Source organism: Trachurus trachurus, assembly GCF_905171665.1.
Source record: "Trachurus trachurus genome assembly, chromosome: 9".
In the NCBI taxonomy this organism is placed as follows: domain Eukaryota; kingdom Metazoa; phylum Chordata; class Actinopteri; order Carangiformes; family Carangidae; genus Trachurus; species Trachurus trachurus.
Genome location: NC_139895.1, coordinates 3659863 through 3948220, shown reverse-complemented (window position 1 = coordinate 3948220; position 288358 = coordinate 3659863). Strand labels below are relative to the sequence as shown.

The 288358-nt window shown below is 40.7% G+C and overlaps 2 protein-coding genes across 2 annotated transcripts; one reads left to right on the top strand and one right to left on the bottom strand.

Annotated features, from left to right (window-relative positions):
• The first annotated feature begins 57998 nt into the window (after positions 1–57998).
• On the top strand, positions 57999–267860 carry LOC310991376 (uncharacterized protein). The gene is made up of 15 exons (XM_083979062.1): positions 57999–58017; positions 256340–256411; positions 261716–261769; positions 261946–261984; positions 262103–262141; positions 262511–262558; positions 262751–262786; positions 262952–262987; positions 263178–263213; positions 263390–263431; positions 263638–263691; positions 263996–264037; positions 264203–264250; positions 264410–264466; positions 264607–267860. Exons 2-15 carry the CDS (start codon positions 256375–256377, stop codon positions 264660–264662), a joined length of 624 nt encoding a protein of 207 aa, XP_083835188.1. The 5' UTR covers positions 57999–58017; positions 256340–256374; the 3' UTR covers positions 264663–267860.
• Positions 267861–280391: 12531 nt separating this feature from the next.
• LOC310991696 (protein-lysine 6-oxidase-like) lies at positions 280392–287174 on the bottom strand (the record flags this gene model as incomplete). Its single annotated transcript, XM_083979566.1, has 6 exons — positions 280392–280511; positions 280710–280805; positions 282959–283115; positions 283208–283339; positions 284331–284439; positions 286574–287174. 6 exons carry the CDS (start codon positions 287172–287174, stop codon positions 280392–280394), a joined length of 1215 nt encoding a protein of 404 aa, XP_083835692.1.
• Positions 287175–288358: the final 1184 nt, after the last annotated feature.

Here is a 288358-nt window from a genome sequence, read left to right as displayed (position 1 = left end):
AAAACACGAGTTACGAGTTTCCTTGAACGCACCATAACTTCTTGTCAGCCGATGGAGTTAGCAGCCCCCGCCCTCGTCATGGATCTATTGGTCCTCGTCCCTACGTCACCACATTCAGGCGCATCCCTTGGCTGCACACACAGCCCTTCATGCCGTTCTCTCTCCTCATTGGATAAAGGTTGTAGGATACAAGAAAAGTTTTCTCCTCGGCTTACAATTCATTGTAAAAATTAAAATTCATTCATTTTCATTTAAATGCATATTCAAATTCAATTTTCATTGTAACACCTTTTCAAACTCAATTTTCATTCAAAATGCAATATTCAATTTTCACAGTGACGTGACACACATTTTTTTTCATAAGAAAGTTTATAAGTCAAAGGCTTTCCTTGTCTTTATCACACAGCCATATCTGGTACGATAAGGCCCAGAGTGATCTGGCTCACTCACAGACACAGGTTGTAGCTGTTCATTTTCTGTGTCTCGTTCAGCGTCGTCCTCACTGATCTCTGGCTGCCGTATGACAGGTGTGTGGTTGCTGATCAGATGACGTCGGTTGCGCCTATAAGTCTGTCCATCGCCAGTTCTGATGTGGTAGCTACGTGGTGTTTCAGCTGGTTGGATGACTTTTGCTGGTTTTCATGTGGTTTCCTTGCTGGAAACGGATGGGTGCCCCGGCATGTAGTGGTGATAAGGGTTTTGTAGATCTGCTGTAGTGCTCTTTTTGGCGCTGTTGGCAGCTCTCTCTCCTTGCTCGTACAGTGTCCTGGGGGGTTACCTGAGGTCGTAGTTGTTGAGTTGTGTTGAGCAGGATGGAGCGTAGCCTGCGACTCATCAGGATTTGAGCTGGTGATTTGAGTCCATCAACTTGAGTGTTTCTGTACTCCAGCAGGCTGAGGTACGGGTCTCTCTTGTCCTCCTTGGCCTTGGTGAAGATCTGCAAGGCCGTTGCTCTGCGGGTAATGTGGGCTTGAGGTGACATGCTGGAATCCCCACGAGTCTGCAAACTGTTTAAACTCATGTGAGCAGTAGCATGGCCCGTTGTCACTAATCACTTTTTTTGGGATGCCATGCCTTGCAAATACTGCTTTCATTCTGTGAATGACAGCAGTGGTGGTGATGTGTGTTAGGCGTTCCACCTCAAAGTACCTGCTGAGGTAGTCACAGATCACTATATAGTTCTCTGAGTTCCATGAGAATAGGTCTGTTCCTACAGTCTCCCACGGGTTCTCTGGGATCTCATATGAGAGCATGGGCTCCTTTGTGTTGGCGCTGCGGTGTGTTTGGCAGATGTCACATCGTTTGACCATGTCCTCTATCTCCTGACTCATGCCTGGCCAAAACATAACGTCCCGTACTCTGTGCTTGCTACACTTTTCTCCACTCCAAAGTGTCCAGTGTGTATGCAGCGTAACATGTGAGGTCTGAGGCTGTGTGGAATGATGACCTTCTCACCTTTTAGAAGGATGCCATCAGCCTCAGTGATTTCATCACGGTGGTTCCAATACTCGCTGACGTGTAGGTGACACTTTTTTCTTGTCTTCGGCCAGCCTAACCAGATGACTTGCTTGAGAGTGGACAGTTGCTCGTCTTGAGTAGTTCTGTTCTGATGTCGTTCCTCCTGTCTGCGCTTACAGGTGCTGCACTGATCACTGTGTATATCTGAAGGTACGACTTCACAGGTCGGAAAAACACGAGTTATGGGTTGCCTTGAACGCACCATAACGTCTTGTCAGCCGATGGAGTTAGCAGCCCCCGCCCTCGTCATGGATCTATTGGTCCTCGTCCCTACGTCACCACATTCAGGCGCATCCCTTGGCTGCACACACAGCCCTGCATGCCATTCTCTCTCCTCATTGGATAAAGGTTGTAGGATACAAGGAAAGTTTTCTCCTCGGCTCAGAGCAGAGCAGAGTGACTGACAGACCTGTGTTTCGGTCCAAACACTCTATGTAAGTGATTGCTGTCGGAAGATATAACTATTTAAGACTTATATTAACCCAAACATATCGCTTACTTCTGCTTTAATAGCCCAATAGCCTGATCTTGCATCTAAGATGCTGAAAAACTTTGCCCCTGCTAACTTGAATGTTACATCCTCAAGTGTGGGTAGAGGGTAGTGTGGCCTCATTATTGCCTTATTTAAGGGTCTTGGGTCCAGGCATATTCTAAGCTTGCCTGTCTTTGGTTTCTCACACACTACAAGGGCATTAACCCACTGTGTAGGCTCGGTTACTTTGCAGCACCAGTTTCTATCAGATCAGAGTTTACAGAGTTTAAACTGTGGATTTAATCAACTAATTAAAACACCAATGAATTAAGTCTCAAGTAAAACATGTGTTGTGTTTCTTCTTCTGTGCTAATAACTGAATCTGTGTGTTTCTGTTCTTTACAGAGGGAGTACTTCGCAACATGAAAGGTAAAAGCTTTCAAATTTATTTTGATCTTTTCTTTAGGATTTCATTCAGATTAAACTGTCTTCATATTGAACCAGTTTTTACAGTAAATAGACACATAATACACAGTTTTAACCAATGAATTAATAATGTTTAGTATGTGCTCTTTCTTCGGCAGTGGTAATAACTCAATCTTTGTGTTTCTGTTCTTTACAGATGAACTCAACTCCAAGCTTGGTAACAGATTTCACATTGACTTGGATCTGTTATTTAGGAGTTAATCCAGATTTAACTGTGTTCAGATTTAGACTATTTTTTTTTACCTTAAAGAGACACATAATACACAGTTTTAACCAATGAATTAATATGATTAGCATGTGCTCTTTCTTCTTCAGCGGTAATAACTGAATCTTTGTGTTTCTGTTCTTCACAGAGGAACTCCGCTCTGAGAATGGTAACAGATTTCACATTAACCTTCATCTATTCTTTAGGAGTTAATCAGATAAAAAAGGAAAAGCACAACACATACAACAATCATTCATTGGACATACAACTCCTGACACTCAACTCTCAGTTTTCAGTAAATCAGTTCAACTCATGGTTTCCCAACAGCGATGTCATGTGCAGATATGCAAGAGTATTCCAATACAGAAAAGAATGAATACTTTGGATAAAGTAAATAAATAAACAACAAGCACAAACCTACTCATTAAAATTGACACTGATCAACCTAATAACAATTTTGGATTAAACTCAATTATGGCGCGTTTCCACTAGCGCGCTTCGGCTCAGCGCGCAGTACCTGCAACCAGGTACTTTTGGTATCACCTCAGCCCTGGTTCCAAGCGAGCCGAAGCGTTACTAAAACGTGACGTCAGCCGACTGCCTTCCACTGATTGGCCGATGAGTGTCGTCACTGGAAGCATCATAACCGCGCGACGACCGACAACAGAAATGTTCCTGCTGAAGCCTGTTATTACGTGACTTTATTAAGTTTTAATACTTTTTCATGCGAGAAAGTAACTGTTTAGATCCCCAATGTGTGGTTAGTTTATCCAAACGACGGCTGTTTAGAAGTTTGCCCCAATGTTTTTCGGAGAAGTGAAGCTCCAGGTCCGAGCAGCGACCGCGACATCATAGAGGCAGCAGCCCGGCTCCTGACGTGCTCCGCCGGCCAGCCTACGGTCGTCACCCCGGGGGAGAAAACAATCGCTAATTAACTTACCCGATGGCTTTTAGAGGTTTACCACCGGCTGGTTAAACTCTTTTTAGGGGATAAATGTTGGTCTCATTGATGAAATCTAACAATTGTGGCTGTAGCAGAAGTTTGTTTGAATAAAAAACCATGGTTAGACACAAGAGCAGCACTGCCTTGGGGTCTGTACGCACAGAAAACACCACATTTACATCAATAAATAAATGTTTTACAATGAACCAGGCTGATCTCAGAGCTGGCAAGACTCTCCGGTAAGGCATATTGAACGGTTAAATGCCGTTAACGGGACGAGAGCAGTCAAAACGGCGGTTTAAAGCTAGCTACAGCGAGGGTAGGTTCACTTCCTGTTTACAAAGTAAAAACACCAATTCTATCGTAATGGCTTTCCTTATGATAAAAGGCAACGGGTATTTTATTTTGTGAAAATAACCGGAAGTGCGTTGCTCACTACGGCTAGCTTTAGTAACGCCGACTTCGTCGGAACAAAGTTGTACACAGCTGGTATTTAGTCAGTTTTTCAACACGTTGGGGATCTAAACGACTACTTTCTCGCCTGAAAATGTTTCAAATGTTGCTAAAGTAATATATTTACAGAGTTTAGAGCGTTGCTGACGTCACAGCGGCACTAGTGATACTCAGTTGTAATGGAAACACAACCAAACCGAGCCGAGCCGTATCGAGCCGAGCCGTGCTAGTGGAAATGCGCCATTAGTGTCCAGAACCTGGAGGAAACAGTCAGAGCACCTGAACTGAATCACTTTAACCTGATTACATCTATCTATCTATCTATCTATCTATCTATCTATCTATCTATCTATCTATCTATCTATCTATCTATCTGTCTATCTATCTATCTATCTATCTGTCTATCTGTCTGTCTGTCTGTCTGTCTGTCTGTCTATCTATCTATCTATCTATCTATCTATCTATCTATCTATCTATCTATCTATCTATCTATCTGTCTGTCTGTCTGTCTGTCTGTCTGTCGTCCGTCTATTTGTGTCTCAGTAAAATGAAGCAACTTCCATCATATTAAAGGCAGCACCAGTTTCTATCAGATCAGATCAGTGGGATTAAACCAATTTATTAAAACATCAATGAATTAATTCTGAATTACAATGCGTGTGTTCTCTTAAAGGGATAGTTCAACATTTTTGAAAATTGGCCCATCGCCATGATCCCCCTAGTAATAGCAGTAGGTTCGTTACCTTTAATTGTTGGTCCAAGCTGCTTTTAGATCGGGGGAGAAGAATACCGAGCGGCGCAGCTACACTACGGAGGCTAATGGAATTTCTTGGTTTTGCTCATCAAACTCAGCAAATACACAACCAAAAAACTCAAAAACGCTGTGGTGGACAAGTTGTGACCTGCACATTTACCACGCTATGAGATAATAGCGGAAAGTTAAGAGAAGTGAAGCAAATACTCGGAACTACTTTCTTCAGTGAACCACTGGTCGGAGGGACACAGTGTGCGCACCTCAGCCAGTGCCGTAGTATACGGACGTATCTGCAGTAAACAGGCGCTTTTGAAATCACTCCGCCGAGCAGCCGTCTAGAGTGTAAAGTCCGACTTTGCCTCTAAAACAACTCCATCTCGCAACTTTCCGCTATTATCTCATAGCGTGGTGAATGTGCAGGTCACAACTTGTCCACCACAGCGTTTTTGAGTTTTTTGGTTGTGTATTTGCTGAGTTTGATGAGCAAAACCAAGAAATTCCATTAGCCTCCGTAGTGTAGCTGCGCCGCTCGGTATTCTTCTCCCCCGATCTAAAAGCAGATTGGACCAACAATTAAAGGTAACGAACCTACTGCTATTACTAAGGGGATCATGGCGATGGGCCAATTTTCAAAAATGTTGAACTATCCCTTTAATGACTGAATGTATTTATTTTTCTAACAGAGGTTGAACTCATGAAATCCACAACCACAGTTTAATTTGAGAAGTGAAATTATAACAGGCCTAGCTACTGGAGACGCGCTGTTGCACTGGTTTATCTGGAATTATAAAACGGAAAGGTGAAATCCGGCAATCTGATTGGTTGTTAGCCGTGGTATAATGAGCATATACCACGGCCACTATTCTAAAGCCTTATCACAGCATAGGCTATCACTCCGCGTCAGGCACGTATGGCTAGTATGAATGGAAGTTGTTGTCATGACAACGGACTGTTGCAGTCCGTAGCCAAAGACAGTCGGTGTTTTTACGATGTTAAAAAACGGACTATAGTTGAATTCACATGTTTAAGGTGAACTTTCACCTCCGGGGAGGGTTAACAATGGTAGAGAGGACTGAGGAGTGACTTTAACCTGAAAAAAAGCGGAGGAAAAGACGAGATGCAGAGCTACTTGGAGCTAACGTCTGGAGAGGTGGGACTATTTTTTCCACAGTGAGGCTATTTTATTGGATAATATGTATTTCTGGTTGAATAAAACTACATGAAATTGATTGCGTATCCCTCTTTCATATTGCCTTTATTGGTAACCGGTTTATAAAAGCAATATATCACTCCAGTCTGTGGTCTATGCTCCGCTTTGCGTCGGGCCGAACAACGCCCCTTAGCCGTGGTATAATGAGCATATAACACGGCCTGTCGTGATATATTGCTTAAATAAATTATTGTAATAATACCTCCTGTCAAATATTTGATCATAATTTGATCCTTGTGAATCTGTATTTAAAGAGGAAGAATCACAGGTGATGAACAGCCTTGGAAGATGTTTGCACTAGTGCAGGTATTCAGTGCCTGCCTTAGGCCAGGGAATTATCTCTATCATTGCTCAACCTTTTGTTTGCACTCAATGGGCTATTGGTCTCCCATTGTCACACAAATCACGCACAGAGCCAAACATGCAGCTAGCTATTCAACTTTTACCCCTTTCCCACTGGCCAAAAAAACCTGTTTAAACCCGCTAACAGTCGGCTTTTGGTGGCAGTCGCCCCGCATCAAACGACTCGACAAGTAACGCTGGTTAAAATCGCCTTCGATCGGCTCAGCTCTGATCGGCTTGCAGTGGGAACGCCGGACACCAGTCAACACGCTAATTTACGTGATGGAATAACCATGGAATAGATGGAATAGCCATAACATGGCGCCGGTCGCATCTCGTATCACATACCGTTTTGAGGACAGACAAAAGTGCAAAACGAGAAAGAACACTGACCACCGCCTGACTCGCTTCCATGTTGCTCTCCATTGTTTACTTTGATGAATTCTGTCGCACTTATGATATCATCAACACGATCCCAGCGTGATGACGTCACCAGATGCGCAGCGGTGAAAGCGGAGGCCATGCAGCTTAACCAGCGGGGGATTAGATCCGGCTCGTTTTGGTCAACGGGAAAGGAGCCAAATGCTGATTGTTAGCGGGTTGACCCGCTAATTTTAGTAGGAAAGTGTTTTTTTGAGGCTTGTTTTGTTGGAAGGCTATGGCCTGACTTTCTCCTGAGCTATCTTCTGTTACCATTTCATCAACAGCAGCAGTGTTGCAAATTGCTCTGAATTACTCTAAAAATTATTAAATGACAGATAGTTCTGATGAGTACACCTAAAAGTAATCGCATTACTGTTCTGATAACTTTAATTCAAAAGTAATTAGTTACATTAAGTTACAGTACTAGTTACTCGCAAACAGCCAATTACACAGCAGACGGGCCCATGTGTGCTCCTGCTGGTTCATTGAAACAGGCATTGGACGCTACAAGTGTATGACAAACAGCCAATCATTGAAATCTGTGCCATGTGTGTGTTTGGTGACAACAGAACAGCTGCGAGAACATGAGGCTGAAGGAGAGGAGAATTAACAAATGGCGCTTTTCACGGCACAGCTCTACCTGTTTTTTTTTTGTTTGTTTGTTTTTTTGCTTTTCCACTAGCCCTAGGTACTATTTTAGTACTGCCTCAGTCCTGGTTCCAAGCTTCTTCTTCTTTTTTTGTGCTTTATTTAGATGTGATAGGCATGACATCATCACCTAAGCACTTAGGGCAAAAACACCATTGTTCTGCTGCTGTATCACTGATGAAACACACACATAGAACATGAACAATGTTCTGTTGGTTTTAGTTTGATCGTTATTCATAAAATGAAGCAACTTTGATCAGATTAAAGGCTGCACCAGTTTCTATCATATCAGCAGTGTTTCCCACAGGATTTCAGGAGACCATGGCGTGGGGGGGCGTCGTTCGACGGGGGGGTAGCGATCAATATAGCGCTGCAGCTGAGCAATTAGCGCGATATAGCGCATTCGTGTGCGCGTGTCTGTGTATGTGTGTCTATGTGCAGGCAGAGATCAGAGATGGTGTTTTAAATAACCATGCTAGCGTTTCACCAGCTCTCATCTCTGCTGCCAGTCAGCCTTTCAAACTGCCGCCTCTCTTGCGTGCGGGCGCACCGCACGTAGACACACAGACAAAAAAAAATTGAAAAAAAAAAAAATTATATAGTATATATACGTATATATATATATATATATATATTTTTTTTTTTTTTTTTTTTTTCTGTGAGAGACTGTGGCGGGCCCAAACGAGACTGTGGCGGGCCGCCACAGTATCGTTAATTAATGGGAAACACTGATATCAGAGTTCACACTGTTTAAACTAAGGGATTTAAATAACTGATTAAATATAAATACATTTGTGAACTTTCTTCTTCAGCTGTGATGGCCTTGAATTAATCTGTTATTTCTGTACATAGGTTTTGAGATTCTTACCATCTCTAGTGAACCTGACCAACCCAACAGTGAGTTAAACTGAACTGAGTCACAACTGTTCTGATGTTTGATCACATCTGAAACTTTACACTTTAAACCCTGAGATTTAATGAAATTTTTGAATGATGAATGAATCTGTATAATTCTGTCCTTCACAGTGGAAAATGGTCCAAAACCCATCCAGGATGCTGAAGGTAACTGCACTGATTTTCACCTGTTTTAAGGATTAAATATTGTGAAAGAACACGTGTGTAATAATGTAGTGAACAAAAAAGTGTTAAACAAACCAGAATCTGTTTGGTCAAGAGATAGTTTTAAGGATGAATTTCTTTCCTCCTTAATGTTTTTAGTCCATCCGTTCTATCCACTGATCTATACACTCAGTACATTTACATGCACAGCTCAATCGAGCTATGCTCAAAATTTGATTTTGGCGTGTAATTGGACTTCTGTCCTTGTCTCAGTTTACATGCAACAGAGAAAATGGAATAACTGACAGGAACGTGTCCTCCTCCTCAACACCAGTTGGCGGTAATGCGTCGTTTTAGCGGCTTAATACGGAACCTTTTCCGGCGGTTAATCTCTCGTACGTAATGTATGCGTTACTTATTGTGCAGATAAGGTGCGCGCTATCCCTCATGGTCATGGTGATTTTGAGAGCTAGACAAGAACGCCTTAATGCTACAACAACAGCTTCTGCGACCGGCTTTCTTGGGTGTTTTTGTTCTGGGGTCTTACGCCAGTGCGGGGGGTGCGCACATGTGTTGTCTAAACTCTGATTAAGGCGTACATGATGGAGAAAGTCGAATTCCAATCGCATCATCTGGGTGTTTTAATCGGAGTTCTCCAACTCCGATAGTAGTCGGACTAACGCGTATACATGCACTCAGTTGTCCAGTTTTAGTCAATAGGCAATAATTGAACATACCAAGTGATCAGGTCTAGTTGACTAAATTAACATGTGAGCTCTTCCTTCAGTTGTGATGACTCAGTCTGTGTATTTCTCTTCTTTACAGGGACACGTTGGACATTCCCCAATCCGTTTGGTAACAGAGTTCACATCATTTTTGATCTGTTCTTTATGATTTAATCCAAATTAAACTGAATTCAGATTAAACCAGTTATAGATAATCTAATATTCTACTGATCAGTAGACACAACAGCAGCCTCACATCCATTAATGACAGACATGTAACTTTATGAATCGTGTCTCTTCAGCTCAGAGTCAAACTGCTGACTGTCTCTGTCTCTGTAGAAACATGGAGGCTTCAACACTCACTGCACTTCATCCACAACTTTAACCTTCTTTCTCTTTATAGTGGAGATGTGGTCCAGAGAGTTGACTGAAGATCTCTAGGACTCCATGTTCCTGCAGGACGGACCAACCGCAACAGTTCAACAGCTGCTGCTTTGCTGAATGTAACAATCTGCTGTCTGGACTCTGACATTTAATCTGACATCTATCATTTATATCTTTACACTCTGTATCCATGTGGTAATTGTTGGTGGTGGTGCTGGGGGGTGGATTGTGTGTGTCATCTGGTTCTGTATTACGAATGTGTCATATAACATTTTGTAGAGGACGGACTAATGTAACATTTTCAATTAACCCCACTAATGCTTTGCTTAATTTTGCATACATTTATAAATAAACCATGTTATGAACTATTTTCTTTTTGATTCTGTCTGTGACTGATCTGATTAAACTGTAAAATCACTGAAACAGCTGATTCCAGTTCCAGTGACTTCGGTAACAACCAGTGTTGAGGAACATGAAGCTCCACTGATCAGCTCCAGTTTTAAACTCAACAACAGCGCCACCTAGTGGCTCAATGAGAGGAGAACTGGTTCTGTCCTGAGCCCAGACACCAGCTCATTAAAAACCACTTCACTTCTCTACACACTGACATTAATAAACTATAAAAAGCTTCATTCCATCCGTTGTCTACACACTCATCAGTGCAGCTCCAGACTTATTGTTGTTTTTGTTTTGTAGTCCAAGTGTGATTTAATGATTCATAAAACATGTGTTAATATTGCTGCTGGTGGTTGAGGGAGAACTTTGATGTGATGGAACCAGACGACACTTTAATTGTGTCAATCAAAAATGAGCAGTGATGATATTTTTATATCTAAAAGGTCAAAGGTCAACCTTACTGCCACAGTGTTCCACAGAGACACCTCTGACCTTTATTCAGATGAGATAAAATACACATTACAAACTACACATTTCACTTTCATTGTTTCTGGTTGGATTCAGTTTGAGGACAAAGATTAAAAACATCCAAGATCTTCTCTGCTGCACAGGTCACATGACACCTGGACCAGGAAGTGTCAGGTTTCACAGGAGACGACGCGAAAGAGTCAAACTTGTGAAAATTCATTTGTTTTTATGAGTCTGAATAAGTTTTTGTTTTCTGGTTACAACTGAATATTTAGAGTCACATGTAACAAAGTGACTTTTATACTCACTCTCATGTTGCTCCACCTGTCTGTTTATCATCAGGCTCAAATTCCTGAGCTTTAAAGGGATAGTTCAACATTTTGACAAATTGGCCCATTGCCATAATCCCTATAGTCATAGCAGTAGGTTTGTTACCTTTAATTGTCGGTGCAAGCTATTTTTAGAACGGCGGAGCAGAGCCGTGAGCTGCTCAGAGCTACGCTACGGAGGCTAATGGGATTTCTTGGTTTCCCTCATCAAACTCATCAAATACACAATCCTACAACTCCACAACGCTCTGGTGGACAAGTTGTGATCTGCACATTCACCACGCTATGAGATAATAACACAACGTTACCACACAGAGTTGTTTTAGAGGGAAATTCAGAGACTGCTTGATGAAAAACTGTCCCTGAAGGCAACGTGCATCAATTGTTTTGCATGAATTTACCTCTAAAACAACTCCAGGACTCCAGCTTCATGTTGCAGCTGAGATGAGAGAGACCAACACCAACAGTTCAACAGCTGCTTTGTTGAATGTAACAATCTGCTGTCTGGACTCTGACATTTATCCTGACATCTATCATTTATGTCTTTACACTCTGTAACCATATAAATAATTAGATAATTGTTGGCAATGGGGGTTGGTATGGATCAAATATATCTGGCTCTATATTAGATATTAATGTGTCACAAATCAGATTTTGTAGAGGATGAATTAACATCCTGACATGTTTACACTTAACACCACTTGCTAATGCTTTGCTTCATTATTCTTCTATGAATAAACCACGTTATATTCATGTGTCTGATTCTCTTTTTTTCTAAATACTTGATTAAACCTACATGAGTATGAAAACATCTCTCTCTTTTAAAGAAGAAGAAAACAGTAGAACTTTATATGTAAAGATAATTGTTTCATAAAGGTTGAGTGCAGAGATCATAAGAAAACAGCTGCAGTTCATCTCCTCACCACTAGAGTGAGTCAGTCTCCATATAGCCTCCCATGCATATACAGTAAAATGTCTTAACTTCACATAAACACTTTGACTTTTAGTTTTAACAGATTATATTTACAGTGCAGTGCTCCTACTGGTATAAAAGACTAAATCTAAATGTTGTGGTTGATGTGATGTAATCCTCCTAATGTAATAGGACACTTTAATGCTGTCAATCAAAAATGATAAAGTGATGATATCTTATATCCAAAGGTTAAAGATCAACTCCATTCTCTCTGTGACACCTCAGGTCATTAATCAAGGCTTTTACTCTGAAAGGAGACTTGAACAGCAGGAGGTGGTTTTAGTTTTTATATAAATGTAAACACTCAGTTTTCTATTAGGCCTATTTGAAGAGAAACTGTAATAAAATCTGTTGTTGAAGATTAAAAACATAAACTCCACAGGATGAAGGGATGGAAACTTTGATTAACAGGGATTAACAGTCATATGTTGAGTATAAAACAAATCTACGTTTAACTTAAATATGTCTAAACTAAAAATGCATAGGCTAAACAAAGCATGTCATGAAACACACTGTATCCATGACAACAACAACAACACTGTTGCAGTAATGCAAAGTCGATAACAGAGTTTTTCTATATACAGTAACATGCAGCTCTGACCTGCAGGTGTGTGTATGTGTGTGTGTGTGTGTGTGTGTGTGTGCGTGCGTGTGCATGTGTGGTTTTTTCTTTTCTCTCACTGAGAAACAGGAAGTTACAATTTTAGAGACATGTTTCTTCAACCACACGGTGTGTTTTTGTATGCTAATTGTTTTTATTTTAAGGTTTTTGTTGATAAAAACAGAGGAGCTGCAATTAAAAAACAAAAAGGACCAGAAATGGCTAGCCTATAAATTGGAATGTATAGGCTAGCCTAATGCACAAGATAAAATAACAAAACTGAGTTAAATCAAACCAAAAACACTTTATTATTATGATTATTAGTATTATTATTATTGGATTTGTACGGTAGACATTTTATATTGCACTATGATAGCCTACACATTTGGTACCTACAGCTGACTCCATGTGAACGCAGCATAAGTCCTGCTAGGTGACTTTAGGGTTGCCATGGGAACAATAAAATAGACCAATGTTTCCTGGACCTAACAGCTGGTGTGTCTCTGATGTGCTCCTGCCTCCTTAAGTCTTGACTTAGCTATAACGCTACAACACCTACAACTTAAGTGAGAACCTATTTTGGTAGTTATGTAAAAGTATAGTGTGCTGTATTTTAGAGGACAACACCAGAGGAGGCAGTCCTTCAACCCCAGGTTTTCAAAAAATGTAGGCCTACTTTAAATGCTCTGGCTCAGTTTATGAATCTAACACTGCAACTTTCCCCACATCATGAAATACACAAGTATGTGATCAGTCTACACTGAAAACGTGTCTTGACAACATGTAATGAAACCAGTCAGAGACATTTAAACGGTGACACGTTCATCATGAGACTTGAATGAGGTCAGAAGTTCAACCACAGAAGACGTGACCTACCAGGTGTCAGTGTGTTCCCTATACACCGTGTGGTTGAAGAAACGTGTCTCTAAAACATGTAACTTCCTGTTTCTCAGTGAGAGAAAAGAAGAAACCACACACGCACGCACGCACGCACGCACGCACGCACGCACGCACGCACGCACGCACACACACACACACACACACACACACACACACACACACACACACACACACACACACACACACAGAAGAGATAGCAACAACCCAGACCCAGTACTGCACCCAACCCTATTCTGGTTTGATCCGGTTTGTGTATCCTCTGTACTCCTTGTGAAGGCAGAGGACCAAAGTGAATGTTACTGTCACAAAGCCCTGAGTGGATTCCTATAACCTGTGTGGTGGACTGAAGACCAAGGTCCATGTCAGAAGGCCATCAGATAGTAGTTTTTGGTTTTTATGAAATAACTTTGTTTTTTGTGTGCAAAATAAATTAATGCAAGTATCCAAAATACAACTATGGTGTCTGAAAACACTATGTTAAAAATCTTTGCTATGTTTAACAACTCTTGGGAAATATTTACAAACAAGTGAAATTTTCATAGGGGCTAATAATTTAGTCCTCAACTGTATTTCAGAAACATGTAACCAACTCTAAGTTCCTGTTTCCCACACAGAGACACTGACAGTGGAAACAAAACCAATATATGTTTTTTTTTTTTTACTTCACCAGATAATCAAAAATGAACACCAATAGAAAAAAATGTCCATACAAAATAAATATACCTTCATATTCTGTAATGAAATGTACCATACACATTAAACTGCTGTGGCAATGATTGAAAATTCACAAAATATACTTTATTGAAATCGTGAAATATGAAACTAATATTCTTTAATGTCAGTTCAGCTGGAACAACAGAGAAATGGCAGAAACATTAAGATCTAGGAGCCAAGGGTCAAGAGAGATGTTGAGGAAGGACACTGCACAGATGTGTGGTAACACTGGGAACAGAATTGAGAAGCACCATCAGAAGAATGAGACCAAGGTCAACAGAGAAGATCCTAAGAGAAAGTCTCTTCAGTAGCATTGCCTGGCTGGATTTAGAAAACAGTGAAGGCCGAGATAACAACTTGATTTTGTATGCGTTAATATCACCATTGATTGATTTTCATTGAACAGGTTATAATTATGATTTTATATCCAAAGCATAGCCTATAATCTGCTTAACCCTGATATTTTTATATTATACCATTTTGCCTAATCTATGTTGATAAATGTAGTGTTTTTTGTTTTTTTAAACAATAACTAAACAAAAATCTGTTAATACATTAATTGCATCTACACAGCGTGTAGTGTTTTGCATCATAGGAGAAAATCTGATGTTTAAAAATGCCACTCTTACATTGACTGCAGTTGTTACCATGAGAGCAGATTGAAAATGTATTTATCAAGAATTGGATGGTATATGTTTACAGTAGTGTTTACAGTCAAACGTTTTCATGCACTGTAGGCTCAATTTTTGATAAATCAAAAATCTGAGAAACAAGTTTTGTGGAGGACGGTCTGGAGATGCTCTGCAGCAAGTTTGGTGACAATTGAGCAATAGGTTTAATAAGCTTTACAGATTTTGAAAAAAACAGTGTTGGATTTAATCATTTGTAATCAGTTTAAGTGGACAAAAATTTTAGCAGTACTGGGGCGACATTTTGGTGAAAGTTGCAAACATTGGTTTGGTAAAAAATTTCAAAGTTTTTAATTTTAAACACTTAGCCTATTGTGTGTTATGTGGTTATAGTCACTTCCACATTGTCTTCACTTTGCAAAAACATAACCTTTGCTCGTTCTTTTTTTTTTTTTTTTTTTTTACCAAGCCTGCGCACAACATCACAACCACACAGGAACTGTTTCATTTTGAGCCTTGGTGCCTGTCGTGTCACAGCTTTAATCTGGTGAGTAAACTCAACAAAAACAGATAAAAAGACTTAAAGTGAGTGAACGTCTGTTTGAATGCTATTGTATTTGTCATAGAGTTGATCATTTTGATTCTGTAGATGGTTTGAAGTTGTTGGGTAGACTAGATTTCCTGCAGTGTCGACCTCTTCACTGCTAAAACTACTTGATGAATAAAGATTTAATTAAGATTTAATAGTTTCAGGAGGTTTCACTTTGCTACTGAAACCTCTGGACCTTTACTCAGGTTCAACCTTCAATATGTGACATTTAGCTGTAATCACATGAAGGTCTTCTGATGTTCGCAGGGTGTGAAGGTCTAGTTTCACTTTAGGACTTCAGTGCCTGTGACGCAGTTTCTATCTGGTGACTAAACTCATCAAAAACAGATATAAAGACGTAGTGAACATCCTCTGTTTGTGTCCTGGATGTTTAATAAAGTTAATTATTCAACAGTTACAGATTTACATTATTAACTGAATATTGATATATCAATAACCCTCTGCTGTGTGTAGTTCAGGTTCAGGTTGTTTGTGTCTTTACTGTGACGTTAGATGAACCAGTGTGTTGGACTGAACCAGGAGACTGACAGCTTTTAGTAAAGATCATTAACAGGTTTTTTTAAAAATAGTTTTTACTTTAGAAACTAACATTTATGTTTAGTTTAACTGCAGTTGAGTCTTTGTGTCCTTGTTCATGCAGCATCTGATAACAGAGGCCTATCACCGTGTGCTTATTGTATATTAATTATTCTGAACCACAACCCATTTAACTTTCATCAGTCTGTCTCTGTGCTCCACTGTGAATAGCAAAGAAATATGTTGTTTGCCTTTAGAGTATTTTGTGAGTTTTCCTCCTGTTTATCAGTTTTTTTCTTTGAAGCCACAGACGGATGATGTTCACACATTTTCTATATAGACATAAACATTCTTTGACACAGTCATTGTGAAAGGTTTAGCTCTTCCACAACAAAGCTAAATATGTCCTTAATACAGAGCTCCCAATTTTAAGGATATTTAAAGGAGCTGAGCTGTGGTTGGTTGGGACACGGAGCAGGAAGAGAGTCTGGATGAAGCTGAGTTTGTTCCAACTGTTGAAGCTTCAGGATCCAGGCTGGAGGTTGGAGGAGCTGGTGGTGTTTTACTGTCAAGTGATAGATTTAACACAACTGACTCAACCTCTGAGCTGAGCTCTGTCTCATCAGGTTGTCCATCACTGCAGAACAATGTCAATCAAACAGACAGGCTCCTAATTACTCTAAATCTTTAAGGCTCTTAAGGCTATCCACTGCTAAAACTACTTGATGAATAAAGAGTTTCGGGAGGTTTCACTTTGCTACTGAAACATCTGGACCTTTACTCAGGTTCAACCTTCAGTATGTGACATTTAGCTGTAATCAAGTAGATTTACATGAAGCTACTTCTGATGTTCACCAGGGTGTGGTGTAGGTCTAGTTTCACTTTTGGACTCAGTGCCTGTGACGCAGTTTCTATCTGGTGACTAAACTCATCAAAAACAGATATAAAGACGTAATGAACATCGTCTGTTTGTGTCCTGGATGTTTAATAGAGTAAATGATTCAGCAGTTACAGATTTACATTATTTATTGAATATTGATATATTGATAACCCTCGGCTGTGTGTAGTTCAGGTTCAGGTTGTTGTGTTGGACTGAACCAGGACACTGACAGCTTTTAGAAAACATCATTAACAGGTCATTTGATAGGTTTTACCTTACTATTATATGAGTTTGTTAAAATTGTGCCTTTGTTTCTCTTTTATGTAGCATCCACCATCTTTGATTTGATCTGATAACAGACGCCTCTTACTTTATTGTGTGTTTAATCATTAACGTGACAAAAGTGAAAAAACCAACACGCACATCCAATCAAAACGTCATGTGTTAATAAATTATGCATTGGAGCTCCTTCCCTCATTTTACATGGAATCATTAACATAAACCACAACCAACATTTACTGCCTTTCAAAAATGTACAGAAGAACAAATAATTATGTTTTATATGTAAAACCATATCAGGGTTGTTTCTGGCCAAAATTTGGGCTGAGGCGGCCGCGGGGGGGGGGGGGGGGGGGTACTGCGTGTCAACCCCCCCCCCTCACACTTTATCTCCGCGTACCCTCTCTCTCTCTTGCTGTCCCTTCAAAATAAAGGCCGAGGAAAAAACAAAAAACCACTCCTGAGCTCCTGTACTGCGAAGGAGACGCAACATATCCAGGCTTTGTGTTCATGCTGCAGCTCAACTAAGTCCCGGTCCGAGTTACCACGGTTACTACGAAGCTGGTTATCAACTTGGTTTGTTAAGTCCGGGTCTCTCAGCTTCATGCTCTGTGCGCGTTCACATCAATTAAGGCGTTTGGCGTCATATGATTCTACAAATGGAGCGACAACGGGCTGATTTCAGCAGCAGGTTGTTTTGATGGAGAGAGAGGATGAGCGATACAAAAAAGCTTGATCGCAGCCTGAAGCAACAGTGTTTCTGCAAAATGACGAGCTGAGGCTGCTTTTCATTTCTGACAGCTCTACATTGCGCTACTTTTAAATATGAAGCTTTATTCATTTAAACTAAATAAACTACAGCAACAACTCAATTTATTTTATTGTTTTCATATAGGTATTTCACTGATCGCAATTATGAAATGCGAGTGTGTGTTTTATTGAAAGCGAGGCTGGTGTGCCTATGAAAATAGGTTTCAGTGCATTTTAGGTGCTGTAAATGTAAAAACAGCGGAGACCTATTCAGTATTTGCGTTTAGGCAACACTGCAGGCGATCGTAACATCAGAATTAATTTATTCACGGCCACATTAAGTGAAATTATTAACTTTACCGATTATCCATCTGATTATCTGTCCTGCTGCGAGCGGACTCAACACTCGCTTCACAGTACACTCCTCCGTCTCCTTCTCTCTCGCTTCACGCTGCTCCGGTGAGGTGCGTTGGTTCACGCTCAGCACAACGTCTGAACGGAGCGGAGCCCCGATGAGTCCCGCCCCCGCGGGCACACAAGCAGCACGTCAACGTCATCTTGCGGCCCGGAGCTGAAATCAAACGCACCTCTTCTGCTGCGGTCGAGTTGAACCGAGTTGAAAACAGCGCCACTGAGCTTCCATAACTACATTGATTTTCAATCAAGATTCCAGCGCGGCGGCCGACAATTTGAGCGAGGCGGCCGCCACAAAATTTATAATGCAGAAAAAACCCTGCATATAAATATAATATTAGGGCTGGGACTCGATTAAAAAAATTAATCGAATTCATTAGAGGCTTTGTAATTAATTAATCGCAATTAATCACATTTTAATCGCATATAAATATTTGACCTGAGAACAGTGAGAAGCTTTTTTTTTTTCACATGGATTTTAGTATACCATTGAATGACTGAATACATAAGCTTAAGCATTCAAGGTGGTACTTAACCAAGACCAACAGACTAGGGATGCAAATTATCGATTAATTCATTAATCGATATTTGATACAGATTAAATGGTCTTTCCTTCCAATACACTATGATGATTACTGTAGTATTTAACTAGGCTACTTAAATCACAGTAGCAACTGATTTGTTGAACTCAGCCTGATGTAAACATTAATAAAAGTCAGTAACCAATCACACAGCTCCATGTTGTCCCTGTGTGATGTTCAGGGACAGGTCAGGACAGTCTGAAGACAGACAGCTCTGAGGGTGAAGTCCTATCATAATGAGATGAGCTGCACCTGTGACAGTGACAGGTCATAGATATAGCGCTGCAGCTGAGCAATTAGCGCGATATAGCGCATTTAGCGTGCACCCGTGTCTGTGTATCTACAGTATGTGCAGGCAGAGATCAGAGATGGTGTTTTAAATAACCATGCTAGCGTTTCACCAGCTCTCATCTCTGCCAGTCAGCCTCTCAAACTGCCGCCTCTCTCGCGTGCGGGCGCACCGCACGTAGACACACGTGAAAATTTAAAAAAAAAAAAGATTTTAATTTTTAAAATCAATTTTTTTTTTTACGCATTTTTTTTTCATTTTTGTGTAATTAATTAATCGTAATTAACACGTTAAAGTCCCGGCCCTATATAATATATATTTTTTCTGTTCAGTGAGTTTCCTCCTGTTGGTCAGTGTTTCCTGTGGAGCCTCAGACAGACCATGAGTTCCACTGAAGGAAGTTTAGATGATTATCTCTAGAAACAGCTCAGATCTCCTCTGGACAGCAGCTCTGATGCTGACGACACTAAGGATCAGAGTCTGACACATGATCAACTACATCAGTTTTCTGGAGGTTAGCAGGTTGGAAGCTAACAGGCTAGGAGGCTAAGTGATGTTGTAACACAAAACCAATTTCTATAATTAAAGTGCTGACAGTGTGCTAATATAAAGAGTAAATGTTGCTGAAGTAGCTCTATATATAACACTAAAATGTTGCTTTTGTTTACAATCAGAAAACAACCAGTGGGATTAATAAAACCTTTTGGAAAACGAGCTGAACATGGAGAACCGGAAACCTATAGAACGTCTCGGTGAGTTCATAGAGTAAAATCCTTCTAGAGAAGTCTGACCCGTCAGCAGCCATCTTGGCTCTGACCCCAGGACAGTGTTGTCACTACAATCTAATCTAGATCGACTGTGTAGAACCAGATCTGATTTCAAATCAAAATCTATGTTTGAATCTGAATGGAACTGGACAGTCAGAACTACACTGCTGTTTAGTCAGATTCACATTTATAGATTCTAGGATTGAATATAATCTAGTTGTGTCTCTTACTGTGGCAGCAGATCTGAAACTCATGAGGCTCATCACACTGAGAGGAAACAGAGTTCACATTAACTTTGATCTGTTCTCTGGGATTACACTCAGATTGTTCACAGTGTTCAGATGAAATCAGTCAGAGGAATCACAGGAAGGACAAACTGCTACCATGAAGTGCACAATGACTAAATGTTGTGGAGGTTGAACTGTAGAAATAAAATGACCTCACTTTGTTCTTTCAGGCCAGGGAGCCGGAACAAATAACATCAATGTTACAGTGCCAGAACGCTTTACATCAGGTAACAGATTTCACATTCATTTTGTCATGTTGATGTATTCTCTGGGATTACATTCAGATTAAACTGTTCAGATGAAATCAGTTTTTACATTCATTAGACACATAATACACAGTTTAACTTTCTCTGCCTGGCCCCCCTTTGGCTGATAGGGAAATGTTTTTTTTTTTTACTGTGTAACAGTATTCTTTTCGTTGTATTTTCAAGCACCTGAATAGTGCAATTCTTTTTCTTTTTTCTTTTTATTTATTTTACATTTTTTTGTGTAAAACTATTCAGCCTGACCGTCCCTGCTGCTCATAATGTAACATAGCACACAGTTCGTAGTGATTCCATCAACGTCAGGACAATTAACTCATTGAGTGCCGCGCTCCTTTCCAAAGTTTTAGTCAAGTGTACCGGCAATTTAGACCATTTCTGACTTTTTATGTAGAGCCATAGTGTATTCTATATTATTGCCACCAACACATACTGTAGCGCATTTGAAAGGTTTAACTTTATGCTTCAAATGGCCACAAACCGTTTGTTTCTACGTGCCTCCGTTCCTGAGAAAAGTCAAGCTAAACATGGCTGGGTTTCACCAAAATCCCTGCTTTTTTTCTAGAAAAGGAGATACAGCGTCTTTTATGAAAGGTGCGCTGTTTGTGTCTGTCGCTCTTCTGACACCCGCATTTCTGGATCAAAGGGCTCGTGTAAGATAAATATATACAACAAATGTTGTTCTATTCACAAACCACCATCGGGGGCGGGGGGGGGCGCCACTAAACAACAATAACACAGACGCACCGTGCCGTGTCACAGCCTCTCGCCGCGGAACGTGAGGGTCTGTCGGCCACCGCGGCTCGGGAAGACCGGTCCCGCCGGTGGTCGGGATTACATTCAGATTAAACTGTTTAGATTAAATCTGTTTTTTTTTACTGTTTCTATTTACATTAAATAGAAACATATAATATGAATTAATGATTAATATGTATGTGCCACAGTGACATATTTAAAGGTGAGTCAAGTCACAACGATTCTGTTTAGGGACACACACATGAATGAAACACACGTAACATGATGTGTTCTCAGTCAGGAGGGAACAAACACTCTGTTGTTTTTACTTTGATCATTCTTCATCTCATTAAACTGTGGGATTTACTAATAACTGATTAAAATTAAATACATGTGTGCACTTTCTTCCTCTTCAGTCGTCTCTACAGGCCCTCGTAAAGAAGTCCCACGTTACTGTGAGTTAAACTGAACTGAGTCACAACTGTTCTGTTGTTTGATCACATCTGAAACTTTACAGTTTAAACTGTGGGATTTAATCAGATCATTAAAACACCAATTAATTGATTTTAAATGATCATTTGTTCTATTTCTTCTTAAGTGGTAATGACTGAATTAGATATTGTGAAAGAACATGTATGTAATAATGTAGTGAACAAAAAGGTGTTAAACAAGAGTGTTTGGTTTCTTTAAAAACCAAGACTACTCTCTCCCATTGATCTAATCTAGATCTACTGTGTCACAACTTTGTTCAGATTAATTGATGTTTGAATCTGAATTGAACTGGACAGTCAGAACTACACTGCTGTTTAGTCAGATTCACATTTATAGATTTTATCTTCAGGATTGAACACAGCAATAAATTCATATTAAATATAATGTGTAGTTGTGTCTCTTACTGTGGCAGCAGATGTGAAACTCATGAGGCTCATCACACTGAGAGGAAACAGAATTCACATTAACTTTGATCTGTTCTCTGGGATTACACTCAGATTGTTCACAGTGTTCAGATTAAATCAGTCAGAGGAATCACAGGAAGGACAAACTGCTACCATGAAGTGCACAATGACTAAATGTTGTGGAGGTTGAACTGTAGAAATAAAATGACCTCACTTTGTTCTTGCAGGCCAGGGAGCCGGAACACATAACATCAATGTTACAGTGCCAGAACGCTTTACATCAGGTAACAGATTTCACATTCATTTTGTCATTCTGATCTATTCTCTGGGATTACATTCAGATTAAACTGTTCAGATGAAATCAGTTTTTACATTCATTAGACACATAATACACAGTTTAAACCACTAGTTCCTAAACTTTCTCTGCCTGGCCCCCCTTTGGCTGATAGGGAAATGTTTTTTTTTTTTTTTTTTTTTTTTTTACTGTGTAACAGTATTCTTTTCGTTGTATTTTCAAGCACCTGAATAGTGCAATTCTTTTTCTTTTTTCTTTTTATTTATTTTACATTTTTTTGTGTAAAACTATTCAGCCTGACCGTCCCTGCTGCTCATAATGTAACATAGCACACAGTTCGTAGTGATTCCATCAACGTCAGGACAATTAACTCATTGAGTGCCGCGCTCCTTTCCAAAGTTTTAGTCAAGTGTACCGGCAATTTAGACCATTTTTGACGATTTTTGTAGAGCCATAGTGTATTCTATATTATTGCCACCAACACATACTGTAGCGCATTTGAAAGGTTTAACTTTCTGCTTCAAATGGCCACAAACCGTTTGTTTCTACGTGCCTCTGTTCCTGAGAAAAGTCAAGCTAAACATGGCTGGGTTTCACCAAAATCCCTCCTTTTTTTCTAGAAAAGGAGATAGAGCGTCTTTTATGAAAGGTGCTCTGTTTGTGTCTGTCGCTCTTCTGACACTCGCATTTCTGGATCAAAGGGCTCGTGTAAGATAAATATATACAACAACTGTTGTTCTATTCACAAAACCACCATCGGGGGCGGGGGGGGGCGCCACTAAACAACAATAACACAGACGCACCGTGCCGTGTCACAGCCTCTCGCCGCGGAACGTGAGGGTCTGTCGGCCACCGCGGCTCGGGAAGACCGGTCCCGCCGGTGGTCGGGATTACATTCAGATTAAACTGTTTAGATTAAATCTGGGTTTTTTTACTGTTTCTATTTACATTAAATAGAAACATATAATATGAATTAATGATTAATATGTATGTGCCACAGTGACATATTTAAAGGTGAGTCAAGTCACAACGATTCTTCTTAGGGACACACACATGAATGAAACACACGTAACATGATGTGTTCTCAGTCAGGAGGGAACAAACACTCTGTTGTTTTTACTTTGATCATTCTTCATCTCATTAAACTGTGGGATTTACTAATAACTGATTAAAAATAAATACATGTGTGCACTTTCTTCCTCTTCAGTCGTCTCTACAGGCCCTCGTAAAGAAGTCCCACGTTACTGTGAGTTAAACTGAACTGAGTCACAACTGTTCTGTTGTTTGATCACATCTGAAACTTTACAGTTTAAACTGTGGGATTTAATCAGCTCATTAAAACACCAATTAATTGATTTTAAATGATCATTTGTTCTATTTCTTCTTAAGTGGTAATGACTGAATTTGATATTGTGAAAGAACATGTATGTAATAATGTAGTGAACAAAAAGGTGTTAAACAAGAGTGTTTGGTTTCTTTAAAACCAAGACTACTCTCTCCCATTGATCTAATCTAGATCTACTGTGTCACAACTTTGTTCAGATTAATTGATGTTTGAATCTGAATGTAACTGGACAGTCAGAACTACTCTGCTGTTTAGTCAGATTCACATTTATAGATTTTATCTTCAGGATTGAACACAGCAATAAATTCAGATTAAATATAATGTGTAGTTGTGTCTCTTACTGTGGCAGCAGATGTGAAACTCATGAGGCTCATCACACTGAGAGGAAACAGAGTTCACATTAACTTTGATCTGTTCTCTGGGATTACACTCAGATTGTTCACAGTGTTCAGATTAAATCAGTCAGAGGAATCACAGGAAGGACAAACTGCTACCATGAAGTGCACAATGACTAAATGTTGTGGAGGTTGAACTGTAGAAATAAAATGACCTCACTTTGTTCTTGCAGGCCTTGGGTATGAACGCAATGTATCAGGTAACAGATTTCACATTCATTTTGTCATTTTGATCAATTCTCTGGAATTACATTCAGATTAAACTGTTTAGATTAACTCTTAATTTCTAACTTTACTAGACACATAATACACAGTTTAACCAATGTTTTACTGTAATTCTGATTAAATATGTTTGTGCTCTTTCTTCTTCTGTGGTAATTTACTGAATCTGTGTATTTCTGTTCTCACAGAGGAGGAAGTTTGCGGCTAAAAGAGTGTTACAGAGTTCACATCATTTATGATTTAATCCAGATTAAACTGAGTTCAGATTAAACCAGTTATAGATAATATAATATTCTACTGACCAGTAGAGACGACAGCAGCCTCACATCCATCAATGACAGACATGTAACTTTATGAATCCTGTCTCTTCAGCTCAGAGTCAAACTGCTGACTGTTGTTGTTTTGTTACTGTCTCATTTATGGTTGTCTAGTATCACTGTTTTTACTTTTAAAGGATCATAGGGCAGGATTTGTGAGGAAATACCGGAAAATACCCATGCGTTTTACGTTTTTTAAATAATAATGGGTGAGGAAGCGTTCAAAACCAAAAAGAACGAGCCCATCCGCGTATCTCTCGATTGCCCTGAACGGGGTCTGTGCTGCAAACTGCGCTGCAATTCAGGGGGTGAATTTCGCGCGCTGGCCGGCGGACCTGACGTCAGCGCGTCCACGACTGCCTTCGAATGGATCAATGGAATGGACATGAAGAGGGCAACCGCGGCAGAGCCATTGATACAGTAACAGAGTGGCGACACTCCCTGTTATATCAATCACTCTGAACCACGGTGGATCCAAATTAGGCCTACTGTTACTGCCAGCAAACGACCCAGCACCACTGAAAGCCCTGTTAACCCCCCCCCCCGCCACTCTCTCTCCCCCTCCCTTCACACACGCACACAGCAGCAGGCAGGTCACTGACACACCCTCTCCCTCATCACTACTGTCTTATTATTAGCCGTTAGCCGCAGCTAGCGGTTAAAAGCCGACGTTATAACTTTAACAACGTTATCAGGCAGGTGGACAAACGTCCTCTTTTGCCCGGACACGTCCACTTTTCACGTCCTGGCCGGCGTGTCCGCGACGCGTCCGTTTTATTTTTATTTTTATGAAATCATGAATATGTCAGGTGTTGATTGGTTTGCATGGGATCGCGGACCCTGACAGATGCGGTCCGACACCCGGACCCGGCGCGTTAATTCTCGGTACCGGCCTGTAGGAGCCCATACAGATCCATGCAGAGGAGCTCAGAGGAACAGACAAGCAGCCCCCTGCTGCAGCACAGTGAAGGTGTGTGTGTGTGTGTGTGTGTGTGTGTGTGTGTGTGTGTGTCTGCCCTGTCTGTCTGTCTGTCTGTCTGTCTGTGAGAGCGAGAACCTACAGTAAAATACCCCCCCCCCCTCCCCAGATAGGAAAGACTGCAAAGAGTAAAGTAAACAGTGAAAAGTCTGTGCGCGCTCCCGTGCCGGTGGCTTCGCTGGTTGCCGTAGTTACGCGCAGCGGCCGTCGCGTCACTGGCCGTTCTCATTAATCCTGCCCTATGATCCTTTAATGTCTCTGTCCTTACATAACTGGTTGTATGTCACTGTACGTCAAACTAACTGTCATTCTGTGGTATGTCATTGGTATGTTGGCTTATTGTCTTTAGTCTTTCTTCTTTTGTGTCACTGTTGTTGTATGTGCTTTTATTGTCTATATTTTAATGTTATACTCCCCCTCTCCCTTCCCCTTAGGAGGTCTTTCACCTCCTACCAGGCCATTGCCTTAATAAGAATGTATTCTTAGCAATTCTTGCCTGGTAAAATAAAGGTTTACTACTACTACTACTGTCTCTGTCTCTAGAAACATGGAGGCTTCAACACTCACTGCACTTCATCCACAACTTTAACCTTCTTTCTCTTTATGGGCACAGGCAGTGCCATGGAGCCCCCCACATATTTCTAGGACTCCATGTTCCTGCAGGACGGACCAACACCAACAGTTCAACAGCTGCTTTGCTGAATGTAACAATCTGCTGTCTGGACTCTGATTTTTAATCTCACATCTATCATTTATCTTTTAACTCTGAATCCACGTGATAATTGTTGGTAGTGGTTTATTTCTTTTCACTCTGGGGGTGGGTTGTGTGTGTCATCTGGTTCTGTATTACTAATGTGTCATGAATCACATTTTGTAGAAGACGGACTGATGTAACATGTTTTCCACTTAACATTACAATGCTTTGCTTCATTTTACATAAATTTATAAATAGACCACGCAGTGGCGTCATTTGGGTATGGCGGTGTATGGCACTCGCCATACCTTGACTTTGGTAGAAAATGTTCGGAGTAGGCTACTGCTGGCACTTATAGATTTTAACCCCTTGCGTACCGGGACTTTATATGGCGTACTGGGACGGCGTACTGTGTCCTGTTGTAATTCTCTCTGACCGATTCGCGATAGTGTTGCCTCTTTCTCACTGAACACCGCGCTGTCGCTCCTGCTCCTCTCTGCCTGTCTCACTGAGGGGCGGGGCTGCCTCGCGCTGCGTGCGTGTGTCTGTGAGAGCGCGTGTACGAGTGCACGCCTCATCACAGATGTAACTCAACTCCATGTGCTGCAGACGTGAATGTGGAGCGAGCGAACCTTCGTGAGTTATAAAGCCATCAACATGACTTCCCAGTGGTGCCTGCTAACAACTTAGCCTACCACTTATTCCACATGCATAAATATGAGTCATATTTCAGTGCTTGTTTGGCTAACACTAGCTACTTAGAGCACAGTAAAATGAAAGCTCTTATTTGAGAAACACTGTGAAGCTGCTGCAGTCATCTTATTAAGAACAGGCTAATGACAGCTGTCTGTGGAGTGTGGAGGCTCTTTATCTTGTCACAAATCACAAAAACTTCTAATTGAGACAAGTCCCAAGCAGGCCCCTGTCTAACATTAGGCTACCTGAATGTAGTGAAACACAGCAGCATCTGGAGGAATCACTCATTCAATTTGTCATGAAAATTTTAATTTGTTTCCAGATTAAATGTATTCTGACTTTGCTGTTAAACTTTGCTGTTCTTACTGTAGAAACATGTACTGTAGATTAGCAGTGAATAAACTCATGTTGGCAATAATTTGTTGACACAAAAGAAATGGCAATTAAGACAGGATACAGACACCTTTTATGGAGTGGATAAACTTCAAATAGCCTATTCATTTGTCTTCAGAGATTATTTACAAATGGATTTTAACAAGAAAATACTTGTTAAAAATCTTTGTAGAAGGTGAGTCAGGGTTCCCACGCGTCCTGGAAAACCTGGAAAATGGTTGACCAATTATCCAGTCATGGAAAACACATGGAAATTGAGAAAAAGTGTCAAATGTCCTAGAAAAGCTTCCTGGGAAATTATTTATCACACTGTTACATCAGCTACCAGAGCTCTGTTTGACTTTTTCAGACCCCACTAATGATTTATTTTCCAAAGATAAATAAGTTATATTGTGAACCCTTGTGTGGGGTATTGTGAGTATCATCCAATCCATACAGTAGCATTGTGATAATTGAGAAAGCTTCGTGATTTTGCTCTCAAATCACCCCAGATTGCTGCATTTCAATTTACAATGCGCACAAATTTTCGGCCGGGGGGTTTACCCCCCCCGGACCCCCTGGGAGGGGTTGGTCCTTGCCATACCTTGTCTAAAACTGAAATGACGCCACTGAGACCACGTTATGAACTATTAATGTGTCTGTTTCATTTTTCCCCCAATACTTTTTTTTAAATTACCAGTGTTTCTGTCTGTGACTGAGTTGATTGACTGAAACAGCTGATTCCAGTTCCAGTGACTTCAGTAACAACCAGTGTTGAGGAACATGAAGCTCCACTGATCAGCTCCAGTTTTAAACTCAACAACAGCGCCACCTAGTGGCTCAATGAGAGGAGAACTGGTTCTGTCCTGAGCCCAGACACCAGCTCATTAAAACCACTTCACTTCTTTACACACTGACATTAATAAACTATAAAAAGCTTCATTCCATCCGTTGTCTACACACTTATCAGTGCAGCTCCAGACTTATTGTTGTTTTTGTTTTGTAGTCCAAGAGTGATTTAATGATTCATAAAACATGTGTTAATATTGCTGCTGGTGGTTGAGGGAGAACTTTGATGTGATGGAACCAGACGACACTTTAATTGTGTCAATCAAAAATGAGAAAGTGATGATATTTTTATATCTAAAAGGTCAAAGGTCAACCTTACTGCCACAGTGTTCCACAGAGACACCTCTGACCTTTATTCAGATGAGATCAAATACACATTACAAACTACACTTTTCACTTTCATTGTTTCTGGTTGGATTCAGTTTGAGGACAAAGATTAAAAACATCCAAGATCTTCTCTGCTGCACAGGTCACATGACACCTGGACCAGGAAGTGTCAGGTTTCACAGGAGACGACGTGAAAGAGTCAAACTTATGAGAATTAATTTGTTTGTTTTGTTTTGCTTTAATCTGGTTACAATTGAATATTTAGAGTCACATGTAACAAAGTGTGACTTTTATACTCACTCCCATGTAGCTCCACCTGTCTGTTTATCATCAGGCTCAAATTCCTGAGCTTTAAAGAGATAGTTCAACATTTTGGCAAACTGGCCCATTGTCATAATCCCTATAGTCATAGCAGTAGGTTTGTTACCTTTAATTGTCGGTGCAAGGTGTTTTTAGAACGGTGGAGCAGAGCCGTGAGCTGCTCAGAGCTACGCTACGGAGGCTCATGAGATTTCTTGGTTTCCCTCATCAAACTCATCAAATACACAATCCAACAACTCCACAACGCTCTGTCAGTCACCTCAGCTAATACTTTACATATCATTTTATTTTATTCATTTGAATCATTTGCGTGTTAAAGGTCATTAAAGGTCACTGTGAGCTCACCAAACGTCCTTTTTGGTCACAACTGACAAATTCACAATAAAATGAGAACGTAAAGATGTTTTATATCCAAGAGGTCAAAGGTCAACTTCACTTTGTTGGACACTGAAACTCAAGAGGAGACTGAGAGTCCTGGTTCAGAGCTAAAGTCAGAAAGCTGGAACCAGTTTTCTGTTTTCAACAACAGAGGAATTGTGTTCAGGAAAACCGGTTTCAGTGCTCTGCATGACCGATTAAAACTTGATAAACATTTTTAGAACTGCACATAAAGGAGTGGTTTGTGGCGTCACAAACAAGATCAGTAGCAAGATCAGGCTAGCAGGTGGAGGCTAGCTGGGTGTTTTCCCATCATAGACATGGCATATTGTGGCATATTGGAGTGGCAATATGCTCTGCTGCAAGTTTCAAGAGCTTTCCATCTAAATCGTCAATTCCAGGCGCCTCCTCGGCCTGTATGGATAGTAGTAATTTCTGCACTTCCTCTATTGTTACCTGACAAAATTCAAAAGTGCAGTTCTTATTTTTCATTATTATGTCTCGTATACATGACTGTGATGGTTTACTGCAAGCTATCTGCATTTCTTTGGCCAGATTACAGACTTTTTCTAATTATTGAAGTAATTGGCTATGTCTATCAGTTTAGTTATAAAATGCCCTTTGGCTTCAATGACAGACGGAGTGGAGTTGCCCTTCCTTCCCATGATGTTATTTAAAGTGTTCCAGAGCTTCTTTCCATCATATTTTATGTCATCCACCCTAGATCTATTATACTCTTTTTTCTTCTTTTTATTGACTTTAGTTACATAATTCCTTTGTTTACGATAATTTTGCCCATCAGACATACAGCCAGATGAATGCTTTTAATTCATCGTCCACCCAAGGGGCCTTGAAAGCTCTAAGAGTCAGCTTCCTGATCGGTGCATGCTTGTCCATCCCTGGAACCAGTAGTTCTTTGAAAACATTAAGTGCCGTATTTAAATCTGTCTTTTTAATTGACAATTTAGATGGAAAGCTATTGAAACTTGCAGCATATGCCATGTCTATGATGGGAAAACACTCCAGCTAGCCTTCCACGTGTTGGTTTTCAACCTGCGAGCCTGATCTTGTTCGTGACACCACAAACCACTCCTGCATGTGCAGTTCTAAAAATGTTTATCAAGTTTTAATCGGTCATGTAGAGCGCTGGAACCGGTTTTCCTGCCTCAGTGTTCCTGAGCTTCATTCCTCTGGTTCCACTGTTCTGACTTTGGCTCTGAACCAGGACTCTCCTGGTGAAGAGACTTGGGTTTGTTTCACTGACAGCTGACTGGAGCTGAGCAAAACTCTAAAAACTATTAACAAGAGAAAAACTCATCTCATCCAGAACAGTTCTGTCTGTAATTAATCAATTAATTATTATTATTTTTTGTTTTTTACAAAGAACAATTGTTTGTTTACTCGCCAGATAAAAAAAAGTCCGTCACAAGAGCTGACGTTACAAAGTGAAAGTATTCCTTAACCTGAGCTGAACAGAAGAAGATTTTAATGATTGTTTAAAAACTATTTTTGGCTGCTTTTGGGTCTTTAGCTCTCCTTGATATGGCTACCAAATTGTGATCACTGAAGCTGATGGGTACAGTTACAGCCTTAGAGCAGAGTTCGACAGAATTAGTATAATGAATATACTGTGATGATATTTTATATCCAAAGGGTCAAAGGTCAACTCCACTTTCTCTATTCTGACCTTTAGTCAAGGCTTTTACTCTGAAAGGAGACTTTGACCATGTTTCCAGTCACTTAAACTTAACCAGCAGCTCAGCTTCATTATTTCTGGATGGATTCAGTTTGAGGACAAAGTTTAAAGAAAAGTCAAAGATCTTCTCCTGACAGGAAGAGTCGGGTTTTAACAGAGACGACGTGAAACAGTCAATGAAAATTAAAACTTTACTTAAACTCTGACAAAGAAACATGAAGAGAAGTTTCCATTAGCAATAAAATGATTATGGGATAAAGTGATTTGTGTTTATTTATTTCACTTACAGACTCAGGGCCCTAATTTCTTGGCGCAACTCAGGGTGGCGCAGCGAGGCGAGCCCTGACGCAGCTGGCGAAGTGGTATTTTCCTCCAGTTCAACAAGGTGCGCAGCGGATTCGGTAAATTGGCAGACTGCTGTGCGCTGAGATGGGAGTGGTGGCGCAGCAGGGGGAGGTGTCGACAGATTCACCGTGGCGCAGTGACAATTTGTTGCCGATAGACCGCGCGGAGAGTGCGCCGAAAGCTCGCCAGCTCCAACCTGGTCTAATCTCAGCGCAAGGCGAAGCGCAGCCAGCGCAGTGGCAATTTGACTGCCCAGCACGCAGTGCGTACACGTCACCAAGAACTCACAGGCAGATTTCCACAGTTCCAGGCACATTTAAATGCAATTAATAATAATAATAATAATAATAATAATCATCACAATAACCCCTATTTATTGTATCTGAATCAGCACATACACCTATATCTATATAGATTGTCCCGTCACACTGATGACAGATCAAAGGCATGCCTAATGGAAACTCAGCCTGACTGAATTAACACAGATGAAACCAGGGAGGGACTGAGACAGCCGTGGATGTCCCAAGAGCAGGTGTTGACACTACACACTGTGCCGTTGCAGATTATCAGCTATTTATTTATTTACTTATTGATTTATTAGGGGCCAGCGCCGCATCGTCACGCGACCAAAACAAATAAAACTGAAAACAAATAAACTATCATCTCTCACAGCAAACCACAATCAGGAGGTGCGTAACGGAGGCATCCGCGATGCCTCCGTTACGCACAGCTGTTTGTTTATGTTGTGATCTGTGCACACGTGTTTAAATATAGGTTAGATAGATAGATAGACCTGGATAACATCATAACCTCCTCCCTCCCAGACTACTTTTGCATCATCAGCCCGTGAGGTCTGTTCGCGCGACCGGACACTGCCAGCTTGGACCGGACCAGAACATCAGTTTCCTCCCGTCTCACTTGCTCTGACAGATTGAGAGCTGTTGCCCAGTAAAAAAAAAAACAACAACAACACACACACCCCTTTTCCATTAATAAAGACACTCATATTTAGTAACCTATATTTAAACACGTGTGCACAAACAGCTGTGCGTAACGGAAGCATCGCGGAGCGTCTCTCTTTTTCTTTTTTCTTTAGAATTTACCTGAGATGGAGATGTGAATATCTGCTCACTATGATGCCAGGCTGATTGTGGTTTGCTGTGAGAGATGATAGTTTATTTGTTTTCAGTTTTATTTGTTATGGTCGCGTGACGATGCGGCTCAATAAATCAATAAGTAAATACATAAATATAGCAGATAATCGTGTAGTGTCAACACAGCAGTAATCCATCCTCATCTTTCATCTGTGCAGCCTTTGATCTGTCATCAGTGTGACGGGACAATCGATATAGATGTGCTGAATGTCTATGCTGTAATCTGTAGGTGCTGATTCAAATCTTCTCTTCCACGGTGAAATCAAACGTCCGCCTTGCGCGCGCGGCGGATTTAAAGGCGAGGAGAGGAGCTCATTTGATTGGTGAAGATCTGACTCGGCTGTGTCAAACCCACTCCACGCCTTCTCTCCTCCCTCTATGCCATTTGCGCCGGTGGGAGGGAAGTAGGCGGGATGCGCTCCGCTGCGTTTCGAAGGAAAATCGCAATCTGCTCCTGACCACTCCCCGTTGGCGAAGCGAAGGCGAGGCGCAGGCCTGATCCGCTCCGCCTGCACCTAGTTCACGAAATTAGAGCCCTCAGTGTTAAACTCAACAGTGTCACCTAGTGGCTCAATGTGACACTGACACTGGTTTAACAGTTGGTAGGTTACAGAAACACCAGTTCAACACACACTGACTCTTCCTCTGTATTACTGTAATGAGCCTCTTATTGGATTTGTATGTTACTTACTTTAAAATGTAATGCAATATGTGTTACACTTCACATTAACCGTTATTTGTATGTATTTCATTCATACAAAGAGTTGTTGTAACAGAAAACAAGTCGAACCAGAATTATATAAAAGTTGAGTTAAAATGAGATGTAACAGTGAAAAAGTGAATAAAAATAACACAAAAGTCTGTCTACCTGAAAATGTTTTGTCATGTTTACAGTGATTTTATCAAAACTTATTTTATATTATTATTATTACTACAACTACTAGTAGTAGCCTATTAGTACTCCCAGTGTTAATAAAACAAAAACTGTTCACAAGTGAAAACTTCTACTCAGTTTAATCAGTCACTGATCATAATACTGTAATATCCTGGACTTTGACTCAGGAACAACTTGTACTGTTAATTTTTAACCAGTATTTACCTCCTCTCAGTGTGGCATTCAGAACCTGTTGTGACGCAGCTTTAATCTGGTGAGTAAACTCAACAGATATAAATAAACTTAAATGTAGTGAATGTTGTCTGTTTTGGAGTTCATAAAACAACAACAGACGGCTGCAGATTCACATCGTTGAATCAATAGATCAGATCAAAATTATTCAACTAAATCAGGAAACCATCAGCTTTCTTGAAAGATAATTAACGAGTCATTTGTACATGAGTGAGTAAGTAACTGGTGAGTAAATTCAACAAAAACAGATAAAAAAGACTTAAAATGAGTAAATGTCTGTTTTTGTCATAGAGTTGATCAATTTATGGTTTAAATGTGTTTGTTTGGTAGACTTTTCTATTGTGTTAATTTCTTGGAGCACTAAATCAGTCACATCAGTGTCAAACTTTGGGCAACTGAGGTTGTTTTTAAATGTGCTTTATAAATACATTTGAGTTGAGTTGAGTGAAACACTGTCTCTGCTATAATGATGGATCAGTTCTACAACATTTTCTGAGTGACAGCTTGGATTTAATAGTTTCAGGAGGATTCACTTTGCTACTGAAACCTCTGGACCTTTACTCAGGTTCAACCTTCAATATACATTTAGCTGTGATGAAGGTTTTTTTTTTAGAATACTTCTTGTATTCACCAGGGTGTGGTGTAGGTCTAGGTCTAGTTTTACTTTTTGGACTCCAGTGCCTGTGACGCAGTTCAGCAACAGATATAGAGACAGTTTAATGATGAGTGAATGTCTGTATCCTGCTGGAGGTTTAATAGAGTTAATTAGAGCAATTAGACTGTTACAGATTTACATTAGTAACTGAATATTGATATATTGATGTGTGATTGATGTGGCTGTGTGTAGTTCAGGTTCAGGTTGTTTGTGTCTTTACTGAGACGTTAGATGAACCAGTGTGTTGGACTGAACCAGGAGACTGACAGCTTTTAGAAAAGATCAGTAACATGTCATTTGATAGGTTTTTACTTAACTATTGTTTGTATGAATTTGTTAAATGCCTTTGTTTTCCTGTTTATGTAGCATCCACCGTCTCTGTTTTGATCTGATAGCAGATGCCTATTACTTTATTGTATGTTTAATCATTAAATGAAAGTTAACGGAGTCAACTTAAGTTCAGGAGCAGGACCACGTCTGACCACTCCCACATCACCTGCCAGCCTACTTAAGCCGTGCCTCCTCTCTCTCACTCTGTTTGCCAGTGAACCAGCACCCCTCCCTCCCTCCCTTTCTCTAACCCTCTTCTCTCGTTTCAGGTCAACTTAGCGTCTCTCTCTCATCCCTTGTCTACCCAGTATCCCTCTCTCTCATTCCAGGTCCAGGGGGGTTAACCTCAGCCCAGGCGCACGAACCGCCGGAGACGGTACCCCCACACAGAGTCTCCACCGCTTGGGCGACGACGCTTCAAGTGCGACCTATGTTTGCATTTATCATTCTGTTAATAAAACTTTGAAACTTAACCCTCGTGTGTCAGCGTGGTCCTAGCTAGTGAAAGGAGTATTATCGCAAATCCAAATCCTTAATTCAGCCACTAGATGGAGCCAGGCGGAGCTTATCAGATATAAACAAGTGGCCATGTCAGAAAGAGAGAGCAGCCTCGTTTAGTCCCCCCCCCCCCTCCTCCCCCCTCCTCCCTCCTCCTCCTCCTCCCTCACCAGGCTGAATGAACGTGCAATCGCGGGAAAAAGAAAACTCGCTAGTGGAAGCGGCAGCTCTACGTCGCGCACAACCACAACAACAGCAACTGCAACTTCCTCCTCCTTAATAACGCTGAGAGGACAGCTGAAGAAAGACACAGGGACGTGGAGACAAAGTGTTCTACCAGCGATTCAGTGACTGTGAGCACCCTAACACTGCTACATTACTATTTACTGTTGCATATTTTTCCGGTTCGGAGGTCGGATTTGCGAGTTCCGAGTGCATTTTAACGCAGCAAGCGCCGGGCCGGCTTGGATCATAACAAAGACAAATGCTGCATTTGCCCCACGGACATTATACTGTTGGCGATTTTTTTTGTAAATTTAGTTATGGCTCCCCCGACCCATCTTTTGCATATTTCAGCTTATTTTATGCTATTACTGCTGTATTTGCGATAATGCTCCTTTAACGTGACAAAAGTGAAAAAAACACACACATCCTCATGTCCAGTTTTGGGTGGGTGCTGGACCAAAAAAAAAGAATTATGATTGAAACATCATGTGTTGACAAATTATACTTGCATTGGAGCTACTTTCTTCATTTTACATGTAATCATTAAAATGAACCACAACCAACATTTACTGCCTTTCAACGATGTGTCTACATGCTACACTGTGAAGAACAAAGACAAAGACAAAGAAAGACAAAGAATTATGGTTTGTGTGTAAAACCACGGCATGTTTTACTTGTGAGTTTCCTCCTGTTGTTCAGTGTTTCAGTGGTAGCCTCTGACAGACCATGTTTCCTCTGAGCTGAGTTCCACTGAAGGAAGTTTAGATGATTGTCTCTAGAAACAGCTCAGATCTCCTCTGGACAGCAGCTCTGATGCTGAGGACACTAAGGATCAGTTCAGCAGGTTGGAGGCTAACAGAGTGTATAGATATGGATCTGTTAGAGTTAGAAGAAGCAATAATAATTATAATAGTGCAGATGAGCAGGCTGTAGGCTGTGGTTCATCAGACTGTACAGGAAGTTGCCCTGTCTCACCATCCCTGTTTTTACTTGCCCTTGAACCTTTGGCATGTGCTATACAGTCAGAGGCAAAAATTTCTGGTGTACATATTGGGGGATATGATTTTAAGGTTAATTTGTTTGAGGACGATTTATTATTAACATTAACACAACTGTCCCAGTCTGTACCTCAGGTGATGAAGTTGATTGATGCATTTGGGGCTTTATCAAGATATAAGGTAAACTATACTAAAAGTGATGCTATCCCCTTGAACCACCGGACCTACTCGTCACATCTTGGTTCTGCCCCATTCCAGTGGAGAATTGATGGCATGAGATATCTTGGAATAAATATCCAGTCCCCCATAGAAAAGATTTTTGATTTAAATGGACCACAACTTTTGAAGGCAATCAGGGAGGATGTAAAGAGATGGACAGTTTTGCCCATATCTTTATGGGGCAGAGTAGTAGTTATTAAAATGAACATCCTATCATTTCTAATATCTGCCATACCATTAAAATGTCCACCACATTGGTTTAAAGAAATTAATAAATTGCTTACAGGTTTCTTGTGGAAGGATAAGCCACCAAGAATTAGTCACAAAAAAATGTTGAGACCTAGGACAAGTGGGGGATTGGGTGTCCCGGATGTTTATACATACTACTTGGCCTATAATGCTAGATTTCCCCTGTCATGCGCCTATATGAACAAGAATGAAATGGGCAGTTGGAAGTGGACCGAAGAGAAGGTCCTGGCAGAATATAGCAAATCTGTGTCGTTAGCAGCCTTATTTTTTCATCCTAAAATTAATTTTAAATTGGATAACCCTATAATAAAATTCTCATGTGAGGTAGTTAAATCTTTACACAAATGCTTACTTTTTTCTGGGTTCTCACTACCATCATGCCCTATATGGAATAACCCGCTATTTACAGCAGGGGGCAGACCATTGTCCAACAATGTTTGGAAATATAAGGGTATTAATGAACTGGGCCAGATTATCAAAGATGGGGACATGATATCCTTTAATGAATTAAAAAACTGTATTTGGTGTTAGCGACACAGAATTTCTATCATATGTACAATTGAAATGTCTGTCTTGAGGGCACATATATTAAAAAACATCAACATTGGTTGCAACTGTGATTTAGATAATAAGTTCAGGAAAATTGCCACGGGGAGGAGAGTGGTTTCAGTTTTGTATAAGTTGTTATCCCTGGCCTCTCCTGACTGCCTATGCCACATAAAACATCAATGGGAGAAGGACTTGGGTGTCGCTATGACAAATGCTCAGTGGGAATCCATTTTGAGAAACACAACTGCATCTTCTAAATGTGTGAGATATAAAACCATTCAATTTAAAGTGTTGCATATTATCTTACATTACACCACACACACTGAACAAAATGGACCCCTCCCTTTCCCACTTGTGTTGGCACGGCTGCGGAAAGGCAGGGACGTTAATCCACCTACTGTGGTATTGCCCCCCAGTGAGGAATTTTTGGAAAAATGTTATTGCTCAATTGAGGTCCATTCTTGAAGTACAGATACCTGAATGTCCTCTAAGTTGCCTGCTGGGGAAAATAATTGATAATGTATCAATTCTTAAACAGCGAATTGTTACACTCGCCTTCATGTCAGTCAAACGAATAGTACTGATAAACTGGAAACATAGAAAGTCAAACTGTTTTAATGTCGACCCCTGGCTGGAAGACTTTTTGGACCTGTTGGCAATGGAGCGGGCAACCGCTGCCTTACTTGAACGTGATCGTGGAGATGATGGACCTTACTGATCAGAGACTATATGGAAAATGTATAGAACAACTGCAACCCCCCCCCCCCCCCGCAGGTGTTTAATTTTTTATTATTATTATTATTAATTAATTAATTAATTATTTATTTTAGTTTTTTTTTGGGTTGTTGTTGTTGTTGTTGTTTGTTTACAATTTCCTCCTGTGTTGTACACAAAAGGAGGTGGTATTGTTGTGTTTGTTTTGTTCTTGTAATAATGTGAGAGTTGGCTGTTGTATATATCTGTTTGGAAAATGGGAATAAAATGTCAATAATAATAAAAAAAATAATAATAAAATGCTTCAACATATCTGATCATCTCCAAATTAATGTTAACTGAGAATAACAACAGGAAGGGAAACTGACAACATTTCAAATGTGTAAGACAAACTGAATTCTTCTGATATTGCTGTTGGAATTAACAGCTCAATTTATTTTATGGACAGAAAAAAACAGTTATTCTCTTTTTACAGATCACAACCAGGAAACAAAAAGCAGCTCACAATGGGGGGCCAGAACTCTACACCAGGAAATGGTGAGTTGATAGAGGAGCACTATCTTGAAAACCTGTAGAAATTTCCACCTCACCTTCAGTCTTACTTCCAATGACATTATTTTTTCTCAAATATGCATTGGTAATAAACTCTTTAACTGTAAAAACAAAACAAAACGAAAACAAAACAACTAGACGTTTTTATTCTTTACGGTTAAACTAAGAATCACACTTAATCAAACCCTCTGAGTGGTCCTTTTACCATCAGGCTACATTTACATTTTTTGTTACATTTTCTTTCCCATGCTCAAAAACTTTGTGTCAGGTCTATGAATAATTACATATTTTAAAGTTGTTGGACATGGTCGGGGTGAATTGGCTCACTAGTGCCACCTCAAATTTGTCAAAAAAGTAGCCCCTTGTGTGAATTTCACATGAAAATTGGTAAACTTGTAAAACATGTCAAGATGCACAAAAGAGCCTCAGGAACCCATGGCCTAAAGTCAACAGTAAACAGGCCATTCTGGTTTGAATGGTCAATTTTGGGCCATTTTGCAATGTTTTTGTCCATTTCCTCCTTGGGATTTTGTCTGATTGACCCGAGATATAGTGGATCTCGGGAGAGGAGAGGGCTCTGTGTAACCAGATGTGTCCCCAGCAGTCTAAGCCTATAGCAGCGTAGCTATAAAATGGTTCAGAGCTACCTGAACCTGAACCAGCCCTAACTAAAAGCCCTGTCATAAAGGAAGGTCTTAAGTCTAGACTTAAATGTAGTTAGAGTGTCTGCCTCTCTGACCCATGGAGAGAGCTGGTTCCACAGTAAAGGAGCCCGGTAACTGAAGGCTCTACCTCCCAGTCTGTTTTTAGAGATACTGGGAGTCACTAACAGACCTGCGTTCTGGGAGCAGAGTGCTCTGGTAGGACAGTAAGGAATGATTAGTTCTTTCAGATAGGATGGAGCTTTATCATTAAGAGCCTTATAAGTCAGCAGAAGGATTTTGAAGTCTATTCTAAATCCAGGATCCAGGATCTAATGTCTTTCAGACAGTCTTGCAGATTGATGAGGCGGCTTCTGTCATCTGGCTCCATGGACAGGTAGAGTTGCGCATCATCCGCATAACAGTGAAAATTGATTGAGTGCTTCCGGATGATGCCACCTAATGGGAGCATGTAAAGAATGAAGAGGATTGGCCCTAAGACTGAACCCTGCGGTACACCATACGTAACTCTGCTATACTCTGAATGGTCGTTATTAACATTAACAAATTGAAACCTGTCAGATAAGTATGACTTAAACCATTTTAGGGCGGGCCCTTTAATCCCAAAGTCATGATCTAGTCTCTGCAGCAGGATGCTGTGGTCGATGGTGTCGAATGCAGCACTGAGGTCCAAAAGTACAAGAACAGAGACGAGACCTCTGTCTGAAGCTATAAGAAGATCATTAGAGACTTTGACAAGTGCTGTTTCAGTGCTGTGGTGTTCTCTGAATCCAGATTGGAAAGCTTCAAAGAGCTCGTTGCTGTGCAGATGTTCATGTAGCTGCTCCAGGACAATCTTCTCAAGGATCTTAGAGATGTAAGGAAGGTTGGATATAGGCCGATAGTTGGCTAGGACATCTGCGTCAAGAGAAGGTTGACATTTTCGCACACAGCTCAGTGTGAACAAACTTATGCACTCAAAATATTAAGTGTAAGTGCAGAAGTGCGCGATTTGGGACACACTGTCAGGCGTAAAAAACCGAACTGAACCCACAATGCAGATCAACGGAAATTTATTCAAACAAAGGTTCAAAAAAGGGGGAAACAAAAGGTGTCCGACGACAGGGCTGGGCGAGGCAGGGCTGGGGGCAGGCAAATGGCAGGGCTGGAGGAGAAAACACAAAAACAGGTGAGCTAAGGTCAGAACAGAGCTGGAGGCAAAAAATGCTTGATCTCAAAGTCAAGGAGCCGAGTAGCGTTACCACGAGGGTGAAACAACAAACTGGCGATGAGTGGAGGGAGAGACCGGCTTATGACTGCAGTGGAGACCAGGGAATCAGGTAGATGAGCAGCAGGTGTGCAGAGGGTGGATGCAGTAGGTCCTGGAAGGCCCCGCCCAGCCCTGGGGAAAAGAAAACATGGACAAAGAGCAGAGGAGAACTGGATCCAGACAGGATGCTGACACACACCATGGGAGGGACACAGGATCAGACGTGTGCTCTCTGTCTGGCTCATTGAAACAGCCTGTCTTAACACTGGATGCTACAAGTGACAGGCGAACAGGCAATCATGTAACAGTTGTGTAGCTTGGTTGCAGCACCATCGCCATGTGTGTTACAACAGAACAGCTGTAGTAAGAACACGTGGACTATTGTGCGTCTGAGTCAGTGACGGCAATAATTAAGTACAGTAGCGACGGTCTACGGTCTCTGTGTTTCACATTAATTTAGATCTTTTCTTTAGGATTACATTCAGATTAAACTGTGTTCAGACTGAACCAGTTTTTACATTAAATAGACACATAATACACAGTTTCAACCAATGAATTAATAATGATTAGTGTGTGCTCTTTCTTCTTCTGTGGTAATAACTGAATCTTTGTGTTTCTGTTCTTTACAGAGATGCTCTCCGAGAATTTATTTAATTTTGATCTATTCTTTAGGAGTTAATCTAGATTCTATCTCTCTCAGTAAAACGAAGTCCACCGCTACTTAAAGCAGAAGTAAGCGATCCAGTCGTTTTGGCTAATGCTGCGTTCCAGGCAGGCTTTTGAAACCGTAAATTACAGTTTCAAGTCACGACTTACGACTTTGTAGCGTTTCAGGCAACCCACTCGTGTTTTTCCGACCTGTTTTACCTGTGAAAGTCACTATAACGGCCACTCGTAACTTCTGACCCGTGAACTCGTACCAGATCGAACTGGTACGACTTCACAGGTCGGAAAAACACGAGTTACGAGTTGCCTTGAACGCACCATAACGTCTTGTCAGCCGATGGAGTTAGCAGCCCCCGCCCTCGTCATGGATCTATTGGTCCTCGTCCCTACGTCGCCACATTCACGGCGTCCCTTGGCTGCACACACAGCCCTGCATGCCGTTCTCTCTCCTCATTGGATAAAAACTGTAGGATACGAGAAAAGTTTTCTCCTCGGCTCAGAGCAGAGCAGAGGGACTGACAGACCCGTGTTTCGGTCCAAACACTCTATGTAAGTGATTGCTGTCGGAAGATATAACTATTTAAGACTTATATTAACACAAAAATATCGCTTACTTCTGTTTTCATTATCGGCAGAAAAACTTTTAACGATATGGACACATATATGTTTATGCTAATATCGGCCGATATTATCGGACATCCCTAAGTTCTTTTTCTTTTTCTGTGTGAATCTTTGTGTTTCTGTTCTTTACAGCGGAACAATTTAAGATCATGGAAGGTAACAGGTTTCACATTCATTTAGATCTTTTCTTTCAGATTGAATCAGTTTTTACATTAAAGGGATAGTTCAACATTTTGGCAAATTGGCCCATTGCCATAATCCCTATAGTCATAGCAGTAGGTTCGTTACCTTTAATTGTCGGTGTAAGCTATTTTTAGAACGGCAGAGCGGAGCAGCAGGCTGCTCAGAGCTACGCTATGGAGGCTAAGGGAATTTCTTGGTTTCCCTCATCAAACTCATCAAATGCAAAATCCCAAAACTCCAAAATGCTCTGGTGGACAAGTTGTGACCTGCACAATCACCACACTATGAGATAATAATGGAACGTTACGAAACAGAGTCGTTTTCGAGGTAAATACAGGGTAAATACAGAGTCTGCTTGCTGAAAAACTGTCCCTGAACGCAACGCGCATCAGCGGTTTTGCATGAATTTACCTCTAAAACAACTCTGTCTCATAACGTTCTGTTATTATCTCATAGCGTGGTGATTGTGCAGCTCACAACGTGTCCACGACAGAGTTTTTGAGTTGTTGGATTGTGTATTTGATGAGTTTGATGAGGGAAACCAAGAAATCCCATTAGCCTCCATAGCATAGCCCTGAGCAGCCTGCCGCTCCGCTCCGTCGTTCTAAAAATAGCTTACACCGACAATTAAAGGTAACGAACCTACTGCTATGACTATAGGGATTATGGCAATGGGCCAATTTGCCAAAATGTTGAACTATCCCTTTAAATAGACACATAATACACAGTTTTAACCAATGAATTAATAATGATTAGTATGTGCTCTTTCTTCTTCAGTGGTAATAACTGAATCTTTGTGTTTCTGTTCTTTACAGTGATCCTCTCCCAGAATGGTAACACATTTATTTAATTTGGATCTATTCTTTAGGAGTTAATCTAGATTCTATCTCTCTCAGTATAACGAAGTAACTTAAATGCAGCACCAGTTTCTATCAGATCAGACTTTACAGAGTTTAAACTGTGGATTTAATCAACTAATTAAAACGTAAATGAATTAAGTCTGAAGTAAAATACATGTGTTGTCTTTCTTCTTCTGTGGTAATAACTGAATCTTTGTGTTTCTGTTCTTTACAGAGAAACTCAACTCCCAGAATGGTAACACATTTCACTTTAACTTTGATCTGTTGTTTAGGAGTTAATCAGATAAAAATGTTCAGATTAAGAAATAATAGACAAAGATCATCTAATCTTATCTATCTATCTATCTGTCTGTCTGTCTGTCTGTCTGTCTGTCTGTCTGTCTGTCTGTCTGTCGTGCTAAAGGCAGCACCAGTTTCTATCAGATCAGACTTTACAGAGTTTAAACTGTGGATTTAATCAACTAATTAAAACATTAATGAATTAATTCTGAAGTAAAATACTGTGTTGTCTTTCTTCTTCTGTGGTAATAACTGAATCTTTGTGTTTCTGTTCTTTACAGAGATGCTCTCCCAGAATGTATTTAATTTTGATCTATTCTTTAGGAGTTAATCTAGATTCTATCTCTCTCAGTAAAACGAAGTCCACCGCTACTTAAAGCAGAAGTAAGCGATCCGGTCGTTTTGGCTAATGCTGCGTTCCAGGCAGGCTTTTGAAACCGTAAATTACAGTTTCAAGTCACGACTTACGACTTTGTAGCGTTCCAGGCAACCCACTCGTGTTTTTCCGACCTGTTTTACCTGTGAAAGTCACTATAACGGCCACTCGTAACTTCTGACCCGTGAACTCGTACCAGATCGAACTGGTACCACTTCACAGGTCGGAAAAACACGAGTTACGAGTTGCCTTGAACGCACCATAACTTCTTGTCAGCCGATGGAGTTAGCAGCCCCCGCCCTCGTCATGGATCTATTGGTCCTCGTCCCTACGTCACCACATTCACGGCGTTCCTTGGCTGCACACACAGCCCTGCATGCCGTTCTCTCTCCTCATTGGATAAAAACTGTAGGATACGATAAATGTTTTCTCTTCGGCTCAGAGCAGAGCAGAGGGACTGACAGACCCGTGTTTCGGTCCAAACACTCTATGTAAGTGATTGCTGTCGGAAGATATAACTATTTAAGACTTATATTAACACAAAAATATCGCTTACTTCTGTTTTCATTATCGGCAGAAAAACTTTTAACGATATGGACACATATATGTTTATGCTAATATCGGCCGATATTATCGGACATCCCTAAGTTCTTTTTCTTTTTCTGTGATAATAACTGAATCTTTGTGTTTCTGTTCTTTACAGCGGAACAATTTAAGATCATGAAAGGTAACAGGTTTCACATTCATTTAGATCTTTTCTTTCAGATTGAATCAGTTTTTACATTAAACAGACACATAATACACAGTTTTAACCAATGAATTAATAATGATTAGTATGTGCTCTTTCTTCTTCAGTGTTAATAACTGAATCTTTGTGTTTCTGTTCTTTACAGTGATCCTCTCCCAGAATGGTAACACATTTATTAAATTTGGATCTATTCTTTAGGAGTTAATCTAGATTCTATCTCTCTCAGTAAAACGAAGTAACTTAAAGGCAGCACCAGTTTCTATCAGATCAGACTTTACAGAGTTAAACTGTGGATTAAATCAACTAATTAAAACGTAAATGAATTAAGTCTGAAGTTAAATACATGTGTTGTCTTTCTTCTTCTGTGGTAATAACTGAATCTTTGTGTTTCTGTTCTTTACAGAGAAACTCATCTCCCAGCGTGGTAACACATTTCACTTTAACTTTGATCTGTTGTTTAGGAGTTAATCAGATAAAAATGTTGTAAGAAATAATAAACAAAGATCATCTAATCTTATCTATCTATCTATCTATCTATCTATCTATCTATCTATCTATCTATCTATCTATCTATCTATCTATCTATCTATCTATCTATCTATCTATCTATCTATCTGTCTGGCAGCAACAGTTTCTATCAGATCAGAATGTACAGAGTTTAAACTGTGGATTTACGTAATCAACTAATTAAAACATTAATGAATTAAGTCTGAAGTAAAATACATAAAGCGGCCCTTTGTCACTATCGACGCACGCTGCGGTTTACAGTAAAGGGCTTTACGCGTGCCAATACGTAAGTGTAGGTGTATGCAGGTGTAGCCAAAGTGCATAACACAGCAACTGTCCAGTCAAAGCTTCTCTTTTTGTTGTAAATTTATTTATACAGCCGACTCGAATACTCACTAAAACACAACAACACATTCTCTCTGTGGCATAACACGGCATGGCACGGTCAAAACCGTATGAGTTCCTCAGCATGTGCACCTGTGCTGATTACCCACCTACATTTATCACTTCAGACCAATTACCTGAACAGAAATCGCCACCTACTGGCACAAAATGTGTATAACATCACAAAGCAAAGAAAATGACCAATTTGGCTCCTACAATACATGTGTTGTCTTTCTTCTTCTGTGGTAATAACTGAATCTTTGTGTTTCTGTTCTTTACAGACAAGGAATTTCAGACCATGATGGGTAATGTGTTTCACATTAATTTAGATATTTTCTTTAGGATTACATTCAGATTAAACTGTGTTCAGATTTAACCCGTTTTTACATTAAATAGACACATAATACACAGTTTTAACCAATGAATTAATAATGATTAGTATGTGCTCTTTCTTCTTCTGTGGTAATAACTGAATCTTTGTGTTTCTGTTCTTTACAGAGATGCTCTCCCAGCGTGGTAACACATTTCACTTTAACTTTGATCTATTCTTTAGGAGTTAATCTAGATTCTCTCTCTCTCAGTAAAATCAGATTAAAGGCAGCACCAGTTTCTATCAGATCAGAATGTACAGAGTTTAAACTGTGGATTTAATCAACTAATTAAAACGTAAATGAATTAAGTCTGAAGTTAAAGCAGAAGTAAGCGATATATTTGTGTTAATATAAGTCTTAAATAGTTATATCTTCCGACAGCAATCACTTACATAGAGTGTTTGGTCTGAAACACGGGTCTGTCAGTCCCTCTGCTCTGCTCTGAGCCGAGGAGAAAACATTTATCGTATCCTACAGTTTTTATCCAATGAGGAGAGAGAACGGCATGCAGGGCTGTGTGTGCAGCCAAGGGACGCCGTGAATGTGGCGACGTAGGGACGAGGACTGTTATGGTGCGTTCAAGGCAACTCGTAACTCGTGTTTTTCCGACCTGTGAAGTGGTACCAGTTCGATCTGGTACGAGTTCACCGGTCGGAAGTTACGAGTGGCCGTTATAGTGACTTTCACCGGTAAAACAGGTCGGAAAAACACGAGTGGGTTGCCTGGAACGCTACAAAGTCGTAAGTTGTGACTTGAAGCTGTAATTTACGATTTCAAAAGCCTGCCTGGAACGCAGCATTAGCGAAAACGACCTGACCACTTACTTCTGCTTTAAAACATGTGTTGTCTTTCTTCTTCTGTGGTAATAACTGAATCTTTGTGTTTCTGTTCTTTACAGAGAGGGGATTTCAGACCATGATGGGTAATGTGTTTCACATTAATTCTGATCTATTCTTCAGGATTACATTCAGATTAAACTGTGTTCAGATTTAACCAGTTTTTACAATAAATGGACACATAATCAGAGATGGCAAAAGTAGCCAGATTCTTTACTTGAGTAAAAGTAAAAAAAAATTAAAAATAAAATAATAGTAGGATTGTTGTCGGTGAGTTCAGTATGTTACTGTATATGAACATTATTCTCGAGTCTCTCTGACATATTAGGATGATTTTACAGCCAGTTGCTTTGGATTTCTTACATATTGTACCTTTAAAAGTCTGAAGTAAAACATGTGTTGTCTTTATTCTACTGTGTTACGTAATAACTGAATCTTTGTGTTTCTGTTCTTTACAGAGAAACTCCTCTCCCAGAATGGTAACAGATTTCACATTAATTTGGATCTATTCTTTAGGAGTTAATCTAGATTCTCTCTCTCTCAGTAAAATGAAGCAACTTCCATCAGATTAAAGGAAGCACCAGTTTCTATCAGATGGGTTCAATTTTGATCTTTTTTTAAGGATTACATTCAGATTACACTGTGTTCAGATCTGGATTTACAGATTTTAAACTGTGGATTTAATCAACTAATTAAAACATCAATGAATTAAGTCTGAAGTAAAATACATGTGTTGTCTTTCTTCTTCTGTGGTAATAACTGAATCTTTGTGTTTCTGTTCTTTACAGAGGAACAATTTATGTTCCTGAAAGGTAATGGGTTTCACATTAAGTTAGATCTTTACTTTAGGATTACATTCAGATTGAACCAGTTTTTACTATCGAATTCCCCGTCAGGCGGTCTGATGGGGGGCAGATAGCAATTTGAACACATTAGCATGGTGTAGCATTTGTTTATAACCGTCACCACAGACACGTCCAGTGTTCCCAACGCAATATCGTCCAGTCCATTCATTTCCGCATAATTGGCACAGACGCGCACACACATAAAAAGAAGGGCACATGCATGACAGCAGACACATACACTCGGTGGTGCAACCTGAAGTATTTACGACACCTTTAACAGACAATAGTACTTCTCAACCAGATGGTGGAAGCACTGAGCTGAAACTCTGCAATGTTGCTTTAAATAGACACATAATACTCAGTTTTAACCAATGAATTAATAATGATTAGTATGTGCTCTTTCTTCTTCTGTGGTAATAACTGAATCTTTGTGTTTCTGTTCTTTACAGAGGAACTCCGCTCCCAGCGTGGTAAAAGATTTCACATTAACTTTGATCTGTTCTTTAGTTAAATGAATCCCGATTAAACTGTTTAAATATTAAATCAGTTAGCCAACTTCAGTTCAGTTCAGAAAACTTTATTCATCCCCTACGGGCAATTCAGTTTACAGTTCCCAGTTCAATTAAGTTAGAAATGGAAAAGCACAACACATACAACTATGGGAGAAATTTTGGGACTTTATTATCCACATATATGTGAGTAGAAATCAATACAAATATGACCGGATTTACAAATGTATATATAATTAATATAAATGTACATACATTTGTAAATATATTTTCGAGATTTTAATATAAAATATGCTTGCCTTTGTGTGTGCAGTCGTACAGTCTGCATTTGTGAATATATTTTATATATTTGTGGATCTCTGTTGTGCTCTCGTGTCTACGGTGTAATTTTGACACACTCCTACTGTGCTGCAAGATGCACAAACAAATGCATGCCGATTTGAATGTGAAGAACGGCAAAGCCCTCAATTCACGGAATGTCCACCAGATGGCAGTGTTGCGCAGGTACAACCAAAGCAAGCTACTTGAGCTATAACGTTACCTGTGGACCACGTATGCTGTAGTCGTAGATGGAAAGATGGAAAAGAGCAATGATACCGCCGAATCTTCTGTAAGTTTTTTTTTTGCATTCTTGTGATTTTACACGTGGTATTTTATCAGAAAATATCATTGAACGAATGAGAGGTTTTTTAATATGACTATTTCATCAGAAAATATGGGCTGTCACGGTTAGCTAGTTTCACCAGTAGTTACTACAGACTCAGTAGCTAACTCCTGCTGTAGCTCAAAACCTAGCATGTGAACCACAGGAGATTTTGACCGTGAAGCTGAGAGTCCCTTCTCCCCCGGCCCTATAATGTAAAATAAAAACGTCAAAATATGTACAGAGTTACTAATATTTCATTAACTATTAGCTAACCGTGACAGCCCATATTTTCTGATGAAATAGTCATATTAAAAAACCTCTCATTCGTTCAATGATATTTTCTGATAAAATACCACGTGTAAAATCACAAGAATGCAAAAAAAAAACTTACAGAAGATTCGGCGGTATCATTGCTCTTTTCCATCTTTCCATCTACGACTACAGCATACGTGGTCCACAGGTAACGTTATAGCTCAAGTAGCTTGCTTTGGTTGTACCTGCGCAACACTGCCATCTGGTGGACATTCCGTGAATTGAGGGCTTTGCCGTTCTTCACATTCAAATCGGCATGCATTTGTTTGTGCATCTTGCAGCACAGTAGGAGTGTGTCAAAATTACGCCGTAGACACGAGAGCACAACAGAGATCCACAAATATATAAAATATATTCACAAATGCAGACTGTACGACTGCACACACAAAGGCAAGCATATTTTATATTAAAATCTCGAAAATATATTTACAAATGTATGTACATTTATATTAATTATATATACATTTGTAAATCCGGTCATATTTGCATTGATTTCTACTCACATGTGTATGTACATTTATATTAATTATATATATTTGTAAATCCGGTCATATTTGTATTGATTTCTACTCACATATATGTGGATAATAAAGTCCCAAAATTTCTCCCATATACAACAATCATTCATTGGACATACCACCCTGCCACTCGACTCTCAGTTTTAGGTAAATCAGTTCAACTCATGGTTTCCCAACAGCGATGTCAAATACATGTGCAGATATGCAAGAATATTCCAGAGTATTACAACATGGAAAAGAATGAATACAAAGGATAAAGTAAATAAATAAATAAACAACAAGCACAAACCTACTCATCAAAATTGGCATTCATCAACCTAATAACAGTTTTGGACAGGGCCGCTGTAATATGTAATTTTGAGCAGAGGCTGCTGAAAAAAAAGCCTTTTTTGGACAACAACCCCCATAATCTCCATGTAAGTGAACAAGAGTGAAAGTTTTATTTTGTGATCCGATTGAATTGCGCCATGAGAAAAAAATATGACCTCTACCTGTTTAAAACATCACGTTTCATGAAGAGAAATCAGCAGTTTATCATAAAACTATTGTAGCATAAAATTCTGAAGAATCCGTAACCAGAAAGACTACAAGTCGCGTAGGTGAAATGCCGCCCTTTCCCGTGTCAGTTGGTGACGTATTTTTTGTCACCACCAGATTTGTAGTCTGTAGAGCGTCGTCACACAAAATACATTCTTCTGTTGCCGTTTTACGATAAACTGCTGATTTTTTCGGATGAAACGTGATGTTTTAAACAGGTAGAGGACATATTTTTTTCCTGCTTGAGAGCCTAAACGGAAGCAGGAAGTAATGTTGCCATGGGACCTCAACTCTGAAAAAGTCTCCATACAAATGAACGGGAGTCCAAGTTTTATTTCGTGATCCGTTTGAATTGTGTCATGCACCATTTGGATACCTGTCTCTGAGAGCAGCTTATATTTTTAATATCTTCCACATACCAAAAACACTTTGTGTTACAACTTTGTTTACAAACATGTCCTCTTTCTTGAAGTGAACAAACGATATGGTGTATGTTTGAAGACATCTGTCGTGTCTGGTTTTGTGGGATGTAAAACCGTCTAAACAGCCTAAGATCTATCCACTCCCATTATACGCTGCTGTGGCGATGCAGGGACAGACACAACTACTGCAGGACAGGAGACATTTAAAAGAAAATATTCAGATTCCTTCTGTTAGACCTGAAATATTAGGAAACTAGAGCCCCAGGTTGAAAATGCCTGGAATTGTCTTTTAATCTACTAATTACAACATCAATTCATTAAAGGTACCATCCCAGGCAGCTCATTTTTGGCAAAATTACAAAAATCTAAATATATTTGGTTAGTAGTCAGTAATCGCTGACACAAGTTTTGACGTATCAATGACAAAATTTGGTAATCTGTGGTAATGAATCAATCCGTATATTTCTGCATTTTTCAGTCAAAGATGATCCTATAGCCAGAAATTAATCTGTATATTTCTGTATACGTGTGCTTTCCCAGGATCTGACTGTGGCAGTAACAACAGTGAGGATTTAATCCGACCTGACTGTGAGTTTAGTCCAACTGATGTTTGTTCAGATTTGCTGAGCTCGTTAAAACACCATTAAATTGATTCTGATTAAATACTGATAATAACTGAATGTATTTCTTTTTATAGTAGTAATGACTGAATAATTCTGTTCTTTACAGTGAAAAATGGTCCAGGACGGTCCAGGAAATTGAACCTGAATGGTAAGAGATTTCACATGAACTGTGTTCAAAATCAGGTTTAAAGAAATAATTAATACAGGTCATCTAATCTTTTACTGATCAATCTATCTATCTATCTATCTATCTATCTATCTATCTATCTATCTATCTATCTATCTATCTATCTATCTATCTATCTATCTATCTATCTATCTTATTTTTTAATATTAAATAGACACATATAATATACATTTTAAAACAATGAATGAATTATAATAAACATCTGTGCTCTTTCTTTCTCTGTCATAATAACTGAATCGTTGTGTTTCTATTCTTTACAGAGAAGTCCTACCACTCCGATTTTGGTAATAGTTTTCGCATTAATTTTGATCTGTTGTTTAGCTAATCCAGATTAACTGTGTTCAGATTCAACAACTTTTTACGTAAAGAAATAATAAATTAAGTTAATTTCAAAACAGAAACACTCACAGCGGCATGACAGTGAGTTTTTCTGAGCAGAGTCAACTATTGATCACTTCTGAATTTACAAAGTTTTAAAGGGACAACGAGGAGTTTTGGAAAAGCGAAGCATTTCACACTACATTTATGAGCCTCCACAGGCACCGTAAAATTCTTTGACCGGCGCAAGATGGACTCATGTTTTCATTCATCAAGAATTAAAGTCAGAGGTTGGAAGACGATCACATACCGTCGTAGTTATTCTCATGACTCGCCACGAAACCGAAAGTAAAGAAACACCGGTCGGCTCGCCCAGTGTTTCCACCACCACTAATAATAACAAAATAACGATCGAGACAAAACGATATATTTATCTAAAATGGGCCCATTAACAAGTGGTAACGTAGATTCATCCACATTAATATGAGACTTTTTTATTGTCGCGGAATTTTTCGTTCTGCCGATGGAGAAACTCCTCGTTGTCCCTTTAACCAATGAAATGCACTTTGTGCTCTTTCTTCTTCAGTAGACTTAATCTTTGTATTTCTGTTCTTTACAGAGGATCTCAACTCCCTGATAGGTAACAGATTTCACATTAACTTCGATCTATTCTTTAGGAGTTAATCCAGATTAAACTGTGTTCAGATTAAATCAGTTTTATATCTGAAGCAGCGGTAATAATGACGTAGGCTACCAGCAGCCGCTCAGCATCTCCATCAGTGAAACACTCAGAACCTCACAATAAAAGCTCTGAGCCTGAGCGTAACAGACAGCCCATAAACTAGAAAGAGACGAGTCACTAGAAACACACACATGGAACATGAACAAACACTCTGTTGGTTTTATTTGAATTGTTATTCATCTCAGTAAAATGAAACTTCCATCAGATTAAAGGCAGCACCAGTTTCTATCAGATCAGAATTTACACTGTTTAAACTATGGGATGTAAATAACTGATTAAAAATAATTACATTTGTGAACTTTCTTCTTCAGTGGTGATGGTAATGAATTAAACTGTGGGGTTTGATGAAATTGAATGATGAAGTAATCTGTATAATTCTGTCCTTCACAGTGGTAGCTGATCTAGAGCCCGGATACTGCAGGTAACTGCTCAGATTTTCACCTGTTTTAATGATTAAATATTGTGAAAGAACACGTATGTAATAATGTAGTGAACAAAAAAGTGTTAAACAAACCAGAATATGTTTGGTCAAGAGATGACTTGAAGGAGGAACTTCTTTCCTCCTTAATGTTTTAAGTCCATCAGTTCTATACAGTGATCAGGCCTAGTTGACTAACATGTGCTCTTTCTTCATCAGTGATGATGATGACGGCTCACTCTACGGCTGATCTGCTTGGTAACAGACTTCACATCATTTTTGTTCTGTTCTTTGTGATTTAATCCAGATTAAACTGAGTTCAGATTAAACCAGTTATAGATAATCTCATATTCTACTGACCAGTAGAGACGACAGCAGCCTCACATCCATCAATGACAGACATGTAACTTTATGAATCGTGTCTCTTCAGCTCAGAGTCAAACTGCTGACTGTCTCTGTCTCTAGAAACATGGAGGCTTCAACACTCACTGCACTTCATCCTTTAACCTTCTTTCTCTTTATAGAGAATCGGTCCATAGGTAGCCGCATACCTTTCAGGGGATCAAGATGTGGATCAAGATTCCTGCAGGACGGACCAACAGCAACAGTTCAACAGCTGCTGCTTTGCTGAATGTAACAATCTGCTGTCTGGACTGACATTTAATCTGACATCTTTTTTTTTTCATTGATCAAATGTTTATTTTATTTTAATTCAAACAGAAAACAAATGATGATGTACATCCACTGAACATACCGTTACATCAATCACCCCTCCCTCCCCCCAAATACTAAAAATACTAAAAAATAATAACCTGAAAGAACACGGCTAAAACAAACAACAATAGTCAAAAGAGAAAGACTTGTGGAGTTGTGGGATAGCTAATATAGATGTACACACTGATTCAAGATGTCAAGAGAGGTTAATCAGATACACAACAGGTCACAAGGATCAGAGTGAGCTTTTCAGTGTTTCACTCCCACATCATATGGAGGAAAGTTCCAGTGGTAATTAATGTACACAAGGTGCATGAGGGATCACTGATAACTTTCATAAAATGTAACTTACGAGGGGTGAAGTAGGTTCTGTGTACGAAATTGTAATAGATCTGCTGGTGGTCAGGATTTCCTTCATATCCTGTCTACTGGGAGCGTTATTTAATCTGACATCTAGTTTATTGTTTATTTCTTTTACTCTGTAACCATATAGGGTTGTGTGTGCCATCTGGTTCTGTATTATATATTAATGTGTCATTAATCACATTTTGTAGTAGAGGATGGACTAATTTAACATGTTTTCCACTTAACACCACTTGCTAATGCTTTGCTTCATTTTGCATACATTTATTAATAAACCACGTTATGAACTATTAATGTGTCTGTTTTTTTTCCCACCCCAATCCCCCTACCCCCGCCCCCAGTGCTTCTGTCTGTGACTGATTTGATTAAACTGTAAAATCAGTGAAACAGCTGATTCCAGTTTCAGTGACTTCAGTAACAACCAGTGTTGAGGAACATGAAGCTCCACTGATCAGCTCCAGTTTTAAACTCAACAACAGCGCCACCTAGTGGCTCAATGAGAGGAGACCTGGTTCTGTCCTGAGCCCAGACACCAGCTCATTAAAAACCACTTCACTTCTTTACACACTGACATTAATAAACTATAAAAAGCTTCAGTCCCTCCGTTGTCTTCACACTCATCAGTGCAGCTCCAGACTTATTGTTGTTTTTGTTTTGTAGTCCAAGTGTGATTTAATGATTCATAAAACATGTGTTAATATTGCTGCTGGTGGTTGAGGGAGAACTTTGATGTGATGGAACCAGACGACACTTTAATTGTGTCGATCAAAAATGGGAAAGTGATGATATTTTTATATCCAAAAGGTCAAAGGTCAACCTTACTGCCACAGTGTTCCACAGAGACACCTCTGACCTTTATTCAGATGAGATAAAATACACATTACAAACTACACATTTCACTTTCATTGTTTCTGGTTGGATTCAGTTTGAGGACAAAGATTAAAAACGTCCAAGATCTTCTCTGCTGCACAGGTCACATGACACCTGGACCAGGAAGTGTCAGGTTTCACAGGAGGCGACGTGAAAGAGTCAAACTTGTGAAAATTCAGTTCTTATGAGTCTGAATAATTAGTTGTTATTGTTTTTGTTGCTTTAATCTGGTTACAATTGATTATTTAGAGGCACATGTAACAAAGTGTGACTTTTATACTCACTCCCATGTTTCTCCACCTGTCTGTTTATTATCAGGCTCAAATTCCTGAGCTTTAAAGGGATAGTTCAACATTTTGACAAATTTGCCCATTGCCATAATCCCTATAGTCATAACAGTAGGTTTGTTACCTTTAATTGTCGGTGCAAGCTATTTTTAGAACGGCGGAGCAGAGCCGTGAGCTGCTCAGAGCTACGCTACGGAGACTCATTATGGGATTTCTTGGTTTCCCTCATCAAACTCATCCAATACACAATCCAACAACTCCACAACGCTCTGTCAATCACCTCAGCTAATACTTTACATATCATTTTATGTTATTCATTTGAATCATTTGCGTGTTAAAGGTCATTAAAGGTCACTGTGAGCTCACCAAACGTCCTTTTTGGTCACAACTGACAAATTCACAATAAAATGTGAACGTAAAGATGTTTTATATCCAAGAGCTCAAAGGTCAACTTCACTTTGTTGGACACTGAAACTCAAGAGGAGACTGAGAGTCCTGGTTCAGAGCTAAAGTCAGAAAGGTGGAACCAGTTTTCTGTTCTCAACAACAGAGGAATTGTGTTCAGGAACACTGAGGCAGGAAAACCGGTTCCAGCGCTCTGCATGACCGATTAAAACTTGATAAACATTTTTAGAACTGCACATAAAGGATTGGTTTGTGGCGTCACAAACAAGAGTAGGCTAGCTGGATGTTTTCCCATCGTAGACATGGCATATTGTGGCATATTGGAGTGGCAATATGCTCTGCTGCAAGTTTCAATAGCTTTCCATCTAAATTGTCCTCCTCTATTGTTACCTGACAAAATTCAAAAGTGCAGTTCTTATTTTTCATTATTATGTTTCGTATACATGACTGTGATGGTTTACTGCAAGCTATCGGCATTTCTTTGGCCAGATTACAGACTTTTTCTATAAAGTAATTATTGAAGTAATTGGCTATCAGTTTAGTTATAAAATGCTCTTCAGCTTCAATGACAGACGGAGTGGAGTTGCCCTTCCTTCCCATGATGTTATTTAAAGTGTTCCAGAGCTTCTTTCCATCATATTTTATGTCATCAACCCTAGATCTATAATACTCTTTTTTCTTCTCTTTATTGACTTTAGTTACATAATTCCTTTGTTTACGATAATTTTGCCCATCAGACATACAGCCAGATGAATGCTTTTAATTCATCGTCCACCCAAGGGGCTTTGAAAGCTCTAAGAGTCAGCTTCCTGATCGGTGCATGCTTGTCCATCCCTGGAACCAGTTCTTTGAAAACATTAAGTGCCGTATTTAAATCTGTCTTTTTAATTGACAATTTAGATGGAAAGCTATTGAAACATGCAGCATATGCCATGTCTATGACAGGAAAACACTCCAGCTAGCCTTCTACGTGTTGGTTTTTAACCTGCGAGCCTGATCTTGTTTGTGACACCACAAACCACTTCTGCATGTGCAGTTCTAAAAATGTTTATCAAGTTATAATCGGTCATGCGGAGCGCTGCAACCGGTTTTCCTGCCTCAGTGTTCCTGCATCATTCCTCTGTTGTTGAAAACAGAAAACTGGTTCCACTGTTCTGACTTTGGCTCTGAACCAGGATTCTCCTGGTGAAGAGACTTGGGTTTGTTTCACTGACAGCTGACTGGAGCTGAGCAAACTCTAAAAACTATTAACAAGAGAAAAACTCATCTCATCCATAACAGTTCTGTCTGTAATTAATCAATTAATTAAATATATATAATTAATAATTATATATATTTTTTGTTTTGTTTGTTTACTCGCCAGATAAAAAAAAGTCCGTCACAAGAGCTGAAGTTCCAAAGTGAAAGTATTGCTTAACCTGAGCTGAACAGAAGAAGATTTAAATGATTGTTTAAAAACTATTTTTGGCCCTGCTTTTGGGTCTTATGGCTACCAAATTGTGATCACTGAAGCTGATGGGTACAGTTACAGCCTTAGAGCAGAGTTCGACAGAATTAGTATAATGAAGTCATGATATTTTATATCCAAAGGGTCAAAGGTCAACTCCACTTTCTCTATTCTGACCTTTAGTCAAGGCTTTTACTCTGAAAGGAGACTTTGACCATGTTTCCTGTAACTTAAACTAAACCAGCAGCTCAGCTTCATTGTTTCTGGTTGGATTCAGTTTGAGGACAAAGTTTAAAGAAAAGTCAGAGATCTTCTCCTGACAGGAAGAGTCGGGTTTTAACAGAGACGACGTGAAACAGTCAATGAAAATTAAAACTTTACGTAAACTCTGACAAAGAAACATGAAGATAAGTTTCCATTAGCAATGAAATGATTATGAGATAAAGTGATGTGTTTATTTATTTCACTTATTTAATAGACTCAAAGTCAAAATGAATAAATTTATATTGGACATGTTGAAGTTCTCATTTAAAAAAAATAATATTTCATAGTGTTGCAGCTGGTGGTTGATGTGATGTAACCCTTCTAATGTAAGAAGATACTTTAATACTGTCAATCAAAAATGATGATATTTTATATCCAAAGGTCAAAGGTCAACTCCACTCTCACGCTGTGACACTTCAGGTCATTAATCAAGACTTTTACTCTGAAAGGAAACTTTGACCATGTTTCCTGTAACTGAGGAATAAAACAAACAGGAGTTTGGTGGTTTTAGTTTTTATATAAATGTAAACACTCAGTTTTCTGTTGTTTGACGTGAAACTGTAAAAGAAAATCTCTTGTTGAAGATTAAAAACATAAACTCCACCTGGAACAGGATGAAGGGATGGAAACTTTGATTAACAGGGATTAAAATCACATGTTGAGAATAAAACTGTAGTGGCAATCTAACTACAAAAAGGCCACTTGAGGGAATCTGAAGGTGTTTCCAACTCATGATGGTGTGTCAAAATGAGGTCCTCCATTGGATATGAATTTAACACTTTATTGACTTGCAAAGCTTTAAAAACATCTATAAAAAGGCCGGGTGCTGGTGACTTAAAATAAACTCATACAAAATTACTGTGATATTGACTCAAAATCCATTCAGCGGTCACACACACACAAGCACGGTTGAAAAACTGTGTGGCTTCCCTGATCCTGATTCCCTGACACTACTGAGCTGTGTCTCCCTTATCTAACCTTTGTCTGCCTGATTAACCACCCATGCCTACAGGTGTGCAGGTAGACCCTACCAACCACAGTGCCTCATCACTGACACACCCACACTCATTCATTCACACCCACACACACACAAACAAATGTAAATTGGCTACAACAAAAACAAATCTACGTTCAACTTGTATGTTTAAACTAAAAATGCATGAACAAAACATGTGATGAAACACACTGTATCTATGACAACAACACATTGAAACAAACTTTATTGATGTGACATGAAGCAGTAATGTAAGTCGATAACATGAGACAGGAGCTCGTCTATGCAGCTGTGACCTGCAGGTCTAAACTGGACTGATGGATTGTAGGAGTTATTTTACCCCAGTAGGAGGCAGTAGTGCAACATCCTGGACGCTGTTTACACCCACAGAGGAATGAGGAAACATTGGACTTTCAATTGTGGACATTTACCTGTGGTGACGCAGCTTTTACCAGGTGAGTAACAAAAACTAGAAAAACAGATATAAAGACGTAGTTACAGTGAATGTCTGTTTGTGTCCTTGATGTTTAATAAAGTTAATTATTCAACAGTTACAGATTTACATCATTTATTGAATATTGATAGATCGATAACCCTCGGCTGTGTGTAGTTCAGGTTCAGGTTGTTTGTGTCTTTACTGAGACGTTAGATGAACCAGTGTGTTGGACTGAACCAGGGGACTGACAGCTTTAAGAAAACATCATTAACAAGTTATTTACTTAAGAGACTATTATTTCAGTTTAATTATGTTTAATTAAAGGGGACCTATTATGCTTTTCCAGCTTTTCAGACTTATACATATGTTTAAAATGTTGGATACTGGTTCTAGAGGACGTGGAAGTGCCATATGATGAGGTTAATACATTTGGAGGTAAACCTTACTAGATGATTTGGATTTCTCTGCACACCGTGTTTTACTCGGTTGCACTGACTTTTTTTTTTTTACATTGGGGTGGCGTTGACGTCAATGCTTCATGGTCATGGTACATGGTCATGTCGAGGTATCTGCTCCAGCTGGCCCTGCCTCCTCCCATGCTCCTCTGTTGTGGCTGGTGTCAAGTCAGCAGACTACTTCCTACTTTATTTCCTGCATGCTGTAGCAATGTAGCGTCACTTTGTTAAGTTTTGATATGTTTAGAAGTTTACTACGTTTCAGAGTAGTGACGCTCTAGGCTACCTGTGGGAGCAGCGACATAACACCGGAGGGCCGGAGCAGCAGCTGCTCCTCTCAGAGGCAACTGCCCTTCTGCTGAGCTCGTCGGCCAGGCCAACCTCTGTCGTCATCCCGGTGGAGAAAACAATCGCTAATAAACATACCTGCAGGTTTTTTTGACCGTCTTTCAACAGTTTGTCTATGTGCTTCACTGTGAAGAACAAGTCATTATGTTTAGAATCTGATCAGTGAGTTTCCTCCTGTTGGTCAGTGTTTCCTGGTAAGCCTCAGACAGACCATGTTCCCTCTGAAGGAAGTTTAGATGATTGTCTGTAGAAACAGCTCAGATCTCCTCTGGACAGCAGCTCTGATGCTGAGGACACTAAGGATCAGAGTCTGACACATCATCCACTAGATCAGTTTTCTGGAGGTTAGCAGGTTGGAAGCTAATACGCTAACAGGCTAGGAGGCTAACTGATGTTGTAACACATTAACAGTTTCTATAAATCAATGTACTCAAGTGACAGTGTGCTAATGTAAAGAGTCAATCTTGCTGAAGTAGCTCTACAGATACAGTAGAACATACTAAAATGTTGCTTTTTTTTTTTTAACGATCAGAAAACCACCAGTGGGATTAATGAAACCTTTTGGAGAACGAGTTGGACATGGGGAACATCCTAAGTGGTCTGGGTGAGTTCATGGAGGAAAATCCTTACAGAGAAATTTGACCCCTCAGCAGCAATCTTGGCTCTGACCCCATGACAGTATATTGTCACTTTAATCTAATCCAGATCGACTGTGAAGGATCAAATCAAAATTTTGTTCAGATTAAATTATGTTTGAATTTAAACGGACAGTCAGAACTACTCTTAAATTCAGATTCATGATTTATTGAAATTCATTTTCACAGTTCTGTTCCACACCAACACACACCACCAGAAAAATTAACATACAAATGAACAATCAGATTCAAATTTATAGATGCTATCTTTATGTTTTTAACTGTTACAACCCACTGTGTCTAGGGGTGAGAAGGAAGTAGGCTAACAAAAAGGCAACCAGGATGAAGTGGCCTTCTTCCCGTCCCAGTGATAGGAGAAGGTCACGGCGGCTGGTCTTTCAGGTGTTCGGACGCGTGCATGTGCGATCAATCAAAGTGTCCAAGACGAGGTTCCAATAGTAAAAACAACATTTATTAACAACACAATACCTCTTGCGTGTAGTGACAGGCAGGACACAAAACGACACAATGACACAGTCAAAAACTGTAAAAAAAAAACTTAAATCACCCCCGCGACCCAGAAGTGCGTGACGTCACTTCCGGTGTCAACGGAGGTTATCACAATAAAACAGAAAACAACAAAATAAAAGCTAAAATGGCTCCTACACAGGATGCAGGCTAGAGATCTATGTAGGTTTATTTAGAGAACGATGAAAATAATCAGGTGCTTGGTACAACGCAATGGGAAGAAAGCGGGAGTCTAATCAATAAATAAACAAAAAGAGTTGCTAGCAAACTCCTGCCTAATCAACACAAAGTAACTAACGAAATCCATACTTTACGGAAACAAAAAACATAACCAAAAAGAACACAAAGAAATAATCTAAATAGGGCACAGGTTCTAGAGATTATTTCTTTAACATGTTATGGCAGTAAAGATCGCCTTAAAGATCGCCATTTGAAAAAAGAAAAGAAAATCACGATCCTGCCTTCGATCGCCGATAAACGATCCGATTGAAAATCACTCCATCCCTACTGGAAACCACGGGTCAAGCCCGGTGCCGCACACGGACCTGTACCCATAACATTAACACACCACTAAATTTGGATTAAATATAATCTGTGCTCTTTGTTCATCTGTCTCTCTGTGTTTTACTGTAGCATCAGATCTGAACCCCATGTGGCGCACCATAGTGAGAGGTAACAGATTTCACATTCATTTTGATCTGTTCTCTGGGATTACATTCAGTGTTATTAAATCAGGGTTTCTTATTTCATGTTTACATTAAATAAACCACATATAATACACAGTTTTAATGTGTGCTTTCTTCTTCAGTGGTAATAACCGAATCTTTGTGTTCCTGTTTTTTTCTTTTTTACAGAGGAACTCCAAGAGGAGCTCGGTAACAGATTTCACACGAATTTTTATCTGTTCTCTGGGATTACGTTCATATTACACTGTGTTGAGATTAAATCAGGGTTTCTTATTTTATTTTTTTTACATTAAATAAACACATATAATACACAGTTTTAATGTCTAATATGTACACTTTCTTCTCCAGTGGTAATAACTGAATCTTTGTGTTTCTGTTTTTTTTTACAGAGAAACTCATAAAAGAGCTTGGTAACAGATTTCACATCAATTTCAATCTGTTCTTTAGACTTAAATCTTGAATAAACTGTGTTCTATCTATCTACCTACCTACCTACCCACCCAATCCATCCATCCATCCATCCATCCATCCATCCATCCATCTATCCACTCTATAATTTCTGTTGGCAATGCCACAGAGTCACAGAAAAAATCATATGTATATTTAGTCAAGTGCTAATCCACAAAGATAGGGTGGGAAAATAGGCAAGGAATATTACAGGTGACCAAAGGCACCCCCTTGGCCTCACATTTAAAGTAGCCTTCTGCCAACAAGGTGACGATACTGCCCCCTTCTGTTTACTAAAAACAGAGCAAAATGTTCTTTTGTGCCTCAGACCATTACATTTCTTAATAATTGATAACCACTGTTCTTATCCTGCTCAGCTGGCCTGATCAAGTTAAGGCTGACACTAACATCATCTTGAAGTGTGGTTCTTAATGATGATGGGTGTTACTGTATCTTATTGTCAACCTATTTATGAAATTTGTAATACTTTTTTTTTATTTATTTTTTTTACTTGTTTTACTGTTGTTTAACAGATGAAATGCTACCTGTGATCTGCTGCAACTCAATAAGGCCCAATCCCATATATCTTTTCCCCCTACACTTAACCCTCTGTCCTAACGGGGATTGGGACACCCCTACTCCTACACACGAATGTGCCAGATCAGATCTGGATTTACACAGTTTCAACTGTGGGATTTAATGAATTACATGAAACATCAGTGAATTAATTCTGAATTTAAATACATGTGTGTTCTTTCTTCTAAAGTGATAATAACTGAATCTTTGTGTTTCTCTTCTTTACAGAGGAAACCATTTGCAGGCTATCAGAGCATGGTAAAAGATTTCACATTACACTTATTATACACATTATTCCGAATAAACTATGTTCTGTCTGTCTGAGTAAAATGAGATACATAGAAAATACATATGTGCGCTTTCTTCTTCAGAGGTAATAACTAAATGTTTGTTCTTTACAGAGGAACTTTACAGTCCCATCTCCCTGTTTGGTAACAGATTTCACATTCATTTTGATCTATTGTTTAGGAGTTAATCCAGATTAAATTTTGTTCAGATTACTGTAAACCAACGTTAAAGAGATAAGAAATAAAGGTCTCTAATGTTCTACTGATCAGCATTATCAACAGTCTTAGATTAAAACTATATTCATGCTCTTTCTTCTTCAGTGCTAATAACTGGATGTTTGTGTTTCTGTTCTTTACAGACTTCCTATGGAGCTCCTTCTCCCTGTCTGGTAACAGATTTCACATTAACTTTGATCTGTTCTCTGGGATTACATTCAGATTGTTCAGAGTGTTCATATTAAATATGTTTTTACATTCAACAGACACATATAATACAGAGTTTTAACCAATGAGTTAATTATGATTAAATATGTTTGTGTTCTTTCCTCTGTGGTGATAACTGAATGTATGTGTTTCTGTTGTTTACAGAGGAAGCACTTTGCAGGAAAAAAGAGCATGGTAACTGATTTTACATTTCAGTAATTTAGATCTATTATCAAGGAGTTCATCTAGATGAAATTGTGTTACCAGTTTTACGTAAAGAAATTATAAATACAGGTTCTTCTGATCAGCCTCATTATCCGTTTTGGATTTCATTTCATTTCATTTATTTAGATCTCCATTAGCTTTGGCAAAGGCCATCGCTATTCTTCCTGGAGTCTACCTTCACAGATTAACTATCCATTGCAGTAGATAAATACAGAAACACATCACACCATAAACACAATAACAACATCCATAACCACAACAACTCACAACGATCTACAGGACAAAACAAGACAAAACAACAAAACAAAAACAATACAAACAACATAGCGATACATATTACTGGACCTTATTCATTTCCACAGTGTAGCTATTACCATATTTGTGAAATAATCACTTCATGTGTGCTCTTTATTCTTCTGTGGTAATAACTGAATCTTTGTGTTTCATTTCTTTAGAGAGGGAGTTCTTACTCTGCCGTTCCCTGCTTGGTAAGAGATTTCACATTCATTCTGATCCATTGTTTAGGAGTTAATCCAGATTAAACTGTGGTCACATTAAACCAGTTTTATAGAAATAATAAACAAAGATCATCTAACCTTCTTCTGATCAGCCTCATCAACAGTTTTAGATCAGAACCAGTCAGAGCAGCTGAACTGAATCACTTTCTACATGTGTGTCCTTCACTGTGGGAACTGATTCACATGAGCACTTTTTGGAGAATTTTTTTTTTTTTTTTTTTTTTTAGAAATGCTTAAACGTTTTTTGAGAAATTGTACCTCTTTTTTCCAGACATGTCTCTACAATGTTTCCAAAAAGTTCACACCATTGGCCCTAATTTTTTAAGTCTCTGTACAAATATGTATTTCTGGTGTTTGCTTCAAAATGTTTAATTTGTGTCAATTTAGGGTCCAAAAAGTTTGAGAACTACTGCATTAGACCACACTAACACTGCTGTGACCTGTTGTTATGCTGCTCTATCACTGATGAAACACACACATGGAACATGTTTTTACTTTGATAGTTATTTAGCTCAGTAAAATGAAGCAACTTTCATCAGATTAAAAGCAGCACCAGTTTCTAGCAGATCTTTAATGAATGTGTTAAAACACAAATGAATTAATTCTGATATAAATACGTGTGCTTGTTCTTTTTCTGTAGTATAATAACTGAATCTTTGTGCTTTGCTCTCTACAGAGGAACTCACCAAAAATATGCTTGGTAAGAAATATTGTTAAAGCAGAAGTAAGTGGTCCGGTCGTTTTGGCTAATGCTGCGTTCCAGGCAGGCTTTTGAAACCGTAAATTACAGCTTCAAGTCACAACTTACGACTTTGTAGCGTTCCAGGCAACCCACTCGTGTTTTTCCGACCTGTTTTACCGGTGAAAGTCACTATAACGGCCACTCGTAACTTCCGACCGGTGAACTCGTACCAGATCGAACTGGTACCACTTCACGGTCGGAAAAATACGAGTTTCCTTGAACGCACCATAACAGTCCTCGTCCCTACGTCGCCACATTCACGGCGTTCCTTGGCTGCACACACAGCCCTGCATGCCGTTCTCTCTCCTCATTGGATAAAAACTGTGGGATACGATAAATGTTTTCTCCTCGGCTCAGAGCAGAGCAGAGGGACTGAGAGACCCGTGTTTCGGTCCAAACACTCCATGTAAGTGATTGCTGTCGGAAGATATAACTATTTAAGACTTATATTAACACAAATATATCACTTACTTCTGCTTTAATCTATTAAACTGTAAACACAATCAATTAATTCTGAAGTGCTTTTTCTTTTTATTCTTACTGTAATACATCTGTACATTTCTGTTCTTCATAGTGAAAAATGATCCAGGATCTATTGTTCAGCCCCTGAATGGTAACACATTTCACATTCATTTGTTCAGTTCTTCATGATTGAATGTAGATACGTATAACATTATGAACAGATGTCAGCAAGAGTTCTGGTTTAAAATTACATTTGTTATTCTGTGGCAATGACTGAATAAATCTGTATATTTCTCTACATTGCTTTTGCAGAACGTAGCAACAGTAATGGAAGCCTTGATGGAGGCACACGACCTGACTGTGAGTTAACCTCAAGTCTTCACACATCACATCTGAGGTTACACAGTTTAACCTGTGGGATTTAAAGTGGATATGAAGCAGTCATGTAATTTATGTATTAACATACAGTATCTTTTCTGACGTTTGGCACAGACATTGCCAAAACATCCACATTTCATTTCCTCTTTATTTCTGTTCTCTGCAGTACAAGATGATCCAGGATCCAAACTGAACTTCCAGAGTGGTAATTAGATTTCACATTAATTTTGACCTATTCTTTTGGAGTCAATCCAGATTAAACTGTGTTTGGGTTCAATCAGGTAATAAATAAAGGTCTAATCTTCTACTGATCAGCCTCATCAACAGTTTTGGATTAAACTCCATATTGAATTACTTGTCTTATATTTTGTTGTGGCAGATATATTGTGAATCTTTTAATTACTGGTAAAGTGCATCCCGTTTTTATTACCAAATTATTTATTTTTATTACAGTTTATGATCAATAATCAGCCCCAATAATATGGTATATTGCACTTGCTTTACCGGTATATAATGCACAGCAAGATCCAGTGGATAGATCCAGATTAAACTGTGTTCAGATATGAAACTGTCTCTGTAGAAACATGGAGGCTTCAACACTCACTGCACTTCATCCACAACTTTAACCTTCTTTCTCTTTACAGAGGGAAACAAGTTCCTGTCCAAACTCATACGATCATCTGAGGAGGCACCAGAGAGAATCCTGGAGGATTCAACTTGTGGAAACACATCAAGGATGAATCACCTGCGGCAGCACCTGCAAACAAAATGTTACAACCCGCTAATTGCCTAAAATTGCATAAATACCCTGTCCATGCACATCCCATTGCCTCTATTAATCAAACCCACCGCAAAATTAAGGAATTTTGCCTGCAACAATCACAAAACAAATAAAAATGTTCAACAAATAACTTATAAATATTTACAACTCAGTTATTGCCATGTAAATGACATGTAATTAAAGTGTCTATGAATTAAACCACTTAATCTTCATGTGTGCCATTTTATTCAATACTTTATCACTTACTGTCAGTGAGTCTCTTTAACCAACATGAGTCTGACTGCAGCCAGTGATCAGGAGCATGAAGCAGTTATTGGCTGGTGGAGATTTAAAGGAGAGAAGAAGGAAGGCAAAGATGCAGTAATTAAATCTTCTTTGGTATAAAAGTTGAGTGCAGAGATCATAAAAAAAACAGCTGCAGTTCCTCTCCTGACCACTAGAGGGAGTCTCCAACAGTGAGTCAGTCTCCATAGACTCACATGTTTGACTTTCAGTGTTAAACTCAACAGTGTCACCTAGTGGCTCAATGTGACACTGACACTGGTTTAACAGTTGGTAGGTTACAGAAACACCAGTTCAACACACACTGACTCTTCCTCTGTATTAATGAGCCTCTTATTGGATTTGTATGTTACTTACTTTAAAATGTAATGCAATATGTGTTACACTTCACATTAACCGTTATTTGTATGTATTTCATTCATACAAAGAGTTGTTGTAACAGAAAACAAGTCGAACCAGAATTATATAAAAGTTGAGTTAAAATGAGATGTAACAGTGAAAAAGTGAATAAAAATAACACAAAAGTCTGTCTACCTGAAAATGTTTTGTCATGTTTATAGTGATTTTATCAAAACTTATTTTATATTATTATTATTACTACAACTACTAGTAGTAGCCTATTAGTACTCCCAGTGTTAATAAAACAAAAACTGTTCACAAGTGAGAACTTCTACTCAGTTTAATCAGTCACTGATCATAATACTGTAATATCCTGGACTTTGACTCAGGAACAACTTGTACTGTTAATTTTTAACCAGTATTTACCTCCTCTCAGTGTGGCATTCAGAACCTGTTGTGACGCAGCTTTAATCTGGTGAGTAAACTCAACAGATATAAATAAACTTAAATGTAGTGAATGTTGTCTGTTTTGGATGTTTAATAGAGTTCATAAAACAACAACAGACGGCTGCAGATCCACATCGTTGAACCAATAGATCAGTTCAAATGATTCAACTAAACCAGGAAACCATCAGCTTTCTTGAAAGATAATTAACGAGTCATTTGTACATGAGCGAGTAAGTAACTGGTGAGTGAATTCAACAAAAACAGATAAAAAAGACTTAAAATGAGTAAATGTCTGTTTTTGTCATAGAGTTGATCAATAGATGGTTTAAATGTGTTTGTTTGGTAGACTTTTATATTGTGTTAATTTCTTGGAGCACTAAATCAGTCACATCAGTGTCAAACTTTGGGCAACTGAGGTTGTTTTTAAATGTGCTTTATAAATACATTTGAGTTGAGTTGAGTGAAACACTTTCTCTGCTATAATGATGGATCAGTTCTACAACATTTTCTGAGTGACAGCTTGGATTTAATTGTTTCAGGAGGTTTCACTTTGCTACTGAAACCTCTGGACCTTTACTCAGGTTCAACCTTCAATATACATTTAGCTGTGATGAAAGTTTTGAGAATACTTCTTATATTCACCAGGGTGTGGTGTAGGTCTAGGTCTAGTTTTACTTTTTGGACTCCAGTGCCTGTGACGCAGTTCAGCAACAGATAAGAGACAGTTACATCGTGAGTGAATGTCTGTATCCTGCTGGATGTTTAATAGAGTTAATTAGAGCAATTAGACAGTTACAGATTTACATTACTAACTGAATATTGATCATCCTCGGCTGTAGTTCAGGTTCAGGTTGTTTGTGTCTTTACTGAGACGTTAGATGAACCAGTGTGTTGGACTGAACCAGGAGACTGACAGCTTTTAGTAAAGTTAACAGGTTGTTTTTTTTTATTTTTAGAAATTAACATTTCTTAAGTCGCGTCTTTGTTTTCTTGTTTTTGTAGCAGCTGTCCACCATCTTTGTTTTGATCTGATTGGCCTACCACTGTGTGGTTACTTATTGGTTTAGCCTAATAATAATAATTATGAACCACAACCAACATTTTACCGTATTTTACAGTAAAAATGTGTCTACGTGTTACACTGTGAAGAATAAAGCATTATGGTTTATATGTAAAACCAGAGCCTATTTCTTTTTTTCTGTTCAGTGAGTTTCCTCCTGTTGGTCAGTGGTAAGCCTCAGACAGACCATGAGTTCCACTGAAGGAAGTTTAGATGATTGCCTGTAGAAACAGCTCAGATCTCCTCTGGACAGCAGCTCTGATGCTGAGGACACTAAGGATCAGAGTCTGACACATGATCAACTACATCAGTTTTCTGGAGGTTAGCAGGTTGGAAGCTAACAGGCTAGGAGGTTAGCAGGTTGGAAGCTAACAGGCTAGGAGGTTAGCAGGTTGGAAGCTAACAGGCTAACAGGCTAGGAGGTTAGCAGGTTGGAAGCTAACAGGCTAGGAGGCTAACTGATGTTGTAATAGGCCTACAGCAGCAGTAATAATAAATTAATGTTCTCACAGTGATAGCATGCTAATGCAAAGCGTGAATGTTTCTGAAGTAGCTCTACATGTAGCTATACTAAAATGTTGCTTAAAAACCACCCTTATCTTGCATTAAACTGCAGGATGATTATCAAAATACAGCCCTGAGTTGAATTTGCCTGGAATTGTCCTTTAACTGGACGTTGACTCAATCCGGTACAAACATTAACATGAATTGTTGACCAGAGTTTGTTTTTCTCTCAGTGTGAACTTCAGTGCCTGTGATGATGCAGTTATCTGGTGAGTAAACTCAACAAAAACAGATATAAAGATGTAGTTGCAGTAAGAGAATGTCTGTTTGTGTCCTGGATGTTTAATAGAGAACAGTGCAGATTCATATTATCAGTTGAATATTGATTATGGATTCACCCTCTTAACTGTGTCCCATTATAATGGTCACTTTTGGTCATTTTACAATTTAAAGTCTAAAATGTGTAATTTTAGGCCTCTTTCTATCATCCTTTTTCTATCACATCAGAATGTACAGGAAGTAGCTCTGTCAGTGTTAAAAGCTCCAACTTGTCTGATCATTTCCAAGTCAATAAGAGTGTAGACTGAAAATAACAGCAGGAAGTGATTCTGACAACACAAATGCAAATGGATATCATGTTGTTGGCACAAAGTGAATTATTAATAATAATTCAGAACAACGTGCTCTTTTTCTTCAAATGGTAATAACTGAATTAATTTGTCTGTGTCTTTTACAGATGAAGATGATCCACTGAACAACACCTGTGATGGACCATCACACTTTGACTGTAAGTTTAACTGACTTGACTTGGAAATGATCAGACAAGTTGGAGATTTTATGCAGTTTCAGAAAGTTGAGGACATTAGATCCAGAATACCTCAACCCAGGGGATTAAATGGTATTGCCTCTATGCCTTGTTTTCCTGAACAAGGTTTTTGTGAGTTTAAGCCTATTTCTTTGGATGTGCTTACCGATACTGTTATGGCTGCAAGAAGTACTACCTGTTCTCTTGACCCTCTGCCAGCATGGGTTGTTAAGGAACTCTGGTCAACATTAGGTCTATCCATCCTGAACCTCTCCCTCTTCACAGGGGTATTTCCTGCATGCTTTAAGGCTGCTGTGGTCAAACCTTTGTTAAAGAAACCACACCTTGACAGTAATTCCTTAGCAAATTACAGACCCGTCTCAAACTTAGCCTTTTTATCAAAAATCTTGGAGAAAGTAGTTTCAATTCAGCTTATACACTTTCTGTCATCAAATGAATTATTTGAACCATTACAGTCTGCTTTCCGTGCCAATCATTCCACTGAAACTGCTCTCACAAAAGTTGTCAATGACTTACTATTAGCCATGGACTCAGGCTCAACATCTGTCCTTATATTATTAGATCTTAGCGCCGCGTTTGATACTGTGGATCACTGCATATTATGAAAAATTACTTTGGCATCTCTGGTCAGGTACTTGCATGGCTGAGATCTTACCTGTCAGGGAGATCCCAACGTATTCTTTATAACAGTGCCTTCTCTGACTTTTTTCACTTAAGAAATATAGCCAAAATCAGACAAATTCTGTCAATGAAAGATGCCGAGGTCCTTATTCACGCCTTTGTTACATCTAGGCTCGATTATTGTAATGTCCTCTTATCAGGACTACCAAAGAAGAGCCTTCATCGACTACAAATGGTTCAAAATACTGCAGCCCGGATTTTGTCTGGCTCATCTAGGTATGAGCACATTACGCCAGTGCTGGCCTCTCTTCATTGGCTCCCTATTCAGTTTAGAGCAGATTTTAAGGTGCTTTTAAAACCTTTAAAATCCTAAACGGCTTGGCACCTTTGTATTTGAGTGATTTAATGAATGTGTATGTTCCCACACAGTCTCTACGCTCCCAGGGGAGTGTGTCTCTCTGTGTTCCAAAGGTTAGGAAAAAGACGGTTGGTGAGCACGCCTTTTCCTACCGGGCTCCGACCCTGTGGAACAATCTCCCTTCGGACATCAGGCAGGCCTGTTCAATTGGGGGTTTTAAAACAAAGCTTAAGACCCACTTATTTCCTGTGGCATATGGGTCCTAGGTTTTTCATTAGTAAAAGTCTCAAATATGTTTTTGTACTCTGTTTTTGTTTTTTGGAATGTCTCTGCTTGTAAACTGCTTGCAGTTTTTGATGTGTTCTACAGCACTTTGATGTAAAGCGCTTTATAAATAAAATTATTATTATTATTATTATTATTATTATTAACTAAACAGAGTCAGAACTGTTCTGCTGTTTGATCAGATTTCAGTTCAGATTGTAAGAGGTGATCAGCTCTGTGAAAAACCAATGAATTAATTCAGGATGAAACACATTTATGCTCTTTCTTCTTAAGTTATTGATTGAGTCTGTTTACTTCTGTTCTTTCCAGTTGAAGTTCCTCGAAAAATGAGGCGCAGCATGAGTGGTAATGGACTTCATTTATTTTGATCAATTCTTTAGGATCCAGATTAAATTGTGCTCAGATTAAATCTGATTAAAATAACAAAAAAATGCTATTAGGGGTGTGTGAGGGTAAACATTCACACGGAATGAAACAGTATACGTTTAGGTAATAAAAATCCCTGAACGATACATGCAATTTATATGTTTTTTGGGGAGCTAGGCAGGGCGTCCTTGAATGGGTTTGCCCAGAAGGGACCTGGTATGGACCAGGGGAACCTGACTGTTTAGTTAAAACAAAGCATTGCAAAGGCCCACGGAGGGTGTTGACACAATGTAATTTCTGCCCAGTACTCTTGTACAGTAACAGGTACCTGGCTGCCGATGCCCATTGGCAGTTGTATTTGCATCTGAGAACTGAGCAAAAAGGGTACAGAGTTAGCAGGACACGGCTGCTTCTATTGAGTTCTCATCTAGACTGTCTTATTACACATTCATCCAAAATAAACCACAAAGCCATATCAATAACAAACAGTTACATGTTGTCATTCTGACATCCCACCAGTCCGACATCGCTATTCCGACATGCAAACGTCCCACCATTCCGACAAGGCTTTAATATAAGGAAATGTGTGTTACTCAACAGGTGACTCCCTTCTTTAAGACATGCTGATAGAGTAATACCCACATGGTTGTGTGTAATTACGCAGCAGAGCAGACAGGGACTAGTCTGCCTGTCTAGCCTCTACCTGGTCCAAACTTAACCAACTGCTGTCTTCATTGCCTAAACCCAACCAGTGCAAAATCGTTTTAGGAAAGAATACGCTACTAAAGGAATTGTTGAAAAGGCAGGATGTTTAAGAAAATAAAAAAAATACCGTCATTCCGACCATAGGAGGCAAAAATTGTCCGAAAATGTTGCCATTTTGACAATTAGAGCCCTATATCGGACTGGTGGGATATCAGAATGGCGGTTGTCCCCCATGACAAACAGCAACACGTGAGCTGCCGATATAAGAATTATCTTAGTTTAGCTCGTGCTACCCTGCATTGCCACTGACACTAAAACATAATCATCACATATTCAGAACAGTAATCAAAACAACAGTTTGTTCATATCGTCTACACATCATATTAATTTAGCTACATTAGATTGACAATAACAAAATAGGTAAGTTGGAAAACAGACTAACCTGAGCAAAAAAGGTACAGAGCGAACAGGACTGTTGAGTTATATAATATATATATAATATAATCTGAACACTCAGGCGGAAACCCCTGAAAATGCCTGCCCCCTTGGACGATAACCTGGCATTATACTGCCACCTATTGGTCAAACTGGAGAAGCTCTCAAAGATAAGTTTTGTAGAAAGTGCATCTCTAGTTTGGCTCACACGTTGACATAATTTAACGGAACACATTGCACAGTTAACATGTGTACATATTTTAGTATACATTCACATCTCTATTATCTATTATTACAATGATCATCCATTATAAATAGTTTTGGATTAAATTATTTTGTATTCACACAGACTTCAGCATCAGATCCAATGATGACATCCGACCTGAACGTGAGTTTAACTGAACCAAATCAGAACTATTCCGATGTTTAATCAGATCTGAAGTTACTGAATTTTAACTGTGGGATATGATTAAAGGGATATTCCGGTGTAAATTTAACCCATGGTCCAATGCACTGTGACACCGAGTTAGAGAGATGAAGTCTGCTGACCGTTACCTTCTCTAGTTGTAGCAGCTTTAGCAAGGACTGCACATGACATGACGTAACCATAACCATAACATGATTATTACTCCATGCAATGCAGTCAAAGTTCCAATGTATCTTGTCAATCTGTTATATGTATATATTATAGTGTTCGCAGGGAAATGAACGGAATTGGGCCATTCTAACTTAACTCATTGAGTGCCAACCACGTAATTTCTCGTTTTTCGTTCCCATGCGTTGAGTGCCAAAAACGAGATTTTTCGTTTTTTGCTTTTTTTTTTAATTATGAAAATAGACACTTTAATACACATTATATGTAAATTTGGGGACTCTACGACGAGGAGAACTGAAATAGATGACGATCAAAGTCACATGACAGCTCATGATCTGGAAGTTTTTTATCATAACTGGGCTTCTGCAAACGGAGTTCTGCATGCAGATGCAGCAGCTGCTCCGCAGCTGCTCTGCTCTCACCCGCGAGGCTGCAGCAGCTGCTCCAGCAGCTCGGAGCAGAAACAGGAAGCTCTCAGCCGACAGTCCCGCCCGGTCTTCACCTCGAGCAACACCGTGTCCTCCCCAACGTCCCCCCGCGGTAAAATCTGATGGTCTCTGGGCCAAAGCAGACCGGCATCACCGACCCGTACCACAGAAGGACCGCGACCACCGGCGGGACCGGTCTTCCCGAGCCGCTGTGGCCGACAGACCCTCACGCTCCGCGGGGAGAAGCTGTGACACGGCACGGTGCGTCTGTGTTATTGTTGTTTAGTGGCGCCCCCCCCCCCGCCCCCGCTGGTGGTTTTGTGAATAGAACAACAACTGTTGTATATATTTATCTTATACGAGCCCTTTGATCCAGAAATGCGAGTGTCAGAAGAGCGACAGACACAAACAGCGCACCTTTCATAAAAGACGCTCTATCTCCTTTTCTAGAAAAAAAGGAGGGATTTTGGTGAAACCCAGCCATGTTTAGCTTGACTTTTCTCAGGAACGGAGGCACGTAGAAACAAACGGTTTGTGGCCACTTGAAGCATTAAGTTAAACCTTTCAATTGAGCCACAGTATGTGTTGGTGGTAATAATATAGAATACACTGTGGCTCTACAAAAATCGTCAAAAATGGTCTAAATTGCCGGTACACTTGACTAAAACTTTGGAAAGGAGCGCGGCACTCAATGAGTTAAGATATTTACCGGAGAAAATCACGTAAACAAGCGCGATATTAGACATGACGTGAGATGGACGGCGTTTGTTGCCGGAAGAGACTGTGCCTGTAATTGGTGAAGCAGACGTCACAGAAGGGACAACACAACACGGCTGAGTTTATGCAGTTTGAGAACAACAACCACTGGTTTCATTTCGATGGGCGCCCCGATCAGTTTGAGACCGAGTTTACTGAAGACAAGCTGAAGGAAATGGAGGAGAAAAGTGAAAGAGGGAGAGCTGCGGTGGAGTGCTGGGAATCAAGTGGTCAGTGTGGTCACTGCCTGCCGGTGGAGTCTATGTGCTGGAGAAGTGTGGTCGTTTAACTCTGTGTCACAGTGCGTTGCGTCATGGGTTAAATTTGCGCCAGAATATCCCTTTAACTCAATAAAACACCAATGGATTAAGACATAGGCTACAGTACAGAGCTCATTCTTCTTCAGTGGTAATGGCTGTATTTTTGTCCTTTACAGTGAAAGCTCAAAAGAGAATTTACAGCCTGAGAGGTAAGGACTTCATATTAAATTTGATCTATTGTTTAGGATTAAACCCAGATTAAACTGTGTTCAGATTAGCAGATTTTGAAGGAAATAAATAAAGGACATCTAATATATCCAATTGCTCAGCCATCATCAACAGTTTTGGATTAAACAGCTTTGTGTTCATAACACACAAGAGAAAAAAAACTCCCACAGCAGCAACAGAAGTGACTCTGAGAGTTCATTTAACACAAATCTGTTTTATTTGTCTTTTCCAGAAGAAGATGATCCAGAACCCAGCAGCACCACTAACGGACCTTTAGACCGTGACAGTGAGTTGAACTGAGTCACAACTTTCTGCTGTTTCACATCTCAAGTTACTGTTGCTCTTCAATGGTTATAACTGAGTTTGTGACTTTCTGTCTTTTACAGTTGTGACTCCTCCTAAAAGAAGGCGCATCCAGACTGGTAATGGTCTCCTCAAATTGATCTGTTCTTTAGGATCAGATTCAACTGTGTTCACATTAAATCAGCTTTTTACATAAAATAACAATGATTAATAATCATCAGCCATCACCAACAGTTTTGGATTAAATTAATTTGTGTCCATACCAGGAGATGACATCGGTTTTAAACTGAACTATTCTGCTGTTAGTATCTTAAATATAACAAATGTAAAAGATACAGTTGTTGAGTTTTAAATATCCAAAACTCTGGCCTCAAAGAGCCAATGAAACAGAGTCCAGCTCCAACCATTAGTCCTCACAAACAGAACATAACCAGTTGTTCTGCTGTACCACTGATGAAACACACACATGTAACTTTATGAATCATGTCACTTCAGCTCAGAGTTAAGGGGCGATCGGACCGTATGAGCTTCCCTTTTTCCGCGCACTGCTGTCATGCATGCACGCTTATCTGTGTGTGTGTGTGTGTGTGTGTGTGTGTGTGTGTGTGTGTGTGTGTGTGTGTGTGTGTGTGTGTGTGTGTGTGTGTGTGTGTGTGTGTGTGTGTGTGTGTGTGTAACAGAGAAAGAGCACTATGCGGAGATGAATGAATGGAACGATATTGCGTTGGTTGAGTGAAAAGTCGGAAAATCTATCCATATGACATGACAAAAATCAACTCTTTCTCAAAATGACTTAGCCTATACAATTTTATATGATTTAGGTGTCATAAATCAGATTTTTGCAGATTTTACTTGCCAATTGCCAATATAAGCAGAGTTTTTTTTAAATGCCTGTTTACTCAACTAGGGCGGAGCACCTACTTACTTTATAGCTTGGCCTTGGTGTCTCGCACTCTCTCTGTGTTTCCACAGATCCACCGGAGCTCCATCCCTCTGCACCAACTGCCGCCTGCATCGCCCCCCTCCCGCCCTTTCCCCTGCTGTAAACCGACCTGCCCCCCCTGCCCACGAACCAGTCTGCCACCCAGTCCTCCCGTTAAGATTTGAATAAACCATGTTATACATTATCGTGTCTGATCTCTTTTTTCCCAAAAAATGTATTATTATTGCCAGTGAATGATTTGATTCAACTAATTCATAGCGTGGTGAATGTGCAGGTCACAACTATTTGATGAGTTTGATGAGGGAAACCAAGAAATCCCATAATGAGCCTCCGTAGCGTAGCTCTGAGCAGCTCACGGCTCTGCTCCACCGTTCTAAAAATAGCTTGCACCGACAAACAAGGTAACGAACCTACTGCTATGACTATAGGGATTATGGCAATGGGCCAATTTGACAAAATGTTTAACTATCCCTACTCTTTTTCTTTCAACCTGTGAGGAAGAAATTCATAAATTCACTCCCCAAAAATAAATGTAGGCTACAAGACAAAGATGTAAAAATGAAATCCCTGCCAAAACCCCAGATCATCTATTTTTATCAAGGGAAGAAACTAGTTCACAGCACGGAGACTCTGTGCTACAATAACAGGTATCATGTTATTGATAACAGAGTTTGATCAGATCGTCCTCACCAGGAAGGACTGGACGTGACTTCGCTTTTTCAGGGCGGAGACGGAGACGAGCTCCCAGCTCCGCCCACACCACAGGTCGCTCTGTAACGTCAGCCACAGTCTGGAGGAAATAACTTCACTCTTCAGCTTCAGCTCCTGTTGACACAGTTTCTACCAGGTGAGTAAACTCAATCTAAACTGAAGTAGCTGAAATGAGTCAATGTTTTGTGTTTGTGTTGTTCATGTGGATGTTTAATATGTTGATGATACAACATCAGACTGATACAGGTTCATGTTATCAGATGAATAGTGATAAACTGATCATCCTGTGTCGTTCAGGTGAGATCAGTTTTAGACTCGCTGAGGTTACAGTCTGCCTTTATTAGAGATAATCAATGGGTTTTCGAGTATATTATAATTTCAGAAATTATTCTGGTTGAGTTTTAATTGTTCGAGTTGGCTCAGCTGTCAGTCGGCCCATCAAGATAGTTCTGGTTCAGCGTCCAAACAGGAGGAACCAGTTTTTCATTCCATCAACCACGGAGAGCTACTTTGTGTTATACATGAACAACTAAATCTTAATGAACTTAATTTTTAAAAGTCAATGCAGGTTGTGTGTGAATGAGTTTATCTCACTGGCACATATTTGACAAATAAGATCAGTGACACAGTGATTTTCCATCACAAACAACTGGTGTTGGTTAGTCAGTGTTTAAAGCTAGTACATATCTGATCATCTTCAAGTTAATGTGAATGTGAACTGAAAACAGGAAGTGATACTGACAACATTTAATTTGTATTGAAATGTTATAGATTGATTGTTAACAGCTAAACAATTCTAGGAGCATGAAGTAACTGTGTATTTTTATGATCAGGAAACAACCAGTGAGGGTAATAAAACATTTTGGACAACGAGCTGAAAATGGGGAACCAGAACCAGACATATGGGCCCTAGTTTCTTGGCGCAGCGCAGGTGGTGCAAGGTAGCGCAGCCGGTCTAATGCAAGTTTCGACCAGCGCAACCTAGCGCAAAGTCAGATTGGAAGTTTGGCAGATCGCGCTGCGCTGAGATAGGCGTGGCCGCGCAGCAGGGGGAGGCGTCACAGATTCAGCTTGGTGCAGTGGAAGTTTTGTGCGAAAATGTCTCGCCGAGGTTGCGCTGAAAGCTCGCCACCTCCAACCAGGTCTACTCTCAGCGCAGGGCGAAGCGCAGCAGGTGCAGTGGAAGTTTGGCTGACTGACCTGCAGTGCACACACGTCACCAAAACCTCACAGGCAGATCTCCACAGTTCCAGGCACATTTCAATGCAATAAATATCCACAATAACCACTATTTAATGCAACTAATGGAATCAACAGTGAATTTATATCTATATAGATTGTCCCGTCACATCTGACGTCAGATCAAAGCAGAGATCAAAGGCTGTCGGTGCGTAAAGGAAACTCCACCTGAATTAACACAGCAGGGACGAACTGGCACTGAAAAGCAGCTGTGGATGTCCCAAGCAGGACTGAGGGTGGATGACTGCATGTCGCTGCCGTGTTGAGATACCACTCTGCCCTTGTGATGATCGCTGTATTTATTTATTTACTTATTAATTCATTAGCGCGAGCGACCGCATCAGGCAGCCGTAATGAAAAACAAAACACAAATCTTCATCTCTCTTAGTCCACCACAACAGCCTCGGTATCAGATAGTCAGTATATAGCCTACTACAGTATACTCAGCATCTCTATCACAGAGAAAAAAGAGACGGACAGAGAGAGAGAGAGAGAGGAGGACAGAGAGAGAGAGAGAGAGCGCGTCCTTTACGCTGATTTCATGGTGTTTGTTTATGTTGTGATTAATGTAGTGTGAAACACCTAGAATCTCTTCTTCAGTGATAATGACTGAATACATTTGACTAATATATGTTCTTCACAGTGAGAGATGATCCACTTAATGGCAATCGATTTCAGGTTAATTCCAATTATCAGGGTTTAAATTCTGTTAAAATATGTGTAAACTATTTTCAGATTTTTTTTGTTCTATAAATGAAAAAATAAAGGTGATATACCCTTGTGATGATCAGACGTCATGAACAAAAACAGTGCGTCCACTTTTATCATATGGTGATGACTAATTGTCTGTATCTATATCTATAGCTTCTCCAGGACACATCAGCTATAACGGACATCAACGTCCAGACAGTGAGTTTACCTGAACGGTTGAACTGAACCTGAACTGATGCTGAGAAGCTAAAACATCATTTTCATTTGAATATTTTTGCATTTTCTTTATTTCTTGAAAAGGCTTGGGCAATGAGACGAAGAGCGATATATAGTTGAGTACTGAAAGTAATCTGAAATTGTTTATTTATGTCACACCTGTGTGGCAGGTAACACCAACAGGAAGGACTGTCTAGTTTTTTTTTTTTTTTTGTATTTGTTATTGTGTCTTGTAATCCCATATGGGATGGGCCACAGTGGTGGCATGACACGAAAATAAAATATTCATTCATTCATTCATTCATTCATTCATTCGTTACAACAATCATTCTGCTGTTTGATCACATCTGGTTTTCCTCTAAAATCTGTAAAACACTAAGTATTTTCACTTCTTCTCAGGGAGAAATATCCCACAAGCCACACGGTCCACACTGTTCACCATGACGACAGGTAACAGATTTTGAATCAATTTTGGATTAATTCTTAACAAGATCTATTTAATAGATTTAAACACATTAGGGAACAAACACTCTACCAGATCTGAATTTACACAGTTAAAACTGGGATTTTTACTGAAATAAAAAATGAATATGTTGCATCATTGTGATGATTAAACATCGTTAACAGTTATAACTGACAACTATGAAGAATATATTGCATTTGTGCTCTTTCTTCATCAGTTGTAATGATTTAATAAATCTGTTTCTGGTCATAACAGGGAGCGATGTTATGGACGAAAAGGAAGGTAATGGATTTCACATTCATTTTTCAGATACCATTAAAGGTGTACAGAAATGGCCGTTTGTCTTGTTTGTTGCGCCTCCTTCTACGAGTTTTCACAAATTGCCGCACAAGTTTACCCAAGAAGGAAAACAAATTTGATTGGTCGTTATCGAGTGGGATATCGGCGGGATATTCAATGTTTGTGTGTGTGTGTGTCGTTTGATTGATGGATGACGGATCCAATATCAGTGGCTGATGAATCGTGAGCAATGCGACGTATAATTTGTGCGCCTGCATTATCCAATGCGAAAAAAAATACCGCACTTTCATCCCGGATTTAATCAAAAATAGAATTTTGCACAAAGTTTGGCCTACATCGTCTGATAGATGAGTTATTATTACACTAATGTTAGGACCCACAGGGCTCAAATTCAATTTTCTTTTCTTAACAGCTTTGGATTAAAAACCAACAAGGCTTCCAGACTCACTTTACTTCATTCTGAACTTTAATTTTCTCTTTCTTTATAGAGCAGCACCAGTCCAAATCGACCCCTATGGATTTCTAGGACTCCAGATTCATGTTGGAGCCACCGAGGCCTCGTCTGCAGCTGAGATGCAGCAACAGTTCAACAGCTGCTTTGTTGAATGTAACAATCTGCTGTCTGGACTCTGACATTTAACCTGACATCTGTCATTTATGTCTCTACACTCTGTAACCATATAAATAATTAGATAATTGTTGGCAATGGGGGTTGGTATGGATCAAATATATCTGGCTCTATATTAGATATTAATGTGCCACATATCAGATTTTGTAGAGGATGAATTAACATCCTGACATGTTGTCACTTAACACCACTTGCTAATGCTTTGCTTCATTATTCTTTTATGAATAAACCACGTTATATCCATGTGTCTGATTCTCTTTTTTCTAAAGTCTTTTTTATTTTACTGACATTGATTCTCTCTGTGACTGATTAACCCTACATCAGTATGAAAACATCTCTCTTTCTCTTTTGAAGAAAAAAACAGCAGAACTTTATAGTATGTACAGATAATTGTTTTACAGTAATAAAGGTTGAGTGCAGAGATCATAAGAAAACAGCTGCAGTTCATCTCCTCACCACTAGAGGGAGTCAGTCTGCATAGACTCCCATGCAGTTACAGTTTCAGTAAAATGTATTAACTTCACTTAAACACTTTGACTTTTAGTTTTAACAGATTATATTTACAGTGCAGTGCTGCTACTGGTATAAAAGACAACATCTAAATTTTGCAATATTACAGTTGTGTTGTTTTTGTGTTTCCTTGGGAGAATTCATAAATAACCACAGAGAATATTGAAAGTAAAACACAGAGAGTGGGTGTGATGAACTCAGCAGAGAAGAGGCCCCGCTCCTTTGAGCTCAGTTGAGTGGCAGCATTTGAATGACAGATTAAAACACAGGACAGGAACAATATGTAAGTCGTCAGAGGTCTCATGGTTTCTTGGCTCCCTCTATCTTATATGAAAATGTGCTTTAATGATAATACTACATTTTAAAATATGTTCACGTTCATATATTTTTTTTTAAATCATAATATTTTGGTGTGTTTGTATGTGTGTGTTAGTCAATTCTTGTGGAGCTGTAGTAAAAAAGCAACTGGACTTCTTCTCTTCCTCTCGTCCAGTTGCTTTTTTACTACAACTCCACAAGAATAAGATGACCTGGATGACTGAGAACGTTCATGGACAGTTACTAATTATCAAGTGCATTCTGTGGAGGAAGAAGGACGAGTCAGGAGAGGTCTAAAACTGGACTGATGGACTGTAGGAGTTATTTTACCACAGTAGGAGGCAGTAGTGCAACATCCTCGATGCTGTTCATACCCACAGAGGGAATGAGGAAACATTTTACTTTCACTTCTGATCCTCAGTGCCTGTTGTGACGCAGTTTTTACCAGGTTAGTAACAAAAACAAGAAAACAGATGTAAAGACATAGTTACAGTGAGTGAATATTGTCTGTTTGTGTCCTGGATGTTCAATACAGTTAATTCGAGATTACAGATTTTATCATTTATTGATTATTGGTATATTAATCACCCTTGGCTGTGTGTAGTTCAGGTTCAGGTTGTTTGTGTCTTTACTGTGACGTTATGAACCACTGTGTTGGACTGAACCAGGAGACTGACAGCTTTAAGAAAAGATCATTATAGGGTTAGTTCAACATTTTGTCAAATTGGCCCATTGCCAAAAATCCCTATAGTCATAGCAGTAGGTTCATTACCTTTAATTGTCGGTGCAAGCTATTTTTAGAACGGCGGAGCAGAGTTGTTTTAGAGGTAAATCCATGCAAAACCGCTGATGCGTGTTGCCTTCAGGGGCAGTTTTTCATCAAGCTGTATTTATCTAAGAAGCGCAGCCAGCGCAGTGTAGTTTAGCTGACCGGCGTGCAGTGCGCATGTAGCCGATGTCGATCTGGCCCTCTGCGTTGTGTTTCTCACGGCCTGCCCTAGGTGGGGTTTGATCCCACGACCTCCCGCACCGGAGGCGACGATGCTAACCTCTTCGCCAGGAGGTTGACAACCACTTGGCGGGTTGGTTAGCACGTCTTTTATGGGTGGAGTGAGTACACATCCGTTACACGCACATGTCACCAAGACCTCACAGGCAGGTTTCTACAGTTACAGGCACAGTAAATGCAATAAATAATTACAACAAACACTATTTAATGTAACTAATGAAATGAACATGTGAATTCATATCTATATTGTCCCTTTACATCAGAAGAAGAGTCAGATCAAAGGCTGTTGGGAAACTCAGAGATATAAGAGTTTTTGCCCTGCAAGGTATTAATTCAGTATCTGCAGCCATTTGTGGCAAAACTGTGCCAGTTAAGACTTGCCTTTCAAACATGCTAAATAAAGACACAAAAACTTCCACCGCAATCCGTTTCAGGTTTGGTAAATCACGTTGCATGCACTAAATAAATCTATTTGCATCTACTCCTCCCAATATTTTCACGTTCTGGCAGAAACGCCCATATTTGCATATTCATTAAGGCAAACGCGCTAGATGGATTGCACGTACAATTTTGCCCGTTTGAGAGATGCAATCCTCGGTGGGCCTGGTTAGATCAGCTGTGCAGTCAAGTTTGTACACGTTTTTATATGCGCATTCCTTTAGTAGGTCCGGCCCTATGTCTGTAAAAAGTCCCAGTGCTGTTATACTGTATATCAGCACTCATGGAATGCCTCTTGTTCAATCAAACGACTTGATCGGAACCAACTGTTCTTTAATACAACAATAGTGCAGGTGAGCAGGCTGGAGGATGTGGTTCATCAGACTGTACAAGAAGTAGTTTAATGATACAACATGTCTGATCATCTCCAAGCAGTGAACCTGACAACATTTAAACTGCATAAGACACAATGAAGTGATCTTTTATTGATCCATTTATTTTATGGACAGAAAAAAAGTTATTCTCTTTTTACAGATCACAATCGGGAAACAACAAGGAGCTGACAATGGGGAACCAGAACTCTACAACTAATGGTGAGTTTCTTTGGAAAACAAGAAAATTTGAAAAAAGTTCTACCTCAGCTTCAGTCTTACCTGCAATGTCATTATTTTTCTGAAATTACACTGTTAATATATACTTAAACAGAAAACCAGACGAAGTTCAGCATCACATCAGGTTCATAAAGCTCTCCCTTTAGCTCTGTGCTAAAACAAGGGATGGCTTCATCACTTGTGTCATAATCAGATATGTTTATGTGAACTATCCGAACAGTAAACTCAGTGAAACAGCTGATAGAAACGAGCACAGCCGTCTACAGGCGGCAGCGCGCAGTGATACGGAGGGAGAGAAAATAGCGCCAAGCCGGCTTTTTCGTGGACAACCGTTTTGTGATGCAAATGTATCACTCTTTTGAACGCATATTGTTTTGAGAAGAAAAACGCTTTATTTTCGTGACCCCAGCCAACTAGCCGGACTACATTCGTCAGCACCAAAACCAGGCCGTTACTCCGCTCACGGGACGCAGTCTAGGGAAAGTCAGTGTCACAGCAGGTAACTGGTGATGGGGATGCCATATAGATTCATATCAAAAGACCCGAACTATCCCTTTAAGAACAGAGGGACAAGCATGCATGTAAATAATGTCACCATAATCTAAAACGGATAGAAATGTAGCATGCACTATCTGCCTTCTACAGTGCTGAGGAAGACAGCACTGTTATTTCTATAAAAGAATGCCAATAGAGGCAGAGGCCATTTTAGAGTCTGCTGGGGCCCTAAGCAAAAATCCCCAGGGGGCCCTCCAACCAGTGTTTATCACCATAATTTTATAAATAATCAAACACGAACAAAAAATTTATGAAATTTAAACTTTTTTTTATTCCAAATGTCCAGTTATGGTGTAAGCTGGTGACATGTCGTCTTCATGATGGGCAGGTGTTGCTGTCTCACTGGAGGTGGACGTTCAACTGATATGACAAAAAAACAAAAGACAGTTTTACTTTAATTGATAACATATGCCATGCCCTCTAAAGATTCTTTATGACAATATACACTTACAGTTTTCACTGTCAGCACTGGGAGGAGGCACTTTGTCCCTCTGTTTTGCTGCTGTCAGAAACCTAAATAATAATCCTGAGGAGAGATAAGAGAGTGATTTTTAGCTTTCATAGCAGCAATAGCTTGTTAACTTTTACACTTTCATATAATAATAATAATAATAATACTGTAGGCTACTCACTTCAATACAGTAACATAGCTTTACTATGTCACCCTGCTAGCTAGCAAGTTAATAGTGCTGTTACTTGCTGCCAAGGAGACCAGCAGATAATGTTGAGTTACCTTGCTTTTTTTTTTTTTGTCACTAAACGACCGTAACCGAGTGGCGCACCAGAACTGCACGCACCGAGTCCCTCAGTCCGGTGGTCAGTCGGACCGACTCCAGTGCAGTCCCACTCGCTAACGTTAACTAACTGGTCACCACTGGTCTGAAGCTAACATTAGCTGCTATTCAAGTGTCTCCCAGTTAGACTAATAGCATTTGTTCAACAGTTATTTACTGTTCACCACTCTGCTCCACTTACCACCACTGTCTTGCATTCTTTTTTACTTCAGCCTCTTTTTTCTTCTCGTCTTGCTCCCAGGTGGACTCTTCTTTTTCCCTCGGCTTCATTAGAAACTCCCAGTGATAAGGTGCATCCAAGGGGGCACTTGTCGGTCTGAGAAGTGAAGCTCACTTCCGCGTTCAAAAAACTGCAATCCCCTCTTCTTCCTCTGGGGGCTGGCTCCAGAAGGGAGCATTCCCCATAGACCCCCATGTTAAAATCGTCGACTTTACATCCTCAATAAACATGATCAAAGCCTGGTACCATTACGTTTTTTGGTCTCAACCGATAGTTTATACCCCCGCACACACTCTATTAGGTTTAGAATTCTGACCAATTAGGGCGCGGAAACATTGAGTGACATACGGGGGGGGGGTTAGTTAATCAACTAATTAAAACTGTCTGAAGTAAAATACATGTGTTCTCTTTCTTCTTCAGTGGTAATAACTGAATCTTTGTGTTTCTGTTCTTTACAGAGGAACTACTTAGCATCATGAGAGGTAATGTGTTTCACATTAATTTAAATCTTTTCTTTAGGATTACATTCAGATTCAACTGTGTTCAGATTGAACCAGTTTTTACATTAAAGGTGTACAGAAAAGAAAATTGAATTTGAGCCCACTCTGTCATAAAATTAGTGTAATAACTCATCTATCAGACGTTGTAGGCCAAACTTTGTGCAAAATTCTATTTTTGATTAAATCCGGGATGAAAGTGTGTGTTTTTTTTCACATTGGATAATGCAGGCGCACGGATTATACGTCAGCCTGTACACGATTCACCAGCCACTGATATTGGAGCCGTCATCCGTCATTCAAACGTCTGACACACGCACACACACACGGAGCTCGGTCTCGCCCCAAGCTTTGAATATCCCGCCCGCTCGATAACGACCAATCAAATTCGTTTTCCTTACTCGGGTAAACTCGTGTTGCAGCTCGTGACAACTCGGTGCGACAAACAGGACAAACGGCCATTTCTGTACACCTTTAAAATAGACACATAATACACCGTTTTAACCATTGAATTAATAATGATTAGTATGTTCTCTTTCTTCTTCAGTGGTAATAACTGAATCGTTGTGTTTCTGTTCTTTACAGAGGAACTCCGCTCCGAGCTTGGTAACAGATTTCACATTATCTTTTCTTTAACCCTAACCCTGAGATTAAATCAGTTTTAAATACAGGTCATCTAATTGTATACTGATCAGCCTCATCAACAGTTTTGGATTAAATTCCGATGTTCAGAAACATCAATGATTTAATTCTGAAGTAAAATACATTTCTCTTTCTTCTTCTGTGGTAATAACTGAACCTTTGTGTTTCTGTTCGTTACAGCGAAACAATTTCAGACCATGATGGGTAATGTGTTTCACACAGGGTTCCTACACATTTGAAATTTCCAAATTCCATACTTTTTCCAGACCCTAGTTTCCAGACTTCTCGGTAAAAAAAAATCAAATAATTTGTCATATTTAAGTAAATAGACGTGCCTAATATTTAAAAAAAAGCATGCAATTTATCATTTATTTTCATTATTCTGAATGGGTATGCCATTATGCAACCAAATAATCTCCAGGAGATTGTAGCTACAGTAGATACAATAGTGCATACACAATAATTAACCCAAATAACTTCAGATAAGACCAAACCAAGATAAGATAAATAAAATAAATATATTTCCATACAATAGTTTCCATTTTCCATACTTTTAAAGACCTGGAAATGTATAAAATCAAATTCCATACTTTTCCATACTTTCCATACTTGCGTAGGAACCCTGATTTAGATCTATTCTTTAGGATTACATTCAGATTGAACCAGTTTTTACATTAGACACATTAATAATGATTAGTATGTGCTCTTTCTTCTTCTGTGGTAATAACTGAATCTTTGTGTTTCTGTTCTTTACAGAGAGACTCGTCTCCCAGCATGGTAACAGATTTCACATTAAGTTTGATCTGTCTGTCTGTCTGTCTGTCTGTCTGTCTGTCTGTCTGTCTGAATTACAGTAAGTCTGGAGTAAAATACAAGGGCCCTAGTTTGGTGGCGCAAGGTAGCGCAGCCGGTGTAATGCAAGTTTCGACCAGCGCAGCCTAGCGCAAGGTCAGTTTGGCAGTTTGGTAGATCGCGCTGCGCTGAGATAGGCGTGGCCGTGCAGCAGGGGGAGGCGTCACAGATTCTGCTTGGTGCAGTGGAAGTTTCGTGTGAAAATGCCCCGCTGAAGGTGCGCTGAAAGCTCGCCACCTAAAACCAGGTCTACTCTCAGCGCAAGGCGAAGCGCAGCCGGCGCAGTGGTAGATTGGTTCACCGGCACGCAGTGCACACACGTCACCAAGACCTCACAGGCAGGTTTCCACAGTTCCAGGCACATTTAGATGCAATAAATAATCACAACGGAACAATATATAGATTGTTCCGTCACATCACACACACTTGGTAGCGTGACTGGGGTGTGTTGTCTCCAGGTGCCTTCTTAATTTGTTGGGTCTCATGCTGTCTGCTGGCTTCAGACACAGAACACACATTGGTCTCTCCTCTACACCGACCACTGAAACCGTAAATCCGAGACCAAGATAGCTTTCGTCATATTTTCTTTTCGGTTGGATTTTTGGTTGACTTGGCCCCTCTGTCTGGTCTTGTGTGTGTGATGGTGGCGCTGGCTCTTTTGTGGTCCGTGTCACAAATTTATCCATGTTGCTCACAGTTACCGGCTACTTTGTTGTCCCACTGCAAATATTGTCCCACTGCAATTATTAACATTCCGACGTCAATCATTGTTTTTGTATGAGGGGCCGTACAAGCCATAATTCATTCTTTCACTCTCACACACATACATTCTCCTTACACATACATATATTTTCACTCACACATACATACATTCTCTGTACACATACATATATTTTCACTCACACATACATACATTCTCTGTACACATACATATATTTTCACTCACGCATACATACATTCTCCTTACACATACATATATTTTCACTCACACATACATACATACATTCTCCTTACACATACATATATTTTCATTCTCACACACATACATTCTCCTTTCACATATATATTTTCACTCTCACACACATACATTCTCCTTACACATACATATATTTTCACTCTCATATTTATACATTTTCATACTAGAAGTATGTATGTATATGTGAGAGTGAGAATATATGTATGTGAAAGGAGAATGTATGTATGTGTGAGTGAAAGTATAGTGGAAACGGAAGGAGTATAGTGGAAACGGAAGGCAGCATTTATCGTCTACATACTCCGGTACAGTAGGTGGCGGTATACACCTAATAAGTAATGGTTGCAACCCGAAGGAAGAGGGAGAAGAAGGTAATTTATCCCTCTGTGATAGGCTCTGTGCAGAGCAATAGATATAACAAGTTTAATCATAAAATCGGCTCTAAAGGCGCCGCTGTTTCACTATTTAACTCATTTTCAGCTGCGTCACCTTTACTTTGAAAGTCCAGAGCTGGATCAACGGAGCGTTTGTACGGAGGGAGAGATCAGCTGATCCGCTGCTGTTGACTTTCTTTTGAGTGTATGGTGAAGCTAGGATAGATAAGACAGCGGCTGAAGATTTATTCAATAAACTAGAGCAATAACAACTGCCATTTTAAATTGTGTTTTATAGGCTATTGTTTTCATATAGCCTATTTCACTGATCGCAAGAAGTAGTGGCCAGGCTGGATGTGCGTATGAAAACAGTGGATTTTTTAGGTGCTGTGGCTACAAGCATCGTCTCTGTACAAAGACAACAAGACCTTTGTAAATGTGAAAACAGTGTGGACCTATTCAAGACTTGCGTTTGGGCAACACATAACAGGCGAAATTTTAATTTAATTTATTCATGGCCACATTAAGTGAAACCATCTGATTATCCATGTCCTGCTGCGAGCGGACAACTTTCAGTGTGACCCTGACTGTATAAAAGTAAAATATATAGATTATTATATAATGAGCTCCTGACGCTCAGCTCAACGGGTGAGGAGAACAACTGTAGGCGGAGAAAGTCAACAGCAGCGGATCAGCTGATCTCTCCCTCCGTACAAACGCTCCGCTCTGATCCAGCTCTGGACTTTCAAAGTAAAGGTGACGCAGCTGAAAATGAATTAAATGGTGAAACAGCAGCCTTTAGAGCCGATTTTATGATTAAACTCTAAATTACCTTCTTCTCCCTCTTCCTTCGGGTTGCAACCATTGCTTATTAGGTGTATACCGCCACCTACTGTACCGGAGTATGTAGACGATAAATGCTGCCTTCCGTTTCCACTATACTTTCGCCTACATACATTCCCCTTTCATATACATATATTCTCACTCACACATACATACATACTTTTAGTATATATATATATTTTTTTTTAGTATATATGTATGTGTAAGGAGAATGTATGTATGTGTGAGTGAAAATACATGTATGTGTAAGGAGAATGTATGTATGTGAGAGTGAAAATATATCTATGTGAAAGGAGAATGTATGTGTATGAGAGTGAAAATATATGTATGTGTAAGGAGAATGTATGAATGTGTAAGGAGAATGTATGTATGTGTGAGTGAAAATATATGTATGTGTAAGGAGAATGTATGTATGTGTGAGTGAAAGAATGAATTATGGCTTGTACGGCCCCTCATATTTTTGCACTTTAGTTCCAGGTTACATTTTTCTCCGGTCTCCTAATGCTTTTTAATAATTGTAGCTATTAATTATTACTTTGTTTGTGTGTGTGTGTGTGTGTGTGTGTGTGTGTGTGTGTGTGTGTGTGTGTGTGTGTGTGTGTGTGTGTGTGTGTGTGTGTGTGTGTGTGTGTGTGTGTTTTGTTTAGAGTGAATTATCTTTATTGTCAATAGCATTTAAAGTAAGATAGGCATGAAATTGAAAATTTCCTCCCGTCGTGCCCCACCTGTCATGTCTCCGTTCCCCACCAGTGGGGCGCGCCCCACACTTTGAGAAGCACTGGTATAAAGCAACTTCCATCAGATTAAAGGCAGCACCAGTTTCTATCAGATCAGAATGTATTGAGTTTAAACTGTGGATTTAATGAACTAATTAAAACATCAATGAATTAAGTCTGAAGTAAAATACATATGCTAGTAACTGAATCTTTGTGTTTCTGCTTTTTACAGCGCAGGAATTTCAGACCATGATGGGTAATGTGTTTCGCATTACAGTAATTTCAAACTTTTGTTTAGGATTACATTCAGATTAAATTGTGTTCAGATTGAACCAGTTTTTACATTAAATAGACACATAATACACAGTTTTAACTAATGAATTAATAATAATTAGTATGTGCTCTTTCTTCTTCTGTGGTAATGACTGAATCTTTGTGTTTCTGTTCTTTACAGATGAACTCCGCTCCCAGCGTGGTAACACATTTCACATTAAGTTTGATCTATCTGTCTGTCTGAATTAAGTCTGGAGTAAAATACATGGGCCCTAGTTTGGTGGCGCAGCGCAGGTGGCGCAAGGTAGCGCAGTCGGTGTAATGCAAGTTTCGACCAAGGTCAAGGTCAAGGCTCAAGGTCAGATTGGCAGATTGGTAGATCGCGCTGCGCTGAGATAGGTGTGGCCGCGCAGCAGGGGGAGGCGTCACAGATTCAGCTTGGTGCAGTGGAAGTTTCGTGCGAAAATGTCCCGCCGAGGTTGCGCTGAAAGCTCGCCACCTCCAACCAGGTCTAGTCTCAGCGCAGCGCGGAGCGCAGCAGGTGCAGTGCAAGTTTGGCTGACTGACCTGCAGTGCACACACGTCACCAAGACCTCACAGGCAGATCTCCACAGTTCCAGACACATTTCAATGCAATAAATATCCACAATAACCACTATTTAATGCAACTAATGGAATCAACACATGAATTTATATCTATATAGATTGTTCCGTCACATCTGACGTCAGATCGAAGGCTGTCGGCGCGTAATGGAAATTCCACCTGAATTAACACAGCAGGGACGAACTGGCACTGAAAAGCAGCTGTGGATGTCCCAAGCAGGACTGAGGGTGGATGACTGCATGTCGCTGCCGTGTTGAGATACGCACTGTGCTGTTGTGATGATCCGCTTTATATATTTATTTACTTATTAACTCATTGAGTGCCGCGCTCCTTTCCAAAGTTTTAGTCAAGTGTACCGGCAATTTAGACCATTTTTGACGATTTATGTAGAGCCATAGTGTATTCTATATATTTGCCACCAACACATACTGTAGCTCAATTGAAAGGTGAAACTTTATGCGTCAAATGGCCACAAACCGTTTGTTTCTACGAGCCTCCATTCCTGAGAAAAGTCAAGCTAAACATGGCTGGGTTTCACCAAAATCCCTGCTTTTTTTCTAGAAAAGGAGATAGAGCGTCTTTTATGAAAGGTGCGCTGTTTGTGTCTGTCGCTCTTCTGACACTCGCATTTCTGGATCAAAGGGCTCGTGTAAGATAAATATATACAACAATTGTTGTTCTATTCACAAAACCACCATCGGGGGCGGGGGGGGGGGGGGGGGGGGGGCGCTACTAAACAACAATAACACAGACGCACCGTGCTGTGTCACAGCCTCTCGCCGCGGAACGTGAGGGTCTGTCGGCCACAGCGGCTCGCGAACACCGGTCCCACCGGTGGTCGCGGTCCGTCTGTGGTTCGGGTCGGTGGTACCGGTCTGCTTTGGCCCAGAGACCATCACATTTTACCGCGGGAGGACTTTGGGGAGGACACGGTGTTGCTCCAGATGAAGACCGGGCGGGACTGTCGGCTGAGAGCTTCCTGGTTCAGCTCCCAGCTGCTGCAGCCTCGCGGGTGAGAGCAGAGCATCTGCGCTGCATCTGCGCTGCATCCACATGCAGAACTCCGTTTGTAAAAGCCGAGTTATGATAAAAACTTCCAGATCATGAGCTGTCATGTGACTTTGATCGTCATCTATTTCAGTTCTCCTCGTCGTAGAGTCCCCAAATTTACACATAATTAAAGTGTCTATTTTCATAATTTAAAAAAAGAGCAAAAAACGTAAAATCTCGTTTTTGGCACTCAACGCATGGGAACGAAAAACGAGAAATTACGTGGTTGGCACTCATTGAGTTAATTTATTAGCGGGTGAGCGACCGTGTCGTCACGCAGCCGTAATGAAAAACAAAACACAAACAAACTATCATCTCTCTTAGCCCACCACAACAGCCTCAGTGTCAGATAGTCAGTATATAGCCTAAACTCAGCATCTCTCATCACAGAAAAAAAGAGAGACGGACAGACACAGAGAGAGAGAGAGAGAGCGTCCTTTACGCTGACATGCTCCTGGTTTCATCCCTGTTACCGTGGTGTTTGTTTATGTTGTGATTAGTGTACACCTCTCATCTTTCTTACACAGGGTTTAAATACTAAATGTGAGTTTCTTTATTAGTTTAGTAGTTGTTGTTTTTTACACTGGGCAGTGGTTCTCAGTGTATCAGATCAAACCTGACTAAGGATATTAGTAAACTCATTATTCGGCCACTCTGAGCTCAAACCTCTGGACCAAAACACCTGTTTCCTCCTGGGAGAGGTTCGGCTGCGCTTAGCCTAGACTGCGCCTGGTCTAGGAAACTAGGGCCCCATGTGTTGTCTTTCTTCTTCTGTGGTAATAGCTGAATCTTTGTGTTTCTGCTTTTTACAGCAAGACAATTTCAGACCCTGAGAGGTAATGTGTTTCACATTAATTTAGATCTTTTCTTTAGGATTACATTCAGATTAAACTGTGTTCAGATTGAACCAGTTTTTACAGTAAAGAGACACATAATACACAGTTTTAACCTGTGAAATAATGAATTCTTCTTCAGTTAATAACTGAATCTTTGTGTTTCTGTTCTTTACAGAGGAACTCCGCTCTGAGCATGGTAACAGATTTTACATTAACTTTGATCTGTTGTTTAGGAGTTAATCAGATAAAAAATGTTCATATTAAAACAGTTTTTAAGAAATAATAAACAAAGATAATCTATCTATCTATCTATCTATCTATCTATCTATCTATCTATCTATCTATCTATCTATCTATCTATCTATCTATCTATCTATCTATCCATCCATCCATCCATCCATCCATCCATCCATCCATCCATCCATCCATCCATCCATCCATCCATCCATCCATCCATCCATCCATCCATCCATCCATCCATCCATCCATCCATCCATCCATCCATCCATCCATCCATCCATCCATCCATCCATCCATCCATCCATCCATCCATCCATCCATCTATCTATCTATTATCGTCTAATCTCTATTTGTGTCTCAGTATAAAGCAACTTCCATCAGATTAAAGGCAGCACCAGTTTCTATCAGATCAGAGTTTAAACTGTGGATTTAATCAACTAATTAAAACACCAATGAATTAAAGCAGATATCAGTGGAATGTTTTTGTTAATATAAGTCCTAAATAGTCCTATTTTCCGTCAGCAATCACTTACATGAAGTATTTCAGCCTAAACACGAGTCTCTCCGTCACTCTGCTCTGCTGTAACCCGAGGAGAAAATTTTCCTTGTGGGATACAAGTGTTATCCAATGAGGAGAGAGAACGGCATGAAGGGCTGTGTGTGCAGCCAAGGGATGCGCGTGAATGTGGTGACGTAGCACGAGGACCAATTGATGCCTGACAAGGGCGGGGGCTGCTAACTCATGGTGCGTTCAAAGAAACTCGTACTTTGTGTTTTTCCTTCCTGTGAAGTCATACCAGTTCGATCTGGTACGAGTTCACGGGTCGGAAGTAACGAGTGGCCGTTATAGGGAACTTTCACAGACAACAGGATGGTAAAAACACGAGCTACGGGTTACCTGGAACGCTACCAAGTCGTAGTTGTGACTTGAAGCTGTAACTTACGGTTTCAAAAGCCTGCCTTGAACGCAGCATTAGCCGAAACGGCCGTGAAGCTGATATCTGCTTTAAGTCTGAAGTAAAATACATGTGCTAGTGACTGAATCTTTGTGTTTCTGCTTTTTACAGCGCAGGAATTTAAGACCCTGATAGGTAATGTGTTTCACATTACAGTAATTTCAACCTTTTCTTTAGGATTACATTCAGATTAAACTGTGTTTAGATTGAACCAGTTTTTACATTAAATAGACACATAATACACAGTTTTAACCATTGAATTAATAATTATTAGTATGTGCTCTTTCTTCTTCAGTGGTAATAACTGAATCTTTGTGTTTCTGTTCTTTACAGAGAAACTCCGCTCTGAGCGTGGTAACACATTTCACGTTAACTTTGATCTGTCGTTTAGGAGTTAATCCAGATCAGTGTTGAGATTAAACTAAAGTTTTATAGAAATAATAATTATCCATCCATAGGCAGCACCCATTTCTATCAGACCAGAATTTACAGAGTTTAAACTGTGGATTTAATCAACTAATTAAAGGGATAACGAGGAGTTTTGGAAAGCAAAGTGTTTTCTACTACATTTACCATGAGCCTCCGCGCGCACGGTGAAATTCTTGGACCGATGCAAGATAGACGTCTTGCCAAGAATGTTTTCATTCATCAAGAATTAAAGTCAGAGGTTCGAAGACGATCACATACCGCCGTAGTTCCGACTATAAACGGCGATTCCGTGGTCGGCTCGACCAGCATTTCCACCACCACTAATAATAACAAAATAACGATAGAGACAGAACGATATATTTATCAAAAATGGGCCCATTAACAAGTGTGGGTAGCGTAGATTCATCCACATTAATATGAGACTTTTTTATTTTCGTTCTGCCGCTGGAGAAACTCCTCGTCTCTTTAAAACATCAGTGAATTAATTCTGAAGTAAAATACATGTGTTCTCTTTCTTCTTCTGTGTTAATAACTGAATCTTTGTGTTTCTGTTCTTTACAGAGGAAGTACTTCACATCATGAGAGGTAATGGGCCCTTTTTTCTGTGATGAGAGATGCTGAGTATACTGTAGTAGGCTATATACTGACTATCTGATACCGAGGCTGTTGTGGTGGGCTAAGAGAGATGATGATTTGTGTTTTGTTTTTCATTACGGCTGCATGACGACGCGGTCGCTCGCCCTCTAATAAATTAATAAGTAAATAAATAAATCAATAAAGCGGATCATCACAAGGGCAGAGTGGTATCTCAACACGGCAGCGACATGCAGTCATCCACCCTCAGTCCTGCTTGGGACATCCACAGCTGCTTTTCAGTGCCAGTTCGTCCCTGCTGTGTTAATTCAGGTGGAGTTTCCATTACGCACCGACAGCCTTTGATCTGACGTCAGATGTGACGGGACAATCTATATAGATATAAATTCATGTGTTGATTCCGTTAGTTGCATTAAATAGTGGTTATTGTGGATATTTATTGCATCTAAATGTGCCTGGAACTGTGGAGATCTGCCTGTGAGGTCTTGGTGACGTGTGTGCACTGCATGCCGGTGAACCAATCTACCACTGCGTCGGCAGCACTTCGCCTTGCGCTGAGAGTAGACCTGGTTGGAGCTGGCAGGCGCAACTTTTTGGCACAAAACTTCCACTGGGCTGTACTTGTCGAAACTTGCACTGCGCCACCCTGCACCACGAAAATAGGGCCCAATGTGTTTCACATTAATTTAGATCTATTCTTTAGGATTACATTCAGATTAAACTGTGTTCAGATTGAACCAGTTTTTACATTAAACAGACACATAATACACAGTTTTAACCATTGAATTAATAATGATTAGTATGTGCTCTTTCTTCTCCAGTGGTAATAACTGAATCTTTGTGTTTCTGTTCTTTACAGATGAACTCCGCTCTGAACATGGTAATCTAATCTTATCTATCTATCTATCTATCTATCTATCTATCTATCTATCTATCTATCTATCTATCTATCTATCTATCTATCTATCTATCTATCTATCTATCTATCTATCTATCCATCCATCCATCCATCCATCCATCCATCCATCCATCCATCCATCCATCCATCCATCCATCCATCCATCCATCCATCCATCCATCCATCCATCCATCCATCCATCCATCCATCCATCCATCCATCCATCCATCCATCCATCCATCCATCCATCCATCCATCCATCCATCCATCCATCCATCCATCCATCCATCCATCCATCCATCCATCCATCCATCCATCCATCCATCTATCTATCTATCTATCTACCTACCTATCTATCTATCTATCTATCTATCTATCTATCTATCTATCTATCTATCTATCTATCTATTGTTTATGTTGTGATTAGTGTACACCTCTCATCTTTCTTACACAGGGTTTAAATACTAAATGTGAGTTTCTTTATTAGTTTAGTAGTTGTTGTTTTTTACACTGGGCAGTGGTTCTCAGTGTATCAGATCAAACCTGACTAAGGATATTAGTAAACTCATTATTCGGCCACTCTGAGCTCAAACCTCTGGACCAAAACACCTGTTTCCTCCTGGGAGAGGTTCGGCTGCGCTTAGCCTAGACTGCGCCTGGTCTAGGAAACTAGGGCCCCATGTGTTGTCTTTCTTATTCTGTGGTAATAGCTGAATCTTTGTGTTTCTGCTTTTTACAGCAAGACAATTTCAGACCCTGAGAGGTAATGTGTTTCACATTAATTTAGATCTTTTCTTTACATCCAGATTAAACTGTGTTCAGATTGAACCAGTTTTTACATTAAAGAGACACATAATACACAGTTTTAACCTGTGAAATAATGAATTATTCTTCAGTTAATAACTGAATCTTTGTGTTTCTGTTCTTTACAGAGGAACTCCGCTCTGAGCATGGTAACAGATTTTACATTAACTTTGATCTGTTGTTTAGGAGTTAATCAGATAAAAAATGTTCATATTAAAACAGTTTTAAAGAAATAATAAACAAAGATAATCTTATCTATCTATCTATCTATCTATCTATCTATCTATCTATCTATCTATCTATCTATCTATCTATCTATCTATCTATCTATCTATCTATCTATCTATCTATCTATCTATCTATCGTCTAATCTCTATTTGTGTCTCAGTATAAAGCAACTTCCATCAGATTAAAGGCAGCACCAGTTTCTATCAGATCAGAATGTATTGAGTTTAAACTGTGGATTTAATCAACTAATTAAAAAATCAATGAACTAAGTCTGAAGTAAAATACGTGTGTTCTCTTTCTTCTTCTGTGGTAATAACTTAATCTTTGTGTTTCTGCTTTTTACAGATATGGAATTTAAGACCCTGATAGGTAATGTGTTTCACATTACAGTAATTTCAACCTTTTCTTTAGGATTACATTCAGATTAAACTGTGTTCAGATTGAACCAGTTTTTACATTAAACAGACACATAATACACAGTTTTAACCATTGAATTGATAATTATTAGTATGTGCTCTTTCTTCTCCAGTGGTAATAACTGAATCTTTGTGTTTCTGTTCTTTACAGGGGAACTCCGCTCTGAGCGTGGTAACACATTTCACATTAACTTTGATCCTGTCTGTTTAGGAGTTAATCCAGATCAGTGTTCAGATTAAACCAAAGTTTTATAAAGTTTTATAGAAATAATAATTATCCATCCATAGGCAGCACCCATTTCTATCAGACCAGAATTTACAGAGTTTAAACTGTGGATTTAATCAACTAATTAAAGGGATAACGAGGAGTTTTGGAAAGCAAAGTGTTTTCTACTACATTTACCATGAGCCCGGTGCAAATTCTTGGACAGATGCAAGACGGACGTCTTGCCAAGAATGTTTTCATTCATCAAGAATTAAAGTCAGAGTTTCGACGACAATCAGATACCGCCGTAGTCCCGACCATGAATGGCGATTTGGTCGGCTCGCCCAGCATTTCCACCACCACTAATAATAACAAAATAACGATAGAGACAAAACGATATATTTATCGAAAATGGGCCCATTAACAAGTGTGGGTAGCGTAGATTCATCCACATTAATATGAGACTTTTTTATTTTCGTTCTGCCGCTGGAGAAACTCCTCGTCTCTTTAAAACATCAGTGAATTAATTCTGGAGTAAAATACATGTGTTCTCTTTCTTCTTCTGTGGTAATAACTGAATCTTTGTGTTTCTGTTCTTTACAGAGGAAGTACTTCACATCATGAGAGGTAATGGGCCCTTTTTTCTGTGATGAGAGATGCTGAGTATACTGTAGTAGGCTATATACTGACTATCTGATACCGAGGCTGTTGTGGTGGGCTAAGAGAGATGATGATTTGTGTTTTGTTTTTCATTACGGCTGCATGACGACGCGGTCGCTCGCCCTCTAATAAATCAATAAGTAAATAAATAAATAAATAAAGCGATCATCACAAGGGCAGAGTGGTATCTCAACACGGCAGCGACATGCAGTCATCCACCCTCAGTCCTGCTTGGGACATCCACAGCTGCTTTTCAGTGCCAGTTCGTCCCTGCTGTGTTAATTCAGGTGGAGTTTCCATTACGCACCGACAGCCTTTGATCTGACGTCAGATGTGAGGGGACAATCTATATAGATATAAATTCACGTGTTGATTCCATTAGTTGCATTAAATAGTGGTTATTGTGGATATTTATTGCATCTAAATGTGCCTGGAACTGTGGAAATCTGCCTGTGAGGTCTTGGTGACGTGTGTGCACTGCATGCCGGTGAACCAATCTACCACTGCGTCGGCAGCACTTCGCCTTGCGCTGAGAGTAGACCTGGTTGGAGCTGGCAGGCGCAACTTTTTGGCACAAAACTTCCACTGGGCTGTACTTGTCGAAACTTGCACTGCGCCACCCTGCACCACGAAAATAGGGCCCAATGTGTTTCACATTAATTTAGATCTATTCTTTAGGATTACATTCAGATTAAACTGTGTTCAGATTGAACCAGTTTTTACATTAAACAGACACATAATACACAGTTTTAACCATTGAATTAATAATGATTAGTATGTGCTCTTTCTTCTCCAGTGGTAATAACTGAATCTTTGTGTTTCTGTTCTTTACAGAGGAACTCCGCTCTGAGCGTGGTAACACATTTCACATTAACTTTGATCTGTTGTTTAGGAGTTAATCCAGATCAGTGTTCAGATTAAACCAGTTTTAGAGAGGGGCGGTGCGTGGCGTAGTGGTTAAAGCGGCCACCCCATGTAGTGGCTACAGTCCTCAACGCAGGCGTCCCCGGTTCTAATCCTGCATCGGGCAGACCTTTCCTGCATGTCATTCCCCCTCTCTCTGCCTCCCCTTTCCTGTCTATATCACTATGTACTATCAAATAAAGGCAAAAAAGCCAAAAAAATATACTTAAAAAAAAAACTAGTTTTAGAGAAATAATAAATACAGGTCATCTAATCGTTCGTCTATCTATCTATCTATCTATCTATCTATCTATCTATCTATCTATCTATCTATCTATCTATCTATCTATCTATCTATCTATCTATCTATCTATCTCCATCCATCCATCCATCCATCCATCCATCCATCCATCCATCCATCCATCCATCCATCCATCCATCTATCTATTAGAAATACTTTATTTAAAGCAGAAGTAAGTGGTCCGGTCGTTTTGGCTAATGCTGCGTTCCAGGCAGGCTTTTGAAACCGTAAATTACAGCTTCAAGTCACAACTTACGACTTTGTAGCGTTCCAGGCAACCCACTCGTGTTTTTCCGACCTGTTTTACCTGTGAAAGTCACTATAACGGCCACTCGTAACTTCTGACCGGTGAATTCGTACCAGATCGAACTGGTACGACTTCACGGTCGGAAAAATACGAGTTTCCTTGAACGCACCATAACAGTCCTCGTCCCTACGTCGCCACATTCACGGCGTTCCTTGGCTGCACACACAGCCCTGCATGCCGTTCTCTCTCCTCATTGGATAAAAACTGTAGGATACGATAAATGTTTTCTCCTGGGCTCAGAGCAGAGCAGAGTGACTGACAGACCCGTGTTTCAGTCCAAACACTCTATGTAAGTGATTGCTGTCGGAAGATATAACTATTTAAGACTTATATTAACACAAATATTTCACTTACTTCTGCTTTAATCCCCGAGGGGAAATTTAAAATGTCACAGAGCAGCAGCAAGACAATACAGACACCAACACAGATCACAAACACTGAGTAAAAATACATGAAGACATAAATACACTATTAAAACACAAAATAAAAAAGAAATAAATATATGAATAAGAGATAGGTTAAAAAGTTAAGAAGTGCTGGGTCCAGGATGCTTATGGTGACTGAATTAATCCATCCATCCATCCATCCATTGTCGTGGACATTTTTAGCTGTTTGCTGTTGGTGAATAATGAAATAGCGACTTCTGCCAGCTGACAAGCTTTTTATTTCATTGCAAGGAAAGCTTAGTTCTCACCCAGACCTGAACATCTATCTATCTATCTATCTATCTATCTATCTATCTATCTATCTATCTATCTATCTATCTATCTATCTATCTATCTATCTATCTATCTATCTATCTATCTATCTATCTATCTATCTATCTATCTATCTATCTATCTGCAGCACCAGTTTCTATCAGATCAGAATTTACAGAGTTTACAGTAAACTGTGGATTTAATCAACTAATTAAAACACCAATGAATTAATTCTGAAGTTAAATACAGTGTTGTCTTTCTTCTTCTGTGGTAATAACTGAATCTTTGTGTTTCTGCTCTTTACAGAGAAACAATTTCAGACCCTGAAAGGTAATGTGTTTCACATTACTGTAATTTAGATCTTTTCTTTAGGATTACATTCAGATTAAACTGTGTTTAGATTGAACCAGTTTTTACATTAAAGAGACACATAATACACAGTTTTAACCAATGACATAATAATGATTTCTTCTTCAGTGGTAATAACTGAATCTTTGTGTTTCTGTTCTTTACAGAGGAACTCCGCTCTGAGCGTGGTAACAGATTTTACATTAACTTTGATCTGTTGTTTAGGAGTTAATCAGATAAAAAATGTTCAGATTAAAACAGTTTTACAAAGATAAGATAATCTATCTATCTATCTTGTAGCCATTTTAAAGGCCCCATGGCATGAAAAATGTGATTTTGGTTATTTTTTCTCTGGGCCACGTATATACTGCCCCATGCATCAAACTGGTCATAAACAGAGAAACACACACCGCCCATTTGTAGGAACTGTCTCTTTAAGACGAGCGGATAGCACTTCCTCCTTTCTGTGATGTCACACACAAGGTAACTCCGCCCACCGCGACTAGTTGTTTTTTTTTCAATTTTTATGAATGCAGCTTAGGTTTCAGTTTGCTGTGATTGGCCCGACTACACGCCACTCAAAAACAGTCAGCCAATCAGAGGAGAGGTTCTCATTCTCTCTTCTGATTGGCCAAATGACCTGTGCCTGCTAGAGCTCCAGAAAGAGGCAACAGAAAGGGGCAGTAGAAACGATACTAAGCAGATCACAGGTACTCAAAACCAATGATACATCTTGTTAGGGATATCAGCAGGTAAGTAAACCCAGAGAAAAGTGCACAGCACGAGGCCTTTAAGTATTCAACCACAATTTGTATTTGTTGCACACACATCAGTTATGTTAGGGATAATGTATATTCGGAGTTTGTTATGGAGAAATAAACCCCGACAGGTTGTATGGTTTCATACAACCTGAAGGGGTTTATTTCTCCATAACAACCGACCAACCATAGTTTATCCCGCTTATTACACAGTTTACGAGTAAAGTAGTTATTTGAAACATAATGTTGATCAAAATACGACTTTGATCGATTTATAATTGCATCATTTAGCGAATCTTTAAGACTGGTCACGTCCGCTGTTTTGCCGAGCCTCCTCCCGTTCGTGCATTTGAAGCCTTTGATAATCAATCAGTGGATGGATGGATTACCATACACATGTTATGATGTGTATATTGTGTGTAGTTGTATCTGTCATAAACAAGATGTAGCATCCCCGGCTAAATGATGGTCAGACTCTCAAACTGATGGTTCACAATGGTTTATTCCTTGGACCGTATTCAATGCAAACACACCGTAAGAGCTATGAAAAGAAGAAAACAAAATACAGTTACCTTTACTCTTACTTGAAATTACCTTTAACTGCCTTTATCACAAACAATCATGTAAGTTGACTCTCTTTTTATCTAATAAACTTATTGTAGACTCACAGGTTTTACTCCATGAATTTAAATATATATTTTAACTGCTACGATTGATGTTACAGTCATGAGGGAAAATTCACATTTTAACTGAAAGACAATCTCACATAGAGTGCAATATAAAACAACATTTGACATGAAATTAGCATCCTCAACCGTTCGTTTTTAACCCAATAAACAGTTTTTAACCTTAGCAGACCGCATATAAAACAGACAAACTACGTCCTGTTGCATTATTAAAACAACCAACGACTTAGCTTACAGCTTCATCTCACTTCAATACAGACCGACACGGCAGCTCGCCGATGCTAATAGTAGCTACCGCTAACCACAATACACTTTATGCATGAAAATATCCACGGCAACCAAACTCGAGCCGGACATAAATATAGCATGAAATGGTAACAAAACAAACCTTGTGCCCCTTATTAGCCAGGTGCTAGGGCGTTTCATGTGGGTTAGGCACACTTTGCTTGCTTTTAGCATTGAAGACACTCCTTTAGCCTTGCAGACATACTTTTCCTTCTGCCGGTAAACTCCGAAGCACCGGATGTGTACGAGGTCTCGGCGAGACGCCTTCAAAATAAAAGCACTAAATATCCGTCTGCTTAATATATAAAAAATAAAAGCCTGGCTTTAAAGAATGTTACTAAGTAAACATAAAAACACATTTATAAAAATACTATGCTCATATTAAAAGGTCATTTACACAAGAGATTAACTTTACTGTTTACGGGGTGCGTTTGTGTCGCGGAGTCGCGGTGCCACGAAGACGAGAGGAGAGCTGTGATACCGCGGGTCAGAGGCTCTGATGCAGGTTTGGTTTCCAGCAGCGATGTGGAAGGAGCCTCCACTCTCCTTGTAACAAGTTACAAGTCATTTATCTAACATCACTATTAGTCCGAAGCTGTTTAATGACAGTGTGGTATATTGATGTTGAAGAAAGGAAGTGATCACCGCCGACACGTCTTCACTTGTATTCAAAAAGAGTTTATTCACAAGAAGAAGAACAGTGTACAAAAAATGCCGAATCCTGGAGCATCTCTGGTGCCAATGTGAGAAGTCCTCGAGACTGGCCCAGAACTCTCCCCTGACTCCCCCCTTCTCCAGACAGAGAAGAGTCCTAAATCAGATGGTAAATGACCCTTGACCTACCCCTTAACCATTAGGCTAACTGAAGTCACCACATCCTGTCCCTCACAACCGTTAGCCGTTGGAGAAAACAGAAGAACCAATAATTCACATTGACCAGGCATACTCCATGAAATCAGATTACTCCTGAGCAGGATATGGGGTCCATTAGCAGAGCTTCACACATTCCTTTCAGTTCCAGAAAAGGCACACATACAAAGTAGAACATAAGATAACTCCCGGAACTTTTGCGCTCCATGCCCTCCACGGTCACTAAAATTATTGTTCATGTCGGATGTAACGACACTGCTCGCAAGCAGTCTGAGCGAACGAAAGCTGACTTTAGTGAACTTTTCAGCTTCCTGCGCACCACGGGTAAATCAGTGTTCATTTCTGGCCCGATCCCAACACTGGCTCGTGGAGATGAGCGCTTCAGCCGAGTCCGTAGCCTCCACACCTGGCTGTATTCCACCTGCAGAGACTTTGACTTCACCTATATTGACAATTTTAACTTATTCTGGAATCGTTATTCATTCTACAAGCCGGACGGCGTACACCCAAATCAACTGGGCAGTAGGATGCTAGCCGCAAATTTGCACTACACTGTACAGCATGCTGTACAAACTGTGGCGCGCATTACATGTGACTGACTGTTTACACCACCACACACACCCTGCCAGCCTTCTTCCTCCCCGCCCCCTGTGGCAGCTCAAGCCCCTGTTTCACTCACCTCTGCCCCCTACAGGCCCATAATGCCATTGATCTCCCGACGCCACTGTACAAGACAGCCCAGCTCTAGATGTATCAGACCTAGGTGTCTGCAGTCAGTCTCTCTGATAAAAACTGACGATGACGGTCTGTCACCAAAGCTCCGGTCTGCCCTATTCAATGCTCGTTCCATCTCCAATAAATCTCTCATTCTCAATGAGTTTTTTACCAGGGAGAAGTTGGATTTTATGTTTCTTACTGAAACCTGGCAAAGGGAGAATGAGTTTATCCATCTGAACGAGCTTTGCCCTACTGGCTGCTCTGTTATTGGGACTCCCCGACTGGATCGCCGTGGAGGAGGCCTTGCTGTTGTGCACCGGGATAGTTACCTGTGCAGAGTGACACAACCTGACCGTTTTTCCTCCTTTGAGTCACAGATGATTAAGACTGGTTCTACTAACATATTTTATTGTGTGCTAATTTAACGCCCTCCTGGTCCCGCTGGCCCCTTTCGTACTGATTTTACAGACTTTTTATCGTCCATTATCAAATTTGAAAAAGTTTTAATTGTTGGGGATTTTAACCTTCATATTGATGATGCTACCTGCAGTATGGCTGCTGAACTTTTGTCCATCACCGACTCTTTTAACTTTACCCAACATGTTAGTGGGCCCACACATATTAAGGGTCACATTTTAGACCTTGTGTTTTCACTTGGCCTAAACATTGAAAATGTGTCATTGGAGGATTTACATGTGAGTGACCACAGCTGTGTACGCTTTGACCTCATCTTTGCTCGGGATCCTCCGCCCCCAAAGATGAAGGCCCGAAGGCGGATCATTACCCAGGATGTTGTTGAGAGGTTTTCTGCTTCATTTGACCCTCGTTGTCTGTCAGGATATGATGATCCAGAGGTTCTTATTCAGTCTTTTAATAGTTATTGTTTAGCCATTTTAGATGAAGTGGCACCTATGAAGTCCAACTTTGTCTCTCAGAAAAAGCACAGTCCCTGGTTCAATGACTCCATCCAGAGTTTTAGAAGAAAGTGTCGGAAAGTAGAGCGCTTATGGAAATCCACTCATCTTGAGGTGCACAGGCTCCATCTAAGAGAACTCAGGGCCTCTTTAAATGAAATGTTGAAAATGGCCAGAACCCAATATTTTTCGAAGTTGATATCCTCAAACAAGAATAATCCCAGAGTCTTGTTTGATACGATCAACTCCATTGTTTCTCCCACTACCCCCCACGTCCCTGTATTTTCTAAAACAGACAGCAATGACTTCCTTCATTACTTTGTTAATAAGATAAGAGACATAAGGTCCACCATCCCTCCATCAATTTGCCTCAATGTTGTCTCTGATCGGTCTCCCCCTCATATTTGGTCCTCCTTTAAACCTGTGTCACTACAGGATGTCACGGCTTTACTTAATAAAATGAAACCCACATCATGCCCTACTGATGTTCTCCCATGTGCTGCTCAAGAAAGTCTTCGATTCAACTGGCCCCTGTATCACGGAGTTAATTAATTCCTCACTTTCAACAGGTGTGGTTCCTAGCTTTTTTAAACATGCCATTGTGGAACCCACACTTAAAAAGCCCAGTTTGGATCCATTACAGCCAAAAAACTACAGGCCAATTTCTAAATTGCCTTACATATCCAAACTACTAGAAAAAACTGTAGCGGAGCAACTCACTGTGTTTTTAGAGAAGCATGAGGTCTTAGACACATTTCAGTTCGGTTTCCGCAATAAGCATTCCACCGAAACTGGACTCCTCAAAGTCTCCAGTGACATCTTAATGTCAGCTGACTCGGGTGAACACACGGTCTTGGTTTTGTTAGACCTATCATCAGCATTTGACACAGTTGACCACAACATCTTGATAAACAGACTTCGTGATCTGGTTGGGGTGTCTGGTCTGGTTTTAAAGTGGTTCTCCTCTTACCTTTCTGAGAGAAGTTTTAGTGTTTCTGCTAATCATATCATGTCTGAAACCACAGGGCTCTGTCCTAGGACCTGTCCTGTTTCTCTTATATTTACTTCCCCTTGGTCAGTTAATCAGACAGTTCAAGAATATTTCATATCATCTTTATGCTGATGATATCCAATTGTACTGTTCATTCAAAGCGACTGAGTTACACAAACTGTCTTCCTTAATTAACTGCTTGTCGAGCATCAAGCAGTGGTTGAATGAGAATTATCTACAGCTGAACTCAGATAAGACAGAGACACTAATCATCGCCCCTGATAGCAGTATTCCGCAGATCAAGCAGTGTATTGGTACCTTAGGCTTGTCTGTCCTACCTAATATCAGGAACTTGGGCGTTACATTTGATACAGCAATGTCCTTGGAGCACCACTCAAAACTTTTAACAAAAAACTGCTTCTTCCAACTAAGGAACATCTCCAAGAACTCTGGTGTCAAAGGCTGAGTTGGAAATGATTATCCATGCTTTTATCTCGTCTCGTTTAGATTATTGTAACAGTCTTTTTACTTGTTTTAATAAGAAAGAGCTCGACCGTCTCCAGGTTATTCAGAACTCTGCCGCAAGGCTTTCAACTCACACAAACAGAAGGACACATATCACGTCTGTTTTAGCCTCACTGCATTGGTTACCCTTGCATTTTAGAATACATTTTAAAATTTTAGTTCTCACTTTTAGAGCCTTACACGGTCAAGCTCCTTCTTACCTGTCTGATTTTATACAGTTCTACACCCCAACCCGCAGTCTGAGGTCCTCTGACCAACGGCTTTTAGTTGTTCCCCACACGCACTTTAAAACCAGAGGTGACAGATCTTTTCCTGCTGTAGCTCCTAAGTTGTGGAACACTTTACCCTTTTCATTACGCTCTTTGGATTCTGTCGATACTTTTAAAAAGAACTTAAAGACCCATCTATTTAAACAGTCATTTGGTTAACCTGTGGGTCTTTGTATCTATGCTTTTCTTGTATGTCTTTTGTCTTGTTTTGTTTTGCTCTGCTTTGTTGTTATTGTTTTGACACTGTGAAGCACTTTGTGGTTTCTACCTGTGAAAGGTGCTATACAAACAAAGTTTATTATTATTATTATAATACAATATATTAAAACAAGGAAATTAAGGTGTATAATATACTACAACGGTAAAAATGAAACACAAGGTAAATATCCTGCATAGTTTCTCTTTTCTGTGCTGCGCTGATCAGAGCGGCGTCCCTAGCAATGGTCTGTTATACCTGACGACTGTCATTATACACAAATAACGGACCGTAGAACACAGCGATGGACCAATCAGAGAGCAGCATTCAGTAGAGCCGTGTAATAAGTTTATATAATTTGACTTGGTAATTTGTTTTGTAGAAATGCATTACGTCACTATAGCATCACATCATTTGAATACACGTCACTGGGGGGGCGGTAGTAAGTCAGAACAATGTTGGACAGGTGTATAGACTGTGGTTACATACATTTTTTGACCACAACTATTGTTTACAACAAAAATTAGAAAAATGCCCGTGCACAGCGATCAGTCGAGGTGCTTGTTGTGTTCACTTAGTATTCCTGCATCCATGTTCCGCCACTAGGAGGCACTGTGAGTTAGTGAGTGAAGAAGAAGAAAGGCGGAAGTAACTACTGTGCTGTTAGTTGTTGATCCTGGAGCTACAGAGAAGGTGATATTCTGCTTGCGCTACCATGTGGTAATAAACCCTGTTACAAACTTATTTACCTTTTCCTTTTTGGACTCACCCACATAACAGTGCTGGTAGTGTGGCGTCTGAGTACAATCAAGAGTGGCAACATACCACACACTTAGACTAGGTGAAGAGGATTTATACGCGTTTCGCATCAGGCTTCTTCAGGCTCGTGTTTAGACCAGGAAGTCAAGGATTTTAACACAGGAAACGGTTGTTCACAACCTTTAAGTTACTCAATTCGTTGATTCAATGGTTTTTTTGTTATTTATTATCATTATGAAATCACGTTTTTCTATGTTTTATAAATAAACGAATAAAAGAAGTACCACGCGGTGGCTTTTGCGTTGGAGGTGCGTTCAAATGCCACAGACCGTCCCTGTCCACGGCATGATATGCTGACACATTAAGTCAAAAACTATGGATTCTGGGCTAACTGTTTGGTTCTATCATGGATTTATCAATGAAGGATGGATTTTCGTTGGATCAAAGTTGGAACTTTTCCATGCGCCGTGAGTAAAGTGAGCTGCTGCGCTCCCACGCTGAATTAAGTGCCCCCAGTAGCAATGTTTTGGCAGATGTACTGAGAAGACAAAATTAAATAACTGAAATGCTAATAAAAGAGCATGTCACTTTTGCCAAGTAGAGATATTCCAGTCTTTGATGGGGACCCACTTCAGTTTCGCTCCTTCATCAGAGCGTTTCAACAAGGTATAGACAGCAAAACTGATAACATGCAAGACAAGCTTAACTATCTGGAGCAGTATACATCATCAGCCAAGACAACTGGTACGCAGCTGTTTGCATATGGAGGCAAGCAGGGGGTACAGAAGAGCCCTGGAGCAGCTTGAATGGCATTTGTATAATAATAACACGGGACACTGATGTGTTGCTTGGAGTTGTATCTCTGTTTACTGTGAACCAGGTAGAGCATGTTAGACGCATTGCTTTGTGGGAGCTAAGCATCCTGGGAATAGTTGTCCTACTACTACTACTACACCTCCCTCTTAGCTAAACTCTTTCTCCATTCAAAAAACTGTTGTGCAACTTCTGTGTTTTACTTATGAACTAAAACTGAAACACAGGATATCATTTTTATGAACATTTTAACCTCATACATACTTAGCATACTTTTGTGTTTTAACTCAAGACTTATGAACTGTAACATCCCAAATCACTTTTTTCCCATAGGAACATAACCTGTCATTGTTCATTTTATTCACAAGTCCAGTTTGTCCGGCGGTTTTGTCACCCGGCCAACTCTGGTAACAGTCCCTATAGGTCAGAGCTGACTATAGGTCAGTCTCTACCCTGTAAGACCTCGGAGTGTTGGCTGATCCGACGACTGCTCCTGTGGTTCTCTCAGTGGTGATCCAGACATTTTGACCAGCAGTCAGTTCTGGGAGAGGTCTTGAGCGGTGTCTCAGGTTGTAGTTTGTGGCCTGCCTATGCTTTCCCTTCTCCTCCTTCATGCGAAAGGCCTGCAGGTCTGGCCACTTAGGATCCAGCTTGGTCGTTGATTGAGGTACAGATGTACGCAGTTTCTTCCCATCAGCAGCTGGTGCTGGTGAGAACCCGTGCACCAATGGGGTGGACCTGTAGGCCAGCAGTGCTCTGCTGTAATCACTGTCTAAAGCTAAAAACTCTTTACAGCTAAAAACTCTTTACTAAGAGCAGATAGTTTTCATCCCTTTTCCCTGATCAACAGTCTTCCTGTAAGCCAGTTCCACAGGACTAGACACATTTGCAGCTTAGAAACCTCCTATAAAGAGCAGACTACACATCTGAAAGATAGATTGAGAGCTTGTGGTTATAAAGAATCCATCATCAATTCACCATCGTCGCCTCCGGTGCGGGAGGTCCGTGGATCGAACCCCACCTAGGGCAGGCCGTGAGAAACACAACGCAGAGGGCCAGATATGACATTGGCTACACATGCACCCAAAAAAACTATGACTTTTCTTGATAATATCGAGGGCAATTACATGTTATTTATTTGCTGATGTGTCCCTGTGGACTGGCTTACGTAGGTAAGACCAGTAGATCTTTAAAGACCCGCATAGCAGGACATCGCAGTGTGATACGCACAGGAGATACGAAAAGTTCTGTTGCTAGACATTTCAACAGCCAGAACCATCCTGTAGCTTCCCTCCGCTACACAGGCATAGAGCAAGTTCTCCCGAAAAGAAGGATAGGGGATCAGGGGCGGAGTGGGGCACCAAAATCTACCGGGAAAATTCTGACCGCACCGGCCCACCATCGGCTCAACCCCCCCCCCCACACACACACACACACCATTTACATATTTCTGTACCGCTCACCGCTCAAACAGAGCTATGTGTCATTCCATATGGCAAAATATATGAGTGCCAGAAGCAAAAAAAAAAATGTGGATGAAACAACTCAATTGGGGGTCTGGGGGTCCTCCCCCAGAAATTTTTTTGTAAAGGCTACACCATTTCCCATATTCTGGTGCATTTTAACCAATACATCCATGATTTTAACACATTGTTACTTTTATCTAGCTAAAAAAAGAAGAAGAAAGAAATTACAGAAATACAAAATGTGAAAGAGCTGCAATTAGTGCCTCCCAAGCAGATTTAGCCTACTTAACACTGCTGACCATAAAATTACATCCAGTCATGTTTACTCCTTTATTTCCCCTTCTCAACTAGTCTGCAAATAGATTTTACTGACAGCGCTCTGCAAACGCCACGGTTTCGTTTCGGGTCTTGTCCTACTCACCAACATGCTTCGGTGCCCATGGAGAAGACAGAGCAGGCTGCTGCTGTGATGTGAGAGGTTCCGGCTCGTAACGGTACCGCGGTCCGCGTATCGACGCGCACTGGCCCACTTACAGTAAAGCACGGACTGTGTTGTCTTGTTAAATTAATATAACTTATAGATAACGTAACACACGGGCAGGACTGATCAGGTTTGCTGGTTGGCTTCCGTGAGTCGATCTGTTTTTAGCCGTAGCCGCTAGTTTAATGATAACTTTCACAGTGACAGGCTGACGCATTTCCCATGAGGCTTTGCACCATTCTACATTACTTTAAGAACAAACAAACAAATTAAATTGCTGGTTATTTTATATTTTGTGGTCATGAAAGTTCTGTAACATTGAAGTAAAATAATTAGATAAAGATAGGAGGCTAAACAAAAATCATTTAGTAGGCTGGATTGATGATTGATGAATGATCTGATTCACTATCGCAACCATGAGTGAGAGGTAGAGAGACATGAAGGGGTACAAATAATGGGTGGACTTTTTTTGGGTATAGAGGTAGAGCTTAGAGATTATCATGGGGGTTTGTGATTATAGTTAATTTTAAATCATGATCACCACACGGCCATGCAGGGCAGCTTGCGGGCCGGCTCACTTGGGTTTATTGGCCGCCGGCCGACCGGGAAATCTCCCGGTCCTCCCGATGGCCACTCCGCCCCTGTAGGGGATTTAGAAAAATATCTCCTCCAAAGAGAACTATTTTGGATTCATTATCTCCAGACTCAACAAAGATTTTTCCATCAAACCCTTTTTGTGAATTTGCTCTTTATCCCATTTATGGTTGGTCATCTTACTATTATCCTGTGCACACTCATGCATATGTACGGATACCCATAGAGTATTTTTGACTATCTGTGATCTATGTTTTTATCCTCTGCAACACTGTCCCCAACATATTTTTTTAGAGAAGCACCTAATGGCGCGTTTCCACTAGCGCGCTTCGGCTCGGCTCGGCTCGGCTTGCCGCGCTATTTGCGTGTTTCCACTAGCACGCAGTACCTGCAACCAGGTACACTTTTGGTATCACCTCAGCCCTGGTTCCAAGTGAGCCGAAGCGTTACTAAAACGTGACGTCAGCCGACTGCCTTCCACTGATTGGCCGATGAGTGTCGTCACTGGAAGCGTCATAACCGCTCGACGACCGACAACAGAAATGTTCCTGCTGAAAGAAAAAAAAAAGAAATGTTCCTGCTGAAGCCATGGATGTATTATGCTGAAGCCTGTTATTATGTGACTTTATTAAGTTTTAATATTTTTTCATGCGAGAAAGTAACTGTTTAGATCCCCATGTGCGGTTAGTTTATCCAAACGACGGCTGTTTAGAAGTTTGCCCCGATGTTTTTGGGAGAAGTGAAGCTCCAGGTCCGAGCAGCGACCGCGACATCATAGAGGCAGCAGCCCGGCTCCTGACGTGCTCCGCCGGCCAGCCTAAGACCGTCACCCCTGGGAGAAAACGACCGCTAATTACCCGATGGCTTTTAGAGGTTTACCACCGGCTGGTTAAACTCTTTTTAGGGGATAAATGTTGGTCTCATTGATGAAATCTAACAATTGTTGTTCTTCTGTAGCAGAAGTTTGTTTGAATAAAAAACCATGGTTAGACACAAGAGCAGCACTGCCTTGGGGTCTGTACGCACAGAAAACACCACATTTACATCAATAAATAAATGTTTTACAATGAACCAGGCCGATCTCAGAGCTGGCAAGACTCTCCGGTACAGCATATTGAACGGTTAAATGCCGTTAACGGGAGAGCAGTCAAAATGGCGGTTTAAAGCTAGCTACAGCGAGGGTAGGTTCACTTCCTGTTTACAAAGTAAAAGCACCAATTCTATCGTAATGGCTTTCCTTATGATAAAAGGCAACGGGTATTTTATTTTGTGAAAATAACCGGAAGTGCGTTGCTCACTACGGCTAGCTTATACTAACGGTATTTTGTCAGATTTTCAACACGTTGGGGATCTAAACGACTACTTTCTCGCCTGAAAATGTTTCAAATGTTGCTAAAGTTATATATTTACTGAGTTTAGAACGTTGCCCGGCGCCGTGTAAATGACGTCACGGCGGCACTAGTGATACTCAGTTGTAATGGAAACACAACCAAGCCGAGCCGAGCCGTATCGAGCCGAGCCGTGCTAGTGGAAATGCGCCATAAGACCTATTTGTCCAGCCTCTTTTGCTCACCCACAATGCCCCAGGTTTGGGGCCATATTTTGATTTGCATACATGATAAATTATAACCTGAAGATTCAATAGAAACTCAATATTTTTCTTTTTTGTTTTGTAAATTATAAAGGTCCTACTATATTTTTTCCATATAACTGCGTTCCCAAAACAGCAACGATCTTCCAAGTTGTCACACCATTACATTGTCCTTGTTGTGCAGCCGAGGGGTTTGATCTATACGCATCCCGGCTCCTCCTGTGCTGTGTCTGCGCTGTTCACTCATTACCAATAAATGCTATGACTTAAAAACAAAGCATTTGGTCGAAAATGAACACCACAGAGGGGTGTTACTATTAGGCCGTGTGGGGAGTGTGCAGGAACCAGACAAAAACCAAGGAGTGCAACAGAAAGTAGCCTTTATTGTGGCGTTTTCAAAGTCTCTTTCGATCAAAACTAACTCAAACTTCCCTGGTAGCCTACTCTTAACCAGCCTCCCTCAGTCCTATATCCTCTCTTTTTCCTCCTCTTCTTCCACTCCAGCTCCCCTTTGTCTCTGTTCCCTTCCCTTTGATTGGGAATCCCCCACACCTGCCTGGGCATCATGGGAAAGGTAGTTTTTAGTCCTCCTGGGCCTGCTGTGAAGGGAATGTACCTGCCCTCCAGGACACACCCCCGCATTTTTTTTGCATGTCCACTTATTTAAGGCAAGTGTTTATAGGTCTCTATATATTACACACATCAAGATATTGACATCCAGTTTTTTTCTAATAGGTAAAGGAACTTCCTGGCCACAATTATGTCAAGTTTCAAAGCTGTCAGAGCTTGTGTTATTAATCTACATGAGTTTATGTGTCTTAACTCCCATACGGCCAGGCTGTATTTTTGTTCTTTTTTAAGTTTGGAGTGTATGACAATATGCATCAATTTAACAATGTTTGCAGTAAAATATTTTAACCTAAGAATCCAATTCATATTTTTGACAGTTAGTCACTAGCCTAATTGAGACATGTACTAAGAAGACATTTGCAATTTGATGAAATAAATTAGAAATTCCATTCTGTTGTGAACAAATGCCAAGTGGTTTGTCCATGTTGTTTTGAGAATGTAATTTCAAGAAATGAGCCAAACCAACGGAGAAAAATGGTAAAACATCAATTACTGTAATGAACTCTTAAGTAACATACATAGTAGGCTATGTGCTCTTGTACAGTATCAGTCTGTATATTTCTGCCTTTTTCAGTGAAATCCAGAAGTTAATCTGTGTATTTCTGTATACTTTTGATTTCCCAGGATCTGACTGCAGCAGCAACAACAGTGAGGAGTTAGTCAGACCTGACTGTGAGTTTAGTCAAACTGATGTTTGATCAGATTTGCTTAATTTATTAAAACACAGCTGAATTGATTCTGATTAAAGACATATTTGTGCTCTTCATTTTTCAGTATAATGATCCAATAACTCTATATATTTCTGTTCTTTACAGTGAGATATCAAGAGCAATCCCTCCTGCAATAATAATATCGGCCTGTGGCATTAACATCTCTGGTCACGAAGGGCTTTGAAAAGCTTATTATTTTTCAGCTCCAGGAGGAGGTCAGTATGCACACGGATCCTCTTCAGTTTGCATACAAACAGCACAGAGGCGTGGACAACGCTGTTTTGCCCCCTGTTGCACGCCACTCACACACACCTGGAGAAGCCCAATTCACTTGTCAGACTGGTCTTAGTAGACTTTTCGAGTGCATTCAACACTGTACAGCCTCACCTGATGGGACAGAAACTGCTACAGATGGACGTCAACCCACACCTAATCATCTGGATCCTCTCATTCCTGTCAGACAGCAACTCTCCTCACCAGGACAACTACAGACTGAGATGGACACTTGTGCAGGGTGGTGTAGGCAGAACTGCCTTGACCTCAACACCTCCAAAACAAAAGAACTGGTAATCGACTTCCGTAAAGCCCCCCTCCACCATCACCCCTCTGTCAGTCAACAACCAACCGATCAATTCATACAGATATCTCGGGACCATAATCGACCATAAACTCACCTTTCATATAAAAAGCGAAGCCATCTTTTCCAAGTGTCAGCAGTTTCTATTTTTTCTCAGGAAACTTCATAGACTTCAGGTTCATCAGTCAGTTTTAGTTGCTTTTTACAAATGTTTCATTGAATCAGTCATCACCTTCAACATAACAATCTGGTTTGGTTCATTGTCCAAAATTTTTATTTATTTTTTATTGTTCTATTTACCTATGGTACTTTAGAAGTCTACTTATGTGCTCTTGGGTATATTGTAATTGAACACTTGATGCATTTTTCTATTTGTCTAATATCCGTGATTCCACCTGTGATTCTTTATTATTGCTGCTTGTACGACTTGTATACATAACATAACATAACATAACATACGCTTGTATGTTATTGAGTGATTGACCACAGCTGCGAGTGTGTATGCTATTTAAGTACATCACTTCCTGTTTAACATTACACACTGAAGAAGACGTTATCAAAACCGGTCTGTGTGTTGTAAGTGCCAACGTAGTTTGCAATAAAAAGTCAATAAGAAGGACACGAGTGCTGCTGGCCTCTCTTCTTCTTCCTCTAATTCTTTTTCAGTGCAATTTTTGGCTGTGCACCTCTTACGTTTTTTTTTGGAGAGTGCACGTTTTTCTTTGATTCAGTCATCACCTTCAACATAACAGCCTGGTTTGGTTCATTGTCCAACATACATCACAACCCACTAAACAAAATCATAACCATGAGTAGTAAAATAATCGGACTGGCACAGGAACCACTTCACTACGGAAGCCGAGAACGGCCAGGTCCGTATACATTTTTTTTATTACCGTTTTCTCGTGATAACGACTTATTATTTCGTTATCTCGAGATAACAAAGTCCGTTTTCTCGTGATAACGAATTAATTTATTTCGTTATCTCGAGATAACAAAGACCGTTTTCTCGTGATAACGAATTAATTTATTTCGTTATCTCGAGATAACAAAGTCCGTTTTCTCGTGATAACGAATTAATTTATTTCGTTATCTCGAGATAACAAAGACCGTTTACTCGTGATAACGAAATAATCATAGAATGTGTCGTTGACATGGTTGCCTAGCAACAGGAGGCTACTGTTCAGCTCGAGCATGGGGCAGTTAACTTCAGTCCAGAGCGATAGATATAACATCTATCTATCGCTCTGCTTCAGTCTACTCTACTCACTGGTGTGATTATTGTCCACACCAGCTGTCAACAATAACTTACCAGTAAGTTACACTTAACGTTAGTTTGAATAACGTCACTGTGCTGGGTTTATTTAAGGGGCTACCGGCCAGTGGTCCCATCTATCCTGTTTCAGCTAAGCTAACGTTAGCTACTGTCTGCTGCTGTGAGAAATCACAACCTTATCTCGAACCATCAGACACCTGTTGCCTGCGACCACTGACATGTAGGCTAATGTTAATTTGGCAAGACAGCAGTGTTCATGAGCTTTATCTGAGCAGCAACGAGCTAACATTACCTTAGCTGAAGCTGCCATAACGTAGTCAACTCTCATGTGTTTATGCTAACCGGTAGCTCCTTAAATAAACCCAGCTCAGTAAACAAACTAACGTTAAGTGTAACTTACCGGTACTTCATTGTTGACAGCTCCTCAGACTAACGTTAGTGGCAGCTCTTGAAGGCTGAAATCAGGATGATGTGATCACATTAATCAGCTCACTGATTTGAGTTCTACACATGGTTCTGGGCAATTATCCCACGAAAAACATCTCTTCTGTTACGTTAGATCTGTAGATGTGTAGTGTTTCCAACAGACTCGCTTTAGTAGCCTCCTGCTACGAACATACAGCGGCTAACCAGCTGCTACTTCCCTGTAAGCAGAAGCGATTGCACCGGGGAAACATGTTGCTAGGCAACCATGTCAACGACACATTCTATGATTATTTCGTTATCACGAGAAAATGGTCTTTGTTATCTCGAGATAACGAAATAAATTAATTCGTTATCACGAGAAAACGGACTTTGTTATCTCGAGATAACGAAATAATAAGTCGTTATCACGAGAAAACGGTAATAAAAAAAATATTATGAACGTGGCCGTTCTCGGCTTCCGTACTTCACAGCATTTGAGTTGTTGACAAATAAGGAGTAAAAAATATTTTTTTTGTAAAACACATTTTTTGAAGAAAAAAAAAATATATTCATGTAGTTCGAAATCTGATATTTGAGAATATATAAGTGTTCACTAACTTTTTCAATTTTTTCACTGTTTTTGGGGCGGCAGTGGCTCAGGTGGTAGAGCGGGTCGTCCAATGATCAGAAGGTTGGTGGTTCGAATCCCGCTCTGTCCCGGTTGCTGCCGTAGTGTCCTTGGGCAAGACACCTTACCCACCTTGCTCCTGATGGGTCGTGGTTCGCGCCTTGCATGGCAGCTTCCGCCATCAGTGTGTGAATTTGTGTGGCAATGGGTGAATGTGATGTACTATAAAGCGCTTTGGGTATCGTTCAGGTATAGTAAAGCGCTATATAAATACAGACCATTTACCATTTTTTTTGAACATCTTCTCTGAACTACACCATAAATGTGTCCTGTGGTGTGACGTAAAAGAAAAAAATTGCATGAGACAGATTTATCTCAATTGTGAAACACTTATTTTCATACAGTGTTAATCTATTTCAATCAGGACAGACTAATAAGGAAAAAGAGAGTCAGACTGAAAAGTGAAATTGCATTTATTGTGCATACAAATAGGCTTTGGCGCTTAGACACCGGGGAGTAGATCAGCGTGGTGTACTGATCTATGGGTGAGAGCTTGCATCTGAAGAAGATGATCCCCCCCGGGCCTAGACACTGGTGGTGGTAGACTCCTGGTCGAGGATACCGATGAAGATGGTCGGCGTCAGATGGAGGTGGAGAGGGGGTGGAGGTGGGCTGAGAGTTTTGCTGGATGACAGCAGAGAAAGGGGACAGTTTTAAATTTGACGCTAGAGACTGATTGGTAGGAGAGAGAGGAGATGGCAGCCTGTGATTAGATGAATTAGGTGAAGAGGGCGGAGCGAGAAGATAGAGGGTGAGCTCGGGAGAGGCTGTGCTTAAGAGATAGTCTTCCTGTCTGAACTTTCGCTTAGCTCCATTTAATGATAAATTATGAATAACATGATTTTTTCCCCATGACTTTGACCGTTTTCAATAAATGCAATGAATGTGAGTCAAACTTTTATGTCAACCTTTCAAAACTGTTGAAAAAATTGAAATAATCCAAGGGGAATGATGATAATATATGCCCTAATGCAATACTCAACCGACATACAAATACATTTTTGGTTCTTTTATGTGTGTTACACCATAGGACATTGTCACACTAAAGGACAGAAACAGAGAAATTGAGAGATTTTACATTGAAATAATTTTCATTTAACTTTGAAAATGTCTATGATGAAAGAATATTCTTTTCTTTTTTTTTTACAAACAATATCAACCATATTTTTAAACAAAGCAAAAAAAAAAAGTTTTCACCTAACTAACATACACATTTTCAGCAAATAATAAAGCAATATTTAAATTAATGTAGCTATTGCATTTAAAACACTGATGGCCAAGGTAAGAAAATTAAAAAAAAGAAAAAGAAAAAAAAAATCTTATTTAATTGTTTAAAATGCTTTTTTAAAGAGACCTTGTCCTCCGGTGTGACAGCTAAAGCCTACCAAAGGTGCCCCAACCGAAGGACAAATTGTGTCACACTAAAGGACATTTCAGCCTTTTAGATAGATAGAGATAGAGAATACTTTATTCATCCCTAGCAGGGAAATTCAAGTTAGTCCAGTAGCTCACACAACAATGACACAAAAAAGATGAACACAAAAAACATTTTAACAAGTGTTATATAAAACGATTGCAGCAGGAACAAATGATCTCTTAAATCTTTCTGTTCTGCAGGTCAGGGAGATGAGCCTTTTGCTGCGGCTGCTCCTCTGACCTGAGAGGGTTTTGTGTAGAGGGTGTTGGGGGTCACCCAGGATGGTCTTCAACTTACACCCCATCCTCCACTTAACCACAGCCTCTACCAGCTCCGCTCCCTCCCCCATCACAGAGCTACATTTTTTGATGAGCCTGTCTAGTCTGTTCCTGTCCCTGACCTTGATGTTGTTACCCCAGCAGACAATAGCAAAGAATGTAACACTTGCAATGACAGACTGATAAAACATACACAGCATTACATTACAGATGTCAAAGGACCTGAGTCTTCTTAAAAAGAAGAGCCTGCTTTGTGTCTTTTTGTAGGCTACACATAATTTGTGTGTACGGACCAGTCCAGCCTGTCATCAAGGTGTACTCCAAGGTACTTGTATGACTGAACCCTCTCAATGTCCACCCCATCCACAGTCACAGGCCGTAAGGATCTTTTGGACCTGCCAAAGTCAATAATCATTTATTTGGTATTAAGCAACAAGTTGTTCTTGTTGCACCAGTCTGTGAACGCCCCCACCAGGTCCCTGCATTCATCTTCCTGTCCCTTCTTCACACATGCCACTATGGCCGTGTCGTCAGAGTAGGCCTACTTATGAACAGTGGCGGCTGGTGCTAAAATAAATTGGGGGGGCGTCAGATAAATAAGATAAATAAAGAGCAGCTAACTTCATATCCAGCTGTAAACAGCAGTCAGCAGCGGATCAGCTGATCTCTCCCTCCATACAAACGCTCCGTTCTGATCCAGCTCCACTGGACTTTCAAAGTACATAAAGGTGACGCAGCTGAAAATTAGTTAGGCTAAATAGTGAAACAGCGGCGCCTTTATATATTTTTATGATACAAAAGATTATACTACTGGGGTTTTTTATGGGCCCCACTGGGCGCTGGGCCCCTAGAATTATCATCACCTTTCTCCCCTATACAACGGCCCTGCCCTCTGCACACAGGGTTTGTAACAGGTCTGCAGACAAACCAGGTTGTGATCTGACCTGCCCAGTGGTGGCAAGGCAGTGGCTCTGTAAGCTTCTTTTACATTGGCATACAGCAAGTCAAGGGTTTTGTTTTTTCTGGTAGCACATTTAAAGGGATAGTTCACCCTAGAATGATATTTCGCTCATTATCTACTCACCCTCATGTTGACTAAGGGCTGGAAGAATTATCAGAGTCCACCGTCCCTTCTCTTAGTTACAGAGGGTCTTGGCGTAGCAGTGAATTTCAATGCAACGGTTGCAAAGGGACACCGGAGCTCTTCGTAAAAAAACACACACAAAAAAACATCCAAATACCTCCATGATGCTCGTATGTAATGTCCGTCTTGTGCTGAAGCCCCAAATTGCGTAATTGTCCCGAAAAAAAATTAAATAAGTCTATATTTTAAGCTTGTTTGTAGCGGAAGCTTCTCGTCTTCTTCTTCTTCTCCTATTCCTGGTCCGTCCAAATATCGCGTGATTCGCAGTAACCGCACTGACGCCGGCGCAAATCACGCGATATTTGGACGGACCAGGAATAGGAGAAGAAGAAGAAGACGAGAAGCTTCCGCTACAAACAAGCTTAAAATATAGACTTATTTAATTTTTTTTCGGGACAATTACGCAATTTGGGGCTTCAGCACAAGACGGACATTACATACGAGCATCATGGAGGTATTTGGATGTTTTTTTGTGTGTGTTTTTTTACGAAGAGCTCCGGTGTCCCTTTGCAACCGTTGCATTGAAATTCACTGCTACGCCGAGACCCCCTGTAACTAAGAGAAGGGACGGTGGACTCTGATAATTCTTCCAGCCCTTAGTCAACATGAGGGTGAGTAGATAATGAGCGAAATATCATTCTAGGGTGAACTATCCCTTTAACAAACTGTGTGAATCCAGTCAGGTGGGAGGAGAGGATATCATGGTTGAAGTCCCCTGATATTATTATAAGTGCCTCAGGATGTTTTGTCTGTATCCTATTCCTAGCAACCATTTCATGCAGTATTTCACATGGAACATCAGCTGTTGCCTTGGGAGGGATGTACACAAGTATTGTGTTTTGTGTTTACTGTGCTATTCCTAGAAAACCTGTCTTTAGAAGTTAGCAGTTAGCATTTGTATAATTCTCCATAATTATTTAACCAACATTTTTTAATCAAAAAATATAATTTAGTGATGTCACACCGAAGGACAACAAAAGTGAACACTTTCATGGTGGTTCGGAAAAAGTTAAATATTTGAATAATGCTGAGACAAGAACTTACCATGTACTCATGTCATTGGCTTCATAAGAGGCTTCAGAAACAGGAATTTGAATGAAGTCCTTCAATTAAATAAAGTTGTTTGTTGAATTACCCGATTTAAAATCAGAATAAGGTGTCACACCGAAGGACATGGTTTTCTGTGACAAAATGTTTCAGTTCTTATGCATTTAGGAATATATGGATGAAAAAAGTGATTGCCATTTATTAAAATATACACTTGTAAAATTATGCCTCAGTTATTTATAAACATTTTATGCTTAAAAAAAAAAACGGTAACACTTTACAATAAGGGTCCCTTAATTAACGTTAGTTAGTACATTATTAAGCATTAGTTAACTGTTTAATAATGCATGAACAACCATTATTATGTATTACTTAGCATTAGGTAACACATTAGCTAATGTGTTAGTAAGCAGTTACTTAATGACTACTCAACGTTAATTAATAAATTATTAAGCATTAATAAATGTTTAATAATGTAATTAGATATTATTATGCATGCACTACTCAGCATTAATTAACTCATTAGTTCATATATTAGTAAGCCGTTAATAACGTTTCTAGTAATCATTTACTAATGGTGATTATTTGGAGTGGATAAGCATTAAGTAACAGCTAACTAATGCATTAATCATGAGCTATATGGCCCTTAGTATATGTGCCTCATAAGCATTACTTAACCATAGGTAACCATTAGTGAATGCTTTTTGGACCCTTATTGTAAAGTGTAAACATGTATCCCATAGGTAACACTTTATAAATGCTTAACTGCCTCATAAGCATTACTTACCCATAGGTAACCATTAGGGAATGCTTTTTGGACCCTTATTGTAAAGTGTAAACATGTATCCCTTAGGAAATGCATAACAGTTGTAAATAAGCATTACTTAACCACTATTAGTTGAAATGTAGTTGAAGCAATCACATACAGCATAAAACATTTTACAACTTTTATTTTAAACACATAAAAACAGATATAATCACTCAGAGGAGAATTTTGACATATTATCATCTGACCTCGTATTTACTGTAGTAAAGAACATACTGTAGAACAAAACAATGTGCCGAGGGGGCATGAAAATAGAACTGTCTGTCTCCACCTGTCTGCCAGTCTCTCCCTGTCAGTCTGTCTCTACCTGTCTGTCAGTTTTTCCACTGTCAGTCTGTCTTCACACTGTCTGTCAGTCTATTCCTGTCGGTCTCCACACTGTCGCCAGCCTGTCTGTCTTTCAGTCTCCCAATGTCTCTACACTAGTCTACCTGTCTGCCCATTGTCAGTCTATCTGTCTGGCAATCTAAACTTTCTTTGTTATGCGCAGGAGCTTTCTATCATCCTTCATTTTAGTTATTGTAGCTGAAATGACTTGGTTGGCCTTTATAACTTCCTCACATCTTTTAGCAAAGTCTGCCACCGTCCCCCCCTTCTCAACCAGACCATATTCTTCTGGAGCAGCTATGGCAAGCTCAGCAATCGCTGCAGTCTTCACAATAGTAAGTCTGTCAACGCCATACTTCTCGAAGGATTTGGCCATATTCTTCCCCGTCTGGAAAATGGCAAGGACTTTCTTGTACCGCCTCACCACATCACCTGGTCCTCCAACTAATATAAACACACAAGAACAAGAGGGAATGTATCATTTAAATCATGAGATTGGTGAGAAGAAAAAAACACAATCATTGTATTATAATGCTGTTTGCTTATCAATGGGGTGCCCCTGAAAGACAGAAATCTAGACAAAGGTGCAATAGACCATTTCAACAGCAAACATCTTTACAGATTGATGTGCAAACCTACATGGTAGAGGCTAGATCCGATCAATGCAACAATGACACAGAACCCTAACTCTAACTCTAACCAGACACTTAACACTAACATCCAAACAAGTGCACTGTGTCCCCTGTCTGTTGCGTTGATCAGATCAAGCCTTTACCAAACTTAAGAGGGAGGTGATGGTGAGATAAAGGGATAGAGGCTGGTGATTGAGAAAAGGCAGATAAGCTATTTTATTTCTGACCAAATGTTCCTGTTGTTGACTTATGGATAGTGAAATAAATTTTTACTGTGGAGCTTATGTGGTATTATCTTACAGTGTGATTTTGATATCATAACATGCCTTACAAATAGCCTATTGCAATAAATATCATGGGCTTGATATTGATATTGATATTGATATTGCACGACCAGTGGGCTAGCGCAATGACCAGGACCAGCACACACACAGGGATTCCGCAAATACCTAAATTGGGAGAAAATGAGGGGGAAATGCTAAATACTGTAAAAATGGATAGATTTGGGGTCAATAATTTGGGGAAATTAACATTGATTTGGACTGTTCTGGTCCTTCTAGTACACCCCTCTGCTAGCGTGTGATGAGTGATTCAGTTACTTGTAGGAACATACAGACAGAACACATACAGCCCAAGCCAGTCAAGAAATACGCTTCACATACCCCGCTGGCGAAAGCCATGTTTGCTTCTCTTCGCCTTTTTCTCCTTCTTCCCTCTCTTCTTCCCACTCTTCTTTCTCTTCCCTTTCCCTTTCTTCTTCCTCTTTCTCTCCGGGGATGAATCAGAACTCTCTGAGCTGGACTCAGAGTCGTCTTCTTCACTATCGTTTTCACTGTATTGCTGCATCTGCACCTCTTCAACATCACTCTCATCTCTTTGAGACTCCTTAGCCTCCTTGAGACTCGCCAAAGCTGTGGATGCAAGGATTAATAGTACATATTACCAATTTGATTGCTTATTCGCTTACAACAACAAACACAGGTGAGGTTAGGTTGGAATGGTTTTCCAGAGAAGATGCACTTTTATTTGTGTGAATTGTACTTGAAATGTACAATCTGCTGGCTATGAGTATGAAATTTGTGTCTTGTAAGCCTAGGCTGGGCTCCTTAATTGGTGGATGACACATTAATAAAATAAATATTTAATTCACAGGTATGACAAAACCTTTGCACCCACAGTGCACACCCATCATATCCTGAAAGTAGCCTAGAATCTTCACTCACCATCTGAGAGTTGAGCCCTGCAAATGTCACGTTCTGTAGTGACATCTGAAAGTTTTTCCTCCAGGAACTCAGCACGTGTTTTCCACTTGTCCCTTTCCCCTCTTAGCTTGTCCATGGCAACTTTGGCAGTTGGGGCCTCTGTAGTCTTATTGCCTGAACATGTATCAGAATGGTAATAAGACAGACATGACACCATCATAGATATGACAGAGCACATGAAGGAATCTTGATGAATGTTGTCATTAATGTTGTTATTACATACAATATTTCTAGTTATTTCTAAGCTAGTTAAGAGCTAACTGTTGAACATGAACATCAATGTTAACTTACCATATTTTCCAGAAGAATGTCCTTCTTCTATTTTTCTCTTCTGAGTGTGTAGCCTCGTCTTGTGCGGAGGCGAGACGTCAAGCTCATCCATTTTGAGATGAGTCAAAGTCCTACAATAAGGTCTCTGGCCGCGTCTTGTGTATCTTGCTTCTTCTGTATCGAGCCTAGACTGGCCTGTCACACAGAGAAGCGGTCGGTGCGCGCGAAGAAAAAGCACATTTCCAAGAACGTTATGCAGCGTTCAATGTAACTCGGAGCTCAGGCTTTTCAGACCCTTTACTTGAAAAAGTGCACTGGAACGCAACCTTATGTCGGGGCTCCCATTCGGGAACCCGGAAAAAAAATCTGGAGAATCAGTTGTCTACCATCACACAACAGTAGGTAGTGTTACAGTAATGTCTGGAACGCTTTGAAGAAGGAATTTGGAGTTTTCAACGGGGAGTTCCCGAATTCCGAGTTGTCATGAACGCAGCATTAGCGCGCACCTGAACTCGCGATATGTTATCACGTTATCGCGATGAATAGTCGAACTAGTTTCCTGGCAGGACGACGGACGGACAGCAACATGCGTGGTTTAAAGTTGGTAAGAAAGTTGAAAAAGCTGACAGAAGGCAAAAAAACTACCAAGAAACACCTCAAACTAATTGAGTGGCTACAAAAGAAAAAAATACTGACAAGGAAAGTCAAGTGCAACCGGTGTCACCATAAAATGAAGCTGAAGAAAAAGATTGCCTCCGTGGACCGATTTGAATGGTAGGTAACGTTATGGGGTAAATTTTTCTGGTCATTGTACAGGCTAACTGCTTTACACGCCAGGGAGACTAGTGCTGTTCTAGCTAATGGGGATCCTTGAACATAAATACAGTAAGTTAGTGCAACTTCCAATAAATGGCGAAAATGTCTTTGTAGGCTACTACAGCTGCATTGGCTGTGTGAAGCTAACGTTAAATGTATGTTCTCCATGCTAATAAATCCTCTGAAATTGAATAGAAATTGTGATATAACTTAGCTATACTTTTGTACAATAGTGATAACATGCATACAGCATCCTTAAACTCCTCCTGACAAAGATATAGAAAGGATATTAATATTGTGTGTGTGTCTTGTCAGCTCAGCCCAGCCCAGCCCCCCCCCCCCCCCCTTTTTTTTTTGCAAAATGCTCTTTGATAATTATTCTTAATCTTTTATTATCATTATCATTATTATTATTTAGCTGTGCTTAAGGTACATAAGACCTTAGCCTTGGACAGAGACAGTTAACCGTCTTGCACTTCTCTAAATACTGTACAGAGTTCAGTCTTTGATGGCTAATTTATACATCTCCATAAACCTTCAGATTAAAAATACTATATTGATACATATCTAACATAACATCACATTTCATTTGGGGGTGGGGGCTGAACCCTGTACAGAACGTGTAAGCTACACTATTTTTTTCCTCTGTCATTATTTTGTCTTTCAGGAGGTGTCAGCAACGCAGCTGCAAGCGCAGACGAGTGAAAAAGTCAATTCGACACAAGTCGATTTTCACAAGATCAAAGATGTCTCTGTTTAACTGGATGCAATTTGTGTACAGGTTTGACTAATAATACATTTATTTTGTTTGGTGTTTGAATATGTGTAGCCCACTAAGCTTGTGTTATCACAATACTGAGATTTCTAGCTGTGATATGATACTGTGAAAAATACGGTCACTTTTCAATACCATGCAGTGGCATAGCTATTCCTTGATACCCTCTTTGACGGCGTCCAACAACAGCCTGTAGCCAACGTCGTCTCAATCATTAACTACAAAGGACAATTAATATTAGCTTAGTGGGGCGGTGTTTAGCTCAGTTGGTAGAGCATCCACCCCATGTGTTGAGGCTATAGTCCTCACTGCAGGCGTCCCTGGTTCAAATCCCACGCCGAGCGGCCCTGTCCGGCGTGTCATTCCCCCTCTTTCTGCCTCCCATTTCCTGTCTCTCTCAACTATCCTGTCAATTAAAGGCAAATATATATATATAGTAACCTAGCCATTGTAGAGAAGGTTGATTTAACTCACCAGGCATCAACGCCTTCAGTGCTGCCAGCTCTTCCTGCAGGTCCAAGTGGAGTTTCCCCAAAACTGCAGCTTTCTTTGTCACTGCCTTCAAGGTTTGCCACAAGTGTTTGAGCACCTTGGCGTTATGGCCTTAGGCCTACACCTCACCCATGACTTAACCAGGGAGACACGCCAGGGGTGGAGGCTTGGCCAGTTGAACTTACAGTGAGAGTGAGATACACCACCAAAGCGACAACTCCCGTAAACATGTAGAAATCCAGCGTTACTATGCCGAGTTATTGACAATGGAATGTGCTACCCCACTCATGGGAGATTGTGAAGTATTGATAAGGAAGAAAATTACATCAAAACAGTGTTAAATATTCATTCGCAATATTTGTCTATATTTTGAAACTTGTTGACAAAACTACTCAAAGTACATCAATAGCAGATTACCTATGAGTAAGCCTGAATTCATTTATGGGTTACTCTACATTAGTCATTGGGTTTTGACTGAACTTATTTTATATTTATACTGTTTTCAAGGTTTTCTCAAGGACTGAGGTTGCGCCAGCTTGATTTGATGATGGACAACGTTGCTGGGTCCTCAAGGACTTTAACAAGAATGGCAAAGCAACTGAGGGAGGTCTGTGTGACTGCAATGGAGAGACTACGTCGGAGAAAAGGACAGAGCATTGGGGGAAGGAGCCAGTTCGTGGTGATAGATGAGAGTCACTTCAGACATAAAAGAAAGGTAACTTTTTATATTAACTGCTACAAATTGTTAAGATGCTAATTATGACCTAGTCCTGATGACCTAGATGCTCAACGTCCTGGGGTCTCATTTATAACCGTTGCGTACGCACAAAACGGGGCTGAAAGTGGCGTACGTTACTTTCCACGCCAAGGTTGTGATCTATGAAAAACAAACTTGACGGGAGAATGTGCGCAGCTCTAAGCAAACTCTGAGCCATGCGTACGCATGGTTTGGAGGATTAGGGGAATTGGCGACACAGACGGTGTGGTGGTGAACTGAAGTCAGACTCAGGAAATGATGATTGAGAAGAACGATTATGTTTTTATTATCGGCCGTCACACATTTAATTTCAACCCGTATGCGTTAGATCCATGTTGCCACGGTGATTTAATTCAACAGCCTTATTTTGCATCGGACTGGTGTTTCAGAAACATCTTCTTAGAATCTAACTTAAAATTCAAAATCAAAATTCCTTCTCTATATTTAATCACCACCATCTCTCCGTCATATTGTCCACTCCCAGAGCGCAGGAGGAGGAGAGGACGGCGCGGCTGCATGGGATAAATACATGGTGTAAATAACTACATGTTCCTATGATACTGTGTGAACATATGATCGAGAGTCAATTCAATCTCAAACCCTGGGGGAAAAAAATCCAGTAATCGTTCCCACAATTGTTACATTCTGTTTTCTTGTTATCAAGAGAAGTGTCATGTTTGATCATTCCTCAGAATGTAACTGATTCTGCTAATTATTCAAAGTTTTATCGATCAGTCTAATTACTGTAAATAATACAGCGGTGAGCCCCGTGCGTAATTCTGCACCACGGCACCGCTGGAGGAGAAAGGAGGGAGAGGGAGACCATGATGAATGGTTAATAACTCGTTTCAGATTAGAACTGTTGTCATTGTCGTAACTGTGTGCCGAACCGGGTCCAGCATGTGAGAGGCAGCGCACCAAAACAACACCGCGTGCGCTCTGAGCCGCTGACGCCGTTAACAGCTGCAGCAACACGTCACGTCGCCACTTTCACACCTGCAGCTAATTCACAACACCGACAGAACAACAGCACGTCAGGCTCATTGACATGCAGATCGCATTCATGTGGTGGTTTGCATTGACCATCTAGGGTTAAAACAGGGCGTGTACAGGGCGGAACGTGAAGCGGATTCAGCTGCGCACACTTGTAGGAACTCTGTGATCTATAAAGGGAAGTTTGCTTGCAAGTGTGCGTACGCAGGGTTTTATAAGTCTGAATATTTACTGGCGCACGCAGAACTTGGCTTTTGGGCGTACGTACACTTTTAGTAACGATCCCACGCACAGTTTTATAAATGAGACCCCAGGTCGGGACTGGACGAGACTTGAACATCTGGGGAAATTACTGTAGGATTTTGTCCACTTTTCCATGTCACCAAAGTGGAAAATAAATATGTAGTATATTCTATAATGATTAAAGGGTCAATATTTAAAATTTTATCATATTATATTTTAAAATTGATCAAAATCTCGGGGTAAAACGTTTCAATATCAACTACAATTATCATAAATATGTTTAGAAGAAAGAGTTTAATATGTAAAGTGGTTGTCGGTGTGATATACAGTTGTTAAAATTAAACATATGGCACCCTTAATGAAAATCAATTTCCTCTAATTCCTGCCAACTTTATTAGTTTATCTGACAACCTCTGCTTTCTTCTTCTGCCATTTTCCCCAAAACACAGTGTGGACGGGGCAGGTTTGCTGGGGGCTGGAACCGGAGGAAGTGGGTATTCGGAATGCTGGGGGTGCAACGCACTCAAATAAGAAGATGGTCAGGGAAGCCGGTGCTTCGCTTGGTGGCAAAGAGGTCCAGGAGGGAACTGGTGCCACTCATAGCCCATCATGTGAAAAGGGGCTCATGTGTAATCAGCGATGAGTGGCGAGCCTATCGAAATGCTCTGCCTCCACTGGGATAAAGGCATTTCACAGTGAATCATAGTGTCTCCTATGTAAATGCTGAGACAGGGGCCCACACCCAGCACATCGAAAGAGCTTGGAGGTCATACAAAGAGACAGTGTGGAGATTAAGGGGAAACCGCACTGAGCAGCTGCTGATAGACCACCTGTATGTCATTGAGTGGCACGCGTGGCTTGGGGAAAAGCATCGCCATGGTCCCCTAGGCAGGCTACTCCATGACATGAGACAGAAAGACAGGTAGACTAACAGACAGTGGGGAGACTGACAGGGATAGACTGACAGACAGTGGAGAGACTGAAAGGGATAGACTGACAGACAGGTGGAGAAAGACAGACAGTGGGGAGACTGACAAGGCAAAGACTGACAGGGATAGACTGACAGACAGGTGGAGAGACTGACAGAGTGTGGAGACTAAGAGACAGGTCGAGACTGACAGAGAGTGGAAAGACAGACAGGTGGAGACAGACAGTTCTATTTTCATGCCCCCTCAGCAAATTGTTTTGTTCTATGTTTTTTTTTTTCTCTTTCTCTTTTCTTTCTCTGCAAGTGGTAATGCGTCGCCTAGCATTGTCACTTGCATTATTATTATTATTTATTTTATTTTTTTTATTCTTTTTTTTATTATTATTATTGTTTGTTCTTTATTTATTTATTTATCTTTTTTTTTCTTTCTTTCTCTGCAAGTGGCAATGCGTCGCCTAGCATTGTCACCTGCATTATTATTATTATTATTTATTTTATTTTTTAAAATTCTTTTTCTTTATTATTATTATTTGTTCTTTATTTATTTATCTTTTTTTTTTCTTTCTTTCTCTGCAAGTGGCAATGTGTCGCCTAGCATTGTCACCTGCATTATTATTATTATTATTATTATTATTATTTATTTTATTTATTTTTTTTTTTTTCTTCTGTGAAAGTGAAAGTATCAAATACAGTTACTTAAGATTGTCTGTGGTGTTTTTAATCATAATTTAGTTAATAATACTGTAATTAGTTTAAAAAAGTATTTTCATCAGATTTCAGTCAATTACCTTCAGGCGACCCTATTTGAATTCCAGGTGACCACATGGGGTCCCGACCCCAAGGTTGAAAAACACTGTGTTAATATGTCAAAATTCTCCTCTGAGTGATTATATCTGTTTTTATGTGTTTAAAATAAAAGTTGTAAAATGTTTTATGCTGTATGTGATTGCTTCAACTACATTTCAACTAATAGTGGTTAAGTAATGCTTATTTACAACTGTTATGCATTTCCTAAGGGATACATGTTTACACTTTACAATAAGGGTCAAAAAAGCATTCCCTAATGGTTACCTATGGTTAAGTAATGCTTATGAGGCAGTTAAGCATTTATAAAGTGTTACCTATGGGATACATGTTTACACTTTACAATAAGGGTCCAAAAAGCATTCCCTAATGGTTACCTATGGGTAAGTAATGCTTATGAGGCAGTTAAGCATTTATAAAGTGTTACCTATGGGATACATGTTTACACTTTACAATAAGGGTCCAAAAAGCATTCCCTAATGGTTACCTTCCATCCATCCATCCATTGTCCGCCGCTTATCCGAGTCCGGGTCGCGGGGGCAGCAGTCGGAGCAGGGATCCCCAGACTTCCCTCTCCCCGGACACTTCCTCCAGCTCTTCCGGGGGGACCCCAAGGCGTTCCCAGGCCAGCCGAGTGACGTAGTCACCCCAGCGTGTCCTGGGTCTTCCTCGGGGCCTCCTCCCGGTGGGACATGCCCGGAACACCTCACGAGGGAGGCGTCCAGGGGGCATCCTATACAGGTGCCCGAGCCACCTCAGCTGACTCCTCTCGATGTGGAGGAGCAGCGGCTCTACTCCGAGCTCCTCCCGGGTGACAGAGCTCCTCACCCTATCTCTAAGGGAGCGCCCCGCCACCCTGCGGAGGAAACTCATTTCGGCCGCTTGTATCCGGGATCCTGTCCTTTCGGTCATGACCCAGAGTTCATGACCATAGGTGAGGGTGGGAACGTAGATCGACCGGTAAATCGAGAGCTTTGCCTTTCGGCTCAGCTCCTTCTTCACCACGACGGACCGATACAATGACCGCATTACTGCGGCCGCCGCACCGATCCGCCTGTCAATCTCGCGCTCCGTTCTCCCCTCACTCGTGAACAAGACCCCGAGATACTTAAACTCCTCCACCTGAGGCAGGAACTCTCCCCCGACCTGGAGGTGGTTACCTATGGGTAAGTAATGCTTATGAGGCAGTTAAGCATTTATAAAGTGTTACCTATGGGATACATGTTTACACTTTACAATAAGGGTCCAAAAAGCATTCACTAATGGTTACCTATGGTTAAGTAATGCTTATGAGGCACATATACTAAGGGCCATATAGCTCATGATTAATGCATTAGTTAGCTGTTACTTAATGCTTTTCCACTCCAAATAATCACCATTAGTAAATGATTACTAGAAACGTTATTAACGGCTTACTAATATATGAACTAATGAGTTAATTAATGCTGAGTAGTGCATGCATAATAATATCTAATTACATTATTAAACATTTATTAATGCTTAATAATTTATTAATTAACGTTGAGTAGTAAACATTAAGTAACTGCTTACTAACACATTAGCTAATGTGTTACCTAATGCTAAGTAATACATAATAACGGTTGTTCATGCATTATTAAACAGTTAACTAATGCTTAATAATGTACTAACTAACGTTAATTAAGGGACCCTTATTGTAAAGTGTTACCAAAAAAACTTATAAAAGTTGTAATTCATTGTATTATGCACATGACAGTCACACCATAGGACAATTTTGAGTTTTTATAACAGTTTTTATAACAACATGTCCATGTAGAACAAATAAATGTTTAACAATTTATTGTATTTTAAATGATGAGAATACTAATTATATTCATTTTTATCTCCTGTGACAGTGAAAAACACATGTCATGTCAACAACCCATTTACAGCAGAAGGACTAAACAAAAAGGTTTTCAAATAGAAGCCTCTCCCTAAATCGAAAAAAAAAAGGTTGGGCGCCAGACTGCAGAATAGAGGGTATGCACATGACGTCACGGTACTCGGACGTCGTTGTGGAACGTCCACTGAGTGGCAAAAAGACGAGTGGCAGAGCCGCCAACGTTTAAAAACGAGCAAGTAACGAAGCGATTTCCTCCGAGCCCACACAAGTCTGACATGTCTAGCAGCTTTGCCAGCATGTAAAGCAGCAGCATGACCTAACAGAGCTGCTAGAAATCTAGAGGATACGTCTCACTTTGGCCGAGTTACATTCAAGAACCTGTTCTCAATGACGGAAAGTAAATTCACTGGAGCGGTCATTTTTTTCGATCGATCAGCTGTGTTTACAGTTTCAGGTGTCGTAGTTATGATGTTTAGACAGATAAATTAGTCCTCTAACACAGTTTGACTGGTCAGAGTTTTTCAGAATAAAAGCAGCTCGTGTTTTAGTGTCGGGAGTCACTGTCAGGACGACAGTAACAGCTGTAATCTCGTCCCTCTGCACAGTAACAGGAGCCTGTCAGTCACTCTGCAGGTACCGCGGCCACTCTGTGTGTTACAGGAAGTGTCCGTGCAGCAGGCGGTTTTGGGGAGCTGGTTGTCGATTCCTTTTGACATCAATTTGTTTTGATATAAGATATTTTATCCAGTTTATGAGTCCACCGCTATCCGCCAGCATGTTGAGGAACGCTTGTTTTGCCACTCAGTCCGATCGAACGGGGCGTTGCCGAGGGCAACGTGACGTAAACGCATACCCTCTATAGTTAAACATGTTTCAAACTAAAAGTGCATGAACAAAACATGTGATGAAACACACTGTATCCATGACAACAATATGGAGTTTTTCTATATAACATGCAGCTCTGACCTGCAGGTAGGTGTGTGCAGTGTATTTGTTAGTTGTCAATGGACAGGAATGGACGAGTTGGGGAAGAGGTCTGACACTGAGCTGTAGGAGTTATTTTACCCCAGTAGGAGGCAGTAGTGCAACATCCTGGACGCTCTTTACACATACTATTGCCGACAGAGGGAATGAGGAAAGATTTTACTTTCACTTGTGGACATACCTGCAGTGACGCAGTTTTTACCAGGTGAGTAACAACAACAACAAAAACAGATATAAAGACGTAATTACAGTGAGTGAATGACGTCTGTTTGTGTCCTGGATGTTTAATAAAGTTAATTATTCAACAGCAGACAGACAGATTTACTGTACATTATATCAATTATTGATTATTGATATATTGATCACCGTCGGCTGTGTGTAGTTCAGGTTCAGGTTGTTTGTGCCCATACACAAATCTGATATATGGCCATGTATGTAGGCCTACATGTGACACATATATGTTCCATATATAAAAAGGGCCATATTTGTAATATTTTAAAATATATATTGCATATTTGTAGAAATATATGTTCACATATTGGTGAAAGACATATAGGACACAGATATAGGCTATGTTAGGCCTATTTACATGGCCATATAGGATTTGTGTATGGGTGTCTTTACAGGTCATTTGATATGTTTTACTTTAGAAACTATTGTTAGGTTTAGTTTAACTTAAGTCACACCTTTGTTTTTTTGTTTATGTAGCACATGTCGTGTCCACCATTTAGTTTTTATCAAATGACAGAGGCCTACCACCGTCCGGTTACATATGTTTAATCATTAGGCCTACAATGAACCACAACCAACATTTTACCGTCTTTCAACAGTCTGTCTCTGTGCTTCACTGTGAAGAACAAGTCATTATGTTTAGAATCTGTTCAGTGAGTTTCCTCCTGGGTCAGTGTTTCCTGGTAAGCCTCGGACAGACCATGTTCCCTCTGATCTAAGTTCCACTGAAGGAAGTTTAGATGATTGTCTCTAGAAACAGCTCAGATCTCCTCTGGACAGCAGCTCTGATGCTGAGGACACTAAGGGTCAGAGTCTGACACATGATCCACTAGATCAGTTTTCTGGAGGTTAGCAGGTTGGAAGCTAACAGGCTAGGAGGTTAGCAGGTTGGAAGCTAACAGGCTAACAGGCCAGGAGGTTAGCAGGTTGGAAGCTAACAGGCTAGGAAGTTAGCAGGTTGGTAGCTAACAGGCTAACAGGCCAGGAGGCTAATGTTGTAACACAGAAACAGTTTCTATAATTAATGTGCTCTCAGTCACAGTAGGCAAATGTAAAGAGTAAATGTTGCTGAAATAACAAATTTAGGCTATAGCTATACTAAAATGTTGCTTTTGTTTACAATTAGAAAACAACCAGTGAGGTTAAAGCAGATATCAGTGGAATGTTTTTGTTAATATAAGTCCTAAATAGTCCTATTTTCCGTCAGCAATCACTTACATGAAGTATTTCAGCCTAAACACGAGTCTCTCCGTCACTCTGCTCTGCTGTAACCCGAGGAGAAAATTTTCCTTGTGGGATACAAGTGTTATCCAATGAGGAGAGAGAACGGCATGAAGGGCTGTGTGTGCAGCCAAGGGATGCGCGTGAATGTGGTGACGTAGCACGAGGACCAATTGATGCCTGACAAGGGCGGGGGCTGCTAACTCATGGTGCGTTCAAAGAAACTCGTACTTTGTGTTTTTCCTTCCTGTGAAGTCATACCAGTTCGATCTGGTACGAGTTCACGGGTCGGAAGTTACGAGTGGCCGTTATAGGGAACTTTCACAGACAACAGGATGAGAGTCAAGAGTGTCTGGCTGCAGACCTCCACTGTCAGGCTGCTTCCGGTGCAGGCTCCACGCTCAGGCTGCCTCCACTGTCAGACAGGAAGTGCATGCAAGAAACTTCAAAATAAAATCATGTAGACATTTTTGGAGGAAACGGCTTTGTAGTTGATTTATATATTTAATTAAACAACAATTAACTTGAGTCTGTCAGCAACATTATTGCATTACAAAATAGAACGTCTCTGATTACATTAACTGTCAAAATGGGGTATAGGCCTAAACTCTGTCCACATTTAGCGACAAGTTCATAGAAAAATATCAGTTCCAGTCTTTGTCAAAAAACAAACAAACAAAAAACACCTCTCATTACCATTGAATAGTTTAACAGTAGGCCTGCCTAAATAAGATCTGATTTAATATGAAAAATGTATTTAAAAACACAACGCTGATCTGCTCAAAGGCTTACGCCAGGTTCACACCGGACGCGGTAGCGCTGCGAAGCGGAGCGGCCGCGGAAATCGCGCGCGAGCCGCGTCCCTCCAGTTCACACCAGACGCTGATTTCTCCGCGGCGGTCGCGAGCGCCTCTGCTCCTCAGCTGTTGTTCACTCACATTCAGAGCTGTGTTTTTTACATCATGGATAAGTAAATGACCTCATATAATTATAACACCATGTGCTGTGGGTCACACAACTCCCTGTACTTCACTTCCAAGATTAATTTCACGTCCTCCTTCACTTTACAACTCGTCTCTGCCTCTCTCTCTCTCTCTCTCTCTCTCTCTCTTTCCCTGTTTGTTTGTGTGTTTTGACCCCCCCTCCTCCTCCCTGCAGCCAGCCCACTCCGTGTCTCCCTATCCTGTGTGTGTGTTTTCATCTCTCTTGCTCTCTGTTGAGAGTCTGACAAATATAAATATGGTCGCATTTGTCAATCGCTGTATTTTATTTTGAAAAGTGTTTTATTTTGAAAATTGACCGGATTCTCTCGTTGTTTCATGTGTGACTTCCTGCCAAGATTGACGCGATTGCTCGCGGCTCGCGCACAAAATAGAACAGACGCCGAAACAATCGCTGCACGGCGCGAGCAATCGCGGCGCTTAGCGGCGCGTCACCTCTGGTCTGAACTACAGAACCTGTTAACTTGGGCGCCGAAGGGAAGCGGTCTCCGTTCTGCGGCTATTCGCGGCGCTTCGGCGTCCGGTGTGAACCCGGCGTTATAGCCTGCATCAACTTTACAGTAGGCTAATCTCTGCACACGTAGAGGGCAAGAGTAGTTATTTGAAACCATCAACCAAATTAACATAATTAACTTGATTGTTTTAATTGCTCCACATTAGTTTGTCTATTGCATGATTCCACTTGAGTCTTTTATATGATAGGCTATACTTATTAATAGTACAAAAATAAAATAAAATAAAATAAAATATAGCCTATCAGAGTCGGGCTGAAAAAAAAGAAAGGAAAAAAAAGAAAGATACGCTCAGAACAGGTTGGACTCGAGTCGAACCCCTATTACTTGTAACATTTGCAGTGGATGCGGTGACTCTACCAGGGGAGCTAATGGTGCATTCCAGGCAGGCTTTTTAACCCGTAAGTCACGACTTCAAGTCACCAGTTACGAGTTTGTAGCGTTCCAGGCAAGTTACGAGTTACTAACTGGGAACTGGGAGTAGATCGATCTAGCACGAGTTCACAGGTGGGAAGTTACGAGTTTGACTGTACGTTCTAACGGGTAACCATAGGAACAGGTCGGAAAAACACGAGTTACGGGTTGCCTGGAACGCACCATAACTCACAAAGCCACAGATTATTAAAAAATAATAATAATAATTCCGGTACCACAGTAGGCCTATGTAGTAGTTTAAGTTAACGGTCCTGTGAAAAACAACCGGACATATTCATGAATTCATTCAATTCACCGGACCCAGACAGGACGTGAAAGGTGGACATGTCCGGCCATAAGAGAACTCTTGGTCACCCTAAATTAAAACTGTAGCCTACTAACATACCTGGCATTATGAAAATAAATTATTAGGGTAGCCTATCAGGTGTTGATTAAATAGGTAATGAAAACACACAAAATAACAAAATTTAATTCTGTTGCCTTTTATTCAACAATAGCCTCCATTTCCCATACCCTCGTCGGTCAGAAATAGGCTACGTGTATTGAAATTAAACGGCAGTATGACTTCTCTCCACATCAGAACTAGCCCACACGCATCGTGTCGTGCAGCCTCCACCAGTTATTCCTCCCGGATTTGACTAAACTATAGCAAAACATTAAATTCTTATTTCATCTTCATTTAGACAACAAATAACCTGAGCGTCAGCTGCTAACCACTGTTAGTAACTAATTTAAAAATTACAACAGCTCACCCACAGATAAACATTCAGTCGGTAATTTAATAAATAATACAAATAGATGTATTGATAAAGGCGGCTACTAAAACGATAACGCAATCCGTGTTGATGTCATGGTGGAATCAAATGCAAATGACGAAAATACCGGACTCCTTTTGAGGACGCAAAAAAGTTTGTTTTTTCCTGTCCTGACAGTGGAGGCAGCCTGAGCGTGGAGCCTGCACCGGAAGCAGCCTGACGGTGGAGGTCTGCAGCCAGACCCCTCTCGAGAAGTTTGACCCCTCAGCAGCCATCTTGGCTCTGACCCCAGTAGGCTATTGTCACTTAAATCTAATCTTGATCAACTGTGTAGGATCAAATGTTCATCTAATTATGTTTGAATCTGAATTTAACGGGACAGTCAGAACTACACTGCTGTTTAATCAGATTCACATTAATAGATTTAATCTTTAGGTGTAACACACCAATAAATTCATATTAAATATAATCTGTAGTTCTGTCTCTTACTGTGGCAGCAGATCTGAAACCCATTGAGTAGGCTAACAGATTTCACATGAATTTTGATCTGTTCTCTGGGATTACACTCACATTCAATTGTGTTCACGTTCTTTTTTCCTTCTTCTTTTTTAAATTTTTTACATTAAGTAGATAGCTACATAGGCTATAACAGTTTTAATGACTAATACATGTATGTGTGCTTTCTTTTTCAATGACTGAATCTTGTATTTCTGGTTGTCTTTTTTTTTTACAGACATTTACAGGAAAAAAGAGCTCGGTAACAGATTTCACATTCATTTTAATCTGTTCTGTCTCAAATCTAATTTCTATTTGTGTCTCGGTAAAATAAGGCAACTTCATCAGATTAAAGGCAGCACCAGATCAGGGGCCTCATTTATCAAAGAGGGAAAACTGCTACAAAATTTTTGCGTACGGCGAAAAGACGAAAATGGCGTACACCCAAAATATTTACACCTTTTTCAGATCTATCAAACTGTGCGTGCACAACTCTCCGCAATTTCTCTTTGATAAATCACACAGGACCCAATAATGGTGCACACGTGACCTCATACTCCACCCCCGGAATGTGTTTTTAAACTTGGAGGGTTTGATCCTTGTCGGACGTCACACTAGAGTGTGTATAAGCAAAAAAGCAAAATCCTCAATCCGCTCTGTTTATCAATTAACATAGAGCCTAGTGTTATTATAGAGCGGGTTGGATTGCCAGCATCAACGGTCCACCACTACCACTAGCCTACATACTTCAAAAAATCCTAGTGGAAAACAGTGTAGCTCTTCTAAGGGCGTTTTCACACCTGACCATTTGTTCCGAAACAGGGAGCGTTTACGTCATATATCGGTTCGTTTGGTCAGATGTGAACACAGCAATCGCGCTCGATGCGGAACAAAACAAGCGGGCCGAGATCGCTTGGGAGAGGCGGTCTCGGCTCGTTTCCATCCGAGCCCTGGAGCGGTTCGTTTGTAGTGAGAACGCAACCGACACATGTATCGGAACAAATTGACTGGTTACCTGGCAACCGGAGGAGGAGGACCACGGGCAACTGCCCCAAAAACATAATGGAGCATCAGCAGCGTGTCGTCTTGGCCTTTTCATAATGTACACAAAACAGGAAAGCCGGTGGCAAAAAGAAAAGAAAGACGCAAACTCAAGCCATGAGTCCACCAGCCTTTCCAAGCTGACCCGCGGCGATCAGCACCGGGCAGAGCTCCGCAAACAACCCCTATAACTATATGCTACGCTGCCCGTTTACTAGAAGAAAAAAGGAGTCAAACTGTAGGGTGTGTTAGAGCAGTGGTTCTCAACCTTTTTGAGTCGTGACCCCCAATTTCACATGCACTGCTGTCCCCCCGTCCCCCCGTCCCAACACACAAACACACACACGCCGGTGTGAACGCATGTTGGATAAAGCGCAGCGCTGTCCGCGGTGGTTTTTTTTTTGCCTTTTTAGTTCTTGATCCCTGCACTGAAAAAAACAATTGGCTGCTGTAGTTTTGTCTCCATGGCCAATATTCCGACCTGGAGGTTTTCATCAGGGCAAAAGAACAAAACAAAGCGACGGAGTTTAAATAGATGCGGGTGGCGAGTTGATGCGGTGTCCACACACCCGGGCTGGTTTATGTGACATGCGGGGACCTGTCGGCGCAGGAGCGAGTGGAGCGTGGATGCAAGCCAATCTCCTTCAACCATGCACGGAAAAGGGGAATGACAAGAAAAGTTTATCTAATTTATTAAGAAACAATGCCCAGGTCAGCAATGCATGCCAAGAAACATGTCGTTCATTCGTCCCCTCCAGCCACATCGACTGGGGTCGGGAGGGACCCCAAGGTTGAGAATGGCTGTGTTAGAGGACAATTCATCTGACATAACTATGACACCTGAAACTGAAAACACAGCTTGACCAACACAACCTGACCACCCCTCTCCCTGTCTCTCTCTCTCTCTCTCTCTCTCTCTCACGGGCAGTGACACGCTCTGTCATTCATTCACGTGTCAGCACTGAGACAGCGGACAGCACGCTTGGTCACTAGCTAATAATAATAATAATAATAAATAATAATGTAGCCTATTAGACTACATTTGTAGCTATAGCACATTATAGGCACACTTCAAGGTCTCGCCCCAGCCATAAACCAGTCAGCTTGGGCTTTTTTTTTTAAATTGAACTTCAACTAAATACTCGTCTGCCCAAATATTAATACGAAATTGAACCTCCTCACTACTGCAAGTCAGCCCGCGGTTCATTGTTGCCATTGTTGCTGATCAGCTGATGGGGTGTTGTTAGGGCCGTTGCTATGGCGCTGTTCCACAGCGCAAAGCGCTGTACCGCTTTAGAATCATGCGATGTGAACACAAACGGCCCAGAAAAAAGAACGCAACAGTTGTATCGGTTTAGTTGCTGAATCGGAACAACTGCAGGTGTGAAAACGCCCTAAATGTACTCCGCGCTCCTCTCTCCCTCTCACACTGCAGTTCTCTGACTCAGCAACGGTGTCACCAATTCCTCCTGTTCCTCAGAAAAGGTGTAAATCACGGTACGCCAGGGTCAAAATGGGTGTAAATGTCCGCACTTTTTCCCGTCAGGTTTTGGCTTGATAGATCCCAAATTTGGTGGAGAAAAGTGCGTACGCACAAAACGGGGGGAAAAGGGTGTAAAAAAAGGCGTATCCACAATGATAAATGAGGCCCCAGATCTGGATTTACACATTTTAAACTGTGAGATTTAATTAATATATTGAAACATCAATGTATTAATTCTGCTTTAAGTACAACTGTGCTCTTTCTTCATCAGTGGGAATGACTGAATCTTTGTACTTCTGTTCTTTACAGAGGACTACTTTTCCCATTAACTTTGATCTTTTCTTTGGGATAACATTCTTATTGAACTGTGTTCAGATTAAATATTTTTTTAGAAATATTAAATAAAGCTCATCTAATGTTGTAATAGCAATCATTAAAGGAACTTGAGGCAGGACTTACACCAAGAAGTACACCACTTTTTTAATGCAAATGGGTGATGAAAAGCGTTCAAAACCAAAAAGAATGAGCCCACTCGCGTATCTCTGTTGCCTTGAACAGACTGTGTGCTGCAACTCAGGGGCCGATTTTCCCGCGCTGTCCTGCAGATGTGACGTCAAATGACAGCCTCCACATGGGACGGCCGCTCCACCCACCGCGCCACGCACCGCCCCTGTATTTGGTGTATTGGGCGACATTCCCGCGCTGGCACACAGGAAATGCGTTTTACAGAAAAGACAACAAGAAGGGAGGGGGGAGGAGAGCGCTGCTAGAAGCAACATGGCGGAGAGAAGAAGCGACCAAGAGGTTCAGAAGTGGATCCTACTAAGAAGAAAAAGCCTTCCCGTTCAGCAGAAGATCTGTTGGCGAAGAAAGAGGGCCCTAGTTTGCTGGCACAGCGCAGGTGGCGCAAGGTAGCGCAGCCGGTCTAATGCAAGTTTCGACCAGCGCAGCCTAGCGCAAAGTCAGATTGGGAGATTTGTAGATCGCGCTGCGCTGAGATAGGCGTGGCCGCGCAGCAGGGGGAGGCGTCACAGATTCAGCTTGGTGCAGTGGAAGTTTTGTGCGAAAATGTCTCGCCGAGGTTGCGCTGAAAGCTCGCCACCTCCAACCAGGTCTAGTCTCAGCGCAGGGCGGAGCGCAGCAGGTGCAGTGGAAGTTTGGCTGACTGACCTGCAGTGCACACACGTCACCAAGACCTCACAGGCAGATCTCCACAGTTCCAGACACATTTCAATGCAATAAATATCCACAATAACCACTATTTAATGCAACTAATGGAATCAACACGTGAATTTATATAGATTGTCCCGTCACATCTGACGTCAGATCAAAGCAGAGATCAAAGGCTGTGGCACGCGTAATGGAAACTCCACCTGAATTAACACAGCAGGGACGAACTGGCACTGAAAAGCAGCTGTGGATGTCCCAAAAGCAGGACTGAGGGTGGATGACTGCATGTCGCTGCCGTGTTGAGACTACGCACTGCCGTTGTGATGATCGCTTTATTTATTTATTTACTTATTAACCGCATCAGGCAGCCGTAATGAAAAACAAAACACAAATCTTCATCTCTCTTAGTCCACCACAACAGCCTCGGTATCAGATAGTCAGTATATAGCCTACTACAGTATACTAAGCATCTCTATCACAGAAAAAAAAGAGTAAAAAAGAGACGGACAGAGAGAGAGAGAGAGAGAGAGAGAGAGCGTCCTTTACGCTGATTTCATCCGTTACGCATGGTGTTTGTTTATGTTGTGATTACACCTCTCATCTTGCTTACACAGGGTTTGAATAAATGTGAGTTTCTTTATTAGTTTATTAGTTGTTGTTTCTTATATTGGGCAGGGGTTCTCAGTGTATCAGATCAAACCTGATTAAGGATATTTGTATTAGTAAACTCATTATTGGTCACTCTGAGCTCGGACCTCCGGACCAAAACAGCTGTTTCCTCCGGGGAGAGGTTCGGCCTCTGGCGTCGCTGTCTCCTCCGTCCATGTCCAAGTATAAAATGACAAACTTGCAGCGCGCATCGCCCTCCGCGCAGTTAAAGGTGAGGAGAGGAGCTCCTTTGATTGGTGAAGATCTGACTCGGCTGTGTCAAACCCACTCTACGCCTTTCTCTCCTCCTCCTGTCTCCCTCCCGCCCTCTCTCCTCCCTCTTCGCCGTTTGCGCCAGTGGGAGGGACGAGGGGAGGACTTGCGCTGGTCTAAGTCTGACTGCGCGGCCCACCAATCTTGCGAAATGGACCTGGTCCACGCCCCGTTGGCGTGGCGAAGCTGCCCTGAGGTTAGACTTTGCTCAGTCTAAGAAACTAGGGCCCAGAGAGTGACAAACAGTAGCGGTGGGGAGGGGCGGTTTACACCGGGCCATACGCCATATTGAGGTGCCGGCCGCATCGTTGAAATAACACACTATAGCTTTAAGTTTTAATATTTTTTCATGTGAGAAAGTGACAGTTTAGATTCCCAGTCTGTTGTCAGTTTATTCAAATAACGCCTGTAAATAGATTAACTCTGACGTTTTCGGAGAAGTGGAGAGCCAGTGTGGGAGCAGCTGAGCAGGACCAGCCGGCTGCAGCCGGGGAGCTGAGCTCAACCTCTGTCCTTCTCCTGGGGAAGAAAACGATCCGAGTAATTTACCACAGGTTTTTAGAGGTTTACCGTCGGCTAGTTAAATTATTTTTAGAAGATAAATGCTGGTCTCATTGATGAAATCTAACAATTTTGGCAGTCACATTAGTTTATTTGAATGAAAAGTGAAGCTTGTGTGTGTTTATTGTTTATTGTTTTCTTTGGATCCCCATTAGTCTACATAATGATGCGGACTATTCTTCCTGGGGTCCACATTAAATCAAACACAACAATACAGTGTTTGTACAAAAGAGAAAAGAAAAGAAAAAATTACATGAAATAATTTATCCTAAACAAGATTATAAAAATGCATATTAAGTAGTACAATGTGAATTAGTTAACACGGTCAAGAGGATGATTACATGATTATCAAATAGTTACATGATTATAGACATGACATGATCAAGAGGAGTAATATATATATATATTTTTTACATGATTATAAAATAGTTACATGATTATAGAAGAGTATACATATGAGATAACCTAAAGCATAAATAAATGTACAACACAGGTGTAATAACATACTTGAATACAACTTGACATGATTGCCCAATATAGTAGTAATCTATTGCAATATAATATTATGACGAAACACAGCTTCTCTCAGTTTCATTTTAAAACTGGACATTCCCGTGGTTGTGATCCAGTGTGAGGGGAGACTGTTCCAGTGAGCTACAGCTCTATACATACTGACCTTTTGAGTGCTTTGGTTCTAGGTAAAGGCAAGGTGAAGTTGTTTCCTGAGGCCTGTCTAGTGCTATAACTATGTTTCACATTTGTCGGTTGAAGTTGTAAAAACAAAGAAACAGGTTTATGTGAAGTATAAGTCTTTCTCAAAAACATTATAAGACTATAAGCCAGTCTCTCCTCCACCAGCATCCATGTGAGACTTTTGTGCATACTCATGACACTTTCTCTGATAGAGCACCTCAGAGCAAGGCGTGCTGCCCTGTTTTGAGTTAGCTGCAGTTTAAAAAGGTCTTTCTTTGAGGCACTGGACCAAACTGTTGGGCAGTAATTCAGATGCGACAGAACTAAGGAATTAATTAATAGTTTGACAGTTGATTCATTCAGCAGGTAGGTGATTCTTCTAATATTAGAGATATTGTAACTCATTTTAGACACTATATTATTGATATGATTTGACCAAGACAAAGTTTCATCCACTGTTACTCCCAAAAGTTTGGCTTCTTTGACCTGTTCTATAGCAATGCCTTGCATAGAAAGACACAGTTTAGGTTCAGACCTCAGTGCATGATTAGAGCCAATAACCATACACTTTGTTTTCAAGACATTCAGCTTTAACTTATTCTCCAAAACCCACTCTGAGGCTAGCAATAGTTCATGTTGAAGTAACTTTTTCACTGATGTTATGTTATCTGCAGCGACATGCAATGTTGTGTCATCCGCATAAATGACTGCACCAGCATGCTTTAATACATATGGCATGGCATTAACAAATATAGAGTATAGTAGCGGCCCAAGGCTGCTCCCCTGTGGGACCCCACTATTCAGCGTTGCAGTACTTGAGAGGGTGCCATTAAACATCACACATTGCTGTCGATTAGACAGATAACTTTTCAATAATTTGAGAGCTGAATCATTTAACTTGTAAGCAGACAGCTTTCTGAGTAACAACTCATGATCTATAATGTCAAAAGCTGCGCTAAAATCCAACAGCACTGCACCTACAATTAATTTCTCGTCAATACTTTTTAACCACTGATCCGTAAGAGATGTTAAGGCTGAGCAGGTCGAATAGCCTGTTTTATAGGCAGTGTGTTGGACAGAAGAGCAGCGCAGCCTTGGGGCTCTGTACGTACAAAAATCACCACATTTACTTCAATAAATAAATAAATATTTTACAATGAGCCGATCAATTCATCCGTGGTCAGTTTATCCAAACAACGCCTGTAAAGAAATTTGCTCCGACGTTTTTAGAGCAGCCGAGCGGCACCAGCGGCTCACAGAGGCGGCAGCCGGTGTGCTGACCAGATGCCTGTGCGGTCAACATGTCGCGGTAAATAGAGCACTGTACAATGAGCGCAGTATAGCGCATTTACTGTTTATTAAAGGGATAGTTCGGGTCTTTTGACATGAATCTATATGGCATCCCCATCAGCAGTTACGTGCTGTGACAGTGACTTTCCCCGGACTGTGTCCCGTGAGCGGAATTCCGGCCTGGTTTTGGTGCTGACGAATGTAGTCCGGCTAGTTGGCTGGGGTCACGGAAATAAAGCGTTTTGCTTCTCAAAACAACATGCGTTCAAAAGAGTGATACATTTGCATCACAAAACCGTTGTCCACTAAAAAGTCAGACCTCACAATCGCCTGGCGCTATTTTCTCTCCCTCCATATCACTGTGTGTTGTATCGCTAATGAGTTTTATTCCTTGATCCTGCCTCACGTTTCTTTAACAGTTTTGGTTTAAAGCTACATTTGCTCTTTCTTCTTCTGTGGTAATGACACAATCTTTGTGTTTCTTCTTTTCAGAGAAACTCATTTGCAAGGAAAAAACACTTGGTAATTGATTTCACATTACAGTTTTTCTCAGTTGGTTTGGCTCCTTTCTCTTAACAGAAATTACATTCTCAAAACTCGAAGATCATTTTGCAAAACGGTGTTACAGTTCAGCACAACACCATAGGACACTTGCAAAAGTTCATCTCTCTCTCAAAACAGTTCACTCAGGTGTCAAAACTAAATTTCCTTCTTATACAAATAGTTTCCCCAAAATGCATCGTCCCTTTGGCATTGTGTCACTGCAAGTCCAAATGTTTAGATGTTTTGTCACTATGGCAGAGGACCATTGAAATGTCCCTTATGTTCTCCTCTCAGTCTGAGCCGGCCCTTCATTCACTATAGTTACTGGACTAGGTTTTTTTTGTCTAACAGAATACTGTATAAAACTGAAAAAAACAACAGGATTTTAGGGTAAGAGCACCCTAAAAGGTTTGACATCACACATTGCACTCATACTGTCAAGGAAAGGTAGCCATTTTTATTCACAGGTAAAGTAATGTCCATTCATCAGAGTAAGAAAATGTATACAGCATAATATACTGTAATGTAAACACAAGAACAAAAACAAGGAAATGTATACAGTATGAAGCCTACAGTGCTGTAAATAAATATATGATATTCATGGTTTTATGTTCTTGACTAATTTTGACAATTGAACAGACTAATTTGTGCATGTGATGACTTAGCCTATAGAATGAAATGATGCTGAGTCTGACGTGTTTTGGAGAGAACAACAAATAGACTGAGAATCAACAATCAGTTTAGATAGAAGATCTATTCACTTGGAAATTGCAGGCTACCTGTACTAGTGTTGTCACTATACCAACATTTTGGTACCGGTATCGGTACCAACATGTTTTTCAATACTTTTCGGTACTTTTCCAAATAAAAAGAGAACTCAAAAAATGTCATTATTGACTTTATTTTAATAGAAAATCTTAGAACTATAACATATCAATAAACAATCACTGCTGCTGCAGGATTAAAATTGGAATTTCCATCTATATTAATCTGAACTCTTCCTAAATTAAAACATTAGTGGTCTGTTTAAAAATGAATATCAACTTGTTTTCTTTGAATTAGCCTATTTGAGGTCTGAAAACACTGCATCTTTTTTTGTTATTTTGACCAGTTATCAGTAGTTTATAGAATAAAACACAAAAGTTAATTCAACTCAAATACACACATATTGTTTCCCATAGGCAGACCAGTGTGTGGTGCAGCGCCACAGAATCAAGACCAAGCCACAAATTGACTCTGCTTTTTTTCCCCTATCAATGTGATATCATTCCGTTAATTCATCTCCACGTAGCACTCTTTCGCTCTTACACACACACACACACACAGACAGAGAGAGAGAGAGAGAGAGCATGCATACCAGTGGTGCACGGTAAAAACGAAACTTATCAACCAGCAGTGTTTGTATTAATTAACGAGTCTGTGGCGGCCCGTCTCTCTCGCGCGCGCGCTGGCGCACACACACACAAACACAGGCACGTGGACAGGTTGCGCTGTAACGGTAAAAAAAAAAAAAAAGCATGTTGCTTCATTTGTGGCTCACTCACTCGCTCACCTCGGCTCAAATTACAATGTGACGACGTCACCGCTGCCGGTGGCGCAAAATGAAAGTAGGCCTAACTGGTCTCGTCTAAGTGCAGTATAGTACCGTTTTAAATGCCTCAGTACCCCGGTACCAATTTAGTACCGGTATATTGAACAACCCTAATCTGTACATAATCATTTGCAAAGATGTACGAAGAAATTTGCAATTTGATGAAATTAATGAGAAATACAATTCTGTTGTGAACATTTGCCAAGTGATTTGGAGGTTTGTCCATGTTGTTTTGAGAATGTAATTTCTGTTTCGAAAAATGAGCCAAAACAACGGAGAAAAACTATTATCCATCCATCCATCCAATCTTAATGTGTCACAGTAAACTTCCATCAGATTAAAGGCAGCACCAGTTTCTAACAAATCTGGATGTACACAGTTTACGTAAACTGTGGTAATGAATGAATTACATGAAACATCAGTGAACTAATTCTGAATTTAAATACATTTGTACTCATTCCTCTTCTGTGATAATGACTGAATCTTTGTGTTTCTGTTCTTTATAGAGGAACTCATTCGCTGGAAAAATGAGCGTGGTAACTAATTTTACATTAATAATTCATTGATCTATTGTCAAGGAGTATATCCAGATTAGGTGTACAATGGTGCAGGTAGCCCACGGTACGGTACCTCACGGTTCTTGGTACAGTTTTGGTACGTTTTTGTGGAAGAGAACATTTTTTTAAATCTTGTAGAGCACACACACACACACACACACACACACACACACACAACAGACCAGTCTGTGAACAGCCCCAAAAACTGTCATTGGCGGCCACCACAGTCAATTTTTTTTCCAATTCAATTGAAATTTAATTCAATTCAAATTCAATTAAAAAAAACATGAAAAACAAAAAAAAAAGTGTTGGGCTCAAAAACAACAAGACGTACAACACCTAATATTAAATCCATATTCAAACATTAAAACTCACATAATAGCTACTGCATCTTGTCCTAAAAACGGGTAATTGCACGGGCGGGCACACACACACATGGACCAGTGTCACGCTGGAACAGTAATAATTAATGTGTTTGATCGCGCTAATTGTACAGTGTTTACATTACCCTGCAATCGTGATCAGCGGCTGCTAGCACTGCCCTGCGGGTTTGTTTTCTTTTTTTCTGCTTCTGTGTGTGAGCTGCACTTTCAACCGGCTCCAGTTGCACCAGTGTGATAGGAGGGTAGTCTGATTGGTCAGGAGGCGGAGCTTTTCTACCTGCCGATCTCAATCTGGAACATAACCTGCTCCGGACCAGGTTAGCCGTTCAGCATCAGATAGGCTACCATGGAGATATATCCCAGTAAGAAGTGAACCAACGTCGTAGTACGGAAAAGTGTTAACCCTGAAGTTAACTCTGAAGCATCCTTAATCCAAAATAAACTGTGAGAAATTAAATCTGTTTTAGAGAAATAATAATTAAAGCTGATATAATCTTCTCCTGATCAGCCTCATCAACAGTTTTGGATTAAACTCCATGTGTGCTCTCTCTTCTTCTGTGGTAATAACTGAATCTTTGTGTTTCTGTTCTTTAGAGAGGAAGAACTTCCTCTGCCGCTCCCTGTTTGGTAAGAGACTTCACATTCAGTTTGGTCTGTTTAGGAGTTAATCCAGATTAAACGGTGTTCAGATAAAACAGTGTTTAGAGAAATAATAAATCAAGGTGATCTAATCTTCTATTGACAGGGTTCCTACGCAAGTATGGAAAGTATGGAATTTGATTTTATACATTTCCAGGTCTGGAAAAGTATGGAAAATGGAAATTATTGTATGGAAATATATTTATCTTAATATCTTATCTGGGTTTGGTCTTATCTGAAGTTATCTGGGTTAATTATTTTTGTATGTGCTACCTATAGCTAAAATCTCCTGGAAATTATTTGGTTACATAATGGCATACACATTCAGAATACAAATGAAAACAAATGATTAATTGCATGATTTTTTTTTATATAATGCACAACTATTTACTCAAATATCACAAATTATTTGAATTTTTTACCGAGAAATCTGGAAATTAGGGTCTGGAAAAAGTATGGAATTTGGAAATTTCAAATGTGTAGGAACCCTGTATTGATCAGCCTCATCAACAGTTCTGGTTGCTGATCTTATTCTGGAGCATTTTTTTTTACTAAATTGTTTGAAATCAAGTTGCTGTCTCTGTACCTCCCTCCCTCCTCTGCTCATACAGTACCGCTCTACTACACTAGTTCTCAACGAGTTAGGAAAAGACAAAGCCAGTGATACAATTTACCACCCTGACGTCTGGTAGGTGGTGATGTAGATCTGAGCTGGATGCTGATTGGTTTATTATGATGTCGTAGTAGTTGTAGCAGTGATGCAGCACAGTGACACGTGACAGTATTGGGATTACATTGGGTCACATCGCGAGGGCGACACCTTCGCGACTTCACCTTGATGTGAGCCCATCGCTGGACAAGCAGTGTGTGTGTTCCTGAGCTCTGGAGGCTTCAGAGAGAAGTCTGAGGAGAACGGCTGGGACTTTTGTCTGTGTATTTTCAAAATGTGGCCTGATAGAACCATTTTTCCAGGATCGCCAACCTTACCTTTCAACTCCATCAGAGTCCAGAACCTGGAGGAGACAGAAACAGTCAGAGCAGCTGAACTGAATCACTTTAACCTGGTTAAATCTCTACACTTGTGTCCTCCACTGTGGAACTGATTCACATGAGCAGTGGAGGATCAGAGTTGAACTGTTCTGATGTTTGATCACATCTGAATTTATGTAATGTTGGTCTGCGGGTATAGTCACCAGGTACCAGTAAGGAGAAGTGACAGCGTGTGACAGTTAGTAGTACTGAAGTTAAACTCACTCACCCATAAAAGACGTGCGAACCCACTTGCCAAGTGGTCATTGACCTCTGGTGGTTCAAGACCCAGTCAGGGCAGGTCAAAGAACAACATCGGTCACACTTACACAGTGTGAAATATTTACACGGAAACAATATTCAGAGCTACTAGACATCACAGTAAAACTGCAGCTTCTCACACCAAAACAAAGGAGTTTTAGGCCACGCCCTCTCTCCTCCAGAGAGCCAATGAAACAGCTCTCGGGTAACAGAATTCACGTTAATTTTGATATATTCTTCAGATTTAAATCCAGATTAAATTGTGTTAAGATTAAACCAGTTTTAGAGAAATAATAAATAAAGGTAATCTAATCTTCCACTGATCAGCCTCATCAACAGTTTAGGATTAAAGGAATTAAAGGATTGTGTTCAGAAGACAGGGGACAACATCTCCTCAGACCAACAGTTTTGACTCCACAACCTGAGTTGGAACTGAACAGAGTCACAACTATTCTTAAAAAATACATTTGATGACTGTGGTGGTATCAATCTGTATATTCTGCTTTCTACAGTGAAAAATGATCCAATCGTCATTATTTAAAATATATATTTAATCTATTTCTGTATAGCTTTTCCAGGATACACCCACCGCTTCTATGACCCTCCTATCTATGGCCAACCTTACAGTAAGTAAACTGAACTGAGTCACAACTGTTCGCTGTTTGATCACATCAGAAACTTTACAGTTTAAACTGTGGGATTTAATGAAATTGACGAATGTTGAATATGATTCTGTCCTTCACAGTGAGAGATGATCAAGAACCCTACCTGTACACTGAAGGTAACAGACTGCATTGATTTTCACCTGTTATTAAGGGTTAAATATTGTGAAAGAACACTAAGGAAATTATGTAATGAACAAAAACGTGTTAAAACAGAGTATGTTTGGTCAAGAGATAATTTGTGGAATGTCTTTAATTCCCAATGTTTTTGAGTCCATCAGTTCTATACAGTGATCTATACAGATCAGGCCTAGTTGACTTCTGTTCTAATCCATATTATGAAACAAGTAGTTCCGACCAAGCAATCTGATTGGTCAACAAGACATTTAGAACGTGCTCAAATCAGCATGACGGCAAGCCTGACTCATCACTAAAAATATCACTCCGCCATGTCATTGTTGTTGTATCCATCTCCATGGTAACCATCCATGGATTCTTTTTTTTATTTTTTTTTATTTTTAGAAATGTTATTGTGAAAATAAATCACAAACTAAATCAACCTCCTGTAGAGTGCTCCTGTCAGCTGCCAAACTTAAATAACCATTTTTAGTTAATATGCTGTAAACTTCCCCGTTTTAGCTGAGAGGGTTTTCTCCCTACTGTATGTGTCTTGTCCTACTCACCAACATGCTTTGGTGCCCATGGAGAAGACAGAGTAGAGTAGGTTACTGTAATACGTTCTGGACTCTCAAGTGGTTGAAATCCAGAAGTAACGGTACTGGGTACCGACGCGTACCAGCCCGCTTGAAGCACAGACTTTGTTTGTCTTGTTAAATTAATATAACATATAAAAAACGTAACACATAGGCAGGACTGATAACTGTTTGGCTTCCATGTAACGTGAGTCGTTCTACACACATTAATTTAAGAACAAACTGACAAATTAAATTGCTGTTTATTTTATATTTGTGGTCATGACAGTTCTGTAACATCTGAACAAAAATAATTAGATAAAGGAGGCTAAAGAAAAATCATTCAGTAGGCTGGATTGATGAGAGTCTGATTCACTAGAGCAACTATGAATGAGATGTAGTTGTAGTTGAAGTAGAGCTTGGAGATTTTCACGTTTGCTTATCAGTAGTTTTGACTCAATAAGGCCGACCATGAATGCCACACAGCCGCACAGGGCAGGTTGCTGGCCGGCTCACTTGAGCTTATTGGTCGGTCAGCCCGATGGCCACTTCGCCCCTGCTTAATTGTGACCGCAGTGAAAATGAATTTAAAAATATGGCCTGGAGCTGAATATTTCGTTGGATAAAACGGAAGATCTTACCTCTGTGTTTTTCTGTCTCTTTTATTGCGACTTTTGGGCTTCTAAATAATCTGGAGTAATTGAAATGTTTGGCTTTCCCCATCAGCTGTGTCGGCGACGCGGTATTGATTCAGTTCGGGAAAGTCTGACACTGTGATAAAACATTACCGTCAGCTCAGAGTTCATCGTCTGGGACTAGAAAATCCTTTCTGTTTCTTGGATTATTTGCTGTAGAGTTAAACTAGGTTCCATTACACATAGGAGTCTACTGACGTGACTGATTGTGTTTTAATGGAATGGGAAGCACACTCACAAAAACCTTCCGGCTGCTGCAGCCTCTGTATATGGGGCGCCTGCTATATGACGCCCCAAGTCACAACTGTTGTTTGATCACATCTGAAGTTACACAGTCTAAACTGTGGGATTTAATCCACTCATCAAAACACCAGTTAATTGAGTCTACAGTCAATACATGTGTGCTCTTTTTTCTTCAGTGGTGATGACTGTGGTGGTATCAGTCTGTATATTCTGCTTTCTACAGTGAAAAATGATCCAATCGTCATTATTTAAAATATATATTTCTGTATATAGCTTTTCCAGGATACACCCACCGCTTCTATGACCCTCCTATCTATGGCCGACCTTACAGTGAGTTAAACTGAACTGAGTCACAACTGTTCGCTGTTTGATCATGTCTGAAGTCTAAACCAGGGGTACTCAAATAGCAGGCCTTGGGCCGCATCCGGCCCGCTGAACCTTCCAACCCGGCCTGCGACTGAGTTCTAATAGTTTACCTATTGTATTTCTCGGTCTTTGTTTGTGTGTGCCTGTAAGTCAATGCTCTGAAACACACTCAAAGTATTTGTGTGTGCCTGTGAGCCCCAGCACTGGGAGAAGGCAACACCCAGGTATCCAAATCACCATGCGCAAAGGTTTGGTCAGCTGGCTGGACTGCAGGGTTTTCCCTGTCTGCAAAGGCTGTGGGTGATTTTGGCCACCGCCTTGGTTCAACCATGATTGCATCATGCATGGGGGGCCATTCAGATGAAGCGGGCATTTGATGCTGATGAAATGATGCGTCAAAATCTTTCATTTTATATCGTACAAAACACCAAAGACGTGTATAAAAGAAAATGATGTACTTACAATTAGAATAGATTATAAACAACTAAATTATTAGGCAAAAAGGTGAATTTAATTTCAATCTAGGCCTATTTGAATGACCGGCCCGCAAGGTGTCTGTTGAGAAAAAATCTGGCCCTTCGACAAATATATTTGAGTACCCGTGGTCTAAACTGTGGTGGTATGAATCTGTATATCTTTGCTTTTATTTCAAATAGTCATAATTAAATATATTAAATATGTTTCTGTATATAGTTTTCCCAGGATACACCCACCACTTCCATGACCCTCCTATCTATGACCAACCTTACAGTGAGTTAAACTGAATTGAGTCACAACTCTTCTGATGTTTGATCACATCTGAAACTTTACAGTTTAAACACTGGGATTTAATGAAATTGATGAATGATACAGTAAATATAATTCTGTCCTTCACAGTGGAAGATGATCCAGAACCCTACCTGGATATTCGAGGTAACAGACTGCACTGATTTTTAGGGCCACATTGAGAAAAAAAATCATAGACTTCGAGAACAAAGTCATAATATTATGAGAATAACGTTGTAAAATGTATGAGAATAAAGTCGTATATTTACGACAATAGTCATAATATTACTGTAAGTGTAAGGGCGCCTATACTGGATTAATAATAAAATAACAAAAGGGCACGAATGCTCGTCTTCAACGGAGGGTGTCTTACTTTTCTTGCTTCTTTACAAGTACACATCCAGTCACCTTCGCCGGTCAACAACAACAGTACTTCCGGTTTCTTATTGACAATAAAACCCTACACATCCTGTGTAACGAACAATACCTGACAAAGCTCTACCAGGGATGTTGCTAGGTACACGTCCTGTGTCCCTGACGCATTAAAATCTGAAAGGGTGTAGGAAACTAACTATCACCTCATTTTCCCATGAAAAATGATACATTGTGAACAACGACTCGTGTTCAAAATCACAGTAACTAGTAGGGTTGTCACGAGGACCAGCATAGACCAAGTCAATGTCGACATGCAAAAAATACGTTGGCACACTGTGAATGCCAAAAAAATGTCCTCCTCCCATACCAGCCACTCAGCATTACCAACCTGCCCTGAGCTAATCCATTCAAAAAACAGGGGCCTGTGGCAATTCAGCTGTTTTTTTTTTTTTCTTCCTTCATGGGTCCCTGACAGCGTCTGGGTCCCGGTGCAGTTGCAGCAGTTGCACCGTCGATATTTATGCCTCTGTTTCTGCCTGAGAAGTTGTTGAAGCTCAGTGGAGCTTAAATATAAGAAAGTTTTATGTGAAACAGTTTTTTAGTAGCCATGAATTTAGAAGAACATAGGTTCTGTTTTTTTTTTTTAATTGTGGTATTGAATAGGTATCGAGAATCGTGGAAATTTACTGGTATTGGTATTGACTACTGAAATTCTGGTATCGTGACAAGCCTATTGGGGACCCATTGAATTTCCCAGGGACACACTGAAATCACCACCTGTGGGTCCCGGGCAATTGTATGAGAAAAAAGCAGCAACTTCCTCCAAGTCCACCTGGTTCTTTCTGCAGAATAAGTCCTGATACTGATGACAATGATTCTGATGTTCCAGTTGCCCCAGTGTAGGAATTGTGGTACTGGTAGTACTCTGGTTGAGAAGACCAACTGTCTGCTACCTTGTTCCGGTTCTGGTGCTGTCACCGTTGCGATAGCAATGCCGTTGTTTGTGTCACCTATACTGAAGTACAACTTCACAAAATGCTCCACAGCCCACATTTGAACAACTTTCCGCCTCAGGTTAAAATATTATGACTTTATTCTCATAATATTATGACTTTATTCTCGTAAATTTACAAAGGTCATTCTCAAATTCATTCTTGAAGTCTGTTTTTTTTCTCAATGTGACCCTTATACATCGTCATAGGAAATAATGTATTGAACAAAAAAATGTTTAACCAGAATGTCTCGTTGACTAAATTAACATTTGTACTATTTCTTTGGTGATGAATGATTCTGTGTATTTCTCTTCTTTATAGAGACACGTTTGACATACTCAGATTTCACATTATTTTTAACCTATTCTTTATGATTAAATTCAGATTTAACTGTGTCAGAGTAAACCAGTTATAGATAGTCTAATATTCTACTGATCAGACATGAATTAACAGTTTTGGATTCAACTTTGAATGAAACTGCTCACTGTCTCCGTCTCTGTAGAGACATGAGGAGGCCTCAAGACTCACTTCACTTCATCCACAACTTTAATTTTCTTTTTCTTTATAGCCTCGATCAGTTCCAAAGAGTTCTTCCCAGATTTCTAGGATTTCCAGATGCCTGCAGGACGCCAACAGTTCAACAGCTGCTGCTTTACTGAATGTTAGAATCGTTTGACAGGACGATCACACATGTGTGCGCATAGCATGTACTGTATGTTGCCCCTTCTCCACTACACAGTTACAGTTTGGCTCTATTGACTCAGTTTAAGGTGCTTGTCCATCACAGTTGAGTTATGTAGTATCTCCTCAGTGGGGGACGGGTCGCCATATCACAGCGGCTAGGGCCACGTCGTCTCTCTCTCTCTTTTTTCTCTCCTCTCGTCAGCTTAAAGACAGCTCCACCATTATGGGCAAGAGCCTAATGCATACAATTTCACCCAATGTTTCTATAAAGGCCCTTGTCCCACCAAAACTCTTCCTCTGGCCTCATTAAATGGGTAAATACAAATATATGGATCCGTGTTTGGGCTCACTTGAGGGAGGTAATGTGGGAATAATTACCCCTGTTACACATATCTGGTTTGCATCTCTCTTTCCTTTTTTAATTAAATTGTATTATTTATCTTTTCTTTTTTTCTATTCTATTTATTACTGTATTGTATGTTGTGTTTTTAAGCCGTGGGTCCGAAGACAATTTCATTATCCAGAATAATGACAATAGAGAAACTCTGACTCTGACTCTGACATATCTGGTTCTGCATTATGTATTAATGTATCATAAATCATATTTTATAAAGGATGGGCTAATGTAAAATGTTTTTTCACTTAACACCATTTTCTAATGTTTTGCTTCATTTTTTTTTTTTTTTTTAGAATAAACCACTCTATATTAATGTGTCTGTTTCTCTTTTTCCCCCAAAATACTTTTTTCATTGCCAGTGATTCTTTGTGACCGATTTGATTCACTGTAAAATCAGTGAAACACCTGATTCCAGTTTCAGTGACTTCAGTAACAACCAGTGTTCAGCAACATGAAGTCAGTGGTGTAGTCTATGTGATACTCGGGTATCACTATATATACCCACTGAAAATGCAATAATATTTCAGTATACCTACTACAAACTTGGTCTACTAGCAGAAGTGAAATCAGCCCCAATTGTAAGCACAGGGACATCCAGGTTAAAAACATTTCTTTATCCATGTGCTTATGGTTGAGCTCTTCTAAAGAACTTTAAATCTTTAAATTTCTCCACTACGACCTCTTAATCGTTTTAATACAAATAAATATATCATGCTGCAAGCTCATATTTTATGCTCTATTTTAGTCTAGTTTTTATTTTATTATATATATTTCCTGTACTTTTATTTTTTCTTGCTTTTAATTGTATGCTTAAAGTTTCCAATTTTTACTATTTGGGTTTTATGTTAATTTTTTAAAAATTGTTGTTTTTTCCATTTCCTATTTTTCCAGTTAAAGTTTTTGTTTTTATGTAAAGCACATTGAGTTGCCCCTTGGTATGAAATGCGCTATATAAATAAAGCTGCCTTGCCTACAACAAAACTATAGTCTATGATACAGGTATGAACAGTGTACCCACCTAAAAATCAGTACATACCCACTACCACAATTTAGACTACACCACTGCATGAAGCAGCCAGTCGACAGTAACGGGGGAAAATAAAAGAGTTTGTGAGTGTGTTATTGGCTGGTGGAGATTTAAAGGAGAGAAGAAGGAGATAGATGATAATTATTTCTTCTGAGGTATAATAGTTGAGTGCGGAGATCATAAGAAAACAGCTGCAGTTCCTCTCCTGACCACTAGAGTGAGTCTCCAACAGTGAGTCAGTCTCCATAGACTCAACATGTTAAAATGTCTTAACTTTACGGCTAGGTATCGGTACTCGATGCCTTTCAGTTTCCAGTACCAAGTAATATTGAAACTGCACCTGTCAAACAATACCTGCAATTGGGGATCGTGGTAGTTTTAACACTGTACAGTTAGCATGATTTAGGGCGGTTGCATGTGTTCCTGGGGCCTTTCTATGACACCTGGAGGTGAAAAAAGTCTGTTCGCTCTATGAATTGATTGCTTCACTTTTTTGAGATCCTGTCCCCAAACGGGTGAACGTATTGTCCTACTTGACTTAAAGAAGGAGCTGACTGAGTGACTCCACCTCCAGGTACTTCCTTATACTCTTCCTGGGCCAGTCTAGAAAAACATACACATACACACTTAACATACAAGACAAAACAAAGCAAACAAGCAAATAAAATAAAATACAGTAATTTGTCACTGTTAGTTTAAAGCAGAAGTAAGCGATCCAGTGGTTTTGGCTAACTTCTTGTCAGCCGATGAGTTAGCAGTCCCCGCCCTCGTCCCTACGTCACCACATTCACGCGCATCCCCTGGCTGCACACACAGAGCGGACCGCCCCTTTATGCCGTTCTCTCTCCTCATTGGATAAAGGTTGTAGGATACAAGGAAAGTTTTCTCCTCGGCTTACAGCAATAACTATTTAAGACTTATATTAACACAAACATTCTGCTTACTTCTGCCTTAAAAGAAACGGTGCAGACTATTGTGCCAGTGCTTACGAAGCCTGGATCTGAACCGATATCCCATCATGGGGCAGGTTAAGGCCTTGATAATACAGTTATCAGATAGATCCAAACGACACATGAAATTGAACATCAGCTTACGCAACAATGCCAGACATGTTGGTACATTAGAAGATACAAATAACTGGCTGGCACTGTGCCATCTAGGAACACGTAGCAACAAGCTCATGGCGTCATTATAAGCCACTTTTAGCCTGTGCATACTTTTCACTCTGCAAGAAGACCAGAGATGAGCTGTATATAAGGGGATGATAGACCCTGCACTTTTAACATCAACAGAACATACAGAAAATTTCCTTAACAGCATATTGGCCTGCATATATTTGGTGGTAACCCTCCTTTTTCCATAAAAAAAAAAAAAAATTAATTAAACATACACACATATTCCAAACAATAGTAATAGTACTATAAAGAGAAAAGACAAACAAAAAAACTGTGAAAACAAAACAAAACAAAAACAACGCAATAACAACAAAACCAAAACAAAGGCACAAACACAAGTGGACAAACAAAAGGCACACTTCCAGTCCCTTCCAAAGCCCCACCCCTTAAATGGTCTCAGGCGCCATAACAAGCGCTTCTGCCCCTCAGTTGTGTTTGTGTGTGTTCATCTCTCTCGTGCTCTGTTTAGATAAATAAACACAAATAGGCTACAAATGTTCGTATTAATGATTCTGCCCCTCAGCTTTTTAGAAGTAAGCCGTGGTCTCCGCCCCTCCTGCCTCTGTTGGTGCATTCAGGGGCTGCTGGAAATACTTTTAAAAATACGCTCCTTTGCTTCACCTCTGGATTTCTCTCCCTCCTTTTTAGTATATAAATATTGGCTATTCACTTTTGATATCGTAGCCCTTAGAACTGTTATCAGTATACTAAAAAACTAGATTTTTTTTCAAAAACATCCTTAAATAATGGCACAGTTGCCCCTATTTACACTTTTCCAATTTTTGTTGCTTGAGACAATAGTTTGTTTGTTTTTTAAAATGTCTTTAAAATGTTTTAAATATTTTCCTATCATGTAAGACTATGTGATGTGTTCTGTATGTTGAGTGTTGTTGCCCTCTGACAGGTGATGCTCATCAAAAAGTATGTAATGTTGAGATGTTTTTTGATATGCTGATTAAGGTCACACCGACCAAAATGTTGCTTTAATAAAATGATAATTAAGAGTGAGACAGTTGCCCAATTCCAATTCTATTTTTCATTCCTGCCCTAGCCCTAGCCCGTAACCCTCGCCCCTTCAAATGGAGCTACAAGGGGTAGTGGTTGAAAGTCAACCCCTACGAATTGGGACACCCCTTCAACAATCACATATGTCATCAGTCGTCTCTACTGGCTTTCACATAAGCAGACGTGACGAGCTTTTGCCACAAATCCTGTATTCAAAACCATGTTAACTTAATAAAATAAAATAAAATGTAATACAGACTGATCGATTCATTGTAAAACATTTATTTATTGATGTAAATGTGGTGATTTCTGTACGTAGGCTCCAGAGCCCCGAGGCAGCGCTGCTCCTCTGTCCAATAAGCTTCACTTTTAATTCAAACAAACTAATGCGACTGCCACAATTGTTACATTTCATCAATGAGACCAGCATTAATCTCCTAAAAAGAATGTAACTACGCGGCAGTAAACCTTTAAAAACCTGCTTAAGTTCATTAGCGATTGTCTTTTCTCCCAGGATGATGACGGAGGTTGGCCGGCTGACGAGCTCTCCGGACGGGTGGTGTCTCTGTGACGAGCCGTTGATCTGCTCCACAGGTGGAGCTTCACTTCTCCCAAAAACATCGGAGCAAACTTCCAAACAGCCGTCATTTGGATAAACCGACCTCACATTGGGGATCTAAACAGCTACTTTCTCGCATGAAAAAATATTAAAACTTAACAAAGTGACGTAATAACAGCGCTACAGCGAGAAATAAAACTGTTGCCGGTTGCCGTGAGATGCATTCTGGGAAACTTGTCATACCCATCAGTTTGAAGTGTGCCTCTGAAAAATCTCCGTTTGAAGGGCCAGATAGCCCTACCACTTCCTCCTAACCCTCGTCTGGACCAGAATCGGGACACCCCTACCACTTCACGTGAACGCGCAAAACAAAGGGTTAGGGCCAAGGGCTAGGGCTAAGGGGGGAATTGGAATTCACCCAGTGTGTGGGAACATTTACAGAAGGGAATCAGCCGCTGACACATGTTGCTATACCTCGTGAAATAAAACACATCATTGTGCACAGAACAACACGCAATGACGAACAAACAACAACAGGAATGTTGCTGGTCGACACAAACTTCAAAACAACAAATACTGGAAGTACCACAAGAAATTTGTGGAGCTGATAGGTTGTGTTATTTCATCTAGTGATGGCTTGGGTGATATGGACATTTAACTGACTACAGTTTTAAACTATGCTCTTTCTTCTTGAGTATTAATGACTTAATTGTTGTATGTCTGTTCTTTACAGAGAGAAGGATCCCCTCGCTGCTTGGTAACAGACTTCACAATAATTTTAATCTAGGCTATTCTTTGGGAGTTAATCCAGATCAAACTGTGTTCATCTTAAATCAGGAAATAATAAATAAAGGTCATCTAATCTTCTATTGATTGGTCTCATCAGTAGTTGTTGATTTATTCCATTTGTGTGGTGGATCAGTTCAACCTGACACTGAGTTGAACTGATCTGATGTTTGATCACATCTGAATTTACACAGTGTGAAATATTTACATATTTATAGCTACTAGTACTACAGTAGATGTCGCACAACCTGCAGCTTCTCACACCAAAATAAAAGGGTTTTAGGCCACGCCCCCTCTCCTCCAGAGAGCCAATGAAACAAAGTCCAGCTCCAACATTAGACCACACTAACACTGCTGTGACCTGCTCCACTACAGAGCTGACAGTAGATAACCAGTTGTTATGCTGCCGTTTCACTGATGTCATAAATGTATAACTGTATGAATCCTGTCTCTTCAGCTCAGAGTCAAACTGCTGACTGTCTCTGTCTCTGTAGAAACATGGAGGCTTCAACACTCACTGGCTGCACTTCATCCACAACTGGGGAAACAGGCCGTGTCCAAACTGATGCGATCATCTAAAGAGGACATCAAAAAATCCTGGAGTAACCAACCTGTGGAGACACATCAAGGATGAATCACCCGAGACTGCACCTGCAGCTTAAATACAACACAACAGTTGTTGCACAAAATATTACAACTTACTGCCTGGAGTAAAATTCTTTAAAGCCACTTCTTGTTTCTAATTCAGTATGTAACCATGTCTTTTCTTTCTTCAATAGTTGTCATGGGCTGCTCAGTAGTCGAGTGGTTAGAGAAATTAGACAAAACAAATATAGTCAGTTCAAATCCTGACCCTGATGTTTACTGCAGGTCATGACCCCTATCTCTCTCTCTTCCCTGTTGATGGAAAAATACTGAGTGTTCATTTGACCTTGTTGATTATATGTCCTGTTTTGTTTTGTTTTGTCTCAGTCTAGTTATAATTAGCAAAGCAGCCTAGAAGATGGTGGAGGTATGCAGACGGCTGAGAGGCAAAGTTTCCAAAACATCCAACAATGCAAGAGATAACATGGGTGTTATGATGTGTCTTATGACTACTCCGTATTGTGCTTCAATACTGACGACTTAATCTGCTCAAGGAGCTTCTCTTTCAGTTTCTCTGTTCAGGGAGATTCTGTGAACAGCTTCAATAAATAAACATTGACTTCAAGATCCTGAGTGTGGGGACTGTTTTTCACTGACAACTGTCCCGTCTAAGTGAATGAAACATATTTTGTTTTAGAGGATCAGTTACACCAGTGGAACAAGACGTGTTTAATGATCAGGCTCATTAAACCCAGTTTGAGTTATCAACCGCCAAGTTCTGGTTATTATAGTAGAACATGCACCGTAGACATAACGCTGTGAGGGCGCGAGCAGACTGAGCCAAGATGGCGGCCGAGTGGCAACACCGTGTCATTGGGAAGCAGCGTTAAGTGAGTCATCCAGTCTTCTGATATATATCTATGTATCCACCCCCTTGAAAACACTGAGGTTTGATACATGAGGAAATGAGACAGGTGGGGCCATCAAAGACAGGTGAGACACATGAGGGAAAACACAGGAAGACAAGATATGGAACTTCAAAATAAAACAGGACAGGGAACAGGAGACAAATCATGACAAACATCAGTTCAGTATAAAGCAGTTCAATACATTGACACATATTATTATTTTAATTATTATTATTATTATTATTATTAATACTAGTAGTAGTAGCAGTAATAATAGTAGCTTAATAAAACAAAAACTCTTCATAAGTGAGTGAACCTTTACTTTGACAGTTTAATCAGCTACTTCCAACAGTATCTTGTGAATCTTGACTTGTGACTCAGATAGGCTACAACCTCTAACACGTGACGTTCATCTCAAAGTGATAACCAGTATTTTCTTCCTCTCACTGTGACATTTAGCACCTGTCCTGCAGTGACGCAGTTTTAATCTGGTGAGTAAACTCAACAAAAACAGGTAAAAAGACTTAAAGTGAGTAAATGTCTGTTTGTATTCTAGATGTCATAGAGTTGATTATTATGATTCTGTAGGTGGTTTAAATTTATTGGGCAGACTTTTCTATTGTGTTAATTTCCTGGAGCTTCGACCTCTCCACTGCTAAAACTACTTGATGAATAAAGACTGCTATAAGGTAGACCCAAAAAAAGAATATCTGTGGGTGGACGACATGGAGAAGCTAAGGTGTCTTTTTTAGTTTGATATTTGCATTTTCTTTGTATCTCGAAAAGGCCTGGGCGATGAGAAGAAGAGCTATACTGTACAGATGAATGTCAAGAGTAGTCTTAAGTTGTTTATTTATGTGTCAGATTTGTGTGGCGAGTAGTTTTTTTATGTTTGTTTTAGTAAAAGTGTCTTGTAATCCCATGTGGGATGGGCCGCGGTGGTGGTCATTCATTTATTCCTGGGCGTTTTCTGAGGAGTGACAGTTGATCACTTTGAAACCTCTGGACTTTTACTCAGGTAACCTTCAATATGAGACATTTAGCTGTAATCACATTGTTACACATGAACATTTTGGGGGAAGCTACTTCTGATGTTCACCAGGGTGTGGTCTAGGTCTAGTTTCACTTTTGAGCTTCAGTGCCTGTGACGCAGTTTTTATCTGGTGACTAAACTCATCAAAAACAAATATAAAAACATAATGAACATCGTTTTAGTTTTTTTTTAGTTTTATTTATTAAGCACAAACAATATCATATAAAAATATCATATAAAAAACAACATGAACAATCAACATGACTGGGATGTGCAAAGGGGAGGTATGAAACCCAAAAGGGCTGATATTAAAACCTCATCCACATAAGATCAAATTTGTTACAGTTTAAAAACAGTAACATAGGAAAATAATTAAACAATAATGAAAAATAAGTAGAAAAGTAAGTGATTGAGGAAGTAAGGAAAAAAATATATACATAAATGAATAATACAAAACAATAATAATGAATGAGATGATAAGGAAATAATGATAAGTGAGAGAGAGAAAGAGAGAGACAAAAGAAAAAAACATGACACTAATTGTCTTATGTTTGATGGTACATGGTTTGACTGATGAGGTACTTTCTGAGAGCCTTTTTAAATGAAGTTAAATTATTAATTTTTTTCAGATAGTCAGGTAGCTGATTTCAGAGACGTGGACCTTGATAACGAATTGAAAATTGCCCAAGAGCAGTTCTAAAGAAGGCAGTGTGGAGGTTGGAAGAGTTTCGTGTCTGGTAGCTATGGACTTGGTTGTTGGACATAAATATATGAGAGAAACTATGAGGTAAATATTCATTCTATGCTGAAACACAAATAAACAGATCTGATACACATTGATATCATACACATTCAAAAAATTAAGTTTTTGAAACAGTGGACCTGAACTTGCAAGTGGCTCAGAGTATGTAACCATTCTAACAAATCGTTTCTGTAAAGTAACAAGGTGTTTGAGGTTTGTTTTGTAAGTGCTTGCCCATACAAGATTGCAGTAAGTGATATCAGGATTTTTCTGGGTAAAACATGTCTTATCCTGCTGATGGCACCAATGTTCTTGGCAACTTTGTTACAGATGAATGATATACTGTATGTTTTTTCCAGTTTAAAGGAGAAGTAAGCTAAATGTTTGTGTTAATATAAGTCTATACTAGTTCTATCTTCCGACAGCAATCACTTATATAGAGTGTTTGGTCTGAAACACGGGTCTGTCAGTCACTCTGCTCTGCTGTAAGCCGAGGAGAAAACTTTCCTTGTATCCTACAACCTTTATCCAATGAGGAGAGAGAACGGCATAAAGGGGCGGTCCTCTCTGTGTGTGCAGCCAAGGGATGCGCGTGAATGTGGTGACGTAGGGACGAGGACCAATAGATCCATGACGAGGGCGGGGGCTGCTAACTCCATCGGCTGACAGGACGTTATGGTGCGTTCAAGGCAACCCGTAACTCGTGTTTTTCCGACCTGTGAAGTCGTTCACGGGTCGGAAGTTACGAGTGGCCGTTATAGTGACTTTCACAGGCAACAGGTCGGAAAAACATGAGTTGCGGGTTGCCTGGAACGCTACAAAGTCGTAAGTTGTGACTTGAAGTCATAACTTACGGTATCAAAAGCCTGCCTGGAACGCAGCATTAGCCAAAATGACCGGATCGATTACTTCTGCTTTAATTTTTCATCAATATAAATACCCAAAAACTTGGCATGTTGCACTCTAACAAGAGAATGATTGAATATATAGACATCTTTATCATAAGGAATCTTTTTCTTATCTCTTCAAGGGCAGTTGTAAGGTCAGGGCGAAGAGAGAATTTAAGTTCCTCCTGCTGAAAAAAAGATACACCACCACCAATCCTGTCCTGTCTGTGACAAGGAATGTGATTATAGCCCTGGATGTTAAACTGGGATACTTTTTCTTTTGTCAACCAGGTTTCTGTTAAGGCAATTATCTTAAATTGAATTGAAAATAAAGAAAAATAATCAATAAGGTCATCAAAATGTTTAGGTAAACTCCTTGGGCCCTAGTTTGGTGGCGCAGCGCAGGTGGCGCAAGGTAGCGCAGCCGGTGTAATGCAAGTTTCGACCAGCGCAGCCTAGCGCAAAGTCAGATTGGGAGATAGGCGTGGCCGCGCAGCAGGGGGAGGCGTCACAGATTTAAGCTTGGTGCAGTGGAAGTTTCGTGCGAAAATGTCCCGCCGAAGTTGTGCTGAAAGCTCGCCAGTTCAAACCAGGTCTACTCTCAGCGCAGGGCGAAGTGCAGCAGGTGCAGTGGAAGTTTGGCTGACTGACCTGCAGTGCACACACGTCACCAAGACCTCACAGGCAGATCTCCACAGTTCCAGACACATTTAGATGCAATAAATATCCACAATAACCACTATTTAATGCAACTAACGGAATCAACACGTGGATTTATATCTATATAGATTGTCCCGTCACATCTGACGTCAGATCAAAGCAGAGATCAAAGGCTGTCGGTGCGTAATGGAAACTCCACCTGAATTAACACAGCAGGGACGAACTGGCACTGAAAAGCAGCTGTGGATGTCCCAAGCAGGACTGAGGGTGGATGACTGCATGTCGCTGCCGTGTTGAGATAGGCACTGTGCCGTTGTGATGATCCGCTTTATTTACTTATTTACTTATTAATTTATTAGAGGGAGAGCGACCGCGTCGTCACGCAGCCGTAATGAAAAACAAAACACAAATCATCATCTCTCTTAGCCCACCACAACAGCCTCGGTATCAGATAGTCAGTATATAGGGGCGGTGCGTGGCGCAGTGGTTAAAGCGGCCGCCCCATGTGGAGGCTATAGTCCTCAACGCAGGCGTCCCCGGTTCGAATCCCACGTCGGGCAGACCTTTCCTGCATGTCATTCCCCCTCTCTCTGCCTCCCCCTTTCCTGTCAGTCTCACTGAGCTATCAAATAAAGGCAAAAAGCCAAAAATATATTTAAAAAAAAAAAAAAAAGATAGTCAGTATATAGCCTAAACTCAGCATCTCTCATCACAGAAAAAAAAGAAACAGACAGAGAGGGAGAGAGAGAGCGTCCTTTACGATGCTTTCATCCCTGTTACCATGGTGTTTGTTTATGTTGTGATTAGTGTACACCTCTCATCTTTCTTACACAGGGTTTGAATAAATGTGAGTTTCTCTATTAGTTTATTAGTTGTTGTTTTTTACACTGGGCAGCGGTTCTCAGTGTTTCAGATCAAACCTGATCAACGATATTAGTAAACTCATTATTCGGCCACTCTGAGCTCGGACCTCCGGACCGCACAGCTGTTTCCTCCTGGGAGAGGTTCGGCCTCTGGCGTCGCTGTCTCCTCCGTCCATGTTAAAGTATAAAATGACAAACTTGCAGCGCGCATCGCCCGCGGCGCAGTTAAAGGTGAGGAGAGGAGCTCATTTGATTGGTGAAGATCCGAATCGGCTGTGTTAATCCCACTTAATGCCTTTCTCTCCTCCTCCTGTCTCCCTCCCGCCCTGTCTCCTCCCCCTTTGCCGTTTGCGCCGGTAGGAGGGACGAGGGGAGGGCTTGCGCTGGCCCGCATCGGACTGCGCTGCCCACCAAACTTGCAAAATGGACCTGGACACGCCTCGTTGGCGTGGCGAAGCTGCGCTGCGCTTAGACTTCGCTCGGTCTAGGAAACTAGGGCCCCTTATATTTAGATTGAAGAATGACAAGGAATCACAGTATTGTTTCTTTTCGACTGATTCTCTATATAATCTGCTTTCAAGGCAAGGTTAGCAAGAGCTTCTTTGTATTCATCATGCTTATCAGACATGGAAGTAACAGCACTGGTGTTAATAGAGTTCAGTTCAGTTACAGATTTACATTATTACCATAATATTGATATATTGATCATCCTTGGCTGTGTGTAGTTCAGGTTCAGCTTGTTTGTGTCTTTACTGAGACGTTAGATGAACCAGTGCAATAATTATAATAGTGCAGGTGAGCAGGCTAGAGGCTGTGGTTCATCAGAATGTACAGGAAGTAATGTAATGCTTCAATATATCTGATCATCTCCAAGTTAATGTGAGTGTGAACTGAGAATAACAACATTTCAACTGCATAAGACGAACTGAATTGTTCTGATATTGTTGTTGGAATTAACAGCTCCATTTATTTTATAGACAGATAAACGAGTTATTCTCTTTTTACAGATCACAACCAGGAAACAAAAAGCAGCTCGCAATGGGGAACCTGTTCTCTTATGGTGAGTTGATAGAGGAAAACTATCTTGAAAACCTGTAGAAAATTCCACCTCACCTTCAGTCTCACCTCCAATTACATTATTTTTCTGAAATATGGTAATAAAGTATTTAACTGTAAAAACAAAACAAAAACAAAAAAAGTAAACATTTTTATTCTTTATAGTGAAAACTAAGAATCACACTTTGCCAAACCCTTTGATTGGTCTTTTTACCATTTACACTACAATTACATTTTTTGCCGGCGTTCCCAAAGTTGTTGGACATGGTCGTGGTGTATTGACTCACTAGGCCACCTCAAATTTGTCAAAAAAGTAGCCCCTTGCGTGAGTTTCACATACATGCACGGAAATTGGTAAACTTGTAAAACATGTCAAAATGCACAAAAGAGCCTCAAGAACCCATGCCCTAAAATCAACAGTAAACCGGCCATTCTGGTTTGTGGTCAATTGTGGGCCATTTTGCCCTATTTGTGTCCATTTCCACACCTCATATATGAACTCTCTGCTCCTTGGGATTTTGTCTGAGGTTAAGGGGCGTGGCCACTATGGCCACCCCAGTGTAGCACCTGGGTCAAATTAATTCAGTACAGTAGACACCACATTAATACCTAAGGATGTCAATGCAAAGTATAATACAGCAAAGCGTTGTAGTGGCTAGTGATCAGAAGTCTAGAATGTGCTCAGGGAGGGAGTAGACAGGAGACTGAGATTTGCTTTTGAATGGTACCATATATTGCAACAAATAGCAAATGACATAGAATACTTAAAGTGCAGTTATGTACAGTGTATAGAGTGATCAATGTGTGAACACGGAATAAGAATGGCCATTAAAGGCATATGCACATAGACATGTATCACCTGTAACAAAGGTGCTGCTAATTTTAGCAGCACCTTTGCACCTTGCAGCAAAAAAATTAAAAAAAGACGGCAAAAAGTATTATTATAATTTTATTTTATTATTATTATTTTTTTAAGGAGTACAATGCACATTAATGAACATAATAAAATGTAAAGATGCCAGTGTTAGCCAAGGGCTAGTTTCCGACTGTAGTCCTCCTGGCAAGGTTCTAAAAGCCATTAAAATTAACACAAGGACATAACAACATAATTCATAAAACAGGAAAAACACACATGTATCCAACAGAAACCAACAGACAAAAAAAACTACAAAGAGAGACAATTAAAAACAAACAAACAGCGATCGTCCTCTCTCCTCAATAGAGGGTCGGGTTGCTGATGCACATGCCTAGTCGTAGACATTCAATAGAACATTTAAATCTGATCAGTTAACGTTAGTAGGCGGTTAATGAGTGTCTTAGCGCCATGGCGTGCTGCAGCACTGTGCGGGCGTGTAATGAGACGGAGGAAAAGTGAATAAAAATAAATTTTTGAAGATTATGAATCGATCCAGAATCTTAAGAATTGTGATTCTTACTTTAATCTATTTTTTCCCCCACCCCTATTTGAAAATGTTATCCAGTACAACATCCAGAGCCTTCAGTAACTCAGTGTGGATCTCGTCAATCCCTGGGGCTTTGCTAAAGCTGTTTTACCACTCAAATTAGTGACGCAGGTTTTTTAAACGTGGATCGACCCACTTACAATTGGCATATGACTCCTTTCCCACTGGCCAAAAAACCCACCTCTGATCTCCAGCTGGAGCGTCTAGAGACGTCATCACATTGATGACAACTTCAGTGTGACAGAAAACAGCGATGTAAACGAAAAGAAAAAAAAACGTTTAAAATGATAATAGGAAATAGCAGTGGACACAATGATGCAGCTTCACTTTGGGCGTTTACAGCACGTTTCCATGTAACAGCACACATGTCACTGTACACATGAAAATAATTCCCTATCACTTGTACATAAACACTACAGCTGTGGTCAGTGTTTTTTCCTCTACTGTCATTACTGTGTCATGAGTGTGAGCAATGCGTCTTGTATTAGTCGTGACTGTCGCAACGTCTCATAAATTATAGCAGGAGGCTCTGGATGTTAATGTGTGGCAGCGTTACAGCGCCACACACAGGCCTGGTGAATGTACTACAGTGTTCAGAGGCGTTTTCAGTGGATCAGAGTGGACACAAAATGATGCCGTGTTTATGGAGATTTTTCTCAAAATGAACAAGAAAACAGTCATTTTGGGTGAAGCTCCGTTTCCGTGTGGATGAGGATTAAACTGTGTTCAGACTGAACCAGTTTTTACATTAAATAGACACATAATACACAGTTTTAACCATTGAATTACTGTAATAATGATTAGTATGTTCTCTTTCTTCTTCAGAGGTAATAACTGATTCTTTGTGTTTCTGTTCTTTACAGCGAGACTCCGCTCCCAGAATGGTAACAAATTTCACATTAATTTGGATCAATTCTTTAGGAGTTAATCTAGATTCTCTCTCTCTGTGTAAAATGAAGTAACTTCCATCAGATTAAAGGCAGCACCAGTTTCTATCAGATCAGAATTTACAGAGTTTAAAGGGACAACGAGGAGTTTCTATTCAGTTATAAAAAAGTCTCACGTTAATGTGGATGAATATCCGCTACCGACACTTGTTAATGGGCCCATTTTTGATAAATATATCGTTCTGTCTCTATCGTTATTTTGTTATTGTTAGTGGTGGCGGAAATGCTGGTCGAGCCGACCAGCGTTTCCTTCGTGGCGAGTCATGATAATAACGCCGCCGAATCGCCGTTTATGGTGGGAACTACGACGGTATGTGAACCTCTTTGAACCTCTGACTTTAATTCTTGATGAATGAAAACATGAGTCTGTCTTGCGTCGGTCAAAGAATTTAACGGTGCGTGCGGAGGCTCATAAATGTAGTGTGAAAACACTTCGCTTTTCCAAAACTCCTTGTTGTCCCTTTAAACTGTGGATTTAATCAACTAATTAAAACACCAATGAATGAATTCTGAAGTAAAATACATGTGTTGTCTTTCTTCTTTTGTGGTAATAACTGAATCTTTGTATTTCTGCTTTTTACAGTGGAACAATTACAGACCATGATGGGTAATGGGTTTCACATGAATTTAGATTCATTCTTTAGGATTCAGATTAAACTGTGTTCAGATTGAACCAGTTTTTTACATTAAATAGACATATAATACACAGTTTTAACCATTGAATTAATAATGATTAGTATGTGCTCTTTATTCTTCAGTGGTAATAACTGAATCTTTGTGTTTCTGTTCTTTACAGAGAGACTCAACTCCCAGAATGGTAACAGATTTCATGATTTCAGATTTAATTTGGATCTAATCTAGATAATCTAGATTCTCTCTCTCTCTCTGTAAAATGAAGCAACTTCCATCAGATTAAATCCAGCACCAGTCTCAATCAAAACAGAATGTACAGTTTAGGGGACACAAGGGACATTGTGTAAACCAACCACCCACCCACCCAACCAACCAATCACCCACCCACCCAGCCACCCAACCAACCAACCAACCAACCACCCACCCACCCACCCAACCAACCAACCAACCACCCACCCACCCAAACAAACAAACAAACCACCCAACCAACCAACCAACCAACCAATCTACTAATTAAAACACCAATGAATTAATTCTTAAGTAAATACAGTATGTGTTGTCTTTCTGCTTCTGTGGTAATGACTGATTTTTTCTTCTTTTTATAGCGGGACAATTTCAGACCATGATAGGTAATGGGTTTCACATGAATTTAGATCTTTTCTTTAGGATTACATTCAGATTACAGTAAACTGTGTTCAGATTGAACCAGTTTTTACATTAAATAGACACATAATACACCGTTTTAACCATTGAATTAATAATGATTAGTAGGGCTGGGACGATATGCTTTTCTCCCGATTCGATTCTTCTACGATTTTTTGGATGGCGATTCGATTTAAATTGCGATTCTACGATATTGCCGATTCTCTCGATTTTTAGTCGCATTTTTAACATTTATCTGCACACAAATACTGTAGGAGCCTATAAATTAACATACTCCATTATAAAGTGAACTTAAACCCTTTTCAAAGCCTGTACTCTCTGTATGTAAAAGAGGCTAACAAATACACATTGCACAATATTAAAAAAAATTCAAAAAAAAAAAAAAAAAATTCTAAATTTTTTTTTTTCAAAAAAATAAATCGATTTTTTAAATAAAAAGTCGATTTAAAAATCGTCAAAAAAGATATCGCGATATCTATGTGAATCGATTTTTTCTCCCACCCCTAATGATTAGTATGTGCTCTTTCTTCTTCTGTGGTAATAACTGAATCTTTGTGTTTCTGTTCTTTACAGAGGAATTCCGCTCCCAGAATGGTAACAGATTTCACATTAATTTGGATCTGTTGTTTAGGAGTTAATCAGATAAAAAATGTTCAGATCTAATCTGTGTCTCAGTAAAATGAAGCAACTTCCATCAGATTAAAGGCAGCAGAAGTTTCTATCAGATCAGAATTTACAGAGTTTAAACTGTGGATTTAATCAACTAATTAAAACACCAGTGAATTAATTCTGAAATAAAATACATGTGTTCTCTGTCTTCTTCTGTGTTAATGACTGAATCTTTGTGTTTCTGTTCTTTACAGCGAGACTCAACTCCCAGAATGGTAACACATTTCACATTAGCTTTGATCTGTTGTTCAGGAGTTATTCTATCTATCTCTCTATCTATCTATCTACTTCCACCTTCGCCACATCACAAAAATCAGACACTGCCTCTCTCCTCCTACTGCTGAATCTCTCATCCACGCCTTCATCACCTCCCGCCTCGACTACTGTAACTCCCTCCTCAGCGGCATCACTTCCCATTCCCTCCATAGACTTCAAATGGTCCAAAACTCATTTGCCTGCCTCCTTACCCACACTCCGTCCCGTGAACACATCACTCCCGTTCTTCACTGGCTCCCCATCAAACGCATCTAATTCAAAATACTCCTCCTCACCTTCAAAGCCCTCCACCACCTGCCCCCCCCCCCCCCACCTGTCTGACCTTCTCATCCCCCACTGCCCCTCCCGAGCCCTCCGATCCTCCTCCACTCTCACCCTGACCGCACCAACATCTAGACTCAAAACCTTCGTTGACATAGCCTTCTCCAGATCAGCACCCCGACTTTGGAACTCCCTCCCCCAACCTGGTTGCGACTCTCCCACACTCCCCACATTCAAATCCCATCTGAAAACCTACAACCTTCTCCATCCCTAACCACCTCACCCCCCCATACTCTCCTCCCAACCCTCCGCATCACTTGTAACCATTGTTGTACATGTTAGTGTTGTGTTGTCTTTCTTGTCCACCCCGTCTGTCACCACCCTTTTTTTTTGGTTCTCTGTAAGCGTCTTTGGGTTCTTGAAAAGCACTACACAAGTCGAAAGAATTATTATTATTAGAATTTAAAGAGTTTAAACTGTGGGATATAATCAACTAATTAAAACAAAAATGAATAAAGTCTGAAGTAAAATACATGTGTTCTCTTTCTTCTTCTGTGGTAATAACTGAATCTTTGTGTTTCTGTTCTTTACAGAGAGACAATTTCAGACCCTGATGGGTAACGTGTTTCACATTAATTTAGATATTTTATTTAGGATTACATTCAGATTAAACTGTGTTCAGATTGAACCAGTTTTTACAGTAAAGAGACACATAATACACAGTTTTAACCAATGAGTTAATAATGATTAGTATGTGCTCTTTCTTCTTCTGTGGTAATAACTGAATCTTTGTGTTTCTGTTCTTTACAGCGGAACTCCGCTCCCAGAATGGTAACAGATTTTACATTGACTTTATTATTACTTTTATTACAGTTATTCAGATAAAAAATGTTCAAATCTATCTATCTATCTATCTATTTATCTATTTATCTATCTATCTATCTATCTATCTATCTATCTATCTATCTATCTATCTATCTATCTATCTATCTATCTATCTATCTATCCATCCATCCATCCATCCATCCATCCATCCATCCATCCATCCATCCATCCATCCATCCATCCATCCATCCATCCATCCATCCATCCATCCATCAGATTAAAGGCAGCACCAGTTTCTATCAGATCTAGATTTATAGAGTCAATGAGTTAATTCTGAAGTAAAATACATGTGTTCTCTTTCTTCTTCTGTGTTAATAACTGAATCTTCATGTTCCTGTTCTTTACAGCGGATCTCCGCTCCCAGAATGGTAACAGATTTCACATTAACTTTGATCTGTTGTTTAGGAGTTAATCAGACAAAAAATGTTCTGATCAATCGATCTATCCATCCATCCATCCATCCATCAGATTAAAGGAAGCAGATCAGATCTGGATTCGCCTAGTTTAAATTGTGGATTTAAAGCAGAACTATGCAGGATTTCGGCTGTAATTATTGTGGCTCAGAGACACTGTGATGGTTGAGTGACCTATTATGAGGTGAATGGGGTCTAGGCCAATGCGCCCACCCCCCCCACTGGCCGAAAACCGCACTTGCAAGATCAGTCGTCCGTCTCGGTGTCACATATCTCGTCAATGGATAGAACTATCGCGAGAAACTGCCTTACGTCAGTACGAGATAAGAACGCAGATGACGTCATGCATGTCATGAATCGTGATTGGTTTGAGTTCGGAAAGTTGGAGGAAACCATGTGTGGCAAGGTGAAGAGGGCCCGGGCGGGGATTGAACCCACACCTCCCGGGTAAGAGTCACGCGCGCTTGCCAGTCACCCAAAGGGACATCCCCTTGGCCAAGTAGCCAGGGCACATGATCAATTGGAGGCATTGCCAGGCTGCATTGCAGGCTGCCACACATATTAGGAATCCATGGACCCACCCCTAGTGCTACATGGATCCTGCTAACAACGCCAGAATGTGGCAAGGTGAAGAGGGCCCGGGCGGGGATTGAACCCACACCTCCCGGGTAAGAGTCATGCGCGCTTGCCAGTCACCCAAAGGGACATCCCCTTGGCCAAGTAGCCAGGGCACATGATCAATTGGAGGCATAGTGACAGGAACCTCAACTGTCACACATGGAAACATGAAATGTTTGTACTGGTGAAGTTCGGCTTGTGGCTAACACGGAGCTAATGCTAACACGGACACACACAAACCATGGATCTTTTATAAGATAATGTAATACATCATGACACACACACACGTCTTCGCGTTTTGGAACCTTTATTCATGTAAGTCGTGAAAAATTCACAGCACACCGATCCCGATCAGGACGCACGTTTTGATATATAATTTGTCCTGCAAGTATGTATGTCTGTGTCTTTGTGTCTGTGTGTGGCCGTATTAGCGTTAGCTCCGTGTTAGCATTAGCTCCGTGTTAGCATTGGCTCCGTGTTAGCACTAGCTCCGTGTTAGCGTTAGCTCCGTGTTAGCAGGGCTTAGCAAACACCGCTCTCTACCTTCAGCAGCTTCCTTGTAAACACAAGCACGTGGAGGGGGGGGTTGGAGGAGGTGGTGGTGGCGAGTTTTTTTTTTTTTTTTTTTACGACAGTGACATGTGCATCCCAGAACTGTGGGGGAGCTCCGGAGAGGGAAAAAAAGAGAAACCAGCGAAGGAGCGAGCTATTTCCGGCCGACTTGCATAGTTCTGCTTTAATCAACAAATTAAATTTAGTCTCAAGTAAAATACATGTGTTCTCTTTCTTCTTTTGTGATAATAACTAAATCTTTGTGTTTCTGCTTTTTACAGCGGAACAATTTCAGACCATGATGGGTAATGTGTTTCACATTAATTTAGATCTTTTCTTTAGGATTACATACAGATTAAACTGTGTTCAGATTGAACCAGTTTTTACATTGCAGTTTTTTCTCAGTTGCTTTGGTGCTTTTCTCACATCACTATTAACATCTGCACAACAGTTAATTCAATCTGCAAAACCTAGTGGATAACTTGCAAAAGCGCGCCACTTTCTCAAAATGGATATAGTTTAAAGCAAGTTTTCGGGCCCTAGTTTCCTAGACCGAGCGAAGTCTAACTGTGCGTTCACACCAAAAGCTTCCAAAGCGTCAAACACGCCGGAAGTCAATTCATTTTCAATGAGCGCCCGGCGACACTGAGCGTCCAAAGCATCAACAGGCGTCGCCGCGCTTCAAGAGCGTCCAAAGCTTCCAAAGCTTCCAAAGCGTCACCAGATGAAAAGTTGAGCCAGGTTTAACTTTAGGGTAATGAGCTATGACGCGGTTAAGCGGCAAACAGCGGCAGCCTGTCAGAATAGAGATATCCGTCGGTTGCCTGTTTTTTTCTTTTTTTTGTATTTCGGCTCCCCAATGACCAGCACGATCAAACTTTGACGTCAGTCACGTGACGAGCTGCCAAAGCGGCTGAAAATATTTGCCGTTTTGGGAGCTGTCTTGTCTGACGCCCACCCTCGAGCGTTTTTGACGCTTTGGAAGCTTTTGGTGTGAACGCACAGTAAGCGCAGCGCAGCTTCGCCACGCCAACGAGGCGTGTCCAGGTCCATTTTGCAAGTTTGGTGGGCAGCGCAGTCCGACTTAGGCCAGCGCAGACCCTCCCCTCGTCCCTCCTACCGGCGCAAACGGCAAAGGGGGAGGAGACAGGGCGGGTGGGAGACAGGAGGAGGAGAGAAAGGCGTGAAGTGAGATTAACACAGCCGATTCGGATCTTCACCAATCAAATGAGCTCCTCTCCTCACCTTTAAAGCAGAAGTGAGTGATATATTTGTGTTAATATAAGTCTTAAATAGTTATATCTTCCGACAGCAATCACTTACGCCTAAAATACACTGGATGCGGAACGGCTGCAGATCCGCTCCGGTACGGCGGCGGAGCCGTTACGTATTAATTATAATCACTGTGGCAGCGTCCACCGACTCCGGGTCCGCTGCGTCGTGGGTCCGGAACGGCACCGGCATCCGGCAGCCCTCGCAAAAGATACGCAGAGCTTCTATTTTTGCCGGACGCCGGAGCACGGCGCATCAAGCAGCACAGAGCAGGTCGTGTATGACAGGAAATCGCAGGCAAAATACAAAATAAAACACCCGGTTAATTTTCAAAATAAAATACACCATGTTTACAGCGGAGCATATTTCCTGCTTTACACCTTGAAAACGTTGTAATGGGCAGTGACCGGCCTGAAGTCAGCAGCTCGGAGGTTTTCAGACATCATTTCACCCAGTTTACACCATGGACAAGGAGATAGTGATTGTAAAATCAAGTCAGGTCAGCACCAAGTTGTTTCTCTACTACTCCTCTGGATTATATTAATTGTTTTTGATTTTATGGTTCACTTTATGGAAACTACAACCCGCTTTATCGCGAGATCACGTGTTCCCGCTGTGCGGCGGAGCCGCAACAATCAACATCACGGACGGAACCGGTGTGAGTTGACGGAGTCAGAGTACGCAGCCGTTCCGTAGCGGAGCCGTTTCGGAGTCGTTCCGCATCCAGTGTATTTTAGGCGTTACATAGAGTGTTTGGACTGAAACACGGGTCTCTCAGTCACTCTGCTCTGCTCTGAGCCGAAGAGAAAACATTTATCGTATCCTACAGTTTTTATCCAATGAGGAGAGAGAACGGCATGCAGGGCTGTGTGTGCAGCCAAGGAACGCCGTGAATGTGGTGACGTAGCGACGAGGACTGTTATGGTGCGTTCAAGGAAACTCGTATTTTTCCGACCGTGAAGTGGTACCAGTTCGATCTGGTACGAGTTCACCGGTCGGAAGTTACGAGTGGCCGTTATAGTGACTTTCACCGGTAAAACAGGTCGGAAAAACACGAGTGGGTTGCCTGGAACGCTACAAAGTCGTAAGTTGTGACTTGAAGCTGTAATTTATGATTTCAAAATCCTGCCTGGAACGCAGCATTAGCGAAAACGACCGGACCACTCACTTCTGCTTTAACTGCGCCGCGGGCGATGCGCACTGCAAGTTTGTCATTTTATACTTTGACATGGACAGAGGAGACAGCGACGCCAGAGGCCGAACCTCTCCCAGGAGGAAACAGCTGTTTTGGTCCGAAGGTCCGAGCTCAGAGTGGCCGAATAACGAGTTTACTAATATCGTTGATCAGGCTTGATCTGATACACTGAGAACCACTGCCCAGTGTAAAAAACAACAACTAATGAACTAATAAAGAAACTCACATTTATTCACACCCTGTGTAAGAAAGATGAGAGGTGTACACTAATCACAACATAAACAAACACCATGGTAACAGGGATGAAAGCATCGTAAAGGACGTTCTCTCTCTCTCTCTCTCTCTCTCTCTCTCTCGCTGTCTGTCCGTCTCTCTTTTTTTTCTGTGATGAGAGATGCTGAGTACAGGCTATATACTGACTAACTGATACCGAGGCTGTTGTGGTGGGCTAAGAGAGATGATGATTTGTGTTTTTTCATTACGGCTGCGTGACGACGCGGTCGCGACATTTTCGCACGAAACTTCCACTGCACCAAGCTGAATCTGTGACGCCTCCCCCTGCTGCGCGGCCATCTACCAAACTGCCAATCTGACCTTGAGCCAGGCTGCGCTGGTCGAAACTTGCATTACACCGACTGCGCTACCTTGCGCCACCTGCGCTGCGCCACCAAACTAGGGTCCTTCATGTCAATAAAAATGTCAGTGTCTTCAAAATGAGAAGTCCTGACACCATCGTTTTTGAACAAGACAGTCAAATGGCTTTGTCATGTTTTCATTATGACAGTTTATTCTCTGTGTTTTCTAATGCAAAAAACTCAGGTCTTGGTGACAGCACTATACACTACTTGTACAGCCATGTAAAAACTACAGTAAAGTTACACATTAGCTACTGTATTTAGTGGAGTAACTGATAATAAATACATATGTTTCACATTTTTACTGCATATGCTCTATGCAATTTTAATTTGTTCACAGCATTGTGCAAAAGAAAAATACACTACAGTCATCTACAGTATCTACAACAGTCATAAGAAACACCCTTTGGGTAGAGCTGTGCACAACTCTATTGCAGTACACATAGTAGCCTACCTGAACCTACAGAATACTGTAAATCAAAGGTCCTCTTCCACCTCTGTGAGGTTGTCGTGCATAGTAAATTTACTGTAATGTACAGTAAACATGAGATATACTGCATCAACCCATATTACAGTACTGTAGTGTACAATACTTACCACTGTAAGCTTACATATTGTATGACACAATGACAGTAGTGCAGTGCAGATTGTTTAGTGCTGAATTGCTGTCCAATACATACATGTTCTCCCTGAAATGTTTGAATAATTAAATCACAGTGCGTCTCCCATTAGTTTGACAGATTTTGACAACTAGTTCAACAATTTTGTATGTAATGACTCAAGCAATGAAATGAGGACTATTAGTTTTATAGGGAAGGACTCAACATTCATAAGTATAGTTCAGTTTGACTGACATGACATAAGCAAATTATAATGTTATAAAACAGCAGAGAATTGAATGAAAACAACTAATACATGTCCAAAAGCATTTGCAGTTTGTTCAGAGGAATGATAAACTGCTATATTTATGTGCACAAATGACTAAATGTTTTGGAGGTTGAACTAATAGTTATTTCATTCTGATCTGAGAAAAGCACCAAAGCAACTGAGAAAAACTGTAAGGCAGCACCAGTTTCTATCAGATCTGGATTTACAGAGTTTAAACTGGAGGATTTGATCGGGAGCGTGCCTATGTTCCCACTGGACTCTCTCTACCTATCTGGACTCTATCTCTGGCCTGTCTAGCCTCTACCTGGTCTTTTTACTAAACTTAACCAACTCCTTTCTTCATTGCCTAAACCCAACCAATGGTGGGACCAAAGGGCTGTGGGAACATAGGGCCTAATTTTCAGTGACAACAAAAGTTAGAAATGTGGGAACATAGGGCTGAGGGAACATAGGAATGACCCCATTTGATCAACTAATTAAAACATAAATGATTTAATTCTGAAGTAAAATATGTGTGTTGTCTTTCTTCTTTTGTGATAATAACTGAATCTGTGGGTTTCTGTTCTTTACAGAGAAACAATTGAAGATCCTGAAAGGTAACAGGTTTCACATTAATTTATATCTATTCTTTAGGATTACATTCAGATTAAACTGTGTTCAGATTGAGCCAGTTTTACATTAAATAGACACATAATACACAGTTTTAACCATTGAATTAATAATGATTAGTATGTGCTCTTTATTCTTCAGTGGTAAAAACTGAATCTTTGTGTTTCTGTTAATTACAGATGAACTCCGTGCCAAGCGTGGTAACAGATTTCACTTTAACTTTGATCTATTCTTTAGGAGTTAATCCATATTAAACAATCTTCTACTGGCCAGCCTCATCAACAGTTTTGGATTAAACTCCATTAGTGTCCAGAACCTGGAGGAGACAGAAACAGTCAGAGCAGCTGAACTACACATCCATCTATCTATCTATCTATCTATCTATCTATCTATCTATCTATCTATCTATCTATCTATCTATCTATCTATCTATCTATCTATCTATCTATCTATCTATCAGATTAAAGGCAGCACCAGTTTCTATCAGATCAGAATTTACAGAGTTTAAACTGTGGATTTAATCAACTAATTAAAACATTCATTAATTAAGTCTGAAGTTAAAGCAGAAGTAAGCGATATATTTGTGTTAATATAAGTCTTAAATAGTTATATCTTCCAACAGCAATCACTTACATAGAGTGTTTGGTCTGAAACACGGGTCTGTCAGTCACTCTGCTCTGCTCTGAGCCGACGAGAAAACATTTATCGTATCCTACAGTTTTTATCCAATGAGGAGAGAGAACGGCATGCAGGGCTGTGTGTGCAGCCAAGGGACGCCGTGAATGTGGTGACGTAGGGACGAGGACTGTTATGGTGCGTTCAAGGCAACTCGTAACTTGTGTTTTTCCGACCTGTGAAGTCATACCAGTTCGATCTGGTACGAGTTCACGGGTCAGAAGTTACGAGTGGCCGTTATAGTGACTTTCACTGGTAAAACAGGTCGGAAAAACACGAGTGGGTTGCCTGGAACGCTACAAAGTCGTAAGTTGTGACTTGAAGCTGTAATTTACGGTTTCAAAAGCCTGCCTGATCGCTTACTTCTGCTTTAAATACATGTGTTCTCTTTCTTCTTCTGTGTGTTTCTGTTCTTCACAGCGGAAGAGAATGACAAACTGAAAGGTAACAGGTTTCACATTCATTTAGATATTTTCTTAAGGATTACATTCAGATTACAGTAAACTGTGTTCAGGTTGAACCAGTTTTACATTACAGTAAATAGACACATATTAGGCAAGGCAAGGCCAGACAAGTCAATTTTATTTGTATAGCCCCTTTTTACAAACAGTTTGTCTCAAAGGGCTTTACATGGCATCATAGAGAGAGGAGAGGAGAGGAGAGGAGAGGAGAGGAGAGGAAATTAGCATTGTTGCTATAATCCGGCACATTTACATGTTTTTATATGTACATTGACGTGCACTGTCCCACCCAAATAAACAAATAAAGTAAAGTAAAGTAAAGGAGAGGAGAGGAGATGAGAGGAGGGGAGAGGAGAGGGGGGGAGAGGAGGGGAGGAGAGGAGAGGGGAGCGGAGAGGAGGGGAAAGGAGAGGAGAGGAGAGGGGAGCGGAGAGGTGAGGAGAGGGGGGGGGGGGGGCTCTGTGTAACCAGATGTGTCCCCCAGCAGTCTAAGCCTATAGCAGCGTAGCTATAAAATGGTTCAGAGCTACCTGAACCAGCCCTAACTAAAAGCCCTGTCATAAAGGAAGGTCTTAAGTCTAGACTTAAATGTAGTTAGAGTGTCTGCCTCTCTGACCCATGGAGAGAGCTGGTTCCACAGTAAAGGAGCCCGGTAACTGAAGGCTCTACCTCCCAGTCTGTTTTTAGAGATACTGGGAGTCACTAACAGACCTGCGTTCTGGGAGCGGAGTGCTCTGGTAGGACAGTAAGGAATGATTAGTTCTTTCAGATAGGTTGGAGCTTTATCATTAAGAGCCTTATAAGTCACAGTATGTGTTCTTTCTTCTTCAGTGATAGTAACTGAATCTTTGTGTTTCTGTTCTTTACAGATGAACTCCGCTCCGAGTGTGGTAACAGATTTCACAATTTTGATCTATTCTTTAGGAGCTAATCCAGATTAAACTGTGTTCAGATTAAATCAGTTTTATGCTACCCATACATCAGAAGACTCAGCTCACACCTGCTCAGTCGAGTTTTTAGTCGCATCCTAGTCCCAGACTGAGATTTTACAAAGACTGTGGGCCACTATTTACAAGACTACAACTAGATTCTTTTAGCATTTTCTTCCCAACATGCAATTTTTCTATCTATCTATCTATCTATCTATCTATCTATCTATCTATCTATCTATCTATCTATCTATCTATCTAGCTACTGCGTTTCATACCAGTCTTTCCCTAATCTTGGACTTGTGATAATATCAAACGTGTTTGATATTATCACAAGTCGCAGTGACATAACACGATCAACAACCAATAGATTAGCACTGACAAAAACCGAAACAGGAAACCAGACAGTCAATAACAAACATGGACCAGAGCGATTGATATAACTGCCAGGATAATAATAACATAATAGCTGGCTCTCAGTTGCCGCGAAATGGTGAAAGCGATGCTAATTTCTGTTAGCCCGTCTATGAGGTTTTACATTATATATTAGCATTAAGCTAGCAGACTTTATGTTCAGTTGTGATACTGGCTGTGTGTGTTTTGAACGTTGTTTCAAACTATGTAGGGGAGAGTGGGGCAATGTGAGACACCGGGTAATGTGAGACACCCCCTATATCTAGAAAACGGAACACATTTATGGTCATCTGACCATTATGTTTTCAAGCCCCTTCCATTTCCCCATGGCTATGAAGGAGAGGACCTCATGATGCTGTGGAAAGCATGTTTTTTTCACAAAAATATGATTTTTGCATGTAAAAGTAAATTTTCTTGCGGTCAATTTAATCAACTGTTGTGCCAAAGCGAATTGATTCAGGTAGAAAAACTTATATGATACATGATGATGAACTACCAACACATAAAACCATGTGATGATGCTGACTGAAAATTAGCCTGAATTTCTAAGAGAGGTCATTTTTTCTAAAATGGGGGTGTTGGGGTAAAGTGAGACCATGGATGTATTATAATAAATCCAAGAGTGAGACACTGTGAGCACACCACACACAAAGATTTACACTATAATCTCATCCCCCAAGCCAGAAATCTTGCGTGATCAAACATGATCAGTAGCCACACTGCTTTGTTATGCTATGTGCTCTCAGTCAGCTCACTTTTTTATTGGTTAATTAACTCAATTTTAGTCATATTCCACTTTGTCGGCTCCCCCCACATAAAAGAGGACTTTTGATCAAAATGGTCACCATTGTCGGGTCCTACAATCTGACCCCCAGCCTATCTAACTGGTTCTATCTGTCATTTGAATGTTAATTAAAACATTTTGTGTTGTATTTGATTTTGTTCTTGAGTCACTTTGCATTGAGAAAACAAAAGTGCTTAATTGACCAATTCCCATGATTCTGCTACTAGTCCGACATTAGTTTTGGGGAGTGTGGTTGTCAAGCTAGCTGTCAGGACTCTAACTGTTACAACATGTGTTGTTATGGGAGTTTCAGAGTGGAAAAAGTAAGTGGATCAGTTTACCCCATTGATTTCTCTGGTTTGTCTCAGTTTACCCCTGAGCTGGGGTAAAGTGAGACACAAGACCACTTTTTTTAAAAACAATCATATTTTCACTGTCCTTCGTCCTAAATACATTCTGATAATTTCCATTGCTAGGCAACATCCTGAATTACTGTAATGGGAAATGTGTAAATTTTTACTGATAAATCATTTTAGCTCGCTTAGAGGGGAGCAAATGTAAAAAGTGTCTCACTTTACCCCACTCTCCCCTAGGTTTGATTGAACATCTTTGCTTAAATATACATATGTCCGCTTAATATATTGCTTTACTCCTCTTTTTATTTTATGTAGGCTATGCCATTTTTACTGTAGGGCAGGATCTTCAATTTAGAGTGACAAATAAAATCTTGAAGCAAGAAGATTTTGCCTTTTGTTTGAGAACTGAGATGTAGGCTACATACAGTAATTCAGTAAAAGTTGTCCAAAAGGAGGGGTTTTCACTACAAACCACTGAACAGACAAGAGCAGCTGTAGGTAAAAGCTGATTCTCCTCCATTTTTGTAAAATTTCTGCTGTACATGATAGGAAAAACATGCATGGTGGGGAAAAAAACCCTAAAATAATCTAGTTGTAGTCTTGTAAATAGTGACCCTATAAGATTCACAGTCTTTGTAAAATCTAGTCTGAGACTAGTCTGGGACTAAAAACTCTAAACACTAGTCTTTAGATGTGAGCTGATAGTCTTTTAGAGTATTTTCTAAATCTTTTCAAAGTCTTCTGGTGTGTGGGTAGCATAAAACATCAATGAATTAATTCTGAAGTAAAATACATGTGTTCTCTTTCTTCTTCTGTGGTAATGACTGAATCTGTGTTTTTCTGTTCTTTACAGAGGAAGTACTTCGCGCCATTAGAGGTAACAGGTTTCACATTACAGTTAGATCTTTTCTTTAGGATTACATTCAGATTAAACTGTGTTCAGATTGAACCCGTTTTTAAATTAAATAGACACATAATACACAGTTTTAACCATTAAAGGGACAACGAGGAGTTTCTATTTGGTTATAAAAAAGTCTGACGTTAATGTGGATGAATCTCCGCTACCCACACTTGTTAATGGGCCCATTTTCGATAAATATATCGTTCTGTCTCTATGGTTATTTTGTTATTATTAGTGGTGGTGGAAATGCTGGGCGAGCCGACCAGCGTTTCTTTACTTTCGGTTTTGTGGCGAGTCATGAGAATAACGCAGCTGAATCTCCGTTTATGGTGGGAACTACGACGGTATGTGATCGTCTTCCAACCTCTGACTTTAATTCTTGATGAATGAAAACATGAGTCTGTCTTGCGCCGGTCAAATAATTTTTACGGTGCGCACGGAGGCTCATAAATGTAGTGAGAAAACACTTCACTTTTCCAAAACTCCTCGTTGTCCCTTTAATTAATAATGATTAGTGTTCTTTCTTCTTCAGCGGTAATAACTGAATCTTTGTGTTTCTGTTCTTTACAGGGGATTTCAACTCCGAGCTTGGTAACAGATTTCACATTAACTTTGATCTGTTGTTTAGGAGTTAATCCTGATTAAACTGTGTTCAGAGTGAACCAGTTTTTTTATTTTATTTTTTATATTAAATAGACACATAATACACAGTTTTAACCAATGAATTAACAAGGAGTAGTATGTTCTCCTTCTTCTTCAGTGGTAATAACTGAATCTTTGTGTTTCTCTTCTTTACAGAGAAACTCCGCTCCCAGCGTGGTAACAGATTTCACATTAACTTTGATCTGTTGTTTAGGAGTTAATCAGATAAACAATTTTCAGATCAACCCAGTTACTCCAGTTCAGTTCAGAAAACTTTATTCATCCCCTACAGGGAATTCCGTTTACAGCTCCCAGTTCAATTAAGTTAGAAAAGGAAAAGCACAACACATACGACAATCATTCATTGGACATACAACTCTGACACTTAACTCTCGGTTTTCAGTAGATCAGTTCATGGTTTCCCAACAGCGATGTCATGTACAGGGGTAGACAATAGTGGCTTTTGAAGATCACTGGCCCCACCATTCTGACCACTGGCCCAGGACAATAGGTATCGATCCCCATATTAACGAAAAACAACATATCCCAGCCAATTCCTGCGGTCTCGCCATCGAGGCTGGAACTTTCTTATATACCGATACCAATACTAGTAAATTTCCACGATTCTTGACAATTATTCGATACCACAGTTTAAGAAGGTGCTTCTAAGTGCTTCTAAATTCATCAGGCTACTTTATTTAATTAATAAATAACTGTTTCACATTAGACTTGTACAGTATTTAGCCTCCACTGTGTTTTAACAATGAAGTAAAAACAGAGTTAAAATGGTAAATATGCCTCAACACAAACATGAAGTTATGTAGTCATTACTTTTATCCTCCAATAGTTAAAGCAGAAGTAAGTGATATATTTGTGTTAATATAAGTCTTAAATAGTTATATCTTCTGACAGCAATCACTTACATAGAGTGTTTGGTCTGAAACACGGGTCTGTCAGTCACTCTGCTCTGCTCTGAGCCGAAGAGAAAACATTTATCGTATCCTACAGTTTTTATCCAATGAGGAGAGAGAACGGTATGCAGGGCTGTGTGTGCAGCCAAGGGACGCCGTGAATGTGGTGACGTAGGGACGAGGACTGTTATGGTGCGTTCAAGGAAACTCGTAACTCGTGTTTTTCCGACCTGTGAAGTCGTACCAGTTTGATCTGGTACGAGTTCACCGGTCGGAAGTTACGAGTGGCCGTTATAGTGACTTTCACCGGTAAAACAGGTCGGAAAAACACGAGTGGGTCGTAAGTTGTGACTTGAAGCTGTAATTTACGGTTTCAAAAGCCTGCCTGGAACGCAGCATTAGCCAAAACGACCGGATCGTTTACTTCTGCTTTAAGTGATATAACTGTTGTTCTCATTCATTCACGTTTAGGCTGTTTCCACAGATTGGTGCAAAACTGACTCATTGTTTCATTTTCAGCTCAGTTTTGCGTTTACACATGTTTTTTGTTGTTGTTATTATGGTCTAAACGTCACGTGCACCACCGCTGTGGCGCACACCGAACAGCTGGCGCCCCAGCGCGAGCTCTGGCCCGTGTGTAACGTTCGTGTCGGTCCCGACAGGACTCGACCCGACGCGCTGAGGAGGAGGGGAGTTTCATGGTTAAGAAAAAGGTTTTTATCGGTTCTTGTGACGTCCTTCTATCAGCAGCAGTGAGCGAGCTGCAGCTGCTTGCAGGTGGTGCTGACGTGCCAGGGCACAGCGCTGGCTGCGCACAGAAAGTAGATGTCTTGATTGGAGCGTTCTGGTGGCCCTGACGGTTTGAAAAGTACGTCCGGGCCACCGGGCCATTTATATTGTCAACCCCTGCATGTACATGTGCAGATATACAAGAGTATTCCAGAGTATTCCAACATGGAAAAGAATGAATACATACAATAAAGTAAAGAAAGAAAGAAATGACAAGCACAAACCTACTCATTAAATTTGGCATGATCAACCTAATAACAGTTTGGATTAAACTCCATTAGTGTCCAAAACCTGGAGGAGACAGAAACAATCAGAGAAGCTGAACTGAATTACCTGATTAGATCGATCTATCTATCTATCTATCTGTCTTTCTATCTATCTATCTATCTATCTATCTATGGTAAATGGTAAATGGTAAATGGTCTGTATTTATATAGCGCTTTACTATACCTGAACGATACCCAAAGCGCTTTACAGTACATCACATTCACCCATTCACACACACATTCACACACTGACGGCGGAAGCTGCCATGCAAGGCGCTAACCACGACCCATCAGGAGCAAGGTGGGTAAGGTGTCTTGCCCAAGGACACTACGGCAGCAACCGGGACAGAGCGGGATTCGAACCGCCAACCCTCTGATCATTGGACGACCCGCTCTACCACCTGAGCCACTGCCGCCCCTTCTATCTATCTATCTGTCTGTCTGTCTGTCTGTCTGTCTGTCTGTCTGTCTGTCTGTCTGTCTGTCTGTCTGTCTGTCTGTCTGTCTGTCTGTCTGTCTGTCTGTTGTCCATCTATCTCTATCTGTTAATTAATCTGTTTATTTCTGTTCATAGGTCCTCCCAAACATCCCAGCCCTTATGGACCTGTCCGACCTAGCAGTGAGTTACAGTAAACTGAACTGAGTCACAACTGTTTGATCACATCTAAAACGTTACACTTTAAACTCTGAGATTTACGTAATGAAATTGTTGAATGATGAATTCATCTGTATAATTCTGTCCTTCACAGTGAGTCCAGAACCCAACCTGGAGACTGCAGGTAACTGCACTGATTTCCACCTGTTTTAATGATTAAATATTGTGAAAGAACACGTATGTAATAATGTAGTGAACAAAAAAGGGTTAAACAAACCAGAATATGTTTGGTCAAGAGATAGTTTTAAGGAGGAATTTCTTTCCTCCTTAATGTATTTGAGTCCATCAGATCTATACAGTGATCAGGTCTAGTTGACTAAATTAACATGTGAGCTCTTTCTTCATCAGTGATGATGACTGAATCTACATCCGATCTGCTTTGTAACAGACTTCACATTATTTTTGATCTGTTCTTTTAGAGTTCAGATTAAACCAGTTATACTGTAGATAATCTAATATTCTACTGACCAGTAGGAGACGACAGCAGCCTCACTTTATGAGTCAAACTGCTGACTGTCTCTGTTTCTGTAGAAACATGGAGGCTTCAACACTCACTGCACTTCATCCACAACTTTAACCTTATTTCTCTTTATAGTGGAGGTGTGGTCCGGACAGTCCATTCAAGCTTACTAGGACTCCAGGTTCCTGCAGGACGGACCAACACCAACAGTTCAACAGCTGCTGCTTTGCTGAATGTAACAATCTGCTGTCTGGACTCTGACTGACATCTATTTCTTTACACTCTGTAACCACGTGATAATAGTTGGTGGTGGTGCTGGGGGGGTGGATTGTGTGTGTTATCTGGTTCTGTATTACTAATGTGTCATGAATCACATTTTGTAGAGGATGGACTGATGTCACTTCACACCACTTGCTAACGCTTTGCTTCATTCACATTTATCAATAAACCACGTTATGAACTATTAATGTGTCTGTTTCTAATTTTCCTCAAATACTCTGTTTTTTTATTGCCAGTGGTTCTGTCTGTGACTGATTTGATTGACTGAAACAGCTGATTCCAGTTTCAGTGACTTCAGTAACAACCAGTGTTGAGGAACATGAAGCTCCACTGATCAGCTCCAGTTTTAAACTCAACAACAGCGCCACCTAGTGGCTCAATGAGAGGAGAACTGGTTCTGTCCTGAGCCCAGACACCTGGGGCCTCATTTATCATTGTGGATACACGTTTTTTTACACGCTCTTTCCCCCGTTTTGTGCGTACGCACTTTTCTCCGCCTAATTTGGGAACTATCAAACCAAAACCTGTCGGGAGAAAGTGCAGAAATGTACGACCAGTCTGACCATGGTGTACCGTGATTTACACGCTTTTTGAAGAACAGGAGGAATTGGCGACGCCGCTGCTGAGTCAGAGAACTGCAATGAGGGAGAGAGGAGCGCGGAGTACACAGTGTTTGAAGCGATAATATAATACATCCATGGTTTGAAGTAGTGGTGGTGATGATGAACGCACAGCGACTCTGATTTTTCCCCTGTGCATTTACACTAGTTTGCTCCTAAATACTGGCTTTATAAAACAAATTTTGTTTTCTTTTGATATCATATTGATATTTTTTCCCCTGCATGGAGGCTACACCTCTTCCACAACCAGTCTGTCCAGTCTGGAAAATAATTTCTGCGACATGCGTGTGTGAAGTAGCCAAACTGGACACACACAGCGCAGCAAGCCCAATAATGTCGGCGCAAATCGGTGAATTCTCTGGTCATCCAATGAACGAAGGTGGTGGTTGCAGTAAAAATGAGAAAACATGATCGATATTTTTTTGTGTGAGTAATATTTCTTGTATTTATGTAAAACTGTCCCTGAAGGCAACGCGCATCAGTGGTTTTGCATAAATGTAGCCTACCTCTTTTATTTGTATGAAAAGTGCTCTTTAAATAAAGTCTGATAACCAAATAAAACAGGATAAAATATCAGCTGTAGTGTGTCGATACTGGATAACCCTGAGTGTGAGCTTCAGCTCTGCTGGGACAACACATTCTCACTCCCAGTGCGTCAACAGCCTGACGAACGGTCACTGTCCCTCCTCGTCACATGCTTGACTCATTAGGTGCCCGTTTTTCGTCAGGTTTTGACGCGCTCGGCTTTCAGTTGATTCCAATGCAACCCCTTCGCGGCGATATGTGACGCTCAGAGCAAGTGATCCAGCCGACCCGGCTGTGGCACTGACAGACGCTGTGAGCAGAGGAAAACTTTTTTTTTTTTTTTTACTTTTCCTTAAAGCTTTATTGAACCTGATGCTGCTGTGTCTGACGTAGCTTTCGGCAAGGACGTCCTTTCGGTTATTTATTTATTTAGTGATCATGGTGTTGGTGCAGAATAATCAATAAATAAATAAATAAATTACGTCCTTGTCGGAAGCTACGTCACACCGGGGGGGGGGGGTTGTGGATTCTACAGGTGAAGACCACTTCCGCGTTCAAAAAGCTGCTCTGTTTAATCAATATTCTGAAGAAAGATCTGATTATTAGCCATAACGCTGTAACCATCCAAGGAAGACTGTGTAACAATATTATGTGCTTTTATATCAACTTTATTAAGAAAACACGCTTTGTTTCCAATGTCATATCACGGAGAAGCACTACATTACCCATAATCCTCATATTTATCAGCGACGTGTCTGATTGGTTGAGCTTGCTGTTACCAGCAAATGAAAAAATAAAACAAATTGAGCTTATATTATTTTCTTAGTAACTAAAAGGTCTTAACATCTTTTTTGTTTTCAACATTGAATAAAAAAAACGGTGCTATATTGTTAAAATTCAACAATAAAGTGCATACAAATTGGCTTGACTTCTTTCATTTTTTTCATAATTTTCACCAGCATCTTTCTGGTCCACATCACATCATTTTATAATTCAATGAGTGAAATTGTATTTTTTATCTGAAAAACATTATTATTACAGTTTTTCTCAATCGCTTTGGTGCTTTTCTCACATCACTCTTAACATTTGCACAACAGTTAGTGCATTTCTCAGAACAATTATTGCAAACTGCAAAACCTAGTGGATGACCTGCAAAAGCGCGTCACTTGCTCAAAATGGATTGTTTATCCCTCAAAAGCAAGTACTCATGTCAATGAAACTGTCAGTGTCGTCAAAATGAGAAGTCCTGACACCATCGTTTATGAACAAGATAGTCAAATGGCTTTGTCATGTTTTCATTAGGACACTTTATTCTTATTATTGTTTTCCAATGCAAAAAGTGATGATACTACCTGAAAATGCTCCAGACAGCACTATACACTACTTGTACAGCCATGTGAAAACTACAGTAAAGTTACACATTACTGTATTTAGTGGAGATACTGAATATGTATGTTTCATATTTCTACTGCATATGCTCTTTGCAATTCTGATTTGTTCACAGCATCGTGCAAAGGAAAAATACACTACAGTCATCTACAACAAACATAAGAAACACTCTTTGGGTACAACTTTACGTAAACAATGTTGCAGTACATATAGTAACTGAACCTACAGAGTACTGTAAATCATTCCTGCACATCCAGACGTTCCAGTCACATTTTCATCTACATCACACTGTCAATTGTAGCGATTGAAACAGATTCAATATTCCCAAAGATACAGTAATGTCATCCTTACATTGTAACTCTTTCAACCTAATGTCATTGTTTGTAATCACCACTGCACAAATGTCTTGTTGCAGAGTAAAAAGGGCTCAGTCTCTTCCACCTCTGTGAGGTTGTCTTGTAATCCTATGTGATGCAGAGTAAAAGTACAGTAATGTACAGTACATGTACTGCATCAACCATTATTACTGTAGTGTACAATACTGTCAAAGTGCTTCCTACTTGTAAAATGCTGTAGTACAGTACCGTACTGTAAAGATGGGAAATCTTTACTGTGGTTGCTGTAATACATTACAATACAGTAAATCTGTTCTCTAGTGAAGCTGTGAGTCTAAATGTAAATGTAAAAAGTTCTTGTCCCACTGTATCTTACAGTAATGCCTGACACAATGACAGCAGTGCAGATTGTTTAGTGCTGAATTACTGTCCAATACCATACATACTTGTTCTGTTTGAATAATTGAATTCACAGTGCTTCTCCCAACATTTAAAATTAGTTTGACAGATTTTGAAAACTAGCTCAACAATTTTGTACGTAATGACTCAAGCAATGAAATGAGGAATATTAGTTTTATAGGGAAAGACTATTCAGTGTTCAGAAGTATAGTTCATTTTGACTGACATGACATAAACAAATGATAATGTTGTAAAACAGCAGAGAATTGTATGAGAGCAACTGATACATGTCCAAAAGCAATTGCAATTTGTTCAGAGGAAGGAGAAACTGCTACTATGATGTGGACAAATGACTACATGTTGTGGAGGTTGAACTAATAGTTATGAGAACTTTCATTCTGATCTGAGCCCACACGGGCACGAGGCTGCTGCAGCCGCCGACAGCTGACTGAGGGAGATGCTTTGGTTGGGCTTAGGCAATGAAGAAAGGAGTTGGTTAAGTTTAGTAAAAAGACCAGGTAGAGGCTAGACAGGCTAGAAGCATAATGAACATTATATGTCATTAATATGAAGTATTTGCTTGTTTTGCAGTTAATTATGCACATGATCCGTTTGACCCCAAAAAGGAAAAAAAGATCAATGCGCACTGCGCACTGGGGGTTTCCCCCAATAGCCTTTTCGGAGTAGCGGGGTCTTTAGAAAAAATAGAAAACCCCGCTATTACGATGAATGGAAGTCTATTGTCGGAAAGGCGGGGCTTCGGAAAGGCGGGGTGTAACCATTTGTACCCCTTCATGTCTCTCTACATCTCACTCATGGTTGCGATAGTGAATCAGACTCTCATCAATCCAGCCTACTAAATGATTTTTGTTTAGCCTCCTATCTTTATCTAATTATTTCTGTTCAATGTTACAGAACTTTCATGACCACAAAATATACAATAACCAGCAATTTAATTAGTTTGTTTGTTCTTAAACTAATGTAGAATGGTGCAAAGCCTCATGGGAAACGGTAAATGCGTCAGCCTATCACTGTGAAAGTTATCATTAAACTAGCGGCTACGGCTAAAAACAGAACGACTCACGGAAGCTACCCAGCAAACCTTATCAGTCCTGCCCGTGTGTTACGTTATCTATAAGTTATATTAATTTAACAAGACAACACAGTCCGTGCTTTACTGTAAGTGGGCCAGTGCGCGTCGGTACGCGGACCGCGGTACCGTTACGAGCCGGAACCTCTCACATCACAGCAGCAGCTGCTCTGTCTTCTCCATGGGCACCGAAGCATGTTGGTGAGTAGGACAAGACCCGAAACCGTGGCGTTTGCAGCGCGCTGTCAGTAAAATCAATTTGCAGAGTTGAGTAGTTGAGAGGGGGAAATAAAGGAGTAAACATGACTGGATGTAATGTTATGGTCAGCAGTGTTAAGTAGGCTAAATCTGCTTGGGAGGCACTAATTGCAGCTCTTTCACTCTTTTTTTTTTCTTAGCTAGATAAAAGTAACAATGTGTTAAAATGCATCAGAATATGGGAAATGGTGTAGCCTTTATAAAAAAAATTATGGGGGAAGACCACCAGACCCCCAATTAAGTAGACCCCCGGTAGATTTTGGTGCCCCACTCCGCCCCTGATGTCTAGTAGATTGTGTGTGCAAAGATTCAGAGCTCTGTGACATTCAGAAGGGTCACAAATAGCCAAAAAGCAATGCTCCTTTCTCTGACCTCTTATTAAAGGAGAAATGTTTCAACTGCAATTCTTTAATAGCTTCCAGATGCTTTGGCCTATCAGGCTGAATTTTTAGCTAAAGGAGCTGGTGTACGATCAGGAAGTAGGGGAGCTGTGCATAAAGCCAATTGGTAAGTGTCAAAGGTCACAGGGGTCAAACATCAAAGTGAATCCAGCCATTCCTGCTTTTTCTCAACAAAACATACACGCTTTAAGTTATCATCATGAAATATAAATATGTTGTATATCAGAAAGTCCTCTATCAGAATATTTTGGTCCCGTTGTGCTAGGGTCCCCGGGGGGCCACTTGGCTTTCCCATGCTCCCACAGAGTTGGGTCTCGGGGTGATGGATAAGGGCCTCACCATGAGTCCACAGGCCAAGTTTCAAGTGACTTTTCTGACTCTGTCAGAGTCTGTCAGACTTAAAGCGTGACAGACCCTCTTAGTCAGAAAAGCCGAAATAGACAAAACACATTTCCAAAAGTCGGACAGTTCTGATTTTTTAATACTTGGTTCAGGGGCCCAAGACAAACGCGTAGATGTGTGTTCGGTCCTGATGGAGCCATTACTTTTCGAGAGGCGGGGCTTCAAACAGCCGCATTCCTCTGTTTCCTAGAGGCCGCCGTTTCCATAGAAACCGACCAAATCACCCCCGGGGCCCCTAGCCCATAATAAGCACATAATATTGTTACACAGTCTTCCTTGGATGGTTACAGCGTTATGGCTAATAATCAGATCTTTCTTCAGAATATTGATTAAACAGAGCAGCTTTTTGAACGCGGAAGTGGTCTTCACCTGTAGAATCCACAACCCCCCCCCCGGTCTGACGTAGCTTCTGACAAGGACGTAATTTATTTATTTATTTATTGATTATTCTGCACCAACACCATGATCACTAAATAAATAACCGAAAGGACGTCCTTGCCGAAAGCTACGTCAGACACAGCAGCATCAGGTTCAATAAAGCTTTAAGGAAAAGTCCCCAAAAAAAAAAGTTATCCTCTGCTCACAGCGTCTTTCCGTGCCGCGGCCGGTCGGCTGGATCACTTGCTCTGAGCGTCACATATCGCTGCGAAGGGGATTGCATTGGAATCAACTGAAAGCCGAGCGCGTCAAAACCTGACGAAAAACGGGCACCTAATGAGTCAGGCATGTGGCGATGAGGGACGGTGACCGTTCGTCAGGCTGTTGACGCACTGGGAGTGAGAACGTGTTGGCTGGGAAACAGAGTGATCAGAGGAGCTGAGCTCTGGTTGGTTGGGACACGGAGCAGGAAGAGAGTCTGGAGTCCATGAAGCTGTTGAAGCTTCAGGATCCAGGCTGGAGGTTGGAGGAGCTGATGGTGTTTTACTGTCAAGTGATAGATGTTTCACTGTCAAGTGATAGATGTTTCACAACTGACTCAACCTTGGAGCTGAGCTCTGTCTCATCAGGTTGTCCATCACTGCAGAATAAACATGTCAATCAAACAGATACGCTCCTAATTATTCTAAATAATTGTCATAAGACATCCACAGATTTTAATGATTTTGATAAGACAATAATCAAAAAGGTCATGGCTGGAATGATTAAACCATTCACATATATTTGTAATTTGTCCTTCCAAACAGGAATTTTCCCAAGTAAAATGAAAACTGCTAAGGTAATCCCATTATTCAAAACAGGTGACAAACATACAAATTACAGGCCCATTTCACTCCTTCCACAGTTTTCAAAAATTATAGAAAAGCTTTTTGTTAATAGGTTGAACGTATTTATTGAGAAATATAATTTATTTTCAGACTGCCAATATGGATTTAGGAAAAATAGATCAACTGCTCTGGCGTTAATAGACTTGGTTGAAGAAATAACAAACTGTATTGATAAAAGGAAATTTGTAGTCGGTATCTTTATCGATCTTAAAAAGGAATTCGATACGATAGATCATACAATTTTGTTAAATAAGCTAGAGCGTCCCATCTTATTTATACTGTACATTAATGATATTTGTTTGATATCAAATGTGATGAAATTTATACTCTTTGCTGATGACACCAACATTATTTGCTCCGGTGAAAACTTACAGCAACTCCTGGAAACGACTACATATGAAATTAACAAGCTGAAAAATTGGTTCACTTTGATCAAACTATTTCTAAATTTGGAAAAAACAAAGATTATGTTATTTGGTAAACACAAAACTGATGTCCCGGTTCAAATTAAAATTGACAATGTAATAATTGAAAAAGTAGAAGAAACTACATTCCTTGGAGTGATAATTCATGAAAAAATGTGCTGGAAACCTCAGATAAAAAATGTTTGTTATAAAGTTGCAAGGAGTGTTGGTGTCATGCAAAGAGTTAAGTATATACTAAATCATAAGTCTTTACTTTCACTATATTATGCTTTTGTTTTTCCTTATTTGAACTACTGTGTGGAGGTCTGGGGCAATACATACAACACTAATTTGCACCCATTGATGATCCTACAGAAAAGAGCTATTCGTATTGTTTGTAATGTAAAGTACAATGAACAAACTAATGACTTGTTCTTGAGGGCAGCTGCATTGAAATTGCTAGACCTGATAAAATTAAAAACTGTACAAATTGCCTATATGGCGAAACATAATCAATTACCTGTTACTATACAAGGACTTTTCTGTGAAAGGGAAAGTGCCAAGAGATAGGACCTTCGGGGTAAACATAAACTGGCACAGCAGCTCACAAGAACAACCCTTAAATCTATGTGTGTCTCAGTTTGTGGAGTAATTATGTGGAATAGTTTGGCCGAAAACATTCGAAATAGTAAAAGCCTGAGTGAGTTTAAAAGAAAGTTTAAACAACAGATGTTTGATGTGTATAGTAGGGAAGACGAGGGTGGTTAAATTAAATTAAATGGATTAAATATATACATAAATAATATAGGACAAATGTAGGACTGTTGAGGGAGCTCGCAATGCTTTTTGTTTGTTTGTTTGCTTGCTTGTTTTGTTTTTTGTTGTTGTTGTTGTTGTTTTGTTTTTTACTTATTTGTCAGAACAGAGACCAACAGACTGAATGTTGTGAAAAATGACTGACTCAGTATTTAATTGGAGAAGTTGGTGTGTTTTGAACGGTGTGTCGTACTGTGGTTAGAGTCACTTCCACATTCACGTCACTACAGTAACGGAAGCTTTGTTCTGTTTTGTCTGTATCAAGTCAAGTCAAGTCAAGTCATTTTTATTTCTAGAGCACATTTAAAAACAACAGATGTTGACCAAAGTGCTTTACATACGTACAAGATTAGTTCAAACAAAGACAGGACAGACACAAAGAACCATTAAAACAACAAGTGAGTGGGAATGATGGTAGGCCTATGGGAGGTTCTCATGAGACTGAATTAAAAGCCAGAGAGAAGAGATACGTTTTTAGCTGAGTTTTAAAGATGTCTATGGAGGGTGAAGATCTGATTGTTTGTGGGAGACTATTCCATAGTTTGGGACCAGTAAATGAAAATGCTCTGTCACATCTTCTTTTTAGTTTTGTAGGTGGGATAAACAGCAGTGACTTGTCAGTGGATCTGAGCAGACGAGAAGTGGAATAGGGGGTGAGGAGTTCTGTGATGTAATCAGGTGCTAATCCATGCAATGCTTTAAAAACAAATAAAAGTATCTTAAACTGAATTCTATATTTAACTGGTAACCAGTGAAGAGTGGCCAATACAGGTGAGATGTGGTCGATCTTTCCGGTACCAGTAATAAGTCTTGCTGCTGCATTTTGAATGAGCTGTAAACGAGATAGGGCAGATTGGGTGATTCCGGAGTAGAGAGAATTACAGTAGTCTAGTCGGGAGGAAATGAAAGCATGAACCAAGGTTTCTAAATCTTTGGGTAACAGGAATGATTTGAGTTTTGCAATGGATCTAAGATGGAAAAAGCTTGTGCTGACTACTGAATTGATCTGTTTGTCGAATTTGAATCCAGAGTCGAAGATGACACCAAGGTTTTTTGCATGCTGTTTTAAATGTGGGGATAGAGGACCAAAAGCACTGATGATGGAGGAGGGAGTGTCTGTGGGGCCAAAAACTAGGAGCTCAGTTTTATTTTGGTTGAGCTGAAGGAAACTTCGGGCCATCCAGGATTCGATATCCTTAATACATTGTAGTAATACACTGACACTACCCAGGTTAGATATTTTTAACGGGAGGTATAACTGTGAGTCATCAGCATAACAGTGGTATGAGATATTGTACTTTCTTAAGATGGAGCCCAGAGGAAGCATGTATAAGGAGAAAAGGATAGGTCCTAAGACCCCCAAGGAATGGATACAGAGGAAGAGTGCATATGTAACCGATGGGTTCTTTTCATTTCATTTCACCAAAAATCACTTTATTTTACAACTGTTTTAATACATGTTTTTCTTTAATATTCGGTTTTGGGGTCTTTTATTTTGTTAGTTTTATTTTGGTAACGTAACCCTTCCTTTCCGTCAACATCCTGTGCCGTTTCTCTCAGTCCGAAAAATGGCTGATGAGAAGAGGTAGGGGTAAAACGTGCTAGTGCTTAAAATATTTGTTGATAGTGTGAAATGTATGTTTTCTTTGTCTTTTAACCAGGCGGTTTTAATGCCATGGTTTTTTGAGCTAAACTTGAGTGAATGGGTAATGTGTGCAGTTGTGAGTGTATTTTGCACGGTGCTCCGAGTGACGGTCGTGAGTCTAAGCTAAGCTAGTCTCTCATGCAGTTGTTATTGATTTATTATTGATCCATTTGCTTTTGTGTATCTTTTTTATTGCATTTGTGATGATTTTACATTTCTTATTCACCCTTTTGGTGTTGATGTTCATATGTGTTCTTATTTACTTACTAAAATATTGCCAGTGGGTATTGGGGGGTTGTTTGGTGATTGTATTATGACCATGAGAATGAGATTAGGAGTTACACAACCAGTCGGAAAAATGGCTGATGAGAAGAGAGGTGTGTGAGACTGAGAAGAAGAGTGCTGTGCTGTACTAACAATAATATTGCTGTACGCAGAATAAATCTCCCCCTGCTGGCCCGAAAAAGAGAACTGTGGTCCTTCTTTCCTCAACAACACAACACAACGCAGACCGGTTACACATATCGTGCATTTGCACAGAGGCTGATCGACCTTGGAGGTATGAGGAAAACCACTGAAGGGCCAGTCCTTGGATACCAACAAGATGTTCTAGGCGGTCTAAAAGGATGGAGTGGTCTACAGTATCGAAAGCTGCTGAAAGATCTAATAGAATCAGAATGCAATGATCACCAGAGTCTAGAGATGTTAATAAATCATTACTAACCCTCAGTAGTGCAGATTCTGTACTGTGTTTTTTTCTGAAACCAGATTGAAATTTGTCCAAAATGCCGTGACTGTCAAGATATGAGGTGAGTTGTGTGAAGACAACTTTTTCCAGAATCTTTGAGATGAATGAAAGTTTGGATATGGGACGATAGTTACCTGGGTCAGATGGATCTAGATTTTCTTTTTTGATAAGAGGGTGAATAATTGCATGTTTAAAACAAGATGGGACATAACCAGTTACTAGAGAGCTATTTATTATTGAAAGTACACTGGGCCCAATAGAGTGTACCATTTCCTTAAACAAGTGAGGGGGGATAGTATCTAAAGAACATGAACTGGGAGTCATGAGTGAGATTGTGTCATGGAGGGGAGAGAAATTGGAACAAAGCTAGTCAAAGTGGAGAAACATGAGGATGGCTCTGAGGGATCAAAAGAGGGAGGAACAATCTGTGAACGTATACTGCTGATTTTGTTAATAAAGAATGTCAGAAAAAGTTCACAGGTATCCAGAGTGGCTTCATTTGGAACTGTGACTGGTGGTTTGAGTATTTTGTTTATGGTGTCGAATAGAACCTTGGGTCTGTTTCATAGACTGTAAAAAGAATGGACGTAGCGTCCGTGACGTCACCCATTGGTTTGGGGGAGTCTGTTTTGTGACTCAAATATGGCGGCCTGGACAGCGCCATGTTGGATTGGCCGGCCGAGAACCGCCGAGAACCCGCCCACTGGCCTCGAAGCAGCTGTCCACGGAGCTGCTCGGGCCTGTCACTCAACATTTCCGCACCCTAATTGGCCAGAGTTTTAACCTAATAACAGTAAAACGGTAGAGTTTAAAAAAAATTCACCCCCCTCAGAGTGTGTGCGGGGGTAGAAACTATCGATTGAGAAAAAAAAACGTTCTGACACCAGGCTTTTAACATGTTTACTGAGGATGTAAAATCGGCGATTTTAACATGGGGGTCTATGGGGAATGCTCCCTTCTGACACCAGCCCCCAGAGGAAGCCGGGGGGATTGCAGTTTTTTGAACGCGGAAGTGAGCTTCACTTCTCAGATCCACAACTGCCCCCTTGGTCTGTTTACATGTCTGGAGATAATTTCTGAAAAGTATTTCGCTCTCTCTGTTTTGACACATTTCTGGTAATTAATAAGGCACTGTCTCAAATGAAGGAAGGATACCTGTAGTTTATCCTTTTTCCATTTCCTCTCCGCTCTTCTACATTCCTGCCTGAGAGTACGGGTTGTGGAGTTAAACCAAGGCTGAGTTTAGATTTTTTCTTTTTTAAGTCTGAGAGGAGCAATTGAGTCCAATATATTGCTGCATAGGTGGTTGAAATTGTTGACTTGTTCCTCTGAGCTAAGGTCAACAGGGAGATGAGGGTAGAGGAAAAGGCTTCTGAGAACTGGCTGGCAGTAAGAGGAGTAATAGACCTGGAGTAACGACGTGGTAGACTGAGTTTTGGAGCCTCACATGGAAATGAGGTTGAGAACATTATTGGCCAATGATCAGACAGAACATAACTATTGACTTGGACAATCGGGTCAGGGAGACCAAATGTTAAAATCAAGTCAAGAGTATGACCATGCATATGAGTAGGTTCTGTGACAGACTGCGTGAGATTGAAAGACTCAATTAAGTGCAGAAAATCACGGGTTAGTGGATTAGAGCGACAGCAGACATGGATGTTGAAGTCACCTAGAATTATTACATTGTCGGAATTAATGAGCACTGATGATAAAAAGTGGGAAAATTCTTCAATGAATGATTTGTTCAATTTAGGGGGCCTATATATGAGTACACAGAGTACTGGAATTGATCTTTCAATCTTACACGCCATAGATTCAAAGCTTGTGTAATCATTAGTTGAGAAAAGTTTACAGTTAAAATTTTCCTTAAAGACCATAGCGAGTCCTCCTCCACGGCCAGTGGTGCGTGGTGAATTGAGAAATTTAAAGTTTGGAGGACACAATTCAGAGAAAGAGCTGACATCACCAGGGGTCTCATTTATAACCGTTGCGTACGCACAAAACGGGGCTGAAAGTGGCGTACGTGACTTTCCACGCCAAGGTTGTGATCTATGAAAAACAAACTTGACGGGAGAATGTGCGCAGCTCTAAGCAAACTCTGAGCCATGCGTACGCATGGTTTGGAGGATTAGGGGAATTGGCGACACAGACGGTGTGGTGGTGAACTGAAGTCAGACTCAGGAAATGATGATTGAGAAGAACGATTTTGTTTTTATTATCGGCCGTCACACATTTAATTTCAACCCGTATGCGTTAGATCCATGTTGCCATGGTGATTTAATTCAACAGCGTTATTTTGCATCGGACTGGTGTTTCAGAAACATCTTCTTAGAATCTAACTTAAAATTCAAAATCAAAATTCCTTCTCTATATTTAATCACCACCATCTCTCCGTCATATTGTCCACTCCCAGAGCGCAGGAGGAGGAGAGGACGGCGCGGCTGCATGGGATAAATACATGGTGTAATAAACTATATGTTCCTATGATACTGTGTGAACATATGATCGAGAGTCAATTCAATCTCAAACCTGGAGAAAAAAATCCAGTAATCGTTCGCACAATTGTTACATTCTGTTTTCTTGTAAGAGAAGTGTCATGTTTGATCATTCCTCAGAATGTAACTGATTCTGCTAATTATTCAAAGTTTTATCGACCAGTCTAATTACTGTAAATAATACAGCGGTGAGCCCCGTGCGTAATTCTGCACCACGGCACCGCTGGAGGAGAAAGGAGGGAGAGGGAGACCGTGATGAAGGTTAATAACTCGTTTCAGATTAGAACTGTTGTCATTGTTGTAACTATGTGCCGAACCGGGTCCAGCATGTGAGAGGGCAGCGCACCAAAACAACACCGCGTGCGCTCTGAGCCGCTGACGCCGTTAACAGCTGCAGCAACACGTCACGTCGCCACTTTCACACCTGCAGCTAATTCACAACACCGACAGAACAACAGCACGTCAGGCTCATTGACATGCAGATCGCATTCTCATGTGGTGGTTTGCATTGACCATCTACGGTTAAAACAGGGCGTGTACAGGGCGGAACGTGAAGCTGATTCAGCTGCGCATCACTCTGTGATTTATAAAGGGAAGTTTGCTTGCAAGTGTGCGTACGCAGGGTTTTATAAGTCTGAATATTTACTGGCGCACGCAAAACTTGGCTTTTGGGCGTACGTACACTTCTAGTAACGATCCCACGCAAAGTTTTATAAATGAGACCCCTGGTCTTTGCCAGGTTTCAGTAAGAAATAAGAAGTCCAGGTTGTGGGTTGAAATAAAGTCATTTAGAATGAGACTTTTGTTTGAGAGTGATCTGACATTGATGAGTGACATTTGAGTCGCAGCAGCTGTAGAGGTATGGAGAGATGTACAAGGGTTTAACACAGATGTTTCAGGATAAGCAGCTGAGAAAACGACTGGATCAGCATTGGTATCAGCATCAACAACGGCATCAGGAGCTGCACTGACAGAGGCAGTATTATGTAATGACGGCTGGTGCCTGTAGGGGGAGTGGTTGCAGAAGGCCGCGGTCACATAGGACTCAGGGGGCACCATAGAAACAGAAAGGGGAAACACTACCAGGGGGGAGCGGCACGTAAACAGTCAACATGTGTGAGCGAAAATGTGTACAGTGTGCTATATGTTTGCAGTTAGTATGCGGCCACCAAGTCTGCCTAGATGTAGTCCGTCATACCGATAAAAAGCTGAGTGATTCCAAAAAAGGTGAAAATTGTCTATAAAGTCAAGACCAAAGCTGCTGCAAGCAGACTGGAGCCAGAAATGAAGAGAGAGAAGTCTGCTAAAACGATAATCGCCGAGGCCAAGAGTGGGAAGCGGGCCACTAATGAAGACTGACTTCCCGCAGTCCTTCAGGATGGTGAACAGATTTTTGAAGTCAACCTTCAGCAGCTCGGACTGACACCGGACCACATCGTTCGCGCCAATGTGCAAGATGATGCGCTTAATGGAGTCTGGAAAGGATTGGAGTAAACCGGGGAGTTTATCTATGATTGTTGAGACAGTGGCTCCTGGGAAGCAGTAGGTGGTGGCGTTGAAAAAAACAGACATTTCTTATTATGGAGTCACCCACTATAGCCGTGGTTGGAGTGAACAAGGGGCGAGGAGGAGGAGATGGGCCCCGCTGCTGCCTAGTGGGCGTCGGCGGTGATTGTGACCTGGGCGCACCTGTGGCTGTAGGCTCACGGATTACCTCAGTGTGGGGAGACTCACCGGAGCGTCTCGCTCTGAGGGCAGCCTCTTTCACAATGTTCAGCCGGGAGGAGGAGGTCGAGGACTTGACTGAGGATGCTGATGCGGGCCCACGGTCTCCTGGCAGCAGGACAGGCACAGACGGAGTAGCAGCTGACAGGGGACAGTAACGGTTTGAGAGTTCGAGGCAAGACTTTGATCCGGTGACATGAATGTTTGTTCAGGCTCGAACCACATCCGTCGAGAGCGGCGCGGATTTGGGTCGGTTTGGGGTGGAGCAGAGGACAGGCAGGACTTTTGTTTTAGCTCCAGCCTTGATCTTTGGTTTTGTCCCAATCTTGATCCACTCATCCTCGGGGTGAGCGTGAGCAGTCCCCAGGGGAGAGGGTGCTGAGGAGTCAGACGGCTGCGGACGGGTGGAGGAGTTCCAGGGGACTGTGTCATGGAAGGCGGCGGAGAGCGAGGAGATTTTCCGGGACTGTTCATGGGCCAAGTCCATGAATTGGGACAGCAAGGCCTCGTTGCTTTTACGCTCTGCAGCGAGTCGACGGTTTTCATCAGTCAGGTAGGCAATTCTTTTGCTGGATTTGTTGAGCAGATTGTTGTCTCCAGGTGACGTGGCTGTGGTCATGGATGTAGCTGACCGGTGGTGGTGGCTGGTCTGCAGTAAGGTGTCCACAGGAGACAGGGCTGTAGCCATGGATGTTGCTGGAGGGAGAAATAACAACTGCGGCAGCAAAGGTGTATGGTGTAGTAGATTGACAGTTTCCCTGGTGCAGCTTCAGGAGGTTATGAAGCTACTGTAGGCTAATAGACAGAGACTTACACACGAGGACTCCAAAAGGAGTCCACGGCGTTGAGATGACAGTGGTACAATTCTGTTAAGTATTTTCCAGTAGAATGGAGAATGGTGACTGGAAACCTACCGGTGAGGGCCCAGACTGGGCCCGATGAGAGGTTCAAGCGTCCGGTAGGCAGGGCAGGTGGGGTCCATGGCACTGGTCCGACCTCCCATTAGTCCGACTTCCCATTAGTTCGACCTCCCATTGGTTCGAACTCCCATTGGTCCGACAATCGGAGTAATGAGAGTTCAAACTAATGGGAAGTCCTCATTAGTTCGAACTGAACTAGTTAGCATTAGTCCAACTCTCCATTCTTACCGTTCACTATGCATTTATATAATTATTCATATAGGCTCCACCTGTCAATAAGACACACGTGGAAGAAGAGGTGCAGTTTATTGTGTTTCACCAACAAGGAGCTGTCATTACGCATGTAAGGGCCAATAAGTTAATAATTTGATGGCAATAATTTCATTTAAAAACAGTTAAAATTGATCATGATAATTTCGTCTTAATTCATAAAAGATTTAAAATGTCTTACTTTAAAATGTATAAGTTGGTAATGTGTACATGATAAAAATGTTCCGTGTCTTTAAATTTTTTGCTCTGATGTCATCTTGCAGCCGTAACTGTGATTGGATGTAACAATTTAGTTTTGAGTCAGATAATGGTGGAAGCTACACAGTCTTTTGACCGTGCGTCAGACATTGTAATTTACTTTCAAGTTTTCAAGTAAACATCATAAAGCCAAGGAAAGTCGTCATGTCTCGTCGCTCGCGTTACAAAATGGTGTTGGTGGACTGATTTAAACAAGTGGTACAACAAAAGGAAATGAGAACGGAGTGCCACTACAATGCACGACTTTTACGCACTGCTGCGCGCTCATTAGTGTCCATAATTCACTTTATGCAGAGCTACACTACTTCCTGAAATAAGCCAGCTCGTTTAATTCCTGTCTTACATTATTGGACCAATTGATTAATCCAGGTATGTCTGACCACTGTGACTACTCAGACACACCTGGATTAATCAATTGGTCCAATAATGTAAAACAGGAATTAAACGAGCTGGCTTATTTCAGGAAGTAGTGTAGCTGTGCATAAAGTGAATTAAACCTTGACACTCATATCAAATCAAACTTACATTACAGACAGGTATACAGACAGGTGGATTGGGTTCTCTCTCTCTCTCTCTCTCTCTCTCTCTCTCTCTCTCTCTCTCTCTCTCTCTCTCTCTCTCTCTCTCTCTCTCCCACTCCTAACAGACAGACGGACGCAATCAGAAAGGAAACGGAGGCTGCGCATTGATCCTTTTTTCCTTTCTGAGATCAAACAGATCATGTGCATAATTAACTGCAAAACAAGTACTTCATACTAATAACATATGACGCTCATTATGCTTCCAGCCTGTCTAGCCTCTACCTGGTGTTTTTTACTAAACTTAACTAACTCCTTTCTGCATTGCCTGAACCTAACCAAAGCGAAATTTACTTTTTTTCCCTCTCTCAGTCTGTCAGCAGGAGCCGCGGCTGCAGCAGGCTCGCGCCCGTGAAGTGAGCTCAAGCCTGGTTCAGCCACGCTCGAGCGGAGGGGGGGGAGAGAAAAAAAAAAGTTTTACTCTGTACTCTACACATCTTGATCAGCATTTATGATGTGTGTTTCTGTGTGTTTCTGAGAGCTCTCTCTCAGTAATTCTCGTTATTTTGCTCTCTCTCACAGAGAGAGAGAGAGAGAGAGAGAGAGAGAGAGAGAGAGAGAGAGAGAGAGCTGCATGCTCCTATCAATGGAAGAGTTTGTCACAAAGTAGCGATGACAGTTCAAACTAACGGGACCACCCATTGGTTCGACCTCCTATTGGTCCGACTTGTGGTTGATTTTGTCGGAGTAACGGGAGGTCGAACCAATGGGAGGTCGGACCAATGGGTATTTTGTCGGAGTAACGGAAGGTCAAACCAATGGGAGGTCGGACCAATGGGCAGTTCCCGGGCAGGTGAGCAGGCGACTGGTTAGCTTCAGGTGCTAAGAACAGGCCGGTAGAGCTAGCCGAGACAACTCGGTGAACTCAGGTTGGCAATTCCGTAAAAAATCAAATGATCGGTTTGTCTGATTGTTAAACACTACAGTCCGATCAAGAGAGGAACCATTTAGAAGGTAAAGTTTGAGGGTAAAACCATTTATAAAATGATAGGAATTACTTTAAACGACAGTTTTTCCAGAGCTTTCAGTGTCACAGTCTGAACATGATGATTCACCTCAAACCACAGGAAAAATATACTAAGTTTCACTTAGTATATTTTTTATATTGGTGTCTGTCGTGTCACAGTTCAGTCTCTACATCTGTGTCCTTCACTGTGGAACTGATTCACATGAGCAGTGGAGGATCAGAGTTGAACTGTTCAGATGTTTGATCACATCTGCACTTAACAGTTTAAACTTTTGGATGTAATCATCTCATTAAAACAGCAATGAGTTAATTCAGAATTAAACACACGTCTGTTTGCTTTTCTCAGGTATTAACTGAATCTGTGTATTTCTGTTCTAAAGCTCCTCAAAAAAGAAGGCGCATCCAGAGAGGTAATGGACTTTGTGTTACTGTGTTCAAATTAAATCATCTTTTTAGTTGAAATAATGAATAAAGGTAATTTAATAATGAGCAATTATCATCAACAATTTTGTATTAAAACTGCAAGTGTTCATACAGAGGCAACAAAGTCAGCTTTGAATTTGATGACGCTTGTTTCCTACCTGACGGTGAGTTCAAGTTAACTGAGCTCAGTTAAACTGAACAGTTTAATAATAACAACACAGTGGGATTGCAGTGGGAACGCCAGACCTGGGTCAACCTGCTAATTTACGTGATGACGCTGAGCGTTATGTGATGCCACGTCATTGTGCCGGTCGCGTCTCATATCACGTACCAAAACAAAGCACTGCTCCGCTCTCATTCGAGACTGGGATCAAAAGATCAAACAACACTGACCAAAAACTACTGAAAAAGAAAGAAAGAAGCGACAGTCTGTTTAACTGATGTGTTGTGCCGCGGACGTCCATCATATGGCCGCGGCAAACTCGCTGTCCTCCGCGGTCCTGGTGCTCCAGGTCAGCCAGCCAGAGAGTCTGCCTCGGCGGACGGACCTCACTCCGCGGCGGGCGGCTGTGGCATGACATGTGTTTCTTGCACCGCGGATGAGAGCGGGGCGACTGGATTATGCTCTGTCTGATCCCTAAACGGTTTAGGACTCCAGATTCCTGCAGGACAGAGCAGCAGAGCCTTGACTGCAGCTGAGATGCAACACAAACAGTTCAACAGCAGCTGCTTTGCTGAATATAACAATCTGCTGTTAAGACTGTGATGGTTTATCTAACGTCAATCATTTATCTCATTTGGTAGTTTTAAGGAGCTGTTGGTAAATAATACATTGTATTTACAAATTACTTTATAGTTCAGAAAAAAAAGACAGTTTCTCGCTGTGTGCTCTATGTCACTCTGTGTTACATATTAATGGGTCACAAATCTTTGTATGAGAATTACAAATCAAATCAAATCAAATTAAGATTTTGTAGAGCAGGGGTTGCCAAACCTTTCCATACCAAGGCCCCCCAAGCTTCTGACCTATCTTAGACGATCTATGGTCGTTGCAAACCTTTGTGAACCCACTGATAATACTACAAAATATGTAGAGATTCAGCTAATCAATTATTATTATTTAGCATGAGATTATGGGGTGTCTTTGATTGTTCTTTTTCTTTGTTTCTTTTCTTTGTTGTTTTTAGCCTCTGTTTGTGTTGCTTTTAGCATGAAAGGTGCCACATAAATAAAAGTTTAATTTGAATCTCCCTCAGCTCCTCCTCCACTTTAAGTCCAGACTAGAAGTGACACCAGGAGCAGAGGGGTCCCTCACCCAGTATAAAAGGTGTTCTCAAGGTCAGGAAAGTAGTCTCTGAAAATCTGGTAAATACAGAGACTGCTTGATGAAAAACTGTCCCTGAAGGCAACACGCATCAGCATGAATTTCCCTCTAAAGCAACTCTGTCTGGTAACGTTGTGTTATTATCTCATAGCGTGGTGAATGTGCAGGTCACAACTTGTCCACCAGAGCGTTGTGGAGTTGTTGGATTGTGTATTTGATGAGTTTGATTCCACACCGCTGCTCTGAGCAGCTCGCGGCTCTGCTCCGCCGTTCTAAAAATAGCTTGCACCGACAATTAAAGGTAACAAACCTACTGCTATGGGTAACCCTTTAATTTCCAGGCCGTTAATTACGTCATAATATCAAGAAATTACCCAGAAATAATGATTAATTGCGTAGTAATGTCAAGAAATAGCCTAGAAATAACGGTCAATTTCATAGTAATGTTGAGAAATATAGCCAGGAAATAACTTTTAATTGTGTAGAAATAGCCCAGTAATAATGGTCAATTGTGTAGTAATGTTTAGAAATATAGCCCAGAAATTGCATGGTAATGTCAAGAAATATAGCAAAGAAATGGCAGTCTAGTAAAATAGACAAGTTGTAGTAGTAGAATTGCTGTGAATTACTGCTAAGTATTGGGTAATTACAGAGTAAATAGCCTGTTGTTTCCATGATATAGTCAAGTACTTTCAGTGTGATTAACCTGATGTAATTGTAATTTCCACAGTTTTACCTTAAGGTTAGCTGCAATATCTGTTTCCCAAAAGCAAATGGTAGATCTGGCAACTGCTGGAAATGTCACCGTAGTTAACCCATAATTACCTTTCTGCTGCCTGCAAAGTGGAGTGGACTTTGTTCCTTAGAAACATATGTGTAGTTTCAGCATAACTAACATGGTTATGAGAACTTCCACTGTAATAGTCTTGCCCAGTGGAAATGTCACCGTAGTTAACCCATAATTACCTTTCCACTGCCTGCAAAGTGTAGTGGACTTTGTTCCTTAGAAACGTATAGGTAGTTTCAGCATAACTAACATGGTTATGAGAACTTACACTGTAATAGTCTTGCCCATAACCCATTTGGATGAAAGATGGTAGATGTGGCAACTGCTGGAAATGTAACCGTAGTTAACCCATAATTACCTTTCTGCTGCCTGCAAACTGTAGTGGGCTTTGTTCCTTAGAAACGTATGGGTAGTTTCAACATAACTAACACGGTAATAAGATCTTACACTGTAATAGTCTTTCCCAGTAACCCATTTCAAATGTGTAAATATTTTCCAACAAAGATAAGCTACGTACCATGAAATGTCACACATGAACTCTTTTTAGGAACATAGAAGCCATTTCCAAATGATGGAGGAGATAATTACCTTCACATTTTATATCAAGTGTACAATATTCCTGCAATAACCTATCCACCTTTTTCTGAACTTCATAGAGGAAAGGCAAAGTAGATTAAAGTACATGAATGGGATGTTGTCCTGTTAAATCTCAAAACTCATATTCACATGTTCCCATGAAGAAAATACAATGAAACTGTTTTCAGTTGTTTTTAATAATTTCCCTGCTTATGTTAGCGTATTGGAACATTCCCAGTAGAGTTATTCCGTTTCCGATAGCAGTATTGCCTCCGATACCACCGAAAATGTTGGCATCGGTATCAGCAGTCGGCTACTGAGTCCATGTGTAGCCTGGACGGTCTACTGCGTTGTGTTCTGTGCACAATAACACGGGACGCAGGGCTGGGTTCACACTCAGGTTTATTCCTGTATGATGGCGACATAAAACAAAAAGGATGTGAATTAAATGGTCATCTTCTCCATAAAAGTCCTCTCTCAGTCAGGAACAGTGCAGACAAATGCAGCACTATTTCTCCCAAAAAACTATCACATCTCTTCACATGGTAAAACACACAAGTAAACATCTCTAACATAACAATGGAGGCTGAGCAACCACACACATACCTGTATGATGGCGACATAAAACAAAATGGATGTGAATGAAATGGTCATCTTCTCCATAAAAGTCCTACCACACAAAAAATAATTTAATTTAACATGTAGGCTAGTACATGGAGGACGCATTGGCACATGCACACCACACACACACACACACACACACACACACACACACACACACACACACACACACACACACACACACACACACACGCGCGCACACACACACTCACGCACACACACAGGAAAAAATCGCGGCAAAATAACTGTCTCTCTCTTGCTCAAAACAGCTCTTAAAACACACTACACGACAGAAAACACCATTCCAAACAGTTTTAGATTAACATTTGTACATTAAATTGGCAATAAAACTCAACAAATATAACTTTTCGGTCCCGGAGCCTCAACTACATACCTCTCTCAGTCAGGAACAGCGCAGACTAACGAGAGAGACGGGAGCGACGTGCGTCATATCCGCAGACTTTCAAAATAAAAGATCGGTTTTGTAAAGATAAAAGAAATACATAAATAAAACCACAAAAATTTAATTATATTAACAATAATCCATATTTAACGTAAAAAAGAACCTAAAACACATCATCTGATGGATTTTGGTGAAATTAATAACAATAAAATGTGTTGTTTCCTTTTTCTATCTGTTACACAGGCACCGATCCGATACCACGTGTGTTTATCTGTGGGTTATAAATACAACATGCAGCTAGAATAGAATAATAATATATATATTGTGGATTTATTTTTGTATTTCTTTCATTTTTACAAAACCGATCTTTTATTTTGAAAGTCTGCGGATATGACGCACGTCGCTCCCGTCTCTCTCGTAGAGGCTGACACGGGAGTGTTTTTTCAATCCCGTCCCGTCCCGCTCCCGCAAAAAAATTCCCGTCCCGTCCCGGTCCCGTGACAAAGTCAAAAAAAAATCCTGTCCCGTTCAAATCCCGAATAAATCACTCCCGAACCCGTCCTGTTCCCGATTTTTTCTATGAACACAGTCATCATGCCTAAACGATTGTGTTGACAAACACAGATCCCCCCCCCCCCCTCTCAGGGCACTGCAGGCTGAATGACAGACAAACCAAGACGGTAGATGTGGCGTCAACACATCTACCGTCTTGTTTTGTTATTTCAATTAGAGATAATGAACGCCCTCCTCGTCCTTTCTCTCTCCCTCTTTCTCTTTTTCTTTCTTTATTTTTTGCTTGTGTGCATCACCTGTTTAATGCGAGGTGATTACGCCGCCGCCGCATCAGCTGACTCCTCTGACTGGCGGAAAACGTTTAATTGCCTACCGGTATGTTGATTTACACAGGTTACACACCGCTACGTAGCCACGACAGTGATCACTGAGGGTGTGCAGTGTGCATCAGCTGTTTTATGTGAGGTGGAGATTACGCCGCCGCCGCATCAGCTGACTCCTCTCAGTCTGACTGGCCGAAAACGTTTCCCTACCGGTATGTTGATTTAGGTACACCGCTAGGAGCCAGGACAGTGATCACTGAGGGTGTGCAGTGTGCATCAGTCCACACACTTAAAACTTTTGGACCGTTTTGAGCGCACCATCCGTAGCACTGCCTGGCTTGTGCTTCTTTGAATGTCGCGCTTTGACTCCCGGTCCCGTTCACTCCCGTTTACATTTTTTCCAGTCACGTCCCGATCACGTGATTCAAAATAAATTGACCGCGGGAATCCCGATAAAATGTCAGCCTCTACTCTCTCGTCAGTCTGCGCTGTTCCTGCAGTGTTGCCAACTTGGCGACTTTGTCGCTAAATCTGGCGACTTTCCAACCCCTCTTGGTGACTTTTTTTGTCAAAAGCGACTAGCGACAAATCTAGCGACTTTTTCCCGTGATATTACAAACGTTTCTGGACCTGAAATCACGTTATCACAGCTGTTTTCAACGAGCAGCGGCGCTGCCGCGGGCACTCGCAGGTATTCAGCCTACACACAGTAGTGTCACGGAGCTGCCTCCGCTGCATTCAGGGACGCACCGCACTTTTTAGCGACTTTTACGACAGCCAATAGCGACTTTGCTTACTGAGGAGTTGGCAACACTGTGTTCCTGACTGAGAGAGGTATGTAGTTGAGGCTCCGGGACCGAAAAGTTATATTTGTTGAGTTTTATTGCCAATTTAATGAACAAATGTTAATCTAAAACTGTTTGGAATGGTGTTTTCTGTCGTGTAGTGTGTTTTAAGAGCTGTTTTGAGCAAGAGAGAGACAGTTATTTTGCCGCGATTTTTTCCTGTGTGTGTGCGTGTGTGTGTGCGCGTGTTAGTGTGTGTGTGTGTGTGTGTGTGTGTGTGTGTGTGTGTGTGGTGTGCATGTGCCAATGCGTCCTCCATGTACTAGCCTACATGTTAAATTAAATTATTTTTTGTGTGGTAGGACTTTTATGGAGAAGATGACCATTTCATTCACATCCATTTAGTTTTATGTCGCCATCATACAGGTATGTGTGTGGTTGCTCAGCCTCCATTGTTATGTTAGAGATGTTTACTTGTGTGTTTTACCATGTGAAGAGATGTGATAGTTTTTTGGGAGAAATAGTGCTGCATTTGTCAGTCTGTGCTGTTCCTGACTGAGAGAGGACTTTTATGGAGAAGATGACCATTTAATTCACATCCTTTTTGTTTTATGTCGCCATCATACAGGAATAAACCTGAGTGTGAACCCAGCCCTGCGTCCCGTGTTATTGTGCACAGAACACAACGCAGTAGACCGTCCAGGCTACACATGGACTCAGTAGCCGACTGCTGATACCGATGCCAACATTTTCGGTGGTATCGGAGGCATTTCCAATACTGCTATCGGAAAGGGAATAACTCTACTGGGAATGTTCCAATACGCTAACATAAGCAAACAGTTTCATTGTATTTTCTTCATGGGAACATGTGAATATGAGTTTTGAGATTTAACAGGACAACATCCCATTCATGTAGTCTAATCTACTTTGCCTTTCTTCTATGAAGTTCAGAAAAAGGTGGATAGGTTATTGCAGGAATATTGTACACTTGATATAAAATGTGAAGGTAATTATCTCCTCCATCATTTGGAAATGGCTTCTATGTTCCTAAAAAGAGTTCATGTGTGACATTTCATGGTACGTAGCTTATCTTTGTTGGAAAATATTTACACATTTGAAATGGGTTACTGGGAAAGACTATTACAGTGTAAGATCTTATTACCGTGTTAGTTATGTTGAAACTACCCATATGTTTCTAAGGAACAAAGCCCACTACAGTTTGCAGGCAGCAGAACGGTAATTATGGGTTAACTACGGTGACATTTCCAGCAGTTGCCACATCTACCATCTTTCATCCAAATGGGTTATGGGCAAGACTATTACAGTGTAAGTTCTCATAACCATGTTAGTTATGCTGAAACTACCTATACGTTTCTAAGGAACAAAGTCCACTACACTTTGCAGGCAGTGGAAAGGTAATTATGGGTTAACTACGGTGACATTTCCACTGGGCAAGACTATTACAGTGGAAGTTCTCATAACCATGTTAGTTATGCTGAAACTACCTATACGTTTCTAAGGAACAAAGTCCACTACACTTTGCAGGCAGCAGAAAGGTAATTATGGGTTAACTACGGTGACATTTCCAGCAGTTGCCAGATCTACCATTTGCTTTTGGGAAACAGATATTGCAGCTAACCTTAAGGTAAAACTGTGGAAATTACAATTACATCAGGTTAATCACACTGAAAGTACTTGACTATATCATGGAAACAACAGGCTATTTACTCTGTAATTACCCAATACTTAGCAGTAATTCACAGCAATTCTACTTGTAAATGACCTTTAATATGAGCATAGTATTTTTATAAATGTGTTTTTATGTTTACTTAGTAACATTCTTTAAAGCCAGGCTTTTATTTTTTATACATTAAGCAGACGGATATTCAGGGCTTTTATTTTGAAAGCGTCTCGCTGAGACCTCGTACACATCCGGTGCTTCGGAGTTTACCGGCAGAAGGAAAAGTATGTCTGCAAGGCTAAAAGAGTGTCTTCAATGCTAAAAGCAAGCAAAGTGTGCCTAACCCACATGAAACGCCCTAGCACCTGGCTAATAAGGGGCACAAGGTTTGTTTTGTTACCATTTCATGCTATATTTGTGTCCGGCTCGAGTTTGGTTGCCGTGGATATTTTCATGCATAAAACGTATTGTGGTTAGCGGTAGCTACTATTAGCATCGGCCAAGCTGCCGTGTCGGTCTGTATTGAAGTGAGATGAAGCTATAAGCTAACTCGTAGGTTGTTTTATTAATGCAACGGGACGTATTTTGTCTGTTTTATATAAGGTCTGCTAAGGTTAAAAACTGTTTATTGGGTTAAAAACGAACGGTTAAAAATGCTAATTTCATGTCAAATATTGTTTTATATTGCACTCTATGGGAGGTTGTCTTTCAGTTAAAATGTGAATTTTCCCTCATGACTGTAACATCAATCGTAGCAGTTAAAATATATATTTAAATTCGTGGAGTAAAACCTGTGAGTCTACAATAAGTTTATTAGATAAAAAGAGAGTTAACTTAACTTACATAATTGTTTGTGATAAAGGCAGTTAAAGGTAATTTCAAGTAAGAGTAAAGGTAACTGTATTTTGTTTTCTTCTTTTCATAGCTCTTACGGTGTGTTTACATTGAATACGGTCCAAGGAATAAACCATTGTGAACCATCAGTTTGAGAGTCCGACCATCATTTAGCCGGGGATGCTACACTACTACTACAACTTGTCTATTTTACTAGACTGCCATTTCTTTGCTATATTTCTTGACATTACCATGCAATTTCTGGGCTATATTTCTAAACATTACTACACAATTGACCATTATTACTGGGCTATTTCTACACAATTAAAAGTTATTTCCTGGCTATATTTCTCAACATTACTATGAAATTGACCGTTATTTCTAGGCTATTTCTTGACATTACTATGCAATTAATTATTATTTCTTGGTAATTTCTTGACATTATGACGTAATTAACGGCCTGAAAATTAAAGGGTTACCCTGCTATGACTATAGGGATTATGGCAAGGGGCCAATTTGCCAAAATGTTGAACTACCCCTTTAAACTTGTTTTCTTTCAATTTTACACAGGATTAAAAAAACTCAGACAACCTGTGACTTTGTAAAATCACACAATTTCAGAGGAAGAAATTCATAAATTCACTCCCTAAAAAATAAATGTACAAGAAGAAAAAAAGTCAGAGAAAACCTGATCATCTGTTTTTATCAAAGGAAGAAACTAGTTCACAGCACGGAGACTCTGTGCTACACTAACAGGCATCATGTTATTGATAACTGTAGAGTTTGACCAGATCGTCCTCACCAGGAAGGACTGGACGTGACTTGGCTTTTTCAGGGCGGAGACGGAGACGAGCTCCCAGCTCCCAACTCCGCCCACACCACAGGTCGCTCTGTAACGTCAGCCACAGTCTGGAGGAAACATTTCTAACTTCACTCTTCAGCTTCAGCTCCTGTTGACACAGTTTCTACCAGGTGAGTAAACTCAACCTAAAACTGAAGTAGCTCAAGAGAGTCAATGTTCTGTGTTTGTGTTCATGTGGATGTTTAATATGTTGATGATACAACATCAGACTGATACAGGTTCATGTTATCAGTTGAATAGTGATAAACTGATCAGTTTGTTCTTGTTCTGTTTTAGACTCACCGAGTTTACAGACAGTCTACTTTATAGTTTCAGAAATTATTGAGTTAGGTGGGTGAGTTTTGTTGTTTTGATTTGATGATCCTTTTATTTATCTATTTTAATCGTTTAGTCTTCTTTTAGTTATTTTTTATCATGTCCTTGCACTAATGATAACTTTTTAGTTGCTTTTATTCATTCGGTTTTATCTAGTCTCTGGTGTTTGATTGTTGAGAGTAATTCAGTTGCCTTCTTACAACTCATGTCATGTCATGTGAGAGAGAGGCTTTTAGTTTTACTTCTGCTTTTTTTTGTTTGCTTTTATGGTTTAAAACCCCTTGTGCTACATTTTATTTGTATGAAAACAGCTCTATAAATAAATCAGCTGTCCTGGGATCAGCTGTGTCAGCAACAAACTATTGGATAACCCTGAGGCTGAGCTTCAGCTCTGCTGGGAAACAGAGTGATCAGAGGATCTGAACTCTGGTTGGTTGGGACACGGAGCAGGAAGAGAGTCTGGAGTCCATGAAGCTGTTAAAGCTTCAGGATCCAGGCTGGAGGTTGGAGGAGCTGGTGGTGTTTTACTGTCAAGTGATAGATTTAACACAACTGACTCAACCTCTGAGCTGAGCTCTGTCTCATCAGGTTGTCCATCACTGCAGAACAATGTCAATCAAACAGATACGCTCCTATTATTCTGGCCTGGCCTGAATGTCTCATTAATTAGAGGATTATTTTCAGATGGACAATCAGAACAGAGACCAACAGACTCCCTGACACACTGAGTGGTGTGGAAAATATTGACTCAGTATTTAAATGGAGAAGTTGGTGTGTTACTGTGGTTAGAGTCACTTCCATGTTATCTTCACTTTGCTGAAACGGAAGCGTTGCTCGTTCTTTCTGTCTGTTGTGTCGCAGTTTTAATCTGGTGAGTAAACTCAACAAAAACAGATAAAAAGACTTAAAGTGAGTGAATGTCTGTTTGAATGCTATTGTATTTGTCATAGAGTTGATCGTTTTGATTCTGTAGATGGTTTGAATTGTTGGGTAGACTAGATTTCCTGCAGTGTCGACCTCTCCACTGCTAAAACTACTTGATGAATAAAAATTTAATTAAGATTTAATAGTTTCAGGAGGTTTCACTTTGCTACTGAAACCTCTGGACCTTCACTCAGGTTCAGCCTTCAATATGTGACATTTAGCTGTAATCAAGTAGATTTACATGAAGGTCTTCTGATGTTCACCAGGGTGTGGTGTAGGTCTAGGTCTAGTTTCACTTCTGGAATTCAGTGCCTGTGACGCAGTTTCTATCTGGTGACTAAACTCATATACTCAGATATAAAGACACACAGTAAACATTGTCTGTTTGTGTTTTGGATGTTTAATAAAGTTAATTATTCAACAGCAGACAATTACAGATTTACGTTAATAACTGAATATTGATATATCAATAACCCTCGGCTGTGTGTAGTTCAGGTTCAGGTGAACCAGTGTGTTGGACTGAACCAGGAGACTGACAGCTTTTAGAAAAGATCATTAACAGGTCATTTGATATGTTTTTACTTTAGAAACTATTATATGAGTTTGTTAAATTGTGCCTTTGTTTCTCTTTTATGTAGCATCCACCATCCTTGATTTGATCTGATAACTGAGGCATTTTACTTTATTGTGTGTTTAATCATTAACATGACAACACACACACACACACATCCTCTTGCCCAGTTTTGGGCGGGTGCTGGACCAAAAAAAAAGAATTATAATTGAAACATCTTGTGTTAATAAGTTACACTTGCATTGGAGCTACTTTCATCATTTTACATGTAATTATTAACATGATCTACAACCAACATTTGACCATATTTTAAAAATGTGTCTACAGGCTTCACTGTGAAGAACAAAGAATTATGTTTTGTATGTAAAACCACAGCCTATTTTTATTTTTTTCTGTTTAGTGAGTTGTCCTCCTGTTGGTCAGTGTTTCCTGTGGAGCCTCAGACAGACCATGTTCCCTCTGAGCTGAGTTCCACTGAAGGAAGTTTAGATGATTGTCTGTAGAAACAGCTCAGATCTCCTCTGGACAGCAGCTCTGATGCTGAGGACACTAAGGATCAGTTCAGCAGGTTGGAGGCTAACAGATAGTACAGATATGGATCTGTTAGAGGAAGCAATAATAATAATAGTGCAGGTGAGCAGGCCGGAGGCTGTGGTTCATCAGAATGTACAGGAAGTAATTTAATGCTTCAACATATCTGATCATCTCCAGGTTAATCTGAGTGTGAACTGAGAATAACAGGAAGTGAAACTGACAACGTTTCAACTGCGTAAGACAAACTGAATTGTTCTGATATTGTTGTTGGAATTAATAGCTCCATTTATTTTAAGGAAAGAAAAACGGGTTATTCTCTTTTTACAGATCACAACCAGGAAACAAAAAGCAGCTCACAATGGGGGGCCAGAACTCTACACCAGATTATGGTGAGTTGATAGAGGAAAACTATCTTGAAAACCTGTAGAAAATTCCACCTCACCTTCAGTCTCACCCCCAATGACATTATTTTTCTGAAATATGCAAACAAAACAAAAAAACTTAGATTTGTATTCTTTACTGTAAAAACTAGGAATCACACTTAATCAAACCCTTCTAGTGGTCCTTTTACCATTTAGACTACATTTACATTTTTTGCCGGCTTTCCCATGTCAGGTCTAGTGAATAATTACATATTTTAAAGTTGTTGGACATGGTTGGGGTGAACTGGCTCACTAGTGCCACCTCAAATTTGTCAAAAAAGTAGCCCCTTGTGTAAGTTTCACATGAAAATTGGCAAACTTGTAAAACATGTCAAGATGCACAAAAGTGCCTCAAGAACCCATAGCCTAAAATGAACAGTAAACAGGCCATTTTGGTTTGAATGGTCAATTGTGGGCCATTTTGCGTTTTTGTCCATTTCCACACCTCATATTTATATATGAAGATTTAATTTGCAAAAGCAGATAAGTGCCATTTTGAAAAAAATGAGCTGAGGCTTTGTAATTATTCTTTGCATAGTGTTGTTTTCAATAAAACTTTTTTTTTTTTTAGATATGTCTGTTTTGTTACATCTCAAAGTCACTCAACTTTGGTTTGACTGATAACACCTTATGTAAATAAAAAATAAAAAATTAAGATTCTAGAATTTTATAAATACGGAGTTATCTGCTTTTGCAAATGAACTCTTCATATCTATTCCTTGGGATTTTGACTGATCGACTCGAGATATAGTGTATTTCATCCAGACAGCTTGGGCAGTAAAAGTTATTAAAACCTGGACTAGAGGTTAAGGGGCGTGGCCACTATGGCCACCCCAGTGTAGCACCAGGGTCATATTTATTTAATACTAAGACTGGACACCACATTAATACCTAAGGATGTCAATGCAGAAGTCTAGAATGCGTTCAGGGAGGGAGTAGACAGGAGACTGAGATTTGCTTTTGAATGGTACCATATATTGCAACAAATAGCAAATGACATACAACACTAAAGTGCAGTTATGTACAGTGTATAGAGTGATCAATGTGTGAACACGGAATAAGAATGGCCATTAAAGGTAAGTCAGTACTCGGTCAACCACATCAATATGCACAATTAGCAAGTTAAAAAAAAAAGACAAATACATCTCAGAGTGAACAATTCAAAAGTACCCTGTTTAGTGTGAACATAAATCATGACCCCAGCTGCCCACCCACAGTTCATTTGAAACCCACGTCTGAGTTTAAGATTGAGTCCATTGGGAATGTTGGTGGGAGGCGGCAGAGCAAATGGGATGAGAGTTCCTGTGGGCTATACAGCCCCCTACCGGCCTGGCAGAATGGGTGCGACTCGTCAAAAATCTGTCAGTCTGCCGGCTCTATAGGCCTGCTCCATTAGATCACCATCCGTCAAGAACCTGGCCTGGAGAACAGGACCACAGCTCCCATAAATCACAATGTACATTAATAACATTAAAGCAGAAGTAAGTGATATATTTGTGTTAATATAAGTCTTAAATAGTTATATCTTCCGACAGCAATCACTTACATAGAGTGTTTGGACTGAAACACGGGTCTGCTCTGCTCTGAGCCGAAGAGAAAACATTTATCGTATCCTACAGTTTTTATCCAATGAGGAGAGAGAACGGCATGCAGGGCTGTGTGTGCAGCCAAGGGACGCCGTGAATGTGGCGACGTAGGGACGAGGACTGTTATGGTGCGTTCAAGGAAACTCGTATTTTTCCGACCGTGAAGTGGTACCAGTTCGATCTGGTACGAGTTCACCGGTCGGAAGTTACGAGTGGCCGTTATAGTGACTGTCACCGGTAAAACAGGTCGGAAAAACACGAGTGGGTTGCCTGAGACGCTACAAAGTCGTAAGTTGTGACTTGAAGCTGTAATTTACGATTTCAAAATCCTGCTTGGAACGCAGCATTAGCGAAAACGACTGGACCACTTACTTCTGCTTTAACACATTAAAATCCAGTGCGTACATGATTCAAACAAAGCACTAATTGCACTATAGTTAATTTTTCGAATGTTCATAATTTAGCAGTAGAAAAGTAAGTAAATAACTAGAAACAACATTTCCTAACGGAAAATGCGTTTGAATGCTGAAAGCCATTGCTGAACCATGCTGAATTAGCAGAATAAATTGACAAAGACATGCGGAATGACATGCAAGAAACATGTCTAAGGCAGGAATTGAACCCATGACTTCATGAGTAGTAACCTGACACACTAACCATATGGCCACAGACATTATTATTTGACCAAGGTAGGAATCAAATCCACAACCTCATTGTCAGTAGACTTTCACTCTGCCTCTAGGCCACAGTGTACACACAGTTGCAAAGACTGTTGTCTGTTGATGAGCTGCACTCTGTCTCACTCTGAAGTTAACGAGCCCAAAGCTGCACCTGTTGTGTCAACACCAAGAAACCTTGAGAGTCAAGCTTGAATGACTTACAGTACAATTAAAATTTCTGTGAATTTCAGGCTGAGAGCAGTAGTTTCAACATGAAGCAAGTTATCAGAAGTCAACAGAGGACTACTGGGAAAATAATTCACTATAATTGTTGTTGAGGCAAGATTTGAACCAGTAACCTTTAAGTCTTCAGCCCAGTGAGCTGACCACTAGGCTACAGACACAGCCAGGATGTGAGGGGCAAAGAAAACCTTTAATAAGAGGATCACTGGCTTCTGCTTTAAAAAAAAACCAGTGACTATTTTTTGGTGAATTAAAACAAATTAAAAAGCACTTACAGCAATTCTTACCTTTCTGGAACTTTTGCACATTTCTTTGTCTAAGTTAAAATGCTATTAATAATCTGATGATACATTAAAATGTAAGAGAAACCAAACAGGGTTAAAAACTCATCATTTTTTCATTCTCATATAATTCTGAGAAAAGTCTGACCAATAATATTATTCGGTCCGATTAATAAGATTTGACGAGCGACTGAACCTACTTAATATGTAATCACTTTGTGCATCCCTCTCCTCCTCTCCCCCCTCCCGACCAGGAAGAACGCTTATTGACAGAGCAGTAGCAGGACATGAGCAGAGGAGACTAGAGTCACAACACACACAAGAAAGAAGGTTTTTGGAATAGATAGTTTTTTAAAAGACCAATAACTGCAGCCGCAGCTGGTCGCGGAGTTTCATGTCTGATATTGTAACGTTGATAGTGATCAGCCCCGAGTGATACGTAAACACAGGAAGTCATGTGTCTATAAAGCATCCAGTGCTAACGGCTAGGGGGCTAGGCTACTGTTAGCTCTGTGAGTTCTCAGCGGTCCGGACCGGCGCGGCTCGACTCGGCTCGGTCTGGATTTATTTTCGGCCTGAACCAGCGCATCAGGTGGCGCTGGTCCGGCCGCCAGCCCGGCTCGTTGAGAACTGTAATCTGTAACAATCACTTCCCCTGCGTCTCCAGTAGCAGTAGGCTAACAACAGTTTATTATAAAACTCATCAGTCATCATCACTGAGTCCGTTTATACGGTTTAAAACTCCGGTGTTGTGTTTGTTTGTGTTGTTCCCGTTTCACTCGCGTTCCTGTTCTGTTTACCGTTGCCATGCCAACGCATGCAGCGGGGAGGGAGGGGGCTCGTGGAGGTGCTGCAGGAGGGAGCGGTGGGTGGGACTTGTGAGGGAGGTGGAGCTGTTGATTTTCAAATGTTTGTGCTGTGCTGAGTGAAATGCCAGATCGGTAAGAATTGCTTTAACAGCAAGTTACAAAGTTGAGCTCCTTCTACTGCTGCTGTGAAAAAAATGCATTGGGGTGAATGAGAGCAGAGAGCTCCCTGGCTGCATTTAAAAAATATTTAAAATTATTATCTAAGTATCTTTGCATTTTTGACCAGAATTTTAGCCAGAAGACAAGTGTGGCTAGCAAAATGGAGAAAATCATGTGTCTAGAGTTTAATTTGTGGCCGTGCTGACAGTTTAGCCAGAATAATTCGAGAATGTTTTTTTGGCTCTCTCCACTCTGGCTGACAATGTCACCACTCTAAGCTGTGCTCGTTAGACGCAATACACACCCATTATAAAGCTAGATTTTGTCAAAAAACGTAATGATTTTAAAACTGCCAAATATCAGAAACTGTTGAAGATATCAATAAGCTGAGTCATAGAGGAACACTTAAAAAGTTTGTCTACAGCTTAGAATTTGAATGACGTCTCTAGCAGAAAGTATGCAGAAGCTTTAGAGGCTGAAAGAAGTAAGAAGATTTGAAGTGTTTGAAGACTGTTCCAATGCATTCTCTATGGAAAAAAAAAAATCAGAAATAGTTGAATATTGCAAAAAGTATGAATATTTGAAAAGAGAAAAGGGTAACACTACATAATACAGCCCGCGACTTAGAGCGTACCTACCGCTCTCTTTCCGCATAGGTTGCCCCTTATTTCACACAAGTACTGAGTAACTGCGGCTCACTTCCCCCCTTGTTTCCCCCGTGCATTTACAGTGTAACTAGGCTGCGTCTTAGCGCGTAACTCCGGTTAACTTACATCCTGCTTTACACCAACTTCCACACAAGTACAGAGTAACTCTCGCTCACTTCCCTCACGGTTTTACAGTATAACTAGGCTGCGTCTTAGCATGTAACTCCTGTCCTACTTTACACCAAATTACATTAACTCTCGCTCACCCCGCCACTATCTATCGAAAACACATGACACATCCACATCCATGATCATTCATAAACTTTAATGCAAGTAGATCTTAATTTCCCTGTAAATGAGCACTGTTATCCTGTCCTTAGTGTGCAAATACACTATGTGTCCTGGAGTTACCCAGTAAATACAAGGTAGCGGGCTGTATTATAAAGTATTCTTTGTTATTCCCTCCTTAGTGTGCAAATACACTGTAATTGTCCTGCAACTACACTCTAGTTGTCCTGGAGTTACCCAGTAACTACAAGATAGCGGGCTGTATTATAAAGTATTCTTTGTTATTCCCTCCTTAGTGTGCAAATACACTGTAATTGTCCTGCAACTACACTCTAGTTGTCCTGGAGTTACCCAGTAACTACAAGATAGCGGGCTGTATTATAAAGTATTCTTTGTTATTCCCTCCTTAGTGTGCAAATACACTGTAATTGTCCTGCAACTACACTCTAGTTGTCCTGGAGTTACCCAGTAACTACAAGATAGCGGGCTGTATTTTAAAGTATTCTTTGTTATTCCCTCCTTAGTGTGCAACTACACTCTAGTTGTCCTGGAGTTACCCAGTACCTTCTACTACAGCTGTACTGTCTAAGTAGAACCAGGAAGTTAGAACACAGTTTGTTTCACGAGATAACATCATCTGAAAGTACAGTAATACAAAGACAAAACTAACTGAAGTGTCCCCGACATCATAAAACAACAGATTTCTACTGGCTTTTGTTATTTACATTAAAGTTGAGTTTTGTTCCTTCTGTTATAAACTGTTTAATTTAGTTTTGATCCATCTGTCTGGTCCTTCTAAGTCTAAAATAGTCAGTCAAGTCAGTTTCATCTGACAAAATGTACTTTCTAAGTTAGAAGAGTCAAGTTGAAAAGATCGTTGTGATACTACTATCACACCGGAGTGTGACACTCAGTAATGGAGAATGGATGGGCTCCTCCATAAAAGGTGATCTTGATCTTGATCCAGCTCCTTGGGCCAAAGCAGAGATCAGGGTCATGGGTGGTGTGCCATCTCCCTCGTCAGGCACCATTTTCATGGCATCTCAAAAACCTCACCTGTGTAGAAACATAATTATATATTGTATCATCAACTTCATCACATAAAATGCATCACTGTAAAACAAAGTGAGAAAATTAATAACTTTGAACGGTACAGTTTTTCTCATCATGGAATACTTAATCCCGGTTTTACCTTTCACATCATGAATCATTAGCCTTTTAAACCATAACTTGTGATTTTTAAGCATATTAATCAATTACAAATTATACATATTTTTTTCTTTAACTATTGAGTAATTATTTTAACCATTTAAAAATCTTAAATTTTACAAAATCAATGCTATTACCATACTGTTTCACAACTGTAGGCTGCACCAGTACATTAACTGTTAATGTTACTCTTGACTGTATTCATCATAACATTCATGACCAACAGTAATGTTAGCTAATGGAGCTACAGTACTAACACAAATACAACCTCAAAGCAAAACCGCAGCACTTACAGTTGCCGGTTAGCGTGGTGCAGGGGAAAACACACACTATTATCTTTAGCACAAGCTAACATTGCTAGCTGCGTTAGCATAGCTACTTAACTCACCAAGAGGTTGATAACACGGTGAAACTGCCGTCGCACAGGTCCTGGGTTCATCCCTCACGTCTCCCGGGGTGTTTGCTCTGTGTTTATATCAACATATCACATCGTAGACATTGCATAATTTCCCTCATTTCTCCACTTCGTCTCCTCCTGTCGTCCCTGCGGCTGTGTCAACAAGCTCCGTCCTCGCTGTGAGGTGGGACTTTCTACCTTCTCAACAGGCAACCAATGACAAGTGAGCAGCTTCTGGTCTGACCAATGACAGATGGTCAAAGGTGAGAGACTGTGATTGACACCTTATTTCATCCTATTTGATTCTAACCTGTCTAACTACGCTGCTCATCATTGATCACATAAGTTGTCAATCACAGTCGCTCACCTTTGACCATCTGTCATTGGTCAGACCAGAAGCTGCTCACTTGTCATTGGTTGCCTGTTGAGAAGGTAGAAAGTCCCACCTCACAGCGAGGACGGAGCTTGTTGACACAGCCGCAGGGACGACAGGAGGAGACGAAGTGGAGAAATGAGGGAAATGATGCAATGTCTACGATGTGATATGTTGATATAAACACAGAGCAAACACCCCGGGAGACGTGAGGGATGAACCCAGGACCTGTGCGACGGCAGTTTCACCGTGTTATCAACCTCTTGGTGAGTTAAGTAGCTATGCTAACGCAGCTAGCAATGTTAGCTTGTGCTAAAGATAATAGTGTGTGTTTTCCCCTGCACCGCGCTAACCGGGAACTGTAAGTGCTGCGGTTTTGCTTTGAGGTTGTATTTGTGTTAGTACTGTACACATTAGCTCCATTAGCTAACATTACTGTTGGTCATGAATGTTATGATGAATACAGTCAAGAGTAACATTAACAGTTAATGTACTGGTGCAGCCTACAGTTGTGAAACAGTATGGTAATAGCATTGATTTTGTAAAATTTAAGATTTTTAAATGGTTAAAATAATTACTCAATAGTTAAAGAAAAAATATGTATAATTTGTAATTGATTAATATGCTTAAAAATCACAAGTTATGGTTTAAAAGGCTAATGATTCATGATGTGAAAGGTAAAACCGGGATTAAGTATTCCATGATGAGAAAAACTGTACCGTTCAAAGTTATTAATTTTCTCACTTTGTTTTACAGTGATGCATTTTATGTGATGAAGTTGATGATACAATATATAATTATGTTTCTACACAGGTGAGGTTTTTGAGATGCCATGAAAATGGTGCCTGACGAGGGAGATGGCACACCACCCATGACCCTGATCTCTGCTTTGGCCCAAGGAGCTGGATCAAGATCAAGATCACCTTTTATGGAGGAGCCCATCCATTCTCCATTACTGAGTGTCACACTCCGGTGTGATAGTAGTATCACAACAATCTTTTCAACTTGACTCTTCTAACTTAGAAAGTACATTTTGTCAGATGAAACTGACTTGACTGACTATTTTAGACCTAGAAGGACCAGACAGATGGATCAAAACTAAATTAAACAGTTTATAACAGAAGGAACAAAACTCAACTTTAATGTAAATAACAAAAGCCAGTAGAAATCTGTTATTTTATGATGTCGGGGACACTTCAGTTAGTTTTGTCTTTGTATTACTGTACTTTCAGATGATGTTATCTCGTGAAACAAACTGTGTTCTAACTTCCTGGTTCTACTTAGACAGTACAGCTGTAGTAGAAGGTACTGGGTAACTCCAGGACAACTAGAGTGTAGTTGCACACTAAGGAGGGAATAACAAAGAATACTTTATAATACAGCCCGCTATCTTGTAGTTACTGGGTAACTACGGGACAACTACATTGTAGTTGCAGGACAATTACAGTGTATTTGCACACTAAGGAGGGAATAACAAAGAATACTTTATAATACAGCCCGCTATCTTGTAGTTACTGGGTAACTCCAGGACAACTAGAGTGTAGTTGCAGGACAATTACAGTGTATTTGCACACTAAGGAGGGAATAACAAAGAATACTTTATAATACAGCCCGCTATCTTGTAGTTACTGGGTAACTCCAGGACAACTAGAGTGTAGTTGCAGGACAATTACAGTGTATTTGCACACTAAGGAGGGAATAACAAAGAATACTTTATAATACAGCCCGCTACCTTGTAGTTACTGGGTAACTCCAGGACAACTAGAGTGTATTTGCAGGACAATTACAGTGTATTTGCACACTAAGGAGGGAATAACAAAGAATACTTTATAATACAGCCCGCTACCTTGTAGTTACTGGGTAACTCCAGGACAACTAGAGTGTAGTTGCAGGACAATTACAGTGTATTTGCACACTAAGGAGGGAATAACAAAGAATACTTTATAATACAGCCCGCTACCTTGTATTTACTGGGTAACTCCAGGACAACTACAGTGTATTTGCACACTAAGGACAGGATAACAGTGCTCATTTACAGGGAAATTAAGATCTACTTGCATTAAAGTTTATGAATGATCATGGATGTGGATGTGTCATGTGTTTTCTGTTTAATAAATAATAAATAATAAAAACATTTTCTATCTCTGAATGATTCATTATTGTGGATGTATTACTGTATAGTTTGTGTTTTGCCCTTGGATGACAGAACTAGACTTTAGTGCATTTTAGAGAGGTAAGTTTGCTACCAGCCAGCCTGTTATTGACCAATTTCCATGCTCTATACCAATTTCTCAGTATTCCAAACCATACAATTAATTAATTAATAATAAATCTCTGGAATAGAGGTGACATTTTCCTGCTGACAACAAAAAAATGGATTGTAACTATTGTGCTCGTATTGTACAGTAGACTATTTAATTTCTAATATTGGTTAAAATCATTGGTGGGAAATGACCAGGAGTTACACTGTAAGTCCGGGCAAAGTAGCACGTAATTGTACGGGAGTTACGCTCTAAGACACAGCCTAGTTATACTGTAAAATGCAGGGAAATAGTGGCGGGGTGAGCGAGAGTTACTGTGTAATTTGGTGTAAAGTAGGACAGGAGTTACATGCTAAGACGCAGCCTAGTTATACTGTAAAACCGTGAGGGAAGTGAGCGAGAGTTACTCTGTACTTGTGTGGAAGTTGGTGTAAAGCAGGATGTAAGTTAACCGGAGTTACGCGCTAAGACGCAGCCTAGTTACACTGTAAATGCACGGGGGAAACAAGGGGGGAAGTGAGCCGCAGTTACTCAGTACTTGTGTGAAATAAGGGGCAACCTATGCGGAAAGAGCGGTAGGTACGCTCTAAGTCGCGGGCTGTACTATTATGTAGTGTTACCGAGAAAAGTAATTCCGATAATGTAGAGAAAAAGAGGAAGAACAATAGAAGAACAATAGTGTGAATGCTGCATTCACACTAAATACTATTTGCATCAATCAAAAGCCATAAACAACAAAGAATCGACCATAGTCTGTGTTAACATTCAATGTTCCCATTGGAGTCAATACATTCAAGGCTGCTGCTAGTCTCCTAAAAAGGTGTGGCCATGCAGAAACCCACGTGACATGTATACAGGAAGCTGACTCGTCATGGGGGGTCTTGGTTCATAAACCGTCTTTGCTGAGACTGACTAAAGCGGCTCAACACTTACTGCGATTGGCCGTGTCAACCCACGTGACCACATGTCGTCACCAGCGACCTCAATGATGATTGGCCCAGGTGACCAGGTGTGAGATTTGAGATGGAGATAAACACCGCAAAATGGGATTCATCACCCGGGTTACACCAGTCTGCCACTCCTTCAGCACTATCCCAAACTTCCACAACTTTGAAAATGTTATCCATCACAACATCCAGAGCCTTCAGTAACTCTGGGTGGATCTCGTCAATCCCTGGGTCTTTGCTAAAGCAGTTTTACCACAAAATTGAGCAACGCAGGTTTTTTAAACGTGGGTTGACCCGCTTACAATTGGCATATGGCTCCTTTGCCACTGGCCAAAAAACCCACCTGATCTCCAGCTGGAGCGTCTAGAGACGTCATCACATTGATGACAACTTCAGTGTGACAGAAAACAGCGACTTTAAAATGATAATAGGAAGTAGCGGTGGACACAATGATGCGGCTTCACTTCAAACGTTTACTACAGGACGTTTCTATTGATACAGAATGTAACAGCACACATATTTTTTTTTATTTTATCTTTATTTGGAGAGGACAGTGCACATTAACTCATTGTGTGCCGTGCTCCTTTCCAAAGTTTTAGTCAAGTGTACCGGCAATTTAGACCATTTTTGACGATTTTTGTAGAGCCACAGCGTATTCTATATTATTGCCACCAACACATACAGATATAGACAGAGATAGAGCGTCTTTTATGAAAGGTGCTCTGTTTGTGCCTGTCCCTCTTCTGACACTTGCATTTCTGGATCAAAGGGCTTGTGTAAGATAAATATATACAACAATTGTTGTTCTATTCACAAATCCACCATTGGGGGGGGGCGCCACTAAACAACAATAACATAGACGCACCGTGCCGTGGCACAGCCTCTCGCCGCGGAATGTGATGGTCTCTCGGCCACAGCAGGTCGGGAACACCGGCCCCACCGGTGGTCCGGTCCTTCTGCGGTACGGGTCGGTGATGCCGGTCTGCTTGGACCGAGGGATCATCACATTTTACCACGGGAGGACCTTGGGGAGGACACGGTGTTGGTCCAGATGAAGACCGGGCGGGACTGTCGGCTGAGAGCTTCCTGTTCGGCTCCGAGCTGCTGGAGCCTCGCGGGTGAGAGCAGAGCAGCTGCCCAAATTTGTCTGTCCCCAAAGTCTATTTTCATAATTTAAAAAAAAAAGCAAAAAACGTACAATTACGTTTTTGGCACTCAACGCATGGGAACGAAAAACGAGAAATTACGTGGTTGGCACTCAATGAGTTAACTAATATCACTGTGCACATGAAAACAATTACCTATCACTTGTACATTCACACTACACTACAGCTGTGGTCAGTGTTTTTCCCTGTCACTCAATGTCCTCTACTGTCATTACTGTGTCATGAGTGTGAGCAAGGCGTCTTGTATAAGTCGTGACTGTCACAACGTCACATAAATTAGCGAGTGGCTCGGGATGTTTATGTGCGGCAGCGTTACAGCGCCACACACAGGCCTGGTGAATGTACTACAGTGTTCAGAGCCGTTTTCAGTGGATCAGAGTGGACGCAGATTTTTCTAGAAAATGAACAAGAAAACAATCATTTTGGGTGAAGCTCCATTTCCGCGTGGATGAGGATTAAACTGTGTTCAGACTGAACCAGTTTTTACATTAAATAGACACATAATACACAGTTTTAACCAATGAATTAATAATGATTAGTATGTGCTCTTTCTTCTTCTGTGGTAATAACTGAATCTTTGTGTTTCTGTTCTTTACAGAGAGAATCCGCTCCCAGAATGGTAACAGATTTCACATTAACTTGGATCAATTCTTTAGGAGTTCATCTAGATTATCTCTCTCTCTCTCTCTCTCTCTCTCTCTCTCTCTCTCTCTCTCTCTCTCTCTCTCTCTCTCTCTCTCTCTCTCTCTCTCTCTCTCAGTTAAATGAAGAAACTTCCATCAGATTAAAGGCAGCACCAGTTTCTATCAGATCCAAATTTACAAGTTTAAACTGTGGATTTAATCAACTAATTAAATCACCAATGAATTAATTCTGAAGTTAAATACATGTGTTGTCTTTCTTCTTCTGTGATAATAACTGAATCTGTGTGTTTCTGTTCTTTACAGAGGAACAATTACAGACCATGATAGGTAATGTGTTTCACATTAATTTAGATCTTTTCTTTAGGATTACATTCAGATTAAACTGTGTTCAGATTGAACCAGTTTTTACGTCTGTGTGAATAGACACATAATACACAGTTTTAACCAATGAATTAATAATGATTAGTATGTGCTCTTTCTTCTTCTGTGGTAATAACTGAATCTTTGTGTTTCTGTTCTTTACAGAGGAACTCCGCTCCCAGAATGGTAACACATTTCACATTCATTTGGATCAATTCTTTAGGAGTTCATCTAGATCTCTCTCTCTCTCTCTCTCTCTCTCTCTCTCTCTCTCTCTCTCTCTCTCTCTCTCTCTCTCTCTCAATTCAATTCAATTCAAATAGCTTTATTCGCATGAACAGAAATGTGTTGTTGCCAAAGCATTTTACATATGATTCACAAAGATATATCAATATAACAAATGAACAAATACAATATTAGACATTTCAATATTAGAAATATATATACAATATTACATATTTCAAACAAATAAACAATATTACATATAAAGTACATTACAATAGAATTTAGTACAATCAGATATGAATAATGGTGCAAGATGTTAAAGAGTCCCTCAGGCTGTGGCAAGCAGTTACATATTTAACTGCCAGAGGAGCTGCTGTCCCTTCTCCTAGCAGGACTGACATTTTCTTCTCTGGTGTTAGTAGGTGGAATCTTTTGATTCTCTTAGTTATTTCTTTCAAGTGAGCTCTCTTATTAGTAGTATTTCTCACAGTGGAGCAGGAAGTGCATTTCTGTTTCAGTTTCTCCTGAGCAGTGAGCACATACGCGCTGCTCTCTGGGCAGCCATGTCTGTCGGTGTCGTCCTTTCTCTACAGCGAGCTGGTGGTCACTCAGCCTGTACTTGGTCAGGATCTGTCTTTGTTTTATGTCTCTAACAGAGTGGAGGTATTCGGCCAATTTATATTCTCTGTTCACAGTTAAATAACAATTTAGTCTGCTTTGAGTTTTTGTTTTATTTTCCCATTATTGTAAATATAAATCTTTTGATTGATTAATGATGGTTTTTATTCTCTGGTGTTTTGGGGCTGAGCTGATGGGAGCCAGGTTACTGAGCTTCACCATCAGCTGAGTGGGGGGGCTGTTTTCCGGGGTCAGCTCTTGGGTTTTTAATGTTTTAAAGGGAAGTGTGTCTTTTGGGCTACTATTATGGTTCCAAAATGTCATTGCCCGTTTTTGGATGTTGAGTTGTAATGGGAAACGACCCAGCTCTGCTCTGCAGGCGTTGTTTGGGGTCTTCCTCTGAACATTCAGAATTCTTCTACAGAATTCGGTGTGAACGGCCTCTGTTGGGTGTTTATCCCATGAGTTACACTCTAAACTACTGAGTGGACCCCAGACCTCACTTCCATACAGAGCTATTGGTGAAATTACATGATTGAATATTTTTGTCCAAATTCTAATTGGAATGTTGATGTTGATTAGTTTAGTTTTGAATGCGTACATTGCCCTACGTGCTTTATCTTTGAGTGCATTTATTGCCAAATTGAAACTTCCTGATGCAGACATAGTCAGACCAAGGTAAGTGTAATGTTTTGTATGTTCAATTAGCCTATTGTTTAGTGTAAAAATATATTTGTTTTCAAGACATCTGTTTGTTTGTTTTTTGAAAGATCATGATTTGGGTTTTCTTGAAGTGGTTATTGAGAGTGAGGAGTCACGTGCCGATTTGGTCTGATCTGGGCGGGGTTTGAGCCATGGGTTTGAGCCGGTTGGCCATGATGGAAGGAGACGCTATCGGTTGCCAGGGGCAACGTCATCAGAACATCACAGAGACGCGACTAAATTCTAGCTCTTTTTTGCGCCAACAGATCAACAAATTACAAGAAAGAATAAGGAGAAAGTAAATCACTGGAGCAGTTTTTAACACAGCAGTGATTTCCAGGCATTGTAAAACAGTAAATTATTTTGTTTTGCCCATAGACTAGTAAGGCTTTTGCGCCGGAATCCTTCCATCATGGCGGAGAAGGGGGGTGGGGCTCTGAGCTGTGACGACAACTCCTCACTCTCAATAGCTACAACTTATTCATCAAAAGGATACATTTTTCAAGAATAATGAATCCACAAAAATAGTATATAAATAATTCAAGGCCCAGTCGTGGCAGTACTGTTCCAGGATGGTCAGGTTATGTTGGAGACCGTCACTGGTTGGGGACAACAGAATGAGGTCATCTGCATAGAGCAGGTATCTAATGTCTGTGTCAAAGACTGTGAGGCCTGGAGCTGCTGAGCGGTCCAACTGGTCTGCCAGTTCATTTATGTACAGGTTGAATAATGTGGGACTCAAACAGCATCCTTGTTTTACACCGCGTCCTTGAGTAAAATATTCTGTTCTTTGATTATTAATTCTCACAGCACATTTGTTGTGCTTATACATACATTTAATGAGATCATGGGCCCTAGTTTCGTCGACCAGGTGAAGTCTAACGTCAGCGCAGCTTCGCCACGCCAACGGGGTGTGGCCCAGGTCCATTTCGCAAGTTTGGTGGGCCGCGCAGTCAGACTTACGCCAGCGCAATCCCTCCCCTCGTCCCTCCCACCGGCGCAAACGGCAAAGAGGGAGGAGAGAGGGCGGAAGGGAGACAGGAGGAGGAGAGAAAGGCGTGGAGTGGGTTTGACACAGCCGAGTCAGATCTTCACCAATCAAAGGAGCTCCTCTCCTCACCTTTAACTGCGCGGCGGGTGATGCGCGCTGCAAGTTTGTCATTTTATACTTTGACATGGACGGAGGAAACAGCGACGCCAGAGGCCGAACCTCTCCCAGGAGGAAACAGCTGTTTCCCCGGAGGTCCGAGCTCAGAGTGACCAACAATGAGTTTACTAATAATAATACAAATATCCTTAATCAGGTTTGATCTGATACACTGAGAACCCCTGCCCAATAGTATAAGAAACAACAACTAATAAACTAATAAAGAAACTCACATTTATTCAAACCCTGTGCAAGATGATGAGACAAAGATAAACAAACACCATGCGTAACGGATGAAATCCGCGTAAAGGACGCTCTCTCTCTCCCTCTCTCTCTCTCTCTGTCCGTCTCTTTTTTTCTCTTTTTTTCTGTGATAGAGAGTATACTGTAGTAGGCTATATACTGACTATCTGATACCGAGGCAGTGGTGGTGGACTAAGAGAGATGAAGATTTGTGTTTTGTTTTTCATTACGGCTGCCTGATGCGGTCGCTGGCGTTAATAAATTAATAAGTAAATAAATAAATAAATAAAGCGATCATCACAAGGGCAGAGTGGTATCTCAACACGGCAGCGACATGCAGTCATTCACCCTCAGTCCTGCTTGGGACATCCACAGCTGCTTTTCAGTGCCAGTTCGTCCCTGCTGTGTTAATTCAGGTGGAGTTTCCTTTACGCACCGACAGCCTTTGATCTCTGCTTTGATCTGACGTCAGATGTGACGGGACAATCTATATAGATATAAATTCACGTGTTGATTCCATTAGTTGCATTAAATAGTGGTTATTGTGGATATTTATTGCATTGAAATGTGTCTGGAACTGTGGAGATCTGCCTGTGAGGTCTTGGTGACGTGTGTGAACTGCAGGTCAGTCAGCCAAACTTCCACTGCACCTGCTGCGCTCCGCGCTGCGCTGAGACTAGACCTGGTTGGAGGTGGCGAGCTTTCAGCGCAACTTCGGCGAGACATTTTCGGACGAAACTTCCACTGCACCAAGCTGAATCTGTGACGCCTCCCCCTGCTGCGCGGCCACGCCTATCTCAGCGCAGCGCGATCTGCCAATCTTCCAATCTGACTTTGCGCTAGGCTGCGCTGGTCGAAACTTGCATTAGACCGGCTGCGCTACCTTGCGCCACCTGCGCTGCGCCAGCAAACTAGGGCCCTATATGTTTTACCACCTAGTCCACTTTGAAGGATTTTGAAGAAAAGTCCTTCATGCCAAATGGAATCAAAAGCTTTTTTTAAATCAATGAAACAAGCAAATACCCCCCCCCCCCCCCCCCCCCTCTCTCTCAGTTAAATGAAGCAACTTCCATCAGATTAAAGGCAGCACCAGTTTCTATCAGATCCGAATTTACAGAGTTTAAACTGTGGATTTAATCAACTAATTAAATCACCAATGAATTAATTCTGAAATTAAATACATGTGTTGTCTTTCTTCTTCAGTGATAATAACTGAATCTTTGTGTTTCTGCTTTTTACAGCGAAGGAATTTCAGACCCTGAGAGGTAATGTGTTTCACATTAATTTAGATCTTTTCTTTAGGATTACATTCAGATTAAACTGTGTTCAGATTGAACCAGTTTTTACATTAAATAGACACATAATACACAGTTTTAACCAATGAATTAATAATGACTAGTATGTTCTCTTTCTTCTTCTGTGGTAATAACTGAATCTTTGTGTTTCTGTTCTTTACAGAGGAACTCCGCTCCCAGCGTGGTAACACATTTCACATTCATTTGGATCAATTCTTTAGGAGTTCATCTAGATTCTCTCTCTCTCTGTAAAATGAAACAACTTCCATCAGATTAAAGGAAGCACCAATTTCTATCAGATCAGAGGGCTTACTTCTGCTTTAGTGTGAATGCTGAACAGCTGAAAGCTGTCATTCGGAAGCTGCACCGAGCTCAAATCTCTCTGCTCTGTGTGCAGTTGGCCAGCTGTACTGGCCAGCTCTTTATCAAAGTCTATAAATAGAACAGTGCAGGTGCAGCCTGGCCGCTCGTTAAGATGTTTTTAAACACAGCCCCACACAGACACATGATAAACCAGACTGACAGAGGATGTCCATAGGAAATGAATTCAGTCAGTCACGCACAAACACAGGCATGCACACTCACACACAGTCACACATGCACGCATTATTACGTGTGGCCAGGAGGTGGGGCTCTGTGTGTGTGTGTGGGCGTGTGTGTTTTTGCCTCTCTCCGCCTTTCTCTCTCTCTCCACGCAGCCAATCCTCAGGTGAGACTCATCACCTCGTCAGCTGGAGCTGACTTAAGGAGGCTGTGAATCCCTTTCTCGCTCTCTATTCTTCCCTGCAGGTGAACGGGTGAGGAGACCGAGGCTCCGGTTTCCCCCCATGCCAGAAGTCCTTTGAGCTTTTGTTATTTTGGGTTTTGGTTCGGAGGTTCCCGTTAGTCCTATTTTCGGATTACCTTTTTCTTTCACTTAGGTTTAGTGGGTTATTTAGGCAGCCTTAGTTTCGGGGGTGAACACTGAGTACGACGGCCGATGGCTGGCTCAGTGTTCCCCTCTCTTTTGTTTGTTTTGGCCGGGAACCTCCAACCCTTTTGGTTTGTTGCTTTTCTAAGTATTTGTTTGTTTAAACCAATAAACATTTGTTATTATTTAGTGGCAACAGTTGTTTCTGATTCGTTTATTTGATGTGTTCCGGGCCTTACGAGCCATTCCTTTAAGGTCCGTAACATATTTGGGGGCTCGTCTGTTACATGTTGGGTCTTCAGTGTTTCTGTTGATTCCAACTGTGAGTGCCGTGTCTATAGGCCGTATCTGGTTGATTTTGTGGTGTGCCTTGGTTGTCACTGACAGTGTTTGTTGGCTTGTGCTTTCTTGGTGTGGTTGTGGCGCAGGTGATGTCGTGACGTGTGCAGTGGCACTGTCATCCAGGTTAGGCGGCTTTGGGTAGATTGCTGTGTGCGTGGACTTCCTAGTGTGGTTGTCTGTGTTTTTTCGGCCGGCACGTTTGTGCACCGTGGTTTTTTTTTGGTGCTGTTGTGTTTTGCCCTCTTGGGTGGTATTTTGAGGGAGTAGGTTGGTGGGCGGTCTGGTTTTTTTTTTTTCTCTCGCCCTTGTCTGGTCAGTGTGGCCGGTTCGTCATGGCGTTTAGTGCTGAGGAGTTTGTTGCTCAGCCGACGATGGAGCAGTTCTGTTCTTGCACTAAAGAGCAGTTAATTTCTCTGGCCAGTTTTCTTAAAGTTACGGTGACCAAGCAGATGAAGAAGCAGGCTATAAGAACTGAGCTGTTGTCTGTGTTGTATAAAGAGGGTCTTTTGAGTGAAGCGGTCATGAAGGGGGTGGAGTCAGGGTCAGATGTGGATGAAGCGGCTCGTCTCAGGGGATTGGAGCTGCAGATTGAGTTGCGCCGTCTGGATCTGAGGGAGAAGGAGCTGTCGGGTGACCTGGAGGTGCGGAAGCTGGAGGAGGAGACATACACAGACAGACAGACGCAGACGCTCACACACAGACAAATTCACAAACACAACCCTGTGCCACCCAGTAAAATGTAAGCAGTTAAAGTCACCATGGCAACCTCTGAGGGCAGGCTGCCACACAGGTGTAATCAATCACATCATTAGGGAGGGAGGAGTGTTGTGGTGCTTATCAACTATTTTACTTTCTAAGGCTACGTTTACACGGAAACGATCTGAACAGAAAACGCAAAAGTGGTGTTGCATTCTCACTTTTTATTTTGCGTTCAGATGAGCGTTTTTGGGGTGGAAATCTGCGTGCATACAGTGACGCAAAAGTCTGTGGAATTCATGCACGCCAGGCGCCGAGGTGGCAATATGCCACACAACACACAAAACCACCAAGTCCGCACGCCTGTGTACAACCAAGAATTTTTTCATCTTATTCTTCTCCTCTTGATTTCCGACAGGCTGTATGCCAGCCATTGTAATGCTGTCCTCCGTGCCTTCCTCAGGTCATAGCAATCGGAGCAGACTTTTGCGTTTTTACCCTTTACATGAGTACGCAACGGCGGAGCATTTTTAAGATTTCCACTCTGGAGGGTGGTTTCACTTTTTTTATACTTTCGAGGGCAATTTGTAAACATCTCCAACCATTTATCTTTTTCTCATAAATGTCAGTTTGTTCTCCTAATGGAGATGTCAGCATTTGAAGCTTCTTTATGACCTGACGTTTAGCCTTTCCACCTCTATAAATAGAACAGGTACAGGTGGAGCCTGGTGCTCGTTAAGATCTATCTATCTATCTATCTATCTATCTATCTATCTATCTATCTATCTATCTATCTATCTATCTATCTATCTATCTATCTATCTATCTATCTATCTATCTATCTATCTATCTATCTATCTATCTATCTATCTATCTATCTATCTATCTATCTATCTATTTATTCACCTTGTGTCTCAGTAAAATGAAGCATCTTCCATCAGATTAAAGGCAGCACCAGTTTCTATCAGACCCAAATTTACAAGTTTAAACTGTGGATTTAATCAACTAATTAAAACACCAATGAATTAATTCTGAAGTAAAATACATATGTTGTCTTTCTTCTTCTGTGGTAATAACTGAATCTGTGTGTTTCTGTTCTTTACAGAGGAAGTACTTTGCATCATGAGAGGTAACAGGTTTCACATATACATTTAGATCTTTTCTTTAGGATTACATTCAGATTAAACTGTGTTCAGATTGAACCAGTTTTTACATTAAATAGACACATAATACACAGTTTTAACCAATGAATTACGTAATAATGATTAGTATGTGCTCTTTCTTCTTCTGTGGTAATAACTGAATCTTTGTGTTTCCGTTCTTTACAGAGGAACTCCACTCTGAGCGTGGTAAAAGATTTCACATTAACTTTGATCTGTTGTTTAGGAGTTAATCCAGATTAAACTGTGTTCAGATTAAATCAGTTTCAGATAAAATTGTAAACAAAGGTTATCTAATCTCCTACTGATCAGCCTCATCAACAGTTTTGGATTAAACTAGTGTCCGGAACCTTCAACCTGATTACACCTCTCTCTGTCTCTCTCTCTCTCTCTTGTGTCTCCGTAAAATGAAGCAACGTCCATCAGATTAAAGGGATAGTTCACCCAAAATTGAAATTTCACTCATTATCTACTCCCCCTCATGTGGACTAAGGGCTGGGAGAAGTTACAGAGTCCTCCGTGGCTTCACTGAGTTACAGCGGGGCTCCGTGCAGCACTGCATGTGTAGCCGATGTCGATCTGGCCCTCTGCGTTGTGTTTCTCACGGCCTGCCCTAGGTGGGGTTCGATCCCACGACCTCCCGCACCGGAGGCGACGATGCTAACCTCTTCGCCAAGAGGTTGACAACCACTTGGCGGGTTGGTTAGCACGTCTTTTATGGGTGGAGTGAGTGCACATCCGTTACACATGTCCATATGACGGTTGAGAACGGAGCTCACTTTTCTTCGTCCAAAAAGACACACCAAAAAACATCCAAATACCTCCATAGTGCTCGTCTGTAATGTCACTCTTGTATTGAAGCCCCAACATGATAAATTGTTCCGAAAAAAATTAAATAAGTCTATATTTACAGCTTGTTTGTAGCGGAAGCTCCCAGTGTCTCAGTTCACTGCTCTTCCTGTGTCACTGACCAGTGGAACAACTTCTCATGTCGGGGCTTCAATACAAGAGGGACATTACAGACGAGCACTATGGAGGTATTTGGATGTTTTTTGGTGTGTCTTTTTGGACGAAGAAAAGTGGTATCCATTCACAACCGTTATATGGACAAATACTGCTACGCCGAGACCCCCTGTAACTCAGAGAAGCCACGGAGGACTCTGAAACTTCTCCCAGCCCTTAGTCCACATGAGGGGGAGTAGATAATGAGTGAAATTTCAATTTTGGGTGAACTATCCCTTTAAGGCAGCACCAGTTTCTATCAGATCAGAATTTACAGAGTTTAAACTGTGGATTTAATCAACTAATTAAAACACCAAAGAATTAAAGCAGAAGTAAGTGGTCCGGTCGTTTTCGCTAATGCTGCGTTCCAGGCAGGCTTTTGAAATCGTAAATTACAGCTTCAAGTCACAACTTACTACTTTGTAGCGTTTCAGGCAACCCACTCGTGTTTTTCTGACCTGTTTTACCGGTGAACTCGTACCAGATCGAACTGGTACGACTTCACGGTCGGAAAAATACGAGTTTCCTTGAACGCACCATAACAGTCCTCGTCCCTACGTCGCCACATTCACGGCGTTCCTTGGCTGCACACACAGCCCTGCATGCCGTTCTCTCTCCTCATTGGATAAAAACTGTAGGATACGATAAATGTTTTCTCCTCGGCTCAGAGCAGAGCAGAGGGACTGACAGACCCGTGTTTCAGTCCAAACACCAGGGCTTAATTTGTGCCGGATCCTGCCGGAACAAGATCCGGCACCTCGCCGAGTGGATCCGGGACCTCCTCTGTCAATCAAATAGGCCTACGTGCAGTGGCGGCCTTAGACATCTGGGGGCCCGTTTCAATATTTCATATGAGGCCCTACCCTGTTAAACAAAATTATTTGCCAGCTATGTGCCCATGTGTCGCTGATGCTTTAAACCCTGAAAGGACGCAGTAACGCACTATCCATGCATCCCAGGTACGCGCAACACATTAAGTGTTAAAATCACTATCAGGGCAAGAAACCAGGACTTCGCAGAAAAAACGAGGACTGAAGCTGGTTTTCATCAAAAAGCAAAATCATTATGTAGCCTACATTTTCAGACAAACTACAGGCTTTAACAATATTCTGAATTTAAATTGGCAACAAAAGTAATGAGAGCAAAGTGCTCCGCGTTATTTCAGCACCACGGACAAGGAAAGGACGAGACATGCGGACAGACAGACGTCTACAGGTGCTGATCCTGTCGGTGCTGCGGTGCTGGAGCAGCAGACAGACAGCTGTCTCCTCCATTATTACAATCTGTAAATAAGCTGCCAATAATATCACATTTTAGTTGTGCTCTCGCTGTGTTTTATTTCTCTGTGAAGTTGGGACGTACTCATAGATCGCCTGTTTGGAGGCATTTTAACCCGAGGAAAAAAAGGAAAGAGGAGGAAAGTGATTGACAGACGTCAATCATCAGGTTACGCAACTGGGCGCACGTCAGGAGAAAAGCAGGAAAAACAAACACTAAGAGAAAAGGAATAATACTGGGAGAAGGAAAACGAGGGTCTATTGATAGTTTGCGGGCCGTTTTCAAAGGTAACGCCAGGTTCACACCGGACGCCGAAGCGCCGCGAAGCGGAGCGGCCGCGGAAATCGCGCGCGAGCCGCGTCCCTCCAGTTCACACCAGACGCTGATTTCTCCGCGGCAGTCGCGAGCGCCTCTGCCCCTCAGCTGTTGTTCACTCACATTCAGAGCTGTGTTTTTTACATCATGGATAGGTAAATAACCTCATATAATTATAACACCATGTGCTGTGGGTCACACAACTCCCTGTACTTCACTTCCAAGATTAATTTCACGTCCTCCTTCACTTTACAACAACTCGTCTCTGCCTCTCTCTCTCTCTCTCTCTCTCTCTCTCTTTCCCTGTTTGTTTGTGTGTTTTGACCCCCCCTCCTCCTCCCTGCAGCCAGCCCACTCCGTGTCTCCCTATCCTGTGTGTGTGTGTGTGTTTTCATCTCTCTTGCTCCCTGTTGAGAGTCTGACAAATATAAATACGGTCGCATTTGTCAATCGCTGTATTTTATTTTGAAAAGTGTTTTATTTTGAAAATTGACCGGATTCTCTCGTTGTTTCATGTGTGACTTCCTGCCAAGATTGACGCGATTGCTCGCGGCTCGCGCACAAAATAGAACAGACGCCGAAACGATAAATGCACGGCGCGAGCAATCGCGGCGCTTAGCGGCGCGTCGCGTCTGGTCTGAACTACAGAACCTGTTAACTTGGGCGCCGAAGGGAAGCGGTCTCCGTTCTGCGGCTATTCGCGGCGCTTCGGCGTCCGGTGTGAACCCGGCGTAAGCCTACGTTGTTATTGATATTTCCTGCCGTATTATTAATTAGGAGCGATTAGTGTGCAAAGAGAGAGGCCACTTTGGCATTTCTTATTACAAGTGTAACAAGGACCTGTAAGTACACCAAAATACACTATGTATTTACAATGTAAGTACATGTTATTACATAGCCTACGGTTACATAGGTAATAATTAATTAGGTAGATACACAGGAACAAGGACCCCTTAAAATAAAGTGTTACCTTGCATTTTTATAATCTTTGTTCAAGTCTTTATTTTATATACCAAAGGTGTATTGCATTTTTATAATCTTTGTTCACGTCTTTATTCTATATAAGCAACAGTTTATTGCATTTTTATAGGGTTGCCTTTTTAGTCTATTGTCTTTTTGTTTTATTCAATAGTTCACACTGAAGATTAAATGCATTTTAACAAAAACATGGTTGCTCATTTCAACTTCTTCAAAAAATAAGTTATTTTTCCTTAAATAGCCTAATAGCCGGTATTCAGTTATCTATACGAACAATTAAAAGCCGGCCGGGTCAAAACAAACAAACAAACAAACAAAACTCTTCCAACTTTGTGGACTGTCTGTGAAGACTGACGGGAGTGAAGCCGACCTCATCCTCTGCCTGCCGGTGGGACAAATTGCACTGTCGGATCTGGGTCTCCGTGTCCGGAACCCGTTCGGGATGACTTGAATGGTGCTGAAGCGCTATGGCGCAACGGACACAGAGACCCAGGTCGGACAGCGCAGCCAGGGGAACAGCACATGAGGAAGATGATGAACTCAGATAAAAGCCATAGCGACGTGAGCTCTTATACCTCTGAATTTCACCGCATCGGGGTCATTTTTCAGGTGTGTTAAAAGTCATTTAAGCGCCGTTACGCACGCCGCACGTGTCGCCTCCTGTGCGCTCCTCCCCTCTGTCCCCCCCCCCCCCCCCCCCCCTCCGGAACAGCACCCTCTCAGTGTTCCGGGACCTACACATGGACAAATTAAGCACTGCCAAACACTCTATGTAAGTGATTGCTGTCGGAAGATAGAACTATTTAAGACTTATATTAACACAAATATATCACTTACTTCTGCTTTAATTCTGAAGTAAAATACATGTGTTGTCTTTCTTCTTCTGTGGTAATAACTGAATCTGTGTGTTTCTGCTTTTTACAGCGGAACAATTTAAGTTACTGAGAGGTAATGTGTTTCACATTAATTTAGATCTCTTCTTTAGGATTACATTCAGATTAAACTGTGTTCAGATTGAACCAGTTTTTACATTAAATAGACACATAATACACAGTTTTAACCAATGAAATAATAATAATTAGTATGTGCTCTTTCTTCTTCAGTGGTAATAACTGAATCTTTGTGTTTCTGTTCTTTACAGAGGGACTCCGCGCTGAGCGTGGTAACACATTTCACATTAACATTGATCTGTTGTTTAGGAGTTAATCTAGATTAAATTGTGTTCATATTAAATCAATTTCAGATAAAATAATAATAAGTAAAGGTATCTATCTATCTATCTATCTATCTATCTATCTATCTATCTATCTATCTATCTATCTATCTATCTATCTATCTATCTATCTATCTATCTATCTATCTATCTATCTATCTATCTATCTGGATTGACAGAGTTTAAACTGTGGATTTAATCAACTAATTAAAACACCAATGAATTAATTCTGAAGTCAAATACATGTGTTGTCTTTCTTCTTCTGTGGTAATAACGAAATCTTTGTGTTTCTGTTCTTTACAGAGGAACTCCGTGCTGAGCGTGGTAACACATTTCACATTGACTTTGATCTATTCTTTAGGAGTTAATCAGATTAAACTGTGTTCAGATTAAATCAGTTTCATAGAAATAATAAATACAGGTCATCTAATCTTCTACTGATCAGCCTAATAACAGTTTTGGATTAAACTCCATTAGTGTCCAGAACCTGATAGACAGAACCATCTGTCTGTCCGTCCGTCCGTCCGTCCGTCCTGTGTCTCAGTAAAATGAAGCAACTTCCATCAGATTAAAGGCAGCACCAGTTTCTATCAGATCTGGATTCACATAGTTTAAACTGTGGATTTAATCAACTAATTAAAACACCAATGAATTAAGTCTGAAGTAAAATACATGTGTTGTCTTTCTTCTTCTATGGTAATAACTGAATCTGTGTTTTTCTTCTTTACAGAGGAAGTACTTCGAGTCATGAGAGGTAACAGGTGTCACATTAATTTAGATCTTTTCTTTAGGATTACATTCAGATTAAACTGTGTTCAGATTGAACCAGTTTTTACATCAAATAGACACATAATACACAGTTTTAACCAATGAATTAATAATGATTAATATGTGTTCTTTCTTCTTCTGTGGTCAGAGGCGATTTTAGAGTCTGCTGGGGCCCTAAGCAAAAATCCCCAGGGGGCCCTCCAACCAGTGTTTATCACCATAATTTTATAAATAATCGAACACCGACAAAAAATGTATGAAATTTAAACTTTTTTTATTCCAAATGTCCAGTTATGGTGTAAGCTGGTGACATGTCGTCTTCATGATGGGCAGGTGTTGCTGTCTCTCTGGAGGTGGACGTTCAACTGATATGACAAAAAAACAAAAGACAGTTTTACTTTAATTGATAACATATGCCATGCCCTCTAAAGATTCTTTATGACAATATACACTTACAGTTTTCACTGTCAGCACTGGGAGGAGGCACTTTGTCCCTCTGTTTTGCTGCTGTCAGAAACCTAAATAATAATCCTGAGGAGAGATAAGAAAGTGATTTTTAAATGTTTTCCTTGGGCATAGCTTTCATAGCACCAATAGATTACACTTTCATATTATTATAATAATAATAATAGGCTACTCACTTCAATACTGTAACATAACTTTACTATGTCACCATGCTAGCTAGCAAGTTAATAGTGTTGTTACTTGCTGCCAAGGAGGCCAGCAGATAACGTTAAGTTAATCTTGCTCTTTTTATTTTTCTTTTGTCACTTAACGACCGTAACCGAGTGGAGCACCAGAACCGCACGCACCGAGTCCCTCACTCCAGTGCAGTCCCACTCGCTAACTGGTCACCACTGGTCTGAAGCTAACATTAGACTATTAGCATTTGTTCAACAGTTATTTACTGCCCACGTTACACTCTGCTCCACTTACCACCACTGTCTTGCATTTATTTTTACTTCAGCCTCTTTTTTCTTCACGTCTTGCTCCCAGGTGGACTCTTCTTTTTCCCTCGGCTTCATTAGAAACTCCCGGTGATAAGGTGCATCATACAGGTTGACGTTAGATGGGATCAGGTCCGGAGAATGACATGGGGCCCCGTTAGGGGGGTTTCCTACTGAGATGTCATTGCAAATCGACGCTATACGACGATACGGGGAGGGGGGTGCGGTCACTGCGGGTAGCGCATTTTGAGATATTTCTGTCGATAAAACTGCCCTCAGGCCCCGACCCTCGGGGGCCCCCTAATGGCTCGGGGCCCCAAGCAGTTGCCTGCCTTGCCTGTTCACAAACGGCGCCTCTGTCTGTGGTAATAACTGAATCTTTGTGTTTCTGTTCTTTACAGATGAACTCCGCTCCGAGTGTGGTAACAGATTTCACAAACTTTGATATATTCTTTAGGAGTTAATCTAGATTAAACTGTGTTCAGATTAAATCAGTTTTATGATACCCATACATCAGAAGATTTGGAAAAGACTCTTGGAAAACTATCAGCTCACACCTGCTCACATCTCAAGACAGGTCTTGTTTTTAGTCACAGCCTGGTCTCAGACTGAGATTTTACAAAGACTGTGGGTCACTATTTACAAGACTACCACTAATTCTTTTAGCATTTTTTTCCCACCATTCTATCTATCTATCTATCTATCTATCTATCTATCTATCTATCTATCTATCTATCTATCTATCTATCTATCTATCTATCTATCTATCTATCTATCTATCTATCTATCTATCTATCTATCTATCTATCTATCTAATCTGTGTCTCAGTAAAATGAAGCAACTTCCATCAGATTAAAGGCAGCACTAGTTTCTATCACATCTGGATTCACAGAGTTTAAACTGTGGATTCAATCAACTAATTAAAACACCAATGAATTAAGTCTGAAGTAAAATACATGTGTTGTCTTTCTTCTTCTGTGGTAATAACTGAATCTTTGTGTTTCTGTTCTTTACAGCGGAAGTACTTCGTGCCCTGATAGGTAATGTGTTTCACATTCATTTTGATTTTTTATTTAGGATTACATCCAGATTAAACTACACATAATACACAGTTTTAACCAATGAATTAATAATGATTAGTATGTGTTCTTTCTTCTTCAGTGTTAATAACTGAATCTTTGTGTTTCTGTTCTTTACAGGGGAACTCAACTCCCAGCGTGGTAACAGATTTCACATTAACTTTGATCTGTTGTTTAGGAGTTAATCCTGATTAAACTGTGTTCAGATTTAGACTGTTTTACATTAAATAGACACATAATACACAGTTTTAACCAATGAATTAATAATGATTAGTATGTGCTCTTTCTTCTTCAGTGGTAATAACTGAATCTTTGTGTTTCTGTTCTTTACAGCGGATCTCAACTCCCTGCTTGGTAACAGATTTCACATTAACTTTGATCTATTCTTTAGGAGTTAATCAGATAAAAACAAGTTCAGATTAAACCAGTTACTTCAGTTCAGAAAACTTTATTCATCCCCTACGGGGAATTCAGTTTACAGCTCCCAGTTCAATTAAGTTAGAAAAGGAAAAGCACAACACATACGACAATCATTCATTGGACATACAACTCTGACACTCAACTCTAAATTTTCAGTAAATAAACTCATGGTTTCCCAACAGCGATGTCATGTACATGTGCAGATATGCAAGAGTATTCCAGAGTATTCCAATACGGAAAAGAATGAATACTTTGGACAAAGTAAATAAATAAACGACAAGCACAAACCTACTCATTAAAATCTATCTCTATCTGTGTCTCAGTAAAATGAAGCAACTTTCATCACATTAAAGGCAGCACCACATTCTATCAGATCAGATTGGATTAATTATTGAATTATTATTGTAATAATACTTCCTGTCAAATATTTGATCACAATTTGATCGTTGTGAATCTGTATTTTAAGAGGAAGAATTACAGGTGATGAACAGCCTTGGAAGATGTTTGCAGTAGTGCAGGTATTCGGTGCCTGCCTTAGGCCAGGGAATTATCTCTATCATTGCTCAACCTTTTGTTTGCACTCAATGGGCTATTGGTCTCCCATTGTCACACAAATCACATACAGAGCCAAAATGCAGCTAGCTATTCAACTTTGAGGGGGGAAGTATTGGCCTCTGGGCCAAACTTTCTCCTGAGCTATCTTCTGCAGCAGTGTTGGGCAAATTACTCTGGAAAAATAATTAACTGACAGGTAGTTCTGATGAGTACTCTTAAAAGTAATCACATTACTGTTCTGATAACTTCAATTCAAAAGTAATTAGTTACATTAAGTTACGGTACTTACTCGCAAACAGCCAATCATCCAACAGACAGGCCCACGTGTGCCTCGCTGGTTCATTGAAACAGCCAATCATATCCTTGGACACTACGAGTGGCAGACAAAAAGCCAATCATTGAATAGCTGTGCCATGCGTGTGTTTGATGACAACAGAACAGCTGCAGTTAGAACATGAGGCTGAAGGAGAGGAAAATTAACAAACGGCGCTTCTCCACTAGCACGACATGGCACAGCACGGCTCTACCTGTTTTTTTTGCTTTTCCACTAGCCCTAGTGCCTGGTACCAGGTACTATTTTTAGTACCGCCTCAGCCCTGGTTCCAAGCGAGCCGAAGCGATACTAAAACATGACGTCAGCCGACTGCCTTCCACTGATTGGACAGAACGTCGTCACTGGAAGAGTGCGGGCGCTACGTCCGACATGAGAATGAGACGAGTGAGTTTGATGCTGAAGAGAGGATCGGAAAAAGAGAGAGAGAGACAATGTGGACTCATGTTCCTGCTCTTTCGACTCCAGTATGAATCTATCTCTGCTCTTCCATCATACTTGACCTTCTTGACTTTGGACTGAACCACCAGGAAGTGGATGTACATCTCAGTCAGGGTCTTGGGTAGCTCTCCTCCCTCTCTGGTCTTCAACAGCTCCTCCAGAACTGTAGCAGTGATCCAGCAGAAGACTGGGATGTGGCACATGATGTGGAGGCTTTGTGTGGGAGATGATCTTTCTGGCCTGCTCCTCATCTCTGAGGCCCCGTCCACACAAATCCGTTTTTTTCGAATCCGGATAAATACTTTATCGGATTGGCCTCGCGTCCACACGAATACGGCGTTTTCAGGGGGTGAAAACGGTATTTTTTGAAAACGGGTCCCAGAGTGGGAAAATTTGAAAACGCCGCCCCAGCGTTTTTGTCTGGACGGCCAATACGGATTTTTTCTGAAACGATGATGTCATACCCCCCGCCGCTCTACCTGAAACCTGAGACACACACACACACCGCTGCAGCAGCTGCACACACTGACAGTCTATGGACGTAACAACAACAACGGCCGACTGCCGTTGGGTCGCTCAGACGCTGCGGCTGAATCGCGCCTGTTTAATCATCACTGATCATCATATTTACTCTGACACGACGCCCTGTCAACATTTAATCCATGTTTGAGTTTGAATACAGTGGGGGACTTCTTCTTCTATTGAATTACAGCGGGGACTTCCCGTCTTCTTCTCTGTCTTAAGTGTTTATGTGTGGCAGCGCTAGAGCGCCACACACGCTCCACACGCTCCACACACGCCTGGAGGATGTACTACAGCGTTTTGGGTCGTTTTCAGGTGATGCGTGTGGACGCAGGTATTTCTGAAAACGATGCCGTGTTTACGGAGATTTTTTTCAAAACGATTAAGAAAAGATCGGATTCAGTGAAGCCGCGTATTCGTCTGGACGGGGCCTGAACCTCTTCCTGAAGTACTCCTCCTTCTGTGGGTCAATGAACCCTCTGACCTCTGTCACCATGCCAACACACTGAGGAAGGATCTGATTGGCTGCTGCAGGTCGTGTGGTTATCCAGAGGCGAGCAGAGGGAAGCAGGTACCCACTGATGAGGTTGGTCAGCAGCACGTCCACTGAGGTGGACTCTATCACATCAGTCAGGATCTCAGTGTTGTGGAAGTCCAGAGGAAGTCGACACTCGTCCAGACCGTCAAAGATGAAGACCACCTGGAACTGATCAAACCTGCAGATTCTTTGGTTTCAGAGAAGAAGTGATGAACAAGTTCCACCAAGCTGAACTTTTTCTCTTTCAGCATATTCAGCTCTCTGAAAGTGAATGGAAATGTGAACTGTATGTCCTGGTTTGCTTTGTCTTCAGCCCAGTCCAGAGTGAGCTTCTGAGTTAAAGGGATAGTTCAACATTTTGGCAAATTGGCCTATTGCTATAATCCCTATAGTCATAGCAGTAGGTTCGTTACCTTTAATTGTCGGTGCAAGCTATTTTTAGAACGGCGGAGCAGAGCCGTGAGCTGCTCAGAGCTACGCTACGGAGGCTCATGGGATTTCTTGGTTTCCCTCATCAAACTCATCAAATACACAATCCAACAACTCCACAACGCTCTGGTGGACAAGTTGTGACCTGCACATTCACCACGCTATGAGATAATAGGCAAGGCAAGGCAAGGCAAGGCATCTTTATTTATATAGCGCATTTCATACCAAGGCAACTCAATGTGCTTTATATAAAGACAAAACATTAAAAAAAGAAGCATAAGACAGAATAAAAACAAACAAAACACTAAAAACAGAGTTAAAAGCAAGAGCAAATAAAAGTAAAATTAAATAAAATAGATAAAGTTTTAAGTTCTCAGCTATAAGCACATGAAAAGAGAAATGTTTTTAACCTGGATTTAAAAGTGCTGACAGTTGGGGCTGATTTCAGTTCTGCTGGTAGTTTGTTCCAGTTGTGAGCAGCATAACAGCTAAATGCTGCTTCACCATGTCTGGTCTGAACTCTGAGCTCCACTATCTGACCTGAGTCAGTAGATCTCAGAGCTCTACTGGGTTTATACTCTACTAACATGTCATTCATGTATCCTGGACCTAAACCATTCAGTGATTTGTAAACCAGGAGCAGAACTTTAAAATCTATTCTGTAGCTGACTGGGAGCCAATGTAAGGTCTTAAGAACCGGGGTGATGTGATCTGATCTCTTTGTTCTGGTTTAAACTCGAGCTGCAGCTGTTTGATACTTTTTTGGGGGAGACCAGTCAGAAGACCGTTACAGTAGTCTAGTCTACTGGAGATAAAAGCATGAATCAGCTTCTCCTGATCAGTTTGGGACATAAAACCCTTAATTCTGGATATGTTCTTAAGTTGATAAAAGGCTGATTTGGTGACTGATTTGATATGGCTGTTGAAGGTCAGATCTGAGTCTATCAGCACGCCAAGGTTTCGGACTTGGTCTTTAGTTTCTAAAGACAGTGACTCAAGGTGTTTACTGACAGCAACCCTCTTCTCTTTATTTCCAAAAACAATGACCTCAGTTTTTTCTTGATTTAACTGAAGGAAATTTTGGCTCATCCAATTTTTGACTTGCTCTAAACAGTGACATAATGACTCTATTGGACTGCAGTCATCTGGAGACAGTGCGAGATATATCTGTGTGTCATCTGCATAACTATGATAGTTGACATTAGAGTTCTGTAGAATTTGACCCAAAGGCAGCATATACAGGTTAAACAGAAGGGGTCCAAGGACTGACCCCTGAGGAACTCCACATGTCATAGCCACTCGATCGGATTGATAACTACCAATGGTCACAAAATAACTCCGTTCCTCTAAGTAGGACCTGAACCATTTTAGGACTGTCCTGCTGAGTCCTGCCCAGGTTTCCAACCTGTCCAGCAGTATACTGTGATCCACAGTGTCAAACGCAGCACTGAGATCCAACAGGACCAGAACTGATACCTTGCCTGAGTCAGTGTTCAACCTTATGTCATTTAACACTCTAATAAGAGCTGTTGCTGTACTGTGGTGAGGTCGGAAGCCTGATTGAAATTTGTCAAAGAGTCCACTGGAGTTCAAGAAGTTGCTGAGTTGATTAAAAACCACTTTCTCAACGATCTTGGCTATAAAGGGAAGATTTGAGATGGGTCTGTAATTGGTTAAAATGGTAGTATCCAATGTTCTCTTTTTTAAGAGTGGCTTGATGGCAGCTACTTTCAGGGGTTTAGGAAACGTGCCTGATTGAAGTGAGCAATTTATTATTTGCTGCAGATCTGTTTGGACAGAGCTTATAATAGTTTTTAAAAAGTCAGATGGTATTGTGTCAAGACAACATGTCGATGTTTTAAGATGCTGAACTGTTTCTTCTAAGGTTTTTTGGTCAACTGTCTTAAACTCTGACATTGCAGTTGATTTATTCCTAGGTGATTTTAGGGATTTCATCATTGTATTATTTTGCTGATTTGTGTTGATATTTTGCCTTATGGATTTGATTTTTTCATTGAAGAAGTAAGCAAATTCATTGCATTTTGCTGTGGAAAAGAGTTCTGAAGCTATCTCTTTTGGGGGGGTTGTAAGCTTATCAACCATAGCAAACAGAGCACGAGTGTTGTTGATGTTCTTATTAATCATTTCAGTAAAGTGTTGCTGTCTAGCCTTGAATAGCCCATGGTTAAAATTACAAAGACTTTGTTTGTAGAGGTCATTGTGGATTTGAAGTTTAGTTTTTCTCCATTTACGCTCAGCTTTCATGCATTCTGTTTTCAGAGCCTTTACCATCAAAGTGTTCCTCCATGGTGTTCTCTGTCTGGTCAAGGTCATCTTAGTTTTAATAGGTGCAATGGTATCAATGACATTTGAGATTTTGCAATTGAAATTATCCAGGAGTTCATCAACTGTCTCTGCACTCACAGTTGGTGACATGACTATAGCCTCCATAAACTTAACACTGGTATTCTCATTTATGAACCTTTTCCTAACAGATACAGAGGGTAACTGCATGTCCGGAGTTATCTGTAAGTCAAAGAACACACAGAAATGATCAGAAAGAGCCAAGTCCTTGATATCAACAGAAGTAATGTCAACACCTCTACAGATAACCAGATCCAGAGTGTGGCCTCGGGTGTGTGTGGGCCCTTTCACATGTTGGGAGAGGCCAAAAGTGTCAAGAAGAGAGCAAAGTTCTTTGGCATTTGTGTCCATGTTATTGTCTATGTGAATGTTAAAATCCCCTGTTAAGATAAAAAATTTGTAGTCAGTGCAGATAACTGACAGCAGTTCGGCAAACTCATCAAATAATTTTCCTGGGTATCTTGGTGGTCTGTAAATAATTAGGAAGATAACTTTTGGATCCCCCTTTACTAAAAAACAGAGGTATTCAAAAGAGCTAAAATCACCAAAATCACCAAATATAGTAACAGAACGTTACCAGACAGAGTTGTTGTAGAGGGAAATTCATGCAAAACCGCCGTCACAACTTGTCCACCAGAGCGTTGTGGAGTTGTTTGATTGTGTATTTGATGAGTTTGATGAGGGAAACCAAGAAATCCCATAATGAGCCTCCGTAGCGTAGCTCTGAGCAGCTCACGGCTCTGCTCCACCGTTCTAAAAACAGCTTGCACCGACAATTAAAGGTAACGAACCTACTGCTATGACTATAGGGATTATGGCAATGGGCCAATTTGCCAAAATGTTGAACTATCCCTTTAAGACTGTTTTCCCAATGCCAGCCACTCCCTTTGTCATCACTGTTCTGTTTGGTCGGTCTCTTCCAGGTGGAGCTTTAAAGATGTCTTCTTGTCTGATGGTTGTTTCTGGTCTGTCTGGTTTCCTGAACGCTGTTTCAATCTGTCTGACCTCATTTTCATCATTGACCCCTCCAGCCCCTTCCTCTGTGATGTAGAGCTCTGTGTAGATCTGGTTCAGAAGAGTTGGGTTTCCTGCTTTAGAGATCCCCTCAAACACACACTGGAACTTTTTCTTCAGGGCAGATTTGAGTTTACGTGGATCCCGCCCCCGCTGAGGAGGAACTAGAACTCAACTGTAATGGAAAAACACTGGCCTTTAGCGAGCTGTGCCGTGCTGTACTGTACCGTGACTGTGTAGTGGAAGAGCGCCAAAACAAAGGACAAATTAGCTCGACTGTATGGTCAGAGTAACTGAGACTGTTGTGTTGCGTCCGCCCCGACTCTGAAGCAGCGGTAATAATGACGTAGGCTACCGGCAGCCACTCAGCATCTCCATCAGTGAAACACTCCGAACCTCCGAATAAAAACACTAAGCCAGAGTGTGGTAGAGCAGACAGCCCATAAACTAGAAAGAGACTGGTCCCCTCGGCAGCAACACCGTTGTTCTGCTGCTGTATCACTGATGAAACACACACATGGAACATGAACAAACACTGGGAAGTAAATAACTGATTAAATATATACATTTGTGAACTTTCTTCTTAAGCAGTGATGGTAATTAATTAATCTGTTTATTTCTGTACATAGATCCTCAGAGACGTACCAGCTCTTATGAATTCAGCCGACCTGACAGTGAGTTTAACTGAACTGAGTCACAACTGTTCTGATGTTTGATCACATCTGAAACTGTAACAGTTTAAACTGTGGGATTTGATAAAATTGTTGAATGATGAATGAATCTGTGTAATTCTGTCCTCCTCAGTGAGAGGTGGTCCAGAACCCATCCAGTATCCTGGAGGTAAATGCACTCATTTTCACCCTTTTTAATTGATTAACTATTGTGAAAGAACACGTATGTAATAATGTAGTGAAAAAAAAAGTGTTAAACAAACCAGAATATGTTTGGTCAAGAGATGGTTTGAAGGAGGAATTTCTTTCAGTTTTATACACTGATCTATACACTGATCAGGCCTAGTTGACTACTGTAAATTAACATGTGTGCTCTTTCTTCATCAGTGGTGATGACTGAATCTGTGTATTTCTTTTCTTTACAGAGACACGTCTGACACTCTCTCCCATGCCTGGTAACAGACTTCACATAATTAGGGCCCGAGCGACGACAAGCGTCAGCGAAGGCCCTATTGGAATTGCTTAGTATATTATTATTATTATTATTTGTAGTATAAAATTATCCCATTTTTGGAGCCTTTCCCATGCCCCAAAATGCATGAAACTTTGCATGCATGGTCTGAATGAAAATTTGATATTTTAAATCGTTGGAAATGGGCGGGGCCAAATGGCAGAATAGCGCCCCCTAGAAATTTTGTTTTGCTAAGAATGAATGGAGTGACTTTGGCGTAGGCAGACGGAAATTTGTGGGAACATGTATCACACCAAGATGTACAAAAAGTCAATATAACCTAGACCTGACTTAAAGTCAACAGGAAGTCAGCCATTTTAAATTGAACTTTTGACCTCTTTGAACGAACTCCTCCTACAGATTTCGCCCCATCAACTTCAAATTGGCTACAGACCATCTAGACGCCATTCTGATCAAAAGTTATTAAAAGAATGTCTGTAGGTCAAAGGGCGTGGCAAAATTTGGCGACTTTTCATTTTCTCGCCATTTCACTTCACACAGCTCTTACGCCCATATACTTGATCCTATCAGCTTCAAACTTGGTGGACATGATGATGGCTCCACCCTGAACGTCCCGATATATTGACATTCCACCGAACTCATAGTGCCCCCCGGTGGTAACAGGAAGTGGCCTGGTTTTCCTTTAACGTGTATTGATGGCACATAGTTGACCCCATCAACTTCATTCCACTTCTAAAACATGCAGAACAAGTTGATGAAGCTACATCATGAACGCTGTGAAGCTACGAGTAATGGCGTCCGTGTGGCGATGTGGCGACTATCGTCCCTCGCCATGAAATTACGTTTGCCCTTTTGATGGCTTTAATAAACTCGTATCATCATAAAAATGGATACAGAGGTCCAGGGTGGTGACCTCTTACATCTGATAGGGGCGTCGCCCATGGGCGGGGCCAAATCCCTCTATAGTGCCCCCTTGAAGTTTTCAGAAACCCCTCCCCATAGGGGTTTTTTGGAGTAGGAAGATGAAAATTGGTACATATGTGTTGGTTGTCCAGACGAACAAAACAGTCTCTTGCACCATAAACAGGAAGTCGGCTATTTTGATTTCAATGTGTCATTTTGGCGTGATTTCCACACGTTGTATTTTAACGAACTTGTCCTAGGAATTTTATCTGATCGACTTCAAATTGATTACAGCTCATCCAGAGACCATGCTGATTAAAAGTTTGCCTAAATTTGCCAAAAATTTGCCCGGACCCGACCCATCGCTGCACAGCAGATATAATTTGTTCTTTAGGATTTGATCCAGATTAAACTGTGTTCAGATTAAACCAGGTATAGATAATCTAATATTCTACTGATCAGACACCAACAGTTTTGGATTAAAACCAATAGTGTCCAGAACACAAGATCCATTCATGACTTTCACCAAAATGACATGTAACTTTATGAATCCTGTCCCTTCAGCTCAGAGTCAAACTGCTGACTGTCTCTGTCTCTAGAAACATGGAGGCTTCAACACTCACTGCACTTCATCCACAACTTTAACCTTCTTTCTCTTTATAGCCTGACCAGGTCCAGAAGGTCCATTGAAGAGAACTAGGACTCCAGGTTCCTGCAGGACGGACCAACACCAACAGTTCAACAGCTGCTGCTTTGCTGAATGTAACAATCTGCTGTTTGGACTCTGACATTTAATCTGACATCTATCATTTATATCTTTTCACTCTGGGGGTGGATTGTGTGTGTCATCTGGTTCTGTATTACTAATGTGTCATGAATCACATTTTGTAGAGGACGGACTGATGTAACATGTTTTTCACTTAACATCACTTGCTAATGCTTTGCTTCATTCACATTTATCAATAAACCATGTTATGAACTATACGTGTCTGTTTCTTTTTTTCATTACCAGTGTTTCTGTCTGTGACTGAGTTGATTGACTGAAACAGCTGATTCCAGATCCAGTGACTTCAGTAACAACCAGTGTTGAGGAACATGAAGCTCCACTGATCAGCTCCAGTTTTAAACTCAACAACAGCGCCACCTAGTGGCTCAATGAGAGGAGAACTGGTTCTGTCCTGAGCCCAGACACCAGCTCATTAAAAACCACTTCACTTCTCTACACACTGACATTAATAAACTATAAAAAGCTTCACTCCCTCCGTTGTCTACACACTCATCAGTGCAGCTCCAGACTTATTGTTGTTTTTGTTTTGTAGTCCAAGTGTGATTTAATGATTCATAAAACATGTGTTAATATTGCTGCTGGTGGTTGAGGGAGAACTTTGATGTGATGGAACCAGACGACACTTTAATTGTGTCAATCAAAAATGAGAAAGTGATGATATTTTTATATCTAAAAGGTCAAAGGTCAACCTTACTGCCACAGTGTTCAACAGAGACACCTCTGACCTTTATTCAGATGAGATAAAATACACATTACAAACTACACATTTCACTTTCATTGTTTCTGGTTGGATTCAGTTTGAGGACAAAGATGAAAAACATCCAAGATCTTCTCTGCTGCACAGGTCACATGACACCTGGACCAGGAAGTGTCAGGTTTCACAGGAGACGACGCAAAACAGTCAAACTTTTTTGCTTTAATCTGGTTACAACTGAATATTTAGAGTCACATGTAACAAAGTGTGACTCACTCCCATGTTGCTCCACCTGTCTGTTTATCATCAGGCTCAAATTCCTGAGCTTTAAAGGGATAGTTCAACATTTTGGCAAATTGGCCCATTGCCATAATCCCTATAGTCATAGCAGTAGGTTCGTTACCTTTAATTGTCGGTGCAAGCTATTTTTAGAACGGCGGAGCAGAGCCATGAGCTGCTCAGAGCTACACTATGAGATAATAACACAACGTTGCCAGACAGAGTTGTTTTAGAAGTAGTCCCTAAAACATAAAATACACACAGTGTTTTGTATATTCCATCTCTCATCATGACATTTATAGTATTACACTATCCTATATGTAGGGGCTGCTGTATCACTGATGAAACAAACACATGTAACTTTATGAATCCTGTCTCTTCAGCTCAGAGTCAAACTGCTCTCTGTCCGAACCCATCACTCCAGATTTCTGGATGTTACAACCTGCTGCCTGGACTCTGACAATTTATCTTAAATGAACCCTGTCTTTCCTTTCACTCTGTAACCATGTGATAGTTAATGGTTGCCTACGGAGATGGTGGTGTGGATGAAACCGTTATTATTACCATTATTGCCATTACCATTATTCATTTATGAATAAACCACGTTATATTCATGTCAGTTTCTTGGTTCATTTGACTCAACTGTAAAACCACTGGAACACCTGATTCCAGTTTCAGTGACTTTAGTAACAACCAGTGATCAGGAGCATGAAGCAGTTATTGGCTGGTGGAGATTTAAAGGAGAGAAGAAGGAATGCAAAGATTCTTCTTTGATATAAAAGTTGAGTGCAGAGATCATAAGAAAACAGCTGCAGTTCCTCTCCTGACCACTAGAGTGAGTCTCCAACAGTGAGTCAGTCTCCATAGACTCACATGTTACAGTAAAATGTCTTACAGTAGTAACTTCACTTCAACACTTTGACTTTCAGTTTTAACACATTGTGTTTACAGTACAGTGCTGCTACTGGTGTTAAAGACAAAGTCTAAATGTTGTAATATTAGAATTTTTTTTTTTTTTTATGTTTCTTTGGGAAGGATTTAGGAGAAAAATGAGAAATGTGTTGTTTCCATGACAACATTCTCTGCTGTGGTTCATCAACTAGGTGTTTTACATCTATGTGAGAGAGAACTGGTTCTGACAAGAGAAACCAGTTCGACAGACAGACAGACAGACAGATAGATAGATAGATAGATAGACAGATAGATAGATAGATAGATAGATAGATTCTTTATTGTCTGTCCCAAAGGGTAGCAGAAATTTGTCTTAAAGGGACAGTATGTGAGATTTACCCCCATCTAGCGGTGCGGTTGCATGTCGGCACGTATTCTTGCTGTTGCGTTTACGTAAACTCGGGCAGAAGTCAGAAAAACAACACACGCTGCATGTATCAGGATAAACAAGCCTCTATGTAAACAAACGGTCCGCCAGCACGAGGCAAAACAATACAGGCGTGACAATATGTTGTCATGGTGATGTCGTATTGTTTACCTGACCCACGTTTTACCGGCTTTCTCTCGTCGAGTAAAATAACATCCAGTCGGTTTGCCGACGGCGTCACTCACGGCGTCATTCAGGTGTCTGACTGCACCTGAAGGCAACACCAGTGCCTCCGTCCTTCCTCACACTAGCTACACGGTGGTGACAGTTTTAACAGGCGCTGTCTGGAAAACTTTCTCCCCGAGCCGAGAAGCTCCGGCGGCCCGAGTTTGAGGTTACTTACAGCCACGGTGACACTGAACGTAAAACATGGCGATTCAACATGGCAGAGAAGGTTCGGTGAACCCCCCCCTGTATGTTTGTAACGACTTGTAACATCTCATTCTAAGGTACGAGAAAGCGCTCGTTTGTATGCGGGCGCGATTCCACTTCAGTGAAATACGTATTTATGAAAGCGATATTTGATTTTTGTCAATAAAAAGCCAATAAAGTCCCATACTGTCCCTTTAAACTAATTAACAAACTAACTAATGAACACATCCAGGAGCCCACAGGACTAAAGTCTGTGATTGGGAGAGAAATCAATAAAAGGTGGAAACAGAACAGGGATCAAGAGAAGAAGGGAAGACTTTTATACATCATCCAGAACACAGGGAAGAGGAGACATTCATCAGCAGACTGAAGAGAAACATCCAGACAGGGATGAACGATGGAGGCAGAAACAACAAACTGTAGAACATGAATAAATATTAAAGAGAATAAAGAGAGCAGGAAGTGACTGAAGAACATGAGTGGAGGAGGACGGACGAGTGAGGAGAGGTCTGACACTGTAGGAGTTATTTCTCCCCAGTAGGAGGCAGTAGTGCAACATCCTGGACGCTGTTTATAAACACAGAGGAATGAGGAAACATTTTACTTTCACTTCTGAGCCTCTGCCCCGGTGCATGTGGTGACAAATCTGGTGAGTAAACTCGACGAAAACAGATGTAAAGACGTAGTTACAGTGAGTGAATAGCTTCTGTTTGTGTCCTGGATGTTTCATAGAGTTAATTATACAGTTAAAGATTCACATTATCAGTTAAATATTGATAGCTACTATATCGATAACCCTCGGCTGTGTGTAGTTCAGGTTCAGGTTGTTTGTGTCCAGTGTGTTGGACTGAACCAGGAGACTGACAGCTTTTAGAAAAGATCATTAACGGGACATTTTATAGGTTTTTACTTAGAAAATGTTATTTAAGTTTATTTTAAGTGAAGACACACCTTCATTTTCCTTGTTTACGTAGCAGCTGTCCGCCATGATCTTTGTTCTGATCTGAGAACAGAGGCCTATCACCTGTGGATAATGTAGTATATTGGACTGAACCAGGGGACAGCTTTTAGAAAAGATCATTACTGTAACAGGTCCTTTGACATGTTATAATTTTAGAAACTCTTTGATTATGATTGTATGATTTCTTTCCTTGTTTACGCAGCAGCTGGCAGTTATCTTTGATCTGTGGTTCTTTGTATTGAGCTCTTAACATGAACCACAACCCACATATGACTACATGCTGTGAAGATGAAAGAAATGTAGTTTGTATCTAAAACCACTGCCTGTTTCGTGTTTTGTGAGTTTACAGTCTTTTTGTTGTTGTTGTTGTTGTTGTTGTTGAAACATTAGAAAGGAAATGTTCCTAAATAAATTGTAATCAAATCAAATGAATCAAATCTCCCTGACACAGTGATTCCTATCACACACATCACACTGTGCAGGAAGTAGTTTTGTCAGTGTTAAATGCTTCAACTTGTCTGATCATCTCTAAGTTAATGTTAGAGTGAACATACAGTATATACAGTACATATTATATGACAACATTTTGTCTGCATTAAAACAGTGTTAGAGACATAAGTAATAGTCCACTGCTGATTGCCATCTCCATTCATTTAAGAAACATTTGTTTTCTTTTATTATTATTACATTTTCTTTCTATTATTTTTTTTTTTTTTTTTACAGATTACAATGAAGCCTTAAGGAAACACAAACTGAAAATGGGGAACTTCTTCACAACCGAGAGCCCTGATGGTGGTGAGTTCATACATGTTATTAAAGGGATAGTTCACCCAAAATTCAAATTTCACTCATTATCTACTCACCCTCATGTCAACAAAGAGCTGTGAGAATTTACAGAGTCCTTCGTTCCTTCTCTGAGTTACAGGGGGGCTCCGCGCAGCAGTATCTGTCCATATAATGGCTGTCAATGGATATCAACTTTCTTCGTCCAAAAAAACATCCAAATACCTCCATGCTGCTCGTCTGTAATGTCCCTCTTGTATTGAAGCCCCGAAATGAGAAATTGTTCAGAAAAAAATTAAATAAGTCTATGTTTTAAGCTTGTTTGTAGCGGAAGCTCCCAGTTCACTGCTCTTCCTGACCGGCGGAACAATTTCTCATGTCGGGGCTTCAATACAAGAGGGACATTACAGACGAGCACTATGGAGGTATTTGGATGTTTTTTGGTGTGACAAAGAAAGTTGGTATCCATTTATTATATGGACAAATACTGCTGCACGGACCCCCCCCCCCCCGTAACTCAGAGAAGCCACAGAGGACTCTGAAACTTCTCCCAGCCCTTAGTCGACATGAGGGTGAGTAGATAATGAGTGAAATTTGAATATTAGGTGAACTATCCCTTTAACAAATTTGGGAGGGCTCCCAATCAACTTTGCATGCAGGAATTATACTATTAAAGCAGATATCAGCTTCACGGCCGTTTCGGCTAATGCTGCGTTCAAGGCAGGCTTTTGAAACCGTAAGTTACAGCTTCAAGTCACAACTACGACTTGGTAGCGTTCCAGGTAACCCGTAGCTCGTGTTTTTACCATCCTGTTGTCTGTGAAAGTTCCCTATAACGGCCACTCGTAACTTCCGACCCGTGAACTCGTACCAGATCGAACTGGTATGACTTCACAGGAAGGAAAAACACAAAGTACGAGTTTCTTTGAACGCACCATGAGTTAGCAGCCCCCGCCCTTGTCAGGCATCAATTGGTCCTCGTGCTACGTCACCACATTCACGCGCATCCCTTGGCTGCACACACAGCCCTTCATGCCGTTCTCTCTCCTCATTGGATAACACTTGTATCCCACAAGGAAAATTTTCTCCTCGGGTTACAGCAGAGCAGAGTGACGGAGAGACTCGTGTTTAGGCTGAAATACTTCATGTAAGTGATTGCTGACGGAAAATAGGACTATTTAGGACTTATATTAACAAAAACATTCCACTGATATCTGCTTTAATCTATAAACCAAACCAGTAACAGTGGTTATAAACAGTGGCATATATGCAAATATGCTGTTTTTCAGGGCAGCATCTTAACCATACATGTACAAGCATCATAATAAACCTTGTATTAGTGTGATCAGCGGCCCAGATTTAAGTTAAAGTTAACATAATAGTGCAGCTATCTGGCTGCAGCACATGAATATGGTAGGATATAAACAAGACCATACATAATCCAACATTACTTGTGTACACTGAGAAATAAAGTAAACAGTTTACATATATCTTCTTGATAATGAGCTTTTATCATACCCAAAAGCCTGGAGAAACCAGAACCAAAAGCAGTCCACTTTTGATGGAAACAGTTATTCTGTTGTCTTTTTCTTTTTCTTTATTAAAGTCAGCAGTCAATCCCTGAATACAGAGTACCGTATGCGGTTGCCACAGAATAAGAATCAGTCATTACCTCTCCAGCCACTGCAAGCCTGCAGGTAGATGTTTACTTTGCAACACGGCAATTATAGAACTCTTGGACCGCTTCTGGTGTCTCAAAAAGGGGGCTTTCTCCATCAAAAGTGACTCTAACAGCCTTTTCACACTGGGGAGTAGGGCTGTTCGATTTTGCCCAAAAATAAAATCTTGATTTTCTTCTCTGAAAAATCGATTTCCGATTACGATTACGATTTTTTTTGTTAAATGACAAACTATTTTGTGTGCTGTTTGTGTCTTTTTAAATGGACCTAATGGACCGTGAGAGCTGTAACTGTGTAGTGGAAAAGGGCCGTTGGTCTTTTTGGCAACGAAATCCTCGCTGGTCTCGGTCAAAATGCCGACATGCTTGTTTCCAGTGTGTGGGGAGAGCAGTGGGAGAGTATGATGGGAGGAAGGAGGCAGCAATCATTATGATAATTCAGCGCAGCCTAGATTCATGAATGGGGGCTTACCGTAATTACCCTAGTTAGAGTAAAAGATCGATTTTTAAGATTTAAAAAAATCGATTTTTACAATTCCAAATAATCGAGATTACGATTTTAAATCGATTAATCAAACAGCCCTACTGGGGACTTAACCAATAAATGACACAAAATTAATCAAAACCATTCAGACCGGCGGCAACGCGAATATGCGACAATTATATTCCAAAGTTTCCCTTTGTGTCTGGTGGTTCTTCACCTCCACATCGTGTCTCAAATCTGTTTGACACAACTACTAATTATCCCTCACGTATTCAACACCTGCTGTGCCACTGTTGTCTTGTTACCAACTTTACTATATCCAACACAGCAGCTCACTGTCTGGTCACTGTCTGATCAATATCTGATCACTGTCCTTCACATAGAAGGCGGGTGACCCTGACGTTTGGGTAGGCTATCTGACCGTGTGTGTGTGGGGGGGTTGATCGGAGCATATGAGTTTCGCTTTTACCGCGCACTTTTGTCATGCACACACGCATGCTGTTCGGACACACACGCACTGAGAGAAGCGCTTCTCTCTGTGCATGCGTGTGTATGTGTGTGAATGCCAATAACGGAGAAAGAGCACTATATAGTCCAGTAATTTTAAGCCAAAAAAGGGGTCAACGTTACTTTCCCCTAATGGGATTCTTCAGGGCTTTTTTTCCCTCACTCAGGACATGTTGAGGATACAAAATCAGTTGAGTTTGCTTCTGTTGCAATTTGTTCAACCATTTTCGCAATTTGTTCAACCTTTTTTCATAAAATGACTGCACTAATATGCGGAAATCAATGAACGGAATGATATTGCGTTGGTCGAGTCAGGACATGGGCCGCCACGAATAAATGAATGTATGGGAAACACTGTCAGATTGCCATAATTTCCCAGAGAGAGGTAATTTCACAATTTCCCAGCACAACATTTGGCTTAGCCTTCCCTAGCCTCCATTACGCGCCGCCCATGGTCCTTCATTCCGTTGTCTTTGTAAAGTTTGTGTCCCTTGTCAAACAAGACAAGGTGGTTGTATGAAAAGAGATGGTGAGAGCAAAGATACTCTATTAACGCTACACTATCTACACTATTTCTAGACCGTCTTTGGTGAGAGACACAGGTCGTTTACGTTGTTGTCATGGTGATGTGACGTACCCCCTTTTTGTGCTACATGATTGGTTGATGTGTTTATTCGTTGGAAACCTCAGAAAAATCTACCTCAATGCGGGAAAAAATTATGCCCCATATTCACCGCGTAACTTTCGCGGCCAGTGTGAAGGGACTTGTGATGAGTACTGGGGTTCAAAAGAAATATTCACGCACAAGTTATTCGCACAAAAAATACATCGCTCATTAGGGATGTCCCGATACCACTTTTTCACTTCCGATACGATACCGATATTGCAGCCTTCAATATCGGCCCGATACCGATATTGATCCGATATTAGGGGTGGTGAAAAAAACGATTATTTATATTTTTCAAATTCTAATACAAAGGAGATCCTCCTGTTGCTGACTGACAGGCTGCCGCTGTCATGTTCTTCTATGGGACAGACAGTAGTGAGCTTACTGTTGAACTGTAAAATATTAAAAAATAAACCTTATTTACAACTGTTATTGAATTACTGTACATCAATGTCAAACAAAAGGCAAAATCTTTTTGCTTCAAGGTTTTATTTGTCACTCCAAATTGAAGATTATAGCCTGCCTTACAGTAAAAATGGCATACATAAAATAAAAAGAGGAGTAAAGCAATATATTAAGCAGCAATATTTAAGCATCAAAGATGTTTAATCATACCCACATAGTTTGAAACAACGTTCAAAACACACAGCCAGTGTCACAACTAAGCATAAAGCCCGCTAGCTTAATGCTAACGTATAATGTAAAACGCCATAGATAGGCTAACAGAAATTAGCATCGTTAATTTAATGCTGGCTTTAGCACTGTTACTCGCGCCCGGTGTGAACGCACCGTAACCTGACCGTAACACGGCACAACATGTGGACCAGCTGGTCTTCCTCCAGAAGAATCTGACCACCGACCTTTAGAACAATATAGCGCATTTACCGTTTATTAGCAGGCAAGCGCGACCTGTCCATGCAACTGTGTCTGTGTGTGTGTGTCGCACACACGCTGTTGTTGTTGTGATCATGTGATCTCTGCATGCTGGAGCCGGCCGCTCTTCTTCTCTGACAGGCGGCGCACCAACATTAAGGTGCACTACCGCCACCTACTGTGTTGGAGTGTGAACGACAGTCACTTATTCATATGGGACAGAAGTGCTGGAGCGGAATAATGGACTGCTTTTATCGGAGCGTTTATATCGGAGATTTTAGATGCAGTCCGATATAATCCGATATTCGTTTTTTTGGCTGATATCGGACATAAATCCGATATCAATATCGGATCGGGACATCCCTATCGCTCATGTGAAAGTGCCTTTAGACGGGCTGGAAAAAGTAGACGAAAAGAAATGCTTGTGCAAAGAGAGAGGCCACTTTGGCATTTCTTATTACAAGTGTAACAAGGACCTGTAAGTACACCAAAATACACTATGTATTTACAATGTAAGTACATGTTATTACATACGGTTACATAGGTAATTACACTGTAATTAATTAGGTAGATACACAGGAACAAGGACCCCTTAAAATAAAGTGTTACCTAATAATTTTTAAACAGCGCTTCACCAACTCTCATCTCTGCCAGTCAGTCCACCTGCCGTCTCTCTCGCATGCACGCACACACACGCGTGCACGTACACACACAGACACGGGCGCATGGACAGTTGGCACTTTGCCGCTTGTAAACGCGCTGGCTATGCTATTTGTTCGTCGAAGTTGAATGTCTCTGTGATTTAGGATTACTGCTGGCCATTTCACCGTCATGAGGCTTCAACAATTATACTTGCGAGTTACGACGGTATGACACTATGTGTAAATCTTTGATTATTTAAATCATTAAAAGAGTTGATCAGGAGCCCCTCCACCCTACGTCTCTCTCCTATTGCTCAAATGCTATTGCTCAAAACTCAAATTCCAAAGTGATAGTTTTAAACTGTGCAATCTAAACTGATTAATTAATTCTGATTAAAACACATTAGCGCTATTTGATCTTCAGTGGCAATGACTGAATAAATCTGTATATTTCTTTTCTTTACAGGGAGAGACGATCAAGAGACCAAAAACACCAGTGATGGACCATCACAGCCTGACTGTGAGTTTAACTGAACCAAATCCAAACTACTGATGTTTGATCACATCTGAAGTTACTAAGTTTTAACTGTGAGATTTAATCAACATCAGTGAAATTATGTTGATTACCATACAGATGTGCTATTTCTTTTTTAGTGGTAATAATTGAATAGATCTGTGTATTTCTGTCCTTTACAGTGGAGGATGATAATCAAATGAGGTTCCTTGTCCAGAGAGGTAACAGATTTGACAATACATACGATGAACAACTCATGATCAGCCATCATCAACAGTTTGGGATTGAAAATACATCTTTGCTCTTCAGTGGTAATAACTGTATTTCTGTTCTTTACAGTGGAAGCCGATCTGAAACAAATGCTCCTCATCGTGAAGGGTAATAAAATTTCACATTTTGATCTATTCTTTAGGATTAAATCCAGATGAATTGATTAATTGTCAACCATCATCAAGACTTTAGGACTGGAAATAGATCTATGCTCTTTCTTCTTTAGTGCTGATGACTGAATAAATCTGTAATCTTATTTTCTTGACGGTGGAAGCAGATCTAAAACCCATACTGGACAAGCCTGAGAATTAACCCAATAATTTAGATTTATTCTTTAGGATTAGGTCTGGATTAAAAGGTGTCTAAACTGTGTTCAGATTAAATCATTTCACATTAAATAATAAATACATGACATCTGTTATTACAATTATCAGCCATTATCAACAGTTTAGATGAAATTAATTTGTATTCACACAGGAGACAAGGTCAGCCTCAGCTCTATGGATGATATTCCCCGACCTGACCGTGAGTTTAACTGAACTTGTTTTCATCTTACAGTAATAACTTCAGAAATTTGATCATTTCTGAGGTTACTAACTTTTAACTGTCGGATTTGGTAACTCATTAATATGGCAATTAATTAATTCAGGGTTAAGCACATTTCAATCTGCTCTTCCTCTGTGGTAATGAGTGAATCTGTGTATCTGTCTTTTACAGTGAAAGCTGCTCAAAAAGGAAGGCACAGTCTGACAAGTAATGGACTTCATATTCATTTTGATTGATTCTTTAGGATCCAGATTCAACTGTGTTCAGATTAAATCTGTTTTTTACGTAAAAATAATAATACATAATTTAATACTAATCTAATGATCAGCCATTATCAACAGTTTTGGATTAAGTTCATTTGTATTCACACAGACCTAGGCCTCATGGATGATATTCCCCGACCTGACAGTGAGTTTAACTGAATGCTTTGATTTGAGTAACTTCAGAAATTTGATAATTTCGTACTAACTTTTAACTGTTGGATTTGTTAACTCATTAATATGGCAATTAATTAATTAATTCAGGGTTAAGCACATTTCAATTTGCTCTTCCTCTGTGGTAATGAGTGAATCTGTGTATTTCTGTTGCATTCACACAGACCTAGGCCTCATGGATGATAGTCTCCGACCTGACAGTGAGTTTAACTGAACTAAGTCAGAACTGTTCTGCTGTTCAGATCTGAATTTATAGTTTTAAGTGTGAGATTTAATCAACTCAATAAAATAAGAATTAATTCATTCTGATCAACAACATGTGTGCTCTTTTTTCTTCAGTTGTAATGACTGACTCTTTGTATTCTGTTCTTTACAGTGAAAGATGATCTGCAACACATGTTGTTCCTCAACCAGAGAGGTAATATGTTTCTCATTAATTTTATGATTAAATTCAGATTAAACTGTATAAATTATGTTAAAAGGTTGCACAAAATTACTAAGAAAGGTGATTTAATATTTCAAATTATTAGCCATCGTCCACAGTTTGGGATTGAAAATATGACTGTGCTCTTTGTTCTTCAGTGATAATGACTGACTAAATCTGTGTGTTTCCGTTCTTTACAGTAAAAGATCGTCTAAATCCCAGCAGCAGCACTCATTTCCCCCCACTATCTGACGGTGAGTTTAACTGAACTGTGTCAGAACTGTTCAGGTCACATCTCGAGTTACTGAGTTTAAGAGGGATTTGATCATTTTATTTAATTTATTTATTTGTTTATTTGTAACGGGACTCTGCATATTCATGAACATACAGTATGTAAATATTCCAGGTTTAGCTCTAATATGTAAAAGCTAATTTCCATCTGCAGTCCCGACTCATCTCATCAAAAATCAGTGAATAAATTCAGGATTGAAATGCATCTGTCATCTTTCTTCCTCAGTGGTAATAACTGAATGATCTGTATGTTTCTCTTCTTGACAGCGGGCTTAAATTGGCAATTACAGAGGTTCCTCACAGAGAGAGGTAATGATTGCACTTTAATTTTGATCCATTCTCTAGGACTAAAGGACTAAACTGTGTTTAGATTAAAACTGCTTTTTACATTAAATAAAAAACACATGTCATCTATTATTACAATGATCAGCCATCATTAACAGTTTTGACTGAAATGAATTTGTATTCACACAGGAGACGACATAAACTTCAGAACCATGGATAGAATTAACCGTCATGACGGTGAGTTTAACTGAACTGAGTCAGAACTATTCTGATGTTTGATCACATCTGAAGTTACTGAGTTAATCAACTCGGTAAACATTCAGGATTAATATATATCTGTGCTCATTCTTCGTCTGTGGTTATGACTGACTAAATCTGTGTTTTCTGTCCTTACAGATTCCAGTGACTCAGGGACTGACGCAGGGACTGACCAATCTGGATTTGAACCGGACTGTAAGAACTATTGTGATGTTTGATCAAATCTGAATATATAGAGTTTTAACTGTGGGATTTAATCAATTCAGTAAAAAAAAAACTTCAGCAGTAATGAATCTGAATTAATTAATAAATCTGTATATTTTTGTCCGATACAGTTGGAGACCACCTGTATATTCAGGAGGAGGCAGATCAGGAGGAGGCAGTTCTGTAGGAGGCAGATCTCATCGCTCTTTTTACTCAAGGCCGTTGTCAGATCCCTGTTCTCCTCTTCATACCCACTCCTGATTCATGCCACAGTCACTGTGTCATCCCTGTGGATTACTGGATTATATTACTGGATGTGGTTAAAACAAGACCTGGTATTTTCTGCCAGACTGGGACTCTGAAGAGGCTGAGCCAGCTGAACTGTACCATCCTTTAACAGCCTTGGACACACACTGTCTGGTCCTGTAGCTTGGTTACAGGAGGACATGCATAGGCGGCGCTAGGACAGTAGGAATGGGGAAGCTACGGGACAAAAAAAAAGAAAGTTTTTACCCATAGGCAGATATATAAATTTTGATTATATTCATCAAAATGAGATGCAGCAGAATGATTCCTTTCATTCTCTACTTGTTTTTTTTGTTTTTTTGTTTTTTTGCTGGTGTAGTAGCCCATAATCAATTAATCAATGTTCTTACCCTAATGAAGCAGCATACGCCATGGGGCGTTTGTGTCATATTTCTCAACTATTTCTTAAGGGTTAAATCCTTTTCCCGTAGTTATTGTTCTCGATGTACAGAAGCGACACAGTTGACAGTATCTGCTGTGCTATAGTTGTCCTCATCCAGTTGCGCACCCGCTGCATCGCTGAGAATGTGCGCTCACACAGGTGTCCGGAGCAGGCGCGGCGCCAGGATTTCAATTTTGGACGGGCCACAGTAATTTTGGATGGGCCACTACTAGGAAAAAATAACACTAACATACATAGAGTTGGAAATTATTCCTGAATGACTCGTTCGTGTCTATATTGAAAGCACACATCATTTCTGCTGAGACGAGCTTTGACAGCGCGATGCGCCGCTCTCTCTCCCGTTAAAAGTTAATCTAGCTCACCCAGCGGACCTCTCTCTCTCTCTCCTCGTCTCTCTCGCTCTCTCCTGTTACTTATATGTGTTTAACCAAATGCACGAAAAGCCAAATCAAATCAGAAATGCGTAGCCCACTTCTTTTTAACTCACAGACATTTATTTTCATAAAGTAATAAAATATCTGGACATTTTGCCATCGTTAACATTGAGACAAAAGGCTGCAGGAATGGAAGAAGAATTCGGCAAATCATCTTATCACGCAAAAAGTCACAACAAACAGGTTTTGCACAATAGTTTGCACAGATAAGTCTTAAAATATGTGCAACACCTTCTCATCACAATCCACGCCATCTACACAGTTACGTTATCAGCTGTTATTAAAACCCAACTCATCAGGACCAAGGGGGCAGTTGTCGGTCTGAGAAGTGAAGCTCACTTCCGCGTTCAAAAAACTGCAATCCCCCCGGCTTCCTCTGGGGGCTGGTGTCAGAAGGGAGCAACTCCAACTGAGCCCCATGTTAAAATAACCGATTTTACAGCTTAAAAAAACATATTTACAGCCTGGTAAATTAAATTTTTTTGGTCTCAATCGATAGTTTCTACCCCCGCACACACTCTGAGGGGGGTGAATTTTTTTAAAACTCTACCGTTTTACTATTATTAGGTTTAAAGTTCTGGCCAATTAGGGCGCGGGAACGTTGAGTGACAGGTCCGGAGCCCGCTGCTTCGAGGCCAGTGGACGGCCCTCGGCCGGCTAACAGCCGCACCTCTCCAAATATGGCAAGTAGAATCCAACATGGCGCGGTTCAAACCCCCGTAGTAGCGGCACAAAACAGACTCCCCCAAACCAATGGGTGACGTCACGGGTGCTACGGCCATTCTTTTTACAGTCTATGATCAGGACGCGATATTGGACCACCGCTCACATTACACAACAAACCGTTAACAATTAATCCACACTCAAACTGAAGCAACAATAGTGTTAACTGTACTCAACAAGCTGTTATTACAAGGTTTACAACAGATATGACAGGCTGTGTGTGTGCGAAAGAGAGGGAGAGAGAGAGAAAGTCTGTTAGCTGTTAGCTACCGTAGCTCAGGCGTCGGTCTCCCGTCAGGTAAAAGCTGCCGTTTATTCCTCAAATGAAGCTCATGTTGAGCCTCTCCGGTACAGTTATCCATCACTGCTGTTGAATTAGCTGCTAAACTGCTGGACGCTAAAACCGAGGGGGTGTCTGTTTGTTTACAATTCACGAAAGCAACGTGAACGTACGTGCCGCTCGCACTAGTAGAGTGACGCAATGAGGCAGCGTAGCCTCAGCCTCCCTCGGCGGACATGGAAGTAGGCAAAGCACCACACTCGCTGCCTCTCCTCTGAAATACAACGAGACGGCGAGTGGTTTCTACGGCCGCTGCCTGACACATGCTGACACATTTAAACCTACGTAATGACGCAGGTAACCAGTCAAATACCACCGAAACGAAAAAAACAAGATTATTTTATTTTTTCACTTTATTATTTGTGATGATTTTTATTTTATTTTCTGTGACAATCTAGGGGAAGCTAGCGCCGCCTATGAGGACATGGCCTCTTGAGCTTCACTTCACTGTAAAAGACAGAGGACTATTGTTGCAGGTACTTCCTCCTCACGGCTTTTCTTTTGTAGTCCAGTTTGCTGTTAGGAAAGCAGCGTACAGTCTTTGCTGGTAATACAGTGTCCAGAGATTTTATTGTTGTCTCTCAGTTTTGTAGAATAAATATAATAAATTTTGCACAAACATAACATGGATGTTAAATTGGGGCACTTTCTCATTTTGTCAACCAAGTTTCTGTTAAGATGAATGATCTTAAACTGAATAGAAAATAAAGAAAGATAATCAGTAAGGTCATCAAAATGTTTAGGTAAACTGTATGTATTTAGATGGAAGAATGACAAGGAATCTTCAACAATGATGTCCTTTTCAGTAACAAGAGTATTGAGAGATTCCTGAAATATCTACAGGCAGTCTTACTGGAACCATTACTGAGGTTAATATCAGGGTCTGGGTCAGCATTATCTGTTTAGACGTTTGCTCCGACCTGTGGAGCAGATCAACGGCTTGTCACAGAGACTCCACCTGTCCTGAGAGCTGGTCAGCCGGCCAACCTCCGTCGTCATCCCGGGAGAAAAGATGACCACTAATTAACTTACCCGCAGGTTTTTAGAGGTTTACCGCCGGGTAGTTACATTCTTTTTAGGAGATAAATGCTGGTCTCATTGATGAAATGTAACAATTGTGGCATTAGTTTGTTTGAATTAAAAGTGAAGCTTCATGTGTGTTTTGGACACAGAAGCAGCACTGCCTGGGGGCTCTGTAGCCTACGTACAGAAACCACCACATTTACATCAATAAATAAATGTTTTACAATGAACCGATCAGTCTTCATTAAATGGTTTTGAATAGAGGATTTGTGGCAAAAGCTCGTCACATCTGCTTATGTGAAAGCCAGCAGAGACGACTGATGACGTATGTGATTGTTGAAGTGGTGTCCCAATTCGTAGGGGTTGACTTTCAACCCTACTCCTTGTAGCTCCGTTTCAAGGGGCAAGGGTTAAGGGCTAGGGGTAGGGGTAGGGATGAAAACTAGAATTGGAATTGGGCATCTGACTATGTTTACTGTAACTTAAAGAATCCAACCATCACACACGTCTTTCACCAGCAGCTCAGTTTCATTGTTTCTGGTTGGATGCAGTTTGAGGACAAAGATTAAAGAAAAGTCAAAGATCTTCTCCTGACAGGAAGAGTCAGGTCTGAACAGAGATGACGTGAAACAGTCAAACTAATGTAAATTAAAGGGATAGTTCACCCAAAATTCAAATTTCACTCTATCTACTCCCCCTCATGTCGACTAAGGGCTGGGAGAATTTTCAGAGTCCTCCGTGGCTTCTCTGAGTTACGGGGGGGTCCATGCAGCAGTATTTGTCCATATAATGGTTGTGAATGGAGCTCACTTTTCTTCATCCAAAAAGACACGCCAAAAAACATCCAAATACCTCCATAGTGCTCGTCTGTAATGTCCCTCTTGTTTTGAAGCCCCGACATGAGAAATTGTTCCGCCGGTAGGAAGTAGCAGTGAACTGAGACACTGGGAGCTTCCGCTACAAACAAGCTTGAAATATAGACTTATTTAATTTTTTTCAGAACAATTTCTCGTCAGGGCTTCAATACAAGACGGACATTACAGACGAGCAGCATGGAGGTATTTGGATGTTTTTTGGTGTGTCTTTTTGGACGAAGAAAAGTGAGCTCCGTTCTCAACTGTCATATGGACATGCAGTGCTGCGCGGAGCCCCACTGTAACTCAGAGAAGCCACGGAGGACTCTGAAACTTCTCCCAGCCCTTAGTCCACATGAGGGGGAGTAGATAATGAGTGAAATTTGAATTTTGGTTGAACTATCCCTTTAAATAATATTTCATAGTGTTGCAGCTGGTGGTTGATGTGATGTAACCCTCCTCATGTAATAGGACACTTTACTGCTGTCAATCAAAAATGATGAAATGATGATATTTCATATCCAGAGATTAAAGGTCAACTCCACTCTCAGAGTGCTGTGCAACACCTCAGGTCATTAATCAAGACTTTTACTCTGAAAGGAAACTTTGACCATGTTTCCTGTAACTGAGGAATAAAACAAACAGGAGGTGGTGATTTTAGTTTTTATATAAATGTAACAAAAACAGTTTTCTGTTGTTTGAAGATAAACTGTAATAAAGTCTGTTGTTGAGGATTAAAAACATAAACTCCACCTGGAACAGGTTGAAAGTTAACACAAGCCTCCTATTGTAAACAGGAGAACACACTACAGTAAAGCGTCATCCTGGCTGAGTGGTTCAATCTTCATGGTTCAGGAACAAGGTTGTAGTTCAGTTTATCTGTCGTGTATGTCCTCAGATCAGACATAAATAATAATAATAATAATAATAATAATAATAATAATAATAATAATAATAATAATACATTTAATTTAGAGGCACCTTTCTTGACACCCAAGGTCACCTTACAGAGCATTAAAAAAAAACAGACATAGACATATGACACATCCAGCAGTCTGCAGGATTTAGAGAGAAATCAATAAAAGGTGGAAACACAACAGGGATCAAGAGAAGAAGGGAAGACTTTTATACATCATCCAGAACACAGGGAAGAGGAGACATTCATCAGCAGACTGAAGAGAAACATCCAGACAGGGATGAGCGATGGAGGCACAAACAACAAACTGTAGAACATGAATAAATATACTGTAAAGAGAATAAAGAGAACAGGAAGTGACTGAAGAACATGAGTGGAGGAGTGAGGAGAAGTCTGTAGGAGTTATTTCTCCCCAGTAGGAGGGAGTAGTGCAACATCCTGGACTCTGTTTAAAACACAATAGAAAAGAATGAGGAAACACTTTTACTTTCACTTCTGAGCCTCGGCCGGTGGTGACGCAGTTTATATCTGGTGAGTAAACTCGACAAAAACAGATGTAAAGACGTTACAGTGAGTGAAAAGCTTCTGTTTGTGTCCTGGATGTTTCATAGAGTTACTGTAATTATTCAACAGTTATAGATTTACATCATTTATTGAATATTGATATATTGATAACCCTCGGCTGTGTGTAGTTCAGGTTCAGGTTGTTTGTGTCTTTACTGAGACGTTAGATGAACCAGTGTGTTGGACTGAACCAGGAGACTGACAGCTTTTAGAAAACATCATTAACTCCTTTGATATGTTTTTACTTTAGAAACTGTTTTTTAGTGTTTATTGTAAGTTAGTTGGCACCTTTGTTTCCTTGTTTTTGCAGCAACTGTCCGCCATCTTTGTTTTGATCTAATAACAGAGGCCTATCACCGTGTGGCTATAGGTTTATTACCATCAACCACAACCAACATTTTATTGACTTTCAATGATATGTGTCAGTGCTTCACTGTGAAGAGCAAAGAGTTATGTTGGTTAACACTTTATAATAAGTACACACTAAGTTTTAAATACTGAATTCATCCTCTCTCCAATTTTACCCCGTTAAAAAGGTTTTCCTTGGAGTTTTTCCTCAGTGGATGTGAGGGTCTAAGGACAGAGGATGTTGTTACAAACTGTAAAAAAGGGCTATAGAAATAAAATTCCCTTGCTTTGCCATTTACAACACATGAATACTCATTAGTATGTAGTTTGTTTAAAACAATGTTTTACTCATCATTGATAAGCACTAACTGTATTTATAAACTACACCGATGAGTATTCATGCGTTATAAATGAAGAATTCAGTATTTATTAATGCTTAATAGTGTGTAAAGTGTTACCTTATGTTGGAGACTGGATGCTGCAGTTCATCTGCAAGTTTGAGTGTGAACTGAATCATCAGGAAGTGGAAGTGACAACATCTTCATTTAAATTGTTTTAGATTTTTTTTTTTTACGAACATAAAGTACCTGTGGTTTTGTTTTGTTTCTCATCAGGAAACAAAACAACAAAGACAACAGAGTGCACAGCAGTAGCAGCAGCAGCAGCAGCAGGGGAGGGGCAGAGGGGGCAGTTCATGAGGCAGTGAGTTTGTCAATCTCACTATTTAAAGCAGAAGTAAGCGATCCGGTCGTTTTGGCTAATGCTGCGTTCCAGGCAGGCTTTTGAAACCGTAAATTACAGCTTCAAGTCACAACTTACGACTTTGTAGCGTTCCAGGCAACCCACTCGTGTTTTTCCGACCTGTTTTACCGGTGAAAGTCACTATAACGGCCACTCGTAACTTCCGACCCGTGAAGTCGTACCAGATCGAACTGGTACGACTTCACAGGTCGGAAAAACACGAGTTACGAGTTGCCTTGAACGCACCATAACAGTCCTCGTCCCTACGTCACCACATTCACGGCGTTCCTTGGCTGCACACACAGCCCTTCATGCCGTTCTCTCTCCTCATTGGATAAAAACTGTAGGATACGAGAAACGTTTTCTCCTCGGCTCAGAGCAGAGCAGAGTGACTGACAGACCCGTGTTTCGGTCCAAACACTCTATGTAAGTGATTGCTGTCGGAAGATATAACTATTTAAGACTTATATTAACACAAATATATCACTCACTTCTGCTTTAATATTCTGTTGTGTTCAGATCATAGTCATTTTTCTACATTAAATAATGAATAAAGGTCATCTCTTACCCTAATGATCATTTGTACAGTCGTGGACTAAACACATTTATTTTCACAGCAAACAGGGAACAACATCAGACTCCTCATGAGCTGACAGTGAGTTTAACTGAACTGAAGTTCTGCTGTTAAATCACATCTGAAGTTACAGGTTGATCTGTGGTAATAAAACTGTATTTATCTTCTTTACAGTGTTTTCTATAAAGAAAGCAGCAAGGCTCGCTCTGATCGGTAAGGGATGTCAATTTCATTTTGTTCTATTCTTTAGGATTATATTTAGATTGGAAATCATTTTTTGTATGAAATCATACATTAAGGTCATGTGATTTTGTACACACAGGAGAAAACATCAACATTCAATCCAGGGTTGGACCTTCACTGCTTCATGGTGAGTTTCACTGAACTGAGTCAGAACTGTTTGATCACATCTGAAGTTACAGGTTGAACTGTGGTAATGACTAAATAAAGCTGTGTGTTTATCTTCTTTGCAGTGTTTGCCTTCAAGAAAGCAGCACAGCTTTGTACAGGACAACTTCCTGGAAACATCAGGAAAAGCAGCTATGAACTTCCACCACTCCCCTGTGAGTGTAACTGAACTAAAACCGTTGTGTTCGGTGTGTACATAGACTGTAGGCTACATCTATAACATCTCTCATCTTTCTCTTCTTTTACAGTGAAAGCTCCTCCACTACCCATATGGATCACACAGAAAGGTAATAGATTTTGCATTAATTTAAATCCAGATTAAATAATTGGGATGAAATTATAAGTGATATTGAAATAACCACTCTCTCCCTAACGCAACAGTTTTGGATTTAAAACACATTTGTTTCCACAACACACGAGAAAACTTCAACATTCAACCCAGGGTTGGACCTTCACTGCTTCATGGTGAGTTTAACTGAACTGAGTCACAATTACTGTGCCAGTGTATTACTGTACTGTACATTTACTGGAGAAAATGATAATGTTTTAATATTTAAAGGTGAATGCCTTCGCTGCTGAAAAAAATAACTGAAACTAAGAAATGAAGAGCTATAAAAGGCCTAAAAGCAGTTCAAAAAGCAGAAGGAAATGTTGAAAATCCTCTTATTGTAGCTGAAGCAATATTAGTTGAACTTCTTAGAAATAAGTTAAAGCAGATATCAGCTTCACGGCCGTTTCGGCTAATGCTGCGTTCAAGGCAGGCTTTTGAAACCGTAAGTTACAGCTTCAAGTCACAACTACGACTTGGTAGCGTTCCAGGTAACCCGTAGCTCGTGTTTTTACCATCCTGTTGTCTGTGAAAGTTCCCTATAACGGCCACTCGTAACTTCCGACCCGTGAACTCGTACCAGATCGAACTGGTATGACTTCACAGGAAGGAAAAACACAAAGTACGAGTTTCTTTGAACGCACCATGAGTTAGCAGCCCCCGCCCTTGTCAGGCATCAATTGGTCCTCGTGCTACGTCACCACATTCACGCGCATCCCTTGGCTGCACACACAGCCCTTCATGCCGTTCTCTCTCCTCATTGGATAACACTTGTATCCCACAAGGAAAATTTTCTCCTCGGGTTACAGCAGAGCAGAGTGACGGAGAGACTCGTGTTTAGGCTGAAATACTTCATGTAAGTGATTGCTGACGGAAAATAGGACTATTTAGGACTTATATTAACAAAAACATTCCACTGATATCTGCTTTAAGTGAAGTGAAATGAAATTTTATTGTTTCTACAGTAAAAATTGTGGAAACGTTGGATTGTGATTTGATTTGATTTTTTAAAAAAGAGACACTCATGCTTTTCTCACTTCCTCATTTTGTATCTGAGGTTCACAGTTCAATTTCTAAGTGGTAGAAAGTGGTAATGTATATTTCTGTCCTGTACAGTGAACGGTGTTCTACAACCCACATGGCGCACACTGAGTGGTGAGAGATGTCATATTAATTTAGATTTTGTCTTTAAGATTAAAATGTGTACAGACTAAATCATTATTGCATAATATGACCAATTACATTTTGGATTAAAAATACATCTGTGTTCCTTCTTCTTTAGTTGTAGTGACTGAGTAAATCTGTGTGTTTCTGCTCTTTACAGAGAAAGATGATCCTGACACCACCTCCAGCTCGGATGACTCTTTGCAACCTGATGGTGAGTTAAAACTGTTTGATGTTTGACCACATCTGAAGTTTCACAGTTTTAATTCTGTTATTGAAACACCAGTGAATTAATTATGCATCTAGTTGCTTTCTTATTCTGTTGTAAGGACTGAATAAATCTGTGTATTTATGCTCTTTACAGGGGAAGGTGACATCCCGTTTGGTAAGACATTTTGTAGTCATTTACAGCTGCTCTTGAGGATCAAGACTGGTGTTTGAACAGTGTTCAGATTCAGAGTAATCCTGATCATTTGTGTTCATACGTCACAGGAAAGAGGGTCTGGAAGTCCATTGATGATCTTTTACGACCCGACCGTGAGTTTAACTGAACTGACTCTCAACTATTCTGCTGTCTGATCAGATCTGAAGCTGAACAGTTTTAGTTGGGTAAAATGCCAATGAATGAAATTAGTATGCCTTTCCTATGGTCTTTACAGTGGAAGAGGAACCAGAGCCCAGCAGCATCCTTGATGACTTTCCACTACCCGACTGTGAGTCAGAACTGTTCTGCTGTTTAATCACATCTGAGTTTAACTGCAGGATTTGATGAACGCATTTAAAGGGGAACTATGTAAGTCCGCTCACTTTTCCGCTGTTTTGGTTACGCTGCTCTCGCCCATGTGCATTTGTTTACAACGAAGCTGGCGAAAAATCTATAAATGGAGCGGGGAAAACGTTACATAACATATACGATGTTACGACGTGTGTGTTTAACCATCATGAACAAAAGACTACGGGTTACAGAGCGCGTTTGTGTTGCGGTGCAGCAGAGACGAGAGCTGGGACACCGGGGCGGCGACCGAGTTACTTACACTGATGTTGCAAGGTTGTAACAAGTCACAAGTCATGTAGTTAACAATTACAATTACTCTGGAGCTTTTTAATTAAAGTAAAAATATAGCATAGCCACGGGAGAAATCCTGCTTAGTTCCTCTTTAAACACCAATGCGTTAATTCTGCATTAAACACTTCAGTGGCAATGACTGAATAAATCTGTATTTCTGTTCTTTACAGGGGGAGACATCCTACTTGGTAAGACATTTTACAATCATTTAGAGTTATTCTTTAATCCTAAATTAGGATTAAGTCTGGATTAAAAGGGGGTTAAAACTGTGTTCAATTTGGTCATGCTCAGTGGTTAAAGGGATATTCCATCATAAGGGTCGAGGTTAACCAGACATATACAACTCCTACAGTAACCAATGTTAGAGTGCCCAGGGTTGTCTCTCAGTGCAACTTAAAACTGCACTGGGGAGACTGCTAAGCATCTGCTCAAAGATTGTAGGCCAAACACTTCAGGCAATTTTTAGAGCTGCATACGAGACAAATGCTGTCCCTGGCAGACAATATTTTGTCCGACCGACACATGTTTTATTTGTAGAATACCAGTTGCTGCCATCCAACAGGAGATATAGAGTCGCTATGGCTAGATTAAATAGACTGAGGAACTCTTTTATTCCTCAGTCTGTTAAAATGTTGAATCAGTTGGGTTCGTTGGCGCACTGAATAGCCGTGTTTCCACTGCAGGAGTTCCTGGTAAAGGGAGGGGGTAGGAACTTCTACAGGAACTGTCCTCTCACTCGGCCCTCTCAGTGGTCGTGTTTCCACTGCAGAGTCAGACCCCGCGACGACGTCATAAGTTTCGATCGCCGCTTAATCGCTGTGTGAAAGTTTCGACCATGATGTCACCCAGGCAGGTCACAAGCACATGCACAAAAATCATAACAACAACGAAGAAGGATGGAAGGAGCTGAGGCGGTAGGCGCGTTTCTGGTGTGTGTGTTTGTGCACATGGCGGTTGATTGTAATCCTGCTTGAGTTTTTTTTTTTTTTTTTTTTTTTACTTTTCACAGCATTGTTTTGCGGCGTGATGGCTCCCCAGTGTGTCGAGGTGCGCTGATATTTTCATTTCGCTGTGATGACTCAAACCCCCTCTGAATCTCCTCGGTGCCATAGACTGCAATCAATGTCTGCTCCTCACCGTCGGTCCATTTGTGTACATCTTCCTGCTGTTTTCTTGTTGTTTACAGCGGTGTCTGCTAGGCTAATGCTCCCCTTCTGCTCCCCCTTTTAAAAATGCCGGTTGTTTTGGTGCTTTCTGGTAGCGTCAGAGCCTGCTCTAGCTTTAGCCAATCAGTGCCGGGTTAACCTCGAGCCGCACCCAGGAGCTTTTCAGGGCCAACGGAGTACCTACCCTGGAGTAGGTACTCCGTTGGCCCCCATAAAAGTTCCTGTAAATGGCCCTGTGGGGGAGGTTCCTGCAGTGGAAACACGCACCAACGGGGCTGGCCCCGTAAAGTTACCCCGAAGTTCCTGCAATGGAAACGCGCCTAATAGATTAGTGTAGGGACTTGGAAGCACTGCAGCCACTTTGATGTTAGGTATAGCACGTCACATGTGTGATGTTTGTCTTGTGTTATATTTGTTATATTTTCTAATGGTTTTGTTTATGTCTGGTGTTATATTGTGTTACATTTGTAATGTTTTTTGTTATGAGAAACAAGTGTCTTGGACGCAAAGAAAAATGTCAGAAGAGATTCTGACAACACCGTGACACCGAGTTAGACCCCCCCCACGCGAGAGATGAAGTGTGCTGACCGCTAGCTTCTCTAGTTGTAGCAACTTTAGCAATGACCGCACCATAACAAACAGCGCAGTCTATTTCTCCACGTGCAACCGATCAAAACGCCACTTATAGCCACAAATAATGCTCAGAACAGCACCAAACGTCATCAACAGTACAAACAGGGTCCCAGCCCATAATACGAGGCATCAAACATCTGTTAGCTTAGCCTGGTTTCTATTGAAAAGAGACGAAAACAACTCACCCATTCTGCTCCAGTTATACGCTATGCAGCAACTTTCCGCGTCCAGCATAGAGTCCAGGCACTGACAACACACGTCCGAGTCCAACTGGCAGCACAAGTTTCAGCGGCCACTGGCAGGCAGTGACCACACTGACCAGTGCTCGACCCCCCAGGCCCAGCACACAGACTCAACTGGCAGATCTCCCTTTTTCACTTTTCTCCTCTTCCTCCTTCTCTCGGTCTCAAACTAAAAATACATTTGTGCACTTTCTTCTTTATTGGTGACAACTAAATGGATGTTTATATTTGTGTTGTTTACAGTGACAGATGATCCAGACACAAACACTCACAACAGTAGCAGTGATGCAGTGCGACCTGACACTGAGATTCACTAAACTGAGAGGCCGTCCACACGGATGCGGGTTCAGTGGGTAAATCTGAAAACGCCGCCCCAGAGTTTTTGTGCAAACACCCAAAACGGATATGAAGACAATGATGTCATAGCTCCAGCCTCTCTAACCAGAGCCACACTGCTGAATGTAGTGTTAGGACACTATAACAAGACTAGCTCAACAACAATGGTGGACTACTGTTGGTCCCTATACACTCAATCTCGCCCGTTAAATCATCATCATCGTCATATTTGCTCTGACACGACTCCCAGTCAACATTTAATCCACTTATTATGTCTAGAGTAGTGTTGTATCAGTCAACATTATTTCGGTCAAAGGAACAGATTGAGTGAAGGAACTGAACAGAATCACTTCCTATTCGTTATTTGAACCACACACCACTCAAAGAAGTGTCATGTCGCTCATGAACGTCTATGTAGCACATTCTGTGAACGTATACACACAGTAAACAAACCCTAGTGATTCAGTTTATTTATTTAGTTTTATTTAGCCATTATTTAACCAGGTAAAAGACCCGTTGAGATTGAGATCTCATTTTCAAGGGGTGACCTGGCCAAGAGGGCAGCAGCACACGTCGTCAACATTATAAAAATACAAAATACATTACAATATTACACTTATAATAAATAGGGCCATAATACAGTAGAGGTTAAAACAAAAGTACTCAGTACTTTCTAAGGAACTGCTTTTCCCAACACTAGCTTGAAAATTGAATTTCGAATATGGTGCACTGCTTCATCTCTGTTTTTGTGTGTGGCAGTGTTACAGCGCCACACACAGGCCTGGTCTTTGTACTACAGTCTTAAGGCCGGGGCTCTACACTGCAAGGACAGCTCTGTGTCCTCTAAAATGTCAAATGATGTCAGATATGTAGCTATTGTTGTGTTGTATGTATGTTTTTTTTTATAATGTAAAAAAAATGTATTGATTTAATTGTAATAAAAAGTTATTTGATCTCTTGTATTTTCCTTATCAATGTCAGCCAAAGTGAGGGTGTTGGTTTGGTCTCATCATAGTTACACCGCCGCTGCAAACAAAGAGGACACTTTACCGCTGTCGATCAAAAATGATTAAGTAGTGATATTTAATATCCAAAAGGTCAAAGGTCACTCCACTCTCAGTTTTTCAGCAAAGACAACTCTGACCTTTATTCAAGACTTTTACTCTGAAAGGAGACTTTGACCATGTTTATGTTAACTTAAACTTGGTGGAAGAATCCAACCATCACACACACACACACACACACACACATTGGATTCAGTTTGAGGACAAAGTTTAAAGAAAAGTCAAAGATCTTCTCTTGACAGGAAAAGTCAGGTCTGAACAGAGACGACGTGAAACCTCTGAAAATGAAAACTTTATATAAACTCTGACAAAGAAACATGAAGAGAAGTTTCCATTAGCAATAAAATGATTATGGGATGAAGTGATTTTCTGTATTAAAGAGACTCAGGGTCAAAATGAGTAAATAAATATTAGAAATATAACCAAGTCAATCTCCCAAATCAAAAACACTAATAAATCAGTAACCTCAGCTGTTTAATTTCCATATAAAGAGTCAGAGCTGTACAGAATCCAGTTCAGTCACTTTTTATTTTATTAATTGACTTCATTTTCTACATCTGATACATAACACACACACCCCACCCCACCCCACCCACACACACTGTCCATCCATTATAAACCTTAGTAATTATAAAAACACTTCATTGAGTACTTCAGCTTCATTAATTCATGTATTTTTTATGAGTTTTAATAATTATTTTTCTTCTGCTTTAATCTGAATATAACTGAATATTTAGAGTCACATGTAACAAAGAGTGAGTTTAATTTTCACTCCTGAGTAGCTCGGCCTGTCTCCACCCGTCTGCTCGTCCTCATGTTGGACAGTTCGTCTCAGTAGCTGCAGAAACAAACAACACAGTTGATCACTGATAGAAAGTATTGACCAGTGTATGGAATCACTTTCGTATCAAATCAATCCTGAAGCAAAAACTAAAGCAAAAAACTGTAATCTCGAAAGCAAAATGTATAACTTGAAAACAACTTACAAATATATTGGTCCTTAATTATTGGGATAGCCTATACTGTATATGTTTTTGTTTATAGTTCACCTCTCTCTCCTTTACGCTCCATGTAGTCCAGGCAATCTAGCTCATTTTGGACCCAAAAATAGAACTAATTGTGTGTATGCATAGGTTAACTTACTGAATGGACATGAATGTGTTCGTTATTTGGCCCTTGATTTTGCTGCTTGCGGCTTTATGCTTCTTGACCGTAAATCAGTTAGTGTTGAGCTCATTTGCATATTTAAAATACATTTTCCAAGAAACTTGTCATACAAAAAATATTACTTTTCATGTATACTTTCATTATGTAAAATTCCATTGTGATAGTAGTAAAGGAAAAAAAAATAGCCCCATTGGGGTGTACTGTTTTCTGGCCTTACTGGCACCAAAGACTTTATACAGTAAATCAATCTTGAATTGATGAGAATTAAACATATTTCCCCAACTAGGATTTCTTAGGACTTTTAGTATGTTGTTCTGGACACCTCATAGAAATGATGTATGGTGAAATACATTCTGTTACAATTAGTCTGTCGGAAAACGCCATTTTGCCTGGACTAATGAGTTTTTGCTTGCAGTTCTGACACAAACATAGATATATATAAGAACTAGATGACTCACCCGCAGCTGTTTCCCAATGACAAAGCGTAGCCAGTACGGCGGCCATCTTGGGACGGGCAACTCTCTCCCTCAGAGCATTAAGCCTATGGTGCATGTTCTGCTATAATGACCACAACTTGCTCAGTTTTTGTCCGATTTCAAAACGGTTTGATTTTTTATGAAAGTCTATGCAGTTATGATGCAGCATACTTAAAATCACGGATCATTTTAATCATGTACTTTTTTTTGTAAAAGTAACATTATAGTGACATTATGCAAATAGTTAAAGTAATAGCTACATACTGATTTATTTTTCACAGAGTTATGAATCGTTTTTTTAGTGAAGATGACTGGATCACCATCTACTGCACTGTAACTGCAGCCAGAGTCAGAGCAAGTTGCCCGTTCAAATATGGCCGACTGTGAGCTGCGCCTGCGTGTAGTGCGATCTACCCCCTTGGACACAAACCTCTCAGGTGGGTGGGCTTTGTCAGAGCTGTGCCCCCATTGGCTACTGGGTCTTTGATTGAATTATTTTTGTTTGACATTGAAGAGGTTTTGTTTGGATTGATTTGTTACAAAAGTAATTCCATACAGATAGATATAATATATATAACAATAAAATGTCTAAAGTGTAAACATGATGAAGGTGAAGACTTGAACGTAAACAGGAAGTGACTTACGACGTCATGGTGCAGCCCGACACGTGCGCGGCGTTGCCGGTGTACTGGACGTCACAGCGGACCACGTTGTTGTTGAAGTTGGACTCTGGGACCTGCTGCCGGGGGTTCACCGTCACCTGACACACACAGTAACACACACACACACACACATCTGTTAAAGGTGCAGTTCACAACCATGCAGCTTCTCTCAGTTCAAACAGGCTAATGGATCTGTGAGGGACTATTTCCACAGGCGGATGAACTCATGTGATGCTCTATAAGTTTCATTTACTATATAAATTTACTACATTTGTCTCATTTCAACCGTCTCAAACCTTGAGGATGTATTTTCCAGGTGAGACGTCGGTGATGTCGATCCACTGACAGTCGATGTCGGCGTTGTAGGTGTCGTAGCAACCAGGACTCAAACCCTACACACACACACACACACAAACACACACAATTTTCAGTTGAAGCCATTATATTTTACTTTTTACTGTATCCCATCATGTCTCTGTAACACATTTATTTTAAATCATTACAGTTAATAATATACAAAGCACTTTCATATAGTCACAAAAGTACATGTAGCTACATCATTATCATAATATCTTTAATATCACATTAATATGACATTAGGGCCATTGTAGGTAAAAATGTAAAAAGAAAAATGAAGTTGAAGACAAGAAAAACTCATAAATGTTCAAGAAAAACACTCAAAATGAAGATTTTTTTATATATATATAATTGTTCATAAGAAATAAATTGCATATTTTTCTTCAAGATGAAAAGTCTTCTGTCATCATCTTGCAAATTTTGGACATGTTTCCCTCCTTAATAGAAAAAATATTTTTTTTCTAACTAAACCTGAAGTCTAACCCTGGTAAATGTCCTTTTGTCTGCCTTACATTTGATTTTTAACACAGAATCGCTTTAACACTGAAAAACCATATTGAAACATTCCTTCCTTGCTTCCTAACTGTCCTCCATCCTAGCTCCTTCTGTCCTCATGTCCTTGTTCCCTTCCCTGTTTCTGGTTTCTTAAAGCTTCATATCCACACACTGGTCTGTAACAAAGTTTCTGTCGTAGAAGACGTACAGTGGTGTTTCAAGGACGTGCAGTCAGGGGAGGCAGGAGAGGCAGAGCCTCACCTGCCATCATGAGAAGAAAAAAATAAATAAAATAATAAAATAAAATAAGTATTAATATTTTTCCACTGGCTTATGATTTGAATGCATTTTCATTGCGGTTCCGACCAGTTTTGATCATTTCTGTGGTCAAAATCGCCGCAATCCTGTATTTCCTGTTCAAATACAGTTAAGAGACGAGAGGTGCGGCAGCGCAGCGACGTGCCTCACCCCATACAGCTCAATCCCTCACTAAGTGGCTTGTGCTCGTGCACTTGGCGCGTGCTGGTTGCCATTTCTCTGTATGTTTCCAATATCCTGCTTTGAAAACATTTTTATTATACATCTTCATTGTTATAGTGTTTGGTAATGTATTTCACGTATGTATGTAATATTTAAGTTTAGTTTGAGTCTTTTGATTGGAGAAAAATACACAAGGAAAAAGCCTGCCTTGAGGCAGGCAGTGTCTCGCCGCTGGGGGCGATAGTGAGCCTGAAGTTCAATATAAATACCCGAGTTATTGTTGCTAACAAACAAACAATCAGTCCAATATGCTAAATTGAGACAGAGAGACTTGTAAAACTCAAACAAGATAAGGAGGACTTTTAACGAGGTCACAAAGATCTTTGTCCAGAAGGAAAGGCGAATGGACTTCATTTACAAGTAAAGGTAAGAACACCACACCACTCGAGTCTGTGTATGTGGTTCTGTGATGTCCAGCTGCGGACTCTCCGCTCCGCTATCACACAACGTCTTTCAGAACCACTGGGGTGGACAGCGGCGCGGAGGGAGAAAAGCACTGTGTTTATGCTACTGTTTATATTTATTTCTGTTTGCCTATGCTACAAAGGCACGGATACTGATCCTTCGTATTTGTCAATCTCGGTGTTTTATTTTGAAAATTGTTTTTATTTTGAAAATTGACCGGATTCTCTCAGGGTTTTTTTGTTTGACTTCCTGTCCGGCTTGACGCTGTCGCTCGCGGCTCGCGCACAATAGGGCTCCCCCGAAAATCACTGTGCAATTCGAACACTGCTAAAGAGAACCAGTCTATTTCTATTTTCTGGAAGTTGTTGTTTATGTACAAAATCTCTTAAAGCCCATGATCGCCCGTTTGAGCAGTTTAACATGCAAGCGATAGCCTATGCGTCTCTCCCTCCTCGCCGCTGTCCACACCTGTGGTTCTGAAAGATGTTGTGTGATAGCGGAGCGGAGTCAGCAGGTGGATTTGTTGTGGGATTATTAGGAAGCTGCTGATTTTTGTTACATTTGTGGACTTGCATTGGCGGGATGAAAACCCTTTCACCCGAATTCATGCTATTTTATTAGAATTAGCCTACTATTGTAAATCTGACTTTCAAAGTCAGTGCCTTAGAATTACGATTGTAAATCTGACTTTCAAAGTCAGTGCCTCCCCAACTACAAACCTCACCGCACGTCACTGTGGTGTTTGTACCTGAGTGTGTGAGGTGCAGGCGAAGCGGCGGTAGTATCCCGGGTCACAGGACGTGTCCTCCAGACAGAAACTGGCCTTGTGGCCCTCGGCGACCTGGCTCTGGGTCTGGTAGTCCAGCAGCTCGTACAGACTGAACTCGTCCATGCTGTGGAAGTGACTGAGACACAGAGACAGAGAGAGAGAGACACCATCAGATCATCAGCTAACATACTAATCTATTTGTTACCTTGTCACCTGGCTGACACCTACTTGTGGCAGCTGTGCCACTCCCAGGCGTAGCGAGGTTTACTGGGCAGGAAGTCGGCCGTTCCCTGGTTCTTCACTCTCTGAGGAAACCTCAGCAGAACCCTGGTGTCGTAGTCGTGGGAATGAGCCGCAGAGCTGCAGGAGAACCACAGGAACAGAGGTCAGAATAAAATTAATAATTATGTTGTGAATAAACAGTAGGAATACTGAGTTTAGTGAGCCAGACATCCCATCTATAGATGAATGGTATGATATAATTTACAATATATTTGTAATGGAAAGAATCAATCATTCAATGAGGCTTCAGGAATGTGAATTTAAAGGCATCTGGAAACAATAGAAAAGGTATATTTCACTGAAATACTCTTCTTTTGTTCTCTTCTTTGTTTTTTTTCTTTCTATATCAAGATGTACTTGATTAATTACTTACTTTATTGTACTACTATAACAGAAAACACCCTATGTTCGTGTTATTTTATAGAATGCATTGTGAAAGGGGAAAAATAGAATAAACAGTAATCAATAAGGGCACTACAGACTAAAACATGATATTTGTTTTATGCTTTTTTGCAGCCTTCATATAAACTCTGACTCAAACACTGATTTAAATCAGGTCGGAAGTCATAAATCTCTAATCATTGACTTCATGCTGCCACCTGGTGGGTGTTGACGGTGCTGCAGGTGGAGGTCATCCCAACAAATAGGCCTACTGTACATGCAATTTTTTATTTTTATTTATAAATGAGCTGGAAATAAGTCACAAATATGAACAGTGATAAAGAAGTCTTCATTCATTAATCTGACCGACATTTATCTGGTGTTAATGTTTGTTTGCGTGTCTGATGTTGTGAATTGTTTGCATTTTATTAACCAGCCAGGGTAACAATTCACTATTTACACTTCATTACATTCATTTGTCTCTTTAAAAGCTGTGGATGAAGTGTCATGGACAGTGTGGAGCGTTTTGCCATGGAAACATCACAGCTGTGTAATAACTGGTTGGGTTGGAGGATGATTGATAGTCTGAGTGGGACTGGGACTGGTTTCTGAGAGGTTTGTGTCGTTGCTGAGTTTATAAAACATTAAAGCGTGAGGGAAGAGAAGCTGCAGGTGTTAATGTTCTTACGAGGCCAGACAGTTCTCCTCGGCTGCACAGCGCAGGTTGTACATGGGCAGCCGCTGGATGTAGGTGGCGATCTGGATGTAGTAGGGGTCTGGGACCAGGTCAGGGAGACCTGCAACGAGGACACAGAGGGAGGGGAGGAGGTCCATTAGTCCCTAATCCAGTGTCCAGTGTCCAAACCTCGGCAGCTCAGAGGACGTTTGGACCTGGAGACGTTCAGTCTGATGATGAAGGAAGTCGACTGCGACTCCAACAGCTGTGATGAAGGTCTGAAGGTCTGAAGGACCTCTGCTGCCCCCTCCTGGTCCAGAGACTCAGGAACAACCGACTGATTCCAGATCCTCTGAGACTGAGTTGTTGTGTCAGAGTCTGGACCGTCCAAGACCAGATGAAGTCTCTAAAGGGTCTTGGATCAGAAACGCTGTTGTTGGACCCTCCCCGACTGACTCTTATTATCATAATCTCCAAACAACCAGAACCAACCAACGTTTATCTTGAGTCCAGGTTTTTGTCTCCAGTTCAAGTCTTTAGACTTGGGTCCAGTCTTTTATCATGAGTTCAGGTTTTTGTCTCAAGTTCAACTCTTCAGTCTTTGGTCCAGTCTGTTATCATGACTTGGGTCTTGAGTCATGGGTACAGTTTAAAATTTTGGGCCAGAATTTTATCTTAGGTCCAGTCTCTAGTCTGAGTCCAGTCTTTTATCTCGGGTCCAGTCCTTTATCTTGAGTCCAGACTCCAGTCTTTAGCCTTGGGTCCAGTCAGTCTTTTATCTCAGGTCCAGTCTCTAGTCTTTAGTCATGAGTCCAGGTTTTTGTCTCAAGTTCAAGTCTTTGGTCTGGGGTCCAGTCTTTTGTCATGACTCCGGTCTTTAGCCTTGGGTCGAGTCTTGTATCTCAGGTCCAGTCTTTTGTTTTTGGCCCAGTATTTTGTGAGCACAAACAACTAGTTCAGTCAGAACCTGTGGTATGATATCAGCAATTTACTGAGTTTGAATATTAATTTCATGAACTACATGAAATGAAGGAAACACCTCCTGCACCTGTCCATCACTGTGACATCAGCAGCTTCTTTTCGATCCAACAGCTCAATGAGTCCAGATCCAGAGAAAACCTGGACCCTCAGATCCGGATCCCAACAGAGGTTTTACACCAGAGTTTTATATTATGGTTTATGTAGCCTAAATGTAAGTAAAACAAGTAATAGATCCATTATTCCATTTTTGTTACAAAAAAATATTTGCAGCATGAGTTTGAATATATAGAAACTAGATGATGTGATGTCACTTTCTGGCTGAGGGGCGGAGCTACAGGGACATTGATATTTCAGATATTTTATTCATGTACTTAGAAAGAAAATGTGTTACAGATGAGCAGTTGCAAACAGATGTACATGAAAGGGAATCGCAAAGAAGCAGAAACTGTTTATAAAGGGGACCCAAGCAATCAATTGAGCCAATTATTGAGCCAATTAAAAGTCAATAAGAACAGGAGTTTCAAAATAAAACACAACTTCATCTCTACCATGAAATATTTTTAAAGTTTTGTCTAATTGATGACGTCACAGTCTAACAGCCAATCAGAGGGTCAGAGGTCAGACAGGTGGGCTGACCTACAAAGGCAAAGTGTAGTATCTGTAAAAATGCCAAACTGAGAAAAACAGCTTTTTGTGTTTTTCATTGTCACATTTAAGCATCAAATTATGAACAACTACCAAGTCTATAACTGATTAGATAAAGGTGGACTGAATTAAATGTATTTTAGTAGTTTGTCTTTCTGACCAATTTTGACCGTTTTATGGCAGATATACTGCACTTTTGCCTTGGTTTTGGTGCAGATACTGCACTTTGGCTTGGTATTAGCTACAGATACTTCACTTTGCATAGAGTAAATGATAGGATGTAGGGAGTACAGTTACTCTTTGCAGATACTGCACTTTGCCTTATTGGTTTCACAGTGCTTTTTTTTTTTTGGATGGACAGCAAAATAAAAAGCCCAATAACTCTAGAAATTTTAGCAGTAACAATACCAAATTCTACCAGATTGAAGAGAATATGCCACTTTTGATTGGTCAAAGAAATAAAAATTGAAAAAATGCAGATAGGCTACTGCACTTTCCCTTGGTTTCACAGTGCTTTTTTTTGGATGGACAGCAAAATAAAAAGCCCAACAACAAATTCTACCAGATTGAAGAGAATATGCCACACGTTTGATTGGTCAAAGAAAAAAGGCTGCTCTTTGCCTCCGTACCGTTCTGGTGGTAGCTGGTCCCGTAGCCGTGGCGCTGCGGGGTCCGGGGTCTGGGTCTGTGGTAGGAGTTGTAGTAGTTGTAGTACGGGTAGTAGTTGGAGGCTTTGTACGGGTCATACGGGTCATCACCGACCATCATGTCCTCGCGCCTCACCGGGGCACCGACACTGACGTCACCGCCGGACTCCCGCTGCCGCTCCTGCTGCCGCTGGCGCATCACGGCGCGTAATTGCGCGGTGCCGCTGGATGCCGGGGCGCGCGGGGAGCTGCGAGACGCGGTGTCGTTACTGCTACCGTTACCGTTACTGCTACCGTTACCGTTACCGTTACTGCTGCTGACCACGACCACCGGAGACCCGCCGCGGCTCGGGGACCCGGTCTGCCTCCTGCCGGACGGCCGGTACTGCGCCCCGCGGCTCAGGATGCTGAAAACCTGCCCGTTGTGTTGCCATGTCAACCCGCGGAGCAGCGCGTCACCGACAGAGTCACCGGCACCGGCACCGGCCGCGTCCTGAGCGCGCGCCTCGTCCAGAAAACTACACAGACACAAACAGAGATGCGCGACGGAGAGAAACAACGCGTCGGAGGAGAACTCCTTCATCTTCACATTAATTAACACACTCCTCACACATACACACACACACACCGCCGCTGCTCACTGACGAGTTCACAAGAGTGTGTGTGAGCTCAACTACTGCTGCAGAGAGAGAGGGAGACAGAGAGGGAGGGAGGGAGAGAGAGAGTGGGAGGGAGAAAGTGGAGTTAGATAAGAAGCAGTAAGTAACGTTATATAGTCACATAATGATTTGACCTTTGACCTTCGTTTAATGTGAGTCACTCAGGGTCAGCAGGTCAACAACCAGGTGGAACATTTTCTCAATGAATAATAATAAATAAATAAAAACCTGTTTCTTAAAGGGATAGTTCAACATTTTGTCAAATTGGCCCATTGCCATAATCCCTATAGTCATAGCAGTAGGTTCGTTACCTTTAATTGTCGGTGCAAGCTATTTTTAGAACGGCGGAGCAGAGCCGTGAGCTGTTCAGAGCTACACTACGGAGGCTCATTATGGGATTTCTTGGTTTCCCCTCATCAAACTCATCAAATACACAATAAAACAACTCCACAACGCTCTGGTGGACAAGTTGTGACCTGCACATTCACCACGCTATGAGATAATAACACAACGTTACCAGACAGAGTTGTTTTAGAGGGAAATACAGAGACTGCTTGATGAAAAACTGTCCCTGAAGGCAACACACATTAGTGGTTTTGCATGAATTTACCTCTAAAACAACTCTGTCTGGTAACGTTGTGTTATTATCTCATAGCGTGGTGAATGTGCAGGTCACAACTTGTCCACCAGAGCGTTGTGGAGTTGTTGGATTGTGTATTTGATGAGTTTGATGAGGGAAACCAAGAAATCCCATGAGCCTCCGTAGTCCACCATAATGGAGAAGATAAACAGACTGTGGTGGATCAATGATCTCCAAAAGAACTGATATTGAAGGAAGGAAGGAAAGAGGAGAGAAACAGTGGAGTTTGTTGATTGATATAAAGTTTATGTCGTTCACTCTGATCACTCTCTCCCTTGAGGCGTCGTCCTCTGTCTCTGTGTCTCTTCAGGGCGAGCTGTAATTAGAGCTGTGACCTCATAACGAGGCCGTCTCATTATCTCTGTGGTCGGAGGCTCAGAGCTCAGACCGACCAACCAGAGCCGAGCGGCTGCAGCTACTGTGCTACGACGTGGAGCCTGCTTCTGTTCAACCCCTTCAAGATGCTTT

Excerpts from the sequence above, each read along its gene's own strand:
- LOC310991376 (XM_083979062.1), top strand. The coding sequence starts at position 256,375 with ATGGGGAACTTCTTCACAACCGAGAGCCCTGATGGTG. Across the intron at positions 261,770-261,945 it reads TGGACCATCACAGCCTGACT|TGGAGGATGATAATCAAATG; the intron begins GTGAGTTTAACT and ends TGTCCTTTACAG. Across the intron at positions 264,038-264,202 it reads GAGGTTCCTCACAGAGAGAG|GAGACGACATAAACTTCAGA; the intron begins GTAATGATTGCA and ends GTATTCACACAG.